This window comes from Gallinula chloropus (assembly GCF_964237585.1).
Source record: "Gallinula chloropus genome assembly, chromosome: 8".
In the NCBI taxonomy this organism is placed as follows: domain Eukaryota; kingdom Metazoa; phylum Chordata; class Aves; order Gruiformes; family Rallidae; genus Gallinula; species Gallinula chloropus.
The window spans coordinates 19,101,143-19,389,500 of record NC_140093.1 but is presented as its reverse complement, the minus strand read 5'-3'; the positions used below and the strand labels follow the sequence as shown (position 1 = coordinate 19,389,500).

Here is a 288,358-nt window from a genome sequence, read left to right as displayed (position 1 = left end):
TTTGCTTAGTAAATTTTTGTGAATACTCATCTCTGAAAGAAACCAGATATTTTTAATTTTTTAAAAATAGCTGCAGTGGAAGTTATTACATGACAAAAATCTAATTTTCTGTTTCTAATTATAAACCTCTGTGTATAAATGAGAACCATATCTCCCTCTACAAGCGTATCTCCTCCATGTGCCGGATTCCTCTGAGGGGCAGGAACGCAGTATGGATGCTGTAAGGTCCATCATAAGTGAGCTGGTGTGCTCATATTCCAGCCACTACTCGTCTTCCTGTTACTCCCTCTGCTCCTTCCCCTGCCTGTAAATTAAATGACATGCTGCCCTCCAGGCCTGGAGCAGCACTCCTGACGTGGGAAGGGTTTTTGTTAGGCTCACTGGGAAGCTGAGGACAGAGGTCAACAGTCTCCTGACTAGAAATAAAGCCCGGATAAGAAGCACAGCCAATATAGTCAGTGGACCAAGGCATCAGTGGGCTCTGCCTAACAAGGTATAACTTGGTGAACTGACCTTTGGAGCTTCTGAAGGAAGAGTAGTTGAAGGGCTGGGGTGGGAGCATGGAGTGGATGGGAGAGAAGAAACCACTGAGATTGAATTTGTTTTGTGTAAGTTCTTGCCACCCAGGATTTGCTGTGATTTGCTCCTCAGCCCTCAGTGGATTTGCTGAAGCCTCAGTTTTACTCCGAGGACAACTAGCAACTTACAAGTGGAAACAAATAAGGAGACAGCATGGTGCTAAACAAGGTAAGCTAATTATTACTTCTCTTCATAGACCAGCGAGCTTGGGTTGTTACTTGTTGACTCTGATTTTGCTGGAGAAAAGCAGCTGGTAAACAACTTTCTAGAAAAGACTATGTATTGCTGAAGGTTAACAGTCTCCTTGCATTTCTCTGCTTTCCAAGATGCATTCCTCTGATCTCCAGCAAGGGCAGCATGCTGAAACACCCGCTGTGGCTACTGGGCTGTAAGTTATGGGTGCACTTCATGGTCTGCAAGTGGCACATCTTTTGTTCTGTCTGCTATGGCTTTAGATCTTTTGGTAGCAGTCTGCTGTGCTGTTCACATTCAATCTCTGCTCCTTTTTGTTTCTAAAAACAAACTGATTTTGGAGTGAGTGAGTTCTGGCCTTGGGAAGAATGCTGTGGTGAAGGGGTGTATTTGTGAAGCCATCTACCTGAGAAAAGTTGTGCCTTCTGGGAAGAGCTAATAGAAATTCTTGTGCTGATGATGTATGGTACACAAATGCCTTCTTTTAAAGTGCTGTGAGGACTGGAGTTCCTTTAGGACTGGTCTGTATTCATCCTTCCTTCTCTAGCCTTCTTTTGTTTTTTAAATTACATTGTAATTCAACTCTTCCTTTAAAACAAATTGTTTTTCTAATTTACTTGGAGACACATCCTTTAATTTGAGCTAAGGTTATAGCATGGTGTGCTTTTTGCAGTAGAGCTGAGGTGCAAACTTTCAAAGAAAACAAATAGTCTTTCTCAGCTATGCTTAGCTCATCCTTTCCTAGAGAGAGGTGAAGCCAAGTCTGCCTGTCACCAGCCAGTATGTGTTTGATTCCTGAAGCATGGGTTTGTTACTCCCTCAGTACTACTTCTAGCTACTCGCTATAGAATCTCCTTTTATTCATTTCAGTGTATAATCCTGTTTTAACAAAGACCATTGATTGGAAGAGACAATATTCACAGAATCATTGGTTTATCTATTAGATAGATGTCTGTGTGAGTGCTGAGAACTGTCACAGCAACTAATATTGTCTTGGGTGAAATAATATGACCTGAACTATCGAACAATAAGAACTGTAGACAGCAGAGCAACCACCAAACCCTGGCCAATAAGCTGCAGTGCAACTGCCAAAAATTAAAATTAATTAGAAAAATGGGTTTTTTTAGTGGAATGAAGTACAGCCAAAGAAACACAGATTTCACAGAGAAACACTAAACTTTTTTGACAATAATAATCAGCTGCAATGTGCTGCTCTTTCTTAGGTCACTGAGTTTTTGTTAAAAGTGTAGTCTGTTGTGTACAGCATGCCTGAGAGAGCCTACCTGAAGTTGCTGGCTTTGGGTCTTGGGCTTAAAGTGCTTTATTCCCTTCTCTGTGCTGATTTTTTGGGTCATGCAAATCATATTTCAAGGCCTCAAATAATTCTGTTTCATAGGATTCCTAAAAGAATGAAATCTTTTTATTATGATGCTTCTTAAAATTAGCTAGATGTTAATTTTAAAAATCTCTCTGTAGACTCACGAAGTGCCATTTCAGTGCAGAGATACTCAGCTCCCAACAAATACCACAGATCTAAGCACATTCACCTCCTCAAAGTACCCTGTGTTCCTATCACACTGTTCCTGTTGTGCTTTGTTCAACCATTTCTTCCTACAAAATGATGAGAATTACGTTTTCTGCCACTGATTTCCACTTCAAATGAAGTCATATCAGTATCTCCATTCCCTGGTTTGGGCATATATTAGTGAACAGCCCCAGTTGCTGCACATTTGCCTTCATCCTATAATCAAGCATCTGTGTTTCTTGCCAAGGCAACTGGGGTTTCTTCTCTGCCTCACAGGTGTATCTTTTTGCTGGAATACCTGGTAGTGGTCAGGATAAAGCAACTCAGTGACAATGCTTGTGGCAGCAAGGTTGGTGGGAGTTTTGTGTTGCAGGGTGGGGCAGGTTGGTGTAGATTCTTCTGGAAGTCATCTTGGCCAGCCTTGCTCAGGTAAGGGAAGATCTTGTATCTAGAAGGTGTTTTGGTAGTGCAAACAAGTGTTTGAGCTTTGATATTGGCAGGAGGGTTAGACTAGATGGTCCCTTGAGGTCCCTTCAATTCCTAATGCTCTGTGATACTGGTTACACCAGGATCTCTGTTTTCATCTAATCTCTGTACTAAGGAGTGCACTGGAAATAAACTGTATGAAGTGCAGCACTAAGCAGTGATTTGAGAGCAGTAATTAAGCAGTAATGTCAAAGTAATGACTGACTCTATTTTGCTCAGATATCAGTTAACAAGCTGAAAGGGGCTTTAGACAATAGCTATTTACCCAGCATTTTTCCTGGATGTAATGATGTCCAGTCCAGCCTTTTTGTCCACTCAGCAGCCAGTGAGGATCAGGGTGTTATGCACAGGGAGAATAGCTCTCATCATCTGTTTTTTGAGGGCTTTTGTTGTTAAGTTTTTATGGTATAATGGAGAGTCCAGGCTACTTTAATATTATAGAATGTCTTAGCTAATTCAGCTGCCTGCATTTCCTAATCCTTTCACAATAAAGCCAGTATTTTTTTTCTTTCTTGAGGGATACTAGAAATCCCACTTAAAACATGAACCAAAGCTAAACAAAAAGATCTTGTAAAATTAAATTGACTGCATTAGTACTGTGAAGGCATTTCAAAACCAGCAAAGCCTATACAGAAAGGTAACTCCAGAGAGCAGCTGCTGTCTGCAAGAATGGTTTTAAAGTATTTCCACGTTTTCCATGCTCTTCTCTTTGACCTTTATTTCAAGGTCATCTGTGCTGAGCAGCTGACTTTTCTTGGTCCCATGAGTGGCTGCTGAAGACAGGCTTCAGGATACATAATGAGGAACAAAACCTGTTGGAAGAGTACATTTTTGAATCTTCCACCTTCCAGATAAGGAATGATAAAACTAATTTAGTCCTTGAAGGAACAAGCCTATTAGCCCTTGATAGCTAATTTAATTCCTGATAATTTATTGTGCTGTATGAGTTGCAAAAACAGATTCAAATGTATTTGGCGGGGGTGGAGGAGTAAATAATAAATCAATATCGGGGGAAAAAACACTATGGAAAAGGAAAATACTTGAAAGATTAGGCAGAGAGAGATGGAGGTGCCTGCCTGAGATGGGTTGTGTAAGGAGGCTGGCAGCTGAAGGCAAGTGAAGTGTCAGGGGAGAGGATAAGGTGAAGAACTTGGCTGGAGAGAGAAAAAATTCTGGTTTTATGTTTGGTTTGTCATCTCAAGCTTTCAGGAGCTCATGCTTTTCACTGTCAGATAAAAAGGCCTGTTTGAATTTCTTTATGTGAAGAAATGGGGAGCGAAGGTTAAATCTGAGTCTGTTGGGTTGGGTTTTTTTCCGGGAACCTCTAGGATTTGTGTAATTTATTTGATCTCACCAATTGTTCCAATGGACCTTTCTCTCTAGACATGGCCACAAAGTGTTATTTTGTGTGGTTCCCCCGTTGGCTTTTATTGTTGAATCTGGAAGATGGCATGATGCTCCCTAAGTGAGCAGCCAGCATCAAAACAAGTTATTTGCATGATAATCCAAAAAGAGATAATTTACTGGCACATGCTAGGTTTCTGGCGTACAAGGGTAGGCAAATGCCCTGCCAGCAAGCTAAGGGAGCAGCAAAGCTACTCATGTTTGCAGGATATCTTGCATATTAACATGCATTTTCCTGCAAATTCAGCCATCCTACCAGCTCAGTGAGCACAGTGCAGTCACTAAAGTCCACATCACTGAAATATGCATCTCTTCCTCTCATACTGTATTTTGTAGCACCGCAGTCGCTGCCAATCTTATTTGATGCCTGCCATGTGTTAACAATTTTCTGTCCATCAAACCAGGTAGCTAATGCTGCATCTCTCTGCTTTGGTTGGGCCCTGGGCCGGGACACAGATTTCAAGACCTGGGAACCTCTGTCCCATTTCAATTTGCAGCCTTGTCACAGATTTGGCTGTTTGCTTTTGGATAGGCTGCTTTTGCTCTTCCCCACCTCGCTCTTGAAAGTAGAGCGATAACGTTGGTGGTGAACAACCTGTTTGAAGTATGAGGTCATTATGTAGAGGCAGAACACATCAAAATAAACCCCATGACTTAGAGAGGTGTTTTCCCAACTCGACTGATTAGTGTTACAGTTACTCCAGCATCCTCTCTGCTGCAGTTGTTGGTGCAGTCAGCCCTGTGAGGCTTGAGAGGCTTTCTGCCATCTCACAGTGGACTAGGCACTGTATGGGCATCCCCTTCCCCTAGATAATGCTCCAGCCCATGGATCCTTGTTGCAGGATGGGGCCACTTGTTCCTAGGGGCAGCTGTGTGGGGAGAGGGGCTGCCTTGAAGGATCTGGTCTGAGGGATGGAGGCTGTGGTGACAGCAGCACCCAAGAAGTTAGCTCCTTCCAGAAGCAAAACTGTCAGGACTGACAGGTTGCTAAAGATTAATTTTCACTTATGAGCCATGAAATAGAGCTCATCTCCCTGGCAATTTACTACTATGTGGTCCCATTGATTTTTATAGGAGTTACCCAGTGTTTCATAGCAGAGTGTAATTCTGTTTTTCCCTTGGATGTTTCTGATTTGCCTACCCCTCACCTAATGGTTCAGTCAAAAGCCCACTAAATGGAAGGTGTTAGCATAGCATGGATGCTTTAATGCACTTATATATGAATCTTTAATATATTCTTATTGATCACATCCTGGTATGATAACGAAGTGCTGTCCTTCCCATTTACACACAGGAAAACTGAAACACAGAAAGGAAGCTAATTGCAAATGCCACATGTGGGTTTTAGCAATATAGGCACAAATGCAGTTGTTCCAAATCTAGTGTCCTAACACCAGGATTGCCCTTTCCATTTTGAGGAGGTTTTTTTCCTATGTTTTGTAAGAAGTGTTTTTGTGTGTAGAAGGATTCTTGTTGACTCTGTCGTAGAACCCCAAACTGGTTTGGCTTGGAAGGGCCCTCAAAGCCCATCCAGTTCCGGATCCCCACCATGGGCAGGGACAACCTCTGCTAGCCCAGAGTGTTCAAAGCCCCATCCAACCTGGCCTTGAACCCTGCCGGGGATCCAGGGTGGCTACAGCTTCTCTGGGCACCCTGTGCCAGGGCACTCCCCACCTTCCCCAGGAAGGATTTCTGCCTCATATCCCATCTAAATCTCCCCCTCTTCACCTTAAGGCCATTCCCTCTCATCCTGTCACTCCCTAGCCATGTAGCCAGTCCCTCTCCAGCTTTCCTGGAACCCCTTCAAGTACTGGAAGACTGCTATCTGCTATGCATGTCTGTCTTTGGTTTGGTGAGGTGTAATCCTGCTCTGCACTGAGTCTCGATTTACAATTAGAAGAGAATTGTTGCAAAGGAGCTAAATCAGGTTCTAGGGTTTAAAAAGCTCTAAAGGCAATTATTAATTTATGAGGGTAAGTTGTTGGTAAGATTATGTGAGCATGTGGAAACAACTCTTGGGATCATTAAAAAGCAAGAACAGATTTATTGGCTGATCAGATGTCAATAAGCTTCTCTTACAAGCATGGACATTGTATCCTGTGAGGGAGCTAGAATGGGCAGGGAAGGTATCCACTATTCCTAATACAATATTAAATAGAAATCCTCTCTACTTAATCCTCTTATTAGGTATTGCATTACTTTGGATGTTAGAATGTTTGCTACCTGTTGGTAAGAGCCAGTAATGAAGTGATCTGTCCTCTTATGAGGACATGGCAAACGATTTGTATAAAAAGGGATGATGCATCAATCAATTTGCATCGATACAGTGCAAGAGATGATCCCTGTCTAGGCCCAAATCTTGAGGCATGGAGGAAAATTTCCTGCAAGCTTACCATTTTGTGCATCTGACAGTTAGATGTATGCCCTGTCTTGCAGAGGATGAATGTGATTTGCTTGCTGGTGGCTAAATTATTGAATATGGGCCTGGTAATAGAAAATGCGAAAGGCTTTATCTCCCCATAGGATCAGAAGGAACTGAGCAAGCCCAGCCCCTCCTTGGAGGGCCAAAGCCTTTTACTCTTTGTCTCTCTCTGTTTTCTGTGTCTGCATTCACTGTGACAAAGTTTGTGGGCTTTAGAGGTGGAGAGGAGGGGCTGAACTCTGCCAGGCTTGCAGCGCCAAGGCAGGGTGGAGTTGGGTGGTTGTACAGGGTTTGGGGGGCATAGGGGTGTTAGTTGGTGACTCGGGGATTGGTAAGCAGAAACAGGCTCCCTTGTCAATCTAACCTGGCAGCTGCTTTGTCTTCTGGGCACCAGTGTCCTGAAAAAACAGCATCAGAAGGAAAAAGAACACTTTGAGGTAGCAAGTAAACAAAAACCGCTGTGAACTAGAACTTGACTCTGTACTTTGACTGGAGATGAGTACTTTCTACAAAGGTGTGTTGCAGCAAAAGTCAGCTGACTGTGACTGGACTAAGAGACCATGAAGCTCGAGCAAATCATGCAGACCAGGTTCTATGTAAATGTGTATTTGGCTGTAGAAAATGTTAATCACAGTAAGAAGTAGCAATCTGTGAATTTGCAGTTATTCTGAGATCACATGAAGGTGCTGAGCAAAGTGTGTGATTGCCCTGTGGAAAGAGCAATGGTGAGTTTTTTCCCTGGTGCTTAAAATACAGCCAACCCAAGCTAGACCTTCAAGCATGCATCTGTGATGCTTCCTTTGGTATCCAAGTATCCACATCTGTAGCACACCAAAGAGAAACCAGGAACTTCCCTAGAAAGCCAGGGCTCTTTGAGCCATCCGTGAATCTTCAGCAGTTTCCTAAAATCCAGAGGAATTTCAAATAATCTACGCTACTTTTTCTATCCTATAACCTTCATAGTTTGGCAGATATGAAACCGTGGCTATCAAACAAGGCAAAAATGCCCCCTGCCCCCTTCCTTCACACCCTGTGACACTGATTAGAATTCCTTTATTGCAGGTGGTCCACTAACCGTTAGTATCTAATATGATAAGATACATGCAGCCCAGATTTTGAGTGTAGTTGAATCTAGTGGTTATGTTAGCTGCAGAGCACTTAAATCTGTGAGGCTCAATAAAGCAGTTCAGTGTGGAACTACCTGAGGTAGTAGCCATGCCACCCGTGTGGATTTACATGAAGTGGAAGCCCAGTCCTCCTAAGAACAACTGTTAAAGGTGAGAAATCTAAATAGTGTAAATGAAAATAAAGGCTGGGAAAAGGGTGCTCACTCTCAGTGTCACATTTAAGTAGTGGTAGATCAACAGTTCTTCATGTTAACTGAAGCCATATGACATGAAGGTTTATCTGGATGGGGAAGATTGCTTTAGTAAGGTAAATTGCAATTTTAATGGCATTTGCTGTGAGGACAAGCCCTAAGGGGAATGTCTGACAGCGTGGAACCACCATGCAGAATAACCTGGTGAACTACTAATTACATTACAGTCAAAATCAATACAGAAAATCGAAGCAAGGCTACAAGCTATGACATATTCTTTCCTCATACTTGCACTGAGTCACCTTGGTTTGTAACAGAACCACCAAAGAACTTGTGTGATGTCTTAGTTTCTCTGTTTCCTGGCCCACAGGTGGTTTGTGAACCTCTATACAAAAGCACCAATGTGAAATTCCTTTCTAAATACCTTTTCTGTTATTTCTTTAACTGCAGAGGGGTACCAGGTTGTCCAATATTCAAGTTTTAAAGAAACTTTCTCCAGAACAAATCTCACTGTCTTTTCAGGAATAACATGGTTTGTTGCCTTGTACATTTATCACTGTGAGTTATAACACCTCTACAAAGACTGTCTTCATTTACAGCATTATTTTTAACAAGTTTATTTTCAAACCCATCAAAATAGCTGTCTTGAGATGGGAAACATCTCAACATTTTTTGTTATTGCACCACAATCCCTAATTTTGCAAGCAAATCGATCCAATAATGTGTCCATCTGATATAGCAGTAAAACAAGAAGTGGAACCACTTCAGTGACTTCTAGATGGTTTGGGATCCCAGAAAGATTCTGTGCCATGTAGCGTCAGCGCCCTGCAGTGAAAGAGGCCAGTTGGCTGTGGATATTCATCAAGGTCTAACTCTGATTGCAGGAGAAGAGCAGTAGCTGGAATCTCAGAAGTGAGCTCATCTACAAAAGTCTCTTGCCCAAGGCTTAGATACAGTTCAGCACCAACTATTTCTAATCTAATATGTATTTCTGTATGCCTGTGTATTCTTAAAACATCTGTATAATTTGAAGGTAACGCAAATTGCTCTAGAGACGCTACAGTCAAGGGAATCTGGTGACATATGGGTTTACGTCCTTCACCCCTACACCTTTTCTGGCACAGTAACCCTGCTATGGCTCCTGTCACTCCACTTCTGCTCCCCATCTCTAGTTCTACATCCCCTGGTTCCCAGCAACACTCTGGCATGATGGCTGGTGCTGAAACAACCTTGACTTTTGCAGCTGATAAAACCCCTGTGATTGTGATGCTCAGTACTTGCCATGAGGTCACTCGTGAGCTTTCAGAGGTGTAGCTGCTGCAGTCGGCATTGGCATATGTTCATTTCTAATACCTGTGAAATAGAAAACTCTGTTAATCTCTCTCTAATATCTATTTCCTGGCACAGGCCCTGGGTTAGCTGTGACTGAAATGCAGCAGGTTTCATTGGCATCACTATTGCCCTTAATAGACTGTGCTGGAGGTGTGCCCAGGTGTCTGGCAACAGTCCACCTCCCGTGTCTGCTCTGCACCATCAGAATCCTCTGATCCCCACTATGTCTTCCCAGAGACTGATTTTTGTTCTCTGGCATTACAGTTTAGAAGTACTAGTAAAACTAACTCGGGGTAGGACTTGTTTGGGTGTGAGGATGCTGTTTAGTATTACAAGCCATCTCAGCTTAATGTATAGGAGCCATCGCATTTCTCACCTGTCACAGCAAATGATGGGATAATTGGCTTGCTGGGACGTGGGAGAGCTCTTCACATCCAACATCTCCCATGCACAAACAACTCAGGGCTTCTGCAATCAGCACTATCTTGCACAGGGCTGATCTGGGTTATTCACCCCAATTACTCCTTTAGAAAGGTACTTTGCAGCTCCTGCCAGGAAAAAATGAGCTTCTCTACAGCTCAGGGAAGAACTGCAGGTCTTGCCATTCTCTTTGACACCAGTGGGATGATGTATCCAAAATAGTCTGACAATTAATTTCATAATCTCATTTTTAAACAGCTTTGGCTATTTTGATCTGCTGAACAGCTAACGTTATCATTTGTTCATTAACTAAGGATGCTGCCTTTTCCCAAATGCTATCTAAGACTTTTTTTGTTCCCTTGACATGAGGCAGTGTATAAAACTCCCTGGGAAGTTTAACCACCTATTAACACTTTCCTTTTTCTACTTCAATTCCATTTAATGTCTTAATTGCACGTCATGGACAAATGTGCAAGGGTTGGCTTTGACATGAGCATGAGCTGTTTCAGGACAGTAACTGTGCTGACTTTTCATGTAGACCAAACTCCCTGGCAAGGAGAGTGGCATTTCAATCAGACACTGCAAATTCATGGTAAAACCCAGCAGCCTTTACAGAGAAACTGCAAACACAGCCCCTCTGATGCATGAGATGCCCATATCCTGCCTTGGAGGCAGAAGGTTGTATTGTACATACTTTTGTTCACTTGGGGGGCTGTGGAGCCAGGTCTTTCCATATCTTTTCCCAGAAGGAATTTTTGGGTCAGTCCTGGCTGTCTTCTTCCAGCCTTTGCCCCCATCCTTTGTGTGAGGAAGGCATGATGAACTGCACAAGCCTCATGCATAATGCTGAAGACTTGAGGAGTCCCTACAAACGCTTAGGAAATGGTAACTGGTTTATGGCAATGCTTCTGGCTTCCTTAGCAGCAAGGTGCTCACCTGTGGCACAGCATGAGCTCCTCCCTGATCCTTAGACATGAACTTCTACTTTATACAGTAGGTTTTTCAGCAAGCACGTCCTTTCAGTTGCCTGATCCCTCCAGGAGAAATGTAAAGGAATCACAGAACAGCTTGCTGGGTACCTCTGATCAGAGTCAACGTTTTGGATTTTCTCCAATATCAGAGGCAGGGAGATGTTCCCTGGCTTTAGATCATTCCTAAAAAGCACCGTAACAGCACAGCCTTATAAAATTCAACCGGGGGATCATAAAGGCTCAGTCACCAAGGAGAGAGCCTGTGTGTGATGGAGTGCATTGCCTGCAGATCTGCAAAACGAGTGTGCTGGTTGCTCGGGGTGACTGATGGCCGTTCTGGAGGCCCATTTTCTAACAAAGAAACAAATGAGCTGTGAGTTTCGGTGTGGGGGAGAAACCTCATCTAGGTGCTAAGGGCTGAGCCGCTTCCTGCTGCATCAATCTCAGTCTCTTCTCTTTGCCTCAAAAGCTTTTACCAGTGCCTGTGACTCACAGGTTTGTAGAAATCAAAGTTGCTTCAGTTCAATCAAGCACTGAGTGTGGTACGGTGATGGGCAGCAGGAATGGAACTGGCTGGATTATTCTGCAGGCAGCAATGGTTTAATTTATGAAAAAATAGCTCAGGAGAAAGCTATTGTATAGAATTGTCACCTACAAGCGGATAGTTTAGCATAGATACACAAGCGAGGTGACATTCATACCTTGGTGTCTTTGGGATGCAACTCCTGCCCAGCGTGGAGCAGCAGAGGGGTTTGTGGGCACCCTGTGGGAGTCAGTAGGGCTATGAAAATGCTGGGAATGGGGTTGACTGTCACTGAAAGTAACTGTGGAAGTGTCAGGTTCTCTGGTCAGTTTGCTCTGTGGTGGACACTTGCTGGAGGGCCTGCTCCTGTGACTCTGCAGGTACCAGGAGTCTTTTTGATGTGGCTTGTGATGCTGTGGTCACGCACAGGGCTGACGTACAGAGCACTGACAGTGCTGATATCACAGTCCTGATAAGTTTTGGCACCTCTGAAATTCTGGTGAAGCATTAATTCTTGCAGCTGAAGTGTAGCTGTGGAGCCAAGAAAACCCATAGGATTTAGCTGACATCAGAGGTGACGGAGAGGAAGGCTGGGAAACTCTTGTATGAATCGAATAGTGACAGATCAGCACTGGGCCCAAAGTCTGTTGCACAGCAGGACTCTGGGGCTGAACTCAGCCCCAATCTGGTCACACGATCACTAGGTTGGAAAAGACCTTTGAGATTAAGTCCAACTGTATCTGTCCTCTACTGACCCATATCCCTGAGCACCTCATCTACCCATCTTTTAAACACATCCAGGGATAGTGACTCAACCCTCTCCCTGGGCAGACTGTTCCAATGCCTGATAACCCTCTTGGTGAAGAACATTTTTCCTAATGTCTAAAGTGGTGGTCTCTGTTCTCAGGTTTCCTCCCAGAACTCCTTTCCAGATCACTTGTGCTGCCTCACCTTTGTGCCTCTTGTTAAAACAGGGTGTAGGACTTCTTAAAAACAGTGTGAGATCTGCAGATAAAAAGCTTTGAGAACAAAGTATTTCTTAAAATGCAGTGATTGTGTTCCAGGGAGTGGCAAGTCATTGATATATGTGAATCTTCTATTGTGTATGTCAGCAAGTAAGGCCAAGCAAAGGCATTGCTGATCTTGTCAGCTGAACCCCTGACTACAACAGAACCAATTCCCCTTTAATATGCTGAACTTCTCACAACATGTAAAAGTAATTTCTTAGTAAACATGGCAAAGTTGTTGGTTTGAGTTGGGTGTTTTTTAATTCTCTTTAGCAATGATGAGAAAATGAATAATTTTGCATTTGAACCAGCACTAACTCCTAAAGCAAGAACTGTGGAAGGGAAGGGAAACCTGTTTGAAGGCTGGTGATGTGCCAGGTGTACTGAAGGCAGCTTTTTATCTTCCTCTGGATACGCAGCTTTGGGTTTCTGTTGTGGTTTAACCCGGGCTGAGAGCCGAGATGTAATTGGCACGGAATACTCTCTTTGGCCAGTTGGGTCACCTGTCCTGGCTTCGCCCCTCATTTCTCATGAGTAGAGAAATATGGAGAGCTGAGAAAGTCCTTGACTGTCTGACAGCAACTAAAAACATCAGGGTGTTATCAGCACTACTCCCATTTTAACTCTCAAACACAGCATTCCATCCGCTGCTACAAACGAAGTTAACTCCATCCTGACCAAAACCAGGACAGTTTCTCATTCTCTTCACCCTGCAAATATTTTGGCTGTAATAATATAAATAATATAAACTTATTTCCAGTATGTAACAGAGTAAGAAGCTCTGTACACATGGTAAACACGTTTTATGTGCTCAGACTTGAAGGTTGTTTTCAGCAATGACCGCTCTGTGGCTCCTTTGTTATGAAAACCTGTGGCAAAAGTGGTTCAAAAATCAGAAACTAGTTGGTACTTCAGTGATGAGCACAAGAGTGTCCTTGATTCCTAACCACAGCTGCTCTCTAATATTCCCTTTAAGCAGAGTGACCCATCGCCCTTTTTGGCTTGGCAAGACCAAGCCTTAAATTAGGCTGGCATTTGACAGACTGGCCAAAAATCTGGGTGTGCAGCAGCCTGTTTGTGTGCTGAGGGAAGCTGGCAGCCTGCAAGTGGTTTCAACTCCCTGATGTACACAGAGCTGTTGCTTTAGGGAGGTGAGATATCATGGTGCCTCTGCTTTAGGGAGGTGAGATGTGGAGCTGTAATCCTGTATCTGCTCCTTGGGAGGATTTCCTTACTTGTGGAATGGAGTGTTATTGTTTTGTGTATTTTCCAGCTGGAGCATGATCCTCTTGTCTGGCCTTTCAATTTATCATTGGATGTCTCTCGTGGTGCCCAAGCTGGGGCTGCACTAGAAAATCTTTTAAAAGATGTCTAGTGATCAAGAATTCATCACAGCCTTTAAAATAATTGTTGCAATGACTAATTAACCCAATTACTCTATTTATGCTGTATTTCAGGCCTGAATTTTATTGTGGGGGTTTCTTTTTTTTTTCCACTGGGAGGCTGAGGACTCTGGTCTCACCAGAGCCTGCAACTTCTTTCATGAGCTGATTGTAGCATGGACTTTCTTTCTCCAAGCCAAGTTCTCCCACTGATCTTGCCCAGTTCCCTGAATGATCTCCAGTGTTTTGTTGGGCAGATGCTAGATCTGGTCACCACACGCTGACTGGTGACTTGGTGCTGCCAGATCCAGAAGTAATGTAACTTTTCACATACAATTCATACTTCTGCTCAGCTGGTGTGGGACTCTCAGTAGTCACCTTTGCCCCAGCATCATGCTGACAGTCACACTGTGTGAGCAGCAAAACTGAGAGCATTTCCTTCTGCTGTTCACCTGTACACCCCCAAAGGCTAGAACCTGTGGGCCATCATGTTTGGTTTTAGGCCACAAACACATTTGGCATTCCCTGTACCCCAGAATACCGCCTGTGGCAGAGGACCAGACCCCTTCCAACCCAACTCATCCACCAGATGGGAGCAGGGCGCTGGCACTAAGGGATGGGTGTCAGGCATGAGATCAGAATCACTCCAGGGTGGGAAGGTAGCTGTGCAAGGTCTTCTGTCATTCACCAGTAGTCTTTGCAAGAAACACCAGAGGTCTTGAGGGATGGCAGTGGGAGGGATGGCAGTGGGAGCCACGCCAGCCTCGGCGCTGAGGTGCTGCCTGGGGAGTCGTGGGAAAGCACCACTGGTTGTAGTGGGGTCATGTCATTGAGATGACATGTTGCTTTTGTCAGCCAAGCCTCAAGTCTCACAGAGAAAGTTGATCTTCAGTCAAGTAACTCTTGTCTGAAGTGAATAGGCCCTTGGTTAAGGACAGAGGGGGCTTTCATTAGGATTTTCCTGGCCTATTCACATCAGCTGTGGCCTCGTTATGCTTGCTGAAGTAAATATTGCATCCACTGTGAATACTGGCTGGTACAGCACACAATAGCAGCCCTTATTCCACAGCTTCTCTGCCTGGGCAGAGCTTTCTTGGCTCTCTGGTCTCTTGCTGGAGCCACAGGTTGCCCAGTGACAGCCCAGAGCCTGACAGTAAACAACAGGTTCTGCTCAAACTGCTCAGCAACCAGCCTCTGGCCTGTGGCTGTTGGGAACACACATGTGTTCTCCACATCTCCCCAGGCACCGCTGTACCCTGAGCACAACTGCTGCAGCCCACAGCTCGTGTCAGATCAGACCCTTTGTATTCTGGGTTGTACCTGCACCTTGAGTTAGTCCTCCTGTGCTGGGGAGGCAGGGCAGCCCTGTCCTGTGCCTGCCAGTCACAACTGCACTGCCTTAAAACAGTATGAACAGACCGTTAGGGAAACACCCTCAGCCACCCCGCTTGTCAAAGATCAGTAGCTGGATTCTAGTTTATTGACTGCAGTCAAGTTTTATTGTGCCTCAAATAATTAAATACTGAAACCATGACATTAAAAATACAGGCCAATTTACCAAAATAATTGTATTCTGAAGATTATATACATATCATACATTTTACAGTATCATGTAAACTTCTTTTTATACATAAGGTAAATCGGATTTATGGTAACTAGAAAACCCAAACTACTTGCTGACAAAAATATTCCTATGAAACATAAGGACTGTGTCTGGGACCTTTAGGAAAACTGCAAAGAATGGAAACCAACTATAAAACATAATATAATCAAGTTAGTAGAAAAATGAATTAAATTACATTCATATAAAAAGTGAAACTAAAAACATTGGTATGTGTCATCCTTATAAAAGGGGGAAAAAATCCCAAACCTTTTCCTATTATATATTAACACACAGTTTCTTGGGGGGGCTCCTGGGTGCCTCATTTCCAGCAATGGGGCGTAGCCTGGGAAATCCAGATTCCCACTCTCCTTTTAACACACATTAAATAACTCAGGCCTGTACCAATACAAATATTGTATATACTCGTGCACTGTGATTATGTCCAGAGTAGCCTACCAAGGCACAATTTTTGCGTAGCTGACACCCCCCCTCCCCTTGCATCAGGGCATGCAGAGCTAGAGCTGGTTGCAGGGATTGCATCTCACATGGGGAGGGGCAGAAATCCTTCCAGCATAAGCTAAGGAGGCAATACATCTAAGGAGGTAAAGGCCTTATTTCAACAGCTCTGTTAGGACACCTGAACTCTTACTGCAGTCCTCAGAAAGTGCTTCCCAGAGGCAATGTAGTTATATTTCTTGGTCACACATTTATATGTGACCTAGGACAACACAATCCTTCATCTGTGAGAGCTGTAGGGTTTTGGTTTGGCAGAATGCATCTTCACCTGTAAATAGGCTTCCAGCTCCTGTCTCTTCTCACTGTGCCACCACCAGCGTTAGCTGCTACACAGTGTGTGTCACTGAAGTACCCAGGAATGCTCCTTAAAGTAAATGAACATCATGTAGATCAACAGCTGCCAGGAGTAACAGCTGGGAACCCAGCTGTAGGCTGAAGGCTTGGAAAGTTTGCATATTTTATAAGTGTTCTGCACCTCTAAAAGGCAGGGTCCTGCACAGAGCTAGGCCTGTGCTTATTCTCAAGGGTTTGAAGAGTCTCATGAGATCATAACGAATGAAGCCACTTGAGAGCCACAGGCCATGTCTGGGATGGGCAGCACAGCCCACTGTTAGTCAGAGGAGTTGTGTTGAGGAAGACAGTGAGAGCTGGAGTGACTGACAGTGGCTGGGTTTAGGCACTGGGTATATTCCCTCAGCTGCTGAACGAACTGGACATCGGACCTAACGCCACTGGCAGACTTGGATGAGGTGAAAGCATAGTCCAGAGTGGCCTTTAGAAAACACGGCCAGAATCATGAAAAATTAAACTTCTATGATGTCTGTTTATGTACAGCTTTAATAGAAAAGAAATCCTAGTCTAGAATATCAAAATACTGTATCCATATAAACATGAGAGCAGCTAATAGAAAAGTAAAAAGTGTAACAACACAAACTTTTTTTTGAAATTAAATGTCCTAAAAAAGTTGTTGTTTTTAAAATAAACAACCCAAAAAACCAAGAATTTGTGTGCTGGGGGAAAAAAAAAAAGAGAGAAGAAGTGGACTACATCTCCCCTCGTCTACGAGTTTTTGCTGCAACAGCTCTGCCTTCTTCCTCCTCCTCCTCTTCCTCCTCATAGTTTTCTTCATGAACTGCTTTCTGGTTGTTCTGTTCTTGCATTTCGTGCTCGGCCCCTCTGTTATTCTTGTCATCTGCCTGATAGGGGAGAATTAAAAAGAAAATCAGCTGCTGTGCAACCGTGCTTCCTGACAGTTTATTTTGGGGCAATGAGATGAAGTGAAGGAAAAGGGAAAATGACTGTCAGCTGGAGTTGTTAGAGCTGATGGACAGGAACAGGAAAAGATTTCCAAAGGCCTCCAGGCAGCAAGAACTGATGCGAGGGTGGAAGGATAAGCAAAAGGAAGTTGGAACAGTGTGAAATTTTAAGGTCTGTGATCTAAAGCGAGCTACAACAATTGTTATGTAATATCACAGTGCCAGGATCACAGCTGTGTTCAGTGTTTAACCAAGTCACCGAGTCTGTGGGTTTACACAGCACTTACGTTCTCCTCATTTTCACCATATGGCTCTTCAGCGTTGCGTTCCAGTTCCCGTTTCTTCTCTTCAGTCAAGTCTTCCTGGATCTACAAAGCACAGAGATGTTCTGTGTATTTTAATTGCCTCTGGAGGAGCGGCCTGTGGCATAAACACATCTTCACAGCTACACTTTTCATAGAACCCCACACTGGTCTGGGGGTACAGGGACCTCAATGCCCCCCTACTATGGGCAGGGACACCCTCCACTAGTCCAGGGTATCCAGAGCCCCATCCAGTCTGGCCTTGAACCCCGCCAGGGATCCAGGGGAGGCCACAGCTTTTCTGGGCACCCTGTGCCAGGGCCTCCCCTCTCTCCGGGAAGGATTTCTGCCTCTTATCCCATTAAAATCTCCCCTTCTGCAGCTTAAGGCCATTCCCCCTTGACCTGTCACCCCACACCCATGGAAACTTTCCTTCCAGCTTTCCCCCCCCCCCCCTCCATTTTACAGAATGAAGATTCAATAGACAGGGAAGAGAAGCCATGGATAGGTTAAAGGAAGCCAACAGCCACCCACCAATCAGGTAACTCACTTCCTCCAAGAGCATGTTTAACTTTTACCTTTCCCAGACCCTCTAACACCTCTAGATTACCATTCTATGTTTTAACTTTACATAGATATTATCTCCTCCTTGTCCTTCACAGCTGAGTCATTACTGATGCTCTCACCCCACCCCAGACTCCCAGAACTATTTCAGTTCCATATGCTGTGTAGGTATTTAAAGGTAACTTTGCCCCTGTTTTCGCAGCAGTTCAGTGGTCCTTCTGCCAACTGCTCCTGAAAAACCACAAATGAGCAAGGAGGATCAGGAGTGAAGAATAATCTCTTCCAAGATATTCCTGAAGGCAGCACAAGCCTCACTGAGTGTTTTCCAGATGTTTGGATCTTGATCTATCACTTATGTCAGCACTTTCCCTCACTCCCATGGCCTTTTACACTCGGGTGCCAGTTTGAGAAGAGGCATGCTTGATTTTCTTCTGGAGAACGCAGTTAGGCACATCTGCTCCAAACAGCACCCTGCAAGCTGGGCAAGATGCTTCTGCACAGCCATACAGGTCCCCAGGGAAAGACAGAGGTGTCCCACCTGGCTGGGAAGCATTCACCACCTACCCCTGCCATTACCAGTAAGGATAACACTGCTGCTTCCCACAGGCTTCTTCTCTCTTTAGCACCTGCTATCCCGTTCTCCTGAATGCACCAGCTTTCCTAGTGGTACTGGTAGCAGGAGACCATGTTCAGCAGTTGCTTCCAAGAGGAGGCAAAGCTGCTTGTAAACAAGTTCCTTGGGGTCAGATATTGCTGACAGCAAAGGACAGCCACACACCTGGATGCTTTGAGGGGTATGTGGAGAGATCTGAACAGCAGCAATGTGTAATATTTGAGTCAACCCACTAAAGAATTTATTTCTAATTACAGCATCTCAACCCTGTCTTGATTGCTCATGCACTTGCTGCTCACTCTAATGCTTCCAGTAAGCATGCTGGCCATAGCCCCTCATGAAACATGAGTAAATGGCTTCCTGGAAGCCAATGTGTGATTGCTAAAGGCCAGTTGTTCCCAGTTCCTAACGACCTGCTTTGATTTAAATAACTGTATTGTGAATCCTAAGTGCCTACCAGCTAATCTAGACAAAGTGGTCCCCAAGAGGGACCAATGAGTAACCCTTCCTATTGCTTTTTGCAAGCCATTACGTATGAAGTACAAAACAGCAACTGATTAGGTACATATGGAAGAACTGCAGGTCAGGAGCAAGGCATGCAGCACTGGAGGAAAAAGCCCCTTCCTCTCCTTTCCTCCTCCAGCTCAGAGCAATGTGCTAACACGTTCCAGATAAATAGTAGGGGTTTACGTAACTTGGATTGCTGAGGAGGAGCACAGATAAATCAGTCAGAGCTAAAGAGTAAGTAACTGGCCAAGAAAGCAGTTTTCCCAGAACAGCAGCAAGTGATTAGAGATGCAAAGTTAATGAGGTTTTCAGTGACCTTCAGAGGGCTTGAGGTTTTTGAGGAGTTTTTCCTTGTGTTGTGAATGGCTTCATCTTTTCAATTACTGCACAATTAATCCAGCACTGCAGGGAAGACTAATGGATTGCAGCACGTGAGCTTGAGTAACACTAAATGTGTCCAGAAGTGGACAGCAGAGTAACTGCAACAGCTTCCTAGAGTTCAGGAAGTCAGAGCAAATGATTTGGGTTCGTTCTGTAGCTATATCAAGATACCACCACTGAATGCTAACAGACATGTGCTTTGCTACCTGTGCCCATGTATGCCCTGTTTTCTTACCTCCTCTTCCCCTTCCTCCTGGTATTGTTCATCCACATTATCTTCCTGCTGGTCAGGGTTTCCTGCCATCTGCAGAAAGAGCATATAAAAATCCAGTTCTATGTCATGCCTATTAACTGGAGAAGACTGAAGGTTAAAGCTTCTTGTTCTGGAACTAAAACTTTATGTAAAGCTGAAGCAACAATAATAGCACAAGAAGTTACAGAGCATTCATTAGCATTAACAGTAGCCTAGCTACATGATTTAGAACTGCCCTAAATTAAAAACTAGGCAGCAGAATGATTATAATAAAAATCACTTTGCAGAATAAAGCAAGACTTGCCATACTAAACAGGAGGACAATGAAATATTCACACTATTAAAAACCAATGCCATAAAAATACATTCTCTCTGCCTAGAGCAGCTTACAGTTAAAACACAGGGAAAGCCACTGCTGTGTTCACTGGAATGGGCACAGAAGGGATTTGTGGGAGGGCACGAAGATCACATGGACAGGAAGACTGTCCCTGGAGGGCTGGCATGAATACAGGTAAATAGAGGGACCCTGTACACCTACAGAACCTGGCAAAGTGGAGCCATACTTATACCTGCCCATGTCATACAGGCTTAAGAGAGATCTTAAAAAATCTAAGTTCTTTCCCCAAGCTGCACCAGGCTGTGCTGTCCTGACAGAGGGCCCACAGATGCTTCTTTCCCCTTTACTGACCACTAGGTGCTCTTCCATTCCTGGAGGTCCTTGTTTCTGACTGGCTTGTTTGTGGTTTTCATTCTCATCTGGTAGATTTTCTTCTCTCTCTTGCTCAGCTTCCTCAAATTCATCTTCTCCCTGATTGTTGGGGTCATCAGCAGGATTCACATCTTCCATGCCAGCCTTCTGCAATTTTCAGAAGTGAATGTTAAATGTATATTCTTATCTTGCAGCCAAATTCCATTTCACATGAAAGCTCCACTAGTGTGAGGTATGTGAGAACCAGCTCCATACCCACGGAATCCAGCAGGATCTCTACAGGGGTCATTGGGTCAAACCCCACCAGTACTGGAGCATCAGCTCCTGAATGGAAAAGCACTTCAGCGGGGGACAGAACTGCAGCTCCAAACCTCACTCAAGCTGAGGGCTTGTTTTGCACAGGCTCTTGGACTCCTTTTGTTTACTGACTACGGGACACCTGACAACGTCTGACAAGACCAGGTGACAAAAGATAAGGGTTTAAATGCTCATGGCTCAGAAGAGCTGAGGTGCTATTTCAGAACCAGCCTGTCCTGCAATACTGACCTTGTCTGCCTTTGTAACAAACTAAAGCAAGCCACCCTCACTTCTCATCAGACCCTGCCCATCAGAAAACAAGCGTTTTCCTTCTGCTTATCATTCAGCAAAAGCACTTCTGATGTCTTTAGAACTGTCAAAGATCCTTTAGAAATTTCTACTACACAACTTAATGTGCTGAGGGGAGGGAAGTAAAGATGACACCCTTCATGTTCCACAACACCAAGAAAGATGGAACATGGGGGAAGGCAGCACAGGACTGAACCCCCTGCATCCAGATTTCTATGCAACCAGTACCGCAGGCATGTTCAGTGCTGCAGAATGATCTCTTTCAAGATCTCACACCACTTTTGCACTGCCTCCAGGTGGTTTCATGGCTGCTGAGTTGGCTCTTACTCTCTTAACCAGTGAGAGTCTGAAAAATACTGTCACCACTCCTTTTGACTGACCACCAATTAGTTCTTCCTGTTACTCTTCTGAGTCCAAGTTTACCTGCCCAAGCCCCAGCTAAGTCCAAATCCGTTATACCACCTAAAGCGCAGATCAAAGGAATGCTGAAAAGCAGCTTGTTTTCAACAAGGAAACTTTTCTTTGACTTCCTCCCAAATCAGTAAGGACAGCTTTAAATAGATCCTAGATGTAGTTTTAAACTGTCAAACTTGTCTTTCTAGCAGACCTCTGGTTCATCTTATCTCTGCAACACGCAATTATGTTAGATGAGATTCCGGGTTTTCACTCCAGCAACGACTGCAATCCAAAGCATCTTAATTCATACTCACTGATTCATCAGCCTGCTGATTTTCTACTTGATGTTCTGGTTCTTGCTGTTCTGGTTCTTGCTGTTCATTTACATTATTTCGATCGTCATCTTCACCTTCATCCTGGTGCTGGTTGTCACGTTCATAAGCTGAAAGATGTTGGTGGCGTTATTGTGGTACAGCAGTTTCTAGCCAGCCCTTTTAAGAAGGGGTCTCTCTCCTATATACTAGTTTCCATATGTGTTTTAGCAGCCTTTACCTAAACATATACTGCTGAAAGAATTGCTGTACTGCTAATAGGAAACCAAAACAGACCAACACTGACCTCTGAAGAGGTCAAACAAAATCAAGAGGCAAGGTCAGGATTGTATCCGGGATCCACAAAGCCCCACCCCAGCAGCTCCATCAGAAGGACACTTTTCCTTTCAGGATACAATATTTAGTAATACCTGTATTTCACTCAGGTCAGATAGTGTTATTTGAGCTCCTGGTTTTAAATTGCAAGTTTATATTTCACTTGACTCCAGAAGGGATATGAAATGAATATTAAAATCTCGCATGAAAGGTGGCACACAGGGAACCTGTGAAAACAGTAGGGAGATAAAACACATCTTACCTCCTTCTTCTTCCTGAATACCTTGCTCTTCTTCCCCTTGTACAATATCATGGTCCATGTTACCATAATGAGCCTGCTGGCTGAGGAAATGAAATGCAAATACATCGTTTGAGTTTCAAAAAAGCATGTTTTGCTTTAATGTACAAACCATCCTCCTGCATCTGCCTCTCCCACCTCCTGCCAGAACGGGTTCCAGTTTAGCTGCTACCTAATATTTTCTCACATCATCTTCCCTGAAAGAACAGACACTTTATAGAACAGAGACTTTCTTGTCCTACTATAACAACCTCTGCGTTTGTATTTCCCCAGATATTGCTGGGATCTGCCTTGTATTCCCAAAACTCCCAAACTACTATTCAGGACCACTGTGGAAATTAATTCAGGTTGGTGAAGCAATTTGATTGTGCCCTGGGAGGGAATTAAACTCTGTGGGAACAGCATGGAAATTGTATTTGGTAAAAGAGAGATGAGACCACATGTGGGACAACAAGAGTAACAAAACATGGTGCAACTCCTCCTGTGCACTCTGCTTGGTGGGCAAGGCACGGGTTCTGCAGAGAAATCATTTGATTATATTATTTAAGAATTCCTATTTTTAGGGGTATATAATGCACAGAAGTACACCAAATTAATCAGTCATTGGTATTGCTTAAAACCTGGGTGATTTGCAACAATAATGATCAGTTAGCATAGTCCATATGGGGAATTGTACTGGACAGACGGCTGGACTTGGTGATCTCAGTGGTGTCTTTCCAACCTTAAGGATTCTGTGATTACCAAACCACAAACACTATGGGCTGGCAGCAAAGAACCCCTCAGATGACAGGGCCTACAGACAGGCTGCAGGAATCAGTTACTTCATTGACTAAGCAGTCTTAGTTTACATCTCAAAAGGGATTCACTCGTGGGGTTGCTCCTGCAGGACTGAATATTTTGACTATCATTTTCTGAAAGGCTTTCTCATTTCCAAAATCCTTTCAGAACATGGGTCAGGATAATTATTAATCTGTCAATGTTTCAGCAAAGAAAATTCAATGGGCTTTAGATTCAGAGACAAAAAAAATTGTCACTAATGATTTTAAAGAATGTAGAAGACTAAGGAAATATGAAAGAGGGTGAAAGACACACAGAAGCTTTGACGTTATGAATGTAACTGCATTCACAGTAACTTTATGACACTCAGAGGGTGCTGGTTTCTCCTGAAACCATGCTTTTGTCTCTAAATACAAACAATATTATTTGCTCTTGTCCAGAAAGTCACAGAACACCAGAACGTATTGGTAAAAGCCAGCATCTCGCAAGGAGGAACTTGAGCTTAGGTACCTTCACGCATATCTGATACGTGAGCTCCTCAGGACAGCAAGATCATAATTGCTGCTTAATGGAAAATAATTACTAATTTAAAACAAGCTTTAAGAGAAGGGGTAGAAACCCCTAGCCTCCTCCAGGGACGTGCATGGCAAGGTGCACTCATTACTCCAGGCTTCAGAGGCTTCCATAGTAAAAGGAAAGTAAAAAGAAGATAAAAAAAACCTTAAACTAGCACTGGGAATTATGCATGGAAAGGAGGGGATAAGGCTCACTGAACTTAATTTCATTGAATCATAGGGGTTGGAAGGGACCTCGAGAGATCATCGGGTCCAAACCCCCTGCCAAAGTAGCTCCCCAGCTCTTATTGCACAGATAGGCATCCACATGGGTCTTGAATGTCTCCAGAGAAGGAGACTCCACCACCTCCCTGGGCAGCCTGTCCCAGGGCTCTGTCACCCTCACTGTGAAAAAGTTCTTCTGCAAGTTGGTGCAGAACTTCCTGTGCTCCAACTTTCAGCCATTGCCCCTTGTCCTGTCTCCACAGAGCACTGAAAAGGGGCTGGCCATTTCCCCCATAGAATCATAGAAAACATAGAACTTAGTTTCTGGCAGTCTAGGTTTATCACATTAAACCACTGGCTTTTTAAAGATGGTATGATGGAAGCTGTAAAACCCAGAGCTATGACAAACTCCTGGAAAAGAATTTAACCTTATCCGGTTTCTGTAGAGTTTTTCTCCTTGCTCTGCCTGTTTCTGCAGCTGCAGCTCTTGTTCTTGAAGCTGTTGCTGCCGTAGCAGCTGTCCTCGCAGTCTTTGCTGGTGTAGTGATTCCTGATGTTCTCGTAGCTGACTGGCTTCCTCTGCTCTTTGCGCTGCAAGGTGTTGCTGCTCTAGCTGTTGTTCATAAGCTGGCTTATGTCTTTTTGTTACAGCTTTTGTTGATGTTACCTGTCAGAGAAAGGTGTTAGTATTTGATTCATCATCATTTCAATGGTCAGAAACAAGCATGCAGAAACCTGTGATCAGAGGGGAAGTTATGCAGATGGTATGTGCACAATTACAGCAAAATTATTTAAAGTTTTCTTGGCTCTGCTTAAAGTTTAAATCTTTTTGAACAGATATGAATGTTTGTGGAAGAAAGGGAGAAGGGAGAGGAGATAACGGGGTGGGGGAAGCCCTGCTTTGCTTACACAGCAATAACAGCAGCCCCCAATGTATTACCAGGAAAGGGAAGTTTTGATGGCTGACAATTTAAGCTGAAAATATTGCTTCTGTTGATTTAACTGGTAATTTAAAGCTCAAAGCAACCCCCTCTGAAGTAAGACAGTGTGCAACTCCTGTTTCACAGCTTGACCTACTGCTGTTCTAACCCGCTGCACCTCTCCAGCAGCAGCTTCTCATCGCACTGCGGTTACACCATTAACCTGCCAGGAGAGTGTTTACAAAGCCTCGGGCGAGATCAGTACAATGTACTTTCCACTGGAGAGCCGATCTAGAATGTAAATCCAGGATTTGCTTGTTTTATTTAGAGCTGCATAAGCAGGACCTGCCACTGCTGCACACTGATTTCCCCTGGCTATTTTAGTCACGTTCAACTTGCAGCTAAAATTTCCTGTCAAACGACAGCCAGCGTTCAGATGGAAATGTGTTTACAGGCAGTAGGTAGAGCTGAGGAAACATACTGCAATTTGCTGAGACACAGCAAATTAGCAAGGCAAGACAGCTCCCTAGCAAAGTGTGGAAGGTAAAACTCGTTCTCATCAGCTGTCTCCTTCCCATCAGCTTCCACAGGCCTCACATTTCAAGTAGGAGATGGGATTCAACCTGACTGCTCTTTTTTTTTTTCCCATCTGTTGCTCTTTATCAGCAGAATTAATGTTCATTAAGCTGCATTTGGCAAGCACCGCAGTACGGGCGTGCTGAATTTGAGCCTCAATCCTATGCATGCAAAGTGCTCTGAATCCCAAGCTTTCTATGAATATGTCCATTTTATCTAGAAGCCAGCAAGGGTTCTGAATCCCAAACTTCCCATAAATGTGACATTGATTTTAGCCTAGAAATAGGTGAGTGCAATATGGGGTCAGCAGTGGTAAAATGCCTCCATCCGAACAGCCAATCTAATCCATCAGTAGAAGAGGCCCATACCTCAGAATGAAGATGATCACCCAACATGTTGGTTTCTTCTTCTTTTTCTTCCTGGTTTTTCCACTCATGCTCTTCTGGCGCTTGATCCTGTTCCTCCTCCAAGCGCTCAGGCTGACCTGCCTGCTCCATTTCTTCCTCTTCAAGTTCTTTTTTGCGTTCCTCTTCAACTTGATCAACACGCTGCTCATCATCCTCTCCCGCTTCTTGCTGCTCCTGAATATTCAGTTCCTTGACACGCGGGCCCTCATTAGCCCTTCTCTGCAGGTGTAAAGGCTCAGTTCGGTCATCTCTCTCCTGGGTATTTATTTCCTCTTGTTCTTTTTGCTTCTCCTGCAAAGCATACACAAGATTATGTGTGCAGAAGATACCATGGATTTTCTAGTTTCAAGACAGCTGAGGATGCTTTTAACACAGCCTGCAGGAGTGAGGCTGTAGGCAGAAGAGACAAACGCCTGCTCTGGAACAAGCCACCCCTCCTGCCAAATGGTATCAATACCCAAAGTCTTGGCTCTGCACAGCTACACAAGGTGTTGTACAACTGCATCGTAAAGCAGGTTAAGCCTTGTTTTATCTCAAGTGGGACAAAAACTATTACAGTCCTGTATCTACAAGGGAACCTTTAGGCTTTTATTGCCTGTAGGTTCTGCTGGCCAAGAACTCTTGTAAAACAAAACTATGGCTGACATTGGAACTTCCAGACCTTACCCACAACTTCGCTCTTTTCTTCTTTCGGGATGCTGGGTTACATGACAGTTTTAAATACATTGTCTGTACCTGTGCCACTGAAGTTTTAAACAACATGTGAAGACAGTTTCTTCAGACTGTATGAAAGCTTTTCTCTAACACGAGCTATCTACATTTTCAGAAACAACTTATTAAAAGAAAAAAACAACATTTTTTTTTAGCAACTACTTAGAACAGCTTACCCAAACCCATTTTCAGTGCACTTACAATCCTGTGAGAAGGGTCATAGTGAATACATTTTTTTACTACTCTACAAGATTAAACTGTTGCTTACTACATTACTCAAGAAGTGACAAATGCATACAAGCAGACATACTCTTCTAACAGAAGTGATGCGCAGAGCTAGTATTTTGCTCAGTAAGAACCATCTCCTACAGCGCCTGTAGCCAGTGAGTACTTCATACCTCCTTCTGATCATCAACCACAGCCCCGTGGTGCACTGGGACATCACTGTGGGGAGATGGTGCTCGCACCTCTGGTTGCTCGTTTGGTTGTTCCATCTTCTCAGGCTGTCGGAAACTTGGCATTTTGTTGAGCGTGTCCTTCAGCTGTTTGTATTCCTCCACCTGGGACTAAAGTCAAACACATTCATTACAGTGCATCCAAATCAATTTCTTAATAAAATATAGCCACCTTGGAGTGGACTTTCTGGCAAGACATATGGCAGAAAGACTCAATATTCACACTGGAGCAAATACCAGGGAGGAGGAGGGGTGGGAGCTTTAGAAACCGGTTGTTTCCACGCACTAGATAACATCGATTCGTGACAATCTTTGCAGCCAAAGTGCACATGCATACAGGGTGTATTAGAAAAATCTCTGTGGGACAAAGATGAAGGTTTGTTTTATTCATGCCAAGCAGGAGAATTGTCAGAAGGGGATGATGCGGTTTTCTTGGCAGATTAAAGCGAGGAAAATCAACAGCACCACAACTTCTCCTGTACTGGTAGAAAGAAGTGCGGTTCTTTCAGAAACAGGAGTTTTAAAATATATATATACACACATCATGAAAATGCCAAATCCTCAACACTGAGACAGGTGTTACACAAGACAACAGCCAACACACAGAACTGAGGCAGAGAAAGTCATAGTACACCTTTAGTGAAGAGCAAGAAAAAAAAGAAAAAATAGGAGAAAAATCGAAATTTCTAATGTCTTCCTGAAGTGTGACAGTAAAATGTTGTCATTTGATTTGTTGTTTAACTTTGTACAAGATCAGGAAACTTTCAAAAAGTCCAGTGTGAGAAGACAGACTGGTTGGTAAACCAGTCCCTGTGTATGGGACAGACTATCTCACAAAGGAAAATTCTGGAGATGGACAGGAGGTATAAAAGCTGACCAGCTGCAGATACAAAAGGTAAAACCCCACAAGAGGGTTTCCTTTGCTCCAGTGGAGGTGGTAGGTGTGTTTACTACCCATTCTGAAGTCAGAGGTGCATTTCATAATCCTTTTTAAGACTCAGGTTAAGAACTGGCTGCAGTTCACACTCGGTGACCGCGTATGTTATGTGGTATCATAGCAATCAATAGTACAGCAGACAGGCACCACGCATTGATGTACAATGCAGACTACTCATACAAAACGATATCCACAGTGCTACAGATTGACATGATGCAGTGCATAACAGCTCCAGAGCCAGACGCACCTCGCAGCATCTTCAAAAGACTATGGCATCCGCTAAAACAGATGGGCCTAAAAGCAAAGCAGAGTGCACAGTAATTACTCTTGTCGTTCCAGAGGGATACTTCTGTTTCCTCATTAACTGCTGCAGAGTCCAATAGGAAATTTTACAGGGAAAAATGGGTGTTTACTTAACATCAGACTAACACACAGGTCTCTGGTTATTTTCCCCCCCACTGTCTGACCATGCCACGGTGCTCACAGACTGGGATATTTAAACACTGGATGTCCAGACCAGAATCCACGTACTCTGCTCCACTGCACGAGTCATTCTAAGCTGAACATTGTGATTCAAGGCCATAGCCTAAAAGGTATTAATACTGGCAGAAAGACAGGGCTTATAAAAATACATAATGAATCTGTCTGGCTGCTTGAGCTATGGAAAAGTACAAAGATTACAGTGCCTTGAAGATTCAGGTCACAAATTCATTAGTGCAGTATTGACTACTGATATTTAACGTCTAGAATACACTTAGAGAGAGAGGGATCATTTATCGAGCTGTGCTTCTACACAATAATCCCTTGTGAACTTTCTGTAGCTGGTTTGCAGAAGCTGTGCAATTGTGCTAAACACCTGTTCTCAAAGACTGTGCAAGACCCTTCTGCTGAAGGAAAGGCTCTCTGCTGAAAGAAAGGCTCTCCGTCTGATAAATGCTAAATTCTGACTGCAGATCAAAAAGCTTTGTGTGTCTCGGTTTTTCTAATTAAAGAACTGAATCAAAGCCAGGAGAAGTATATGGAGCTTCCCTTTGGATTTGGTGAACCTTAAATCAGACCCTGCATCTGCCCTGGTACAATTTCAGATGTTGGCAAATACAGCCCAAGCAGCTAGCGTGGCCAGTGGGAGAAGAGGTTAAAATTAGCTGCCAGCATATTTTAGTGCTGGAAATTAAGATTCTTCAGCTTTTTAGACTATGAGGGACTTTCCTGGTCTTCCTCTATTATTTTTTTTTTTAATATCTACAGGTACTGACACGTACTAACAAGCAGAACTGGGGATGGTGGGGGGGAATTCAATGCTTTCAGTGCTGCTAATGATTCTGTGGACTGTGAAAATACTTCAATGAAGAAAATTAGTCAGGAATAAAAATAACCTCACACTGCCTCACTGCCTTCCCCTCTGGTCTTTCACTAACAGTCCTCCTCTGCTCCAACATTCCTCCTACTTTCAGATTCCCTGTGGCCTACACAGCTTGTACCAACACAGCTGACTGAACCTGCAACAGTCCAGCAAAGTTTGCGCTTCACAGGATATCAGGGGTTGGAAGGGACCTCAGGGATGTTTCACTTGGAAATGACACTTAAGAAAAGCAATGCTGCTGCTGCTTTTTGTGAGTTCCACCTGGAGTTTACACTCCTCCATCTATACCCTACTGGTGTTGCATGGAGGCATATAAACCTTCCAGGCACACACAAACCAGCCTTCACAGCTACCAGCCTCCCAGGTCCTTATGATGATACATGTGAACCTCAGGGTGTGGGATGTTAAACTCACAGAAGTTCTATCAGAGAAGACAGAGGAAGAAAGGTATTGGACAGCTCTCACAGAAGCAGAGATGTTTTTATCATCAGTGAGACATGCACCCTCCAGCCTCTGAACCAGCTTTTGCTTCTCCAACAGCCCTGTGATTCAGTGCAGCTTCTTCTTCAGAGCAGCCCTGTAACTCATGCATCTCCCTGCGGTGTGCAGCTGGCGCTAACCACACACCCCCCACCCATGCAAAAGGCTTCATGCACAACGTGACAGTCCGCTGAGCTTGGAGAAACAAGTTTTAGGAAGGTTAGAGCTAACAGAAGCTGCTTTCCTTTCTGACCTGTGCAGCAGCTAGTGCACTCTTGTGGTCTTCCAATGTCACTACAAGCTGGTTGTGTTGGGAGAGTAAGTTCTTATGCTGTTGCTACACAAAAAGAAGAACATTACATGTTTCATGAAACGTTCATTCTAAAGATAAATTAGGTAGCCTGGGGGGTTCTGAACTAGGAAGATAATTCAATTTATTTTTAAAAGAAAATCCTGAGCTGGAATGACAGCATTTACTTGTTTAACATGGAATGCATATTAAACACGCAGAGAAAGCGCACGTGCCAGGCAAGAGAATTTTGGAGGCCAGAATTTGTGTAACTAAAATCAAGTTAAAAGTTGGAGTAGATGCTAATTTAAAAAAAAATAAAAAGGAAAACATTCATGTCAGCAAACTTAAGGTTGCTAAAACACAATTATTAACTTGCAAGATCCAATTTCCAATTCCAATTTCTACACTAAATCCTTCTCTTCCAATTCTTTTGGCTTTTCTGTTTCAAATGAGCATGTACCTGAAGCGCAGGTAGCAGAAGACAAGCAACCCAGTTCAGCCATGCTCCTCTATTTGCCACACAACAGGCCTTCAGCACAGCCCACTTCTGGCTTCTTAAAACTTGGGAATATTTGTCTTTTTCCCCAGTGGTCTTGAAAATTGTTCTCAAAGCAGAGCCTACCTTGACATCTTGTAGCTGGGTGTGGATGTCTTGGTGAGCTTTTCTCAACTGTCTGTTCTCCTCCCGTAAGTTATACAGGGATTCTGTTTAAAAGAATAATAATTTAGAATACTGGATTAAGCACCAAAGTTAAGACTATAACAGAAACTACATCAGATCCTACACAACTGCTATAGCATAAATGGACTAGAGTCATTGTATGGCTTATTTATGTTACATCTCTCCCCAGGCCTATAGAAAGCCTTACAATTTCAAGCAGAAAACTAAAATGTGGTTAAATTTTGTATTAGTGCATCCAGTCTGCAACTGCAGTTACACAACCCCGTCCCTGCTAGGGACTGGAGACAGCAAAGTCCATGATGATAATCTGAATCCTTAGCAGCAGAGAGGAAGCCACCTTCCTTTCTTCCCCCACACTGCATCTGGTGAGTGAGAATTTTGTCGTAGGACTAAGCTATTCTTTGGGAAGTGGTGCGCAGATGGCCAGCATACTTAAAAAGCTTTACGTTCTGGGACCAGGGAGAGGGGTTTCTCTTCCCACTTCTTACATGATGTCGATGTGGAATATTGCAAGCAGACACAGACAAGCTCTTCCCACACTCCAAGCTGCTAGGCTGCAATCCAGCTCAGTCCAAGAGCTAGTGTATGACTTCACTGGTGTGATGCCAAGGCAGAACTAATAAACACAGCCTCTGCCTGCAAAATACTGCGCAGACAAAACTGCAGACAGCTCCAGAAGCAACTCGTGTGTTAGGGACACATGGCAGAGTAAGGTTAAAGGCCCTTGATGAGGGCAGCCCCATCCTTTTGTTCTATGCAATTACAGGACTGAAGTGGTCTGCAGACTGCAAAGAGTCTCCTTAATACAAAACTGGATGCTAAGAGTAAAAAAAATGAAGCATTCATCATCCATGTGTACAAGTACAATGCGTCTCAGAGAAGCTGATACAGAGAAAAGGAGATCTAAAATGTATGTAAAGTCACTTCAGAGAGAGGCTGACAGCAGTGACAATATTCATAGACTGCTCTTTATTGTAAATGAAAGGCAAAGAGGCAAACCTATTTTCCAGGTTTATCCAAGTCCCAGAACTAAAAATAAAAGTCCCTCTAAACCCACGTCTGACACTTGACAGGCTTTTCAGCGCCCTGTTACTCTCTCTCTAACCCAACAGAAACACAAAGCATGCAGACAAATGGATTTTGAGAAGCCAGCAATAAACCACAACTTATCAGGAAGCACAAGATGCACAAGTGGCCTGTTAGTGAGCACAGAGACAATGCCTTTCTGTCTCCCCACACAGACACACACTGTGGGTCCATTTACCCTTCAGCTTAGAGATCTCCTGCTCTTTTTCCTGCTGTAGCTGTAAGTATCGCTCCTTGTGATCACTGAATGTTCTGCTAAACTCTTCTCCTTGTTTTCGGTGATCTTCCTCAAGGTCAGCATGCTGTTTCTTGAGTTCTTCATGTTGACTCTGCAAACACCAAGTTGGACACTGGAACAGTTCTGTATCTGCATATCTGGCTAACATTGCCTTTGGCAATCTGCTAAATAAATCCAGATGAATAGGAAGCATTCATAACAAGAAGTTTATTATTCAAAGCATGCCTGCTGCAGCTCCTCTAAAACACAAAATGACCTCTGTGATGAGCAATCTCCTGTTGGAGGGCTACGTCACCTCATCCTGCAGTTGCACTGTCCCATCAGGAGATGCTGTCTAAGAAATTCCTTACATGCCAAACATCTGATAAGTCAGCACTCCACACCAGTAATGGCATTAGATAAGATTACATTACCCACTGGAAGCCTGACTAGAAAAACTGCAGTAAATCATCTTTTAACACTACTGCTGTAAGAGGAAGGCACCACCAGGGAGGCCATATCTCCCTGACCTAGTGGAATAACAGTGTCCAGTGAAACTGGAAATCTCTGTTACCTACCTTCAACATCTGGTGTTGTACGCTCAGGGCACTGTACCGGCTGTTTGAGTCTTGCTGTGAAAGGAAAACACCAGGGTTAGACAGAACACACCCTCATCCTGGAACCTCCGCACAAGCTGTTATTTAGGAGTCACAAGCCAAGGGCCATAAACTGCCCAGGAAACAAATTAATCTCTCCACTCTCTTTGGAACATAGTGTATCTACTTTGCACTTACTGCAGGAACAATGTATTTTAACTTCTGTTACTTTGCTCACAAACTGCTCCCCTGTTTCAACACCAAGTAGCCATAAAATACTAATTTACTCTCTTTATAAAGAAGTTCTCTACAGGTTTCTGGGTCTTTTGCCAGACACAGCTTTCCTTCTGGCACTTGGTATATAAAACAAAGCTTCCTGATGTTTTTACACTTTCCAGTTCAAAGACCATTTATTAGAAGGTTGTCATTGTCCTTTTCCCCTGTGGCCTAAGCTACCCGCAGATTCCTGCTGCCTTCAGATCCCCCCTTCCCCTTACAAACAGTAACATTACATTTCAGCAAGAGTAACAAACAGGAGGTTATTTTCTAAATTAATTTTTCTGGAAAGATATTAGGATCTCCTATTATAACTCAAATATTTAGGAACTGCAGAGCACTTACGCACACAGAGCAGAAACTGAATTAACAAGCACTCTTTCAATTAGTATTTTGAGACCTCTTTGAACAGATGTAATTGCAAAGCATTTCCTTTTTCTTGCAATTCAAATAGCACCATCCATTAAAAACTCGAACTGATGACTTACCCTTCCTTTATTTAGTGTTTCCTGTGCTTCTAGTTTATAAACAAGAAAATCTACAACATAAAAGGGAAAATACTGATGAGAAAACCCAGGAAGATCAGAATCTATATTTAGAGAAGAGGATTTATGTATGCAAGTTAAGAGCTGAATACCTATGCAGTTACAAATTTTCACATGAACTTGGAAAAAAAAATACAGAAAACTTAAAATTCTCAAATTTTGACAAAATATTTTCATTGAGAAGTTTCACAGAGTGTTTTTATTAACAAGTTTCTTATCTTTGTGCAGGGGGTACAGGCTCAAGGCTACACAGGAGCAAATGAATCTGTTACATGAGCTCTCTCAGTAGAGACCCAGGAGCTTCATTCAAAAGGAAAAGAGTATTTATAAACTGTGTATATTAGGATAAAAGGAATATGTGCTTTAAAGATGTGTGAGGGTCTAGACTAAGTTTAAATACAACAAAAACTTCTCCTTTTGTTCCTAGATCTTCTTTTCAGGATTTGAAAGCGCCGACTCACCTCTGCATAGCAACGGGACAGTTCTACACTAGATGGCACCAGGAAGCCATCGAGAATTTCAGGGTAAGGATGAGTTTCTCACACGTTCTTAACTTTTGCTAAGGTAGGTGTGTTAATTCAGCAGCAAAGTCCACGGTTTTATTTACTCTGGAAACTGTAGAGAGCTTAGAACTACGAAAGGCTAGGATACAGCTCAGAGGACTGCATCCTGCTGAAGTGTCATAGAAGTGAGATGAGCAAGAAATACATGTGCCAACTTCACCCTTCACACACACTCCTAGAACTTAGTTTTAATCAGGAAAAGGTACATAAGCATCTGCTCACCCTTAAGCATGTGTAAAAACTGCACACTGATGGAATGTAAGGAAAGATCCTGTGTTTACAGTACAAGTTGTAAGTCGTCAGCATGCCAGAACAGGATCTACTCATGTCCACACTCCCCATACCTGTTTCAGCTTATGTACATTGATAAGCACGCATTCTCTAAGCATACTATGTCAGGTTGCAGTGATCTGTAAACTGACCTAAAGACAGGGTTACTTTTAAAAAGGATTAGATTAACAAAATACATTTAAAAAATAAACTAAAAGATGGACTAAAAACTCCACCACAGATCTGCCAAGGTGGGCTGGCTAACTGGTTACTTGCTGAAAACGGCACAAAATACAACCTACGTTTCTTTTTATAAGATTCAAATTATTGTAAACAGCACAGTAAAAAGCCCGTTTTTACCTTCTTTTGCCTTCTTATGTTCCAGCCTCTCCTTTTGTAATGACTTCTCCAATCTTGACCTGTGCTCATACACAACTGAAAGGAGAAATCATGCAGGGGATTCATGTCAGAAGGAACACACACCAAACCCACCACCCACCCCTGCATGCCCAGAGAGCCTTGGCACAGAATGCACCAGGCAAATACAAGTGGAGTGAGGTCGCAGGATAAAGAGCTGCTTGCATCACTGGAACCTCTCTTTCCACACTATATTGATCCTGAATCCTAGATTACTTCCACTGCATAAACATATAATCAGGTAAGTGTAAGCAATTTGTTTATGGGGACAGTCAGCTATGGTAGATCTACAAAAGCTACCAAGTCCTTTCTGTTTCAGGTTTGCAGGTACACATATTCCCAGGGTCTCCTCCTCTCCTGCCCTGTCTGTAAGGAGACAAGGCAATAGGACAGGACAACCTTTCTGCCTTGCAGCAACCAAATTGTGCATCTCGCTTCCCTCCTTGTCACAAGCATAGGACAGCTCAGAAACGTGCACTAGTACACTAGAAAGGTTGATCACATCAAGATATGGAAGATCTGAGATGCATTTTAAATACTTTTAAAGACCTGAACAACTCTGTTTTGCAGTGACTTTCTTTTTAACAGAGCCTGGATAACAGTATCCTTTTACACTACAGTGCTGCTGAAGACCCATGGACAGCACAATGAAACACTTGGCTATACCACCTTGCATTTCTTAGGAGCGTGGGCTGACAGCAAGTACACACATACTAAATAAAGCACCTGTACTCACGATATCCACATCATCTGAGAACGATTTGGGGGAGGTGGGCGGGGGGGGGGGGGGGGTGGTTGAGGAGTTTTTTAACCCCCAGTTAAGGAGATAAGGAAGGAAGAACAAAAGAAATCATCTGAAGGGCTAGGACAGCTAAAGTATAAAGCTAAACTGGATGCTTCTCTGTGAGGTTAGGATACCAGAGACTGCTCCTCAGGAGATCATTTCATTTTGAGACTAGACTTCACTGACTTTTAAATCCATTTTTGCATTTGCCTTGAGTCCAAATACCCCACAACAGCCTAGAGATGAGTGGAGAAGTCAAATCGCCTCTGTACAGCCCAAAAGCAACAAACCCAGGTTTCAGGGGCCCTGCTCACAGTACACCCCACAGTGTCCTCAGCAGATCAAGCCACAGGACTCAGTGTGTCACATGATGTGATGCTGTCCCCTCCAGTGGGGTCACCAACTATAAAAAACCCCATATGTTTTTTTTGGAAAGATGCTCTGACATCTTTGCCAAACCCTACAAGCCCTTTGAACCACCAGAAGAGGTTCTACCCCTCGCTCTCGTACTGCCCTGCCCTTTGCTCTCACCACTGAGAGTGGTGGGACAGGACCTAGGAGCTGGGGACAAGGTATGCAACCATTTCTTCTGGTGGCAGTGCTGGCTTGCAGAGTTTTTAAGGGAGGGAGCAGCAATGACAGCTGGCAGTGACCTGGAACGCTGGGTGACATGGCAGAAGATGGACTGCTCCAGGTTTGTCCACAGAAAGCACAGGCAACCTTATCTCTAGATTTTATGGTATGACTCTTCATCATATCAGTGGCCCAACAGAGTGACCATGCCATCCCTGCAGACCCAAGGAGACCTGATAAAAGAATACACACACTGAGGTTACAGTACTACTTCGGCACCATCTCCCAGCAATTTATGGCTCCCAAAGACTGACTGCCTGCTGGTCCTTGCCATACACCACTCCAAAATGGATTTAACATTTACATATTTGTCTAATTGTCCATCCTATCCACGTGTATTCAGGACATCCAATATCCTCTGTCACAGTCCCACCACTCAGCTGCCAGTGAAGCTGCATTTCCTTCAGCTTGTGCATTGAATCTAGGTTGGGATCCCTCCCAAGCAATGGGGCACATCAGTCCCTGCCTACCCTCTGCCCACCACTCCCTACATGGAAGGGTTACTATATGAAACAGTCTACCAAGTCTGCAGCAAAGGAAATCTACTCATTCAAACTCCTGCAAATGTACAGTGATATTTGCTCAAGCTCACTGTAGTACAAGTATTTTTCACTGTCAAAACTATAATTCACACCCTTTCAAAGTTATTCATTCCTATTAATGGAATGTGTGATTTTCCTTCACAACTTGGAAACTCTTTCTTAGAACAAAACTATTGGTAAACATTAGGATGCAACAGGAAGCACTGAACACAGATTTGCATCTTGGCAGCCACAGAAAACTCCTCTTGCACCTTAAAGCTGCTCTGAATTCCACCAAGGTGCATTCTCCAGGCTCTTTAGCTACTGGCTTATCTACAAGCGTTTATGTTTTGGCTTAGAAGCCGGGTTGCTAATCAATCCTTGTCACCCACCTCTACTTTGCTATTTATCTTCTAAAGTCAAGGGCATCAGTCAAGATGAACTAATGTATCAACATCCTCTGCAACAAAACAAGCGCGCGATGAATATTCACAGCATTGCCAGGCAGGAGCTTCCAAAGAAGGAAAAAGAAGAGCAGCAGCACTGCAGTAATGGTTTATGGAGGCACTGAAGAGAGTGTGAATGCTGAATTACAGAGCAACTCAGGAGAAAAAACAGAAAATCCATAATGGGTTTCCCCTCCCATGCAATCGGGGTGGAAATAGGCTTTTTGGCAAACAGACTAAACCACGAATGGATTCAGTTTTCCATTTCACTGCTTTGTCAGCAGGCACACCTTCCTCAGCTCCTCAGGGTTTTAACAAGCATGGGGGCAGGGGGAACCCTGCACAACAAACCCACAATAAGGGCAGGAAGAAAGGAGAAAGAGACTGCTCTGGTTTGGGGTTTCCAGCCTGCTCTGTACCTCTGGCAGCTAATTGCATCTCCGCAGAGCTTTGCCTTTCCTGTCTCCACCCCGCACTTTGAAGCGGTGTCTCTACGTCCCTCCCAGGTAGCACATCCTCGCTGCGACCTTCTGCGTGCTAACCTCTGAAATCCTGGAACAAAGCTGGGCAAAGTCTTAAAATAGCCCTTCAGATGGCCAGAAAAGGGCTAAGAAAAACTTCCTCCTACACCTCTCCCCGTTCTAGTTCATTTACTCTTTGGCTCAGCAATGCTTTTCCTCTGACAAAAGTTCATAACGTGCAACTTAATGAAGACTTTGATTGAGAAAACAGCTACTAAGAAAGCACAGCTTCTGTATTTTCTCACTAGCTCTTTTGGGGGAGTGGCTGCAGGTCAGAATTTGTCAGTACATATAGGAGTTTATGTCCCATAAAAGTAAATTATTCCCACTGCTTATTGAAGAGTCCAAAGTACAAGGCCGTTGTCACTATAGCAGGGGATTCCTCCCTTCTCTTTTGCTACCAGCCTGGACATACGATGTCTGAGCAAGAATCTCAAAGAAATAACCACACCAAACCCTGTGTTTTCTATTCTGGGTTTCACAGCTAGATGGGGGGGTGGAATGGGTGGAACCTATATCAGGAATTCAGCAAATTCATCCTGGTGTGATGGGCTGTACAAATTATTTTTTTCCTAAGGTAAGGAGGTCTTAGTTTTATACTGATCTTTGCTCAAATAGTTGAGCTATGTTTCTATGTTATATTTAACAGAATGGGACAAAAAAAGAGGGAAAGCATTGTCATCTAGTGGCTAATAGGCACTAATCCAAACCTGGAATAATTGTGGGTGTCAGTTTAATCCTGTAAATTACCTCTATGGTGTAACCCACATATATGAATGAAGAACAACATAAACCCACAGAGAGGTGATCTCTTAAAGAGCAAAGCCCAGAAACAGAACTGCATCACAGCTACTTAAAACACCTTTTCCTTTCCACAAGGAAATATTCAACAGGTCTTGAATCAACCCAGGTTTTTGGTTGAAGGTTCTTCTTCTACAGAAAAGAAAGCAGAGGAGAAAGGGGAGTGATGCCCTATAGCTTCTCAGAACATGACACCAATTTGACCACTGCTGAACGATCATTGCAACACGGGGCTCAAGCAATGTGATAAAAGCAAGCTTATTTAACAGTCATGGTTATTCCTGTTATCTTTGCTTTGCACCTCTAAGCAGTAAAACAATTAAGTAAAATAAGCCATTGCTGTGTATTTAAGTGTTTTCCCATTTTACATTGACAGCAATTTTACAACTGTTACTCTGGTACTTTGGTCTGATTCTGGAGCCCACAATACCCCAGCTCCTACCACCTCACACAGTGGAAAATTAAGATTACATTGAGATTTAAATACACATGATGCAATTATGTATATTAATTTCTATGTTATTGTTTCTTATGCAATTCTGTGATCATCCCCTGAGCTTACAGTAACGCTCTTTGTTTAAAACCAGGAGATTTCAGTAGTCTTGACAACATTCAATGTTTTTTCCTCTCAGACCGTGGCAGAGTTGAACTGAACCAGCAGCGTGTGGAAAGCCTTTTCTACTAACACTAGGAAGGTCTGTAGACTTGCTATAAAAATGTAGTTAATTTCCAATTCTTGTCACCACAAATAGAACCATTTAAAATGTGAAGCCATGCAAACAGCTTTTCAGCTGAGAGTAAAGCAATTCCATGAGCCAAGGAAGAATCCCTTCAACATGGGATGTGGGATAGATTTTCTAGTCCAATGACAGTAATGAACATTACGAACTCAGTAGATATTTCTTGACTCAACTGATGCTAACGTTTCATGCTGGGAGAAAGTGTTATCGATCTAGCAAGACCTGCTCTCCAGGCTTCCAGCTCTGTATTTGATTAAGTCAGTGAATCTGACTTTACACAAGGAGATGCACTATCTCACTACTAATTATCTTATCAAAACCGGATTATCAAGCCATGGGTAGCTCCTGGACAAGCACCAGGAATCCCCATCACTGAACAACCCATATTGGTCACAATATAACCTCCATCTATTTCACAGACTCTCGATTGAGGGTTTAGCAATGAATGGATATTCCAGTGATACCACTAACATCTAAGAAATGAGAGTATTCCCAAAATAAAACACAGTTTTCCTAGTCTAAGTACAAAGCAAGAAAACAACAAGATAGAAACTATGTTTACAATATATTGAACAAAATATCGAAGCTGTTTCTTATTTTATGCCCTCACAGTTTTCTGGTTTGAATTTATAGGAAAAGGACAAAAACAGTAGGAAAAGTAATGTGAAACTGATTGTATGTGGAAGACAAGCATTCTTCTGGTTTAGTTATGGAACAATTCTGTGTATGGGCAGTGATGGGCTGCTCTCGTTTTGCTCACTGAAAGCCACACCTAGCACTGGGTGCCTAGCACAACTGCACTTGCTTTAAAACAAACTCCAAGCCTTTTCAATTTATTCGCCTGAAGAGCAATCCAGTAACAGCTTTGTCAAACTACAGCCAGTCACTGCAGAAGAGCAGGGTTCCCCTGGCACATTAAACCTCATGTTTCGGCAGTTGTGCTTAAAAATAACCACTGCATTCACTTAATTCCCTCATCATTTATGTTGCTCGGAGCATGCACAACTTTGAGAGGAGTTTGTATTTAATATCTGGATCTTCATCCTCAGTGATTTTGTAGTGTTTGTCATAGACATAGCACTGATTTTGTTTGCCTGAGAAGAAAGCAGCAGTATCTACTGCTTTCAACGATCCTGCACTAAAAATAACCCATCAATTAAAACAGAGCTGTTCCTCCAACTTAGTCTGTGCTCCAATAAGGAATTGGAAGTGGAGACAGCACTTGGGGAAGTCATGGAGGTTTGGTGTGACTAGCTGGAGCACAGGCAGCTCGCTGTTTGAGAAAGACGTCCCATCCCACCGCACTCCTGACATGAACTGGGGACACCAGAGCTACCGAAAGAGCTCCATGCAGAGCTGCAGCAGGAGTCTGATCAAGTGTCTACACCTAGGTCAAAATTTAGCCATAAACCAAGTAAGATCTACCCAAAGGCAACAGAGAACCGACTATGTGCATTTTGATAGAAGGTTTCAGCCTTGGAACACTGGAGTCCTTTCTGGGAAAGGTGGAATACATCTGAAACACTAACTAGTTTGGGAATGACCCGTATCCTGCTAGCTGATTTCACCCTGAGTGATGGGAATGCATTAAAGCTCACAGCAACTCCTTAAAGCTGTGAGACTCCTACTTCTGTCTCTACAAACTCCAACTCAGTCCCAGATGTCCTGCCCAGGCCAAAAATTATTATGGATGCTCTCTGTGAAACACGCCTTCCATCAAGGGCTTTTTCCCCACACCAACATGAGAGTTTGGTAACAGATTAGACAAGGTATCAGAACTAATCACAAAAGAACTTCAAAAAGCTCTGGAACGTGTGGAGAGTTCAGATAAGCATTTAAGAAAATTCACATGCTTATCAAATCTTCAGCTTTGCATCCTCAAAAAGAAGAAATCCAAAGCACAACATGGAGAAGGGTTGCAGATCTTAAAAGTTTTGCTTTGACTGCAGTTCTGGAAATGGGGGAATGCTGGGGAATTTGGCACACTATGCTTGTATTTTTAAGAAATAGTTATGGCTTCTATTCAATTGTTATGGTGACATGAAAGTTAATTTCTAAACTGGAGAAAACATCTACATTTAATAGAATCCTTTTACTCCACCCTACCTCACGTAGTCCCTTTCTCAGAATTCAATAACACCTCCAGGAAACAACAGATTTAAAAACAAATTGCAAGATAAATTGGGATATAAGGAGGCATTTATCATGTTGTAGCAGTGAATGCTAATAGCTGCTGCTAAAAATAAGTTTGAGAAGGAGTATTAAATGTGATTAAATATTTAATCCCTAACAGTTAGGCTTCAGTCATGACTTATTAGGAAAGAGATCACGTTTTCCATCCCAGAAAAGCCTTCCTTCACACTCCACAAATTTCTACCAATGTTTGGTGCTACCCACGGTTATGATACTAGAGTAGCATCTCACCTTGAATATACTGTTTTCCATACACTTACCTATGCTAAAGATGGTTTTTTTGAAGTGATAATAAATGCAAATACATCAAACAAAACCTGCTTAGCAATTTTAAATTCTCGGGGCTGGCAGATTTACTTCCAAAAAAAATTCCATTCCCTTTTCTTTTTTAAGATTTTCTTCTCTCCATTATTCTGGGATTTTTGTCATGGCACACCAGATCATTTTGGGTAACAGAGACATTGAGAAGAGCTGCAGAGACAACAGCTTCCTTCTCACATCATCTCTGAATGTCTGGCTCTGCTCAGTTCTCAGCTCCAGGCAACAGAGGCCTGTTCCTTCTCTCCAAAATTGTTTTAGATTTTTTTTTTCTTTGTAACGTTATGCAGAAGTCTGGTGACTCTATCTGTGTGGTATTATGATCTCTATAAATACAGAGGTATGCAGAAACTAGCACAAAGTCAACACTGAAGAAAACTGACGTAACCAACATATACACACAAGTGCTGTTTTAAGTTTCTAACTGAAACTTCTATCTTCATTTTTATCATAATGGAATATGGCAAAACCTGATGTAATATCTGTAGTTATCACATTACCAAACTGCTAAACCACTTCCTTAAATTAGCTCTTCAGAGCTCCCACACAGGGGGCTTGGAGGCAGCTCCAGTTGTACCTTTCAAAAAGCAGCATATGGGAACCAACAGTTTGGGTTAGTGGTCCAGAGTATTTTTTTGTAACAGAAAAATCACTGTCAGACCTCAAAACAGTTGCCTGAGTATGAGAGGTGAACTGAACCACAGGAAATGGCATTGTTCAGCACAGCAGCACAGAGGAACAGACTCCTTCCCATGCCATGGATGGAACAGGCTCCTCCCTCTGGTCCCCGGGAGCACCAGCAGGCCATATTTGAGCTCTCAACACCTCTGTAATTAAGCCCTGGAAATGACTGCCAAACTTGGGGATCTGAGTCACCTCAGGAAAATAAGATACCAGGTTCATTTCAGATACCTCAGGGGGGAAAAGTCTGTAAAAGAAGAGGTGGCGTAATTGCAGTTTCTTTCATATCTTAATTAACAGTACATAGTAGAAAAATCTGGGGAAGTTTGGTTTGTAAGATTAGATCCAGCTCAGAAGACCCTTCTATAAGCAAGGAACAGCATCCAAACAGGCTGAATTCCTGAGGTGCTTACCTCAGGCTCCAACATGACTAGAATTTCATGCCCCCAAATCCTAAAAATCCCAAGGAAAAAAAAAAAATCACCCAAGTAAAGACTCTGAACTAGATGTTCTGCATAGTTCATTTTGTCAGTAGACTAAATTATGCAGCTTTCATTACCATTAAAGCTCAAAACAGCACCTGACTTTTAGCAGTACAGATTTAATTACTTTTTGTATGTAAGGATCCTATTCCAAATGAGCAAAGTGAGCCACAAATTGCTGGCAATATCCTCACCACTACAGAGGAGTTCCTACACGTACTCAAATCTCATTGTGGGTGGAAACCTTACTCATACCGTTGTCCCACCCAGATACACAGGCTAACAAGCCTGGGTCCTGCCCAGCAAAAACAACCAGCCCATAGAGACAATGTGCTTGGAACATCACATGCAAGACTTAGGAATTAAATCAGTTTTCCTCACTTAGGAAGTAAGGAAGTAATTCCACTCTGTTGTTTAAGCTTTGGTTTTAACAGTAAAACTGTGACCTCAACTGAACCACTCCAGGAGTGCCTAATTCTCAGATGTTAACTGTGAAGTCCTGTCAGTAGAATCACAACATCTTGACTCCTCCAAAACTCTCCCTGCATTGTGTGTTACTGCTGTAACTACACTGCTGACTGCAGGGCCTCTGGCTCAGGTTGCAGATCGTGGCTGTTTCATCCTCTGCTTTTCCACCGGTCTTTCTCCAACAAAGCTGACGATGTTTTAGGTGATGCAGAAGCTTCTGTCAAGCCTCTGCCTGCTAGGAATATGTGACAGAAGATGACTGTCGAAGAAGCCAGAATGCAAACTTGGCAAAGCATCCGCCCATCCTGCATCCCTCCTTCCCTCTCAGCACTTGAATGTTCATAAACCCAGATAGGTCCCTCACTCACAAGTCTTCAACTCCTTTAATCATCATCAGTAAGAAGGGCTTTCAGGATATTGTCTCTATCTTGCATCTGGCTGTTAGCTGCCAGGCCCAATATTACACTCAGGGTGGGGGAAGACAACAAAACCAGGGAACAAAGCTACCTTGTCACCACCTCCTGTTTAGCATTCCTTCAGACTATGTGCTCTGTGATCTTCAGCCCAGATTCCAACATGACTGCACTGGTAGAAGTTTATCGTGGAAGTATTATGTCCACAGGGAAAGTGATTTAAGGGCGTTTGGACATAGACTACATGCAGGAGAGGAAAAAAAAGTAAATATGGTCATTCTCTCAACTTATCTTTGCAGCCATAGAATTCAGCTGCTGGAACTCCTACTGTAGACCCAAAAGCAACAAACCAGCTCATCAAGTTAACGGAGAGAACAAAGCTCTAGCACTTCTTCTATACTCAGATTAGAAAGAAATCTTTATGATTCCAGATAACCTGAAATCTTCAGGCTGGGCAGCAAAACAGCCATCTATCTAAACAGACATTTTATACATGCATGTATACATGTATACATGTATACATGTATACATACAAATGCACACACAAATATACATTTAAAGCATATAGATAATCTATGCTAAATTTCTGCACAAACAATTCCAACCAGTGAATGTGTTCTGAGTATTTAGAACATTAGAGACCCAGTGGAAAAGGAGAATGGAAGTACAGAAAACAGTTTTTGATGAGGTCTCTAACCAAAGCATACTGTCACTGGGCACAGCAGAATTAGGGATGAGGGATGCTGTATTAGCCATTTCATGCAGTGCCATATGAGGCATTGAAGCACACCCCACAGCACACAGGGAGCTAACCTCTGCTATGACAATGCTCCCACAGATCTTTCAGATCTCAGATAGCAACAAACCACCATCAAAATAAGCACCCTAGTGCTACACACAATCTGAAACTAACAGGAATCACAGGAATTCACACTGCTGATGTAACGGAGAACCACCAAACCACACAGGAGCTGTGCAGATGTAGCTCTACTTGTATGATGCATGTGAAAAATGTGCCATCAGAAGTACTGGTAGTTCTTCCCATCTTAAGGTAGAAGTTTAAATTGAGTACTATAAAAGAGGGGTGAGATCATGAAGTGCAGAGTGATGTGGATGTACTTCACTAAGAGCAGCTCTGGCGTCTACACAGTTAGCATGCAGACAAAGGAAATACTGCCCACTGAAGTTGCATGGAACTGTGATCCAATACTGCCATGCATTCTGCAAGCCTCTATACGTACAACCGGTATAGATCGGATCAACTTCTAGCAGATCACCTCCAAGGAGGGCCCGTGGTTTAGGACAAATGGAACAACAGGGACAGAGGAATTCCACATTTGCTTTTCAGCTGGTACTTTCTAGCACCAAGTCGGACAGTTTTGAGGAAATCCACACCTTATCTACAGCAGGCAAATCCTGAGCTCCCAAGTTCAGAGTACCTGGCAGGGTTGGCTCCCAGATCATACTACAGTCTCAGGCTGTGCAGAGATTGCCTGAAGCCATCAGATGGGTATGTTAAAACAGTAAGAGCAGGAAAATTACGGTTGTAAAGGGCACTAAAACGTAGGCTGTTATGAGGATTAGGGATTAAAACAGATTAAAATAGTACTAAAAGAGTTACTCAATACCCAGAGGATGAGAAGACAGAAGCTGTAAGGGCTAAAAAGACATTTCTAGATACATGCAGTCTTGAAGCAGTCAAAGACACCACCAGGTTCATCTACAGCTGTCAGTGCGTATCTGTTCTAGCAGCTGCAGTCTGTCCCTTTATGGCCAACAGTGCAAGACTTAAATTTGGGAGGCAGAGCGTCAAGTTTCACTTTTAACATTTTAAGAAATACTAAGTAAGATTATCTTCATGTTTTGAACATATAATGCTCAGAGAATGAGATTTGAAAATAATCAGCTTACAGGGAAGATCAGCTTCTCTGTGAAAGACCTTACAGATAACAATGACTTTACGTTTTCCTAGCAGGGAAAGAATTCAGCATCATCTCTAAATTTTGCTTCCAGTATTCCCGTTGGGGTTACAAAAGCAGCCCTACATTCCCCCTGCCAATCACAATTTGTTAGAGAGATAAAAACGCCCACATTTGACATTCTTTTTTGTGAGATTTTAGCTCCCAAACAGAAAATCTACAATGTAAGCTGTCCAAAGAGGGTGAGGTGAAGATCCCAGCCTCTCCAAACCAGTTAGCGTTATCGTGATCCCTAAGTCTGCCATCCTTCCAGTCACACCCTGGTCTTATTTCAAGAGACACAACTACTTCTCAGCTGACAACCTGGAGGTGCAAACACCAGATAAAGCAGAACTCCCTCCCAATATCCGCTGTACACAGCTCCCTTTGGATCACATACATGGACTAAGCAATTTTGAGACTTCTTCCTGCACCATTTTTCCAGTAATTTGTACATTCTGCCTCAGCAGACCAGAGTGCTGTTTTCCCACACGTACAGATCTGGCTTGATTCATGTGCTGCATTTGAGCAAAACAAAGCAATGAAAAAGATAAAAATCTAAGACAACTGGCTTTTCAAACAAAACCAGAAAACACTACTCACTCAGGCATGAAGAACTGGCAAGTACCAAAAGGAAGGTTCTTATTACCTAACATAAATAAAAACCTAAAAAGTTGTGTAGAAATAGAGAAATAGTAGAGGGGACAGTAGGCAGTGAAGGGAGGCTACACATTGAGCTACATCTGAGGTGCCTTCACAAGATTTTGGGCAAACCAAAGGCATTTGAGTTCCAAACTTTGCCCTTATGCACAACTTTGGAGCTGCCCCTGACCCTTACACATTTCACAAAGTGACTCGTTTCACCCAGAGCCCAAACAGCGTTCCTCTGTGTACAACTGGGAAAGCAAGTGTCTTGATGGGCACTGGTAGTTACAATAAAACCCAAACAAAATTCAGAACAGGCGATATGAGCCTCAAAAAGTCAACTTTAAGAAGTCACCTTTCTCTTCCCCCCCCCCTCTTTAATTTAAAACAGTAAAAGCCTAATGATGAAATGTTTGGGAAGTAGAACTTCAAGGTTTGGTTCTCTCCTCAGCTTGTTATGAGCTTTACAGTCTTATTTCATAAGCCAGAAGTGAGCTGTAAACACCAAGAAATCAACCACTGTTGATACAGCACCCTCTTTTCCTCCCAACAATGCCATGTCAGTGACCTTGCCCTTTAACAGGTTCCTGCTGAAACGATTTCAGAGTGCTGCCATCATACTTCAGGCCTCAAAGTTATCTCTAGACCAGTGTCTATACAGACACTGATTATGCTGCATGGAAAAGATAAACTGCACTGCTTCAGCCATGACACATTTTCTTGTTCACGTAGAATAATCTCTCATGTTGTTAAGGACAGCAAAGAGATGTAGCCTAGATACTCTCAGAGAATTTTTTGTTTGGCAACAGAAGCATTGTTGATTTTAAATCCAGGCCATTTAAAATCAAAAGTTCAAAGTGCAGGCACCTGCAAACACAGGATTTTCTGCCAATACTTTGAAACAACTTTTAGTTGTTGAAACAACTTTTAGTTGTTTCAAAGTCCCTGTTTAAAGAAAATTCCTTCCTGTTGTTTCCTATCAAGGAGTTTTAATAGGAAGGGTTCATAAATGGTTTTGGTGCTGTCTGTCACCAGTTAGCAGGGTGTTTGTGTAGCTGGAGGCGAGTTGGGCACAGACCCTGAATTCTCTGTGTTCTCCTCACTAATAAACTACTACTGCAAAAATTCCAAGTGATTATATAGGGAAGGCTATCCCAAAGTCAGCCATAAAACAGACAGGGAAAAACAGAGAAGTCTTTTTCTAGCTGTCTCTTTCTAAGCAAAGTGCTTAGGCATACAGCTTCCATGTGCTTTACTGGACAATGAGGCATCTAATGCTTGCCGCTGCATTTAGTATGTCTCTGGGCTCTCAGCCTCACCCTCTTCCAGATATATCTGCAGTTGCTAACATAAAACCCATCACTGTGACTGCACTTATCAACCACTCCTTGACTGGATAGATGATGGCTACTCCAAATGATGTTTCAAACACAGAAAGTTTAAATTTGCAGTCCAGACCCAATATACCTGATCAAGAGACTTTCCCCTCTGTGCTAGGATAGTTTGTTGCACGCTCCTCTTTGGTATAAGCCAGAGCAACAGAAAAAGCTACCTTGTTGAATTTCAGCTTGAGAACAAGATGTTCCTGTGTCCTCTTCAAATACTGTTGGCAAATATACAGACTAGCAAAAGTAGCCCTTCAGCCATCTGCCACATACCCATCACCCAGCCAAACATTTCCACCTTTTTCATGACTAAAATGAAAGTTTCTGTCAATTTTTTCCACAGCATTACCTGGAAATGGCCCGAAACACTAAGTAATGATGGGCTCAGATTGTAGCTAAACATATTCAAGTAATAAGTCACTGTAAGAATCTAACAGCATAAGCCCAACTCTGCACTGTGTGCATAAAGACTGCACTCTTCCAGACGTGCTTTTGTCTATGCCACTGCAGTGAAAAGTCCAGCTGAAGAGCACCCTGAAGTACTGGTAGAGCTGCTACAGCAGCACACCATTACTTTGGCCTTACACAGCTTTGAATTTTGAAAGTTGGCTCTGGGCTTCATATATACTGACCTGATAGCATTGCACTTGACAATTAGAGAGACACTGAGGCCTTGTGCTTCCTAAAGCAGTGATGCTTCAGGTATATACCAGCTGCTTTGCATCTGATTTCTGGACATGCAGATGTCAGACGCTGGCGTCTTTCCAAGTACAGGATGCCGCATTCAGCACATCCTTACACCAAGACACACAAGGATCTGTATTGATGTGGCAGCTTGAAGCCAAGAAATTCCAAGTTATTCCAGAAGAAGTAGAATACCCATCTAACTTACTTGAACTTTACTTTCAAATTACCCTTTAAAAAGAACTGCTTTATTCAAACACTCCTTTCCCTCCTGGAGCTATTTATGCTGCCCAGGAACTGCAGCCTTGCATTTCTGCAGCTGAATGTTCTCTCAGCATTAGAAAATTAACACTGCTAAGATGACACAGATGCACACTGAAGTCCCAGAACTGGATGCATGCTGCCTGCTGCTCCTCTAACATCTGTACTGTTAGATGAGTGGCAGGCAGCACGCCTGCCTTTCCCATTTATACCAGGAATCGCAAAGTGATGTGCAGTCCTTTGGGAATAAGAGTCACTCTATGAGATACACGGGTGTGGGGGGGAACTGGAGCTCGCTAGGCATCCACGAGAAAAACTCACACTGACTTTGGTGAGGTCAAAGACCCTGCCCAAGTCTGGTATCAAAACCCCACAGGCTGGAGGGAGAGAAGGGGAAGAAGCGCAGAAGGAGCCAAACTTTGCGAGAGGTGGGACAGCTGGATCCCAGGCTTCCCCAGAGGAGGAGGAGGAGGATTTCGGCAAGCCTTAGGGAAGGGCGGCAGAGGCTCCTGCCGAGGTAAGTACCTTGTAACTGAGCTGAGAGGGACTCTTGATGCTGCTGGTACTTGAGCGCCGTGGCCTCAGCCTTCCTCAGCTGGCCCTGCAGCTCGTAGTAGAGCATCGCCCCGTAGAGGAAGCCGAACACCACAGTCAAGAGCAGGAGGGTCTGGAAAATCCGCTTCTGTTTTCGGGAGCACATCCCGTTGCCCATGTCCCCGGCGGGGTCCCGAGGGCCCCCGCCCCTCACGGCTTAGCAGCGGGCAGCTGGAGGCGGCGGACGACGAGGAGGCGACATCGGAGGCCCCGGGCCCGCGCCGGGAGGAGGAGGCGGGAGGAACGCAGGGAGGGAGGGAGGAAAGGAGGGAGTGGCCGGCCGAGCACCTCAGCCCCTGGGCACCGGCGCGTCGCCCCGGGCGGCTTTCCCGTGCCTGCGGGCCCTGAGCGTCGGAGCGGAGCCGGCGGGACGCTGCGCGGCACGGGGCGGGTGCCCCAGCCGCATGCTGCGGCCGCGACGCTGCCCGGCCCTTGGGCGGCGGGAGGCGGCGGCCCCCGGTTGACTGTCCCAGCTCCTCCCGGGTCCCCGCGGCAGGGGCGAGCAGCGGCGCCGGCTACCGCGGCCTGCGGGAGAGGGGCTGCGGGGCGGAGGCGGCTCCCTGCTCTCCTCAGGCGGCGCCTTCAGCCTGGCCCCACCGCGGGGACCCGCCCAGCCGGTGGCTCCGCCGCCACCTGAGAGGAACAAAGGCAACTTCCCCGGCCCCGCACTTACGTGTCACCTCCGCTCCGCCGCGGCTCCCCGCCGCGGGATCCCCGAAGGAAGTCCCGCTCCGGGCGCGGCCTCATTGGGCCCAACCGCGGGTCTCTCTCCTCCCTTCGGGGCGGCAGCGCCGGAGCGCATTGGGTGCCCGCCGCGTCCGTCCGGCCCGCCGGGCGCTCCGCTTCCCTCTGCCCGCCCCTCTCCTCCTGCCCTGCACAGACCGGCCCGGGGAGCGCCGAGGGTACTGGGGCTTGTGTGAAGGGACAGGGGCGGTGGGTAGGGCTGTGCGCGGCACCTTGTGAGGCGGGGCGGCTGCGGGCGTGGCGGCCCGGGACAGCCGCTGGGACAGGGGGTGTCGAGGCCTGTGGCGGCTGGAGAGGCCCGCGGGGGTGGGGGGCTCACGCTGAGAAGGCAGAGGCCCAAAGAGCCCGGTTTTATCGTTCCCGGGCACCTGATTTATTTCCCCTTCGTGAGATTAATTCATTTTTTCCATAGGTCTTTGACAGCGCTCTGTCTCTGGGTGCGGGCTGCCCTGAGAGGTGCTGTGCGGCCCGGCCAGCGCTGCCCTGTGCCCTCTCCACAGAGTCCAGCTGGTGAATCCCAGTTCACATTCTGTGCTAACCCCCTGCTCCCAAACGCCACAGCCCGGCGCCGAAAGGTGAGGCAGGTCAGGAATGTCAGAATTACCCTCACTAGGGCTCTCTCTATTAGTCTTTTTTTAAACAGAGAAAAAAAAGCAACAACCAAGACTCGAGCTAAACTGGAATAATAAGCAAAACAAAAATCAAAGACATACACCAAAGTTATTTTTTCTAAATATGTCTAGCTCATTCTGTGTTTTAAACAAGCATTATTCTGCCCTTAAATGAAAAACTACATCAAAGAGGCTTAAAAAATTTGTTATTCAAATATTATACATGGAGCAGTAATTAATAGCAGTCAGTGCTACAAGCTGGTACAACTTCTATCCAAATGTATTTCAAATTTGTGTTTGTTGTCTTTGAATTTTACAGAATGCCTTGCTCTCCGTCTAAGGACCAAAGGGTTCAAAATTATACACCCAGCAAGAAACTGCAATTGCTTTGAAATAGTTATACTGTAAAAAACCCAATATACTCCTTTCTGTTGCCTTTAAGAAGCTTCCTGAAGTTCTTGAAGTCACATTTAAAGGCTTTTGTTCAAAACCATGAGTGTTTCAAATTGATTTATCTTCATGGAGGTTTATAGGACCCATTTCTTTCACCAAATAGTCCTAGTGGGTTTCTTAGTATCACCCAAACTCTGGCTTTCCTTCCTGTCCCTGACTCCTCCAGACATGCCCTGTCCATTTTCACATTACCAGACTCCTCAGGCTAAGCTCAGTTAAGCAGAATGACACAATTCTTTATTTCTAGATTGAGACTTTGAAATCACTGAAGATGATTTATACATCAGTATTACAGCTATTGAATTATTCAGTTTCTTGTGTTTCCACTTGTTGCCTACATTACCTTTCATACAGCCAGTCCACACCTTTAGTTTCAATCACTTTGCACTGGAGAACAAGTGACTCACCAGCAACTCCATCTGAATATGGTAGTTGCTTTGGGTTATCATGATGAAAAGGCATCATAAATTTAAGAGGACACCGAGCTGGCATCCTTAGTTAATAAATCGATTAAGTTGTAAATACACTTTTACCTGCTTGTAGAAATTGGCACTACCATTAACATGCAGTGAAAAAAGTAAATGAGTGTCTCCTTTTGCTTAATCAAATATTACTTACATTCAGTAATAACTAGTGATATATCTGCTCTTCAGCTCATGTACATTGTGACTTCATGAACAAACCAATTAGAGTTAAAATGAGGAATTTATTGGGAGCAAGGGACTATTATGTGAAGCTATTAGGAGAATTTGAATTGGAAGTCCCAAAATAGAAAGGTTTCGACCTAAAAGAGACTGTGATATATTAAAAAGCATTAAATTAGTAGCTAGGAGAGGAATGTTAATTCAGCTAATCACTCAATAAATTGCTGATATGATCAGGAAAGACGGGGGATAAGTGCTTTCCTGTCTGAGCTGAGTTGTGCCATGAGAAGCATGCTTGCAGGCTGTAACGGGATCTCATGGGCAAGCATTTATGCACGCCTATTTATCATCTTCATCTTCATTTCCTAAGCAAATGAGGCTTGTGCAATCAAACCGTCTCTCAGTTTGTGCCTTGTCAGGACAGCAGTTGGCCAACTCATTGGCCAATTTCAGGCAAATTTAACTGGGTCTTAGAAATATTGAGTAAAATGAAGTTCCTAAAAAAGTTGAGAAATTAGAGGAACAACATCTCGAATATAATGCTGTAAGTTCCCTAACAGAAGGAAAGGCTACACGTACTCAGACTCCATTGGATGACCAAGAAGCTGTTCAGGGGAGAAACGTTTGTTACACCCCATTTCTTTGGGACACAGGTTCTTACCATCAACCACACCATGTGGGAAGCCTGTCCTCAGTAAGTTTTGACACCACAGAACTATGTGGGGTTTTGTTTCCTTTGTTTGTTTTCCTCCTCTTAATGTAATTCTCTTGTATTTTCTTTTATTTTTTAACTGTCAGCTTTACTAGGCTTGATTCCATGATTATTTTGTAGCTAGGGATACCAGTTTCTCATAAAAATGATCATTGAACAGCTTTGGGTTTGTCCAGAACGATCCAATGAACACAGCAGTTAAATACATCAGGCAGCAGGTCTTTTTTAATCTTCTTTTTTTTTTTTTTAATATATCCTACCAATCAAGAGCTCAGGGATCCAAAGTGATGGAAATGTACAGTGAAGGTTGTCCCACACAGGTCACAGCCCTTTCATTTGGTTGCCAGAAGTTAAGGAATGTTCTGGCAAGACATATGTTATTACCTCTCCAGCTACAAAGTACATTCCAGCTGCAGATGTTTAGGCAAGAATGACCTTTTTGTCCAGTGACTGAAGCTTACTAATGCGTACAAAGATTGTTTTAACACTCACTGTCAGTTATTAGTGGTCAGGAACTGAAGGAATAAAAAGGTTAGACTAGAAGAGGTGAACACTCTGGGGAAAATTGAATTTATCCTTGCCTGAGGCCATACTTTGTGACGTTAGGGGAAGTCAGCCTTTTCATAGCTCCCTTACCAGCTGCCTGGGTCTGAGTGGCCAGCTTAAGTCATCAGCTCAACTCGGTTTGCTGATGTCCTAATCTGAGGTGAGTTTTAGTCTTGAGAAGCTGAGGCTGAGGGGAGACCTTATCACCACCTGCAATTACCTGACAGGAGGCTGTAGAGAGGTGGCTGATGGTCTCTTCAGCCAGGAGACAGGAGATAGGACAAGGGGAAATGGCCTCAAGCTGCCCCAGGGCAGGGTCAGATTAGATGTTAGCAAAATAGTCTCCCCTGAAGGAGTTGTTGGGATGGGGAACAGGCTGCCCATGGAGGGGGTTGAGTCACTGACCCTGGATGTGTTTAACAGACAGGTAGATGAGGGACTTAGGGATATGGTTTAGCAGAGGACAGGAATGGTTGGACTCAATAGTAAAGGTCTTTTCCAACCTATTGATTCTGTGACAGAGAGCTGTGTTTTAATGTAGAAAGAGTTATGTTACTTAATAGTCTTAAAAAAAATCAAACATAAGGTATCCCAGACTGGACACTCAAAAGTTAACGCAGCTTTGATGTTTGTTTTCTGGTGCCTCAGTTCTGGCTGTAGAACAGTAGATGATGGTGGGCATCTGCCTCATGGATGTATATAAAGACACATTTTTCTGAATCACTCAGCATTCATGGCAGGAATGGGGATAAAACACTGGTAAGAAAATTCTGCATAGGCACATGGAATAGTTGAAACGAGGGGAGAAAATGCAGTTACTCATGGAGATGAGGAAGGATGCTACACCCTGAGCAGTTTGTTTCTGGTCTTTCCTGACTTAAATAGTCTTGTCATTTTACTGACTCCAAAACATTATCCTTTGTAATTAATTAATGCAGGTAAGCAGATGCACTAAAGTGTACAGATGTTTTAATAGGAGTAGGAAGTAATGGTGCTGTGTATGCCACAGATCTGCAGATTCACTACATGTGTGACACGTACAGGGCACCCTTGGAATTGCCATACGTTGTGTCATTGCCGTACAGTCACCACAGGCAAACTTCAAAGGGTGATATTCAAACATACCCTGAAGTGTCAGAGCCGTTGGCTGCCTAACAAGGCAGAACAGCTTCTAAGAAACACAGGAGTTTGATCAGCCTTTTGTGGCAATCCCCAGAAAAAACCTCATACCTGCTCCTTTGTTTTTAACGTGACAGCTACCATCACCACTGATACAAAACACTTAAACCAAATATTAGGATCCCAAATCATGAAATGACTTCAAACAGCGGTCAGATGATCCACCTTGTAAGAGACTTGCAACTGGAAACCCTTGTACTCCTGAGGGCTGGCATTTTACAGAAAGGAAGAATAATGTTGGAGTGCTAATGATAACATGAATGCCCTTGCGATTAAAGGGCTGGGTATCTGAGCCCTGAGGCTGTTACCTAACAGCATGTTCTATTTGCACAGGAGTGCTCTGAGCCAGGGATCTGTGTGTTTTGTTTCTGCCTGTTGTGTTTATACTACAGATCCCTCCGAACCACTAAGTGAAATGCAAACACAACACTAATGCTCAGTCTGCCCCACGGGTGGGTCTGTTCTATGGTAGGAGTAACAGCACAGACAAGACCTGGGGCTGTGCCTGCTGTGAGGTGGGAACAGGAGCACCATGGACCCTGGTGCTTTTTCTGCATGGCAAAGTGTCTGGGAATCCAGTGTCTGTGAGGGTAGGGGACTTCCCCATTTACTGTTTCAAAAGATAGCAGTTGCATTCCGTATTTTATGAGTTTGAGGAAAATGTTGAACTTGGGAACACTGACTACAGACATTGTTTTTTCTGATACATAGAATAATCCCCAGTGATTACATTTTCCTGGTGCATTTCCCATTGGGCTGTCCAGACTGGAGGCCACGGCAGATGGAGGAGTAAATAGGTCAGTGAATTTTGAATTGTTCCACCCCCTGCTTTTTCCAGTCTCGTCAGACTTGTCTGTTTTTTCACAGTCTTTTGGTTTTTCCAGCATCTGAATAAAAGCCAGGGTCTGATATCCTACAGCTGTAAAGCTGCCTGGCCTTCCAGGAAAGAGAAACCTCATCTTCATAATTGTTTCCATTATCATTGCACTGTAAGATAAAGTAGTGACTGATGAACTACTGTAAATTTCATTGATGTTTGTACCTGTAATATCCTTGTGATTGTTCCAAGGACTTGAAAAGGGGACTTTAAGCAATTTGGAAACTCAAGGAGAGAAAACAAGCACTCAGGATGGTATGTGTAAATCTGAAGAATGAGATTAAAATGAGCTCAGGACTTTAGCAGCCATGTTCACATTAATTTTCATCTTCATGAGACTGCCATCTCTATCACTGATATTCTCATGGCCTGCCGGACTCAGAACTAGAAACCACTCTTCCAATCAGTTGCAGGGTTATCCCTGGATTGTAGTTTTGTTTTAATTTTAGTTATTTACTTCTGCCTTCTGTGCTGCTCTTATACACCAGGAAAATGTGTGCAGGCTTCTCTCACAAAGCACAGCTATCTGTCCTGATTGTTAGTCTTGGAAGTGCTTTACTGTTGCATTACAAAATAAAATTAGTTCCAGGGCAAAGGAATTTTACAGATTTGCCTGGGAATATAAAATAGTGTGCAGGAGTGGAAAAAATAGCTGAAAATAGCTGTCAGAAAAATGTTGAGCTCTTCTCATGAAAGATTTGTAGTGTCACTGCTGGACTCAGGAAGAGTGGTTGCCCTTAAACACATCTGTACTGGTTTGCAGTGTCTGGGTCTCAATTTGTAAAAGGCTGTCTGGGAACTCACTGAGCTCCTAAAGGAAAGAAGTCATTAATTCAAGTGAAAACCCTGTTCATTCCTTGTGTTTCAGAGAATTCTGCAATTTCCCCATTTTTTTCCCCTAGTCTTTAGCACTTCATCCTGTGATGGGGGGTTTTTTGATTGGGTTTTTTGGTCAGTGTTTACCTTTTTGTGCAACTATTTGTCTTACAGCTCAAACACCTTGAAGAATTTGTGTGAAATACTTCTTTACCATGTGAGCTGCTGCAGGATTAACAAGGTTGTGGAGTTCAGATGGCTCAATGCCCATGGACAGACACTTTAACAGGCGTGATGATCCTGGTCCCCAGGTTTGCAAACCTTTTCTCCCTGTCACCAATACCAGTACAGCTCTTCCCTGTGTTTTAAATCACTCATCTTTGTGCACTGTGAATATTTTATGCCTGAGATATCCAAACCTACGTCAGTTCTATTGGTGAGAATTACTCTGGACTACTTCCCATTGGGAGAATGATTATTATTTCTAATGTTTGCTGCCAGATCCTCATTGAGCCACATTTTGCCTGATTCAGTTTCTGTTTGAGTTCCCATTGAAGAGTTCTGTGTAGGAATCTCTCCCTCTTCTCCCCTTTACCAAAAGATAAGTGCCTGTTTGAAGCTCTCTGCTGCTGGATCACCACCCCAGCAGTTTTCCCCACAGCCTGTTTGTCCAGCTCGTTGGTCTGTCTGGGATAATGGGTATTCTTGAGGAGGTTAGAGTTATTGTACATGCACATATAAGTGAGGATGATAAAATAAAGGACCACTGGAGTACTGTGTCCAGGTCTGTGGCCTGCAAAACAAGAAAGATGAGGAACTGTTGGAGAGGGTTCAGAGGAGCCATGAAGATGATCAGAGGGCTGGAGCAGCTCCCCTATGAAAAGAGGCTGAGGGAGCTGGGCTTGTTCAGCCTAGAGAAGGCTGCAGGGGGACCTCATTGCAGCCTTCCAGGCCCTGAAGGGAGCAGAGAAACAGGAGGGGAATCAGCTTGTTAAAGGGCAGAGACTGGCAGGACAAGGGGGATGGATTAAAACTAAAGGAGGGAAAGGTTAGATGAGATATATATAGGGGGAAGTTCGTTACAGAGAGAGTGGTGAGGGGCTGGAACAGGCTGCCCAGAGAGGTGGTGGATGCCCCATCCCTGGGGGTGTTCAAGGCCAGGTTGGATGGGGCCCTGGGCAGCCCTGTGTAGCTCCAGGCCTGGAGGTTGGTGGACCTGCCTGTGGCAGGGGGGTTGGAGCTCTGTGATCCTTGGGGTCCCTTCCAACCCAGACTATTCTATGATTCTATGATTCTATGATAAGGTGATCCTGAAATAAGCAATGGTTATACCAGTAAGGTTGAGCTAGCTGCAGAGATCGGGACTGGATCTTTTTGTCTGTGTAAAAGCAGAGCTTGTCTTTCGGCTTGGATCTGTGCAGCGCTGCAAGGACAAGAAAAGAGATCCCGGGACCTGTTTGGTTTTGTAGTTACTGAACCCGATGAGCTCAGCGTTTAGAAATGCTGTAAAAAAGGAGGAAAGCAAAGGGAAATGCATTGGAGGGTGGAGAGAAGAATGTCAGAGAGCCGGTGCCACCTAGTGGGAGCTCCCCGGAAGGTTGAGTAGAACCAGGCTGCTGCTTCGCACCATGAAGTTTCGTAGAGATCCCGCTATGAATAAATAATTGGCTCGGGTGTGGGTGCTCAGCAGCATCCATAAGCAAGGCAGGGACTGTGTGGGGTGAAGGCAACGGCTGGTGGAGTTGAAAAAAGTAAAGATAATTAAATCTCTGGTGCAGCTCTTGTACAGGAGGGCTTGTGTCTTTTAGAGTTAGGTAACAACAACAAAAAAAAACCCAAACAGCACTGCACACTCGGTGCAGAGGAGCTCTCTGCCTCTGACACAACACAAACGGACTGGAGTATTGCTCTGAGAGGTTAGGGAGAGACATGAGACTGTGTGTATGCATGATTTATTAATCATACCTGAATTGGAAGTGCTTTGAGGCAACGGAGTTCATAAAGTTTTACAAGCATTTACACAGCACATTTACACTGCGAATAAAGAAGTGCTATGGCTGCTGTTAAGAACCTTTGTATGGAATACTGTGTAATAAATAATGAGCCTTGAGAGTAAAGCCTACTCATCTGTGTTATCAGACATTGTTGTGTTCATAGAATCATAGAATGATAGACTGGTCTGGGTTGGAAGGGACCCCAAGGATCACAGAGTTCCAACCCCCTGCCACAGGCAGGGCCACCAACCTCCAGGCCTGGAGCTACACAAGGCTGCCCAGGGCCCCAGCCAACCTGGCCTTGAACACCTCCAGGGACAGGGCATCCACCACCTCTCTGGGCAGCCTGTTCCAGCACCTCACCACTCTCTGTAAAAAACTTCCCCCTAATATCTAATCTAAACCCTTCCCTCCTTTAGCTTTAATCCAGTCCCCCTTGTCCTGACATTATCTACCCTTTTAAAAGGGAGTATCTGGCCATGCTGATGAACAGCCTTGAAGAGGCATGAAGCCCATCTCAATGGATTATTTTTTGTTGTTGTTTCATTTTTAAAGGTATTTAATTTTGTTTCCTTTAGAGATGATTCTGTAATCAGCCAAGGGTGCTGTGTTTGTGTGTTGTTCTCTTTAAAACCTTGCAATTCATTGTCTGATTCAAGCAGGCTCATCTGAAGGCAGCAGGCTCAACTATTTATTACATTCCTGAAAGTCTCATGCAAATAGCTGGCTGGGTAGAGCAGAGCAAGTCAGGAGGGAGAGGCTGAAATGTGGTATCAACTAGCATCTAATAGCATGGAAAAATACTTTATAAATACTGGAAGCCCAGGAAAAGCTACTGCTGCTTTTCATAGTAAACTATAAACCACATGACTTTCAAAGATAAGCTTCTGTTGGAACTATTTGTTTAGGCAAAAGTAAGAGAAAACTGGTAGTAAAACAGGAATGTGAACAGGATTAGGGTATTCAGCAGAGTCGGTGGTTTTACTCCTGATTACACCCTCTGAAAGTGGAATCACATTGCTGGAGTAGAGTCATCATCACAGCCCAGCAGGCTGCCTGGTACCACCACTTAATGCTGCAAAAGTTCTTAGCTGGAACACATTTATATCCTGGCAGAAACACAAGGACACTGTCTCACCTAGATTTCTCTTGCTGTTTCATTACAGAATATTCCAGCATACTGTGAACATAGATTTGGGATTATCAGAGCTGTATTTACCTTAACTTGGGTGATGCCTGAGGAGGACGGGAGGAGAGAGGAGATACCAGCAACCCATCAGCCTGGATCATTGGTGACAGTCTGTGCATCTCAGTGAATATCCCAAATCCCCACAGCTTGAGAACCTGATTCTCTGTTGTTTACCTTTGGATACTTGGTACTTTTTGGAACCTACCCTGACTCGCTAGAGGGCCAGGACATGAGGTTTTGTAGGACCAATTGTATATGCACATTGTTTCTAGCACGTTGTTGTTCTATTATCTACACCTCAAAAGGAATCTCCTTTTCAAATGGCCCCACAGAAGTTCCTGGATTTAAAAATAGCAGCCATCAAGAGCTTGCACTCTCCCTTTGGCTTTTCTTCTTACATATTGCATGATTCAAGAAAACATCTGAATGTATAGGGAGGAAGTGACACAGACACATTGCTCATGATGAGAGCACTAAGCAAATGGGAAACAGAAAACAAATTTGGCAGAAGAGGTAAGGAAGATTAAAGTACATCTGGAGCAGAGCTGTGTTATTCCAAGGGGTAAAATAACCAAAACAATTGGAAACAAAAATAAATTATTGGATGTTTTAGTATTCAAATGCCAGCAATGAGGAGAGTGAATTTGCCAAATTGTGGTAAAATTATATTTTAGTGTGGTGAGCTTTCTACATTGAGTCAGGTAAACTTCTTCTCTGCTGAAAATGAACTTTTATCTGTCAAGTGCCTCAAAGAATGGAGAAGGCTGCTGCACTGAAGCAAGATGGCTTTTGAGTTTGTGAGTGCCTGTAGAATGAACACGCTGCTATGAAGCTGATGTTTTTCTCCAGTTTCAGATGGCAGAAATGTCCTAATCTGAAGGTTACAGTTAGGTTAAAAAAATTCCTGACCTCCAACCCTTAAGAATGGTTGGTTGAAAGTGCAATTCCTAATCAAATCAAGTGTGATATATATTTACCTAAGGTCTTCCCCTCTCAGAAGAGGAGCAGACTATGTAATGCATATTATGTATATAAAAACAAAGACTTGAATTCCTACAGACGCTTTTCTGGGTGACATACTGGTTCTATTAAAGTCAACACCAGGTTACTGGACGTAGCACACTCATGATTTCACTTTTACTTTCTCTGGGCTTCACAATTGAATATGTGATTACTTTGTTTTGACTTGACTTATAACCTAATGCATGACTAATGCTGATAGGCAGCGATAAAACTTCCTCTTAGAGTAAATCCCAGAAACTCTTCGTAATTTTATTGTCAATTTGGACTCTCACCAATGTTACAGTGGAGAATTTTTTCATCTTTATTTCCACAGTAAAAATAAGAGGCCCCAGCTGAAATATGACAGCCAGACTGTGTTTTGGAGCAGTTTAGGGCCAGGTCCAGACCTGTATTCTGCAGTCTGAATCTTTTTCTAATTAAAATACACTTGATCTACTGTTACAGCATTGAAGAGCTTTTGAAGTCAGACTCTCACTTTTGCACTTTTGCGGGGTATTTTGAGGAAAGACAGTTGTCTCCATTTTGGGGCAAAGAAATGATGTTTGGTTAAAAGATTATAGAAAGCGTGGGCTAGATCACATTTTAAGTTTCATACCCCTCTTTGATTTGTTCATCCTAAAAGCCTGAATTTTTTACTGCATTTATCACAAGGGTATTTGGAGACATATTAGGTTTCAAAGTGGGCTTACTGAACTTTCTGAATCTGTCTCTTTTTATCCTCAGGTCAGAGCATGCTGTCTTTTAGGGCTCTGTTCATGTGTTTCAGTGCAAGGATTGAAACTAGTTCAAGAAGGAGGTTTTATATGATTTTCTGGAGACATGAAGCCTCGGCATCAGCCAGGATTACCCATCCTCTTTGGATACACCACTTATATCCCAGTATACCCATATTTCTCTATAAATATCAAAGGCACACAGCCTGGTCTGGAACAAAGCTGGGCTTTTTTTTAAATGGAAAATAAATTTCCATTTTTTGAGTAGGAATTATGCTATCTAGGGTATTTTACTTCAAAACAGGTTCCTCTCCTTATTTGAAGAGAACAGCTAGAACGTTGACTTTAACTTCACACTGCTAGCAATGTATGTTTTGCAGCTCACTTCAAAACCTGTGAAGACACATCATGTTAGATCATTTGTGTGTGATGCAGCACACAGTTGAACCCTTGAAGGTTCACAGTGTCTGGATGATGTTCTGTAATGTCACTTTTGGGGAAAACAGTGGTGCCAGAAAAGCAGGATTTGGTCTAAACTTGTTTGGTGTTCTCAGGCACACTAGTGCTCCCACAAATTGCTTGGTGAATGTAGGACTGCAAACTTGGCTGGGTAGTGGAGTGCTCTGGGTGGCTGATGTGCATGTATGGAAACTACAGTATCCACCCAGTCATTGCGTTGGGTGTTGTCAGAGGACCAAAGCACAACAGGGCACACAGATACCTGGTTCCTGAGGGACAGTTGTCTGCCCTGAACATCTCACCATCTCTGGCTTCTCAGTTCAGATCCTCAGAGAGAACCTAGAAGTCGCTTCGAAAGCTAACCTGGAACATGACCCCTTCCTGGTTGCTTTTATGGCCGTTACAGGTTTTCTCACTCGGTGCCTTCTTTTAAGTTCTCCCTGTCCCAAAGGTACTGCTCCTTCTCCTCCTGCTGCCACAAGGTCAAAGGAGCTTGACTCTTTCATTGCATTAGCCTAACCCTAACATCCTTTTCTCTTCCCAAAGTGCCAGCACCCCCTTTCTCACAGTAAGCCATTAAAGCAGTTAGGTAACCCCCTACCTTGGTGTAGGCAGCCCAGAGGTTGGTTTCTCTCACTTAGCACTTGAAGAAAATGGAAGACATGCAAGAAGTGGAGCTCAGTTAAATGAGCAGCAGTAAAGAAGCAAGCACATAGATATAATTTGCCTTCTAAAGGACCTATGTGGAGTATCCTCTGATGATGAACCTATAAGTGGCGTACATCCAATATTTTTAGTTTGTGCAGTATTTCTTCTGGCATTAATAAACACTGTTTAGTAATAATACAATAATAAAACCTGCCAAAGCTGTTACCACTAGTCACAACATCTATATGCAAACATGTAAAAAAATGCAGAGTGTGTTCCAGTTGGTTGGTGCTTACCTAGGTATTACGCCAAAACTGCAAAGCCACAGTTGATAATAGTTGTTTGCTGGGGTTTTCTTTAACTTGCAAAGGAAATTGTGCAATTAAGTGTATGTACAGCAGTTCTGTGTAGTGGGGAACTTCACCCAAGAGATCTGGTTGTAGGTCTTGAAATCATTGGAAATCTTTTTAGTCCTGCACAGCCCCCGGACCCTCCATTTATAAACCAGACCCAGAACACACATCCAAGCTCTCTATCCTGTTTCTGTGCCATAGTGCTTTGTTGGGACACTATTTAAACTCCTTTGAACTCAAATTCTCCTTGACTACAGGAAACATTGACTGGGATCCTGCCTTTAAAAACACTGAAGTAAATGAGCCTGTACGCTCAATCACAAATTGCCAGGCCTTTGTTATCTGAGCTGCTTTTAACATAAAGATCTCCTACATGAAAAAACCCACTCTATTTGTCAAAGCTCTTTTCAGAGATGGAGGGATAAGCCTTGTCAGAGTCCTCAGCAAGGCGGCATATAGATAAAACTTGCTTGGGAGATGGCAGATGGAGGTTACACTCTTCTTTGTCTCAAGGGAAGGAAGAATTCACCTGTGGCTCCTGCACACTACATTAATATCCTAACCACTGGGCTTCTGACTGTTTTGGATACCATGTTGAAAAGTCTTGATGTCATCCCAAGCCAGATGGGGATCGTACTGTAAATCTCCAGTTTTTGTAGGCTGGGAGAGAGTTTCTCACTTCAAATAATGAGCTGCTTTTACTGAAAGAACCAATTAGGAGTGTGCTCCTGCCAATTTTAAGTTATTTTCCTTTACACCTAAAGATTGAGCCTGGAAAAGAATGTTTTTTGATGTTGTACTTTGGTTATATGGCCTCTGTGCTTAATATCCTATAAATACCTTCTGCCTTGAAGTTTATGGGGACTTTACTTTGAGGCTACATTGACCCCTGAGATCAGGACTCTGTTGTTGAACTGAACTTGGAAAAGAGGTTGCAGAACATGGGGAGTGATAAATGTGGTAAAGAGCTTTTGACTAGTGTATCCTCATCACTGGAGCCCATCTAGCGAAGGCCAGTAATTCTGATACTGCTGAAAACAACAGGATGATGTGGGGAGACAAAACCAAGAGGAAAACAGGCTAATTAATGATACCCAGCTCGTTAGTAAACTTTTTAAAAAGAGAAAAACGCACAATATCCTTTCTCCACGTTCCCCAGTGGGTCTTATTTTCTGTGTTCTTTCTAGAACGCAGCTGCCTTCTGGATAAAGACCCCCTGTGTTATGCCATATTAAATGTTTCTGATTCATATTCATCATCAAGAAGCTTATCCAAGCTGTTTTAGGAGTCTTCATTCCCACTGAGAGGTGTGTGACCTGTAACTTCATTGTTTCATGACAGTTAGCACTGCAAAAATAAATGACTCAAGTGTATTTCTGGTGCTATTTGCAGAAACAAATCCAACGGGTCCTTCTTGGGTCCTTAGTAACCTCTCAGTTGCTGAGTAATAACTGCGTTTGGGGGGGGGGGGGGGGGTGTGTTCAATGAAATACCACTTCATGTTTCAAGGTGTGGCAGGACAAGGGGGATGGATTAAAGCTAAAGGAAGGAATGTTTAAATTAGATATTAGGGGAAAGTATTTTACAGAGAGAATGGTGAGGGGCTGGAACAGGCTGCTCAGAGAAGTGGTGGATGTCCCGTCCCTGGGGGTGTTCAAGGCCAGGTTGGATGGGGCCCTGGGCCACCTTGTGTAGCTCCAGGCCTGGAGATTGGTGGCCCTGCCTGTGGCAGGGGGTTGGAGCTCTGTGATCCTTGGGGTCCCTTCCAACCCAGACCAGTCTATCATTCTATGATAGGGAAACCTCTGTGTGCAAATCAACCAAATTCTTTTGTGCTGATGAGAAATTGTTTTACTTTTTAATGAGACAAGAAACGCTTAAGTACAGTCGTGTTACACGTTAAAAAGGAGCAGTATATTTGTTAGCCAATCTTAGCACCTTGTAATGAGACTGTGGAGGGACAGAAATACTCCCTGCATTGCATCCCGGTGGCAAAACACCGGGATGTTCTGGCTCCCAATTAGCTCAGAACGGTTGGTTCTACTTTGTATAGGTACGTGTGCTGTTGGAAAGGGATGGTTGGTCTTAAACTGACTCTGGCACGGTCCCAGTGTTTGCTTTTGCCTCGTGCTTATCCATTACAGCACGGGGATGGCATTGATGTGTGAACATCCCCCGTCTCCACACACTCCAGTCCCACTGACTGCAGGGTTTGTCGGTGGTGCTGTTTGCTGCCGTCCAGGCATCCGAGCTGGGAACCAGTTTGAGAGTCGCCCGTTTCTTCTCTCCTTGATCAGTGACCTTTCACTGTGACGTCTGTAAACATCTGTGACTGCTCCACAGCAACAGCACGCTTGAGGCGGCTGCCGCGGGGCGCGCAGCCCTAAGGCCCGAGCAGGCGCCGGTCTGAAGACGTTGCTTTATGTGCCCGTTGAGACAAGGCCCCTTTGCTTGGGTCCCGGCCGCGGTGCGGCGGGTCCCGGCGCCGCCTCAGCGGTGCGCCCGGTGCCGGTGCGGGCGGCGGCGCCCCGTCTCCGTCCGACAGATGGCGCCAAGCCACCGCCCTGCCTTCCCGCCGCCCGCGCTGCCAGCGGAGCCGGGGGCAGGGGCAGGGGCAGGGCCTCGGCTGGGGCGCGGCGGCACCGCCGATCCCCGCCGTCCGGGAAGGTCGCGCCCGTGAAGGCGGAACCCGCTGGGGTTCGGGTACGGTGAAACGTTTGCCAGAGGCTGGCCGCAGGGATTGAACCCGCCCGGACGCTGCCCTGTGCAGCCTGCTCGCCATGATGCTGCGCTGGCAGGGGGTCGGGCTGGGTGCTCTCCAGGGGTTCCGGCCAGCCCCCCCAGTCTGGGAATATGTAACTGGACCCCGAGTAGCCAAACCCCTGTGGGGCAACTCCTGGCTAGGCGGTGTATATATTTCATGGGGATACATCAGAGTCCTGAAACAGCGTCCTACTCCGAAGGGTCTTTGTAAAAGGACCCTTCAACCCACCCACCTTCCCTATGCCAGGGCACCTTGTGTGAAGCCATTCGGTCCCATCACCTGTCTCCCCTGTGCAACCCATTCCCTACAGAGCTAGAGCTGAAGGGGTGCTGCCCAGGGGGTGCTGCCCAGGTGCCCGCCCTGAAGGACAGCTGCCCCCCTGGCTTTGGCTTTCTGTTTCCACTGTGCAGGGCCAGGTGTATAGGGAACATTTCCAGCTCCCAGGGAAGGATCCACAAGATGCTCTAATATGTTAGAGCTAACGCTCTGCACTGCTCTGCTCCATTTCTAAGAGCCTCAGTAAAAATTCTAGTTTAAAAAGTGCTTCTGGTTTCTACTGGCTTTGAACTGGCTTGTGGGTTTGCAGACAAATTCATCAGTGTGCCGTGGCCAAGGTGTACACACATAAATAAATCAGGATTTTTGTTTATTACAGTCTTTTAATGATCTGCATTGTGCAGGTTCTGGCATTGCACATGGGCAATTTGAAGAGGTTAGCTGCTTGGAGCAACAGCATTTCATCCTCCACAAAGCAGTGAAAACTGTATGGATGCGCTTCTTCCACTTCACTTGAGATTAGACTCTGTCCAAGAAAAATAAAGGTTGGTTGGGGTCACCTGTCCAAGTGTGTCCCAGTTTTATTTCAGAGTCAAAAAAGAAATGTCGAATAGGAAATGGAACAACGAGATAAATCCTTCTGCAGTTGGTGGAGATTCCATTGCATGGTTCAAAGGTGTTCATTGTGTCACTAAATAAGAAACTCTTAAGTGTGTGTTTATGGTCATCTAAATTTCACATTGACTGATACAATTTCATGTATTAGTTACATGCCCTATACAATCTTTAAAAAAAATAGAGAGCATTATATGGTACTGCACTTGTGCCTAGAGCACTGACATGGGCCTCAAGATAACCTTGTCCTACCACTGCTTCTGCCTGACTTTGGGCATGTTACACACTGCCTTTTTCTTCTCTGTGAATTCAGAACGGTCATCTATTTCTTCTATGTGTTGTTCATTTATACTATAAAAATTTAATCTCTCATTGTATGTTTTTCCACACTGATTTTGGCTCAGTGGCTATCCCTAGATGCTAATATAATGGGAAAAAAACTCATTGCTATTTTTTATTGATTCTTTCTTTCTTTCTTTCCATCTGCTAGCATTCAGAAAAAAACTTGTCCAGAACTTGAAGGCAGCTTTTGTCAGAGGTTTGTAAAGGGCTTGGTGACCTGCAGGATGAACATGCTAAAGCAATGCCACGTGAGATGATAATTGCCTATATTTATTACCTTGATGCCATCCTTAAATTTTCAGTGGAAACAAGTCATGAAGTGCTTGTACCCTTCGAACAGAAACTGGGGATCTTAAAAACTTTCTAATTCCCTCTGTCCCCCAACCCGGGCTCTTTGTCCTGCTTTTCATTGACCTGCTGTTCTCAGTTGCTTCTTTTCAGTGCAAACTTGATTTCACATAGCCCAAAGCCTGCATTGTAAGTGAAGTGCTTTGGTTTATGCTGCCTCATTATTTTTCTTCACGGTACACCATGGCACAGGGGTGTTTTTGCAAAGCTTAATTGAAACCAACAGGTAACTGACCTGCACTAGTTAGAAATGACCTAGTAGGTATCCATTTAGTATACTTAGACTGCTTTTTTGGCTTGTACACAAATATTTGTGGCAAATTGGTTAAAGCCCTATTGTAACACAGTTGCAGTGGCACCATGGGGTTATGTATGTCTTGGAATTTCACCCTGAAAATCCGGGTTTTATTTCACAAATAAAAATGTGTCTGTTCATTTTTGCTGAATGGACAATTTACTACTGTGTGGTCCCACATTTACTGGGAGCTGCTCAAACTGGAGACCTTACTCAGGGCCCTAAAAGGGGACGAAAGTAGAAATCTGTGTGCAGGGGGGCTCACCGAGCCTCCAAAACGGGGCTTTTGGTCACTCACTTTTCTCAGGGACAGCTTCTATAGGAAATGTTTATGGAGGAAAAATCCTAGTAATTTTAAAGGCATTGGAAACATATTTTTCCTTTCAATGGACATCTGTTGTGCTAAAGAGAAAGCAGGGCTTAGAAAATAATGATGACTCTGTGGCTCCATATTATTGTCACTGTTTGTACATATCCAGAACAGACCGTGTTTGTCAAAAATTTTGCTAAGCATTAGTAAGTGTTGATGTAAGTACAATATGCTGAAGTGTGCTTGTAGAAATGACATAATAATTCATAGAAATGTAAGCAAAAGACAGATCATCTGCAGCAGTCTGGAGTTCACTGCGCTAGAAGGGAGCTCTTAATTCTTAGGAGAAATTATAAATGTTTGTGGAATGCAACTTCTGCAGCATCCGTTTGTCATCTCAACTCTTTGACAGTGCTTTACTGGCAACTAAAAGCAAGTCAGTTATGGCGTGAGGAATGTGCTGAACAAGGTCAAGAACATTTTAAGGCAGCAATTTCTTTCCTGGGTAACATAAGGCATCAATGTTTCAACAGCTAAGTAAAGGTCAGGATGATTCAGGGTCGGCCTTACAAGTGCTAGCTGTAAAGGAGTCATAAACACACCACGGCCCACAATTTTCTACCATTCAGCTGGCTTTATAGCAGATTACTCCAGAGTGAGCATAAGCAGTCAGTAATCACAAAACGTCCTGTTGGGTTTAGCCCTAAAGTGAGGAGAGCTCTGTGAAGGTTTTTTAGAATGCTCATTTTTTTGGTGTGCTGTAAACATGCTGGAAAAGCTCTTTGCAGTATGTAAATTACTTCTGGAGCCCAAGGGTTAAAAATTGGCTGGTCTAGGGAATGAGTCTTTCCTGCAGCTCCAGCAGAAGTTGGACATTGTCCCTTTTTCTGGAAGATAAGATCATGGGCATTTTGTTCCTTAGAAGAAGTTTGATTGTGGGAGAATAATTAATGTATCCCAATTATGCCACATTTCTTTAGTATGCCTTTTCTACAGTCGAAATGTGGCTGTGTCCTGTCCCTCATCTGTCCTGGAAATGGGAAAATGAGTGAAAGAAACTCTTTGTTAAAATTATTCCACAAATGCTACAGGAAAGACACATGGTTTATACAGTCACACTGTGGTGTGTACACTTAGAGTGAAATATTCTGGGGGAGAAGATTAATAAATTGGTTGGTGGGGTGGGTTAAAAGTTTTATTTTAATGGATGCTCCACTTTCCCAGCTCTGATCTATAAGTCTGTGGATTCTGGAATGTTACCTATAGTTAGTGGGATGGCATTAGCCCCATAGAACCACCTTCTAGAACTGGAGCTTGCTCAGCAAAATTGTCATACCTATCTCCTTAGCATCCTGACCTGTCTAGGGATTAATAAGAAGACATTAGTTTTACATATCTAAGGCTAATAAACCAAATCACTGCAGTAGGGAACAGGTGGAAACATTTGTGCTCTCTGAAGTTTAGACTGGTATATCACAACAGATACTGATTTCCAGAGACTGCTAGTTTATTATTAGTTTATTTCTCATAATTAGTCTGTCTGTATGCTCACATGGACTTCATGAGTCACATCTCAGCTCATTATCTTGGGAAACAGACCTATTATTTTTGAAAGTCATCCAGTCAATAAATTAGCTTGGAAGAAATGATAGTCCAAAGCACCTTTTCAATAGATTGCTGTCATGCTTGGTTCCTATCAAAGAGAAGCCTGAATTTTTTGTCGTGACATATGGATTAACTGAGCCTTCCCTGCTGTGAGAAAACAAAAGACAATTGGTGATGCATGGAGCACACTGATCTTAAAACAGAGACATCAACAAAGAAACATGACAGCATGAAAAGACAGAGTACAGTCTGCTGTCCACATTTACAAAGTCATTCTGTCTGTAGCTCCAACGTACATCTATTGTCTATCGTTTCTTTTCTTTTATTCTCAAAGTAAGTGACAGTGTTCCTTAACTACAGCTCCTCAAAAAGCCCTGCACCTCAGGCAGAAGCAGGGACATGTTCAGCAGTTTCTTTTGGTCTCCATCATGCTTTCCTGCTTGCTGCTGAACCACAATAAGCTCACCCAGTGTCAACAAGGAACACTCCTCCAAGCACAGTTCCTTTCTTTGCTCTGGCTTTCATCTGCTGTTCCACACTACTGAGACCGTATGGAAATTTCAATGTGATACAGTAGAATGAGCTGATTTATAGTAGTTCCCATAAAACTTTTCCCAAATAAATATTTTCTCATTATTTATGCATCAGTATGCCTTTTACCAGATATAATTCTATTTTTTTGTTCAGTTATATGTGCTTCTGATACATCTAAAAAGTTCACTACATACCATTTAATGGGACCTTGTGATTGCCAATCACTTCTTTATGATACATCTTGTTTCTAGGTATAATCCAGAGGCATAACACAGCTGGTTCTCAGCTGGGGTAAGACAAGGGGTCTGTGCTGGAGCAGCTCATGTCTTTCAGCAGATACTTCGGAGCTGAGGCTTGTTAGGCTGTGGAAGAAGGAAGGTCCCTGTTTGACAGTTGGAATGACACAGCCATGACAGCTTTCTTCTAGGAGTGCAGCTTCAGGAGTTTTCCTGATGTGACTTTTAAGAATTTCCTTCAGATGAATCTTGGTCATTATCTGCTGTTCTTGTTCAGGTGGACTAAATGTGTAGGTTGGCATTTTACCCCTTGGGGATCTAAGTAATTTTGTTTCCATGTCTTTTGTAACAAATGCTTCGTATTTTCTTGATTTTTAGAGAAATGGACATTTCATTTCCTGTCTGGTTAAAAGTATCTCTCTTCTCTGAAATTCAGGATATTTGTGTCAAAAAATTAATAGTCTGTTATGCAGTTGTTGTCATACTGGCTATTGCTTTAAGTGTGATTGATTCTTAAAGAACAGCTAATAGAAATCTTGTCATTGCTGTAGATAGAAAGAAACCTTTCAGGAAGAAACTATTGATTTTATTCCTCCTTGTACAGACTGTCATCAAAATAGAACTGGAAAGCTTGATCCTTCCCTTACTAATTCCTGTTTTTCATTGGTAATTCCTCCAGCTTGTTTCTACAAGAAATAAGTGAGAGAGGCTCACACAACCTTCTGCAGACAGAAGACCTGGAGCCATCGTCCCTTAAAACATCATCCCTTAAAATTATTCACAACAGAAGCATATGGACTGTGTGACTTGCACAGAAACCATGAAAAGAAAAGAGTCACATTTTACTTTACCCACAAAGCCCTTAATTATTGATGAGATCTACCTGCTTACATAACTCCCATATTGTAAATATACCTGCATATCATGTGCATTAATGGATTTGTCCTTAGGCCACCTTGTCAAGGCAGGGAGAGTTTAAAGGGAAGTTTGAAATTTAAACACAACCCCCCAGCACCTTAGGACATTGAGGTGAAATACAGGTACTTAAATCCTGCAGTACAGTGAGAATTGCAAGCCTAAAGCTCATAATGGCCGTGTTTTTGATAGCAGTGGTCCCCTAATGCTTTTAACATTCTGTTCTGTTGTGTCCAGAACTATCTCTGTCTTAGCAGGGCTCAGCAGTGTTGCCTGTCCCATGCTGATATCCCTCTGTGCTGACTGCTACCTGAGATAACCTCTCCAGGAGATGATGAGCCCGTTACCTATCTTCATTAGAAATGCTGCTGGAGGATGCAGGTCTCAATTCTTGTCCAACCATTCAAAAGAAGAGATTTTTTTTTTCTTTTCTCAGTGTTTCCAGTATCTCTGCCAGCCTTCCTCTATGGAAGCACCTGAGAAAGGAGAAACAGGGATGAGAAATCAAGGATTTCCAGAGAAATGCTGGGAGAACAAGGAAGCAAAGGCAGGAATGTAGGTGGATGGAGCCGCTTTGAGCAGGCTCTGGCTCCTCAGTGCAGTGCACTGTGGTGCAAGAGCACAAGGAGGCATTGAGGTGAGCAAGAGGTGGCTCTGTCTTGACCCCTCTTCTAAAGATCAATGATTTATCCAGTGATTGCTTGAGGTAGAAATCAGGGTAACTCCAGACTGTAAATTCCAAATGGAGACAGTTATTTTTTCATAGGCCAGTATTTCATCCCAGAGGAAGGTGAAATTCAGAACAAATCTTAGTCTTTTGTATTTTTCTGTGTGATAATTTAAATAGCTTCCTTTTTGGTGATGCTGAGGATCCATTTCTTCTCTGCTGCAACATTAGGGCCTGCAACTCTGCTTGAGGAGCTAAACAACCTAAAGTTAATTTGTTTACAACTTTACAACTCTTCTTATGACTTCTTTCAGGTCACCTACGAGCTTTGAGAGCAAGAGAATAAACCCAATGTCCCATAAAATTGTAATGCCTAAGCTATCAAATCCTGATTCTGCACAGCATTTACTGACTTCTAAGTGAAAGCAAGACTTAAGATGGACAGAATAGTCTGTAAGTTGATAATGTGTAATAATGTAGTATAATAATAGTAATAACAATAATAATAATAATGATGATAATGTCTATCACTGCTGTGCTCAACTCTCAGAGCAAATATAAAAACCACCATAAATTTGAAGTTTCCAGGTCAGTACTGTTGCAACAGCCAAAATGCATCGTAGCAGTTCAGGAAGGAAACTCCATTTCCACTGAGAATTATAAGAAAATGAATACAAAGAGAAAGGACTTTTCAAACTAGATTTTTAGTGCATGGCTGTAATTCCTAATAAAAGGAGCAGATGTCCTGGGGGGCTGCTACCTACTTCAACACACACATAGTTAAGTGACAAGGGAGGAGCAACACAGCAGCAGAGGCATCCCCCTTTGCCCATATCATGTCCAGACCAGGCTCTGAATGTCAATTGCATATTACCCTGGTCCAAATTATCAGCTATAGTACAAGCTAATTGATGTTAAATGAATGTTGTCTACCCTATCAGATTAATGAAATTAAGTGTTTCTGTCATATTTTCCTAACGTGAGTTCAGCATAAACGGGGGGGAAATGCTGTTGCAAAGAGTGACTTAGGAGTGAGTTTTTATCCTTCTGCAGTCATTTAGATCCACCAAATCAACTTTTGCAGTTGCTGATCAATCTCCAGTATTTTTCCTGCATGCATCTTTGCTGAAGATAAAGGTCTTGTAAAGAAAATTTAGGAGGCAACTTGCTGATGGTGTACAAAGATACAGTAGAACCTGTCTTGTTCTCCTAAACTTGTGGTGCTACCCTTGGAAGATTTGGCTGGCTGGTAAATATATGGCTGCCAAAGAGGGTGCTGCTGTACTGAGAAGCAAGTTGACACGTTATTTTTCTAGTTCTAACAAAACTACAAACCCTGATCATTTCCCATTGTCAGTAACTGCAAATAAACATGGCTAGCAGGGTTGGAATACCTTGACACCACTGGTGTAATCACCCATGCTTATCATGGTAGATGGGTGCATGCAGATTTGCCCACCTCCAAAGTGGTTTTGTAACGTGAGGTAGAACCCCATTTATAGCACAGGAGGTACTAGAAAAAGATCAGCATGTTTGTTGTTCTTTTTCCTGAGGCTGCAACACACTGTGGCTGTAGGCAGAGGATTCACAATTAAAAGGCTGTAAACCAGCAAGGAATGTAGGATTGAAAGGTGCTGCCCGGTGACCAAATCCAGTTCCCTGTTACCACATAAACCCATATTTTAGAATTCCTTTAAGGTACTTAGAAATTTCCACCATGTAGCTAGCTTGTATTTATTTTGTCCTGTTGCTTGTATCAGGGAGTTAGTCCAGACACTCACTCATTAAACACTTACAAACTCCTTCCTAATTTCCTGCTTAAACACATTTGCATGGCTAGTTTGGACTGGCTTGTTCTTATGCCAGCATTGTCGTTTAGCTTTGCCAACATTCTTGTGTGTCCCTGATATTTATCCCATCCCACCCTCTCTTTTCATCCTGTGCTTTAAGAGAGCAGTCGCATAACAATCTCCCTCCTGCTGCCCCAACCTCCACTCTGCTAGTTTAAACAAGCCTTACTTTAGCTCCTCTAAACAGATCAAATTCTTTCTAGTTTCCTGGCTGCCTGTTCTGCAGTTCATCCTAATAAGCCTGTTCCATACCTGCATCCTGTTGAATTTGTTTCTTCATAATCCTGAATAATGAAAATAGCATGTGGCATCTCCGAAGGCCTCCTCGTAGGAGCAGTACATCTGTGTTGCAAACGTAGGGCAATATTCGAGGAGCATCCTAATGTTACTTATTATTTGCTGCCTTATCACATCACTGGCTTACAGAATCGTGTGAGTGACTCTCTCTTCTCCTTGTGTGTCATAGCAAATACATTAAAGATCGCTGCTATTATTAGTTCCCGCGTATATCATCTACTTCTTGTGGGTTTAGATTTCACCCATGTCTTACTTCAGCCCCAAAGTCATCTTGTTTTTTTCCAGGTTGATATTCTCATTCCCTTCAGCACCTCTCACCTTTTCACCAGCAAACTTCATGAGGTTATGCCCATTGTTTGTGCCATGTATGGACACAATACCATTTTTTTTTCCCAAAAAAACTCATCCTTGAGAGATTCATTAGTGAGCTTCCTCCTAAACAATTCCCTTTTGGACACATCTCACCACTATATCCTCCTTAGCTCTTCTTGTTTATGCAGTAAGCTGCTTGAGGTTAAACTAATAATTTACCACATGTAATAAATGCTTCCCTGAAGTCTGTATAGATTAGAGTTTGCATCTAAGAAGTCAATAATAAAAGAAGAATGTTGAGTTAGTTTGGCATGATTTAGCTTCATAAACTTTTTAGGATTTTATACCATTTCCATTAATCTTTAATTATAGTACCCTTCAGAAAGGTTTTTTTTCTTTTTAGACAAATTTTGAGGTCAGTCTAAAAAGCCTGTGACTGCTGACACCGCCTTTTCCCTCCATATGCCTAGGTGCTTCATTTATTATCGTCTTGATTCTAGAATTACTAAAACATGCTTGATTTGCAGTACTTAGTCCACTCAATGCTGGATTTGTTGGAGTGAAAGCTGCTTTGATGACTGTTACATATTCTTCTCAGACACTTTTCCTGTACATCTTTGTAGCCATGTGGGTTTCTCCACAGGATAATAACAGGCACGGAATTATTAGTTGGGGGATTCCATTCCAACCCCATTTTGGTGCTGTTGGGTATGATCACAGTACATCCCGTTAAGCTGTAGATAAACAGACATGCAGGCATGTGTGAAATATTTAATTGCCACTTTCTTGCTGCAGTCCTGTGCTTGCTGTTTCATGAAGCGTGGTCAGCGCAATTCCCATACTCAGAATGATTTTATTTGCATTTAGCAACAAATACTGCTGATGCTAATATCTGTCTCCCTTAAGAATTTAAAAAGAAGGCTTATTAAACCATTTTCAGTTCATCAGCTCCCTGTAGACAAGAGTGTTTAAACCCTGCCTGGTAATATATAAATACCTATGTATATGTATATAAGTGCATGGCAGTATGAGGTTATCCCTATGTATTAAAAGAGCTATTCCAGGATACATGTGATTCATTGAGAATAAAGGAAATGAAATACCTTTTCATGTATAATAGTTATTACAAAGATGAGCATTCTCTATGCTTCTCAAATATCCCTGATGACAAAAGCAGGATCTCTCCACCCCTAACTTTCTTCATAGCTTATTTCTTCTTTTGAGAGAACTGAGTTACTAACATTTGATAGGGAAGTGTGGCAGAAAGCTTGCAAATATCCTCACCTGCAGCATGCAGGCATCATCTTCTAGACCTGACATTTGCAAAGGAAGCCTGCTAAATGTTTAGGAGTTAGGGAAGGATCTGGAGCATCGTGCTTCAGCACCATAAGGGAGAAAGATACCTATATGATTTATTTTTTTAACTGTGGACCGAAATGAGTACCTTTGGAATATATATTTCAGCATGAGGCATTCCCTTTCCTCATGTCTTTGGTATCAGACTAAAGTCTAGCTGAGTGGTGGTGTTTAAACAATACATCTGGGCACATGAGTTGGACCCATTTTGTTTCAAAACTGTAAAATTGGGGGTTTGTAGATCACATGAGTTACTCTTGTCTATGGGGAGGGGACCCAAGAGGAGGGAAGGAAGGGAAAAAACCTTCTCTATTTTAAAACATCTGGTTTAGTTCTAAAAACATCTGAAAATGTGGGTCAGTTGTTGCAGTTTCTACTAATTCCAAATGCATACTCCGGTCTGTAAGTGTTAATAGGAGGGAAATAAATACAGAAGCCTAGATTATTTTTTGCTTAGATTTCTGTTTCATCGTTCCCATGAAATTCTCCTGGTTTCTCTTAATCATTGGAAAATAGATTTATAGTAGGTGAACTGTCTCTTGGAAGAAAAAAGCACAGACAAATGCTCCTTTATGCTATGGATAAAGCACCTTTCAAAGGCAATAAAAACATGAAGAATAAGGGAAAAACTCTCCTCTCTCATTTCATCCTTCCCTCCCTCTTTCCCTCCAAGCCACTACATTAATTAGCTGTCTGACTGATTACTCAGTCAAGGACTTTAGAGATCAATGGTGACAGTAGCCAGGCAGGTAATTTAGAGGAAAAAGCAGTAAAGTAATGCTCTAATGTCTTTCTGAGAATGAAGTGTGGTCTACTTGTGTCAGCAGAACAGACAGAGAGGAAAGTTATACAGAGAAACACGCTATTGAGTTTCGGTTCTTCTGTGACAAATTACCTGCAAGTGTATTCCTGGGATTTCATTAGCCTCTAATTGGAAGCAAACAAACAAAGCATTTATTCCTTTGAATTTTAGTATTTTAAGTACCAGTGATGTGCTTAGCAGGGTATTAGACAAAGGAGGAAATGCAGGCTCTCCAAGCAGCTCACATCTGAAATAAATGAGCAGTTCCAAAGGGACCAGGAAACCCTGAGGAGAATTCAACTTGTGAGCACTTTTTTCTTTGATATGTTTCTCAACTGCATTTTCAGTGATGCAGATGAGAGTTACAGGCTTTAACAGCTAGACACCAAATTTAGAGGGGGATGCACCCCCCTCCCCAGAGGATAAAGAAGAACAAGTGAAGTATTAGCGCTGGTGAAGACTTCAGCTTTACATGCAGTGGTTGCTGGAGTGTTGTCATTGTCTGGTTTGTATGACTGAGTTCATCCCTTTGCCACAGCCCTGACAGTCACTGAACTATGCTACAAACCAACTGAAAAATTCATTAGGTGACACAGACCTATTTATCACATATTTATCTTTTGGGGGTTTTATTTCTTTCCATTTTCTTAGAGTGTAACTCTGAAATTTCCCACCCTCTGGATAGATCAAGAATATTTGAAGACCATTTATCAGATTGTGTTGTCTATCTGTGGTTGGTTGGCCAAGTCTCTGTATTTCCTGACTTGATGAGTCTTTAAACACTCCGAGCATGAATACCCCCAATCTGATTTCTCTGAACACAGAAGCATGCAGGTACTCTGCTGAGCTTTTGAACGACTTGCTTGTTCAGCTGTTTGCAGGCTTTTCAGGTGGGTAACAGCATGGCCTAGAGAAGACCACTGAGGGGAGAATTGTTAAAAAATAATTAAAAAATATTGCCTCCTAGAAAATATTTTGTAATATTGGCACCACTCTGCAAAACAGTGGATTGCTCTGAAGTTTCTAAACCCTAATTCTTTTCCTTTTTATTGAGATGAGGCTGGAACACTCAGCTTCCATTAAGTTTATTTGACCTGTGTAGGTCAGGAAAGATGCAAGTCCCCCCCAAATGTGTGGTTTTAATTTGAATGTACATAAGTACACTAGATTAGCCACTCATTGGAGTGTCATTATCCCAAATCCAGAAATAGATGAAAGTACTCCCAGTTGTTATTGCCTGCCAACATAAAACTTACTTCAGGATTATATTGTCAATAGCATGTTCTTGCTAGGGTTTTGGTTAACTAATGCTAAAGAGAAAAGCTAAGGAATGAGATCAGCGGCCTTTATATAAGTAATTGTGAATGTGGGTAACATTTTATTTTCTCAATCAGATGTAATAGCTCCCTACAGAAATATGCTCCTGACTGGAATATCAATGGACTTCTACTTCTTCTGTCAAAACTATATCCTTTAGTTGAACATTTCCCCCCCTTTTAGAGAGACTGCTATGGGGTCAAATTGTTCAGACCCATTTTTATTTATTTGATTTCTTTCTTTATCCCAGCTCGTGCTGGCACTTGTGAAGCAGTCTCTGTGAGGGTCCCAGTCCTGGTCCCTGCTGCCAGCCTGGTTTGCTCAAACACAGGGCGAGCTTGTCGTTACGCCTGGTGCAGGGGTTTGGCCCTTTGTGGCAGCTAATATCTGCGGATGGCTGTGTTGCTACCAAGTAATGGGAGAGGGGTCAGAGGGCAGAAATGCTCAGAAAGAGAGAAATGAAGCAGGAATTTCAATTCAGAGCTAATGGATGGGGTTCGGAGGCTTCTATTAGCAGAAATTATCACTGTATTAATGTATTTCAGGCAGCATTTTTTACAGTTGAATACGGTGTTATTTTCCTAGTTATCCGTTCCCTGACAAGTGGTTATAATCAAAGCTGTCTGTGAGCACTATTATCAGAAACTTACTATTATGTGCTGTAGGAAAAAAATACCAGGGAATGATGCAGTGCCAGAAAGCTATTATCTGTTTTAAAGATCTAGTGCAGCACCAAGTATTTATTTATATACTGCTTTTACTTCCTGTGGAAGAAAATAATTCGAATTTAATTTTCTTCTCTTACCCAACTGCTTTAGAAAATGTACCTCCTGAAGTAGGTCCATAATTATGATTAACAGCACGGGCTAGATCCTCAGTTGCTGTAAATTAGCATCCCCCCATTCATTGCAACGGGGCAACGCCAGTTCATTGCAACAGAGAAAGCTTCCAACAGCCTTGGTGTGCTGCTTTGCATCTTCAAGGGTATTAACCAACCTCCTTTGATACATACAGAATTTACTCTGTTTAGCCAGTACGAACTTTAAAAAGGGATAAATCTACCACCGTGTTCCTAAAAGTCTTTAAAATGATCTTGTAAGCAAAATGAATCCTTTCAGTACATACTGTTGATGAATTAAATCAACACAACTGCTGTTGTTCTGTCACATGGTCTGGCTTTGTGGACCAACTTAGTTTTCTTCTTAAATTTCACATTAGCCATATACTTAAAAATATTACTGCAATTCTAGTGTAGCTCTTACTGCTTATTGTGGAGGAAGGAACTCCAGTGAGACAACACAGAAAGGAAGTAATTACCTAAAAATATTTTTATCTGCATAGCTGACTATGAAACATGAATAAAAGAAAATAGAGTTTGAGGATTTTGAGGTTAAGGACATGAGAAGGCAATAAAAAAATCCTACTCTTCAATTAATAAGTCCTCAAGAAGGGTAAAGACTGATCAGGTTAATTTGAGCAACAGAGGAATCAATACATTTTTAAAAACGTTCTCTAGTTCAAGCTGGTCTGCCACAGTCTCCATCCAGTTGGTGCTGATGAAAACAATGGTCAAAGGCTAAGACTAGTGAAGAGGAATTCAGAATTCCTGAGTATGCACTGATAGACAGTTCACATCTGAAAACAGGTACTATCCCCACAACATCTTTCCAAATCTCCCTTTCTCAGCACCCCCTCTTTTTCATCTCACACCTGGGAATTGAACAAACAAAGTCCAAATAGGTTTTTGGAACAATCCTAAATCAGGGATACTGTGAAGACAAATGGTAAATGTCTTTTACCCCAGCTGCTAAGTTAATTACTGTAATGGGAAACATCTTGAGAGAAGCATTACATATGGTTATTAGCAATTAACCCACCACTCCAAAAATCACAATTCCTGCTAATAACAGAACACAGCACAGCCTTCCTAATTACAATCTCTGCACGAAAATTTCTTTCTATCAGAAGGGAACGTTAAATCCTGTAACTAGCTACGATTTAAAAAGGCTGGAAATGGAGATATTGAGGATTAGGTAAATGAAAATATAAGAGGGGGGCGTCTTACTGACTCAAAGTTGTGGGCATGCTCACGTGTGCTTGGGGATACGCAACAACTTTGATGACATCATCTTTGTAGGAGGATAAAATCATAAATGTAAATTAAACTGTTAATGGGGAGGGAAATATGCTTTAGGATGGAGATGGGACTCCATATGAGAGAACTTTGGTTGTTCATGGTCCAGACTGTTTTGTAAACAATTGGATTGCACTGGAATCTGTCAGAACGATTTTCTAATCAACAAGAGAGGAGAATAATGAACGTTGCATATTTTCCATCCCATGGAAAGTCTTTCAGTGCTACATGGAAGGCTTAAGCTGTTTTTCTTTCCTGCCCATTTGTATTCTATACAATTGGATTAGATGATAGCTCACCCTCACAAAGCCACCAAGGGGAATCAGTACTCTAGCTGCTCAGTTCAAAAAGCTGGTTTAGCAGAGCAAGATGCAATTTAAATTACTCCTTTCACCAATCGGGAAGGGAACTCTTTTGTCAACAGGTTCAGTGCTTGGTGTGGTGGTGGCCATGATGTGGTTTGTAGCTATCAAGATCAAAGATGCACAGTTGTAGATCAAATGAGTTTTGTGACAGTAGGCATGTGCCTAGTTGGTCGTGGCAGGGATTTGGAACATAAAGGAGTCACTAATGCTGGATCCAGTACCCTTTCTTCCTGATGTAGCCCACTGTTTCCACTGTAAGAACTAGAATAAATGGATCTGGTTTTACCTCTGTACTATCTGTGTCAGGTCTGAAGATTTAACTGACTTGGGCACAGTTGGATCAATTATCCCATTAGGCTTTTGAAGTGGCTTTCGCAGACGCTGGTTCCCTGCAACTCTTTACTCGTGTGAATTGTCCCATTAAAGCCAAGAGCTTTGCAGGATAGTCTCAATTAAAACACAGCTGAGGATAAACCAGCAGATAATATTTGTAAGAAGTGCACGTGGCACAGACCAGGTTTACATTCCAGTTCAGAACATCAGTGCCACAGTTGCTAAAGCAGATTGCAAGGGGATTTTACACTGCTCCATCCTCAGAGCTCAGCTGCAGCTGTGGTTTGCTGGGTGGTCCCCAGGCAAATGGCTCACGTGGCCTTCACTGAATGACATGCTCTGCACATCAGTACCTCCCAGTTTACACATTGCTGCTCTGTTATTCTTAATAACTGCCTGCAATCCATGTTGTGCATAATTTTGTAACGATGACAGGCTTGAAAACTCATGTTCAACAGTTACTGGTTGAGTTCCTGTCCTGGTTCTGGCCAGGCCAGAGTCAACCTCCCCAAGCAGTCAATCTAGCTGAGCTGAGCTGAATTAGCCCAGGTGAGCTGAGTTAACCCAGGTGAGCTGAGTTAGCCCAGGTGAACTGAGTTAGTCTGGGCTGTTCACAACCCACCTGACATCACCCCCCATAAAAGGGGCTGGTTGGGAAGGGGGTGCTCCTGGTTCCTCTAGGATAGTCTGAGTGTGGCTGGAGTGTTGGGTCAGTCCTTGTGTTCTGCAGCTCTCTGTAATGGTAGGTACTCTCTGTTATCATTGGGTGTGAGTGCAATTGGCTGTTTTTAGTCTACTTTTTCTTTCTCCTCTGGGAGTGAGTGAGCATGTGGCCCTCAGCCACATTCATTGGCTGAACCACAACAGTTCCTTAGGATGGAAAAAATGTAAATGTTTTTGAAATACTGGTTTACCTCTCCTGGATAAAACAGCTGAGCAATAAGATCCTTTTCTATTTTGTTGTGATACTGAAAATAATCCGGGTTGGGATGATCTCTCAGGCCAAAATTAACACTTGGCATTGACATAATAGAGGTCAATCATTTTATGAAGAAAGATTTTTCAGGAACTTAAGAAAAATTATTAGAAAACTATGTGCTCTGCAGGAGTTGATGAGACTAGCTCAACACAAGGTCCTGTGGAGCTAAAACTACTCCAGATGCAGGAAAGGCTTAGCTGTAAGATGGAAATTTCAGGGTATGGTTAATCTGCTCTAAGGTCAAATAAGGGCTATACGTTTTTTTTTACCATAAAAAAGAAACCAGCTGATATAATGTCAAGGGGATCGTGTCAATGCAAGCTTCAAAGAACAGACCATGTAAAACAAGCTTTCTTGCTATGATTGGTAAATATTTATCAACTCTAGCAAAGTTTTTGAAAAATAAAAGCCATACAGAAAGCTGTGATCATAAACTCTGTGTAAAGGAGAAGCCGGTGTGTCTTGTTGCAGGGCTGAAAGGGAGACAAATTAATGGTCTGTAAAACTGGACCTAAGCATGAGGATGTTGGTGTACCCACGCAGTTTTTCCTGTCACAAATTAGTGCAGGAGCTAATATGGAGCAATTAAGACCAAGCCTGTTCCACTGGAGTGGAAGGCAATCGCAGTTGTCTTCAGCATTGCCTGGCACAGGGCCCATCTGCTCATTCACAGCCCAGTGGTGGTTAGTCACAGGTTCCTGAAGATGGGAAAATCATCGTGTAATGGACCTGGGGTCCTGCATTAGATCATGAAATGCATTAGCATAGTAGCATTTTCCATTTGCTACTGTGCACAGTTCCCTTTCCAGGTCAGTTGCTCTGCCTTCTCGCCCCAGTAGCAGGGGAAGAGTTGCTTTCTGACAGCAGTAAAAGTCTGGAGAGATCATGAAGAGGAGAGAATGGTCTAGAGGGTAGTGCATGACTCCGGGAACTAAGAAACCACTCCTTGGTTCCCAGCTTTACATTCTGGCTGTCGCTAGCTTGGCATAGCGGTGGTGTCCCTCCCTCCCGATGCTGAATGCATCTATTTTCACGGCTGCCTCTTTGAAGTGCTCAGATGTGATTGCAATGGATGTCACACACAGAACAAAGGAGGACCAGAAGGAAGAAGAGAAGCCAAGATACGCCTCTCACAGCTTGGCATCCTGGAGCGGAGGGGAGAGGGAGCAGGGAGCGGTCAGCTCACCTCCGGGAGCTGGTAACCCTCATAAACACGAGGCTGCGCGCAACCTCATCTATTATTCAGTGAAAACAAATCCCTCCTCATCCCCGCCTCTCTGCGCTGTACTCAAGGAGAATTCGGGCCAGGAGGCAAGTCTCTGCAAAGGAGCAGAACCGAGGAGCGCCGCAGGAGAGGCGGTGAGTACGCGGGCGGAGCCCCGGTGGTGACCGGTCCCGGGCGGGCAGCCCCCCGGCAGCGAGCACCGGGGCCCTGCGCCCCGAGCAGCGCGGGGAGCGGCCGGGGCGGGCCGGGGGCGGGCGGGGGGCGGGCCGGGGCCGCCCAGCCAGTGGCGCGCCTCGCCGCCGCTTTAAATCATTTGGAGGGCTGACGGCGGCTCTGGCTGCTGCGGTGGGTGCTGCCGCCGAGCTCCGGCTGCCCTCCGCCTCCCGTCCCTCGGCTGGGCGATGGCCGCGGGAGCGGGTCCGGCGTGCCTGTACCTCAGCCTGTGCTGGGCGCTGGCCGCCCGGGCGAGTGGCGCGGCGCAGCTGCGGCGGGGCATGTGAGTAGGGCGGCGGGACCGGGACCGGAGATCGCGGCACCGAGGGGGCGGTGGAAGGACCGGGGCTGGGTCCGGGGGGGCCGCCTTTGTTTCTGGCGGGGCAGGGTGCTGCGCTCCTCCGGCTCCTCGCCTCGCTTCTCTCGGCGTTCGTCGCCGTTGAACTCGGCGGCGAAGAAAGTTTGGCTGGGAGCGCCTTTCGCTCGGACGGGTTCCCCCCGTCCCCCCGAGCGTGGGTTTGTGCTCTGCGGGGTTATTCGTGAGCCCCGGGCGGCGGGCGGGACTGCTGGCGGGACTTCGGTTCGAGGTGGGAAGCGAGCTTCGGCGGGGAGGGCAGCGCTACCACCGGCTCCGTTCCTCCCTTCCCCTTTAAGAAGCGAGCGTGTGGCAGCGCTCAGCCTTGTGCAGCCGCACTACTAGTCCGCGCTGTCCGAGGGCTTACGCTGAGCTTCACCTGGCCGAGACCGGTAGCGGGGGAACCCGAGTGCTAACGCGGCAGCCCCGCCGGGAGGGCCGCGGGCGGGCGGAGGTGAGGGCGATGGGGACCCCCCGGCCGCGGCTGCGGGCACGGCTCGCTCGCAGACACAAAGGAGCCGGCTCCACGTGTGTCCGTGCCGGTGCTCGGGCAGGAGGAAGTTTCTGTGAGGTGCCGTGCGTGGCCAGAGCAACAAATGTCCTTTGTTGTGACCGCAGTGTAAGGCTGTTGTCCAGCGGTACCTTTCTGGGCAGGTCCTTGGGTAGGATGGCTGGCAGCCTGCGCGGAACGTTACGGGCAAAGTTTTCCCTCATCGAAATAGAAAACAACATTTCTGGCAGCTGTTCCGTGCTTAGCGCTGGGCACCTCTTTCTCTGCGAAGCTCCTCTTAGGTTTGTAAGGAATGTCTGTCCCGTTGTCATCCTATCCCTGTCCCCCCCGGCAACCTGCCCCCAGCCTTGTGCATACCCCAATTTCCATCCTCTTTGCTCTTCCTAATTTTCGACTTAATCAATTTCATCCCACCCCTTTTGTACTTAATTTGGCTTCAATTTAGTTCTGCCACAAACCGGAGATCCCTGTTGCTCCCTGGCTTTCTGTGCAAGATGATGTAAATACGTATTTACCAGCAGTGCTTTTAAGGTGGTTTATATTACTCCATTCCACTACATCACCAAGCATCCATCATGACACTTAGAGAAGTTCCTTTTCTGGAAAAGCTTTTTTTCTTAAGTGCCCTGTGTTTTTCAGGCATGCTTCTTGCTTTATAAGCAATTCCTCTGCCCTGAGGAAGAGCAGCAGTGGCCTGCATTAATCTGTGTGTGTCTGACACACCTGTAATAACTGTGATTCTGCACTTTTGAAGCCAGAGGTAGCAGGAACTGTGAATTGCCTCCAAACGTTTTTTGTTTGCTTTCACCTTTCCAAAGATAGTGCCACTGAAAGAGTACCGGGAGCATTCCCTGCTGGAAGTGAAGCTCGATGAGGATATTGCTTTTGGGATCGAGTCTTCGGGAGCAGTGATACAGACTGTTTGCCACTGGCAATAAACACCCCCCAGCTCCCAAACCCTGTTGCCTGTGGGGTGCTTTTCCCAAGAGGTGTATTCCTGCAGTTAGTGTGACTCTTAGCTGCTTTTCTCGAGTGAGGGCAAGTGTAGGTATTGCTCCAAGCTTACTTGATGCTATTTAGGGACTTTGCTTTTGGTGTCAACAGAAATACAAGTTGTAACTCCTTGGGGCTAAGCCTGCTGACTTGCACCAAGAAACAATGAAATGTCCTGAAGGATGCTTTCTGTTAATTGCCTCTTTTAGTTAATTCTCTTTGTTATTGTGACCTTGGTTATCTGCAGTTAATGGGAGGAGCGGAACAAACCTATCCCTTGGAACATACCATGCCAATTGCTTGCTTTATCATTTGCTGTTGCTGTAATTGAGATCTCACATGGCTGAGGCTGTACAGGATATTCTTTGTGATTGTTTTTTTTCTGCTGCTAACTTGAGTATTTGCTTCTAGCTACAAATGCAAGGGATCTGTGTGGATGTTGGTATGCTGGTTCCAAGCACCCCTGAGGAGATTTAATGTAGAACAGCTTATAAGATGGCTAGTGATTTCCATCAACTATGTTTCCAGACAATTAGTCTTTGATGATCTAGTATTAGAACTTTAGTGAACGCTGGAAGGACCAGAGAACAAATATGCAGTTTTCATTGAGAAGCACAGAGGCCTTGAAATGAGGAATTAACCATCTCTTGTTGTAAACCCCATATTTATAGCAGCTCATTTTGCAGTGAGCTCAGTTTCAAAATTGGGGAAATATAATGATGCATGTATGATAATCTGGTCTTCTAGATGGTGCTTCACAGAAAGCTGGGGGTAGCTGTGGGACAGTGTGGGAATAGGAACTGAGAGTAGAAGGCTTGAGCCGCTGTCAGATGAGGTAAATCCTTTCCTAGAGGAATATTCCAACACACACTTTAGAAGTACATGTGCTTGCTCAGAGTTACACAGGACAGAGAAGGTGGGAGCAGTTAAGGTATGTGCTAGGGATCCCCTTTGTGCAATAAACATTGCTTTCATTTAAGGGCTGAGATGTGACTCAAGAATGGATTCTTCTCTTCCCAAGTGATGCGTGAGGGCTGCTTCGGAAAAACAGCAAGAAACTTTGTCCCTGTCACCATTAAGCCCATTGCCTGGCTGTGCAGGTCTGGGGTGACATCTAAAGGGTCTGATTTGGTTTTGGAGGATCCAGCTGTGGTCTTCTGTTAAAGCTAATCTTTTCAGGTTTTTTGACTACTCAAACATGCAGCTGCATGTTTTCACATGAGCAAGTGAATTTGGTCACATTCCAAGTAACACCTGGGTTTAGAGCCAGATTCCTGTCTGAGTAACAGTTTTCCAGCTTTCTCCAGTTCTGCAGGGCACTGTAGGCTTACTCATGCTCCTCCAGGTAACTCCTATTCCGAAAGCACTGTCCCCCACTTGGATAGTGTCTGAATTTGCAGCTCTCCACCAAACCTGGTCCTTTAACTGTACCAGTGATTGAGCTACAGCCATCCAGGACTGTTGTGCTGTGTCTCACTGCAAACAGGTGTGGCTCTGGGTGATATTTTGATGTAATACAATTTTTTTTAGGGTGTAATTAAAAGGTGTCCATTTTTTTGTGGACAGGAATGTACTTCAAAACAAACTGCTGGTGTACAAAGCATTTCCATATGAAGAGATACATCTGAGTTTTGATTGCTACTCTGGGGCAAACTGTGTGTCACTTTGAGTATGTTGGGATATGGTGCAGAAATCAAAATAATACTCAAAAAAGCTATAAAGTATATAGTGCTATAGCTTAAAATTGGAGCCTGCATTCTGTATAATACTGTCCAAATAATGTGACAAGTAGGTTGTATAATCATGTTGTCACCTCCAGTGATGCCAATTTGCAGGTGTGAGGGAAGTTTGTATTCCTAGGGTTAAATAAGGGCTGGAAGTAGGTTTAGAGTTTGGACCTGAAATGAGTAATGTAGTAGACTCTCCTTCTACTCCTTCAAAAGGGATATCATGTCTTCACAGATTTGATAGTTAAAAAGTATTGCAGGTTTTCTAGTGGCAAACAAGGACCTCGTGCTGCTGCAGTATGTTTAATTTTGTATCTCAGATTTAGTAGGAGGAAGGCTTTCTTATCAACTCTTTAAACCTTGCTTGAAGTGATGCTGGCAACTCTGAGTCACTGCCAAATTCTAATTTAGGCTACTGATTTTCACCTGAATTTTCAGCTGAAACCTCATGTACTTACTTTGCAGTCCTGCCTGCCTAGAATCTGTGAGGTTGAGGTAAGCCCTCAATGTTCTTGCATGGTAGCCACCTCCAGCCTCCAAGGCTTGGATAATGTGTTTTTTTCTTTCCTCAGTGAGCCTGGTTTAAATGCTTTGGCATAAATGCTATGGCAGTCTCATCCTTTTGTCCCAATCCTTTAATATCCAGGTTTTGTTGCTAGGCAAGAAAAATATTGAAGACTGAGATGTTTTTCATTGCTGTGAATGTGAACATCGTGCTGAATGAAAAGTCATCCTAGCCTGTGCACTACAGTATCTTGCCACCAGGTAGAGCTCATCCTGGTCAGCATTATAACACAGAATAATGTTTTTTAAGAGCTTGCACTTAAAGCCTCTCAGTTTCTAGAGGAAAATTAATTTTTAATTTAGTCTTTTAACAAATGGTGAGGGTCGTCTTTTCTCCTGCAGTATATTCATTGGTGGGAGGCTTAATGAATGTCAGCATGCTATAGTTCTTGTCCTGATTTACGATGTGCTTTCCTGTTCCTCAGGTGAAAAATGAGATCAAGACTTCTGCCTAAGCTCTGAACTAACTGTAAGACTATGAGAACACGTGGCTGTAAAATGTGATAGCCTGAAGCCGCTGTATTTATCAGAGATGAACTCAATCTCATGATTGACTGCAAAACACTTTCCAGTTTTATAAATATCTGTTTTCATATCAGCAGCATCACAAAACATACCTATGAGAGGTTTAGAAACTTGCCACCCATATCACAATATAAATACTCATATATTTTCTTACATATATTGTGTGTGTTAGTCTCAAATCTGCAAGTTTAAGGTAGACAAGTCCCTGTTCACTTCTAATGGGACTTGGGTTCTTAAGTTACCCTACAGAAACACAGCCTAAGAGGGGAGAACTTGCTGATGCTTCCATAGGCTTAATTATGCTGAAATGTTGATGTAGTTTAGGTGGTTATACATACGTTTATTAAGTGCAAGGGCCGTGTGCTTGCAGTATTTTTGATTTCTAGGAAAACTGCATTTTGCTTTGACTTCTCCTTTCTTCTACATTGCTTATATGCAGCGCTGCCTAGTTATCATAGCTCCAGGCATGCTGTGATCTAGATATGATAGAGAACATGGAATATTTTTAATAAACTTTATGAAACCTCCTAGTGAGGAGAGGTAAGATGATTGGGTAATGTGAAACCTGGTCTTTGGATGACTTGTCAGCGGAACCTCCTTTGATGGTAGCGACGCTTTGGCTCTCAGAGTTACCAGACCATATTGCAGACTCGTGTTATTCACCAATTAAATACCTTCTCTCTTTGAACACAGTTAATAGATTTCCTCCTTCTGAAATTCAAGCCTGTTATTGCTTATGTTCTCTCTAAAATCTATTGCTTTTAATTTATTTCTGAGGAGAGAGAAATTTCCTTTCATTACTGCTGAATCAAAGCATTTTAAAATTACATACTGAACATATGTAGCCTCAGTTTTTCTACTTTGGATTCCATGCTGGTCTTGGTTAAAAACTAGTCATTAATTGTTCTGTGGGTAAACTTGAGACTCTTGCCTTCTGCATAAGAAGAGAGATGCTTTCAGGCACAATGTGTGTACAAACAGAGCTGAACCTTAGCTGAGTTTCTCTTGGTGCCTTTGGCCTGTGGATGAATACCTGATCTCATGTGCATGAAAAGAATGCTAAGTCAGAGTGCTGATTGCTCTTTTTTGTTCTTTAGTAGAAACACCATACTGCTTTCCCTTTGTAAGTCACTAGAACTTACTGCAGACTGTTGCTTGCTAGAGAATACCATGCACAGACTGTGTTTTTATGTACACAAATTAATTCAATATTGAGAATATATCATAATATCTCAGGCTGTGCTTGAGGAGGAGGCTTTTTAAGCTGCTTTGTATTGTTTTATAACAATACAAAATCCCAAATTATGAAGCAGCTGTGTATTTTGTGCCTAGTTTTTTCAGGTGAGAATATTCCTGTATAGGAAATGAGTTTCCATACACCCCAACTCTTAAAGTACTCTTCCGTGGTTATCTTTCTGTTTGCAGCTGACAGATGCATCATCAGTAGTGAAAAATACAGCTATGTGACTTTATCACTTGTATTGTTCATGGGGCAAGGTCTGTCCATCTCTTTGTATCTGTAAAATAACCTACAGATTCCTGGTGCTGCTCAGAACCTTGACAGAAGTTTCTAATTTGAAAGATACAGATGTTTGGTAAAGTTCTTTTCCCTCCCTTGTTGAACACTAATCTGCTATTGCATGCTGGTTAGTTGCTGTGGTGTCTTTGTGGCTAGAATTCATAAAATATTTAGCTCTACTGAAGTTTCTTGACTTTAAAAGAAAACAAACAAATGGACCCTTGCATCAGTGGTATCAAGGATTTGTAGGGGAGGAAATTTCTTAAATTTCTGAATTGAAAAGTCTTGGAATATATTAACACTTAAAACACTGGTATGTACTTCTTGTGCATATTACATGTTTTTTCAAAAGTAAGCTTCAAGCAACAAGCTTTTGGCTCTAAACTGTTAAATGTTAAACTTTGTCATCCAGCAGAGAAGTGGTGTCCAATGCCTAGATGCTGGTCACCAAACTGAAGCAGAGGATTTCATTGCCTTCTAACTAGCTTCACCATCAAGCCATGTAAACCAAACGGAGCTTTTTCCCCTTATGACACTTCTTGGTGATTTTTATTTAAATCTTTTAGCACCATGTCTTCCTGTGCTGCCTTGCCAAAAGCAGCTCAGGTGTGTGTATCTGCCAGACTTACTGGGGTGACTTTTATTGTTCATCTGCAGTGAAATAATTGAGGTAAGCATAGGTACTGTGGAATTTCATCTGATTCTAGATGAATGGACTGCTACTACTGGATGTTTTCATTTTAGTTACACACTTCTAACACTGTTCTGTCTGAATTCTAACAGTTGTTTGTTTTGTCTTAACAATGAGTATGCATGAGCTATTAATCTTTGTATGTGACTTCCCATATCGTTTTCTAATGATGTTAGTTTGATCTTTGGGGAAAAAAGGTCCTTAAGTTGTCTGTAAAGCCATCTGCAGGGGTTGTGGGTGCTGCGTGAGGCTTAGCAGGCCTGGGAGCTGGCCGTGATACTGACATTCTCCTGGTCGCTGTTAAGTCATTTGTTTAAAAATAGCCCCTGTGTAGAAATCTGTGGAGGTGCACAGAAGGCATTGACAAAGTTTGTAATGGGTTTAAGCAGATGCTAATATCAGGTGATTATTGTACTATCATTTTGGTAGTGAATTTTCTTTGTGTGCAGTAAGACTCATTCCAAAGTAGCCCTTTGATTATTTTAGATCCAGCAGATAATAGAAACATACACACTTGCCTGAACACAAAGGAAGGTAGGAATCTGGAGGCTGTCAGAGATGTGTTCTGAAGTGGTGATGCTCCACTTGCTGTCCCGTGGGTCTGTCCTTCACTCAGTGCCTTACCTGATCCTGCAGCAGCCACTTAATGCCTGCAGAGATCAGCCAGAAGAAACTGAAACTGGATGTTGCTGGGGACTGAGACTGTGATGCTATTTAAAAAAAAAAAAACACTCTCCTTGGTTTAAGATGCAAAAAAGGTGACTTGGCAAATCATAGTTAAGTGATCTGGATGTGCATGTTTATCTTAAGCTATTCTTGTTAACCAATATAGATTATCCTGTCTTGGGAGAGGGAGGAGGATAGGTAAATAGGAGCTAAACGCCAGACGCTGCACTTTGATAGCAGTAAGAACTAAAAATCTTATTGTTGTTATAATAGCTGAATATGTAATTAATCATCTCATATTGATTTGTTCTTAATCTAGATGCAGTGCACAAAGGCTGGAAGAACTCTCATGTTATTTAACTGCTCCATCTAATCAGGGAGAGGATGCGAGTGAGACACAGCAGTGCATTAGTAACCTGTGGGGTTAGGAGAGTCTTCAGAGCTGGACCTTCATCCACAGATCCAGAGAACAGCAGTGATAATGAGACCCAATCTAAATGAGCTTGGTGTTTACAATCCATATCCCAGAGGGCGTATAACCATCTCAGATATTGATACTAGATCAGTATGGAGCAGGGATTGATTAGTGGTCAAGGGAGGAGGATGTCCTAATTGTCTCTGGTAGTGCTGATTAATTTTATCTGGGAAATGTGGGGAAATGAGCCTTAAAATAGATTAAGGGCAGAAAGGGGAGCTTGGTAGTTTAAAAAGGAAGAAAAGCCTTTTCTGTCATTCTGCCTTTGGGAATTATTGCTGCTATTAAGCAATATCTATATGGACAATTTTTATTTATATAGAAACAAATATACAGGTATATTTTGGTCATTGGACCTTTATGTGGCCTAATCTTACTTTTTTCTGTGCTCAGGTGAAACTTCCTTTTATTCTCCTCCCCAGCTGAGATGATATATATAGCAATCTTTTAATCAATATCCTGTTTGCATACAATGTCATACTGCTAATCTGTTCTTCACCTTGCAGCCTGTGTCTGCATGGTGCCAACCTGCCTTCCTGGAGCTGTCCTTTCTAAGAGGCTGGGGATATTTTGCTTGGCTGGTTGGAGATGTGGGGGGTTTCAGACCACTTTTTAACCTGAGAAGTTTCCAGTCAAAGCCATTGTAGCAATGTACAACTGTTCTGATCAACATCAGTGTATCTCAGGAGCAAAGCCATGAGGTGCCATTGCAGCAGTGGAGACTTTAGCCTTGATGATACTCTTGGTTTGCTGAAGGAAAGTTCTTGCTTGATCTCTTCAAATGAAAGCTGGAGAAGCATAGAGACTATGCTGTTCTAAAATTTTAATAGAGTAAAAGGAAGGAGCATTGAGCAATTAGTATTGAGAAAGATACAGAATTCTGTCAAGTTGCTGCTTATGACAGGTTTCAACTATTGACTGTTTCATGGGAAGATCAATAGTGTTCAGTCTGCAAATTCTTCAGCCAAGGCACGCAGGCTACAACATCTCATTTTCAGGAAGATGTTAACAGCCTTCTGGCTTAGTGTAGGAGGTGGTGTCATTCACTTAGTCTCTGTGGAAAGACCTAAAATCAGACAGCCAAATCATTCTTTGCCTGGTGTTCATTAATGTTTTGATTTAAAGTTTGCACTGCTGAAAGAAACCTTTAGGGATATCTTTTTGATGTGTGTTTGCTGTCTAAAGTCTACCTACCCTTAGCTCCTTGATTTGAGCTGGAAAAAAGTGGATTGGTAGAATGAGATGTACATTAATTGCCAGAGCCAGGAGTTAAGTTCATGATAGGCAGAATAAGAAAATACCCCTGTCACTGAGATATGATGCATTTTTTGAAACAGTGGAGCTGTTAACTGAATACACAAGAGTTACAGTGGTCTTTTCATCTCCTCACCTCTGTTTGCCCCTTTTGGACCTCACATGCCAGGAGTGTGTGCGCAAAGTTTGTACCACTGCTCCCAAAGACTTGATCCCAACAGCAATATCCTCATTGAGCTTCACTTCCAGAAGGGGATGTTCCTGGTACTGCACTCCTGTGAGCAGATGACCCCTACTTCTTTTCCTTTGTTACATGAAAAGCTTGCATGCTTCACTGTAAGAGCCCACCTATTGCTATATAAAACTATGCTTGCATGAGTGTGTGTAAGAGGTACTGCACTGATATCCTTCTTGGGCTTGGAGGATCATGAGCAAGGATAAGACTGCAGAGAACCTCAATTGGGAGATGGTGGACATGCTATTTGTATCATCAGTTCTCTGCAGTGAGTCGGGAAGGCTGCAATCCCTGCTTGCTCAAAGGAGCTCAGTTAGGGTGATCTGGGTAGTCATGAGGCTTGAGGTGAAAGATGTAGAAGTGCAACTTGGGATGGATGTCTGCGACTGCCAGGCACTCATGGAGGACTTCAAGGATGCATCCAAGGATGCCCAAACACTGAAATGCTGAGTGGGTGAGACAAGAGTCCATTGAACTTGGTGGTTGTGTCCTGGTATGGGCAGCAAATGTTTAGTGAGTGGAATAAGAATAGGGGTGAGCATGCAGCAAGATGGTGCCCCAAAAACTTTCTTGGCCTCAGGGATTTTGCCATTTCTGTACTTAGACAAATACACCTCTGTGGGTGCTGCTTTCTCTGTGAGGATACATGTTCCCTTTTAAATTATAAACACAGGAATGAATGGCATCCCTTCTAGGGATACTTTTAATTTTCTCTGAGCTTTTCCTGTTCCACAGTGGTTCACGGGCATCACAGCCATGTGATTAGTCAAGGCTGCTCTCTCTTCACATTGGTCTAATTATCTGTTCGTTAGAATCTTAAGTCTTGAGATGTGAGTGTGTAGGGTGCCTTTGTTTAAAGGGCAGTCTCCTAATGCAAATATTAAAAGAGCTTTCTGGCTTGCCCAAGTCAGACTGACAAGCTAATAATAGCCTTCGTGTTAGGCTTGGCTAGCAGGGAGCATCCATATAAAAAGGTTTTAAGGGGCTGGTGTATCGATCAAACCACAGAATCTCAGATGCATTTGAGTTTTGCTTGTTTTAACACTTAAGCTCTCATTAAGAAATATTCTCTGAATGCAAAGGGCATGGGAGCAAAAATGGAGCTCTCCTCTAAATCCACCATTACATTTCCTTGGGGCTTCAGGTCAGTCTTAGGGGGCCTCTAATTAATAGGAAGCTGCAATACAAAGCTGTATTTTCAATGATTACAGTTTTGTTTCAGAAACTGTTCTTAAGTTGATAAGTAAGGTATCAGAGCAGTGAGTCAGGTGGCTTAAAATTGGTGCATGGACTGTGTGTGGGGAGCTGAAGAGGGCGTGTTTTACTTCCTAATGTCACCATCAGAGGATTACATGTTATGCAATCACTGCAATTTAATTATAACTTAGCAGAGGTTTTGATACCAGCCTTTAAATTATCCTGGGGCATTGAGGAGGAATGGCTTACTTAGAATAAACCTTAATAAACACACGACTCTCTGCTGTTGGCACCGTTTGTTCCTATTAACTATATCATAGCAGTCAGTGCCTCTATTCCTGGAACCATGGCAGTACCATGTGAGTCAGGATTTATAGGATGGGCTCAGGATGTCATTACAACAATCGTGAGCTTCTCCCTTTTTATTTGTGGAAGAGTGCTGCATACGAATGTACCTTTATCTGGGAAGTTTTTAGGCAATTCTAATAAAAGGAGATATGCATGAATTATCAGTACATGATGTTCTATTCACTAGAGGGAGAGTCATTTTAAAAAGCCTGCTAAGTGAGGCATGGTTGCTAAGTAAGGCAAGGGTTTTATTAGACCAACTGACGTAATGGAAAAAAAAAAGCAGGCAAGATTTTTGGGCATACAAAGACCTCCTTTGGATGTGAAACACTCTGCACTAAGAACAATTGCTCTGAAGTTAAGCTAAATGTGTGAAAGGGTGAGGTAATCTGAGAGGGAAGGGTAGCTGGGGGAAGGATGGTGAAGTAGTGGAGAGGATGTGGGAATGTGGAGGAAGGCTGGTTTCTGGAGGAGCTCAAGGCAATCTGAAACTGCTGCTACTGTCTGTGCTTCACTGCATTGGCAGTGTTGGCAGCTGCAGCCAGGGCAGACACAAGTGATGGGAAATACAGAGCAACATAGGAAATGGATGTAGATGGAGTGATGTGTGAGGGATGTCTACTGGAAATGGGGTTTAGAATGGAGATGAGCAGATCCCCTAAAGCCTGGTGGAGAGAACCCTTCTGGTTTATGAAATGAACTTCTGCCAAGATAAGGGTTTTTGAGTACAAAATTATGCTTTATTCTTTTTCCCCATGTTGAGAAGGCAACCAGAGTGTACAGTTGTGGACTGACTTTTTCTAAATTCATTTACACAGGCTCCTTGAAATTCTCAGTGATGGCATGTTTAGTTTTAAATGTGATCCGTGTCTCTCCTGGAGTGTCTTTGGGTGAAGGTCCTCTGGACCCTGCGGTGGATGTCTCAAGTATTGCCTCAGTTGGAGAACCTTTGGGAGACCCAGCTGGATTTTCCCTTCTGGGTGTGCTTTGCATGGCTTCTGGAATGCTGAGCTGTCAGCACAATACCAGGAATGTGGTGGAGAGGATTGGTTCTAGGCAGGCAGAGTCTGGCCCTGGTACCTAGCTCAGCAGTAGAAATGATCCTGCTTGTCATATTAAGCCTGTGTGGAACAGGAGAATTTAATGATGCTTGTGAAGTACCTGAAGACCTGCAGCTGAAAGATACTTGGCTTTATTAGGAAGGCCACCCTGTGTGGTGTTCAGGTGTAACAGGGAGCTGTCAAGCACTTGGGCCTCTGAGATAAAAAAATGCTGTGAGAGATGTTAAGGGTATCCAGTGTAACCAATGTTAGTTATCTTATTAATGCGAAGTCCCCTCCTGGTTTCTAGGCCTACATTCTTACCTCTGCCAATTTATGGGGAAAGTGAGCGTGTTTGCATGTTCCTCTTCTGGCTAGAGTCATGTAGAGGGGTTTTGGACAGAGGTCTGGGGAAGGACCTGTGTCCCAGCCAGTATGACAGGTAGTAAAGGTTAGTTCCCAGAGCGAGTATGCAAGGTTCTTGGTTTAGACAGGGAGGCTTAAGTCTGGGAAGCCTCCCTGGTTAGAGCAGACTGTCTTGGGGGACTGGTGAGTTAATCATCATGTTAGCAATCTGTAAGCTACTCTAAATTGCTGAATTAACTTATTTTTTTTGTATGGTAGGCACATGTCTTGAGACACCCCCCTGTACTTTGTGGCTTTAGTTAGTGAGACCTTGCAAGTTCTATGCAGTTATTTTTTTTTGCATGGAGCATTTCCTAATTTACACCAGGGCAGTGCAATTGGGATGGGACTGGCAGAATAATCTGCAAAACCATCAGTGTGTGACCTTTTTCTTGACCCCTCCATGCCTCCTGAAACCCTGCCTGCTACTTTTGTAACTAGGACTAGGATCATCAGTAAAGAACAAGGATACCTCCTCTTCAGAATATCATGTGTTTCTCTGAGGGGACTGATAGCAAAGGGGACTCTCCCAGAACATACATTTCCTACGCCAATATTTCAGATAAATCTTATGTGCCTTTGACTTGATGGTAAAGCTTCCATTGACCTGTGCAGAGCCTGAATTTCATTGTGTATTGTGTTCAGTTTACATGCTGTTCTTGAAGGCTGAGTTTTTGTTGTGTATGTAGAGATGGTGGCTGTTCAGTAGCTGGAACTTTGCAAGTCTGTGCTGATACTTGTCAAGTCTTTGATTCCCACCCTGGCATGTTACCTGAAATAGGGATTATTGATCGTTGAAGTGTTGGGAGGCTTCCAGTGGTCTTGGTGTGACTCCCTTACCTTGATCACTGCTCCTCAGCTTGTGAGGCAGCATCCTTCATCTGGCAGTGCCCCCTCTGAAAGGGTTGCTGCAGTTGTCAGTCAAATCTCATTGTTCACTGCTTAAGCTCTCGCTTTCTGGGAACAAAGTACAATCATGCCTGGCTAGCTGGGTCATTCATATAAAAATTGCCATCAGGAATGTGTTTGTGACTTGTGCAACCAATATGTGAATGAAATCTGGGTGTCATTAACATCTCTGGACCATTTGCCACTCTGAATTCATTGGGTGTGGTTTGTCAGGTGTTTACTAGTGTACTGTATTTTTGTGATAATCACAGAACATTAGGAGTTGGAAGGGACCTCAAAAGCTCAGCTAGTCCAACCCCCCTGTCAGATCAGGATCACCCAGACTAAATAATACAGGAACACATCCAGGTGGGTTTGAATGTCTTCAAAGAAGGAGACTTTACAGGGTCTCTGGGCAGCCTGTCCCAGCACTCCATCACCCTCACGGTGACAAAATTCCTCCTTGCATTCATATGGAACTTTCTGTGCTCCAGCTTGCACCCGCTGCCCCTTGTCATATCGTTGCCATCCCTGAGAAGAGCCTGGCTCCGTCCTCCTGACTCTGGCCCTTTACACAGTTATAAACATTGTTTATAAATGTTTGATCAGTTCGAAGTGGGGAAAACATCTGAAATAGATGTTATGCTACTAAGCAGTACTGTAGTTCTCTAAGCTGTTACTAACTTATGCGATGTATAACCGTACATATATTTTTCTAGACTTCAAAATTTTGTGCTAGACATAATGAACTATATCTCTTCCTTTCCCTCAAGGCTAAATGTCTGTCCTGTGCTTGAGCTGGCACTGGTGGGACACCAACAGCCATGTGTCCAGGCCTTTAGTCGAACCGTCAAGATGTGGAAACAAGGCTGCTCAGGGAGGAGGTGGTGTATGGGCTATGAGAGAAGGTAATATGTTATCTGTTGTTGCAAATAAATTCTGTTACAGCACGTAATGCAAATCCTGTGTAACTTGTGGATTTTCTTCCTTTGAGGTTGTGAGCTATTTCATCTCCTGAAATGTGTAAGTTACAGATATACTGTGTTCTGCTGAGGTTTAAGTCTTGCTGAGTAGAAAATGTCACTTTTCTCTGGGTATGTCATAAAATTGTGGCTGGCTTTTGATCACAGTTTTATATTATCAGAAAATGCTTCTGTCTTAGCTGGACTTCTCCTGAAACAGGGTGTCAAGGCATCTACTTTGAGAAACTGAACCTTGTTTGAAGGATATGATGGCAGTAGAAGGGATGGGAGATCTGCCTCCCCAGCAGCTAAATCCAAAATGGGTTGCAAAACAAAATTGCTCACCTTTGACTACCCAGAACACAGATAGATCAGAACATAGGTGGACGTACTAGAGGTCTTGAATGTTATCAGGATGCATTTTGCTGCACTTGCTTCATTTTTGACAAGGACTTCTGCTAGGGGCTGGAAAGGTGTATGGTAAATGAGATGTGAGTACAGTTTGTTAGCGATGAGATGTGAACAAGTAGAATAGAAGTTGTGATTATTCTTTTAACTACTCTCTTCAAAGGTCTGGCTACTACACAGTGTACAAGCAGGTGTATAGAATGGAGCGTCAGACTGTCTACAAGTGCTGCCCTGGATGGGTCCAACATGGGGATGAACCTGGCTGTTTGCACAGTAAGTTGATGGCAAAATTGTGACAATGAGATAATATCATACTTTGCTACTGCTGCTTGCTTCCAGATAGATTTTGTTTCTTGCTATTTATAACTGGGACTTCCAATTAAAGAGGTAATTGATTGATGGGGAAAGAAACTTCTTTAGCATATGACAGCTTTTATATCTTTGAAAGTACCAAGTATCTCTGCCTTTAAACAATTGAAGCTGAGTTCTTGATTATATTGCTGCAGCATTTATGTGGCTTTGATGGAACAGCCAAATTTTACAGGATGAATCTCAGATCAGTTTGGGTGGGAAGGGACCACAAAGCTACCCCCTGCTATGTGCAGGGACATCCTCTACTAGCCCCAGGGTGCCCATAGCCCCATCCAACCTGGCCTTGAACCCTGCCAGGGAGGGGGCACTTATCTATTGCTGTTACCCATATTATGCAGAGAAATCTGCCATACAGCTCTTGTTCCTTGGACCTAGTGCTCACTGCAGAGTCTGGTTTTGGCTTATTCACTGCGACTGTTGCTGTTGAAGCAATTGTGTTTCTACCCTACAGCTCTCCACCTGATGAGAGCCTGTTCCTATCAGTAATTTCTAATCATGATTGGATGTTTTCCTAGAAGATGGAGTTTAATTTAAATCATGAGGAAGCACTTCAGTCCCCCTTAACGAGACCTGAGTAGAAGACAGCAATTTGCACACTGTTTAGTTTGTTATTGTTTTGTTGGTAATTGTATTTTCTGTATGAAAGCTAGCAGCTGTTCCTATGTATTTTTTTAATCTTGGTACCAACTTGGGGATGCATTCAGAGAGCTTGTCTCTTTGTATTGAGGGGAAAAAATAAATACAAAAACAAGCCTGAGGTATTCATGTTAGTTTCAGCTTGAATCTACATATTTAATGTGCACCTGTTTTTGTTGTAAGAAGTCAAAGATTTGTTTGCAATCTGTATTTTAATCTCTGGTGTAAAGGAATTTAAATATTTGAGCACCAGTGGCAATGTAATTTTTTTCTTCCTGAAAAAGCAGTGCAGAGTTGTTTTGAATTCTTTAAGGCACCACAGTGGTTGAGTTCTTCTGGTTTTGATACTCTTGAAGTTTGACTCAAGCTTGTGGCATTTAACTTTTAAATAAATAATCTTCTGTGTTAGAGGAAGGGAAGTGTAATTCCTTTGGACTTGTGTGACATCTCTTAGTATGCCACTTTGCCATTGCTGAATTATTATCTAGTGGTTCATCTCTTAATCTGGATTCAGAAGGCTCTCTGACTCCTGAGTAACTGTCTTCTGCCTCTGAAGCATCTTCAGGTTCAACTGCCTTATCTTGGTCTTATTCAAGCTCTGCATATCAACGTGGTAGTTACACCCTTGATGAGTTCTGTTGCAGTCTAACCTTTCCACTTAAAGCTGTATTTCTTATTGGCAGTTCCTGTTACAGCAGGGCTATGACAGGAAGAGGTGTTTTTTGGAGGATCTTTGATAGAGAACCAACAAAGCGTGCCCTGTTTCATTCTGTTTGTGTGTACTAGTGCTGTGTGCTGCTGACACTTGCTTCAATGGAGGGAAATGTGCTGAAGGATCCCAGATGTGCCAGTGTCCCGCAGGATTTCAGGGTCCGCGCTGCCAGTATGGTGAGTCAGATGTAAATGGGCTCAAACATACCTGGTGTTAGGGGAAAATACAAGTTTAACAACATTTGTTAAACAAGTATTGCTAAACACCATTCATAAAATATAAGACTTTAGAATTAAGTTGCCTCTGCTGAACTTAACTGGTTACTTGGTTATTCTCATTTTCTAGAATTTGCCTTTTTTGTATTGAATTTTAACAAAATGAGAACAAAAACTAATTTGGCTGGTATCTGAGTTTCTGTAATGGATAATACCTTTGAATATCAGCAGTGGCATCCAGTGGAATATATTTCTGTTGCTTCTAATCTTTCCTGTTCTTGTGCTGCTCTTGCTGAACCTCTCAGTGTTGCTTTTACCCTTGTGAGTAAAGTCTGAGTCAAGAGGGTGGGCAGTAGGTAAAACAGAATGCAGGAAATGAACAAAATCAGATTTCTTTTGGTTCATCTCAAAGTAGGAAGGCTGGTTTTACAGATTGCTACCAAGTATTTCCTAGTGTTCTTGAGATAATTTATACCCCAGTCTTTCAATAACTCTGTCCTAGCATATTGGAGACTATATGACTTAAACTATTGTTCACTCTCAAGGGGAATATTTCTCTCATATACTGTTTCACAATATGATAAACCCAGAGTCTTGTATTTTACATCAAATAAGACCATCACATACTGTGTTAAAGCTCTCAAGAAGTATAGAACTGCATCCATTTGGCTGCTTAAGTGTGTGTGGGGGAAGTTGCTCTTTCAAAGGAGGCTGTGGCTGGGACAAAGGATTTCTTTTGTATTAGACATACAAGTTCCTTTTCAACTGAAGCACACTGTGTGTTGTTCAAAGGAAGGCAGATTTCTGAGTATTTTTTTCACTTTTAAACTCTGATCTGTTCCCATCCTCACCTCCCTTATCCATCCTGAAGTGAGAAGGAACATAACTGTTTACAACAATGCTTTAAGTGCTGAAAAGCTAAGCCCTGTAGTCAATATGTGGGTTTGCATCATGCTTGCTCATAACCTCTGCTGTACTCTGACCTCTGGGCTCCACCAAGGCTTGTGTGATGGTCCTGTGTGAGCTCACTGCACCAAAGCAGTGCTGTCTGTGGGCAGCAGCCTCCCTCAGTGAAGGCAAGGAAGCAGCTGGATCTGCAGCAGGCATGGTAAGTGGGGAAGGCAAAAAGCATGTCTTGCAAGAAAGTTGTTTTCATTGAAGCCTGACTGTAGTTAACACTTTTCACTTAGAATCCAGCATTAAAATAAAGCATAGAGCTCTTCACAATGAAACTTCTACTGACATCAGACTGCAGTGTGCCAATGCCTGCCATCAGATCATGAGTTCAAGGGTGATGCTGTAGTTGTATTTCTTTACAGCTCGTATCAAAACCAGGTTGATGTATGTCACTATGTATGAAGCAGTGTCCCCAACACAGGCTGCTTTGTTGCTGACTTACAGTAGAGCTGTTGCAGGTAAGCAGGATCAGGATCTCTAAGGAACCCATATAACAAGCCTTTATCAAATGCAGTAGAAGTATCAGTGAATTCTAAGCTGTCTTTGCAAGTCTTTTGAGTCTCCTGTTGCTTGGAAATAGCTATGGGCACTAAGGTGTTTCCAACAGGCAGATTATGTGGGTACAGCACGTGGATAGCACAGGCTGGGTTTTCAAATGGAAAGGAGATTGCATGGTCTCTGTTTCACAGGTTGGTGACTGCAAACACAGTAAAAAAACAAAGTGAGGTATCCTGCAGCTGGGTGGAACTTTATCTTGGTGGTTTGTCTGCTTGCTATTGATTCTGAAGGCTTGAATGGAATTTCAGTAGTCATCATTTTCAGGGTTATGCCGCAGCTGCTATCGCAGCCTGGCAGCAGTGAGTTTATAAATGAAATTCTGAGGGGAAAAACCTTCTTTCAGAAAGGATGCTACTGACAATTCACCTGCTGAACAAAAGCAAGGTAATTTAGGGTGTAAGGCTGCTTAGCCATTGCAGGTATCTTCAGTCAGATGCTTGTGAGTTCTGCATCTGTTGATCATGGAACTGGCAGCTATAGCCTTTGTTTTTCTGGCTGATGTTGGCATATTGCTCTTTTAAAGTAGTTTGATTTTAATGTGACTGCATTGCTTAATGGTACTGTATTGTGGTTTTAAATGATCATTAAGTCTAGACTGTTCCCTTCTCCTTACTTGCCAGTGCAACCTTTGCTGTAAAATAAATGGTTTTCCTTAACGTAAAGGAAAAGGAATCTCTCCTACCAGCATCTCTTGTTTTGAGGCTTTGGTGGAAAAGATAGTGTCCTGGTTTCAGTCAGGATGGAGTTAACTTCATTTGTAGCAGCGGCTGGAATGCTGTGTTTGAGAGTTAAAATGAAAGCAGTGCTGATAACACCCTGATGTTGTTAGTTGCTGTCAGACAGTCAAGGACTTTCTCAGCTCTTTGTATTTCTCTATTCATGAGAAAGAAGGGCAAAGCCAGGACAGGTGACCCAAACTGGCCAAAGAGTATTCCATGCCAATTATGTCCTGTCCAGTGCAACAGGGGGTTGATAGGAGGAAGAGCAGGGACGGCTCCGGGACACGTGGTTTTTGGGGGACAGTCGGGTTCTGGGATGGCTCTGGGTGGCACGGCCTGAGTTGTGGGTTCGGTGAGAAACTGCATTGTGTATCAACAGCTTCATATATTTTTGCTCTAAAGTCCTGTTGGCATTGTTATATTTTATCTTTCTGCTATTTTAGTAAACTATCCTTATCCCAACCCATGGGCCTTTTAGTTTCTTGGTTTTGGGGTTATTTACCTTTCCTTTTCCCTTCCCTTGCCTCTTCCCCACCCCCCCACCCCCCTCCCTCTTCCCCTGCTCTTTTCCTTTAAGGAGCAGGCAGCTGTGTGGATCTCTGCTCTCAGCTGGGGTGAAACCATGACAGATAGGTACTGGGAAACCATGATGTATGTTTTAGGAATATGTGCTATATTGGTGAAAAGGGTTATGCTATGGTATGTGATGCTCAAAGTGAAACATCTGTGGTACAGAGATTCTTCCTTGTACCTCTGGACTGCAGCCTTTCATCATCCCTGATGGGGGAGGCTCTAACTGGATGCAAGACCATGAACTGCTGTCAGAGCTTCTCCTTGGGTATCCGTGGCTGTAATCTTGGTTTGTCACCATTGTTTTTGTGGCCTCATCTCTCTGGACAGAGAGGAGCCATGGACATTTCATAACTTACCTTGCTCTTATTTGAGCAGTTGTTGCATATATCCCATTTTCTATCCTCCCCTCACCAACATCTTTGCTTATCTTTGTTTCTGCTATTCAGTGCTGACAGTGAATTCTCAAGTTTCACTGGTGCAGGGGCTCCTGTGATCTCCCTGCAGGCTACTGCAACCCACAGACCACAGCCAAGAAATTATTATAAAAATACTCTTAAAATCAGTTACTCTGAAAAAATAAATGGGACCATATATTGTGAGAGTCTTGTAATCTGGCTTTTCCTCTCTGTTGCATTTCAATTTGCTATTAAGTGGGTCAGCCTCCTGGAAATGAAGCTGCTAAGTGCTTTGTGTCGGTCTGTCCTGTAGAAAGTTTGTGGCAGATCATCCAGAAGGATTTACAACAGCCCAGAATGTTGTAGCAATATGTAGCAGAGATGATTATTCACAATTGGCATGATCACATCTAATGACTTTATAAAGAGATCATGTGGTGTTTTAGCAGCCTCTCTAGCACAACGTTGTTTCCCATTAGATGCTGAAAGGGTTGTGATTCCTGTAACAAACTTTGGGTAATTGTGGCTAGAAATGCATTACTGCATCTCTTGTGGACTTCATTTTTTTGTTATTTTACCCACACAAGCAGCAATAAAATGTAGAAGAAAGATTTATGAGTGAAATGGTCTAGCTCTTCATATAGCCATTACAAGGATCCAGTAACAGATTGAGCTGTCTCTTCCATTGTTTGCTGTGATTTGTCTTATAATAGTAGACTTATATCAATTACAATGTAAACTTACAAGCTGTACTTGTATTTTTTTTTTCTTAAACTTGGTTGGAAGTTGAGATTCACATTTCTCTTGACTTAAGTGGAAGTCAGGAAAGACTTGTAATGACAGAAAAGGTAAAACCCAGGACCAAGAATAAAATCTGCTGCAATGCTGGTTTCATTGTTATTCACTAGTTGTCCTGGTAATCTTGTTTGAGGCCTGCTAGCCACCTGATCTGGACATGGAAGTAAATTAATTTCATTTAGCTTACTTAATTCAGCCCTGGGACTTGTACTTGGACATGTAGCTAGTGGAAGTATTCCAAATTCTACAAACAAGGGTGACTTTATTTACACTTCATGTACAAATGATTGCTCAAAGCAAAATGAGAGTTCAGTTTTAACTCTTAAACATTTTGTCATCAAGCCTCAAGTTGTTGATGGCTTTAATAGAGTGAGAACAGAACAGGCTTTCTAACTTCATGACAGAAACAAAATCCCAGCATTACAAAGGTTTTGCTAGATGCTACTATGATTAGGAAGGAGCAACTGCAGTTGAATATCTTGGAGATGATGGGTGTTATCAGATGTTTAAAAGTGAGGAATGACCAGGGCAGACTTGTCAGCAAGGTCATCTTATGACATGATGTTTGTCACCTTAGCTTAATTACTTGAAGCAAGCTAAGCACAATACTCCAGTGTTAACCAATAAAATGTCAGTAAGTTTATATTTTATACTGTAATATTTGCTGTAACACAGGTGGGATGTTTAAATTCTCTTACATTGCCTGATTACTAGGGCTTGTGTGCTTGGGAAGCATGTACCACATCTTGAGAGGCAGTGTGGTCTGCTGCCTACTGCCCTTGCCTGATCTTTGAGATAAGAGCTTTGTTTTTCACCTGCACTGACCTTGGATAGGAGTTCAATAACTTTTTGCAAATTATGCCACACTGCCTCAATTTCTTTGTATATGAAATGTTGATAATGATAGCTCATTCTTTTGTGAAGTGCTTTGAGACCTAAGTAATTAAGTGTAAGATAATAGCATTGGAATGTGTGTATAAAGGCAAAATGCACACTGCATGGGTAGCTGAAATGAAATGCTTATGAGACAGATATTCATCAGTTCATTGACTAGCTGTCAATCTCTTCCTTAACTCTGGTCACACACTATTAAGATATTGAACTATATAAAGATTCCAGTAAACAAAAATGTCAGCACCTCCTAGTCCAGGTAGATCAGAGTCTACACTACAGAACTACTTAAAACAAAGGTAGGCTGGGGTTTTTTTAACCATTGATTAAAATGGCATGAAGTCTTGATGGATCTTCTTGCAACCCAAAAATACTCATTGATTGTGAAAAAGAATTTCCTTCCATTTTCCTCTAGGAAATATTTCTTCCTGCAAAGAATTATTTGATGAAACTTTTGATTAATGTCTTGTCTGTCATCCTGGCCTATTAGAGAGGTGTGTGTTTTTTTTCTTTGAGCTTGAAGACCTAGACAAGCCTTACAGGGCACTGCATACCCATGAAATAGCACTACATGTTTTTCAGTCTTTGTGGGTCCCTTAAAATGGCAAAAGGCAACTTTAAAATCCCAAGGCATCTGTTACCCATAGAGATGTCTTTGGTTTCCATGCATCTTCGTTTGCCAGTAGAAGTAGATAATGTTCGAGTACTCATGAGCATAGATTAACTCGTAAGATGCTGATGTTCTTCTGCTGAGAGCAAGGCCATGACTATTTTGGTATTTTCCTGTTTTTGGCTATGAGTCCCTCCCATGCAGTTTTCTAAAGGACAATTTTTAATGTGAAAATGTGTAAACTAGAAGGAAATACAAGGTAATTCTGCATTGCCCCAGAGGAAGAGTGGTACAAAGGCAGCTTTTGTTCAGGTTGCTCTACTTCAGTGCATGTGGAATCAGATTCAGACAGGTTTGGGTGGGCAGGGACCTCAGAGCCCATCTAGTGCCACCCCCTGCCATGAGCAGGGACACCCTCCACTAGCCCAGGTTGCCCAGAGCCCTGTCTATGCTAGTGAGCCAGTCATGGTTTGAGAAGCAGGGATTACTGATTAGGCTGCTCAGGAGGGAAAGGTACCTGTCCTCTGGCAGAAAGAAACCTTGTTATCATCCTGCATTAATAGTGGGACCAGGTCTCCTGTTCATCCTTTGCTCCTTTTCAACTCTCAGGAAAGATGGCCCATCAGTCCTGGACCTTTTCTCTTTGGCTGCTGTACCTTTCTAATCTTGTGATTAAGCAGCAGTGGTTGGCAGTGACTCTGAAGGTGTAGATGTGTTTGGTACTTGTATGGCAGTAGAGGAGCACTGGTGTTGTGTGAGCTCTTGACAGCATGAGAGCATCTTGGTAGCCCTCATGTGCTGAGGTACCTCAGATTGTGCAGCTGCTTGTGCCTGCTTTAGGGGCTATGATAATGAGCATCTCTCTTTACAGAATCACAAGGTTGGAAGAGACCTTTGAAGACCATGAAGTCCAACCATTCCCATCCTATGATAAACCATATCCCTAAGTACCTCATCAACCCTTTTTTTTGAACACATCTAGGGAAGGTGAGTCAACCCCCGACCTGGGCAGCCTGTTCCAGGCCCTGACAACTCTTTCAGTAAAATTTTTTTTCTAATATCCAATCTAAACCTCCCCTGGCACAGCTTCATGCCATTTCCCCTTGTCCTATCTTCTGTCACCTGGCTGAAGAGACCATTGCCCACCTCTCTACAATCTCCCTTCAGGTAGTTGTAGGTGGTGATAAGGTCTCCCCTCAGCCTCCTCTTCTCCAAGCTAAACAGCACCAGCTCTTTACCCCTTATCCAAGTAATAACAGTGCTGTTGTACTACAGTACCAAAAGCCTTCTGGCTACTGAAATTGGAAACTGTGTGTCTGCTTTAAATAAGGTATGTTGATGTGCTTCATCTTATCAGCAGTGAAGAGTAGACTCTGGTATGTCTTCTGTCTGCCATGTGTGAGTCAGAGGGGAGGTGAGCAGCACGAAGCAGTTTCCTATGATGGTGCTTTACTGTCACCTTATTAAGCGGGTTGGTTGTGGCTGGCAGCTGATGCTTGATGTTGTGTTAAGGAAGTTGTTGCTGCTGACATCTCAGCCAGTTCTAAGGCAAATTGTTTTCAGTGAAGTAGCAGGCAGGCCAGGTTTTAAACAGCCTTAATATAAATTGGTAGCATTAGAAATGCAGGAGCCCTGGATTTAGATGAAGTGATCAAAAAATTCTGTAAGTATTTCTCTGCTGTAGTTCTTTCCAACACTGAAGATTTCAGTTCCTTTAAAACTGTTTCAAAGGCTTTCAGGTGTCTTTATTCAGTTCTGTGCACTTTACTGCCCAATATTCATTTGGAAAAATCCCCTTTATTTAACTTCAGATGTCTTTTTGGATTTAAAACCCTGCTTCAGTTGGCTGAACCACTCTGCCTTTGCTAAAACTGCTAGGTGTGTCTTTGTATGGCACAGCAAGTTGCGTGCTTAACTTGTGTAGAGTGGTCTTGCTGCCAAGAAAGCCAACCCAGAAGGAGATCTAGAAATCTGCTCACTCTAAAGTAAGGATGGCCTTTTAAATTCCCCTATTGTGAACTAAAACCCACTATCTTATTTCATATGAAGATACTGCTGTTATTACTGTGCTTGCCCTCTGCATCTCTTCACCTTCCTTGATGTTGTCTGTAGCACGCTGGTGAGTTTGTACCAAACACAGCCTTTGTATTTCTCAGTGTAATCCTCAGCCTATCATCAGCCTCTGTCAGTTTGGAGTTGTCAGGGCTAAACTGATGTCCTGCTGTCGTGCTGCTGTGTTCATTCTGATGCTTCTTGTCCAATCTACTTGATGGTGACCTTGGCAGCTGCTGTCATGGCATTGCCTATGTCTGCTTTGCGTGGGAGCTGTGAAGCCTCACAAGATCTACAAATCCATTTTTGGACCTTCCAGAAGCAATATAAAAGCTTGGCAGCACTTAAAGCTTCTTTGGCATGGAAGTCCAGAGACTCCATAAGCACAGAGGCAACTCACCTAATGCTGAAGTCAAAAAAAGTAGAGAGGATGGTATGGATGCTGAAAGCATGCTGTCCTTGCAATTCCAAACCCATTCCATGTTTCTTGTCCATTCAAAAGCTATCTTGTAAAACTTTTCACTGGACAGGCAATACTTGTACTGTTTGGGAGAATATTAGGGCAGGAACCAACTGAAAATAGTGGGATGGGGGACATTCAGCTCTGTCCAAGTAGCTCAAGAGTTCACAGGAACAATCAAGAAGTATGGGTGTGAAGCAAGCTCATTCTTGAACTGGTGTAAGAGTGTGGCAGTCACTTGTAGTAACTGAGAAGTAGCAAAAGAGATATACAACTTATTTACGTGCTTCAGCGTGCTTTCATGTTTCTTTTGCCTGGAAATGGTGAGGACTTTGAGCATTTTTACTATGTGAGTTTTAGTTCATGCTTTATTGGAGCAAATTTGGCTAAAAATTGAGTCTGTTACAGGTTCTATATAAACCAAATGCTTTAGGCAATTTTTATGGAGTTAATAAAAATTATTTTCCAGACAAAGTGTGCCAGTGGGCCTTTGGTGCTTAAAATTAGTATATTAATCACTATTAATCAGAGCAGTTATTTATAGCTAGTGAACTGAATTTAATTTTTTTTTCCTGTTATATCCTACACCACTTAAAACCAACTGATCTCATCCTGCCTTACCTGTAGGAAAAGGAAAAACACTGGTGTCCTGCTCTTTTAGCCCATAATTAATTTGTCAACTCTAACGAGTCTTCTGATGTAACCTTTCAGCAGATTCTGGTCTTGCTGGATGGTTGGAAGCCTTCAGCACTTCAGTGATCTAATTGTTTTGAAAACCTGGGAAACGTGCTGGTTGACATTCTCCCCACCACCCATTGCCCAAACCCCCCCCAAGCCTTAATGCAGCATATAAAGTTTGTTTGATGCTTAGATGTTTTTAAAAGGAAAAAAATTGTTTTCAGTGTTTTTAAAAAAACAATCTGTTTTTTCCTCTCAACCCCTACATGTGGGTCTATCAGAACAGTCATCTGCTGTCACTGTTCTGGGTTTGGTCTCAATGTAGCCCACTTTTCTCTACTGTCCCCTGATTTCTGTACTTTAATGGCAATTGATGGGTATTCTGACACTTAAAATCAGATTTGAATAATAATTTATAGACACATACTGCTGCAAATTAATACAGATGAAATGTTGGACCTAAATATAAAATGTCAGAGCTGGAGCTGATTAGAAATCCATGAGAAAGAGGAGTTGAATGTTCTGTGCAGAGACTTGCAGGAGACAAATGTGGTGCACAAAACACTGCAGAAGGCCCAAGCTAAATATAATCTCTCAAGAAAAAAGTTATGGCTAAGATAAAATGACATTATCTGTTCTAATGATGGATAACAGTTGATTCAGAGATTAATTCCAGTTGCAAGCAGAATCCTATCAAGGATTAAAAAAAACCCAAACGCACGACTTCCAACTCCTCTATTCTTCCTCTCCCTTTACTTGCATTCACATCTCTTCACACACACCAGTCTTTCCCAGTGTCATCCCAATCATCTTCTGGCATCAATAAGACATGAACCTCTCCAGATTAAAAGCCCTTTAGGTGCTAAAAAGCTGGGAGGAATAAAAGCTTTGTCATTTTACCATGGGAATGCTAAAACACTGATTGAAAAATCATGACTGGCTCCCACCTTGCTATGACAGGATATAATAATCAGCCCATCCTGCTGAAATGCTCCTGAGTGCCTGGGCTTCACAGCCATTAGTACAGAGAGACAGGTAGACAGACGGCAGTATTGCAACAGCAAACAACTATGTCAAAAGTAAATGAACCTAAGGATAACCCCTTGAGAGCAAATTCACCCTTACTGTCTTTGCAGAAGGCATTTTGCTCTGTACTCACTGTGAAAAGGAAAAAATAATGGGAGAAGACTTACTTTCCAGCTGCTGCTGTTTTATGTTGGTTCAGGAAATGTGGTAGCATGCTGTAGCGATGATGAATGTTGTGCAGAGGTGCTTCCAGCTATGTTTGTTGGGGCTAGGGCTCTAGTAACATCTGGATTCTGCTTCACAATTCCTGTTGGTCTCTGTGACGGTGGGAAAAGTCCTTTGGTTTCCTGGCCAAATAACTGCAGTGCAGAGATACCTGAGCTAGATCCCAGTTGATTAGGTTGGGTAATACAAGTCTGTCTAGCCCATGGCACTATGCATAGGCTTTTGCCAATGTTGTGTTCATGCTGTTTTTATCTAGCCCTGTTTGCAACCCTTAAATTAAACACCAAAATCCCAACTAAACAGCTAGGTCAACTAGGGTTTTAACTGTGAATTGGCAGAGTATCCAGCAGGCTCCTTTAATCTTTAATGTTGTATTTTGGGAGCTTTGTAGAACGAGGTAGTTGCTCTGCATATCACTTTCATTTCAATAGATGCCTCTCATCCCCTTCCTTTGACCTTCTCATGCTTGATCAGAGGTCAGGTGCTTCTGTCTCCTGTTGTGCTTTCTCACCCATCCTCAGAAGCAGTTGGACTATGTGTTTCCGAAGATGTACAGATAATAAGAAAGCTTTTCCCAAATGAAGCTCAGTTGACTGGTGCTTTCTACTTCAGTGTCAGTAGTCCAGTGTGTTGCTGCTGATTGTTTTTACTCCTGCAAAACGCTTTTGAGGCATTGCCACTGCAATGTTTCTTATAAAAGTGGGTAAATGGAGACTTTTTGAGCAGCACTTCAAGGATTATGACTGAGAGTGTCAAGCTTGGGTAGTTAATAGTCCTTGCTGACCTAAGCACTTTGTTGACAACATGGATGTGAAGAGGTTTTGGCTGTAAAAGAAAAAGTATGTCTCAAAGTGGGCATGTGGCACTACTCAGGGCTGTATCTCCAAGTCTGATTTAAGGTGTGGACAATAGCCTCTAAGAAATGATCTTGGCATCAAAGGAAGACCTGTGGCTCCTTTCCTAATTCCTTTCCAGCATATGCCTGCATTTTTCTCGTGCTGGGTCTTGGTATTTGCTTTGTTTTAGAGGCTGTTTTAAGGCTTAAGAGTAGATCCATCAATGTGTATCCTGTCATACCTCCTTCCTGCAGGAAATTCCGTCCATCCTGTGCCTTGTTTCTCCTTGGGTGTCCTCTCTGTGCTCTTAAGGAAACAACTATTCATTATTATCCATCGTGCACCTAGAAATTTGTTTTCTCAGGTGTAATGGCTGGGATAGAATTCTTCTCTATAAACACTGTTTTACAGTCATTTAGCAGCTTTCTTCGGCCCCGATGTTTATTTCATCTAAAAGGGGCAAAAGAGTTAATTACATTGTCTAGAAATGGAGACAGAATCTTGCCAGCAACCACGAGGCATTATTGCTCACTTGGATATAACTGAACTCACAGTAGTGGCAGCTGGATTTAATTATAAGTTTGCAACCCTGTGGTTTCAGCAGCAGCTGCTGAAGAATGGATAATGCAAGTAGCCTTCGAAGCCATTCACATTAGAGATAAAACCTTGTCATTCACTGAGGCAGCTGACTGAACAAGTATTAAAAAGAACAAAGATTTCCCTGGGGAGGTTGCAGTATGAGGTTTAGGGTTTGGTGGGGTGGTGTTTTTGGTATCTCTGGCTCTTGCTCACATATGTGAGGCGTGCAGTATTTCATTGGGTGTTTCCACCCAAAAATATAACTGTTCACAAATAAAAGCACCAGAGTATCTAATCACCAAACATATTGAACAGCAATGTGTGTACATGTGTGTGTTTTGTATTGAGTGACTTCTGTAATGCTGAGGAGCCCAGGCTGAGCATGGACTGTCTCATTGCCACATGGCTAAACCAGTTTGAAAGGAAATAATACTGGATTTTGTTGTATTTCTGTACCAGTCTGATGAAGCAAATGCTAGCCCTGCTGAAACATGAGGAGGGAGAGGGATGGGGAAGGCAAAACCGTTATTAAAGGTACCTTGAAGTTTTGCTTAATTTTTTAAATTAGAAATGTCGGTAACAGACTGCCATGACTGACGTGTTATGGAATAATATGTGGCTATTGAAATGATATTTCTGGTTTTGGCTGAGATTGTTCAGTTTTTATAGAATGGGAAGCTTTAAATTCTAAAGTGAATTTGAGTCCTGAAAAACTAAAGCTAGAGGCTGCAACCTCCACAGGCAATTTTAAAATATTGTCAAAGTGAGATTGGAACAAGAGCTGGGTCAAAATGATGTGGAAGTGCCAGGCTTGATACAGGCTATGTGCCTCTTTCAAACTGGGCTGTCTCAGTGCTGTTCAGTATGGTGAGCCTTCTATACTTGAGAAACGGTTTGCTGAGATGATTTCCTCCTTCAGAAAGGCAAATATGCCTCTTCTGTGTCACTAGATCATATCCATGCCAGTCTGTTTTCAGGAGGAAAACATAACACAAATCTGTGCTGTTGTGTGCACACATACAGAACCTGTGGTGCCAACATGAGGATTTGCCCTGGCAGACACCTGAAAAATGTCCTTTCCAATGCTGTAATCTTGCTGCCAGCAGTTTTGGTAGCATTTCAGTAGTAAGATGGTTGTGTAACCCAGGATACTTGTAACTAACTCCTGAAAGTTGAGGTGTGTCACTATTGCTTCTGGGTAATGGTGGGTCTAGAAGTTAACTACAAAAGTCAAGATTTCTTCTTATGCAACACATGAATTGGGTGAGGCAGGTTTAACTGCTCTTCATTAAACTACTTCTGCTCAGAAAGCCTTCCTAGCATCTCTAACCTGTAACTGTCCAGAGCAAACCCCAGTAATTACAGCCCTCAACTGTGGAGCAGATTTTCAGGTTTACTCAGTTCAGACATTCCCTGCTGTCATCTCCCAGCATCGCTGGTCACAGTTGCTTCCTAAAATGGTTTCCCATGCTCTTTTAAACTCTGAGGTGAGTAATGATTTGGAATACTGGAAATCCTTCTCTGTTTTCTCTGATGCGAGATGACTTGCTCTCTGAAAAGCAGCTGTTTAAGTTATGTGGTGTGGGGGCACACAAAACCCTATGAAAGTTTATCAGGTTCCAGATTTTGCTGTTCCAAAGCTGAGCCTCACTTGGTGTCTCTAGGCTTGTTCTTAGATGCTCCCTTTCTCTCCTAGTACTAACAAAGCACAGAATTACACTGTTTAAAGTGCAGCTTTTATTTGTCAAGGTAAATATCTGACACCTCTTTGTCACTTCCCCTGAGGAGGAAGATGCAGCTACAGATGAGATGGTTTCTGGATGTGCCACCCCTGTGATTCTTTGAATTTCTTTCATTTTTGAGTGTCTTGATCATTCTTCCTTCTTTTCTTTGTTAATTTTTTTCCTGTCCTCACTACTTTCCAAGCCTGAAGTTGTGACTTAAACTTTAGAGCCAGCTACTTGAAAATTGTTTTCTGCTTCTTCAGGTACTTTCTAATAATCTCTAAGTACAACCAAAGTCGAAAAGGCCAAATTTATTTTGTGACTGCCTGGAATAAAAGTGACTACTCTTGTTTTTCAGCCTTTTGAGAGATTCTGATGGTGTGCATCACTTGTATGGTACTGAAGTGAGGGAAATGGTGTCTGCTATCCTTTTAAAGAAAACTTATTTCTGTTTCCTTTCTTGTGAAATCTAATTGCTTTTGGTTGACCAAGAATTCATGGGCAATTGCTTTTCTCAGTGTTACCCATCCTGTAAGTACAGCTTTTGTGTTCAGGGTTGCTGACCTGAATCTGTTTTCTCTCACCGTAATCTCATGCTGTTTTGGAGCTCAGGAAAGCTGACAGGAGTTAGGGGAGGCAATACCGATCCCTTTGACAGTAGATGGGTCTTCTATTGTTTCCTTTGCATGTGAATACTGGAAATCCTGTTAGTGTAGAACATAAAGGCCTCTGGGTGGGAAGAATAGCCCATTCCCAGGGAGATCATTTTTTGGGGGGTTATTTCACTCATGCATCTCTCTCTTTACCCTACATCCCTGCCCCAGCCTGAACTGTGCTTGCAGGTGTGGCTACTTGCATTGCTTCCCACCCCACAACTCTCCCTATGGCTTCTCCATCCCAGTGTTGCATTTCTGCTGTAAACGATGTAGAAACTCTAAAGGTAACTTACTCGGGGTTGGAGGCTAAAGGTGAAACTTGACATGATGACAAGCTTCTGGAGTATTTTTCTCACTCTGCATCTTTACCTTGTGGAATGTGGGTGTAATGCCTGTTTGACCAAAGCGCCTTGTCTGCTCCTTGTGGTACTGGTGTAAATAAGGACTCTTTGAGTGATGTTTTCAAAGCTGGTGTCTTCATTGTATTGCTTCTGTGTCGTTGTAATGTCAAAGAAGTTAAGATCTCAATTAAATTCTCTCTCCCTTGATTTCTCTGCTTTGTGGTTAAAATCTGCCTTCCTCGACTTGAAGGTGGTGTTATACAAATGCAATTTGGGACTGATTTGGGAATTATTTCTGACCTTTGCATAGCAAAACAACAGTCTTTGCTCAGTCTTTAGTTTTGTGGTGTGTGTGAAGCAACAGGAAGGAGGATGTGCTAACAGTAGATAACAGATGCTCATCAGAGGGCAAATTTAATAACTGTGAAATAAGTGAATGTATTATCAATGCTTGCTAAACACTCTGTATGGCAAGCAAATGTATCTGTGGCACCACTGCAATCAATGGATAATTGTACAGTGGTGTTGTACTTCACCTCTCTAGAGGATTTAACCACAATTTGTTTTATGTCTCCTCTGGAACCTCTGTTCCAGCCTAGTAAATTTGAGACAGAATAAAATTGCACAACACATGGGGAAAAATGGAAAAAGAGAAACTGTAGGTGTAGCTGTACATCGTCATCTTTGTATTTCAGATAGCTTTGTGTGACGATCCATTTATCGTGGCAGTTGTTCATTATCCTGCCAGCTACTTGGCATTATCATTTATTCTGACAGGCACATAATAAAGCTGAGAGTTTTAGAACTGATGAACTAGTGTATATGTGAATAAATACTTTGGGATTTTTTGGGTTGGGCAACTAATTCAGTTTCACTGAAAACATTTTCTTTTTGGTTTCATCTAATTCTGTGAGAAAATGAGATGACAAAGAAAACAATTCACCAGCAACTTCAATGCCACCAATGCTCTCATCGAGTATAGGCAGCTTTTTGGAGGGGTGAGATAAAGCTACCAACAGTTTAGAAGGGTCACAACTCACAAATTTCACAAGGTATTTTCATAGAATCACAGAATGGTTTGGGTTGGGAGGGACCATGAAGATCATCAAGTTCCAATCCCCCATTGCCATGGGCAGGGACACCTCTCCTCAGTCCAGGTTCTTCAAGGCTTCATCCAACCCAGCCTTGAACAGCTCCAGGCAAGGGGCAGCCACCAGCTCCCTGGGCGAACTGTTCCAGTGTCTCACCACCCTTGTAGTGAAGAATTTTTTCCTAATATCCAATCTAAATCTAACCCCTTCCAATCTAAAACCATTCCCCCTCATCCTATCATTACATGCCCTTCTAAAAAAGTCTGTCTTCAGCTTTCTAGTAGTTATTTTAGTTATGTGTGTAGAACAGTTTTTAAATTGGGGTTTGCTCATTACCTTACTTGCCTCTCATTTTTTCCTCAATTTCTGTGCATTCTTAAATACACACTTGTACTGTAAGCATGCTCTCTTTATTAAAAAATAAGTCACATCTGCCTTTTACAATGAAAGCTTGTGTACAGCATAGGTCTAGCTGTGGGCAGTAGGTGAACTCCAGTGCTTTGCAGAGTTCAGTTGCTGCATCCCTGGAGCAATTCTTTCCATGTTCTGCAGTCTTAAAATGAGAGACTATTTAAAGAAAAAAAAGCTTGAACTACCCCAAAATAGCCCCCCATATTTTTGAGTTTCAGATCTGCCTAAGCTTTTCTAACAGTGAGATCCACAAGTTGTGGGGGAGAACTCAGGGGAGAGGAACTGTGTGAGGTTAAATGTGCCATGACACAGCCTTGGTTAACAAGAAGTTATTGAAACTGGGCTACTCTTGGTGCAAATATTCCTTATTAATTGTTGCATTGTACTCTTTATGCATGTTCATTTACATAAGCTTTCAAAAATGCAAATTCAATGCTACTGTCTTGTTTTAATAGACGTATCTAATTATTGAGTTGAAAGTCTATGCCTAGATCTGAAGCATGTTTGGATCTGTACCCAGATGAGATTATACTGTCAGGGTAACGTTGTGCTCTGGGATTCACCAGTTGAGCATGTTGGCAGAATGGTTCATCATTGTGAAGGCTGTAGTCCAGTTACCTCACACAACCATTTTTGACTGCCTTGCAATGCAGTTTGTTGGATGTAGCGCCTTGAGTTTTTGTCCTTTATCCTGACACAAGCACTTAGTACCTATCACCTGATTTATTTTATTTGGCTTGTTCCCTTCCAATATCAAATTTCCTGACTTAGTGGTTTTAAGCAGGTCGTATTTTTTTCTCTGTTGGGAGGCCCATATTTCTGTCACCATCTCAAAGGTTTTCTGTGTGGTCATTATTAACCTTACTCAGTGCTAACAGGAAACCTGTTAAATTTTTAACTAATAATGAGGAACTCCTACCTATGTAGCATACTGTGTTCCAGTCTCTTAATGACAGTCTAATATCTGTAGGCTAAATTAGTTGATGCCTTATACAGCTTTGATGTGCTGAGGTTTGGGAACAAAGGAGGGGTGGTTATACTTCTCTAGAAACCACATTAATGTGGCTCGTGTCCTGCCTTGCACACCTTCCTGGGGAAAAGAAAATAAAGATGGCCTCTCTGTATGAGAGCAGAGTGACTGGAGGTTGCTCCAGTGCTGTTGTGCTGGCATCCCAGTTGAGGATAAAGCAGACCTCAATTCTCAGCACTGTCTAGAAAGAATCCAGCACCTTTCTGAAGTCCTGCTGCTGCCAAGGCAATTCAGGGTTGCCTCTTGTCCACCATAGTGTCTTTCCTGGCTTTCCTCTGTGTTTAATCATGTAAGGTGCTAGCATAAACTGTGAGGCTCAGTGGTAGGTGTTTTTATTTGGTAGACCCTAGGACGTGGGCCAGAATGTGTTACAATCTCCTGTGGAATGTACTATCTGCACTGCAGCTTATTGCACTGGAATTTCATTACAGTCGGTACAGAAGTTCTGGAGAGTGTGTGTGAAGCACCCAGTCTCCTTCCCAAGCCAGAAAGGGCTCATTGCTGAGCCAGGAACTCAAATCTGTGAAGATGAATGCTAAACAGCTTGGTATCCTGCTCTGGCAGGGGGGTTGGACCCGATGATCTCTTGAGGTCCCTTCCCACCCCTACAGTTCTGTGATTCTGTGATCCTCTGGCCTGTTCCTCCCCAAGTCTTCCCTTGGGCTGTAAAAGATTGTCCTCTTGTTACTCAGCTCCTTGGGATTAATAGGGAAGTGCTGCTTTGGAGTAGCTGAGGCTCTGTGCTGTAAGGAATCATCTGCCCTTGTGGAGGGAGCAATGACTTGGGAGTGTACCCACAGATGGAACCACGGAAGCTTTTTTTATTTGAGCACTTGCCCCCTCTCTGCTTTGGCACAACCTAGCAGAAGCAATCTGCATTGCACTTGGCCTTTCACATCCTCTGTTTGGGGGTTTCTGTGGCAGGTATTTAGCCATGTTTAAACTCTACCTCAGGTTTATTTTATTCTTCTAGTGAAAACGAGCCCTTACCCTTTCAACAAATTACACGTGACAAAATTAGATTAAAACCAGTATGTGTTTTTTCCTGATGGTTGCAATCTGCAGCCAGCTTTCAGACTGCAAAAATAGGTCTCAGTGATCAAAAGTACCATCTGCATGTATTGACATGAAGGCAGGTCTGACTCAGTGGCACATCAGCCTGTGTCAAGTGGAGGCAGGGAAGATGCAGTCCAAATGCGATGTGGGAAGGATACGCTGACAGCCCGTCTCCACGAGAGAACACACTTCATGGTGAGAATCTGCAGCTGAGGGGTAAGGAGGATTGCTTAGGAGGGTGGTGAAGGTTTTGGTTTGGCTCTTGCAGGGCTTTCCACAGGGTGACAGTGGATCTTCTTAATAGTATTATGATTCGTTCTTCTAATTTCTCTAAAACTTAGATAATTAAGGATAGAGTGAATGCTTTGGTGGTCATCTAGAGACCCCACAAGCAATTTATGGAAAGGTTACGTCTGTGGGAAAAGTGTCTTCATGTGTCTGGACAGGAGCAGAGCCAACAGTGCCTAATAGGACAAAGATTTCTTCCTCCCATTTCTCCTACTGCTGCATGGGTGTGGATTGTTACAGAGAGGCTTGTGGCTGTGTAACTGCACCAGTAACAGTCTCTTGGATTAGTTACTAGGGGTGAGTCCAAGGTACTTCTGCAAGTTTAAGGACTTTTTACTGGTTTTGTTGGGTTTTTTTCCCCCATCTCAGTCTCTTTGTGATTTTAAAGGTTTTAGTGGCTGGGACCAGTGTGTGTTGTTTACTCCTAATGAAGGAAAGCCATCTACTGCAGTGTTGTGGGTTTTTTAATAACAAGCAAACTTGAAACTAGGGATGAAAATCAGATGTTCCCCCTACAAAGAACCCACTGATGAACATCAACCAGAAATATCCTGAACCTGTAAATGTGGAGAAGGTAGATTAATTTTTCTTCCTTTTCCTGTTTTATTACTGTCAGATGTTGCTAGATGAGCACAATAACCCATTTTGCTAGGTCCTCATGCGTGCCTTTCTCTTACTTCCTTCAATATCCTGAATCTAATGCTCTCCTTCAATTTTTATCATACTGCTTCTAAAAATCAAAGCATAAACTGGTCTTCCTCAATTTCTTTTGACCTTTTCTACTGAACAGTCTATTCTTGTTTTGGATAAATGTGAAGATTTTGATATGCAAAACTTGCTGAATTCTTCAGTTTACTTTCTTAAATGTCATAGTTGCCCTTCTGGCCACCCCCTGGAAGTGATAGCAATGCTCAGGCTAGTAGATTCTTCAGTGGCTGAGACAGATGTCTGACCCCTTATCACCTCCCTCATCCCTTTTACAAGTGTGGAGTAATAGGGTTTTTCTTGGAGGTTGAAAGGAGTGGAGTGAGCAATCTCCTGGAGCTCCAGCTGAGCTTTCAGTGCTGTTTGAGGATACTGGCTGTTCTAGGTGGAGATGCCCAACTGTGTTCTGTCTGTGCATCAGGGAGCCCTTTCCATGTCCTACTTAGCCTAGTTGTCTTTCTTGGTTCTTGGTTGAAGGTGTTGCCACTCGTTCCACAGGGCTCCTGCAACATGTCACAAAGAGGTAGCATGAAGGTTCTTGCATCTGGGCTTAGGCAGGAACAAATATTACTGAAAAATGGACTGAAATGCTTCCCTAAAACATCTGAGTTACTTGATGGCTATGTCTTTGTTTGACTTGTTTTAGGTCTGGGCACACAACCCCCAGAGTTTTTCTCTCCTGACCCATCTGTGAACTAATGTTCTACATTTTTTTAAGCTTTCCTGAATCTTGCATGCTTTCCTTTCATAAATATTTTTTATCTGTATAGAGAAATGCTCATTAAAAGCCGATTGTGCTTGCAGTGAAGGAAGTAAATGGTGGTTTAGAAAGCAATCCTTTCAAAATTCTCTTGAAAATACTGCAGCAACTACCTTATAACTGAGGATGTCTATTGATTTAGTGGGCACAACACTATGATATTGTGCTGTGTTGGGTTCTTCTTTTAGTAGAAATGTATTATTGATTGCTTTTGTCCTGACCAGATGGTAATGGCTAGGAAAGCAAGGCTACACAAGTTGCCATTTTAAAGAAGTTGAAAACTTCCTTGCCATTTTGTTTGACTTTAGTGTATTTGTAATGATCTCATTCTCTCTCATAATTAAAGCATTGTCTTTATACTCAGGATAGAGTTAAACTTAAAATGCAAGTTTATATAAATGGAAAGCAGTGCTGTGTAACTTGCTGTTATGATTAATAAGTAGGAAAAAACCAAACTTTGGCCGAAATAACCCCAACATATTCTTTTCAGCCCTGCTGACTTTGAGGGAGGGATGTGAGGCAGCAGAGGACTCAATGTATGGTTAACCTCGTCAGTATAATAGAGGATCTTGAGTCTTCAATACTTTCAGCTCCTGCTGAAATCTCTGGGAGCTCTTTATAAGAAACAATGCAGCTTCAGATTAAGATGTGTGAACCTGAAACAAACTGTCCCAGGGGAGTTTGAGAGAGCTAGAGCATTGTGGTAAAATACTATGTTGTAGATGATGAATCTGTCTGGTGGTGTCCCCCCTGACTGCATGTGCCCTAAGCATGTTTTGAAGCATCAGTATAAATTTGGCAAGTGGTGCTGTCACCATGGAGTACTTGAGGAATGATCACCACATGGAAGTGATGCTACACCTCAGACAACTTCTGCTCTTTTGTTTTCCTTTTGGGGAGGAAGTATGATTGAACCTTTCTGTCCAGTGACTCTTAAGCTGGTGCCCAGTCAGCATGGTGGAATAAAAGTATGTGGTAGTTCAGGTGGTGAGGATAAATAGTTGGCTAGAAAGGAAAAGAGGAGTTCTGGCTGAAGTGGATAGCACTGTTAAGTGATGTGAAGCAAAAGTTTTGCAATTATTTGGATCTGGGAGTATGTAGGTAGATGGAATAGTCCTGGAGCCAGAGGAGAAAGCTAGGAGCCAGGACAGCAGGTAATTGTTTCGGTTTTATTCTCGTTATTTATAACATTAATTCTTACAGAATTTTTTTCCTGACTGAAGCCAGGAAGCTAGTGGTTTCTGATACAAACTAAGGTTCTGGTCTTGGCAGTGAGATGCAGCTGCAGTCATCTATCTAGGATTTTGGCCGAGCGGCTTGCTTAACTCTGCCCATCTGTCATCAGCATCCTTTATTCTGTGGCAGAGTGAAACTGGGAGTTTGACTTCAGAGATGCTTGTTATGCCTGGCATGTCACTGTTCATGACAGAACTGATGTACTCATGTAGCAATTAATGGTGGTGCAGATTTTCTTTTGGCACCGTCATGTTTCATGAGTTTTCATCATCCTGTACTTAGTTTGAAGTGAACAAAACACTGAATACTGGAGACAGTAAGGGCTGAGATTGCAGATGCCTTTGCAAGTAGCATGAGAGAGAATGCGGCATAGTGTAGGACTGGTCAGGCAATAGTATTTCTGTTCTGTGATTGTTGTCAAGATCAGAGTTGTTTTGCTTTGATTTTGCTCCAATTCAGAACAGAAAGCCAAAATTCAAGTCTTCCTGGACCTAAAGGTCTCCATCATTCTGCTTCAGGTAGAGTACGCATACAACTTGAAGACAGCTGCCCTGGCAGGTGCTGCATGAACCTGAAATGATCTTTGCAGCTTGTTACACACATCAGTAAAATGAAGAGCTGCTCAGCAGCACAGTGTGATTTGTCCCCAGCTCTGCATGAGCCTTGCAGCTGGGCTGCTTCAGAGCCCTGACCAGCAATGGCTTCTAGACTCCAGGGAATATCAGTCTCACAGGAAGGTCCCAGCTCCATCATCGAAGGAAAAAACCCTGTGGTTTCCAGGTCCATAACCCCTCCAGATGGGCTCTTATGGCTTGCTGCAGACCAGGAATCTCGAGCAGCCATCTGTGTGAGCTGCTGAGCATCTCTGCTCTTCACTGGCATATGCCTCCTCTGTGTTTCATCAGAACTGGATTTTGACTCGTGTGTTTTCTGTAAGATACTTACTTCAGTGAATGATCTAAAACACACCTTGTTTTTCTTGGAGAGTTCTTAATAGCCCTTATTGTGTATTCTGTTGATGTTTCAGGAAGATCTGATTGACATGATCAACTGTAACGGGCCTCTTATAGGTGGCCCCAGAATGGGTTTAGTAGTAGATCTCTTCTGCTGAGACTATAACTAATTTTTAGAAATTCAAAAGTAGTAAAGCCAAACAAACAATAAAGCACTTTGCCTCAGTGAAATTGAGTGTATGTGTGTTGGTGAGAACATGAGAAATTTTTAAGCAAGATACAGTATTCAGCATCTCCTTGTGTAAAGTGGTAGTAAAACAAGGGTAACTTTATCTTCACCAAATAAAAAATTCTGCAATGCTGATCTCACTTAAGCCTATATAAATAATTACTCTGGATTAATTTTGGGTCTCTGTTTATTCTGCAACGCAATTCAGACAGCTGTTTATATGCAGCTGTAGCTTTACAGCTGAGTTAGTCTGCTGTTGATGTGCATGTCAAACTTTGCTTCCTTCAGTTTGAGGGGAATCAGGCCCTTATTTTACAACTTCAGACTGGGAAGACATGCACAAGCTTTCACTTTTATATGAATTGTTAGAGAAAACCTTCCTGTCTAGCTTTTCAGTGACTAGAATACGTTTTCCATATTCAAACTGTAATGAGAAGCAAGTTGAAACTTGCATTGCTGTCATTGGTTTTACTGAGCATTACAGCATATTTCCAAACGGTTTTATAGGTGTAATATTTCAGGTTTTTGCTTACTGTAGTCTTTAAACTGAAAAATAGCCTTCTAGTTGAGCTGTCCCAAGTCCAGTTTGGCAGCTGTTCCATTACAGACTTGTTCGCTTCTCACTTTAAATCTTGTTGATTTAGTTATTCCATATTCCATTACAGATTTCGTATATAAATAACTTTAACTCTCAAAGGGACTGAAACAACAATTGTGGCAGCCAATTCTGGGCTGTAATTTTTTATGCCTTCGCTGGCAGTGAATGTGTGTCGGTCCTGTCTCAGCTACTGCGCTGTTCTGGCTGCTTTTTTTTCCTTTGCCATTATTAACAATATCAAAGGATAACTTAGTCACCTCAGCCTAGGTCTGAATATGCTATTTCCTGGTCACTTTTGGTCTTTCAGCCTGGAAGACCTGGATCATCTAGGCTTTAGAAAAGATTTAAAGTAGATCTTTAAGATAGGAAAAGATTCCTTGAAGCCTTCGTCTATTCCCTTTGCCAGTCTTATGCGTGACAACAGAAATGCCCAATAATGAGAGTTTCAAAGCAGCATTATTTAGGTAGCTTTTCCCCAATACTACTTAATTCCTTCTGTTTCCCTACTTCTGATAGGGATGGAAAGGATCAGATGGTGGGTGTAATATACTCACTTTACCTTTTGTGCAATAACCAAATCGCTTTCTCTTGTATCATAATATGAGAAAACCAGCAAATATTTAATTAACAATGCTACATGACAATCTTTGCTGGGAATGTCCTCTGTGGAAGAAACTGATTTTTAAATACCTCTTTTATGGGGTGGGGTCTCTAGATATACTTCAACAAAAACCTCTTCTGAGTGTATATATATCTGCAAAAAGGTGGTGAAGTGTGTCATTGAGCTGAGTGATTGAGTGATGACTGTGGCTTTTGAAATACGTCAGAGAATCTTCCACTTGTTTAAAAAGCCTTCCTGGTTTCAGCACAGGCAGAAGGAACAAGCTACTTTTAAATGCTGAGAGAAATCCCAACAGCTTCTTGATTATTTTCCCCCCCTCAGGCACCTGTGTTACAAGGTGGTAATTCTGTAAGCTTGACTCTGATTTTTAGGGACCACCTAAGATACTTAGTGAAGTCTGTATTGTTTGTTCGTGAGTCTGACACGTATAGAAACTGCCTCTTAGTGAAGGTGTAAGTTTGTGCAGGGGAGGTGTGTGTGTGTACATGTACATGCACAAAGGGTAAGAAAGAAGATTGGGGTTTTTTTGTAAATCTGTGGAGGTGGAAGATCTCTAGAGTGGAAGATCTTAAAGGTAAGTAGGTGGTGTTTTTCTGCTTGGCTTAGGGAGCTTTGTTTACATGTACCAATAAACTGAGTTCACTCCTACTAAATCGTCCCTGCACACCTGTATACATACAAAACAGTTCTTTACAGCAGCCTCTGCCCTGCTAACCTTCCCACAAATGCTTATAGAAAGAGAAGACCCTTTCTGAGACAACCTGTTTTTCAACAGAGAGGACCTGTTCCTCAGCTGAGAGTCCTCTAGGACTAATGCTTCAGCACTAGCCTGGATATTGAAATCCAGGCATCATTAGCTCGAGTGTCCCAATTACTTGAATTGACATGGACATATGTGAGGAGAGAGGCTGTTTCCAGGGTTACCAGGATTTGAATTACAGCATCACTTTCAAAAAAAAAAAGCAGCAATAAAAGCACCACCCTTTCTTTTGGACTCCAGTACTTTTAGAAGTCAAAGAAATCATAGTAGAGGTGGAGTAGGCTCTTCTCAGTGCTTGTAAACTTGATCCTAAGCAAAATTATCCAATGTCTTATCTAATGCTGTGGCCACTTTGATTTGTTTTCGATTTATTAGCGAAGGACTGGTGTTGGGACTAAATGCTCTTGAAGCCTTAGTTTCTGTATCACGCCTGCAGCCACTGGGGAATATTGTGAAGCACTTTCTGCAGTGTTGGATCCACGTGCAGGTCTGGCACTGAAAGAAAGCACATCTTTTCTCATCACCCATATTCTGGAGAAGTGTGTGTTACAGGCATTAGGAATCAGAGTTGAGTCTTCAGCTCTGTTCTGAATTAATATTTAAATGTTCATCATATAAGTTGGCATAACTCTAGAAATATTGTGTCTTCCAAAGGCTTTTTAATAATTCTTCAAAATAATTTCTGTGCTGTGATGCAACTTTTAGTTCCATTGCTGCATTCCAACATCTGTTTCACTTTATTGGGAATTTCAAACACTTATCTTCAATGTGGCATGTGAAGTGTTTAGAAACGTGAGTTTATCTAGTTTTTCAGGGACAAGTCCTGGAAACAGCAGCAGAGTGGCTGCAGGTTTTGAGGCTGTCCTGATTTACAGGAGGAGGTCCAAGAAAGGTTAATCCTCACTTTTCCTTCTGCCCCACTGCTGCCAGCTTGATTGTGCGAATTGCACTGTAATACAAAGAATAGGAGCTTGTTATGAGATCTGGAGCTTCTGACTGTCAGGTTGGTGGTTTTTCTTTCCTCTATAAGGTAATTACATCTGAGTCATCCTCCCCCTTTGCCCCACTGGCCCTTTTCTCTTCTTTGGGCTCTCTAGGAGTCATGGAAATCTTAAGGACCTGGTAATGATGGCTGCAAAGGAAGAGAAAACTTTGGAAGGATGGAGGGAGAATGCAGCAGGGGAGTGTCTATAAAATAAGACAGTAAACTAGTCTCTGTCAGTTTTGCATTTAGCTTTGGAGGATCGTCGTTGTGGGAATTGATTCAGTGCTGGAGCTGAACACTTGCTTTTATCTCCCCTTCTCCTGTCTTGTAGACTAAGTTGTGTTCAGAAGTTCAGAGGATCATTGTGTCCTTAATTCTATTTTTTCTCTAACGGTCTAATGGAGAAAGACTCTCTGCCTCTAAGTTCAGCCAATTAACTTTCTGTGAACTTTCCTGCTAAATTTCCTTTATTTCCATCATTGTAAATCAGGAGTGGCTTTCCTGGCCCCATTCTGAAGTTATTTCATGTAATTGAAATTGGGGAGTTTGAAAACCAGTCTGCAAAAGGTTTTGTGGCAGAAATTATTTTAAGAGGAGGAACGTTTTTCTCCTGCTATGTTAGATACTGTGTCAAGAACCTAGCTGGTATGTAGTGGAACAAGAAAAGGTACCCAGGTAACCTCTACTTCTGTATCTTCTGTTTCTCCCACTAACTTGGCTTGCTGGCTGAGCAGGTCGTTACCGTTTTCCCCAGTGCTCTGGCAGACCTGTATTCCCAAAGTCCCTGATCGTCTGGTTCAAACTTATCAATAAGTGTCTGGAAGCAAAATGAGAGAAATTCCATCACATCTCCAGAGCAATTATATAGCTGTGATGAGTTTAAACAAAGTTCAGTAAGACACACTGGACTCTCAGCCTTTTATGATCATCATTCATCTGTGTGGATGGGAGTGTGATGTTGGTTATGGGCACGCTGTCAAGACTCCATAAGGCTCTGGTGAGGAATAGTTTGCAAGACTGTTTAATCATAAATTTTGTTGTGTGAGAGTGAAAACAGGGGGTTTTTTTCTTATTGGACAACACTGAAATATACATGGACCTTATCCAGTGAATATCTCCTTTTAAAGCCTTTCTGGATTGTATCTGTGTTATTAAACTATAACCATTAGAGAAAATAAAAAGGCTGTTCTAGGACCCTGGGATCTTTCCATTAGAGAATTGGAGAATGCCACAATAGGTAGGAAGAGCTTGTGATAAATTTCCTTTCTGGTCCATGGTTCAGGTGTTTAAAACAGGAAATGATTTATGAGATTAATCTAGATATCAGACTGGCAAGGAGAAGACATGAGAGCACCCTCTGAATAGCATAATGAAATGAAGGCTTTTAATTTTTTTAATATCTTCCTTCATCAAGCAGAGCCTGCCAGTTCTAAACATATGTGCCATTACTGATTTAATCATATAAATGATACCTAGGCAGCAATGGTAAGCAATTCATGTATTTGGAATTACTGAGTTGTCTTTATACTTGTATGAAAAAAACCCTCTTTTTTGTAACCTCCTGGAGCTCAGAGTAGAGGATTGCCTGCCTTAGTGTTGAACTGGAGTTTTTAGGTGCTGTGACATGTAACAGGGGGCTTGTCTTAAGAACTGGACAAATGCTGAGCAAAAAGAATAGCCTTACAAAGAGAAAACAATTTTCCTTTTTGAAATCAAGTATCTTCTATTGAGCATCTTATTTCTTTTTAAAATGTAGTCATCTCTCTGTGCAGAATTAAACACTCTGGATAAAAAGGGTGTAAGACCAATTCCTTTAATTGCATGGGTACAGTATTCCGTACTGGGACCAGTACTGCTATGTGTGTGTGTGTGTATGTATGTATATATATAAAAGCTGTAGCAGCACAGAAGTGTTTCTCAGTGTGCCTGGAAGGGTGTTTCATGCCAAATGAGGGTGGAGTGTAACCCTGCTGTCTGTGCTCACCTGGTGTGAAGACCAGGAAGGTGCCAAAACAGTTGTTGGAGTTCTAGGCTGGCAGAAATCCCATCTGTGACCCATCACAGTCATAAGGGACATTATTAAGGTGTCAAAGTGGGGAAAGAAAAAAGTACGGTTGCAGGTAGGTTTTTTCAAAGAATGAGTGGGGATGTTACTGAATGAAACCCCTCAAAAATGATCCATTTTGGAGGAAGTGCTTTGTTTTGAGACTATTCAAATATTGTCTTTCCCTGGTGAATGTGGCTATTTGTAATACACACGTGTACACTCTGCAGCTGTGCTATGGGAGTTGCTTATAAAATCCAGTGAGACTGTTTAGTCACCCAATGAGACACCTGCCTGTACCAAACCATGATTTTTCTAGTTCCAGTTTAGCAAAGCTGGTGCTGGGGATGTGGATTAGAAACTTTTCTTTCTACTTTAAAAATTGCTTTAACACACTTTTCCTTATTTGTCTTCTCATTTATATTCAGCTGCTGAACTTGGCTTTGCCAGGTTTGAGGATTTTTCATTTTACTATTCCTCTGTTTGTTTAAAAAAAGAAAAAGCCCAACTACAAATGATGTAGTAGCTGGTTGCAGTTCATAACTGTCTGGGAGTGAAGTCATGGCTCCCTTAAAATTGATGGAAAAGCTCTCATTGAGTGTAGTGAAATGGAGTTTTTTCTGAAATCTTTTTTTAATTATGAAAACAAGCATTTCTCTTTTTTTACCTTTGCCTCTTCTTTCTCTCCTTGACAGACTTTTCATCTCTCCTCATTTGCCTCATGTTCCAACGCTCCAAATTGCGTGTTAAAGGAACAACAAACTTGATTTCTTTTGGATGACCGTCTTTCCTCTCTAATTCTTGTGCCTCATGAAGAGAAGCAGCAGCCCAATAGCTTTTGGTGCTGACAGCAAGTAGAGAATGCTAAAGTTTGGTCTGACAAAAGATACCTAGGTTATCTGTTTGTGTCTGGAGTTGTTGCTGAAAGCCAACAGAGCTGTATTCCTGAGTAAAGGTATCAGAGGGTACATAAGTCTTTAAGATCTCACCTTAGATGTCTCACTGAGCACTCAATCATCCCGCTGACATTGAAAAGGAATTCAGCATATGCTGTAAATTCTTAAGTAGTTGGTAGAGTTGAAGCCTGTTTTATAACTATAGTATTCTGCTCTCCCAGCAGAAGCTTTTCTTTTTTAATGTCGTCTTTGAAGAAGCGATTCCACTTACAATGGCCAACAGGTATTTGAAGAAACCAGATAGCAGTGTTTTATAAATGCACACACAGTAAATAAAGCACAGCAGTTGCTTTAGCAAGAATTGTGCTGTTGTGAAGCCCTGGCTTTGTGATGTCTTTGTAGAGAGGGAATTGGATGTACAACTGACTCCATTGTTAGGTAACCTCAGCAACCTGTTCCTGTGAAAGGGACTCATGTCCCTAGACATTGCCTTGTGGCAACTGCGTTTCTATAACAACTTCAGGAATCATTAATAAATTTGATACACAGGTTCTCCACCCCCACCCCCCCCGCAATGTGTTTCTCGCAGCAAAACAGGAGGATTGACAGGATTTCAGGGAGACAGTTGTGTTTACGGTGCTTTCCCCAGTAAAAGAGATTACTTCTTGCAAGCAGATCTAAGCAGATAGGTTGTATTAAAAATCCCACTGATGGCTCTAAAAGCTGTCCAGTGGGTTGCTTGCTTAAGTAATTTTCTGATGTTCTGTAAATGAACAACTCCTCTAAAACACGAAAATATTTGTCTGTTGAATGGTTCTTGTAATATTTCCTCTTCATAGGTTCTTTTTCTATTCTATCTAAAGGTTTGAAAATATCTGAAGGTATTTCAGGTTTTATACCCACTTATTTTTATTTTAAGTTTTCACAGTGCTCACCTCTCAGAACAAAGTTTCAAAGGTTGCTTCTGAGAACTCATTAATGATTCTTTTCTGAGATGTTTTTCATGGGATATAAAAAGCAGCTTCTGATCCTGTTTTGTACTACCAGTTTGTTCCTGGGGTTGTCAGTTTATATGGCTGTTTCTTAGTTGCTGAAATAAAACTGAGCTTATTTTGCAGTGAGATGGTTGACAACTGTTCCACAGCTAACCAGAATGAGAAGGGGTAGTCATGGAAAGAGCTTTAGAAACTAGTAACCCATTTGCATGATATGCTTGTGCTCTTATGGTTCTTCAAAGGCTATACCTTTTGTGGATGCTATCCTTTAAAAAATGGCCAGCTTCTCAGTGGTCTGTGGGGACAGGACAAAGGGCAATGGCCTCAAGTTGGAGCACAGGAAGTTCTGCACCAATATGTGGAAGAACTTTTACCCAGTGAAGGTGACAGAGCACTGGAATAGGCTGCCCAGGGAGGTGGTGGAGTCTCCTTTTCTGGAGACATTCAAGACTCATCTGGATGCCAACCTGTGCAATATGAGCTGGGGAGCTGCTTTGGCAGGGGGTTTGGACCCGATGATCTCTCAAGGTCCCTTCCAACCCCTATGATTCTGTGTTCCTGGGGAGGTGTTTAGGTGATTCACATAGTCCCTATTTCCATTACTGTTTTCTCCGAGGAGTAACGGTTTGCTTGCTCTCCAGCTCATAGGGTTTTTACAGCTCCTCTTTGTGGCTGGTGCAAAGAGTTTCACATCAGCTGTTATTTAAATGGCTCAAATATACACTTTGAGAGGACAAAAATATACAGGTGTTGCAGAGGAAAGTGAAAGGAGCTCAGCTAATTCTCCTGTTCTCAATTCTTCTTTCACTCAAGCTCATTACCAAAACCATCTTGAGACACAGAGCCCAAGTCAATCCACTGGCATCTTTCTTACTGTTGAATATAAAATGCCAACTTGGAGTTGTCTCATGTTTGCCATATGATTTTCAACTGTTAGCTCTGTTCTATGGTGGCCTCAGGAGGCTGCGAAGAAAGTAACTCATTGTAGGGATCCAAAGCGCAGTGATAATAGGTGGCCATAAACTACATAAAGAATTTTATAGATTGTTAAAGCTCATTTCAGCATTCTTTCTTTCTTCTTCTGTTTTGGTTTAGTGCAGATACCATTGCAGATAAAGGATGGGTGGCTGCTTTGAATTTGTGACCTTTGGATCAGGGTGAATAGGAGTCAATGAATAGAAGCAGATGGTTCCTGTTGGGCAAACAAGTTCTGGGAGATCAAACCACTTTGTATTTGTTTTACTTATGTTTTTGTGAGTCATGACTTCAAGGCCTCTTGTGTGCTTTTAGCAGATGCTACCAAGGAGAAATTCTGACTCTTTCTGACAGTAATATCAATGCACACTACCTATCCAGCACGCTCTGTGTAGTCTGTAGTTAGTAACACTAGAAGGCTAAAAAATATTAGTAAGTGTAGTAAAATCATGTTAGTAAAAGCAAGTACACCATCTTTTGGAGCATGACATTGGAGATCCTTGAGGTTGTTCACTGGAAAATCCTGTAGTTGATAGGTCAACATGTAGCAGTACCAAAGGTTGGGTGGAGGAGACAAGGGAGAACTATGCACTTGGGGATTTGAAGTAAAAGGTGTGACAAATATCACACTCTGTAGGTCCTCTACCTGTGTTTACAGATGTGATGTGGTAGACTTGTTTCCTGTTTAACTTGTAGAGATAAGAAAGTTTTTACTTTACTGGTAGCATTTAATTTTAACATTGTTATTGTGGAGTTTAATTATGGATGGGATAGTCAGAGAACTGAAAGTAGAAGCAGCTTTGCTTATCTCCACCCAGGAATTACACCTGGAATGTAAAAGTTGAGAGATCCTTACAGACAGGGAGGTAGAAAGCCAATGAGAATTTAAATTATTTATTGGTTCAAATTGGTTGTGGTTTTGTCATATCCATGACAATCTCATTGCTGAGCTTGTCAGTAACAAAGTTAAGAGGGATTTTTGAAGGTGGAAGCAACGATTTAGTTTTGTTCAGGGAGAGTGGTGTCCCTGCCTGTCCTGCAAGGTGAGGGATAACACAAGGCAATGTGCAAGGAGAGAGGCTTGCTTTTATTTTTATCATATGGGTAATGAAGTCTGACACCTTGATTGATGCAACAGAGCTATTTGGGACCTTGGAAGGGCAAGAAAAAAGATGTTGCAGAGGAGGAACCAGTTGAATAAACAGCGCTGGGATTTGGCTACAAATACCACCTGTTGGGACTGATGGTTTCACAGGGCTGTGTGGCTGCGCTGGGGGGATACTGCAGCACTTGGTGTCAAAAAAGGAACCTCAAAATGAAGCAAGAGAAAGTGAAGCTATCCAGATGTATCAGCTGTTTTTGAAGCTGATAGACAGATAAGATCAGGCAGTGGCTCTGCAGGCAGACCCAATGATGTGTGGGTTATTGAGCTGCTGGACAGGATGGTCCTGTGATACCCACTAGATGAGAGAAGATGTAACAGCAATTTCCCCCCCTCCAAATAACAACACCCAGACAGAAAACATGGTCACCCTGTTCTCCCCACTGCAATTAATCCTTAAAGGAGCTGGACATTACCTCATTAAAACGTCAAACCAATTTGTTAATTAGCTTGTCCATTCAGAAGTACATACCTCAGTTCAATGAAGTAATTGGACTGGAATAACTGGAATTCCAGTTTCTGTGGAAAAGCAGGTTTAGAACTTTAAATCTAAGTAAGAGCAAGCTGTAAACTAGTTGCTGTTTTTAGGACAAACACTTGAGAATTAGAAAAACACAGAGGAAGCTAGCAATAAACCACACCTCGGGCAATTTATTTAACTGGAAAAGCTACCCTGGGGACTTGGATGGGTCTTAAACTAGAGTTTTGACTGTCAAGTGTTTGCTCCATGTTATCTGCAGCAGGGTCTGTCCTTGCATTTTATTTCTCCTTCTAGCATTTTGGGTTTTACTTGCTAATAATATAATGGGTTTTGATCTTAATTTTCCCACCTTGTCAGTTTAAGAAAATTAATCAAATACCTGACAAGGATCAGAACTATTACTCTTTTGTGCTTTATCTTTTACTTTTTTTCTGTTGTCTTTCCTAAAGCTAAACCACATTTAGCTGCAGAGCTGTCTGGCTGACACATTCCCCTGCCAGAAGGTTTCTCACTTTTGTAAGTCCACTGAGACTTTCAGATAAATTGAATTGACCTGTGCAGCTCTCTGCATGTTTGTCTCTTGCCTGACCCTCCTCTCATGCGGATTTGAATGAATATGATTATATAGGAAAGCAAATTCTCTGTTTAGAATTGCTTTTAATTGCTATAGCTTGGCAGTGGAAAGTGCTAATATTCTCTTTGTATTTTCCCCCAGAAATGTTTTTTCCACAGGAGCTTTTGTTTGAATCGATAATAAACTCAGCTGTTTAGTCCAGTAGCTGTGCTGTGACTAGTTACTAGATGTCATAATTGGTAGCTAATTGCAAGCTTTGCTTGCACATCTAACACTTTGTTCAGAGACAAGCAGACCTGTTCTAGCTGGGCAGGATTTTGGCTTGGGTGAAATTAGTAGGTTAGTGTTCTGTTATTCTGCTTTATGATCATCCACCTTGCAAAAGGAGCTTTCTCCTTCGAGTGCCACCTGTAGAAAATCTGCCCTTGTCAGCAGTGTTCCCTTATTCTGTATACCCTGGGATGTCTGTGGCTTATAGGTGCTTCAGGATGATTTGGTGTTGTGTGGGGAGTCCTAGAGGAGGAACTTGCCCAGTCGTTTGGGTCTGGGATCTCTTCCCTGTGCAGTATTTTCAATCCAGCTATTGCAGTATTATGCAAACACTTGCAAACTGGAAGGTGTAACATGCTTTAAATGGGGGGGATGTTTAGTAATAGACTTTACCTGTGCAACCTGTAAATAACAAACAATAACCAAGCAGTGTCTGATCCACATCTGCCAGTAAACTGGGGGGGGGTGGTGGTGTTTTCTTTTATAAGCTGATGTAGGTGACATCTCATGAAAAAAGCAAGGGGATTTATTTTTAAATTTACATATTTTGTTTTCCTTGAACATGCATCACTAAATCCCTGTAATCAGTACTGATACTTTACTTTCAGAAAAACTTCTGTATATGGAACTTAAGAGGACAGTGTTGTAACAAGAAAAGTTATTTGCTGTAATAAGATAGTTTTGTGGGTTCTTTTCTGCATAGAGAGCACTGGATATTTTCCCCTTCAAGCAGCCTGCTACAAAGTGAAAGAAAATGTTTAAGTACTTCAGAAAGCTAAAGCAAAGCTAAAGGTTGAATAGAAATCTCTGCCACAAAAATATCAGAACTGCTGTCAGTGAGAGCAGCAGCAAGGTGGGTTTGCCAGATGGAAACATTTCATTCATCTCTACTGGTTCTGTTTGTCAGGAACTAATACAATGAGAGTCAAGCAGTAGTGCTCAGAAGGATGGTAAACTTAACACTTATTTTTGAAAGAAAAATGAACTTACATATGTGAAAATGAAATTTATTTCTAACCTTATCTTAATGTCCAATCGGGGACCTTGCAAGTCCCATTTTCCCTGTCTGGTGCTTATGGCTTTGATATGATTACTCACACTGCTCTCCAAACTCAAAAGCTCAAGGGAATGCCAGGAAGCATATATTAATGATACAGTTTTTCTGGATTAAATTCACTTATGTCATTCCTAAAAGATGGAGGTAAGTTTGAATTGTTCTCTCTGCCTGACTTGTGTGGTCCTGTGCCTCTTGTTGTATGCATTGGCGATGTGGGTTTTTTGAAAATAAAATGAATACTTAGTAAAACAGAGGAGCAACCAGTTCATATGTTGTCTAGGAGAGGAGCATATTATTTTATTGAAATAACTTGACTGTTACAAGGTGCAGAGTTTGATGGAGACTTAACTATTCTGGCATTGAATGTATAAGGCTTATTTTGACTGTCTGCATTTTTGTTCTTGCCAAGTATTGGCTTGAGTGGGAAGGATTTGAGCCAGGAAAGTGCTCACGGGTATCTTACTACCATCTTTAAGAGTGCAGCTGTTTAATTACCAACAAAAGAAGCAATATGCAGAATGGTCACAGTATAAACCCTAACTGGATTTAAAGCCCTGACTCTCCTCATTCCATGTGATAATTTATATTCCTTGTAAGCATCATTCATGTGCAAAGAGAACTGAAACCAGGTGAGATGTCAGCTTCTATTTGTCCCATAGCAGGAGAAGGGAAGCTGCCATCCAAGATACTGGACCACCAGCATCCCTCAACCATACTGTCCCTGGTGGAATCCCTTCCAGGCAAAGGACTGTTTGTTCCCACTTCAGGCTTCTGAAAAGCAGCTTTTGTAAACTGAGAGGTTGTTTTCAGCATGGTGAGGCATTAGCTGTAATCGGGATTGAAGCTGTTTGTGTGGAACTAGTCAAGTTAAGTCCTGTACTCCCAATACTAGAGACTGGACTTATTTTCAGTGTGTGTAGATTAAAGTAAGCCTAACGAATGCTGGTTATCTGTAATTCTTACTGCAATGTTACAAACAGCCCTGCTCTTAGCGCTGTCCTGATTTGAAAGCCCAAAGGCTGTTTCACATTACAGCTTTATTCTCTGGAAATACTTTCTTGCACCAAAAGAATTACTGAAATCTCAGACCTCCCTGCTTGGTCATAAGTCCTCTAAGCTTCCATCACCTCTTTGCAGCGATGCTTTTAATGAGACTCTGCAGTTCACATCTGGCTTTTACTACTGTGAATGTGTGACAGAATACAAAGGGTTCATTGTTTAAAAACGAAGACCTGAGGCTTGTAAGAAAGCAGTAGAAGTTGAAAGTGACTCTAAACAAAATCCATTTCAAATGAATTCAAGTCCTCAAGAGTGTTTCTTGTATATTTTACATATCAAAGGCTTTCGTTTCTTATTTATGATAGATAAAAACCTGCATAGGCCACTGCTTGGTATTGTTTTGTCCTTATTTCACTATATTAATGCTTGGTTACTTCAGGTAGCATCTCTATTCAGTAAATCTACTTATCTTTTCTTTCTGTAAAGAGCCAGTGAGTCTGTTCTCAGTTCAGGAAAGTATCTTTGTGTTTACACAGTACCAAATATTACTGGTCTTTGGTGACAAGTACTGAATAACATTTGCAGTGGAAACAGAATAGCTGTCTGTCTGGTGGGCAGACCCTACAGAAAGGGTTGTGTCCTCTGGAAAGCTCCCAAGTGCTTTGGAGAAGGTAGGTAGGTAGGGGCAGGTCCAGGAGGGGTTTCCTCACTGATGGATCCAAGCAGCTAAAGGAGAGATTGCCAGTCCTGCCAGCCAAAGGAAAAGAGGGAAAGAGAGCAGACCTTCTAGAAACTGCTTTTTCATCTGAAATCAACATCTGTGGAATGACTTCAGTGGTAATCTGGGGCTATGAGGAGGGCTGTGGTGTCTCTTGCTGTCCAACAGAAGGTACTTGCGTAATGCCCCTTTTGCATAGTGCAGAAATGCATTAACTTCAAGGATGAGAATTCAGAGAGCTCATTAGTATTCTTGCAGAATTTCACCATATGTTATGGGAGTGATATATAGGGCAAGCAAGGGCAGTCAGGAGCCCTGGCTCTGTGCTGGTGTTGCTCTAGGGTTGGTTTGTGTATTCTGTGTTGGCACGTTCTTTTCGCTTTGCTTTCCACCTCCTGCTATTTCGTCCTGGTTCTTTTGAACTCACTTGGAAGGGGGATTGTATCACCCTGTGGTGTGCTTTCAGCAGTGTCAGCTTGGGTTTCCCCCCAGACTACCTGTTGCTATTTTTCTAGCTAATTTATCCACGCTACATCTGGTAGCTGAGCTAACTTAGCCGAAGCTCATGGGTGGTGCTGAAAGTGGCAATTTGCTGTGTTGTGTAGGAACCTTGATTGCTTTTGTGTAGGTTGTTACAGCTGAGACCTTTAGATGATACCATAATATTTGTGCTCTTTTTAGGCAGGCTGATTAAGGGAAAGTTGGGTTGTGTCTTTTTGTACATGCCTCTGGTCTCTAATGTTGCTTCTCAGCATTACTTATTTTGTACAAAGAAATGCAGTGTGGTGGTTCAGATGAATGGCATGTGTTGTCCTCTGTAAAGCCATGAGATGTTATTAAACAAATGATGCTTCTGGAGCAATAGAAAACTTGTAATTTCTGAAGCTGCATACATGTCTACTTAGAGTATACAGGCAAATGTAAAAGATACGGCAAACCCTGTATTTTGAGGCAGCACTTCTAATTATTCATATGACCTTTCAGACTGGAATAGAATAGAAATTGGGTTAGAACTGAATGTGAATTGGAAGACAAGAGATACTTCTCCCATACCTGGCTCTAAATAGTTTTTCCGAGTGTTTTTTCTGTGTTTCCACAGCACTATTTCCTATCTCCATGTGCAATCAAGGCAAGCAGGGTTACTCACTGAATGGGACCTTAACAGCATCAGCCTCAATGATCATATAAACATTAGAGTTAGACTTTGCATTAAGGTGTGTATATAGTCTTTTCAGGTATGACTATTGAAAGCAGCAGAGTCTTCCCTCTTATCCTTTGCCCTAGAAAACATGTTGTGGTGTGGGGATATACTTAACCAAGAGATAAGCAAACCTGGAGTCCTACTCCTGTTACCTAAAACTAGGTGAATACTTTTTTGGTGAACTATGGTCATGCACGTGCATCCTTTTTTCTTTAAAAAAAAAAAACCCACACTGACATTAAGTGCTGCAGATTCATTCCAAAGCAGATTGACACATAGCAGATGCCCAGGGCTTCTCCATCCCCACTCTGTCTGCAAAAATCAGGGCTCCAAGTTCTCTGGATTTGTCCTCCTCTTATCTACTACAGCAAGGAGAACTTGACCAAGTATGGTAACTTGACTTGTTCATAAACCATTTTATACTACTGAAAGACTTCTTACGATTTGTAAGGCTTTTGTTCGTTCTTTTAAGAACACTGCAAATAACTGCAAGCTGGATTAGAGGGCTGGAGAGCAGCTGCTTTTGTAAAGCCTCATGTGGTCTGCGTATGTAGTAGATGGAGCGCAGTCTGGGAATCACCTCAGAGCCAAGGGTCCTGCTGAAGGCAGCTGGAGGGTAATTCTGTTTTAAAGAGTGATCTGCACAGCTTTGAGGGCTCATCCCTTTTCTCCAGAAATGCATCTGACAAAATTGAGTGATGCTATGAATGGTTACAGTGTTAGGATGAACTTTTAATCTGCTGCTGGGTATTTGAGTAAAACTGCTGTCCTCTTCTTCCAGATGAATTTAAGGAATGCTGATGTCATCTCCATAAGAATTTAATAAAAAGGTTTGTCTCTGGAGATGGTATGTGCATGTGATGCTGTCTCCATGAGATTCAGTAATGTGAAAGACTGAACTCTTGGGTCACTTAGATGTCTAAATTTTACTTAAGATCATTTTTGAGCTCTGAAACAAGAAATCCAGTGTGTGTGTGTGTGTGTGTAGTAGTATTTAAATGTAAGGTACCTTGCTGAGCTTTTGTGTTGCTGTTGTGGGTTGCTAGGAGTCCTGGGCCAATTTCAGCTCACTCTGGCTAGCTGAAGCCTTTGCCTTGCTTGATCTGTGGGGTTGGAAGTGCCTTTGTTGCTGTCAGCTTTGAGCAGCATCTCTATGGGAGTTGATGCGGGTATTTTTAAGGTGTGTTGCAGCTGTGGAGTCTTCAGAAATTAATCTTAAGCATAAGCTACTCTACTAAAGAAGAAACAATTTGTAGACAGATTGAGTAAAATATGAGCAAGCTAATTTCCCTGCAAAACTTCAGTGAATCTATTTTTCACCTGCAAACTACTGATGGGCACAATTTGTAGATCAGAGGGTGAGCTTTGTGTGGCAGCTTGTTCATGGTACACTTGGCTGGACCGTAAGTCCTGTCATCACAGGGAGTGCTGCCAGTGTGACCTTGTCAGGGCTGGCAATCTCCAAGTTAGCCCCATCTGTGAGATAAAGGTTTGCATGTGTCTCAGTGCTCACGGATGCTTACTCTGCTCTTCTGCAGTTCTCTGTGTGACACATGAGGTCCTGCAATGATTTTTTTGTTTTTCTTGGAGATGACATTTTACTTTTTTTTTCTGTAGAGGTTGGTTTACTTTTTGTAATTCTTACCAGCAGAAGGAAATTTAGAAGGCTTGGTTCTCTCGAGTCAAAACAACCCCTGTGGTTTGGCACCTGAATCTATTCCAAAGCAAGAAAGATCTGTCCTTCCCTTTAGATTTGGTAAGAATATTACAAGAGCTTTCAATCCAGGCAGAGGAAAAATATTGTAAGAAAATGCAGCATGGCATAAATGAGATCCTAAAGACCAAACCTGACAAAGCTAAAATACAATTCCTCTCCCCTTGGTTCTCCCTCTCCAGGTTCATGACACCATAAATTGAAACAATTCTGAAATGTGTATCCAGGTCAGGCCTTTGATCCTCATTGGATCTTCAGCTTGGTCCAAGTGCTCTTTAAATATTTCCATTGTCTGCTCTGGGACCTGACCTGGCTCTAACTGTCCCTTTAGTGAGGAAGTTGACTTCTTGACTGATTATTTTTCTTTTGCAGAATTAATTTCTTCCTTCCTTTGAAACGAGCCTATAGATGCTGGTGAAGTGAGTGTCTTACAAAGGGAGCTGAGATGTAAAAACAATAATAATAACAACAATGTTTCTCATGCGCTTCCTTTGGATATACCCTATAGGAACATCCTGGAATGATACCAAGTGGAAGTTGTTAGAGTCTTCCCAATAACCATACCAAGCTCATACATAAAATAAATGGCATTTGTCAATAAGCTTAATTATGAGCTACATCTACAGACACTTTTATTTAATCAGTTCTATAGCAGTCTGATAAAGCACTTGGTTATAAAGAGATTAAAATATTTGTCTATTCCAGCTAACTTTTTTCCAATCTTGGGTTTCCTGGGTGTTTTTGTTGAATCTTGACAGCATGAAAGGTCTTGGAGAATGTGTGTGCTAATGAATGTATAGTTTTTAGAAATGAATACATTTTTGAGTAATTATAAATTAGCATTAGAAAAATCCTCTTAAAGGATGCTTTCTGAATAGCACATCTCCATTATGACTGTGCCACATTTGCTTTGGGTAATAATCTTTTAATTGGGAATTCCAATAAACTGAGACCCGTTTATCTTTCTGAATCTTTATATCTGAGAAGGATATAGAGGTCACTGAATTTCTTGAAATGTCTCCTGTTTTCCTAAGTCACAAGCAGTGCTCTTCTGAAAGAGCAAGTGCAGTAATGAGATGCCTTCTTCCCAAAGAAGAGACTCTGTGGGGAAAACCAAATGTAACCATCCAATAGTTTATGAAGAATCATTTCTCCTCCAGGGTTACTATTTCATGTTTTCATTCTAATAGATCTTGTTAAACAATGAGGCAGGTAACTGTCCTTACTTTTAATGACTGGTTTGGAGAAAAGTGCTTCTGTTCATCAAGTTGAGTGCTTAATTATTGTTCCCTAGGCCATTTACAAATATGCCCTCAAACAGTCTATCAGTGGAAAGATTAATTGAAGTAATTTTGTTGTCTGGGGGAAACTTTAACTAATTTTGTTGTCTAAAGAGGATTTCAGAAACTCTTCTTGCTGTTCCCTGGTTTTATGAGCAGGCTCACAGGTAAGGTGTCATGGAGTCATATTGGGGTTGTCATGTGTGAAAACTTTTCCCAGCTCTAGGCAGTCTGTCACTGTTCCTAAAACTATATCTGTGCTTGGGAACTGATCCAAAACTCAGGTGTCAGACTTTCAGTCAATTCATGGCTTGTGTGTTGGCTTCCTGCTGTGTCTCAGAGGACCAAAAGAGCATCCACTTCTATGATCAATGGGCTGTGATATTAAGAGAGCATGAAGAGACAGTGATTTTTCTTTTAACAACTACCAAAAGTTGCTTCATTAAACCAACAGCAGTACAAAAATATCTGTTCAAGTAGGCAGTGCCTACCTGCTAAGAGGTTGACATCCAGAATAACGTTTTATGTTTGACGTATATTCTGCTTTTCATCAGTGCCTGTTGGCTTTATGAAGTGTTTATGAACTTCTCTGCTTTCTCTTGTGATGAAAATGTATTAACCTCTAGGCCAGAGCTCCTCAGTCACTACATCACATGCCAGGAGCAATAGAGAAGACAGAGAGAACTTAGAAAAAAAAAATTATTCTCCTTTCTTTGGTAGTGTGCAGAGGTCCTGGCCATACTTGTGCCCCTGTTTTGCTAAGCAACATACCACTGTATAACAGGAAGATAATTTCTTTTCTAGATATTACTATAAGATAAATCTAAACTTAACAGGTGGAGGCAACAGATTGAGAGACAAGTTTATGATATTATCACTATAATTAAAGTAAAAGCAGTGGTTCATTTATAGCAGCTGCTTAGTTGACTAGAACAGCCTACCCAGCTAAAGAAATGATGGTGTAGATGAGAATGCAGCTTCCAATAACCATAAAAAACCTGAAGAAGGCATCACAGTTACCATCTTGTCACTAATGTAAACTCATCCTCCCGTTTCTTTGCACTGGGTGATTTTCAGCAATTATTGCTCCTCTTCAAAATCTGATCCAGAAGAGTGGTTCTTGAGGTGGTCCCAGAGCATCTAATATTGTGAGATGTGGGTTTGCTCCTAACCTGTGTTACTGTTGGCACGGTTGGATTTTTTAAACTTCCTGCTGATATCTGTGGTTTTGTGGAGATTTTAAGGCCCAAATAATGAATTTTTAAAGAATTGTCCTTTCTTGGCCACACTCTGTAGAGTCTATAATTTTAAAAATTGGAGAAGCAAAGTGAGTTCACATAACTGTGGGACCAGGCTGGATAAGACCCTCATAAACACAAATGGAAGGTGAAGCTGACAGACATCCCTTCTATGTTTTGAAAATCTTGGTGATATGGTGCCTAATAGGAAAGAAAACCAAGCCCAATACACCAACAAATGTTACTACCAGTATATTTGAACTCTTTGACTTGCCTAGACTTGTTTACGTGTTACTTCTGAGAGGTGGTTTTACATTGAAATATCAGCCAGATGAAGAAAGTTGAGGTTATGTGGTTATAAAACCAGGAGCATCTTCAAGGGAAGTATCCCCTGTGAAAGAGTTTGGCATTAACCAGGTTTTCTTCTGATCATGCCAAAGCCTCAGTAAAGTTGATTTTGGTTTAGATTTCAAAAAGTCAGGTGTAGGTATCTCAGGCTGAGGAGCACATGGGCTGAGGTAGGTGAGGTCTGTAGTGCTCATTTACTGTTGTTGTTCTTCAGCAAAACTGTTGTGGTTCTGCAGTTCTTCTCAATGTGAAGTTATTCTATTTGGGGAAAAAGTTCCAAATAAAATTGGGAAGTTTGTCACTACAACAAGGTAATTGCTTTAGTCCTCAACTAGTTGATTTATATGTTTTCTCCAATCATTTGTTACGTATCATTAGTAACTGAAATACTTACCATAGCTCTTACTAAAATAGTGACAACCCTAGAACAGTGTAGAGGAGCTCGAGTTGCAGTGTATGCAGTCCTTAGGTTTTTGTGTTGCTTCAAAGAAGTGCTGCCATGTGCATCCACTGATGGGGAGTTGAAGAGGCTCCTGGCATCAGTCTATTCCAGCAGAGTCAGTGAATGTCCATTAATCATCATGGCCTGATCAGTCCTTGCAACTCCGCTGTGGTTTCCAGTGTTCCAAGCTGTACTTTTCTGCTCTGCAGGCAGAATACAGAGGTAGTTGTTCACCGAGAAGAACTCTTGGGAAAAGAAATACCTTGAGTTTTGAAATAACTTTTCAGAACAAGACTAGAGAAATTCCATATTCAGATAATTATTAGGAGGAATTTTTTGGAAAGGCAGCCTGCTTGGTTTTAAGTGACGTATCTTTAGCAACATACTAGTTTGCAATGTCAGCTTACAAGACCTATAGCATGTTGTCTTTGCTCAGCACATCTCATAGATTAATAATTAAAGTCAGATTTCAAGGGACAATGGGGCTTTGATATGCAGCTCCTCTGGGCTGCCTCCTCCCTTTCTCATTCGTTAGGAACCTTTGGAAAGAGAGAGAAAAAGGGAGATATTTTTATTGGGTTCTTGCTTTGCACAGTGAGAGGGTAGCTTTTTGAACTGCATTTACAAATTTATTTTTTCATTGGACTTGCTGATTGGATTAGCAATACTGCTGGCTGTGTTATTACCCCTGATTAAAGTCAGGGCACTGGGGATCTGACAAATGAATTCTGTCTGTAGCTCACCCAGCACATGCTGTTTAATCCTGTTGATTGCAAGGCTTACCAAAATTGTTTGGTCACAAAGCTAGTTCTGTAAGCCAGTGAGAAGTAATAAAGGTAAATAAAAGATGACTCAGGAGGAAATGAGTTTGCAAATGATCTGTCCTCCTACAGCCTCTATTGAAAGTCCAGAAAACCAGGGTGTTCAAAGTTACAGCTCTGGGTAACATTTCCCTGTCCATCCCTGTACTAATGCAGTATTGCTTCCTATGGTATATGTCACCTGAGTCCTTGTACAAAGGAGAGTTGGGTGTGAGTGCTCTGCCTGTGGAAAGGTACTCAGTGGCAACACAGAAGAAAGGCAGCAGGTAATTCCCTGTTTTCGAGTCTGTGTTCCTTGGACCTCAAATCTCTTAAATGTGGAGGAATGACTCTCTTGCTCCCATCAAAGACTCTTTTTGCTCCACAAAACTGAACAGAGTAATGACTCTTCACTAAGAGCATTAGTGGCAGACAAATTAGTAAGCAACTATTTTTAGTCATAATTATCTTTGAGGCTTGGTGGTGTCATTGTTCTCCAAATGCCTTATGTCTCCAGTTACCACTTCCTGCTGTGTTTATCAGGCAGCAGCCCTGCTTGTCTCTCACCACGTGCTCCAGCAATTGGGCAGACTGTAGACAGATCTAGTGGAGATGCTTCTGCTTTGCCAAGACTTTTGCTGTGCTGATCTGCTAGCCACTGCTCCTGGCTTCTCGTGCGCCTTTACCACAAGCATGGCTGGTTTGGCGGAGCTTTTCTGAGCTCTGGTTTGCCAACCCATGGGAGTTATGAGAACAAAATATAGGTTATAGTGGGGATGCAGGACTAAAACCTGTACCAAGTAGGTAGTTGCTGACAGTGCAAGTTGTGTAGGAGAAATGATGTATTTCATGACCTTACAAGAAAAAGTCTAGTCTTAAAATACCTTGCTGAAGTCTAGGAGGACATGATTAGGTTCACCTTGAAAGATGAATGTCTGGAGCACCTGCTGTTCTGCAACTGAAGGTTAGGACTGGTCCCTCCTGCATGGGATTGTTTGTGCTCCTGGGGTGAAAACCAGGATGCACAAATGAATGCTTGGGCTCTTGTTTTGTGTGCCTTGCTCAACAGTGCTGCTTTAAGAGGTGATGGTTGGCCTTGATGTTTCAGGTTTATTGCTTAATTCAGTACAGTAACATTGGAAATCTGCTGTTAGAAAACACTAAATTAGCTTTAGATTGTGGAAGGGGGTGTTATATATGAGACATGATAAATCAAAGTGCCTTTTAAGGGTGTAATTTGTACTGAATACTCTTGGAATGAGTTTTGTGGATTTGAAAGCTGAATATTATGATCTTAGTGTGGCAGAAATATATTTTAGTGAGAACTAATTCCTGAGTAAAAGTTATGTTTATGTCTACTCAGCCCCCCTCCTCTCCAAGGCAGCATGTGGCTTATTCTCATTCCAAATTTTACATGTGAGTAAAGTCTGAACAAGACATCCATGGGGTGTACTGCAGTTCAGAGTGACTCAGGACCCAATCCTGCTGAGATCCCCTTCTCGCTCTCAGCTTGTTGCTGTAACAGGTCTTGGAAAATCTCTGGGTATCCAAATAGAGGGCTGACACTTTTGAGTCTTAAATATTTGGACTTTCTATGAGAATCTGCTGCAAAGCTTCACCAGATTTGCGGTTGATGAGTCTGGGCCAGCAATCCCAGGAGAGCTTTCGCTGCAGCAGCTTCTCCTGGTACTTGGAGTTGTCGTGCTGCAGGGCATGGGCTCTTCTTCACTTTTGCATCACCGAGTGGGAGTTATGGGGAAGCTGATAGGAACGAGCTGCATTGGCTTCCCTTTGCACCTCTGCTTCATCAGCAGTTAACACATGGTTAATAATCCTGTAGTAATGAAGCAGGAGAGCAGGGAGCATCTCTACTCCCCTTAAGGTGGGGAGTAGTATTGGCCCAACAGGGTTGTTCTCACTGCTGACTTTAGGAGTTGGCATTTTCCATCCTCCCTACCTTGTTAAATGCCTTTTCCATTGCTTCTCCCTCATGTTTTGGGGGGCTTGGCTGCTGTATTTTTGTTAATAAACTGGAAATACACAGTGGCACTCAAATCTTGTTAAATGATGTTTGGGTTGCCTCGTAAAACAAGATAATTGTGCAATCACAGTATGGTTTAAACATCTGATTTGGATTTGAAACAAAAATGCTGTGTAATTGCTCTCTAAAACTTGTAACTCGCACATTAAATGGATATTATCAGGCAGATGTTCTTTTATTCACCAGCACACTCGCTATCTCTGGCTCTTAAGTAACAGGATAAGCGAAACATGCTCAATTAGCTCAATTGTCTGTGGCTAACCGTTATGACCAGCTTCTGGTTTCAAGGTATGGCTCTGTGATAACTCCTGATGATATTCTTATGCATGTGATGATGTTATAGCAGTGAACTGAGCCAGAGATATGGGGCATAAGACAATATGAATTCTGGGAGCATTGGCATGTACAGTTCCTCCTGAAAATTTGAGCATTTTATGTTAAGTAAGCTTAACTGCATCACTATGTGTAACAGCTCACACCTTGTGACAGAGTTACTTAGGTGGAAACCTTTAATCGAGACAGAAGAGATTGGAAAGTCTTAATTCTTTCAGGAGTAAAACTTCAAAACCTGGCTTGATATTTTTTGCTGACCCAAAAGTCAGCGCTGTCCTTTCTGTGTGCACTTTGTTCTGCCTTGCTTTCGCATCCATTTGCACTTTGAAGTCATTTTAGTAACTCTTCCTGGGATAGGGCCACAAACCTCCCAAGCAAACGTCATCTCTTCTACCAATCTGTGAGCAAATACCAAAGCAAACTTCATCTTCAAGTAGAGCGAGGGGGCTGTTGACAGGTCTCAAGGTGTTATCCTGACAATGTACAATTCCAGCTGGCCTCTTGAAATTTCCCTTCTGAAAGATTCTTGACAGTGGTGAGAAGTTCTCAGGGCTGTGGAGAGAGTAGTCAAAGATGACTGGAAAGAATCCATATTTTGTTTGCGACTTCTAGTGTGTGTTAGTGACTGTCCCCTTCTGCTGTGTGCTTGTCGCCAGGTCAAGTCTTCCTGTACATCATTCCACTATTAATTTTTTTCCTCTTCTGCTGAAATCCACTGTGCTGTCAGCAGTTTTGCAGGGTGCATCGATCTCTAGTCAAGCACATACTCGCTCTGCATCTAGCAGTCTCTTGCTTGTGGGCTGCTGCTTCTCTGTGCTCCTTTACTGGCTACTGTGCTCTCTGAGATATGTCCATCATCCCGTTAAGTGTGTTTGAAAGGCACTGATGATGCCTGGTGTTCTCCTAACAGAAACCCAGCCATAAATCTCTTCTCTCTAAAGAGATGCACAATATGGAACCGGAATCTTTCTTCCTTTCGTCCCACAGCTCAAAATTTTCCCTTTGAAACTTACCATGGTACAAAATATTGCAACATTAGGGGAAAAAAAAAAAAAACAGAAAGGAATTTTACAACTGAAGTTTGGAAGGCTTGGTGCAGACAGTCCAAGAGTGACTGTAGTTTTTAAAGCTTTGTTATTTCAGGTCTTGTTAACAGTTAGATGGGAAGGCACAGGGTGAGGCAGAAATCACTTTTAAAGGTAGCGTGATGAGTGTAAATACAGTCTGGTTCTGTGTCAAACAAAAAAGCCTCATCTTGGAAGAAGGGAAAGGCATAGAGACAGTAGGTGATGGGCTTTGGGCACCTTTAAACCCCAAACTTTATTCTTGTTGCTCTTTCATGTCGCATTATCCAGCTAAAATCTCAATTGGGATATTTAATTTGTCTAGCTAAATTTCCCTGGAGGATTCAAATTAGACTCTGCCCCCTCCCCCCCCCCCCCAGCCCCAGCTCTCTGTTGGTGATTGCTGGCAGGTTTCTCTTTCTATCCCTTTGTCACTAATGCAAAAGGAAATGAATATCCTCCAACAAAGTCTTTTTACTGCCTGGATGGGACCATCTTCTTTCAAGTTAATTTTCTTTGTTGTATGTCAGCTCCTAAAGGCATCATACACGATCTTAAAAAATAGGGAGGCAGATATGGTGACTGAAGTCTGCATTACTCATCAGTCTAAATAAAACACCCTCCCGAGCTGTAACGAAGAGTTGCTGTAGAGGCAGTGAAGCAGCATAAAGTGGACACAGGCATCTCTGTCTTCTGCAGGACCGAGAGCTGCCAGGATTATTCCTTTCTCCAGGAGAACTAAAAAAATCTTGTTGTTGAATGAATTAATTACTTAGGAGAAGGAAATTTAGGTCTTAAAGAGATTAAAATAATAACCACCACATAAGGAAGCACTTTCTGATTGTAGTACTGTAGTACTGATCATACTTAAAAGAATTTATGGGATGAATTTTTTTCTCTCAATTTATTTTTAAATTATCTGCAAAGAGTCTACTAAAATTGGTTTGGAAGACTAAAACAACGAGCAGGTCTTGGGGTGCAGCATCAGGCAGTAAAGGGCATGTGGCTTGTATAGTTGACACTGAGAATCCATGTGCACTCATCCTGAAATACTGTTAAATAAACTTAAAGTTGCCTCATGATAAAAATTCTCCTTAGACTCTCTTCATCCTTCAGGAGGAAGAAAAACACCATGGTATTTGATGCATCTAGAGGGTACCCAGGTACCCAGATCTAGCCTGGATTAAAAGAAATTAGGGATAAACACAGGTTTATTTCAGATCAAAACTGAAGTTTCTGTGGCCCATTTAGGCATCTGCCCTAGCTGTGTGGGGCACGTTTGCTAAAGAAAGCTGGTGGAGGGGGTCAGACTCATGGTCCTCATGAACCTGGAAGGGATCTTGGACACAGGCTGTAAGGGGGCGATGGAAAAACAGCTCTTCCTTAGAGGACTTTTTTAAAAAGCCTGTGCGCTGCTTCTGACCTAAAGAAGGGATTTAACCTTTCTAGCAAATTCAGGTCTATTTGGCAGTGAAAACTGGCCAGCTTTTAAAAGTCTCAGTCTCTTTATGCGCTGTCATAAAAGCATTGCTCCCGGGGGTAGAAGGTGAGGGCTGCGGAGGCCTCTCCCCGTGTGCGGGCTGCCCTTGGGCGCAAGGAGCGGCGGCTGGTTTCCCCTAACATTCCTCAGTGGCAGGAGATGAATCTCTCTGAAGCTTACTGCCTGAGTCAGGCTGCAGAGCAGAGGGGGGCAGTTATGAATCCGTAGCAGCTGGAGGACTAGATAATTTTGCAGCTAATTTTTCTGCTGTTTTTAATGCCTGATTGATTGCCTTATAAAGAGCTTAGAATTCAAGTTTAGTTTAACCCACACTGCTACTTTCTGTAATGAAACTGGCTTCCTTTGGTGGGGAGACAGAAGCGAGGGGGGTTGAGTACAGGACCTCAGACATGTGAAGTTCCTATAAGCTATCCTGGGCTCTTGGGGCTTTCCAAAACACCGAGGGTTTGAGCTTGGAAACTGAATACCTGCTACATTGAGCATTATTCTCCTGCTTAGTGGTCCCTCCCCGTGAGCATACTTTGGGAGGAGGCAGGGATGAGAACAGAAGGAAACTGGAGTAGTGTCATAACACAAAATGAAAATCACCCCCCTTCAGTCAATTGATGTTCAATATTTTAAGATGAAGTATACTTAAATAATGTTGTGGTACATCCCTAATCCAACTGGTAGTGTTTGTGGTTTTAAACTGTAAGTAATTAAGACTTGGCCATAGATTATCCTAAAATACAAATTTTAATCTAAAAAGGTTCTTGAAAGCTGGGTGTTTTGAGGTGTTTTCCTTACTTCTGTTGTTTGGGTCTTTGGCAATATCTGTTTGCTGCTCGGTATCCTGCACGCACCAGAGACAGAGCAGCCAACCCTTTACAGGCTTAAAAATCTTTTATACTGTGTATTTTACTTACAACTATGTTTTTAGATGTGATAGAGAAAGAATTAGATTTGGCAAAATGGAACTTCATGGTATGTATCAGTATCCAAAACTCTTGTAGCCTGAAGCTTCTGCTAACCTGTTAATAAGAATATGAAGGATTGAGGAAATAGATTTGGTAGTCATATTGTGTGCCTTGATAAGAGAGTTACAGTAATGAGGGCTGACGGAGATTCATTGATCTTAGAAAAGGTAGGAGAATAGCTAATTATTTAATTACAGAGAAGATTAAACCACACAAGGAAAATGAGGTGGAATGAGATCGGATCTCATGGGAATGTGGTGTTATGGAGGAATACAGTGTCCCTCTTGGAGGTTGGAAGGGGGCAACCAGCAGCTGGTGTTGGCTAGAGAAGATAGATGTGAAATACTAATAGAAATGGGGATTTAAGGCCTGAGAGAACTTGAAAACATAACTCCTATGAGAGTTTCTAAGACTTAAAGGTGATAGACAATTCAGAACGTGGGGTACACAGCTGTCTGTCTGCAGCCAGTGAAGGTGAGGAATTTGAGACTTCACTGTAGGTAGAAGAGTAAGAAGGAAAGTTTCCTCAACAAGGAAACATTCAGCAGCAGGTGAAAGGCTGAAATGAGGCCATGTGAGATGGTGTGGTGTGTGTGCTCACTGGGGTAGCACTTCTCCCCATATGCCATGAGCCCAAGGGCCATTCATCTTCCCTGTTCCTCCATAAAATGGAAGGAGCTTTGTTTCCTGCAGGAGAGAGCACTGATGGTAAATTCGTTGCAACCTAAGAAATTCCCATCAAATAATGCAGACCTAGGACTGCAAAAAAGCTCTTGGGTCACTGACAGAATTTCCAGCTAGCATGAGCAGATGTGTCTTATTAATCCCTCTATAAACTTGTTAAACAATTGCTTTAAAAGCCTTATGTTCTAGTGTTTGTATCTTTGTTTCAGATCTTACTGTCATTAAATATTTTTTCAGTGCCGTTGTTGTTGAACCATCTGGCAGTGAATGGAGATCTCTAGTTTTTCCAAGGTTTTCCTCATCTCTTCCTGTTGGGTTTTGGTTTCCTGGTTTAGTACCAGAACATAAATCCAAAAAAATGAAGAGTTGAGGGGCTAAAGCACTATTAATTATTTTATGACCCATATACTGGCAGCTTTCACTTGAAACAGAGACTGAAGCTTCACTGCTGTGATGGAAACTTTGCTTTCTCATCTTGTTTAGTTAAAACAAACACTTCAGAGCACAAAATATTGTAGATCTTGGACTTTGTGTGAAGCTTATGCTTTTTTTTGAGAACTCAGCTGAAAAAAATCTGAAAAGAAAGAGGGGATGAAATCTGTTCTTTTCCATGCCAAGTTCATCTGCCTTTGTGCCAACAGGAACACTTTTTTCTGTGTAGAGTTGGCCACGAAGGAAAACATTTTGAGAAAGTGTGTGTGGGGGGGGACACCTCTCTGATACCTGTGGAAAGCTTTGTGAAATTGCTGTTCCCTTGTAGAACTGGACAAATAGTTTGAGCATCCCACTTAAACGTACTGCTCTCCACAATCAAATTAAAAATTTTAAGTGTCAACTCATGGCAACACAAGCCATGGCAGAGCATGTACTGGAGACTGATCAGCTTGTGTGCAGCACTGGGTGATGACTGGGGAATAAAGTTATGTAGTAAATCTGGCAAGGGGAGAAGCAGGAGAGATGAATTCTGTGACTTCATTTTAGAAGAAAAGCAGATGATTGTTAGCAGGAATATCAAATGTAAGCGCTGTAACACTCAGGAAAGAAGAAAGGGATAGAGGGCAAACCAAGTTGTGTTTGAAGATGGTGATTTTCTTTGCTATGTTATTTGTAAATGAAATTTTAGACATACTGCTGTAGGGCAAGTGTAAAATACTGAAGAATAATACAGGCAAAAGTCCTGATTGTGTTGTGTGACATGGATGGGCACAAGGGATAACTTTTTATGTTGAGTTTCTATACTTCACTTTTTTCTTTCTTGTATGCAGTTAAACCAGAGCACACTACTTCTGGTTTTCAGAAAGCAGGCTCGTGGCATTAATTAAACACTCCTTGCTACTTTATCAAATGTGCTGTGGCCAAAATGCAGAAGACAGCTGCCTTTGTTGCTGCATGTTAAAGCCCATTGTATTTGCTCAGGGAAAGATGAGCTACAAGAGAAGTTTGCTAACTTCTTTTCTCCAGATTCAGAATTGAGTGCAGTTCTTTCCCCTCTCCTTACCTTCTGGTTCAAGACAAAGAAGAAATGGCTGGTGTACTCTTTCTGTTTCTCATCTCCTCTTTTAATTGGCTATTTTATTTACACTTGCTTTTTGCTCTGGCTAGCAAAGGTCACACTCCTCTGTTAGCTGTGTGACACTTTTAAAATGCCTTCATTTCTGTAATAAGTCATAAATGTCAACTTGAATGCAGGATAAAGTCCTTTTGTTGTCCTTCTGTATTTGCATGTTGGTCTTTTGTGGACTGAAATTACACTCTCAATTTTCTTACAAGGTCAACATATGACCCCGATTTCCACCTTGGTTTGAATTGCAACTCCAGCAGTTCCTGCTGGCGTTAGATGTATCTGCTTCCCCTCCAACAGCTGTAAGAATGGAGAAGTCAACTGAACATAATATCAAGTTCTGTGGATGCTGCTCTCTTTTTTTTTCAGGCCAGTTTGAATGGCTTTCCAGACAAACATTTCTATACTAAGCATTTGTATGTGGTTTCTATCGGTGTATCACATTTTTTGCTTACATTTGTATTTTGTTTTGAAATATTTGAGGCAGAATTGGGTCCAAGGGGAACAGCGCAAAAAAAATGAAGTGTTTTTGTGCTGAAGGCTGCATCTGTTGGTTGAGCATCCTGTCTCCCACTCTGCTTTTGGATCCTCTCCTCACAAGTAACACACAGGCTGATACCAGACTTCCAAGAAAGTCTTGGTATGAGGCACACAGCCTCCGCCCCGGAGCTGTGGTGTGTACAGCTGCACTGATCCTCAGTATTTAGCAAAATGATCAATGTGAAAGAAGAGACATCCCTGTGGCAGCTGCTGCTGTTCTGGGTTTGTGGCCAGGATGGCAGCAGAAGTGCACATCAGCATCCTTGGTGCCATACGGCTTGAGACTGTTGTGTCGCACACCATGTGGAAGATGAGAGAGAATAATTTCAGCTGAGTATTTTGGGAAGGCTGCTTGGTATTTTAGGTGCCTCTATCTCCTCGTATTGACCCTTTCTCAGTGGTGTATCTGCTTAGTTAAATCTTGTCAGCGTGAGAGTGTGCAACACATACTTTTCCTTATATCGGATTAATTAGTCGGGTGAGAATATTACTCAGACAATAAATTTTACCCTATGCCTTCCCCTCCCCACCCCTCCTTCCTGTTGTGAGCAGGCTTTACATCCTGACATTCCCTTTAAGCATCTTTACAAACGACTGAATTAACTTTCTTTTGTGACTCATATCCTGCAGATTAGATGAGATTGGTGTTGGTGATGGTGCTGATTTTAAGCTAGTGACTTGTATTTCATATCAAATTCTCCATTTTAAATGCAAACAAATGTGTCCTGCCAAAAGGAAAACAAAGCATGTTAAGCAAAGACCCAGGCACACAGGGCTTGACTGATGTTAAGATGCTATTTCCCCCCCCTCCTCTGTGAACTCTTGTCAAATTCTAGAATTCATGAAAGCAAAAAAAAAAGAGCCTTGATTCACTTTGTGTGCCCTTGGGGAATATATAGATGGCAAAAAGATTTAAAATTCTGATCCAGCAGCTTCAAAAAAGTGGCATCTGAAATAAATTATTTTTGCTGTGTAGCAGCAAGTGAACTCTTACACTGAAATTATTCCGTTTGAACTTCAGCATGGTGTGCAACACCACTGGCTCCAGCCATACGGCACCAAGCAAACGCCGGTGTCTCTGCTGTAGCCTTTCTGGCTCAGATTTGTCCCAACAGCTGTCAGACTGCTGTCTCTCCTTTTGTATTGATCGTTTGACTGGAAAAATAAAAGATAATTAAGTCTGATACTTAATAGGGAGTTGTTTGGGTTTCGTTTTTTTTTTGTTTGAAAAATGTGAAACCTGGAAGGGATTCCTGGTGGGAATCTCCTGGAGATTGTGTATTTCACTTAAGTGTGAATTTGCCTCATAAATCTTAACAGTTCTGTTCAGTATTAAATGAATTCAGTGTCAGCAAATTTTAAAACTATGTCTGAAGTGTCTAATGAATTTATAAGCCACTGGAGAAGATAGGATGCTTTGCTTGCAGCATGGAGCTTAATTTGATATTCAAGGTCAGCACATCAAACTTCTTAATCAAGACCATAATGAGGAAAACATTTCTACTCAAGCAAAGGAGCAGAAAATAGGAGCAGCACAAGAATGAGCATTTCTGCACCTGATTAATGTGTTCTTGTTTTTTAGCCTCCTGTCAGAGTTGAACCAAAACTCTTTTATTAAACTAGTGCATTAAAATGTAAAAAAATTACCTTAGTTTCCCAGGGATTCGTAAATGGATGTGAAACCGCATCATTCTGTTTTATTAGCAAGGTGACAATGTTCCAGTGCCCTACATTGCAACTGGGAAATCTGAAGCCTTCAAGATGTAACGCATTAAATGTCCTCTTAAATTGTTCCACACCAGAAGTGAAGCATGAGGAAAGAACTTGAACGCTTTGCAAAGGAACTGGGAGCTTCTCTGGAGAATTAGCAAAGGTATTCTGTTTGTATTAGCAAATGAAGATAAGAACTGCTCAGTTCTTTAGCAGCGGAGCTAAAATCTCTGTCCTTGGGGCCATCTTTTCAATGGAAAAGCAGCCTGATGCTTTAATAATTTTATTTGTTCAGTTGATACCAGGAATTGTTTCTGTCTTCGCTAACTGATGACCAGGGCTTGAAGCAGTAGTGTTGTAGTATAGCTGCTTTTTCTGAGCGCTTTAGGCATTTGACCTTCACGTTGCCCTTCAGCTGGGTGGTTTTGGCTCTGTATCCGCCGACTACAGAAGCGGAGTTTCCAAAATTATTTCAGTCTGAGATACTGTCAATATGTCATCAACTACAGCCCTACTGGGGAGTTTTAAAATTCTTTCCAACACATAATGGATATATCTGTTTAAACAGCTCTTAAAATTCTGAGGAGATAGACAAATCCGGCAGAAAAATCAATAGCGGGTTGCTGGCGGCTCTATTATTTATTAATTTCAATGCAACCCAGTGTACTGCTAGGTGAGTATCGAAAGCCAGGGGTTTTTTTAGTACATTATAAAGATAATATCTTAAGGGGAAGGGGGCTAATTTGAAAGTCTCTTGTCAGATAAGTATCTCCAGAAGGTCCATCAACTGAACTCCCTTCCTTTGGAAGGTTGAGCTCCATTTGTGGCAGGTAGTGCCAAACACGGGCATGTAGACTGATGGATGTGTGGATTTCTGTAGAGATACCTTTCTTCATAGTGGTGTTTTTTGGGTTTTTTTTTTCCCCTGAAATGATTGTTTAGGATATATAGCCTTAGTGTGATCCTTGTGTCAGTGCTGTTCTGTAATCTTTCAAGGAAATGAAGTGAAAAGTCTGATACATAGAAAAATTTCCTTTCATTTATTGGGCTATCTGATGTCTCGTAAATACAGATTTAAGAAAAAGCTGCTTCAGTAAGTATATTTATATTAAGAATAAGTCTATTTTCTCCCAGCACAAGCCATTATTGCTCAGCATGGGTGTCTGCTCTAAATTGGCAATAGCTTGGGGCAGCTATTAAATGGTAAATCGTGATTATGAAGATATTAAAGCAAAGCGTTATCCTGAAAATAAGTATGCAACAATGACACCTTCATACTTGCAGATCTACTTCCTGCATGTATTTACAGTTCAACCTGCTGATGGGAGAAACCAAAATAGAGTCTGTTTGCCCATAGCTCTGCAGTTAAGTGTGCTCCTGGAAATGAGAGTTGGGCTTTTCTTGGGGCTAAGTAAATGCACCCATGCTTGTTAGGAAAGCTTTGATGGTAGGATTGTCATGGCCAGTAACGCGTTCAGCAAGGAAAAATGAAAATCAGGGGTTTTACATTGAGAAGGAAATTTCTAGGCTGATGGAAGTCAATGGGAGGGAGCCAATAAGCTGATCAAGATAAATCTGAAGATCTCCTGGGCATCTCCAAGAGCACCGTATTTATAAAGAGAAATAGCATTTCAATGCTCAAAAAATTACTTCTAGCAGGGAAGTACACTTCTTTGCTGCAAAAATGTATGATTGTAGGGGAAAATGGTCCTTCTGTGTTAGTGATTTTTTTTTTCTTTCCCAAATGCAAAATGCAAATCTGAATTGCGGAGAATTTTGTGTGCAGCTCAGTCAGCAGTATGCAGGGCTAGAAAGGAGAACTAAGCCTTGAACTAAAAACTTGATCCTTTGATGTATTCCTAGGAACCATGCCAGTGTGCTGAGGCAGGGCAGAATGGGACCTTCTGGGGCTGCAGTGGCTAAGCAAAGTGCCTGCTCTGTGAGAATTTAGGGTTGCTAGATCAGCCTGTGTAATCAGGTGCAATTTTCTGCTGCCATAGGCAAGCCATGCCACCGAGGTCCTTATGTATTTTTGTTTTCAGACTACTGCACACTTTCCTTCTCCCCATTCCCATTTGGTGAAGATGTGACTGGAGAGCAGGACTTGCCTTCCGTCCTTCTGCCCGGCCACTACACAGTTCCCTTTTCTAGCTGTCTGGAGCTTCCCGAGAAGCTTCCCAAGTATCAGTGTGCTTCTTGCTTCCAATACAACCTAGCGAAGCATGCACCTGAACCTGCCCTGGGCAATGCAAAACTTCCATCTTTTTGTTTAAATTAATAAAGTAAGGTAGCCAAGGCTGCTGAAAGCAGCTCAAGGTGCATGTACATCTCTCATGGCTGGTGTTAACCTCCTGAGCCAGCACGCTTGCTGTGAACTCTGGTTTGGATTTCACCTAAGTTGCTGGGAGGTGCCTATTGGTGTTCATAAACTGGTGACCAATTATTTACATATCTTTTTTAAAATGTGGGTTGTTTTTTTTTTGTTTCTGTGAAGTATCAGCTTTCACAGTGAGTTTTGCATCCCTACGCTGGTTGTGATTCAAGCCTTATAGTTCTCTCACTGTATTATGGAAACTACTTGTCACAGGTACAGAAGTGATAACTTGCTATTTAGCAGCAGTAAGATTGTTAAAAGATCGTTAAATTACTGTTTTTCAAACAATTGAATACTGGAATTATCCAGCTGTTGCCCTCTTGCAACCTTTGTCTTATACCATCACCTTCCTTCTGTGTATTGACAGTGAAAACAAATTTTAGAGAGCTTTAGATGGTCAATATAACCAGACTGAAGCTTTATATGATAAAACCATAGAGCAAATTTTTGAGACTGTAATTTCAAAGAAACTGCTCACAAGGTTTCTGTTTATACAATTTCAATGTTACTTTGTTCTTGCTTTGCCTGCCGTGCTTGATGCTTTAATGTGTAATGTGGGTATGAATTCCATTTGTAGAGTTTTATGGACTTTGTAGGTACTGCAGTATATGATACAGAAGTAGTCTAAACTGTCTAAAACCAACTTAAGCTGATCCTAAATGGTCTAGTCAAAGTCAACCGCCAGTACAGTGACAATGGCTTCACTGTCATTTAAAATACAAACATAAGCAGTGAGTAACAGTAGTTTCTAGGATGAGATTTGGAGTTAAAATCTCGGGAGTTGTTTTCTAGTATGAGTCTTCATGATCTATTTATGTGTTTCTATATGTAAAATTGTCTTGGAATAATATATGAAGTAGGCCAAGTTTGGTCAAGGAAGTATCTTGGTAAAACTCAGTAAAAGGCAGAAAGCAATGCATGAGAAATAAGCCTTGATCTGCTTACAGCTTTCGTACAGAGAGGCTGCTGGGGTGTGGATTTTGGGAAAATGAAGTGGGTATTTGAGAGAAGGTGTGCTCTACAAAGGCAGGAAATCTCCTCCTAGTATTTCCTCCTCCTCATTTAACAGTACTATGCAGGTGTTGTGGGGGTTTTTGTTTTAAATGTTAGGTGGATTTGCCAAGTGGACTGTGTAGTTGTAAGTCTATAGTGCAGTCTCTTTTATTTGGAATCTCAGTTTACAACAGTAAGTAATTTCTGAAAGTGGGATTCGAATGATGGAAAAAGATGCTAATATATTTGAGCATGCAAATATTGTGTTGTAGCTTATGGTATCAGAATACGTGTTAAATACGCTTTTATCATCCTCTTCAATAGAAAAGTCATTGTTATCTAAAATATACTACTACTTTTGTTGAAGACAGAACTTAAATTTAAGTCCTTTTTCATTTTCAATAATTTATTACATATAAATCTTTGCTTATAACATCATGAAACCTTCAGGCTGGAGGCATTGTTAGAAGAAGAATTATAGAAGGCAATCACTTTTTATGTCCTCCTAATAAATGGAGCCAGGCCAGGTAAGGGTATAAAGAAGTCAATGCATAAGAAGTAAAGATGTGAAGCCAGCAGGTTGTGTTTGTGTTCCAATCTGAGTAAGAAACAGTTCACAGATGAAGTCAGTTTGTGTGTGTCTGGGTATCCAATAAATTCAGGGAAAGAAAAATCCTTATCCTGGAAGAGTTCTTACTACTTCCTTTAAAGTATCCCAAGTAGGATGTGTGTCAGGTGGCGATGTTCCAGTGCAATGGGTTATTTTATGTTTCAGATATGTAAATGCCTCTTTGAAGTCTCCTGGAGACTCGGTTCAACCCACAGTTGAATTGTGGGTGTAACTTTTCACCAGTTGTGCTTAAAATTGTGTTGACTGTATGAAGCCAGTCTTCCTCATACAAATCAGCGCAGAGAGGCGGTTTTCACACTCAGTCTTGCTACACTGATGCCAGCTGCAGCTTTTACAACTCCATTACCACTGAGTCACTAAGGTGGGGATTGCAGGAAGAGCAGGCAAGGTTGCTGAGGTTTTCTTGTTGTTAATACCACTCTGGTCTGTCCCTGGTGTACATGCTGCTGATGCTGTGTCCATTCAACTGTCCCACCAGTGTGTCCTGTGGCTCAACCACAGCTTCTGCTCCGTATTGGGTGTGACAACAGAAATCTGGCTTTGGTTTGAATGGGAAGGAAAGGAGTCTAAAAATTCATGATTCTTAGTGAATTCTTTGTTGTTTCTAGTGGAAATGATGGTTTCGAGGATATTGCATTTCCTGTGACAAGAGTGTTTGTGTATGCCGAAGAGAGAGGGCATCAGGGACAGCATCTGCAGAGATGCAGTTAGTATCTGTGAGGAGAGTTCAAGGCTCATGGTGCTCAGGTCTGGCAACAGCACAGAAAACCCCCAAATAAATGTTTTATTTGAATCCTCCTGTCTTGTAAAGTGGTAGAAAAACCTTACAGTTGTACCAAATTGAAGAACTGTTAGACTGAAACAATGCGAGCAGTTGTTTCTTTGTCCTTCCCCAGTGTCAGCCCCACAAATTGTGCCAGGGGTGCCTGACCTGTCCCCCACGCTGGGACTGTGCTCAGTCTGAGACTCTACCTGGAGAGAAAGATTAATGTGTCAGTGCTGGCTTAAATTGTCAAGCAGGTAATATTTCTTTTTTTTTTTTCTGAAAAAAGTAATTACTAGTGAAGTAAAGGATGGGTTCAGGCATCCAGAGGTTTCAAATGACATGAAGTATTTGGTGCTACTATTATAGGAGGTGATTTATCCCAGTGGATCCAGAAGGCTGGTGCAATGAAAATATTTCTGGTTGCTGTTACCGCTTACCATGCATAAAATCCCTGAAAGAGAAATAGCTGAACCATCCCAAAGAGTAATACTGGAAAGACACCCAGTAAGTGTGGTTCCTTGCGGTTTATGTATTCGTTGTTTCATTCTTGTTTGGTTTTTCCCCTCTGTTGAAAATTCTGTTAGGCTACAAATAATATCTAGTGCTGGAAAAGAAAAAACACCCCAATTTTCACTCAGTTGTTAGACCTGTAAACCACAGACTTGTAATTGAAGTGAACGCAAGGTTATTTGGCTGATTACCCATTTCCACAATGATGGGTTTCCTTGTCGTGTGTGAAAACTAAATGATAATGTTTAAGTCACGACTGCACCTTGGCAGCCTTTGAATTCGGATGAGCAGAGCTTTCCTTACGGTGATATCAGAGCCTCATAGTGTAAAGCAGTAATTGATGTGCCTGATCCGCGAGTGAACTCTGCAAGGTGTAAGATGAATAGCAATGAAATTGCAAAAGCTACAGTAATGAGGCAGGCTGTATTTTAGTCTGTTTTACTAGACGTGCACAGCTGCAGATTACACTGACTCAATGCTATGCTGCATAGCACAGGGCATCCTAATGTAAACTCGCTGCTTTAGTTTGATTTCAAACAGACCTCTGAATTGTTAAGTGTTCTGGGGCAGAGATCTCATTGGAAGTGTGAGTTCTCTTGTATGTATGTTGTGCTAAAAGTGGAAATTTTTCTTTTCATAGGTTTTCCTTCTAAGCAAAACCCTGTGCTATTCGGTCTGTCCTTTCTTACTGAGTTGCAGGGTGATTTCTTGTACGTAACAAAACAGGGACTTTACTCAAGTTCTTAAAAGATAGAACAGTTTCCTTCTCTGAAGTAATCCTTAAACTAATACAAGTGTAACCTGTTACACCATTGTTCAGCAGTAATACATTCGTTCCTGAAATTGGCTGCAGTGTTTCATCTATCAAACTAGAGCTCTACAAACTAGCTTGTCTTAAACTGCAGCTTTGAGGTGTCAGCCTCAGAATTTCGCATTCAATTATTCTATTCCCTAAGTAATATATTGCAGATTTGAAGTAACAATTTTGCTTATGTCTTGACATAAACCACTTCACTTGAGCAGCACCTTCCCTTGGTGGTAACTGCTGGGAGGCTTCCTGGTTCCCTTGCACTCCAGGAGGTGCCTTCCAGCTGTCTCTGCATCAGCAGTGCTGGCATGTACCTGATAGTTTGTCATTACAGTCTGGTAATTGGGGTGCTGTGGTGGGATATTGTGGAAAACCACCGAGTTGCACAGGCTGTATTGAACAGGACTTCATCTTCTGGCTTTATCAAGTCTTGTTGGTGAAATCGCATGTGAAGCCACAATGTGAAAGCAGAAAGTTGAGAAGGATTTAACAAAGCTGTTTGCAGGTAAACCAGCCAAGGCCAGGTCTGTATGCATGGCGGTTGCTACCACCAAGCAACAGTTTGAATAGAGCTTTGGCAATAGAAGCAAATTGTGTATTTCATCCCTAGTTTGTTTTGTTTCTCCGTGTCCTCTGAATGCAGCTCCAGCCCTGGCACCATGGCTGAGTTCAGATTTCTTTCTTTGGGAAAAGTAAGGTGAGGAGAAGGAGAGTTTGTGTTGCTGGAGATCAATGCCAGAGCTCTCACTGACTTCAGTGGGGGTGAGCAAACAGCACGCTGCAGTCACGGATGGGGAAAGGAGTGATGGGCTATTATAGTTTGGACCTGAGGGGTGGTAGGAGTTAAAAGGGTCATGAAGTTTATGCATTATTGACAGAATACCCATAATGACTCCTTAGGAGCTATTATACAGTGATATGTGAAGGCCTTAGTTGGGGATGATTTAATTTATGAATCATTTCTGTGATGGATTGCCTGCTATGTCAGACTGGCTGCTGCACTAACCCGGTGTTCTTAATTCATTATGAAAGATTTTATGCAAAGTAATTGCTGTACAACAGCCACTCTTCAGGATGAAATAATGTGGATGCTTTTTCACCCCTCCTACTAGCAAATGCTTTTGTTTGGATCATAGGCAACATTCAGTTTGTGATGTATCATCTGGAAAAGCTTTGCTGGGAAGCAGCGCTGCTGAAGAGTGGAGGTTCTGAAATGGCAAATGTTTTTTTGCACTCTGAGGTCCAATCTTCCAGGTTTTGGATTTACTTCTGTTTAATGAAGTCTTGTGTTAATTCAGGTACAGGCAACGTATTGAAATTCTTCATTCGCAAATCCTCTGGAGTTCAGGAATTGGTGCTAAAATGTCAGAGGTGAAATGAAAAAAGGTCTTCTGTGGGATTGTCTGTGTGACCCTGCTCTGGCTGGAGGGTTGGACTTAGATGATTTTCAAGGTCCCTGCAACCCCTAACGTTCTGTGATTCTGGTTATTTAGGTGGTTTCCCATACAGTCTCAGTTGAGGCTTGTCATTTTTCTCTGCCTTTCTCTTACAGCAGAACAAAGCCAGCTGTGATCAGGCTTATAGAAAGTAAAAACCCTACTTTTTTCAGGGAAGGCAAAAAGAGGGAACTTGGTTGTGTAGTACCTGGAGGCTCACAAGAGTGTGGATGAATTCAGGGCTAGGCAGATTCTGTGCCCATCAGTAAAAGTCTTATCCTGTGGCCTAGATGCAGGAAAATCCCAAAAGAATATGAGGAGAGGTGAGGACTTCTTCCACTCCCTCCCCATGTGCTGGTTTCCCAGATACCAGCCGGCCGGGTTGCTGAACCAGGCCGGGCTCTGACCCTCAGGGATGCTTCAGGTAACCTCTTGATTTTGTCTTTTTCTTAATCTTGTTTCCAACCCTAGGCTCTTCCTGGCAGAGCCTGCCGATCTTGCTGGGTGTGTTGGCAGTGTGTGGTTAGAGCCCTGTTCTTCAAGGCACTGAGGAGTCTCATCTCTGTGCCGTGCAGGGGCGTGCGGGAACATCTCAGTCAGCCCCGGGATGAGAAGCTGTGTTAATGTGGTACATGCTTAATTTATTCTGCTCCGCAGGGGGCGAGTCGCTAGTCATCACTGAGAGAGCATAAACACAGAAATCCAAAGCCTGGTTTTGATAGTTATGTTAAAAATCTTAATTCCTTCATTCTGCTTTCTTAATTCAAAGCAGGGATGAAATTGTAATGTATTCTTCTGGGAAACACAAAAATGGATTCCTCTGGGTTGAAAAATTCAAGTGTGAGTTTAAAAATAACTCAAGTGATCCTCTTTGTTTCCATTAAAATGTCCTATTTTTGAAGCCTAGAGATGAAATCTTTAAGAATTTTTTTTTCTTTTCCTCAAATAAATGGATGAATAACTTAAAAGTGCAATCCCAGAAATGTTGTGAGAGGGTACAATCTCCTCTGCCTTGGACAAGATTGATGAGCTTAGCCTGACTGGCAAGTGTGCAGTTTACATGCTAATAGCAAGTAGGCTGTCTTGCAGGGAGAAAATAAATTGCAGAGTAAATGTGGAATGTTTATTAGTCCCAGTAAAGTGCAGCGGAGACAGTACAAATGATGTAAGAGGAATGTTGTGCAGGAAATGTAAGTCATTAGATCAGGCGTGTGTGTTTCTTGGCCAAAACCCCTTTGTTTTACAATCACCCCACAAGGACTCGGCGCAGACACACATCACGCTCGTCATCTTCACCCCACGCTGGGGGCTGCAGAGGGTGCAGCAGCTCGCCTGAAGCTGCCCCATGGCTCCAGAAATCAAGGGTGGGTAAGACCTCGTAAGAAAACTTGAAGGCGACCCATACTTGGTTTCAGGGGCTGTGTGGCTATCGGCCCCGCTGGCTATCGGTGTGTGCACACGTGTGTGCACGTGGGCTCTACTTTCTTACGCAAAATACTATATCTGTATGGCAAGTAGAGAACAATCATGCTTTTCCCCTCCTTACAACACAGTTCTCAATGGCAAAAAGTTGAATGGAACGGTAGTAGGAAGCCCTTTTGCTTTAGCAATGTCAAACTTGCTTTTCCTTGGTGGAGGAGGAAAGCAAAGAGGGTTTTACATCTTGTAGGGCTTTTTATCCTCTCAGTCCTAGGTCTGAGGGAGATTTTTAAGGCACATAGGTTGGAAACAAAATGACATTTACCCCTGCTGCTTCATAGGTGGTGTATATTTTTGTCCAAAGCACCTTCCCTTTATCACCTTTGGAAATATAGGAAAAACTTTGTGATTTTATATAACCTACTGCTAATAAATTCATCATGTTTTGATTTTAATATTGTTTTAGCTTTAGGAGGTAGAAATCACATTTTTTATGCTGTATCTACTTTTCCCTACGTTTTCTTCTTGAAGAGTTGACAATTCAAATTAGGTCTCCTTCTGGGGATACTGGCTTTAGACAAGAAGTCCATCATGAAATATCCTACAATAACAACTAAATTTTTTTATTCTTCCAATGCTAAACCTTCTTTATTGATTTGGTTTGCTGTCAAAAAGGTTTTGGAAAACTCTAGCACAGCTAGAGACTCCCTCAAATTCCCATTTATCAAGTAAGAATGGAAATTTCAAATCAACTGTTGTGTTATCAACTGCCAGTTAACCAAGGGTAAAACTGTCAGGAAGCAACAGGAGCTTGTGTTGCCTGTCCAGAGTTATCAAAAAGGGTTTTTTCCTGGGGTGAATGTGATGTTTCTGGATTCCTATGGAATATCATATATCCTTGGTACCGTTGCTCCTGGTTGTGGATCTGATCATATTTGTCTGTGCAGTTGCAGCTCTATGATTGAATTGTTTCAATGTATCTAGGATTTGGTGCCTGTGGAAGCAGCTGGCAAATGTGGTGGTCCGAGTCACCAGCTCTTTGCTATAGAAAACCTACTCTGGTTTTGGGGTTTGGTTTGCCCTTGGGAATAGACAGGAACATGTACATTGAGGAAGTACAGACAAATATGAGCATCTGTTATATCATCAGGTGCTGACAACAATCTTAAAGCAAGCTGCCTGCTCTAAGTATGCCCCAAACCTCACCATCAGTGGTTCTCTCAACTCAAATTCTTAGCAAATAAATAAGAAAAAAAAAAAAAGTAAAATAATTAGTTTTCTGTTTGTGCCATAAAGTCTGTGTTGAAAGACTATCAGGATTTAAAAAGTAAAAATTAAAAATTCCATCCTTGCATGCCATTTCTCTGTATCCCTCCTAATCTGCATACTGGCAATCAAAATAACCTCCTCCCCCGTTCTTTGAATAGGCTTTTCAAGCCTGTTTCTTTTACTTTTTTAATTGCTCATTTTCCTTCTGCCACATAAGATGGGGTCTTTAATTTTTTCTTCATATTTGCAGTGTAATAATTTTCAGATACGTGGTCTTCTAGGAATATAAAGCTTTTGGCAGTATATTTTTAAAGCTGATTTACTGGTTTTCTTTTATTAGCTTAAGGGTTAGAAGCTTTGGGCAGGTTTTAGTTTGTTTGATCTTTTCCTTTTTCTTTTCCTGTGAAGATGACAGTTCATGGCAATCAGTACCTTTATCTCTGGGTTTTCTGCAAAATAATGATCTCTTTATGTGAAAGCATATTTTTTACATTTTAAGGAGGGATGGTTTCAGGAAAGGGCATCCTTTTAGAAATTTTAAAATTATGTATAAAGGTAAAGAAATCTTAAAAAAATAATTATCAAAACCCTAACCTTAATTTTTTATGTTTTCTCTGTGTGGATTTTGCAGTTCATAAGGAGGAAGACAGCATATCTGGGATGTGTAAACCCACCCCTGAGCACAGGTGTGCTCAGCACATGTATGGATGCTGGCTGTGAAGCATGTTCCTGCCCTGGCTCTGTGTCCAGGGGCTGACTGGCTGTAGTGCAGTGGGGGATTTTTTTGAATTGGGCCCCCTGAAGGAGTATGTTCTTTCTTACAGAGGGAATGCACACCCTAGGCATCCTTGAATCTTCTTTTGTGTACTGACATCCCTTTCATCTCCTGTTTATGTCATCTCCTATTTAGAGAATGTATTTGCCACACAGTTAGTACAGGTTGTCACCTTTCACTGGGATGCATAGCAGTGTCCTACTCTGCACAGCTGTAGTAACTCCTGAGTTGTTCCTGCTCCTGAGGCTGCCCTGTCAAAGTGAAAGTGTGCAAGCTGTCCCAAGCAGAAAGTCTGGGAGGGCACTTGCTTCAAATTCTGTGAGAAAAACCAGCTCCCCTTTCATTCAAAAATTAATCTTGCAGTTCCCTGCTTTGCTTCAATACCACGTCTGCCAAACCAGTATCTCATGCTACTTGCCCCTGACTACCTTCTCCTGGTCTTGGTCTTTCCTGCTGTCTTCTGTTGTAGCTGGAACATCACTTCTGCTTTTCTGAGCCCCTCTTCTTCCCTCTTTTGTGCTTCTCCCTTACTGCTTTTCCCGTCTGCTCAGTCTTGCCTGAATGTGGTGGTGGTGGTGTTACCCACTGCCCAGGACAGAAGTACCGTAGTAGGAGTTGTTGCCTTGAAGTTCCTGTATAATTAATGCCATCTTTGGGCTACAGATAAATTGCATCGCATTGGTAGCTGTTGGTATCTATGAAACTTAAGGGTCATGGTTAAACTGCAACACATCTGAAAGTGCTGGAGGTATTACTCTGTTGTAAACAATTTAGGTTGTGGTGAAGAATTATTTGTAAGAGTTAGTCCCATTCTCTTTTCCCAGTGAAAAGAGGGAGAATGTCTATCTTGCCTCCGTGGAAAGCATTTAACCATTCAATTAGCAAGTTCATCTGGAAGCATGTGAAGAAAGACACAAGAATCCTCCTGGGCATGCTGTATGAATACCAATGCATTAATTAAAATCTATCTAAATATGTCTGTGTTCTGCAGTTGGGGCCATATCTAAGAGATCACGGGGCCCTCTCTCTTTTTTTTTTTTCTTTTCATAAACTCACAGCACACACATACAATATCAGTCATTTATCTTTTAAAAATCCACTTTCTTTTTGGGACACACAAGGCTGGAAGGCTCCTGGGTTTATACAGACATCTCATAACTGCAAAGTACCATCTCAACTTTCCTGCAGTGAGATCGATGCCTGTGCATGGGACCCGGTAAAATCGTGCTCTGTTTGGGTTGTCCATCTGCTCTTCTTTCTTTGTTGAAACTATGAAATGCACAATGTAAACACACGGCACAAACAGCCAACCCAAATGTAATCTATAAACTTGGTTGCTTTGGGTTTAGTGGGGTGTTTTTAATGTTCTGAAGTGCAAGTTCCCAGGCGCCTTAAACTTTGTGCTGAATCAGCAAATGTGTCTGTCACAACAGTGATTTGTTCTACCAGGCTCAGGTCTTGCTGTTGCCTTATCTGCTTTCTGTCTGCCTTTTTGCTTTCTCCTGCTTTTTCCAGTTGTTCTTCTCTTTTCTCCAGTACTTTCTTCCCAGATCCTCCAGATTACTCTTTTGAGGCCCCTAAGCCATGAAAACTTAGAGCCAGGGCAGATGCTGGGTGCCTTGGAGTCCAGATCTCCTCAGACTGCTCTTACAAACAGTGCTAGAAACCAGAGTTTGGCTGTTGGGTAGTGGCATTAATCCAGAAAACAGTTTTTTCTGGGGAGAAAATTAGCAGCTATTGCAAGGCTCGTGCTCAGTCTCAAGGATGAGAGACTTCCCATGAGACTGTTGTGGCTTACAGTGAGTAGAATGGGGTCATTTAGGGTGAAACCAGGTGCTGTGACGGAAAGTATTTAATATTCATGGGTGTTGGATTTAATATTAATGTAACATTAATATATGTGCTGGAGGTATTTAAGATGTTGTAGATTTGGTGCTTAGGGACATGTTTTAGTGATGGACTGGATTCTCTTTGCAACAGACACATTTACCCCGTTGTACTTGTAACTGTGTTCCTTTGCTGGGCTCAATAGCGCACCCACAGCTGAGTGAGCAGGGCCATGGACACACTGTCACCTGCTGATGGACTGTGCTTGCCTTGGCAGTGTCCCTTTAAGCAAGCTCTTCATGTCTCCTATGTTGCTTAAAAAAGTTGGGAAAGTTTTCCCATTTGATTTGCTGTTGCTAGGTGCTGGGTGGGTTTTTTTTCATTGTGCTTGTTATGAAGAAGCCTTCAGCAGGCTAAGAATATTTTATAAGGTTAGAAAATGGTGTTAAATGTTAATTAGCAGTTGCATAATCCCAGGTGGCATCCTCTCACATGCACTCGTCAATTTTTAATGAGTGTCACTCGTGCACATCAAACTCAAAATTAGCTTTCTTTCCCAAGCGTTCTGTTTGATTTTCACACTCACTTCCCCTCCCCTTCTCCTTTGATGTTACTGACACAATATATCATGCTGGCATTTGCTTTGGTTTCATCTCCAATGCATATTGTCATGTAGCTAGTTAGTTATCCGCAACATATACACATACTCATATCTGTAGGAGCACGCCGTCGTGGAATCTCAGAATGAATCTCAACTTGGGGTTGTTTTTTTTTCCTTCTTAGGCATCTCCTCTAGTAACTTGAATCAGGAAGATGTGATGCATAGGCGTTCTGGGTTTTGATCTGAGAATTCAGAGTAGCAGAGCCACACTCCAAACTTAGCTGGAGGTGCCCCACACTGATACCATGCAGCATCTCTTGGAGCCCCAGTGTGGGTCCACCAAATGAAAATCTGGAGCAGAAGTGTTGGCATCTCAGTGAAATCTTCTCTTTAGTATTCAACCTGTGATGAGCGTTGTATGCACACGTGTCTGCTGACTGGTGGGATACTTCACTGCCTTGCTGTGTGTGCGTTGTACTGGTATAAAAGCATGACTGGTCAGAGAGGAAGGAATTTTAGCATCCACAAAAACGTGCTTAGCCCTGTATGGGAATGCACTCCCCAGGTTGGTTTTGTTTTTGAAAGGTGTTATAAGCAAAGGTTGCCAAACCCAGCGATGCTCTGCAGATCTGCACGTGCAGTGGAGTGACTTGATTGTTGCAACCCTTGCACGGGCTCTTTGGCTCATGTTACCCAAACAGCTGGTATCAGTGGATGCTTGTAAAACGGATGCAAATAAAGGGATGCTCAGGCTGGGTAAGATCATCTCAACTCCTACGGAGTCTTTCTCTTGACTTTCTCAGTTTGAGCAGAGCTGTAGACTCAAATCTGTTTAAGCATCTTCTCTGTAAATCATGGCACAGCTGAACAGAAGCTCTGATAACTGAATTTTCCCTGTTGATCATTCCCATTAGTGTTTTTTGCCTACTAAAAGCAAAACTCCACCCCATGCATGCAACCCTTCCTTCAAGACATGCTGTTTGGTCCATAGCTTCTGAGCTGATCATGGAAGACATTTTACTTTGGTCAGCATTTTGCTTTGATTTTTATTTGTTTAAGGAAAGAGTTCTTCTAAGCACCAGGATGATTTTGGTTTGTTAAATGGAGTTGTTAGCTCACTTGGCAGGAGTCTCTGTACAGACTTTGCTTTGATTTCCCCCAAGAATACCATGTGTTTGAAAAATATTGGCTTCTTGACACTGCGGTGCCAGTGACCTCTCTTTCCAATAGAACAAGCTCAGCTTTAAATTATTTTTATTAATCAAGATTTTATCTCTTACCAGAGATTGACAGTTTTCCAAAATCTTTTTGACAGCTACCGTTACATGCAAGAGGTGAAGCAGAATTAACGATTGAGGGTTACCGGCCTGATTCCTGCTGTTACTTACCAAAATGTAAATGGGGGGGGGAAGCTTGCTGATCCTCCTGCAGTTACACCAGCACAAATGAGATTAGAATCCAGTCATGTATCCAGGAAAATGAAAATGTCATGGCAATGACTTGTGTCCAACTTCTGAAATAAACTGATCAAGCAGGAGTAATTAGGTTTCTCTTTCACCCTCTCTGCACACAATTTTCACCATCCTTTGATGATCTGTAGGGAAAATATATACGGTAATAAATACTTCCACATCCCTTGCTAGTTTGCAAGAGTAATGTAGCCACTTACTGAGAAGAAGGTAGCAAGATGATACGTGAGGTTGTCCAAGTGCCAGAAGGCTGGTAAATTTTCTGAAAGCTTCCCGATTAGAATGTGGGGCTTGTTGGTTTGGATTTTAACTTACACTAACAAAGGGGAAGATCAAAAAGCTGTTGTTTTTCTGTATCACAGCATTGCATAGAAGCCCCAATCCTGGACAGACAGCAGTCCAAGGAGGGAGTAGGGATTTAATGGTCCAACAGCAGCCAGCTCCCTCTCCCTGGTTGCTCCAACACAAGCAAAGATACAGAATATTCAGATGTGCTAATTGAAACATATTGTGCTTTCATTTCAAAGTTCTTACTGCATGGGAGAATTTAAAAGGTACTTGTACTGTTAATTAACCCGAGTTTGATCCTTTATAAGAAAAAGCAAGCTGTTCTAATAGGCGTCCAGCCCTTGCTGCTCCTGAACTTGCATCTGCTCTAGACCCATCTGGAAACTCGAATGCGGGAGATGACTCGAAGAGAGAAATGATTACTGAGTTTTTCCCAGTCTGGATCAGAAGTCGAATGTTAAAAATTTAATGAGAGCGCTTGCTCGTGTGGGATTTGGCACCCCAATGGAGTGAAAGGCTTTGAGTAGTGCACAGTGTTTATTAGGACTGAGTTTGGGCTTATTTTGACACGGCCTGTCAACCTACAGTTTTTCGTCCTTTGTCTTCAAGAGACTTGAACTGTCCCCTGAAGCTTTGAAGAGAGAGGTACCATTAAAAAAGGATGTGTTCTGTCAGACTATTTTTGTGGGTAGATTATTAGATGAAAATATCAGCTGCTCCTGGAAGATCTCCAGTCATTTCACGTGCGTCTGTGACCAAGCACGTACTGCCAGGCATTTGCCTCCGAAAAGCAAGCTTGTTCTTCTGTGTCTGCTGAGCCGCGTGCGCCAGCCCTTAAAACACTGTCTGAACGCTGACTCAACCTGGGAGGAAGGAGCAGGAAGGTGTTTTCAGTGCATTACTTCATGTTCTGTTTCTTGGCATATAATTATGCATTTTCAAACAGGCACACTGGAATAAGTGAAACCTTTTCATTTGGAGGGCAAGGAGTTTTTCTTTCCCTCTTCCTTCTGAATTATGATTTACTTAATGTAAGATATTCTGCTTTCCAAGAGAGAAAATTGGTTGCTTCTGCCAATATTTGGAGTTATAAATGATTGCTTGAACTTTATGATAGCATTAATCTCAGTGTATAGATTGTTACTATGGTTAAGGACTGTCTTATCAGCTCTAACAGCCCTTGGTATTGCTTCAGGCCATTAAGCAACAAATTGTCTGTAAGGAATAATTTGTTGCATTTCTCCTACCTCGTTTTATAATGAAAGGTATTATACTTAATGTTATGCTTCCTTGGATTCAGTTGTCACCCCCAGAGAGTGCCACCAACCCTTCAGTCTATAGAACTGCCCAGTTACTCCCTCTCTTGGGAACTAGACCTTGGAGAAGACGAGATCAAGTTAGAAGTGTTTTGAATTAAGGCAGAGTTTTACTTGTTGACATTCTGGACTCTAGCAATGCCATGAAGTCTGTGTTCTAATGTTTGGGTTTGTTTTTTTAGTCCATCACAATTTCTAGGACAGGCAAATACAGACTTCAGTCTGTTTAGATCATCTATTTGCATGTCAATATTGGGTTTTATGAATGCAAATGCTGGCTTACAGCAAGCTGTGACAGAAGAAGAATGTCAAAAGACAGAGTGACTGAGGAAATGTAATTATTGACTAAAATTATTAAATAAAATTGGCGATGTGACAAAATTAGAACGTGACCCTGTTTAGAATCGAGCCTATGGAGATGTTTCATGTCATCCCCTCACTTGCATCATGTTTAAGTATGATTTATTCAAACTCTGATTCAAAACTGTGGAACAGAAAAAAGAATCAGGCCCTGGTTCTTGATGGATTCATTCTCTGTTCACAGCTTTTTTTATCCTTTCTTTCCAGCCTTTAACTTTCACTGTAGTTTAAAGGGAAAAATAGCAGAAGTACAAGTGGTCAAGATGCACGGGCATGAATGGGGCTTTGGACTGACCTGCCATGTGTGCTATTGGCAGGCAAGGTCCCTCCTGCATGTAAACAATGTCCCTGTCTCCACCTCCGCATAGGCAATGGTGGTGCCAACACGCTTGTCCCTACACAGTGAGCCGCACACACAGTTCTCCTGTTTCATTCAGTTGCTTCCTTAGAATTGGTTTTGTCTCTCTGGAAATCACCTGAGAACTGGCCCAAATGCATCTCTGAAAATAGGAGGTGGGGGTAATAAGTGATTGCATTGCGTTGGATCAAGAATGCACTTGGAACTGGAAGTGAACGTGTGGAAAAGGCCATGACAAAAGGTAAGAAAAGGGTTTGGTGATTCTTACATCTTCCTGCACCATCTTCTTTGCATGGTTCTCTTTGAAACCTACCTCAGATTCCAGCCATTCCTAGTGATCTGCTGATATTAGAGTGGCATAGTTACTGATTTGGGCAGGGTGATTAAAAAACCCACTAAAATCCTTTTTCTTCTGCTGTGGGGAGACTCAGAGAACCAACAAAGCCAAGAGGCAGCGCTGCAGAGAAAGCTGTGTGTTAGTGAACTCCCCTAATTTTTTTTGAGCCTCACTGACTAATGCCAGCCAAAGAATTTGAGTGAATTGAAGGGTGGATTGTGTTTTGTCTTCCTTATTATTGAAAGAACTGGGTTTTTCACATTCCTATTAGCTTAGAAACGTGTAAATTTGTTGAAAGCTCTTGGTGGCACAGGGAGCAACAAGGATATAATTTGGCTCTGCAGAACTTTAAGCAGGGAAGGTGAGAAACTGGGGGGGTCTGACTTTCCTTTTAGGGTAATGCAAATAACTGCTGAAGTCAGTGAGCTACATAAATGTAAAAACTGGAGAAAGCAAAAAGCAAATCTGTCCCATTACCATTTCACTTGTAAACTCAATGTATCCGATAAAGAAATCATTTAGAAATAATAAACATGCCATTTTTACAGTCACATTTCAGAGCAGAACCACACTTCAAGGGCTGTAATTGTGACCTACATTTTGAATTATTTGATAAGGCTGACCCCCCATGATGATCTCAAATTAAAATCTTATAAATTACCACTTTCTGGCAAATAGGCTGCTGTTATCACTTCACTCTGACATTTATTCTTTGCTATGGGTCACTGCTTTATTACTGTAAGAGCTTTTGGCCAAGTGCTGTTCCCAAAGCATAGGAAAGACGTTAAAGGTTAATTTCTTGCAAACTGTGAGAAAATGTTACTTCTCATTCATTTAGACTTGCATTACTGAATTTGCATTCTTTTTATAGTATGTGTATTAGTATGTAGCTGAAATCCCTCACAGCAAATCAACCAATAAATTGCACTGAATTATAGTGCAGTAATGAATTGCTTGTCATTTGGTTTCCAACAACAATAACAAGAAAATTTTTTTTAAATGCTCTTGGCCAGACAATTAACATATTCTCTCTTGGTATAACTCTGAAGTCTTTGGAGCTCTGCCTGCAGAGTACTTGGCCCAAAAGTCACAAGTGCCATAAAAGTTGATAGTTGTGTCTTTGTCAGACTGTGCCTTGGGCTATAGCTGTGCTATAAAAAAAATGAAGATAATAGCTAATGTTTGGATCCTACTGCACACCGGGTCTTTGCATGGACAGGCAATTCTTCTGGACACTTGCAGCTGTACCTAAAAAGTAAAAATTCTTGGCCAGCCAAACCAAGATGAGCTAATTCCCCACAGGAAGAGGCCTGTGAAATGCTTGTACTGCAGAAACAAAATACATTTAGGGTTTGACATGGGCACTGTCTCTGGAGGACTTACCAGGATTTATCAGACCCAGCCTTCAGGTGGTGATAAGGCCAGAAGGTGACAGGAGTGATGCAAATGTGTAATTGTCCTCTGAATACATTGCATTTGGTGTGATTTCTGAGGTATTAATGCCTGCCTTCCCAGTGGGAAATTCTGTAGAGGGAGCTGTTAATTATCAGTTGAGATTGAGGAGAAGGAACTGAACAAATATGTGATACCTGCATGTTGCTTGTGCAAGTACTTCTTCCCTGAGGGATCAAGGTTGCCCTTATAAAGAAGTGGGGTATTGGTATGGTAAAGGTGTGGCGTGCCCCATATCCCTTTGGTATTCCTTGGGGGAATTCAGTGGTATAGATGAGGAGGGAGGGAAACATTGACACAGCTCTTTACCAGACAGAAATGATTAAAAAATGAATCATGGTCTGCACTGTGTGAGCTATCACCGGTAGATCCCTGAAGAAATAGGTTAATAAAGTTGTGGCCTAATTAAATCACAGATCTTGTTTGTCTTCTTGCCCCTTTGAGACTGACATCTTCCAGACTTTGCCGTGACACCAGCCCAGGGCCGTATGTGCCTTGTGCAGGCCAGAGTGAGCAGGTGAGAGACTTTACACATCAAGTCACTAAACTGTTCCCCTTTTGCACTCAGTGGGGACTTGTATCAATTAGTTTATCGCTTACTAGTTAGGGTTGCAGATAGTTTATACTTACCAGTGGGAAACATCTGTGTGATCTCTCCTGAGACATTTGTCATTACTCTACTGTCTAGTCTTAATTCTCGCCAATTATTTTGGCGATCGTGCCGTCTCCCTCTGCTGCCAAGTTTGCAGGCTTTAGTAAACAGATAATTAAAAGTGTAACCTGGGTTCTATGAAAAACCTTTAAGTCGTAAAAGCACTGCTTGTCTCATTCTCACAGTAAGAGGAAGGTTAGCTGTGCTGGTGAGGGTTATGCAAGGTTTGCTTCTGTGCCAGCTGCTGGTTATGTGTAACTGGGGGCTCTCAGGAAAAGCAAGCAGGTTGCGCATCCCTGGTACCAGCAGATCGTTGCTGCCCATCCCAGGTTTGACACTGGTTGGCTCCCAGTAACACTGCGTAATGGTTTTGTACAGAAACCAGAGTAGTTCTTCATTCCTGGCACTGGATGAGGTTCTCTTGTAAAGTCAGAGTGGTAAAATATTCTCTAGTGTGCTGTATTGCAAACTGTTGATGTACAATAGGGAATAAATATATATAATATTGGAGCTTTGCATCTTACCCTTTCATGGCTTTTCTAGAGTTGAGATATGAATCAGAGTGTTATGTGTGTCCCTATTGAGTGTTTATTCACCATAAATTAAACCAAACCTCCTGAGATTTTTTCTTCCTCAGTTTGTAAGCATATTGTGTGCATGCATTGCTCTGGGTTTAGACTTTTACTTTGAGCTAAGCTCGAGGTTTTCAGGGAAGGATGTATGGCTGTGGCTATGAAATTCAAGAACCTACTGATATGATTATAATAGCCTTTAACAAATAGCTGGGACATTAAGCTCTTCACTATGAAGGGTGTTGGATCACTGGCACAGGTTGCCCAGAGAGGTGGTGGAGGCCCCATCCCTGGAGATACTCAAGGTCAGGTTTGATGGGGCTCAGAGAGACCTGATCTAGTGAAGATGTCCCTGCTTACCACAGGGGGGTGGGACTAGATGGCCTGTAAAGGTCCCTTCCAACCTAACTCATCCTCTCATTCTATGATTCATTGCTCACAGAGCTGGTTTTTTGATTCTCATTCATACCTAAAGTGCTAATGAGGACGTTTCAAAATAAATTCTATAACTTTTCATTCCTTTTTGTATAAGAGTTGGAGGCTTTGTTTGGATTTTTAAGCTGTTTTTTTTTTTTGTAGTTCCAATTGAATGAGATTTTTTTTTTCTATAGGCAAACATCGGGGGCTGCAAGGAGAAGAATGACAAAAACATGTTGGAGATGAAAATAGAGCAGCACTTGATACCTCATGCTGCTTAGGGAAACATTTAGTTCTTTTAAATTTAATTATTTGGTTAACATAAAGAACTAAGGAATCTGCTGTTAAAGATCTCATTTTATGGCAATGTACACATTGACTTTCAGACTAGTTTGACATGGTGCATGTTTTCTCTGATGTGTTTCTAGTGTGGATCCACAGGTCAGAATATCTGTGCCAGCCAGTTTGATAAAGGCACCAACTAGTGGAACCTTCTGACTTAAGGGTATCTAGCCTCTCCTTGGTAGGCTGGTTCCTTAAACTGTCAAAGGGCATAGCAACTGAGTAAGGAAATAACGTTGGGGATAGGGCATCCAGTCTTAGTCCCAGAACACAAGCGGCGTTAAAGAAGCTACAGAGGAAGTGTCTTGGGTTTAGGACTTTATTGCTTGCAGAGCAAGCTTACCAGCACGTTCTGAGTTGCCTGTGGATGCTGTGTCTTAATTTTAAATTTGGAACTTGCTGTGTTTAAGTGTCAATACCAAACAATGTTCTTAACCTGAGTGCTATTTAAATCTCTCTGACTTAATTCTGATAGCTTTAAAACTTTATCACTTAAGTATTAATGTAAATTAACCAATTCGATTTTTTCATTGCTAAGATGTCACACAATTGTACATCTTGATGGGGTAGAGTTTCCTTGTTCTCCAGAGTCCTAAGCCCAGACTTGCCATTATTGATAGGCTGGTTAGGTTTAATTTGAAAAAACATTAATGAAGGGGAAAACCTGCTCAGTTGGTTTAGTAAGTCAGAATAACACAGATTTGGAAACTACTGGCTTGAACTTGTAAAGAGACGTTCTCAAAACTTGTGTCACAAATCAGCTGTACCTTCTTCTGCCTTATACTGCCCCTTGCATCACAGCCCAAGTTAGATATCAGCAAGGATGATGGCTGTATCTCCAATCTCCTGCAAAGGGAGGATGCTGCGCAAATACAGGTGAAGTGGCAGTACTTCCCTTTGTGATTTGGTGTATGACGTGAAGGAGCAAAATTGTTCCAGAAACAAAACACAATCATTTCACGATCTTATGCCAGGGGAGAAAGTGAGTGTTTCTCCATGCTGTGGAAGTAGGACTGGTAACAATCATCACTGGAGTGGATTAAGGAGAGTGAGTGTGTCTTTCCCCATATTGTTCTGCTACCCTGCTCTCCGGCTTCTTTCAGACCCTCTCTCTGGCTGTCTATTATGTATTTCATTGATAGAAGGCTATGAACTTATTCTCTGAAGTAAACACATCTCTATTTTAAAAGGTGGTGAAATTGCTCCCAGATACAAGTAAGTGATCAAAATGTGCTATCAGCTCCAGGTGTAATTTTTGGCTTATTGATTTTTGTCTGTGGTTAGTTGCAACATATTTAAAACCAGACAAGTGAGGCAATGGAAAACAGGGGAATATCCTACTGTGGCACAGGCTGGCCGGATAATGCAATGTGTTTTTTCTGCTGTAAATCCTGGGTTTGTACAAGTTTAAATTAAAAGGGAGATTTCATTTCATTTAAGTAGTGGGGATACAATGTACAACTTCAAAATAAAAAGGCAGAAATACCAGCTTAAAGCATAGGTATTCAGTGTTAACTGTAGGTATTCATCAACAAGATGCTGTTTGGCTAGGTGCTTGTTCTTCTGAATTTAAATACACAGTAGTGCTCGTTTGACAATCCTTTGCACAGACTTGCTATTTCTCCTTGAGTAATAATGATTTACCACCTCTTATTTTATTTTTTTGAGGGTCCAGGGAAGGAGGTGAAACGAAATCATATTTCTTATATCCTATTTTGTTCTCTTTACCAGCATTTGACGGGAGAGAGAGGAATGTTAAGTTTTCAAGCTACAGAATACTCGTACTTCCTTGTGAGACTATTATAAATCTTAAGTTACGAGGCACATTTTAATATCTTCAGTCACATCTACTCAAAGCAAGCATTAGCAAAATATTAACTAAGGTAATATCTGAGGGAAGTGTTGGTATTTACTGTATAGCAAGGACTTATGACCATTTTATGGAGATTTCTAGACAATAAGATTTAGTAATCTTCTTGATTTGTCAGCCTGATGGAATGAAAGCGCTCATGAATTTACTCTAAATAGAATTTTCTAATCACCCTTAGGAAAATTAGAAATATATGGCAGATTAACAAACCAGCCATTCATCTGTTGAGCTAAACGTACTAACATGATCCTAACAAGCCATGTCGTCTTTTAACACATGCAAAGGACCAAATTATCTGCTGAAAGACTGACATTATGTAAATGTAACATTTGCTGGACCTCTAAACCCTGTGATTAAATTACTGTCTAAATTATTCTGCAGTATGAATGTCGCCTACAAAAAGAAAAGCTGTAAAAGAAATGACTGTGACATCTTCTGGGTTTGCAGTATTTCCATAATGAGTATTTGAAATGAACAGTTTGTATATATAACTCAAAATCTTAATAGAATAAGAATGAAAGTGGAGGATATGATTTGAGGAAAAACTCTACAAAGAAGCAAATTTATCCCAGGGTTTCAGCAAGACTTTGTTAGCAGAAGAAGCATGGCTCAATTAAGAGGGGAATTTCATCCACAAATCAAAACTTGTCACTGGAGATGCTTCCTTTACCTTCTTTTCTGTGGATGTGTTGGGTAATCAGTGGCAGGTAATCTGCTTTTGCTTAGGACTTTGAGACAGACACGTCTGTAAAATAACAAAGGATAAAAATAGAAGAATAGGCTGAGACTCTGCTATTGTAAGTAATATATGTCCCCGAAAGGCAGTGTGTAAATTGTTCCCTGCAACTAGGTATCTCCTCCTGCAGAATAACTGATCAGTTAACTTGTACCATGTCATTAACTCATGTAAATTATCTTCCTCGTATTTCGCTCATTCAAAAAAATTAAAATCTAGCAGAACAAATGTGCTTCAGCAAATGGAGGAATTGACTGTTTTGTTAATTGGCTACTTAGTAAGCTATAACAACTGCAGAGAGGGGCAGCACTTCCCAGGGTCATCGAGCCTGATGTAGACCTGGGTGGTGAAATGATGCCCTGATATCCCTCTTCTATTATATAGCACTGGAGTCTGTGGTGATGGAGAGTTACACCCATAAAGGCCAGGTTTGTGGTGGTTTTTTTTTTCCCTTTAGCCTCTCCATGATGCCCCGGGTAGAAATTCAGCACGGGAGGAAGGCAGCAGAACAGAGATGCTCAGAGAAACCACTTCACTGGGAAGTTAAAAATTTCTGCAAAGCTCAACTTTATTTCTTTGTTGGAGCTTTGACTGTTTGGTGGAGACCTTGTTCTCTGTCTTTACCCCTTTCTTGGTGGAAGGATTTGGGGAGGATGAGGGAGCCTGCAGGAGGGAAGGGCAGCTCTGAGACCTCAGAGGCAGAGCAGTCCTAGCAGTCCTGTTCCCTTCCGCTCCCTCCTGCTCCCCTTCATATTCACCCATTGGTAAATGTGTAAAAAGAAATAAAAAGGGAAGAATGTGTGTTCATGTAACTGAGGTGAGATTTTTGCATTGTTTAGAATGGTTAATTTGAGCTCATGGTATAGTAGTTTGACAGAGAAATGAAGATTAAAAAGCAGGACGGGGGAAGTAAGGATGTACTTAAAAGCAAACCAGCCTCAAGCAGACAGGATGTTTGAGTGATTTCAGGCCTTCCCAACAGACTGAAACATCCAACTCAGCCTTTCTTCCCAAGAATGTCGTGTGGTTTGTAAGACACCTCCTTTCATTTGCGCTGCTCCCTGTTCTTTCCATCTTTCCTCCAGAAGGAGATAGGATTCTGTTGTACAGAGAATTTTTGGAGTATTTTTTCACAAGTCTTTATTAGCAAAGACCTGAAGGAAGCTGCTCTAGATCTCCACCATTCCCAGTGAGGTTTTTGAAATAAGAAGGCTGATTCCAACACCTTGTTTTCTTGGCAGCTCGATGGGACTTCTTGACTCTCTTTATAAATTGTTGAGAGTTGTAACGACCAGAAAATTTAGTGTGAACCTTCTACCTGCAATGCATATCTATTACTCCTTTGTAGACCTCAACACAGTTTCTTCCTGGGCAGTGACATTTTCCTGAGCCTCCTTGCTTGCTTCATGTGCCGAATCCTGTAATAGAAGGATCAGTTTTCTGCTTTAGATACCACCAGCTTATTCATATATTATGGGGAAATCCAGATGTAATTTCCAGATTGGTTCATGTTTCCCCAGGTCGAGTGACCATGGTACTATTTTCAGGTGATGCAAACCCTTTTCAATGCTACAAACCATTTACAAAACCTCACCTATCCCCCCCTGCCCTAGTGTGATTTTGTTGGGTGATAATGAAAAGGGATTTACTTCAGGTGACTTTGCAGTGCTGTTACCTGTGTCAGCATACTGCTTTCTGCCATCTAAATGGGATGTGATGCTTTATTTCAATAATAAAAAAGCCTGTGGGTGTCTTACTGCTTTCCCTTCATCCCAACCCTTCCTGTTGTGCATGAAGAAAAGCAGAAAAATAAGGAGGAAGGGAGAATAATAAGAATTAAACCCTCTAAACCAACTTCCCTCCCCAAACTATTTAAAGATTCAACCCAAATGACATCTTAATGTTTAAAATTTCCTTTTTCTATGCCTTGTTTTCACTGTCACTGATGTACCATGGCCTTTATGCAGTTGGGAGAGGACTCTGCAGACTGACTTGCTGGTGTTGAGTATTTTTTCTAAACACCACAATGTTCTGTGCTGCTTTACCAAAGTTGCTGCCAAGTTTTGCATTGCTCTTTGCTTGAGAAAGAGAAATATTTCTGATTTTCCTTTCCCCTGCCCCTGTTTTTCTGGTGCCCTATAACTGCATCTGAAAACAGCCCCTGCCCTGAATGGTTCAGCTTATAAGTGAAAATGAGGAACATGGGAATCAGGAGAATCAATGCCCTGTACAAGAAGGACATTGAGGTCCTGGAGCATGTTCAGAGAAGGGCAACCAGGCTGGGGAAGGGGCTGGAGGGCAAATCCTATGAGGACCAACTGAGAGCTGGAGGTGTTCAGCCTGGAGAATAGGAGGCTGAGGGAATACCTTATCATTGCCTGTAATTATCTGACAGGAGCTTGTTGAGAGGTGGGTGGTGATCTCTTCAGGCAAGCAACGGGTGATAGGACAAGGGGAAATGGCACAAAGGTGCACCAGGGCAGGTTCAGATGAGATGTTAGGAAAAAATTCTTCACTGAAAGAGTTGTGGGGATGTGGAACAGGCTGCCCAGAGAGGGGGTTGAGTCACTGACTCTGGGTGTGTTTAACAGATGGGTAGATGAGGTACTTAGGGATATGGGTCAGTAGAGGACAGGTATGGTTGGACTCAATGATCTTAAAGGTCTTTTCCAACCTGGTGATTCTGTGAATAGCCTGTATGCTCCCTGGTTTTCCAACCTAAATTCTCAAGAGAATGAGATATACGGGAAGATAGATGAGTTGAAGGTGAGGGTGGGTCCTGTATTTGATTCTTTCTGAAATCAGTATTGCTCTCAGTTTTACCTAAATCCATGGTAATGGAGTAATTTTGTCATTTCTCACACAAACATGAGTAGTTTTTCCAATACCTTGCTACTGAGCTTAAATTACCCCAGGTTTACACTTGCATAACTGTAAACTGCACTTTATCATTAATTTTTCAGCATTAAAAAGAAAAAGTAGGTTAAATTTCAGCTACAGATGAAGTATTTAAAATAATTTCCCAAAGCCCTTCATAAATATGACATTGATTCATTGATATACAGACCATTAGCAGTTAGTCTCCTCTGTTCATCTATCATTTCAATTATCTCTAGACTTCCCCAGGGTCTTTGACAAATGGGAGACAATTTGCATTTTGTACATTAATGACCTTGGTGGAATTGGTAATTTTATTCCCCCCATCTTATAATTATACTTCAGCATTTGAGGGGAAAACCCCACCAAACTGCAGTTGGCTGGTCTGTGATCTCATTGGAAATGAACAGATGGGGGAAAAGGAAGGAATAAGGACAAAAGTATGTGGAAGTATTTTGAGCTTTCTTTGCAAAGAACTTTGACTCAAGGCTGCAGAAGGTTATTATGTGTTAAGTGTGAGGAATGTTACCTCTCTGGGTTGTGGGCTGAGGAGACCAGCTGAACACTTGGCCTCACCTGAGTTGCTGATCTGCTAAACCAACTGACTTCCTCCTAGAAATGTTGTCTCTAGGTCCCTGCTCTGACAACGATGAACAAAAGGGATGTCCAAAAATTATCTCTTAAGTTGGGGGGAGGGGGACGTAGAGGAAAACAACCTGTGTCCCTGTGCGTTCACTCCTTGGTGTCACATCTACCCCAGGATGCTGGTTTAAGCTCCTGTTACCAGTGCAGTTCTTGTAGCTCTTCTTTTTATTTTCATTTTTATATCATCTGAAGTATGAAAATTATGTTCAGCAATACCAAACCATTTGTTAAAGGTATCTACTGCTAAGAATGGTTATTAAGATCTGGTTTTGTGAGCTTTCCTACTTGGACTGCATGTGTCAGAAGAGGCAGGGCTGCCTCTGAGTGTTTTCATTTTAGATCAGGCACAGGCATCTTAAGTATTTATTTTCATCCAGATGTGTCACAAAACCCTTCTTGTGTCATACATAGATAGGATTCTTCAGGTTTCTGGAATACTACTGATCCAGCTGCAGGGAGGCAGTGAAGCTTACCCAAATTCCCTTTGAGCTCATCGCTGGGGTGTCTCCTGTCATATATCTTCTCTGGGCTACTGTTGTCCTCTCATCCCCCTGTTCTGCTGACTGCTTTTCCATGCTGATGTGAAGGCCCAGAGCATCACCTGAACCTGGTGACTGCGCCACTATGGTCCTGTATAGAGCTGCTGTGGGTTTGGCAGAGATGGACCGTGGGGCTGGGCTGTGCCTTGCCAGGCTTTGGCAGTCTGCAGCACAGAATATTTCACTAACCCCTCATAATAGCCAGCGGGCAGGTGAACCATGGGTTTTACAAGCACGGTGGTCATCTACTATGTAACAAGACCAGTTGCTAAAACAATTTCCATTAATAATTTTGGGTTGTCTAAAACCCCCAAGCCTTCTTAAGAAATCTTCTCTATAGCATTGAGATAAATTATTCATTTCCTCTTCTCCCATCTTCAGACGTGTGTGTTTTTCCTCCAGTGGTGTAGCAACCAAGTTTTAGCATGACATGTCTTGGACACTATTCACATCTTTCCTGCAATTACCAAAAAAAAGATTAAAAAAGTGGGGCATAAGTATCTACATGTCATCAATTCTTCCACTGTTCCTTAATGCTTGTAATGCAGGGTACACTGAAGAAGAGTTATAGTAAGTATGTAGTAGAAGGAAGCCTTTTAAGCTTCTAGGTGGGCCAAGGAATTGTTAAGTGTACCCAGAAAAGGTAACATTCCCAGCTTACATATCCAGTAGCTGAAGATCAGTGTGGTGGCCTCACTGCCTTGGTTCATCCCTCAGAAAGCTTCACAGCCAACTTCCAGGATTTGGGGCTGTGTGTTGTTTTTCAAGTAATGCAGGGAGATGTTTGCAGTGATCATGTCCCATGTGGTGATGATGATGATGATTGCTGCCTTCTCTAGGAACATTCTCCAGCTGTTAAAAATTCACTGTTGCCATCAGTAACGGCAGGGTGGTATCCGAGCTACCAGTGTCTTTGCCTTTTCCTTTGAACGGGAAATCACTGCAGTCTCTCAGACAACATTAGGTGGTAACTGTTGGCAACAGCTCGGATGTTAGGAGCGACGTATGTTTCTGGCTGCATTTTCAGAGCCATCCATAACATTACGCTACGTGTACCGTGCTCGTATATCACACTTCCCCTTTGTGCGTCAGGATGAATTTGGCTGTCTCTTCCATGCAAAGAAGCAATTAGGCTGGGTTGAGTGAGAGGGATTTATTTTTTGATTGGAACCGAAGGGTGAAATTCCAAATGTGGAAAGCTGAACTGGGAACTGGCATAGGCCTGAAGCCCCGGCACCGCCAACTCCCGCATAGATGCTCATGTGTAGGTGGGACGTATGCATATAGGAAGAGAGGACATGGTTTTATGTGTTACTCGATCCAGTCTGGAGTAAGTTCAGGCCAGGCTGTTCAGCCTTGGGTTCTTCTGACGTACATCATACAACTGTGTTTTTACATGCTGAAGAGCTGCCAGCCTTTGAATTGAACAGGTTTGGTTAAATTAGATGCTCAGAGTGGTCTGTAAGAGTGAGCTAAAGGTCAAGATAAACTTATTTACTTATTTTTCTCTTCAGAAAACTGGAGTAGGACTCCAAATAATACACGTCTCTGTGGAGTGTGCTTCTCTTTGCTCAAATTGTGTGCACTGTGCACAAGGGCTGGGTGGGTCCGTCTTTATTTCTCACACACACACACACACACACACACTCACAGAATCACCAGGTTGGAAAAGACCTTTAGGATCATAGAGGCCAACTGTTTCTTTCCTATGCTAAACCATATCCCTAAGTACCTCATCTACCCGTCTGCTAAACACATCCAGGGTAGGTGACTCAACCCCCTCCCTGGGCAGCCTGTTCCACATCCCAAAAACTCTTTTAGTGAAGAATTTTTTCCTAACATCTGATCTGACCCTGCCCTGGCGCAGCTTGAGGCCATTTCCCCTTGTCCACACAGCCTGTATGGCCAAGTTTGGATTTTCTGCCCCTCATGGTGTGTGCCCTTTGGTGTCTGTTTTTAATCTATTGAACATCTACAATAGATTTAAGAAATTGAAATTTATTTCTAATACATGTCCTGTTTAAGAGCATAAAATTTAATACTTTGTTCTTACTGGTGCTCAAGACTCTGTTGGTATTTAAGATTTTACAATGACGTACCCTTTGTTAATAGTGAGGAACATAAGCCTGCTGTTTGCAGGAAGAGAGGTAAAGGAGGCATCTTTTAGAGTGTAAGATGATCATGTTTGCAAAGACCAAATGGTGCAGTAACTTGGACATTGTAAATTCTTTAAGCCGTCTCACTGATGCCTTGCTGAAAACATAAATGCAAATACCTTTTTGGTTATGCTCCCTGAAAAGAATTCAGTATGGCTCTCCCATCAAAACCAGATGCCTGACATCCAGATAGATTTATAAGGCAAATTCAGTTTGTATGGGGAACCGGAGTGTAAAGTTTGGGTTACATAAAACTGGCTCTATCTGGCTCTGGTATGAATCAGTGTTAGCAGAGCAGGATTAACAATTGCAGCCCTGCAATCTCTGCCCATGATTGCCTTTGACATTTGACAGTTTAAAAACCTTGAGATCACCTATTTTTATAAGCAGAACTCCCAGGCTGTAAAACTGAGTCTGCTACCCCTGCTAACAACAGCCGCTCTGCGTGGTGAGCAGATGTGCTGCCGAAGCGGGGAAGGTCCCGGGTTCAAATGCCGGTGTCAGGTCAAGGTAACTTCCTGCCAAATAGTTCTTTCTGCAGTGTGTCTGACTTACACCACCACGCTGAGCCTGATTTATTTGTTTTAAAGGAGAACTCTCTGCTGTTCTGCTTGGGAAGGCCCTGAGAAGTCACAGCTGTTCTCTGCTACTCATTTAACTGCAAAAAGAAAATCTTATTCCTTCCCTCTGTTGTGATGAGCCTGTTGCTGGTAAAAACTCTGTGCGAGTTCATGGTTTGTACATGTCTCTCTTTCTGGCTTGATATAACTCTGTACCGAAGTTTCAGTGTCCTGGCTGAATTCCTTAGTGGGAATTCCCAGTTCAAGGATGCTCACCTCGCTGACATGCCTGGTGAGAGGGCTCCAGACTTCTCTGAACTATTTGGTTCCCGTTTAACATGAGGTGAAACAGCTGCCATTCCACAGTACCTGGCTGTTCCTTTTCATCTACCTGCTGGGCACCAAATGGTTCTGCTGTTTGTGCTGCCTGTCGCAACACTGGGCTGTTCGACAAACCTGCGCTGAGCAGTAGCTGATGGGCACCCATTGGTGTCAGGCACATTAGAAGAATTCAGAAGACAAATTAAGCAGTGAGGTCTGTGGGAATGATGACATCCCTTGGGTTTCCTTACAAATTAAACTGATGGAAATATAATAATTATTTTTTTTTCCCTGTGGGTTCCTTTGCCCTTGACACACAAGAGCAGCTACATGCAGGCGCGGTGACGGCATGCAGCTAAGTGGTAGTGGCGTGTGTCTCTGTAAGCCAAGTAACGAGTTCTCATTTGCCTGTTGTAAACAAGTGACCTGGTTGTATGATTGGCTTTCAGCTGTGCAGGGAATGATTACAGGGAAGTGATTTTCTGTAGTAGACAGAGATGGCTTTACAACTCTAGTTAGAGGACGATTTTTGTCAGGGCAGTGAGTAATTCAGCCCACACAACTGTTAGGAAGATCTTCTAGAAGTGGAAGAACAAAAGATGGGAGGGAATATTCAGGGGTACATGGGAAGAAAGAAATATTTAACCCATTTAAATCAGTAGCGGAGGCGTGTGCCGTTCATTGCTGTTCAATCTAATCCCAGGCTGCATCTGACGACGAGTAGTCTGTACTACTGGTGATTGACATTGACTGGCAAGGACAACTATTAAGAAAAATAAGAAAAGAAAATAGGAGCTTCCACTTAAATCTCAATAATGAATTCCATTTCTAAACCAGAAGCTGGGCACACATCATCCTTTCTCTGCTGAGACATCTTTTGCATTCATTCCTGTCCATTTGTAATGGGTTGGGGCGGGGGGGTGGTAAAGAAAGAAAAGAAGTTTCCATTATTCATGTGGAAAACGAACTAATTTGCTCACATGCTTAGTCCTGGGGTTAATTATATTATGAAAAAGAATAGTTCATAAGGAACCAACTTATTACAACAGGAGCGTCCTGAAATTTAAGCTTCTTAACTTGTTAGCTAGCTCAGACCGTGCTGTTGTAATAATTGGCCCATCTGCATGTTAAGCTGCATCTCCTGGACTTGGGGCTTTGGTCCCATAACAGGGGCTGTGGGCAGGCGATGAGCACTGACCTGTGCTCTACTGGGGGCTCCTGCTGCACAGCACCCGTCACTCAGAATTTACTGTGCGGGGCTGCAAGGGTCCCTTTACCATTGTGTCCCAGTGGGAGTGAGGATGCCCCTGGATTTGAGCCATTTACTTCACAGACTTAAAGAAAAGGAGCCATCCCTCTTGCTAAGCTTGATCTGTTCTTTCTCTGAGTAGAGGCAGAGATGAACCTAGAATAAACAAGTACTTTATTCTACATTATAATAACACTTTGTTGACTATTCTGCCTCTAGAAGTAAAAGCAGTGATTTGTGTTTCCTTTCTGTGAATGTTAGGAAGCCAATTTCCAAAGAAGCTGGTTCTCGTAGCGCCCAGCTCCCTGTTCCTGCTGGCTGAAGCTCACCCTGCTCAGTCACCTGCTGCTGCAAACTCATTGCTGCTCTGTATGGATTTTCAAGTAATCATATAGCAGAGTTTTAAACATCCCACATTTCACGTGGGTACCAAAGTATGCCACTGCTGATTTGGTAGGACATTACAGGTTCTACCTGGAGTGAGTGTATTTATTTCCCTTTGAAACTGGTCATTCACCTTTATCCTGGTGAGTCTGAAAGGCATCAACAGCATACAGCTCTATCTTTATCTCCGCTTTTGTTATTTATGTGTTGGACTGTTGCAGTGCTCTTCCTAGGAGGTGACATCTTAAACCTCTTAAGATACAGGCTGAGCAGAATGCACGAGCTGCTGCCTTCGCTTCCTTGCTGGGCTCTTTTGATGACAGTGCTGTGGGTCTCTGGGCTCTCAACTGGTCCCAAAGACGCTAGCAGTACCTAATCCACGGGTGCCCTTGGGCTATTTACATGTAGGTGCTGGCTGTCATGCACCAGCTATCTTGGCCTGAGAATCTCCATACACTTGCATGGACTTGATTTTTATTTTTTTTTAATATGGAATCAACTAATTCTTATGGAGTTACATAAAACTTAATGACTTAGTGCTAAGCTGTTAGCAATTACTTCCAATTCCTGAATTTTTTTCTATATAATTTTCAGTTCTATTCTATAAACATTTTCTTGAGATGCAGGAGCAAGAGAGGGAAAGTTGGACATCTTGTTGGGAATAATAGAAAATACTGGGAAAGTCCCAGTCTTCACTGGTGTCAGAGCAGGTGGTGTCTCCTGACTTTCTTGCCCAGAAAAGCAGAAGGCAGGAAGCCCCAGACCTGTCTGGGGGTGAGGGAGGACTTGGTTCGGTTGGAGACTCATGCCTGGCTTGTGCTTGCGATTCCTGCTTGGGCTTTAGCACCTCAAAGCTTAAAAGAAATCCAGTTGCTAGGAGTTACGAAGTCTTTCTAATATTGATCTTTCAAGAACGTTTCCTTGCCTGTAAAATATGTGCAGGCTTATATCGCAAAATCAGACTTCCAAAGTTCGAAGTGTTTTCTTCTCTGTGTACATAATCAGCACTTGTTGGAACTGGAATTAGATATACCCCAAAGAGAATTGTCCCAAATTTGGCTGGACTAGCAATAATTTTTAGGGTGAAAGCACTTTTAGACAAAAGCAAGGGCCTTGAGGGATGTTGGTGCAAAGTCTGGAATTCTTTCTACAGGGGTACAATTTAGGAGCAAAAAAAAGTCGAAGCAGGAACGTGTCTCAGCAGAGCTCTGATGTAAGGAAAGTGGCATTGCAGCAAGCAACGCTTTCTTTTATGTTTTACTCCTAACTATCCTAGCAGGCAAAGGCAAACACTTGTCTAATTTGATAAAATATCTTTAATTGCAGCAGTGGTACTTGAGGTTTGGGCTGGATGCATAAGCTCTGTTTGTAATCATAGTTCCAGCCGTACTCCACAATCATCTCCAATCATTGCCAATTAGCATCCGTTAGTCTGTTGTTGCTTAATTCAGATGTTCTGGGGTGTTTAGTTGCATTATTCATACCTCGTCTGGGAAAATGTATTTTAAAAGTGAGTACTATTATGGGATTTCATTGTACTGTGATAGATCTCCCACCCTGTTTTAGTTACTCTAGTTGGTGTAGAAAGGGAAACTTTGTGCATCGCTTAGACCCTGTATTCCTCTTTTAGAAAGTAGTTGTTGCTGCTTGATAGAGAATTTGAGAGGGCTAAATAAATGAAAGCCAGTAGCTTTTCATGTAACTGTTTTGGTTTTGAAGCCATTGCTGTAAAATGTAACTGATGCTCAGGATGTTAGGAAGGAAAAGAAGAAGAAAAAACGAACGAGAGTGCAGTGCTGTGTATGAACACTGCCATAACCTCTGATACAGAGTTTGAAAGGACTTTTAAACACTGATTATTCATAATTGAGCCTAGTCTTACAGTTAGTAGAGAGAGGAGTATGAGGGCTTGGGGGAAACAGGCCATCTCAGTACCTGGCCCTGAACACTCTCTGCTATTGCACCAGGTTAACTACAGTCTTGGTCTAACAGAGCAGTGTTAGACTTGGTTTGTAAGAGCTTTTTGTTTCACTTATTTAAACTTTGAGCCTGGTTTTCTCCTCTACAGAATTTTATTCTGACTTCAAAGGATTTAATGTGAGCAAACATGAATGGTTGAGGAACCCGTTTGGAATTTTTCCTTCAGATGATGATTTTAATAATGAAAAATGAATACTAGCAAACTATGTATAATATGGTTTATTTTTTTTTTTTTAGTTTTGCACCTAAGTTTCATGAAAGGGAACATTTTGGTGCCTTGGTAGCAATGGAAAGCAAACCCACAGCAAGACCCACAATCTCAGGGAGAGCTGACCATGCACACATTTGTTATGTGACTGGCGTTCTCCACATATGTGCCTCTGACGCATCATAGACAGTAAGGAGCATGTCAGTAATCTCTTTGAAAAGAGGAGGTGATAACTCATAAAAGCATGAGTTATACAGCTGCAGGGAGTGGCAAGGACGGGTGTTTCCTGGGAGTTCACCCACGAAAAGTCTGTGCCAAACTCTTGGAGAAGTTTGCTGCTCTAATCAGATGCTTGTTAATAACGGCTCAGATCTACGATACTTCATAATGGCACAAGAAGAAATATTCATCCTGTTATTGACTTTGTGGAGGAAGAAAACCTAATAAAGCATTAAGAGTGCTTAATCAATACACGTGTAGGATTGCGCTTGACTATCAGAATGAGCAGCTTTGTTTTCTATTCAGGCAGATAATTTATGGTTAGTGCTGGAAGTGATGGATGTAATTTATGTTTTAGAGACAATTACTGTTCAGAGGCGACTGTTATGAAGCTCTCACACAAACTGAAGAAAAAGACAAATGCAATCTCTGGGGTCTGAGCGATGTGCTCAACAGCTTGTCCAGTATATTTGCTTGTTGGGTTGTATTTACATATAACGTCGCTATGATGTATGTGGCGTTCACGTGAACTATGTTGCATCGTAGCAGCGAGCAGCCTTTAAAGTTCAAATTGAGTTTCTCAGGTTTGGGGAGTTTTAGACCTACGGTTTTGAATGCAGACATTCTGGGCCATGAGTTTAAAAACAGGGTCTCCAAAACCATAAGCAGAGCAGCCACCTATTCCCTGGAGCTTCAGCACTTTTAAATAAGCAACTCAAACTATTTAGATGCGTAAGATGATGTCGAGTGTCCATTGTGATTTGCAGCCACTTGCCAATAACCCCTCCTTTATAAAAGCAAATTTTAATACAGTTTATGTATGTACTCTGCTGTTTGTGTCCCAGACATTCAGATTGAGGTACACGTATCGGTGTGTTTAAGTTCCACGTGACAAACTGATTTTAGGCTTTGATTCTAAGCATTGTGAAGGGTTTGTGCCTGAAAGTATTCAAGTTATGTTTTTCTGAGTTAGGAATTTACATCTCTAAATTGTTATAAAAGTCAACATAAGCTGCCAGTGCCTGTTAGAGAGAGTAATCAAACCTCTTAGATAAATACATTTAACATTTGGATTTCTGGAATCAGACCGTCTTTGGGAGAAAAGCCCAACTGGGAAGAAGCGGTATTACCCACATTATCTTCTTCCTCCTAAATAAATATCTTCTCATCACTTTGACCCCTAATTGAAGCACACTGTGCTGCTGAACTCTTTTAAACTAATCAAGCTAACCTGCCCTCCCTGTGGTGGCCATGGGCTTTTTTCTTGTGCTATTGCTGTAACAATGTGAATGATTTTACAGATTTTTCTTCCACCTCAGTGATTTATTATAAGCCAGGCAAGCTCTGACATGCACTGAAGTCAGCGGATTATGGGTCAGAGCATGGGTCAGCCCCAAAGCTGGGCACTGAAACGGCATGTTTGCATGCGGTGGCATTAGAGAAATATAGTTGTTCCTCATATACAGCTGATAAATAGTGAAACCTTGGAAAAGAGGTTTTAAATAGCAGGTTGCACATAGGAGATTCTCTTCTGTTACCGTAGAAATCAATGTTTTGTATTAATATATAGTGCATAAAGCTGTTTTTACAGCTAAAATATGCTTTAAAATACTTTAACCTCCAGGACCTGAGTTAGCTGGTGTGTCCCACAGAACTAAACATACAAACAGTTGCCAAAATTAAATGGTGATTCAGTCCATCACTTTGCTGCTGCAGAACATTGGAGTCTCCTTGCAGGGTCATCCCTGCTTGATGCAGACACTTTTGTTGCTCCATCAGCTGGGTGGTCAGGGCAGGCTGCATCCGTGCCGGTATTTAAAGATGCTAAATTCAGCTCTGTGCAGAGGACCTGCAGAGCTGCAGCCCTCATCAGTAGCTCAGTGTAGAGGAGACTCAGCCCTAATGCATTGCTGCTTTTCAGACTGATTTCTTTCTCTTTCTTTCATCTGCTTGCTATGCTTGAGAACTAGTAATAGTCCAGGTCCCCTCTTTTAGATTTAAAACTGAAATTAGCAATGAAAGCCACTTTGTCCTGTGTCTGTTTTTTGTATAAAGCTTTTGTTTATTTGTAGGCAATCTGTAATCACCTAGAATTGCATAAAAACTTGGTGAAAGGTTGTTTTTCCTGGAGCTGGAGCTGTGTCTGATGTGCTCCATGGTGTGATGTTTTCAGACAGGTTGAGGAGCTTAAACAGTACAGAAGGGATGGGAATGATTCCTTCTCCATTTAGCACATAGCTCCTAGGCATATTTAATTGGGCAAAGGTGATCCATTTAATGAAAACCAGGCAAACTCCCCTACATACTGAATATTTGATGAGATTTTTAGAGGAAAGAAAGAAAGAAAGATTTGTCACGTAGCACCCTTCTATAATACTGCATAAACTGGGAACGTGGGATGGACATGGGCACATGTCGACAATCCACCTTTGGGAATACTTACAGATTTAAAATATGGAGTGGGTTTCTTTCCCACATGTATGTTGGACAGATCATATATAAAGTTAATATCAAGTTAATCTAGACAAAGGGTTTTTCAAGTGGGGTTTTTTTATCCTTAAGACTTCACAGGGCAGAATTGAAAGCTCGCACAGAGTATGTCCCATGGATGAGGGTTTGTGGTGCAACATTGGCTCTCTAAATAAATGTGAAGCATTGCAGTAGCAAACATTGTGGTTTGTTGGGTTAGGTTTTTTTCTGAAGTGTCTACAACATGTCATTACAGAAGGATTGATAGCCTTGATAACATTGAACTCTTGTCAGACCTAACCTGGCAGGCTTGTTACACGTCAGAAATTTTCCATCATTTTTCCTGCTGTTCCAAAGGCAAATCTATTTGCAGCCTTGAGTGCCACTGAATATGGAAAGTGCACAGAAATTTATCATTTGACAGAAATGTTTTTGTTGGGTTTTCTCCTCCTTTTTTTATAGTGGCAAAGCTGTAATCAAATTTTAAAATTCTGACTACCCTGTGTTTTAGGAATACCAAACAGCTGTTTGCGGCTTATGAGAGCTGTACAACCCGTTGTTTTACAAATGTAAAACACTGCCTTCATTCCTTCACCTTCAGATCTTCTTTTTCTTCCTGTTTCTTGGGCCAAGGTAACTTCTGGCCTTTATTACTGGGTTGTATAAAACTGCTTGGCAGCTTGCAGGCAGTGGTGAAGGTCTTGTACAGGAGGTAGGACAGCGAAGGATGCAGATGCTCAGGGAGCAAGCTTTCATAACAGTAAGGTTAAAACTAGTAGAGTTTATACCTAGTTGAGGGTATGCCTTCAAATGGGAGTGCCATGGAATAGGGATAAAGCTGTAAAAAAACCCCCACAAACTTATTTTGTTGCCTTAAAACAAACAGTAATTTAATTTCTTGTTAGCTTTGAATGCAGTATTTGGTTTTACAGCTAGGTGGTTGGAAAGTCAGGGTTTCTGGATATAACAGAAAAAGCAGTGAATTGCTGGTGTAAGAAGCAACAAAGGGATGGAAATGTTTCAGCAAAGGATGAAAACAAGTAGTAAGGCAGAGACAAGGAAACCCTGGATGACAGAGTTGGAAGAAGCTGATGAGGTTATCTTTCATATACCACTGGTATGTTTTGGGGTGGAGGGAAGGGGCAAAACTCATGGGTAGATTGCAGGGTTTTATGCTGAACAAGAAAGGAAAAGATTTCTGTTTGCAAATGGCAACGAGCTGCAATGAAAAGGAAAAACGTTCTATATATTAGTATGCAGTAGTGCTGGACGCTTCCAAATGTATTATACCCTAGTGAAATCAAGAGGGTAACAATGAGCTCCTCAGCTAGAAAGGTTTTCCCCCAGTATTTTGGTTCAGAATACAGACACTGGTGTTAATAAATTTGGCCCTGTATGGTAGACCTCATCATTTAGTCAATATTTAATGCTGGGTGGTCATCTAGCATTGTAGGTGCTATACCCAGTGACAAAGAATAAAGAAGTTCTTCCTGTTATTTTGGTTTTTAAAAAAAATAAAAAGAGCAAGAGATTTTATTAGTTTTCAATACTGTTAGTATAAATAGAAGCTGAAGCTGTGGAGCAGGGTTATTATGTGGCTCATTACTGTTTATTACCACAAGGCACATCAAGATGTCTGCTAGTTAGAGGAAGTAAATCACTTGGAACATGCCTATTTTGTGGATCTTCTGCACGGCGCTCAGCACTAGCGCGTTTTCTTCCAGTGCTTTGAGGAATATGTCTAAAATCTGTCGCTTGTCATATGTTCTCTCTGTCTCTTGCTGAAGAGAAATGAACAGACGAACATCTTATTTTGGTATGATTTGTTTTTGCATTTTGGAGCGTGGGGTTGGGGTGGTGGTGGGGGGTGTGTGTGTTTTTCTCTTTGGAAAAGTTTCTGTCTAAATTGTGTTCCCATGAAATTGAGAAGAGCCTTGCTGACTTCACACGAGTTAGGAATTGGTTTGTTGTGCAGCTCTGAGATAACTGAACTATTTTTTTTAATACAGCTTGCCAGCTTTTTGGGATCACTGAGGACAAAGGAAGTTTTGTTGTGTCAGTCATTAGACTGGATTTAGAACAGTAGAGAAATGAGATGGTTTTAGTGAGTTGGTTTTGCTGCACTTTAGTAAACGTTCCACGATACGGTTCTTTCAGCTTTTTAACAGTCTGAAACCTCCTCAAAAATTTCTTTTAACCTGTGTTTTTCAGCCAGGATCAGAAACGAGCTAGTAAAGTTAAGCTCAAGCTCATCAAAGAACTAACAAACCTTGGTAAATCTTAGTCTTTAACAGCTGAGGATTGCAGTTGAAAGGCTCTCTGCTCTCTTGCATTAATGTGCAATTCGGGTTTTGATTTGTCTTTGTGGTGCTTTGTATTTCCTTTGAGCAGAGTCTAATTAGAAGTTTTTTATAAAGAGCTGTGTTTCCCGTTAGAGACGCGCCGTGCCGCTAGCGTGAGGCAACTGCCTGAGCTTTTCACAGTCGCCACGATGCTTATCTTCTGTTGCTTCATCTTCCTCCTCTCGCTCCTTAGCCTGAGTGCAGTGTGTGATCTCTACCAGTGCCAAAGACCTTGCAGATGTGAGACCTGTCCCCTGAGTCCCCTTAGCCCTGGTTTTGTCCTTGCCTACATGCTCTGCTCTGCCACCAAGGCAGAGCAATTTGTTTGCCAAAAACTGGGAGACACCCACGTGCTGTTATTCATTAGCGGGTTTGTGGCTGTCCCTGCCTGCCCCTGCGCTGGTGAATTCCCTGCCCGCCTGGCATTAACACCTAAGAGACAGCAAAGCAAGTGAGACAGCGTTGCAGAAGTGTGTGGTCCTGAGTATCTTGTATCAGCGCAGCAAATACCTGCTGCTTTTGTTACATTTACTGTCCCATTTGACAAATTTTCTAGTTTGGAAATACTCCCATGCCATCTGTTGTTTCTGGTTCTGCTCAACAGAGCAGTAGTGCTGCCCTGATGATTTAAATGACATTTCTTCAGAAATTCTTACATAAGTACACAGGTTATAACCCAAATGTCTTCACTACTGATTTTTCTCTGCCACTGGCCAACCTGTTTCCTTATTTGTGCAGTTCATAGAATCACAGACTGGTCTGTGTTGGAAGGGACCCCAAGGATCAGAGAGTTCCAACCCCCTGCCACGGCCAGGGCCACCAACCTCCAGGCATGATCTAGACAAGGTTGCCCAGGGTTCTTTAATTTTCTTCCTTTATGATGTGTAAAGTTCTGGTTTTACATACAGGCAAACACGAACCTGATCAGGTGAGTAAGGAAGGTGTATAGATACTAGTGCACTAGTGCATAGAGGAAAGAAGGACCTTCATTGATTCAAAATGCCACTATCTTTCAGAGGTTTTTAATTTCTGCTGTGAGTGCTGGAAGCAACATAATGCATAAACGAGATGGTGGAAATGATGGTATAAAGATCATTCCTGATCTTGTTGCAGAGAAGTGGGAAGTAGGCGAGTTGGGTATAGCCTGGAGGTGGGTGGGGTCTAAAGCTCACCTTACATACAAGTGGCAGAACAATCCCACAGTTGCACCTCTTGGTTGAGCTTGGGTGAGTCCCATCAACATAGGTGGAATTCACTGCTCCTGTGGTTGCCTTCAGGGTCCTTGGCTCTGCATCTCAGCAACTTTCCCCCTGTCACATCGGAATCCTACACGATTGCCCTCAAATAACCAGGTAACATGGTCAATTCCCACTCTTTACCAACTGCTGTGTGCTTTCTTCCAACAGATGTAAATGAGTGCTCCGCTGAGAACGGTGGCTGTCACAACCAGTGCTGTAACACCATTGGCAGCTACCATTGTAAATGTCCAGCTGGCCAGAAACTGGAGGAAGATGGAAAATCATGCAGAGGTAATGCTTTGCACTGTGTCTACCTGTTATTAAGAAATCAGAAAAGACACTGGAAAGGAAGAGGAAATGCTAGCTTTTATCTGCAGCCAGCTGAAAAGCGTATACTCAGAGTTTTCAAGGGTGCAGATCTTCTCATGTCTGGATTATGAAGATGTAACTGTAAGAATACTTCAAAGGGTTGGGGGTGTTTTCTTTTTTTGAAAAAAAAAAATGTTATCACTTAACCTGGATTGACTGTGTCGTGTTCTGATTATGGAATTTCCATCACCAATTTAAAAACCTGGAGAAAGTGTGCATGCTTGATAACATTTCAACTGTCTCTAAAACAAAATGGTTCTTATCAGAGGATACACATACATTTTTGCATTTCAATCACAATTCCACAGCTAGAGATTAACCGAATAAAAAAGGATTTAAAGCCACATGCTACGTAAACCCATTTGTCGTCTTCCTAAGGGAAATGTAAGTCTGGTTAGTGCAGTATGGGGTAAAATTTGTTCTTATGCAAAAAGCTTGACTTTGTGTGGAAGCAAAACATCATGAAAGCTTATGCTAGAACACATAATGAATAATAGCTAGACTTCTTAAAGATGCACTGGTAGACACAGAGTGGGTGTAAGTAAACAAGCCCCTCTGATGTGCTGACCTACAGTCGCTACGTGTTTTTGCATCGTCAGATGCAAAAGGTAGAGGAGATCAGGTGTAAAGTGGCCAAGGTGTACTGTATTACAGGTCAGAGCTGTTCCTTTTTGAACTCTCCTCTTAAGTAATGAGTGTTTGCTGACATATGATCTTGTGTCTGCTGGCTGTGTGCCTGGATTGCACCCTCGATTGCATTTCATTGTTGCAGTAAGTATATCATTGATGCTTTCTGATTATCTCAAGATGAAAGGTGCTAGGTAGGTATTACCATCTTTTCAGAGGAAACCATCTTCTCTGGCTTTTCCTGTTGTATAGTGTCTCATAAATTCCTTTCTTCCAGGATTTCATTTTACTGTTTTCCTTCAGCTCCACAAAAAAAGAAAAAATAATTCTTAGCTGTGGTCATATTCTTAATCCTACTTTATAATTTTTTGGCTGCGCTCCCATTTTCACTAGAAGATTGTAGAATTATTTTCCACAGCAAGCTATCATTTGATATCCAGCTTGACAGTGTAAATAAGCTGTAGATGGTTATTTTGGTTTGATTGAAGTTTTTCATTATGGTCCTCCAAGCTTTCCTGTTGGCCTTTTGAGAGCTCGAGGCAGAAATCCTATGCATGATTCACAGATTCCTGCTATTTCACCTTAGGCTTCTCCATCCCCTTTTGGGGACTACTTGGTAATGAGCCCGTGAACCAGTGCATAGCTCAGTATGTTGATGACCATGTACTGCTTTCAGGTCTGATTGTAATCCCAAATTGCTTAGCGTGCTGGGGTCCCACTTCCATTAAAATAGTTTTGTATTAATAAGTCAGTTAAATTAGTGTTGTGTTAATAAGTTAGTGTTCCTTCTGCACAGATCTGCTGTTCTTAAAATATGCTTCGAAGTCTAGTATGTTGGTTATCCTTAAAACCTCAAACAGAGCGTATTTGAATCTTTACTACACTTTATCTAAACAGTTATAGGAGCATTGCATTGTTGGCCATTTTGAAGCTGCATTTTGAAATCTGCAGGCAAACAAGGAAGTGTACCATAAGTGGAAGCTCTTGAGTCATAGAACAACGTGAACATAGCGGTGACACTAAAGACAACAGGGGTAATGGTTTTAAGCTAGAAAAGGGGAGATTTACGTTGGACAATAGTAAAAAATTCTTCAATATGAGGGTGGTGGATCACTGGCACAGGTTGCCCAGAGAGGTGGTGGAGGCCCCATCAGGTCAGGCTAGATGGGGCTCTGAGCAACCTGATGTAGTGAAGATGTCCCTGCTCACTGCAGGGGGATGGGACTATATGGGCTTTAAAGTCCCTTCCAATCTTACCCATTCTATGATTCTATATAGCTACATTGACTGGCAAGACAGCTTCAGTCAAATTCTAGCCATCAGTTGTTACAGTATAAGTAGGTTCGTTCCTACATATGGAAAGAGAGCTTCCAGACAAAACTGTGTGTTGCTGGAAGGTGCTGGTCTTTCAAGATGTGACACTGAATTGGTGCTTTATTGATGCAGCTCAAAGGGGTCATTTTGTAGACAAGAGTAAAACAGGTTTTCATCCAGCGTTTTTGGAGGAATAAGGCTCATGGTTGTTCTGGGTAGTTACATTCTTTTTTTATAGCATCCTTGTGCTTTATGTTACCCCTTAGTCTAAACTCGAGCATTAAATAGATGTGTTCTATTGTTCTGCTCCCATTATGCGTCTCATGGTTGATTTTATTTCACTGGTGACTGACATGATCAATCGGTGTGCAGGGTTGTTTGGGTTTTTTTTATGAGCCAAGGTAAAAATACAGCGTATCGTTAGAAAAGAGCTGTGGAAATCGTAGAGATTTTATTCAGTGAGTCATTATCAGTGTGAAGATTGATCCTGTTGTTCAGAAACAAAACAGAGCATCCTTCTGATGAAAAGGAAAGATGTTGTCAGGGAAGAACTGTATTTAAAAAGAAATAAATATGGTTTTAGCCATTTGTAGCTGTTTAATACTAAAGAAGAGAAAGTGGATAAAAATTCACTAATCCAACAACATAATGAAGTATACTGCTGATTTGATCAATAGTAGCTGGGGGGGGGGGGGGGGGTGTTGAGCAATTTTAGGAGACCCAAGGGCCTAATTTCACAGTTAGAAAGAGCTGAGGATGCTCAGCATCTCTGTCTCGTAGGGTGTCAAGGTGTCTGCATTACATGAGGCATAATGAATATGAAGAAGACAACAGCATAAAATAGGCAAGAGAAACTTAAACTTCATTATGGCGAAGAGCATGGACTCGACTTTCCCTTTCTTGAGTGGTTCTTCAGCTGGGGAAGGGGATGGAGGAGTACAGCCTAGGTTGCCCCACGCTGTGGATGGTCGGTGCCCTCTCCAAGGCCTATAAAGGGTCTTTTCTAACTAACTGAAGGCTCTTATAGCAGGAGATATCATTTGGATTTAGTTACTTCAGCGAGGACTACTTCCATCAAGAGGTAAGCTGTAGTACAGTGAAGGCATGTGCATCTGCATTGGAATGCCAGGCAGAGCAGTGAACTGATTAGCCTTTCACAAGTAATTATCTCCATGTTGTACTGCAGATTTTACTCCTCAGTGTTCATGGACAGAGCTTCAGTTCTGTTATTTGACAGAGAAATGTTTTCTGGCAGATAGTCATGTAGACATTACAGATTCTGACATAAAGCTCATGCTTACCTCTCACTCTTCATGTGTCTGATGGAAATTAATGATGGAAAAGGATTTGGATGTAAATCACTGCACAAATAGCACAGCAAATTCACATTTGACATTTATTAGTATATGACTGGCCTGATTCTGTGCCCTGCACATCCGTACTGGCATTCAGTGTTTATGGGGCAGACTGGTTTGTGTCCCTGGGTCAACTTGCTCAGAAAATTGTAATTTCATCTGAGTAAGGGAGAGGAAACATGGGGATGTGTGCACGTAGTACCTTTTTACTTGTTAAGCAGAGGTACCACAGGCAACTTATGTCAATGACAAACCTACTTTGAACATCACAAAAAGCAGAAATGATATTTTCTGAACATAAACACCATTTTAAAGCACAATTACTGGCACAAGTTGAGATCTGTAAGAGACGCTGAAGCTACAGCCACCAAAGTGTGTTTTCACACATGAATAAGCTCCAGAGGTCCAATAAAAAAAGTCATGACCTTATGTTAACCTTCTCTGGTAAACTGTCCTTTCTTATTTGTATTATTGTGCTCTCAGTCTGTCAAGGCAAGTGAAGGAAGTTAGAGGCGAATGAAGTCCTGTAATTAGCTGTTGATGAAAAGAAGCTTTTATTTTACTGATTAGAGTAATACTGGAATCATGGCAACCCCATTCCCAGGGGTTTCCATCAAACCTTGGAGCCCTGGCTTGTCTCCTGACCTTTGCCAGAGGGACTTTGAGAGCGGCTGGCTCTAGAGCCAGTGTGTGACTTTGCAAGGCCACCGCTGTTTTCCCTGGTAATGTAATAGTCACTGGTGTCACTGATTCAGCAGTCAGAGGGGATTTAGGTTTTCCCAGGTCAGAGGGGAACTCTCAAACGCTGTTGCCTCAGAGGAGTGAATAGCTGTACTAAAAGGAATGCTAAGGGATTTATCCCAGAGAAAGAAAATGTATATTAAAATGACCTCAGCATTTATTTAGGCTGCAAGGCTTCAGGTGTCAGTCTTAACTTATTCTTATCAAATTCTGGGGAGTTTTGCCAAAGAGCCATGGACAAGCTGATTCTGCATTTGGACTGTTTTCTTTGCCCAACCAATCAATGCACCGTGCATCTGCTACATCCTGTTAAAAACCTGAAGGACCTAATACTACAGACCTCTAGGGAAAAGTCGAGGAAGTTTTTTGTCTAGTTTTTTAAGATGCATTTAATTTTTTAATAAAAGAAGATAAATTAGTTGATTGGATGGATTCAAAATGCTTTTCCATCTCGGAAAATTGCATTTGACTGGTAACGCTATGGCATGCCACCACACAGAGTTGTATTCAGGAGGGCTTCAATTGAAGGAGAATAAGGAAAATCATTTATATTTGACAAAAAGGAAAATATGCCAGTTCTGCTTACAGGTGCAACAGGTACCATTCCACATGAACTCAAATCTTGGAACGGTGGAGTGAAGGCAGTCCTAGGTGAGATGAAGCCACCCAGCTGCCTTCATCTTTCTCTATTTCAGATCTTTGTCATGAGATACAGAAGTAAAACCAGCTGCAGGAATTGTATAACAATTATTTAATTATTTGTCATGGAATTACTCTGCCTACATAATGTCCACCTGGAGAATTAGGGGAATGGACAACTCCACTGTGTGACCAGAACAGACCCTGGGTGAACAGTCTCAGTAACTAAGATATTTGAATGTACTGGGATTTTTTACAGGAAAAGGAAGAGCAAAAGAAAAAGAATTGTGAGAGAAAAGAGGACAAAACCTAATTTCTGGTATTTTCAACCCTGTTGTTAGGTGGTCTCAGGTATGGTGAGACTCCAACACGGGTTCTTGTAGCTGAGTCAGAAAACTCCTACTATTTGTGTTTCCAAATATAAAACAAATCCATGAAGCACTCTGTCAGAGGCCAGGGAATAAACATTTTCATCTCTGTTAGTTTGTACATCCATAATACTGGTAGACATTTGATCATTTGAAGTGCATTTAACAAGCAGCAATACCTGGTTTTACATTTAAATATTGTTTATTTATGGTTGCTCCTAACTGTCAAATTAGTATCGTTAGTCACAAATAAAAAGCATAATTACTGCTTTTAATTTCAGGTCCCAGTCAATAAAAATCAAGGGTTCTTTTACTCTTATAAAAGGGAAAACATTAACTAAGATTAAGGATTAATTGTGCATTTTAAATGCTATTTAGCAGTATGCAGTCAGACTTCCGTGGCTTTCTGGAGACTATTGAATTTCAACAGGAGAACAGCATGATTTCCGTGTGTGGCTGCAGAGAAGGTCTGGGTAGAAACTTTCCTAAGCCTTCCATGGCTATATTTGCAAACCTTATTGGGAATTTATTTATAGTCTTTTGAAAATTCCCTGTTTTCATTTCAATTCAGTTTCACACTGGGGGCATGCAAACCTTCTCAACCTTGTTAAAATGTCTCATATACTCCACTCTGCAAAATCAGAGTAATTTTAGGTCTGACCTGTTTCTTTTCAGTCCAGGCACATCACTTGGACCAGAAACAGACATTTTCAACCTATTCTTTGAGCACTTATGTGGCAAGCTTAGCTGACAAAAGCATCTGATGCTCTGATAGTTGATTTAATTTTGAATTTGAATTGTACTTGTTTAAATATTTTTTGATTCATGTTTGACTGTCGCTGAAGTCTCCGTGCTCACAGGCTGAACAAAGACGGCCGTGAGCTAAACCATGTTATTTCTCACATCTGAGAGCCCTCAGGGTAGATGAACCAACAGTTGTGACAGCTTCCTCCAAAGGGAGTATCGCCACGGAAGAGTGAGCAGGTTGATCTGGATGCCGAGTTTGTTGACTGTCACTGAGGACAGGCGCAGCCCGTTTTCAGTCACGTTTTAAGCAGAAGTTCTATGCAGACCAGTTGGGTAGTGCCCAGTGTCGATAGCAATATCCCAATCCGGCACTCTGAAGCAACAGCTGAAGGTGTCCTATCTGTGTTTGCAGCCTGGGCTCTCTGGACAGGCTGGGACCACTTCTATTTCAAGAATTCAGTGATTATTTCAAGATATTCTTCGTAAATCTTTTTTTTTCCACAAAGGAAAACAATAATCTCCTTATCTCATGAATGTGTTTTTTTATATAGACTTTCCCCTTTGACTGTTTAATTCAATGTTTCAATAGCAGCCTTTTTGCATAAACAAACCCCACAACTGGCTTAATGTTTAGGTTACATAAGGATTGCACAGGGTTGGGTGTAGCACAGCCTTGCGAGGTGTCGTATGTTCCCTGCTGCACATAATCTGCTGTTTTCCAAAGCAGTGTGATTCTTAAAAAGTATGGTATTATTCATAAACCACAGAAAACTGGCACCCTGGTCTGCATTTCAGTTATCAGATGAATTATTGATCGCTGATCTGACGTGAACTGAAAGGGAAAAAAGGTTTCTAGATGCCCCAGGCCTCCCAGGTAGCAACAAATGAAGAGGCCCATCTCTACGGCGTCTGCTGTCCTGGTCCATATGGCGCTTGAAAGCTCACTGTGCGTCACTGCTGATTATAGACTCAGCACATGGACTGCTTTCTCAAGGCTTCCAGCTCCCATGTCTTCCTCTGGGAGCTGAAAAGCCTCCCATGGGCTCTACCAGCTGGAAGGAGATGCTGAGAACCATAACTTGGTATTATCTTTGGAAAGGAGAGGTTGTGTAAAGAGCAAGGAGAAAGACAGGTTGTGTAAAGAGCAAGGAGAACGACAGTCATCATCTTCCCAGGTTGTGTGTGATGCTGGGTCTTGGCAGCTTGGGTGGAAAGCTGGGCAGGACCAAACGTACCACCCTGAAAAGTATGTTTTGTCCCTACTGCTCGACGTGTAAAGCTTGTATCGGTCAGCTCTTGACAATGAAAACATTGAATGTTGGGAAATATTATAGTATTTGCTACACCACTGAGGGTTTTAATGGGGCTTAATTAATGCAAGAGCTTTGAATAGTCAGACAAACATTACTAGATAACTATGCGAAAGGACTATTATTGTCCAGGAAAAATATAATATTTAGAAATAACCTGACAAAAATGATAGAGTTCAGTACAAATATGTTTTGAGATGTTTCTAGGGCTCTGATTAGTTTATATTAGCTAGTTTCTAGCATTTATGACTACCTCTGAAAGGCAGGTTATGGAGAATGTTAACATTCCACTGGGCTGATTGACAATAATTAGTTTATTTTAAAGGAAAGGAAAGAAGCATCGTATTGTTGCAGCTGACTAATGTGAATTAAAAGCTAGGTAATCTTTTCTGCAATTACAGAGATACAATGATTGCTGTTGTCAGAGAAGAAAATACAGCCGTACTTTTAAGAATCATTGTGTAGGAAGAGCTTTGCAAGCCTGAAATTGAAGCTCTGGTCATGGTCTCCAAAATTATGGTTAGTAGTAATTTTATGCAGAAGCAAGACTTTTGAATACTTAAATTATAGCTTGTTTGTGGCAAGGTATTTACCAGCAAATATAAGCATCTTATAAACAGCACATGAGTCATCGTGGTGTTTCATTTTGAGCGCATCGAAAATGTAAATTGCAACTGAATTACTCTTGTGTAGAGGCAAGGCTTAGAAACCTTCAATTCATACTTTAAATGGAAATTGTGAAAGAAGAAATGTGTACATTTGCCTTTCAGAGGAGAGCATTGTGCAGGGTAACTACTGCTTTTTCTGTAGCTTTGCCTATGGGCTGAGTAAACAAGGGCAGATACAGAGGTAGGAAGAAAGAAGTACAACTCCAGAGAGGTGGTTATGTTCCTCTTCAGAAGCATTTAATGCTAGTCTTTACTGAGACAGCTAACAGAAACCCCTTTCTTTATTGAAACGCTGGTGGATTTTATGAGCCATCTGATACATCCTTAAAAAGCTCTAAAACAATTTGTGATAAAATCTAAACCAAACAGAAATCTGTGAGCTTCTCTGTTCAAAGCGTTGGCCCAAAGGAAGCGATCCAGACATGACTGTCAGCAAGATAGCAACTGCTGGGAGGGCTACAGTTCGTTATTAAAAGATCAGTAGCTTGATCAACATCATATTGGATTACTCAAACTTCAATTACGTGAGTACCTGAGGGCTTTAACTGGGATTTATTAGAAGACAAACTTGAAATAAACCTGCTGTTGTTGCATGCTGGATCTTTGAAAGACCCACCTGAGAACCTTAATAGTTGCTGTCGCAACAGAGAGTCACTGTCAGACAAGGAGTTCAAAAGCAAGTAATAAAGATGGAGACATCAAGTGATTAGCTTGACGTAATTTTTAATTTCAGTAAGAGGGAGCGGGGAAGAAAGAGAATCTTCTGTGCTTGGCGATGTTATTCATTAGGATCCATCTCTGGAAGTTGGTGTGGACAGGTATGGAACAGGCCAATGTCACTTCTGCCTTTTCACAGATGAATCTCTGCAGTGTTGTGACTAATATGCCATAAAGAAGCAGAGCAAGAAAATTGTATTGCTGATCAGCCTGGAGTTGTGATATCTCCAGCTGGGGATTGGCGCTTGTGGAGGCCTCTTGAGGAAACGCCATGTGACCTCATGGTGAGACACCAGCAATGTCAGCAAGCCAGTTTTACAGAAATGGAGTGGGTTGGTTGTGCTGTGATCTCGTGTAGGTGAGATCAGCAGGGAGATGAAGCTTGGTGGCTGAATGATGGGATTGTTTTTCCTCACTGTTTTCCTTGTCCCGCAGAGTCTTGTCTGTGCAGGAGCACTGAGAGCACTGCAAGTGTGTCACATGTGGAATGACACAGTTCTGACTGGTGATTGCCCCTCCCAAACCAATTAATACCAAGGTGGGCTTATGTTCCAGTCAGTTTGAGAGACAAGTCTATCCATGTGACATCTTACAGCTTTTTACCAGCCCAAGTAGGACACTTGTCACAAGTAATGTTCATGTTTCTGACTAGCAGATCGTACGTACTGGAAACTGGAAACATCAGATTATGAAGGTATTTACATGATTATCATTTGCTCTTGCATATTTTAACTACGGTGCGTGGAAAAGACATTTCTCTGTGTGTCCTGCTGTAGAAAAGGCACTGAGCTCAGCAAGTGGGCATTAATATTGCTGCTAACAAAAACCAGATGTTCTCATCAGATCAGTTATTTCTCTCCTTTTATTCCATAACAGTTTTTTCAAACTGTCATATCCTGCTGAGAGAAGATGCTGATGGCCCAGCATATAAACCTCCTTGGTACGTCTCAGATTTGAAGCTGTGCAAGGAGTTTGGGCTGTATCATGCTGTCGCTTATTAAGTGCATCTCCTTGTAGAGATGCTGCCCTCCTTTGGCACCCCTCCTGCCTCCCAGCATGGCCTAACTGAATTGTGCCAAGGAATTGTGTTTAAAAATTGATAGCCCCCAAAAATGAACTTTCCTTCTGTTGTTACACCCTGTGTCAGAAGAACTGGCATGAGTGTTATGGTGAAGCTCCTGATGGTAGTGGTCTCAAAGCCTCTTTCTTAAGCAGAAATTACAGAAAACTTTGATTACTGTGTTTCTGCTCCCGTGGCTGCAGTGCACAGGCAAAACATCCTTTTCCAGCTTTGCTGCTTACACCTTTCCTGCAGGAAGCAGTAAAATTAATGAGGCTGTTTGCTTCAGTATATAAATGCTCTTAAAGATCTGAAGCTTGGTGTTTAACTGGGATTGTTGTTGTTCAGCTTGTACTCCCTGTCATTTCATGTGGTCATCCCCTTATCCTGGCACCAGTTTTCCACTGAGAGTCCATCTGTGTGGGTGTCACCATGTTGCCTAAATATCTATTGGTATAACCCCACCGCGGGGGCTGGTAACTCCATCAGTCTTCCTTTTCAGTTTTACTTTGCTGACGTGCTCTGTGCTACTCCGAGATTCAGAAACGGATCCTTCTTTTTTTGTTTGAGCAGACAAAAATGTGTGGATCTGCTTTGTGAAAAATGGGAAAAAGCATTTCTGCATGGCTGTGGGAAAAGGTCGTGGTGTTGTCGGGGGTTGGTCCATGAAATGACCATGTTCCTTACTTAATTCTTGCAAATTATCTGGCACAAATAATTGGTTAAAACTCATATATATATGTATATGCATGTGTATATATTTAATGAAGAATGCCTTGAAACTCTAATTAGGGCTGCTTGACTCCAAAGCAGTTTACATATCACAGGCTTACACAGCTATCAAACAGATGCTTCTCCTTTTTTTCATTCAACTGACATTTTCATTTTCTCTGCATATTTTGAGGACTGAGCAGTGATGTGTTTTGACTCCTGAGGCTACAGACGATATCAAAATGAGGATTAGAAATGAAGCTTTACCTGTCAATTAAGTTGTTAAGCTTGTCCTCCACAGCATCTACACTTTCAAATGGCCTGTTTATTGAATTTGAAATAGTTTTCATTCCTGACCTTGTTTAAATTGAATGGACAGTTCTAATTATAATCTTCAGAGTTTTCAGCTGCAGCATATGGTTTGCATATAGAGTCGTGGATGAGGGGCTCTTGTCTGTTTATTGAGCTAAACCACTGTTAAATATCTCAGGAGAGATTGGCACGTCAGGCATTGAAAGGAAGCAGAAACCGGCTGTACAGATACGGACCGTTATTGTGTTTTCAAATCTCTCTGTCCAGGAGATCTGCTCTTGAGGGACGTCTGAGGAATGAGCTGTGATTGTGGGACCCAACCGTTGGTGAGGATCAAGTTGGTGCTTTGAATGGTTGCATTGTGCCAGTCTGTGTGTGAAAATGATCTCTCTATATATGCATACATATATCTTTAAAGTGTCTTAAAGCATCTTTTTTCCTCATAAAATTCTTCCCCCAACCCCACCATGAATTGAAAGTACCAGGATCTTTGGCAAGTCAATGCTATTCTTCGAAATCATCTGTGGCCCCCTCTAGCAGAGTTGCGTGACATCTCACCGCAATTTTTTCATCTACTTATTCTCCAACAAGGCCAATGACAAATCAGGAAGTTAAATACGGGTCTTTAGACTTCACTGTGTGGATTGTCCCTTTCAGTGCTTATCGAAGTCTTCTCCCCAAAAGCTGGTTGTAGGACATGTGTGCTGGAAGCAGCTCTCTGCCTTTCCTGCTCCGGTGTCCTGGTTGTGTCTGGGTTAGAGGGCCAATGAGAGGGTGGGGGACACCTGGGAAGCTGGGAGAGGACACTGCCAGGACAACTGGCCCAAGGGATGTTCTATAGCATGGGATATCATGCTCTGTATACACCTTGGGGTTGGCTGGGAGGAACTAGCTCAGCATTGGTTCTGGGTGGTGAGTGATTGTGCTGTGCACAACTTGCTTTTTATATTCTTTTTTTTATCATCATCGTCACCCTCTTTTGTTCTACTGAACTGTCTTTATCTCAACCCAAAATTTGTACCTTTTTCTTTTCGATTCTCTCCCCCAGTATGAACACAACATAGCTAGGTGGTTGCTTTAGCTGCATGCCTGGTTAAACCTCAACATCCATGTGCCTCCCCACAAAGACATGCCTCAGAGGTGCCTCTGTCCTCTTCCCTCCTTGAAAACAGTCATTGGGAAATGCATCTCCCTACAGACCTGGGCATAAACATGTATTACCTAACACAGTCCCGTGGATGACTCTCTGTTCAGCGTTTTCAGTGCTGCAGTCCCTCTCCTTTGGTGTTCTCAGTATAAAGACAGATAAACCGAGGGTGAGAGAGGGGAAACACCACTTAGACCCAGGTAGAAGTCATTGTAGCTACTTGGAAAATACCTGAAATCGAGGGTAAGGTACCAACTACGGGGAAGAAGATTCCTATCTACGGTGTGATTGGATCGCTGAGGAGGTCTAAAGGGAGGTGTCAGACAGACAGCGAAGGCAGTACACACACATACAGGCAAAAAACAGCTTTGGGTATTTTTAATGCTATGGCTTTTCAGGGGAAGGTAAATAACCAGCTGACTCAGAAGGGCTGTTCTGTGCATGGCTAATTGGGCAGCCTTGCTGAAATAGGTGCTGGTTAAAGCTGCTTTGTCCTTAATCCTGGGCAAAGAAGAAACGTAGTAGAAAACTGACTGCTCTAACAAGGGTCCTCTTTCATTGTCTGTTCCCAGGGACTAAATTGGGTAAGGAATCTCTTAACCATGCCTTTTAACCACTCTCTTATCAGACGTGACATGCTCCTTTCAGTGTGGTTTGCTGAATCTATTCTATTAATTAATTTTGTTGTAGCAGGCTTGCCTCAGACACCTGTGACTTACTGAAATTCAAGTAAGCTTCAGCAGCAATTGGAGCTAACCTGGCTGACTTTGAATGGGAGCAGACAATGGATGCTCATATATTCCATCGGAGGGGCCAGGAAAGGGCAGAAACAAATAGCTGAGGAGCAAAAATAAAAGCCTAGGAGCGCTAACAGTTCAAAATGACCCAGCTGGCTCTGCAGGAGCACATTCATCTATGCTGAAAGCTGTTTCACGAAGGTGTTTTAACATCAGGTTCGAGTAGACCACTCAAAAGAGCTTGCAGCATATTTATGTTTTCTTTGTGAGGCATAAAAAAGCCCTAGACTTGGGGTTTTGCAATTTAAAATCTCGCAGCTAGCAAAAACTGCCCTTTACCTCTTTGCTGCTCAGTTTAGTTCACAGAAACATGAATACAATTCTTATTAATGTGAACAGAGATTCTGATTTTTCTTGTTGAATTTTAGGCTTTGTTTTTTAGACCAGGCTTTAGACTTGCATTTTTCTTCCTAGAGTCAATGCTTATGTCAGACTTCCTTTATTGTGGGGAAATAAAAATGGATAAATATTTTTCTAGCAACAGGAATTTCAAAACACTGCCAATCAAACTTTCAACCCCTGAAAAATGCGTTAGTGTTAGTAAAGCAGGAGAGAGACCCTTGTTAAAGCTTCTGCGGCAAGAACGAATTATGTCATGCTTAATAGTGGGATATTTGTCAGTGGGTTTGCACTGGCTATCAAGTTAAAGGCATTTTTGAAACTCAAGACTTGGGGAGACTGATTTAAAGGAAGCTGTGAGTCAAATCTGTGGCAAATGTATCTCCTTACAGCAATAGCTGACCTTATCTTGTTTCACTTTTATAAAATAATTTCTAACTTTTGGGATCAGCCTATAAATGGCGGAGAACCAACCTTGTTCTCCTTCCTTCTCAAGTATATAAATTATTTCCTTTAGAAACATACTAAATTAATGTGTAAGATCTACCATGTAAATTAGTGGGGAAAGCCTGTATGATATTTTCACTTTATAACTCATGTGAGGCTTAAACATCCTTTGGAATCTATACAAGAGACTAATCAGAGTGCCGTTCCAAATAGCAGAAGGGAAAGTGCTGTCGTACGTCTCTGTTGATTTCAAATAAGGTGCTAAATGGCAAACAATTCGGGGGTTCTCGTGGCAGCTGTACTAAAAGGTCTGCAGTTGAAGAGACTAGGAGAGCAAGTTGGGGTGGGGGGTGAGGTTTTTGTCCATTTGTTTCTGAATAAATATTTGAGTTGAACTTTTTATCCACTAGCGGTGACTTTAAATAGAGCCACTTAAGGTTTCTCATTGGGGTTCTTTACATAAGATCCCATCTTCCCATTCCCGCTTCTCCATCATCACTGTTACTGACAGTTTAATCCTCATGATATTGTGTGGGGACCAGCAACCCACAGAGCAACTTGGGTAGAGGAGAGAATCTTATGATAAAACTCCAGAAAGTACTGTGCTTCCTCCTTCTGGTTATGATTTTTTAATAAATTATTACTAAAATTATTTTTTAATTATTATCTTGACTTTAAAACCATCAACAGAAACTATTCTCCAGGTAGATGCAAGTTGGGTTTTGTTTCCCTTCTTCTGCTGGTTGCATCCTTTCTGCAGCGAGCTGGAGGGATTATGGTCACTGTGAAACGAGGACGTGTGTACATCATTCATTCCAACATTACATAGTATTTGGTAAAAAGGGTGTAGTTTTGCTTCTGTGGAAGTCATTTGGGCCAGATCCGCAGATGGTGGTGTGGTGGTTTGGGTCCCTACGTGCACTTTGTTGTTAGTAAAGCGCTGTGGGTAATCACGTACCCAGAACATGGTGCTTCTATCATTTCCCAGCGAGGTGGAAATGTTCTCAATCCATATATCTCAGGCGTTTGTTGCGTGAGTGATGCTCATGACCATTTGGTCTCTGCTTCTCTTTCTGTTTTCTTTACTTACCAAAGTGAAGTGATGTTGCCAAAACTAAAAAGAAAACCCCAAAACCTAAAAAAATGAAATAATAATCCTCAAATGATGAGATGGACACTGTCTGGTTCTGGACAGTGAAGAGGATTTTTTTTTCTCTTGCCTACAACTTGCAAACAACTGGCTTCAAACAGGTGTCAATCTGTGCATATTTTTACAGTTAAAGGGGAGAAAGCCTGCTCGTTCACCACCCAGCAGAAATGCTACTGGCTCCATGGAGCCAGCTGAGAGGTGAGCCTTGCCTGGCCAGTCTCTGCGGGCTTAGACCTCACAGGATGCTCTTGGCAGACCTCAGAAACACAAAGAGCTAAAAAAGCTTCACATCCCAGTGGCTAAAATACATCTTAGAAATGCATGGGTTGTCTTTTGGCTTTATATGACAGACCGTGAGGTTATTCCTGCCAGCTGGTGCCCAGTGAAAAGCTGGTAAATGGGGACACAATCCCTCCATGTCCTGGGGTTACGTGCTACATATGGACAGAGATGCTGCTGCTAGGGAATCCCACTGAAATGAATTTCTCTTTAAGTCTTTCACAGGTGAGGAGGGGAGGGTATTTGAATCCTGGCTCTGCTTTATCCACCTGGCAACATAATCCCCTTGGCAAGATAGCCCTGGGACAGCACACAGCTCTCATTTCACATCTTGCCTCTCGACTCCACGGATTGCTCTCACTGTTCTGTGGGAGTGTGGTTGCTTTCATCACAGTCTGCCTTGTGATAAGCAAGCCATAAATGGCTTGAAATTGGGGTTATTCAGATAAGCGTCCTAAATTGTAACTGGAAAGTTGAGCATGTAGGTGTTTCAGTTAGATCTGTGGTGGAAACATCTAAATTTAATTATAGTCTATTGTTGAACAGATACAATCTTCCATAATCCCTCAATATTCTAGAAGTACAGTGGAGTGACTTTATGTTTATAGAATATTTTAAATGTTTTTATAGTTTCATAGTTCTGGAATAGTTTCATATTTCCATTGCTATTTCCATACAGAAAAAGAAACGGATACTTCTGTACCTGTAACAGCATAGCTGTTCTTTTCATAGAGTCAGAGAACAGTTTAGGTTGGAAGGGATCTAAGAGATCAACAAGCCCCACCCCCTGCCACCAGCAGGGACAGCTCTCTCCACACCAGGCTGCTCAAGGCCCCATCCAACCTGGCCTTGAACACCTCCAGGAAAGAGCAGCCAACACCTCCCTGGAGAACCTGTGCCAGTGTCTCACAACCACTCTCACAGTGAAGAATTTCTTCCTAATGTCAATCTAAATCTACTCCCTTTCAATTTAAAACCATTCTTCTCGTCCTATCACTACCTGCCCTTTTAAAATGTCCCTCCCTAGCTTTCTTGGAGCCCACCCTGTTTTCCTGGTGTACATGTCCTTTACTACTATGCAAGTGAAATATCAAAACCCAAATAGGTCCCCTTGTAAAACTTTGAAGTGTACTTCAAGCATTTAGATCAGCGTCTCCTTTGCGGACTGCTCTCCAGACAAAATATTTAGGGCATTTTTCTTCTGTAACTGGGGGCAAAGTTATTTCCTGGCCTTGAGATGCAGGAGATGTTGAAAGGTGACTGCACATCACGTTTTTCTTGATTATATCTGTACTACGTGAAAGAATCTTTCAGCATAAAATCCCTAAAATACCCATCTTGGGGAGGAAGCCTGAGACTAGAAGGGATTCTCTGTCATCAAACTTGCCGCTGGCATGGCATCATGGGAAGGCAGAGGTGGAGTTGTGTGGCAGGCTCGTTGATCTAATCTCTGGTTTTCCCCCAGTTACTGCAGGGAGTCTCAGGGTGGAGTTGGGTACAGCTTGTATATGCAAGTATTTCAGAGGGGTTTATTTTTCATCTCATTATATTGCCTTTTAGCGATGTGATTGCCTTAAGGTCTTTTGGGGTGTGCCAGCAGGGGGTAACACTGGTGCAAGAAGAGCTGCTGGGTGCAGAGCTGCCCTGTTAATCAACTCACTCCTTTAAATGTACTTGGAAATTAACAAATACAGCTAGCTCCAAGCTCCAGACTCTTTTTTTCCTCCTTTGGAAGCGCTGATATCCTAACTTAAAACTGTATTTGGTATATTAGAGAAATTCTGCAACTGATTGTAGCCTATAAAATTAATATATTGAAGCCCAGTATTTGAGTTTATTGAGATATAAATACTAGAACGTGATGTACTATATAGTTCAGCTGCTTCCTTGTTCTATTTTTTCTGAGCCTTTCTGCTTATTTTATTTCTGTGATACTCAAGACAAATAGTTTCCTGGGTTTGATTTCCTCCTGGCGTTTTCCAGCAGGCTATTTCTTAACAGTATAGAATTCACCAAGGTGAATAACATTTTCTGTTTACTGTTTACATTAAAAAAAGCAAACCTTCTGTTTAAAAAAAAGCATATTCCAGATGTCTCCAGGCAGTAGGAAATGTATGTAAGTATACAGTCCAATAAAACAGCAAATATAGCAGAAAGATTAAAAAGTGGCACATGTTAGCAAGTGGTCTGAATTTAAACACTAGTCAGCACCAGGGCTTTGTTTTAGGTGAGTGAAATGCACATGTGAAGTATTAAAATTTAACTTTATAAATGAATTTCCTTAGGCCCAGGATGTTTTGCCTTTCCATGTTGTGCCTTTCCAAGTCGTCTTCAAAAATTTCCTCATGCATTTAATTTTTATTAGATTTTCTAAAACAGAATAAATGTAAAAGTATATTTTAAAAAACCCAACCCAAACCATGAAATCTAAATCCAAAGCAGATCTATCAACAGCAAAATATGAAACTCTGGCTCTTTGTTCCTCAAGAGCAATATGGGAGGAGAATAAAACCCTCTTTAAGCTGCTGTGTTCTACTTTAGTGCTGGACCCCTACCTGCAGCAGCAATTTCAGACTTGCCTCTCGTGTCAGCCACTCTTATTTCTTTAGATCCCCTCATCCACATCCTCTGGGGTGTGCTTGGGTGGGTAAATCCCTTAGATGATTTGAGAACTTGATCTAAGGAGCAGTTAAGTCAATGGGAGTTGTTAATGGTGGGTTCTTTATGGGTGTCTATTGCAGGAGGGAGGTTTGGTGTTGGTGAGAAGAGAATGTCTTTGGCAGTCAGGATAATTTGGTACCAGCATCACTCCTGGGTGAGATGGAGGTGGAGTTGCTATTGCCGGCTGTTAAGGAAAGGACAGACAGACTACCAAGTCAAATTTTGGTAGGGCATGGACTAACTGACCCTTATTTCCTGTGAATTCTGCATTGATTTTTAGAGCAATGGTGTCAGTATGTCAATCAAATGCTATAAAACATCCCCATGTTGTTGAAAATATGCGGAAACTGCTTATGTGGGGCTTTTGGAAATGCAGTGTTGTGGATCTGTTTGAAAATCTCGTGTGTTCATTTAAACTATTTGTGGTATTTTTGGTCCACCATTATCCATAATTTTCAAGCTTGTTTAATGCTAATTCTTTCTTCATTTGAAGGACTGTAATTCCCTAAAATGGGAAATATGGGAAGATACGTGCTTAGGTTCAGAAAAGGTGTCATTAGGGAATCATACATTTTCAGGGAGGTCATCCGAGAAGATGATTTGGAAAGCTCAGGTAAACATGATGAAACCCAAGGGACAAGAGTCACAAGAAATGTGGCACAAACCCATCATTCCTTTCAAATTTGATGCCCAGGCTCTCTGTCTACTTGGTGATTGAAAAGGTAATGTTGATTGAGAGCTTGTCTTGCATGGCTTTTTTCCCATTTATGTTAGTTGTACGTGCTTGTAGCCTTAAGATCAGCTGCTAGTACGAAAACTTCAAGCAGCAGCTTTTTGCAAGAACCAAATGTTTGGCCAGTGGTACCTACAAGCTGAGATGTGTTACTTTACCCTAATGCTTTCCCTGTATTTTTCTCTTGGCCCATGGGAGACAGCTGGATCATGGATCACTCAAACAAGGACTTCAGAAGAAGTGACCACAGAGGCTGCAGGAACTTTGAAAAACACGATAAAATTTCAATTTTCTTTGCTCATTGACAGCACAGAAGCGAAGTAAACAACCCCTCATCTGAGAGTCGTGGTTGCATTATTGATGAACTACATGCCATCCAGGAGAACCATGGTATATCTTTGCTGGACTGTCTTGTAATTCTCATCATCTGCTTTCCTTCTCTAGATGTGGATGAGTGTGCCGTGGTGAACGGCGGCTGCCAGCAAGACTGTGTCAACACCCATGGCTCCTTCCACTGCCAGTGTGGGGCAGGATACAGGCTCCATGCTGATGGGCGCACTTGCATAGGTAAGTAAACATTAACAAGCACTTCACGTCCTTCAAGGTGTGTTTTTTCTCTGCTAAACCTGACTTTGGTAAGCACAAAGGTTCATAGACTTCCCCAGGACAAGTTTTGACAAATTCACAAAGGATATCATTATCCCTTCCAGTTCACACAGCTTGCAAGAATTCATGTGTATCCAAATTTGCTTTTGTTATTCTACTTTTCTGGAGGAACAAAGCAGTGCTGGGGTCCCACGTATCTGTCGTGCAGCCTTGTGAAAATTCCTTTTGTTTTTCTTCAGGCAGCAAAGAAATAGGGGGCCTTAATTTCCAATTCTGACCATTTTTAATTTGTGTCACGTTCCCCCTGCATCTTCCAGACCTGTCCTGGGGTTTTCTATCTCCATTGCTCTTCCCTGTTCTTAGTAGTTTTGTCTATTTTTGCTGAAGAGGTAGAAAAAGCAGACAGTGAAACTTCCTTCCCATGAGTGCCCTGGAGAACGCTGCACTTCTGACCAAGCAGTCCCAAAGTGCAGTTTGTGTCTTTAATGATGAAGACAAAACAAAAGATTGTGGTTGCCCCCATGAAGTTGGTTTTAACCTAGAGTAGGTGCGCGTCTCCATCAGCCTGTGCAGGCTGGGACCCCATGATCTTTCATATGTGGTAGCAGGAGTAGAGGTAGGAGAGGATATCATTAGCCGGGTTGAGAGGGGAGATAACGAAGTAAAATCTCTGCGGCTGTGTTACAGTGAGCAGAGCAGAAAATCCCCTTGGGACAATCCAGAGCAGAGGGCAAACTTTTGAATTATTGAGATACACTTGAGAATAGGGTGCTCGGGGACTGGGAGCTCTAAAAGGCTAATGAAATATTTAAGTATGCACTCAGAGGTCTTCCCTGGTTTTCAGAGAGCGCATAAAGAGAAGGAACCCTACCACCTTGTTAGTTTCTTAGGTAGAACAATAACACTGAGTTGTCTGCTTGGGTCTGGTTTACATATTAGTTATTAGGCACAGTGAGAAGTACTCATGGGGTGGGCTGACAACTCTCTTCCCAGGCATATTGCATGAATGTTTAGTTTGTACTAATCCTTTTAGCTCATGTGGGAGGTGCCCTTGCATGTGAAGCTGAGAGCATTGAGCACTTCTGGGATTCTCCTTGTGCTGTGGGCTGGTAATTAGGGTGCTATAGATTTGCAAAAACTTCTTGTTCCCGAGCCCTTTGATCCCTTCCTCCATCTATATCATTCTTTAAGCAGCTGCACTGCTCCTGTACATCAAGAGTACATCTTAATCCACTGCAGTCCTGTTGGTACCATCTCCTTTACACCCAATACCGAATTTCCTTTGCTGAGCCAGCAGAACCCATGCTGTACTCTTCCTGGCACACCCAAGCAACAGACAACACGTGAAAGCTGATGTAACAAAAGAAGTCACAAATCAGACTGATTGCTTTCCTTTAAATGAGTTTTGAAGCTCCTGCATTGAAGAACTTGAGTTCGTGAATGCCTGCTTGTTGATGTCCCCTCTCTGCTGACGTTAGGTGTAGAGCGTGGGCTGGCTGCAAGTCTTGGCAACTGCTCTGCTAATCTGAACAGTGCTCCCAGGTGTACTGACAGACATCTCTTGGTCAGAATAATCCCATTCCAAGAAACAGACCTTAGAAAACAGTAGGAAGAGGGTAGATGCAATCCCAAAGGCTACACCCTGGTTTTGCAGTTTCGGGTGGGAAGGCAGTGATTTACAGCACGGAGTTACCCGCATCTGAACGAGAGCACCATGGGGCTCAGCAGTTCAGCCCGTGATACAGTGCCCGTTTACGTGCTTGTGGAGAGAATTAGCAGCTCTTCCCTTAAAAACAACCCTGTATTTCTTAGGTTGGACTCTGAACCCTGAAACAAGAGAGGCAGAGTTAATCCTGCACGTTGCTAATAAGAATAACAACAACAATAAACACACGGTCCTTTTATTTTTTATTTTGTATTTAAATCCGTACAAAAGTCAAATTTTTGAATCCTGCAAAAAGGATTAAAATGTTCTGCCACTTGGGAAGAAGAGAAGGATGCAATTTGTTTAAATTTTGAAGCCTGATTTTAAGTAATATGAGAAGAACAGTCAAGTATGGTTGGACCACATCTGCAAAATAAGTTCACTCACAGTCAGGTCATTGTCTCCAGTTCTGGCACAAAGTCCCTTGGTTGTGCTTAACGTCAGCCAAATATGTCATAAGTCATTTCTAGTATTATCACAGCAATAAATTTACTGATGCAACTAGAACACAAGATGTACCAGTGCTCAAGCTGTGGGAAAAATGGGTTTTATTTAATGAACTTACCCATTCAGGTTTGTTGTGTTTACCACATACAGAGATTTTTCAGTGGTTTGGAAATTAATTGCAATTAAAAATACAGTGTTGTCTCAATCTCTTCTTGATTATCTTAGTTGGAGAAGGAATGGGCAAGGAAACACCACTAATGGAAAAGCAGAGTGGTTCATGTTTAACTAGAAACACTAGTGGTTTTCTGTGAATTATAGAAAGAGAGAGAAATTCATCTCTCTTCGATCAGATCTCACCAGAGGAGATGAAAGTGAAAGATGTGATGTTTGAGTTACATCACCCTCTCTGAACAGTCTCATTTTCTGCTGCAGTGGAGAGGGAATTTTATACCAAAAAAAAAAAGGCCTAAAGTGGATTTGGGGGGAAAAAGACTGAGACAGAAGAATGATCAATGCAGAAATTAAATTAATTTCCCTTTGTAGTGTGTAAAACCTTCTGTGGACATAGAATAGTAAAGTTTTCTCATGGTACTAATAATCAAGAAGTTGGATTTGGAGTTGTCCTAGCTGTGAACATTGCCAGAAAGCGAATTTTCATTTAACAAGTGGAAGTAGAGGCAAGAAGTTATTAAAAACACTTAATACAATGTTCAGTTCTGTTTGTAGTATCTCAGAAATTATTGAGGAGAAACAGATATAAATCCGAAGATGAGAGGCAGGAGTAAGTTTCAGAGAGAACTGCCATCATGATAACAGATATGCACAATACTGAGCAGAGGATATTGAGTTCTGTTTCAGCTGTTTAGACAAGACCCCCAAACAAATGGTTATAATAACGCTCTCGTGCATTGGAGCACAAGACAGTTACTAATTGATGAGGACGCAGAGAAGCATTTCATATAAACTAGTTATCTCAGAGTGCCTAGCATTGGGGTTTGGGTGCTAACTGCTTGCATTGACTGTGGGAGATAGAGAGTTTGCCTCTCCTGCTGCACCAGTTTATCCATTCAGTTTTGAGCACTCATCCGATCAAGAAGTTAACCCAGAGAGATGGTGGATGCCCCAACCCTGGAGGTGTTCAAGGCCAGGTTGGATGGGGCCCTGGGCAGCCTTGTGTACATCCAGGCCTGGAGGTTGGTGTCCCTGCCTGTGGCAGGGGGTTAGAACTCTGTGATCCTTGGGGTCCCTTCCAACCCATGCTATTCTATGATTTAATAACAGCAGCTAAGCAGAACATCTCAAGTTCTAAACAGGGCTTGCATTAGCAGTAATATTTCTTGGGTGGATCCTTTAGAGGATGTAATGATCTCTCCCATGTAGTCAGACTTAAAAGGGACCATGTTCTGGAAATGAGCTGTTTATGGAAGGTGATTATCTCAGCTATAGAAATAAGAATCAAGTATCTCTTTAGACAGGCTTTTCAGATGAACGCAGCCCAGATTTCTGTTATATTCATTTTGGCAACCCTATCTTTCTGGGAGCAAAAGTGCTAAAATCACTTGAGGGGAAGCAGATTTTGCAGCCTAGATGGCTTGGAAATCTCCCATATGTGAGGAAGTGGATCTATCTTGTAAGATATTCAGCCTAAATCTGAAGAGTAAAAACAATGGAATAAGCTATTTTTTCTTGTGATTGCATGAAGATTCCTGAATTTTTGTCACAAGCTCTTCCCAATGAGTCCAGTCCTCCCATCATGTCATCACAGTGTGCTTGGGATCCTGACTAGCCATTGGTGGACCATCCTTCCACCCCTAGTATGATCCTCAAGATATGTGGTTTGAAGAAATGTTTGCTGTTTGGCATTCTCTCTGCTCCCATTAGAAACATCTGCTTGTACCCTTAGACAAACAACCCTAAAATGAGTTGCACTGTTGGGTAAAAGTAAAATGCTTTCTTCGTGAATCTTTTGATGATGTTTGATACTTGGTACTATGCCAGAATCCCATCTTCTTCAGTGCTCCTTATCTGTCTGAGCTTTTTGGTCCCTCATATTTTGCTCAATATTGAATTGTCTTTTGGACATACGTGCCAGACTGAACATTCACTAGAAATTAGGTAATTAGAGTAACCAAAGGTAATGCTGTCCATTTTGTTTTGGTTTGGTTTGTCTTTAATACCTTGATTATGTTAATGTAATGGAGTTAACTTCATTAAAGTTTAACCAACTGGTGCCTGGAAAAGCAGAAACTCAGGCACCCAACCTGTTTGTTGTAGTATCGAGCTCTGGTTTTGAATTGATGTCAATTCATTGTTTTCACCTTCACTGGACTATGAAAGCAGACCACAGTCTTTAGAGCCCAATTCATCTCCTGGTGCCAGCTGATATCTTTGATGTTTTTCTTATGTAGAAAAGCTGTTGAGATGTGGGAGACTTCCACACACTAAAGCTCTTAATGGATGAAATAACAAAGAAAATATCTCTACAGATCAATAATCTGTTTTTTCCCCACATAAGTAAAGCACAATATGTCTGAAGTTACACTTCCTGTTATTGATAAGGTTGGATTTAAAGTGATGGAAACATGGGCTTGACAAGCCTGCATGTTCTACCTCTGGGGCTTCACACTCAGGCTGTTTTTGTAAAAAGTATTAACATTATTATAAAAACCAATGGGTTGAGAAATGCGTATTTCTTAACCATCAGCAGATCTTTGTCTTTCCCGCATGATGTCTCCTGTTACCATCACTCTTCTGTGACTCTGCCTCCTCCCTGGGCATCGCCAAGTGTAATCACAGAATCACTATGTTGGAAAAGACCTTTAAGATTGACTCCAACCATTCCTATCCTGTGCTAAATCATATCCCTAAGTACCTCATCTCCCCTTTTTTTAAACACATCCAGGGATGGTGACTCAACCCCCTCCCTGAGCAACCTGTTCCACATCCCCACAACTCTTTCAGTGAAGAATTTTTTCCTAACATCTAATCTGAACCTGTCCTGGTGCAGCTTTGTGCCGTTTCCCCTGTCTCCTGTCACCTGGCTGAAGGGACCATCATCCACCTCTCTGTACCCTCCTGTCAGGTCATTGTAGGCGTTGATAAGGTCTCCCCTCAGCCTCCTCTCCTCCAGACTGAATGCCCTTAGCTCCCTCAGCTGCAACTCATATGATTTGTCCTCCAGCTCCTTCCCCCCCCAACCTGGTTGTCCTTCTCTGGACATGCTCTAGGACCTCAATGTCCTTCTGATGGTGAGGGTCCCAGAACTGGTCACAGCACTCGAGGTGCGGCCTCACCAATGCCGAGTACAGGGGCACAATCACCTCCCCAGATGTACTGGCCTTCATCCTTGAAAGCAGAGGGGATGCTGTATTTCTGCCTGAACCCCCTGCATGTGCTCAGACCTCCAGCCACAAGCCCTTTTACAAGGGGTGGAATTAGACTCATGGCATGCCAAATCTCTCCCTTTTTCTGATCAAAGATACGATACCAGCACCTGGCAGCAGTACCACACTTCATTCTGTTCCTTCCCTTACTCAGTCTGGCACCTCCTCTCACACAGCCTGCACGATGCCTCGGCAGCAGCCGTGATAAACCTGGCCATGGCCACTCTGGAGTAATCACTCACTCCCCTGCCATGCCGGGCTGCATGATGGTGCAAACTCTTGGCACAGGAGTTCATGCCCATCCCCTCCTGGCTTTGAAGCCTCCAAAATTCTTGGTGTATGGCAGGTTGCTTCTTATGTCCTTTTATATCCAAATTGGCTTCTGCCCAGGGAAGGAGGGAGAAAACAGCTCTCCAGAAATTTGCGATGTATATTCTGTCACTTGGAGCTGATTGAAGGTGTTTTTCATGCTCTGAAATATTTTCATCTTATTTGAATATTCTTGCTGAAAAACAGGGCTCTGGATACAAATGCTCAGTTAGCAGGGAGCTGGGAGTGGATCGGGTCTGCCACGTCCTGTGTAGAAACCGAGTTCCATTGCTAAGCGGGCGGGAAGTTTGCAGACACAGGTAGAGATCGGAAGCCAGGGTCGTGTCCAGCGTGTGGGGAGGTGTCTCCTGGCTCCTGCCCAGGATGATGTACAGATTTGCTTTTCTTTTTGCCTTTTTAACACATCCTTGACTGTACATACTGAGTTCTTGCTAATTGGTAGCTTAGGGTGGAATGCATCCTACAGCAGCCTTGGCAGCTACCATTTCCTTCATTGTCTGTTACAGATAAATGAACGAATATTAATATTCCTAAAATAGATATCAGAGCTCTTTGGTGACTTCGTTGGGTCCAGAGTTTCATGCCTTCTGTGAGGGACTAAATACTCTTCCCCGCTACTGATGGAGAGCATAATACATCCTTGCTCTTAAAATATATAGATGCAGTCATGCACACACTCACACTTACGTACTGCACAATAACAGGTTCGAATGATCTGCCTTATTTTTACATGCAGCGTGCGAATAGGTGTGGGTGTGTGTTAATGTATTTTGGCAGGAGAAGAAATGTTTCTCCAGAGGCCGAGGATATATATTGAACCAAAAAAGAAAGAATATTAATTTGCCTGTGTAAAAGAAACAGCATCTTTAGAGATGTACCAAAGAGCCTCTTGTTCCTTGTGGTTTACTTTGTACCTCCATCCTGCAGAGCTTCTGACTCCTCTTGTTTGCAGGTTCCTATGCATGAGGAAATCAGCCTGAAAGACAATTTCTTTTTAGTTTTTAAATCAAGGATAGCAGGGATGGAAAAAACAAACCAGAACAATAGGCAAGCACCAGTGGGGCCACTCTTCTTTTTTTTTTCCCCTTCTTACCTCAATAGATTCTTGAGTGCTTCATCAGATAAAAGTGTGCCTGTAGTTCAGTCAGTGTTGTAGCTCTTAGATCCCACCTGCCTCTCGCTGGAACCTTTCGCCAACGTGGGATGCTGCGTCAACAGTGAATGCAAGGGAGAGTAATCAGGCAAGGGATGGGAAGCAGTGCATTAATGAAAGCTGTTTGGCCAGATTTGCATGTTTTTACTGTTATTTACATATTTAGAATAGGAAATAAGTTTCTGGGGTCATTAACCTGCACTCCTGTGATGGAAAGATCCTTACAACTCCTTCAATGCTTCCTTGGCTCTAGCCCTCAACTCCTGCAGTGTTAACAAGGGGGGCTGCGAGCAGGAGTGCGTTCAGCTCGCTGAAGACCGATACCAGTGCCAGTGCCAGCCAGGCTACCAGCTGAAGAAGGATGCCAAATCCTGCGAGGGTAAGTCCTGCTCTACCTGTCTGGACATACACGTTACAGGCAATTTAAGAGACCCTCGGACAGTGGTTTGTGTTGCTGTATTCATTCATGTTTTACCCTGCTTGCCAAAAGCAGTTTGAGGAATCGCTTATGAACAGGGTTGAAGTGATGCGTGTTTGAGGTGTGAAGTTCACATTGATTCACAACTTTGAACAAGATTTTGGCCTCGTATACCCCCGGCTGTTCATTGCACACTGATGTTGATGACATAGGTTAGGAATTTAATCATGGTTTAATTCTAGTGTTTTATTACTCATCGAGTTATATAGAGAGTTATATATAGAGTTAGCCCGTAGAACACGTTTTACTTTACATAAAGTTTTTTCTTTATCTGCTTTTGGCTTATGTTGCTCCTAATCACTGTCTGATTCATTCATCCTTCAGGTTTCTGAGAAAACACTCTCACATGCAGAACAAAAATGCTACCTTTGGGTTGCTTTGGGGTTTTTTTTGGGGGGTAGGGGTCCCCTCCTATCCCTTCGCAACATCATCAGTTTTTAAGGCAACCCCCCCACCTTTCCCCAGCACACACATGGTACCATTGAACATGCCAGAGAAAGATAGGGCCAAATTTATGGATTTATTGCATGAAAATTCCTGTCACAAAACCTTTTCCATATGGCTCCTCTTCTGCTTGGAGATTTTATATGCTGTGTATAAAGTGTAAGTAAATCCTGCTGTTCAGCTTTCTTCCAGCTCATGCTGTGTGCAGTGAGCACTTGGCCTTCAGTTTTGGCCTCCCCGAGTCCTGCCCTCCGCAGAGACTACACACGCTGTGTTTCAGTGAGCATCTGCAGCCAGCTCCCCTCTCCTCCGTATCTTGCAGGGCGGATGTGGTTTGTCCCTGATATTGTCAGAAAGAGTTGGAAAAGGAGAGCGTTAGCAAGGACAAGACATCAGAGACCATCCTCTGATGTTCTCCAACCCATTTCCAAACCTCTTGCAGCTTGCCTGCTGCCCCTGGCCTTTGAGATGTCTTTGGCCAAGCCAGCTGGGTGTGCAGACCCCTGCATAAAACTTTTTGGTGGGTTTTATGATGCTTTGGTGGGACAGAGGTGAGTGGACAGGGTCTGACTGTGGCAATGCCTTGGAGTGGTGAGAGCTGTCCCTTGGGTGGTCACGGAGTTGTTCAAACCTTTGTGTGCCACTTTATGCTCTTAGCAATTGGTTCAGCTGGGCAGCAGGACGAGCAGGCTCCGACCCCTAAGAGGTGAGGTTTAGCCTCCTTGCAGGCAGATGTGCCCATTCACTACCTCACCCCATGGGGCTGAGGAGGTTCAGCCACCCACCGAAGGCAGCACTTCATCTTCACCAGCCAGTAATGACTGAACAGTGGAGAAGGGATAAGGTTACACTTTTCTGCAGGTGAAACCTTATCTGGAGTTCACATATATGCCTGGTTAGCTGTGTTTAGGGTGGTGTAAATCAAGATACAATAGTGCAAATCAAAATACAGTAGTGCAGGTGTCCCAGGAGAATAGCTGTGGTTGAAAGAAGGAGGATCTGTCTCATAAGGGGAGCTCAGCTGGCAAAATGAAGACCAAGTTAGGATGCTTTTCTCCCATAAATACCTTATCAAATAAATGTTTGGGAGAGAAAAGCACTAGTTAAGCCAATGGGCAAGAGTTTTTACAGGAACAAATGAGCGTCAAGTGGCCATGAATACATCTGGGTTGGCAATTAGAGGTGTTTTAAGTAGAAAAAGTGGAAGGAGGTGGGCCTGGCAACTTTTAATTTCCAGGAAATATGGCTGCTGTAGTGCTCGTTTGGATGAAGATGCTACAATGACACAGGTATTTACTCCAGTGTCACGAGAGTATTTACTACTGCAAACGTAGCTATGCTGCAGGTTTGGCTGCTAACTTCTTGGGACCTAATGCAGTCTGTAGCCCTGAAAGCTGCACAGAAACATCCAAGCTTAGTGGTGCAGCCTTCAGCATGGAGGAGAACCGGTGGGATGGAGCCATGCGACATCAGATGGATTGGTGAGATGGCTGCTCTGAGTGGGGATGTGGTCAGCAGTGGCTGTGATGCTTGTATGAGAGGACAGCCTATATAAGATTTGTACTAGAGTGGGTTCTCTGTTGGGTTGCCTAGGGGTGGCAAGAAGAAATACCTTTTTCAAGCCACCTTTGAGTTTCACTTTTGTAAGTCAGTGTAAAGTCATGGTTGCTCTGAGCAAGGAAATTAACTTGATAAGGCCCACTTCTCTTTCTTTAGCTGCTCTAGAGGTCATAACAAATAGGACTGGAGAACTGGACACCGTTCTTTGCAACCTTGCAGGGAAGGTCTGGAAGGTCCACAGCACATGCAAAGCCCATGCCCAGACTTCATGGAGAACATTGTTGCCATCCCACATCAATGCATCACCACAACTTCTTCAGATGAGACTCTTGGATGTTCAGGGACACCTATGAAATGCAAAAGGTTTTTGCCATAGTGTTGAACAAGTTGGAACAGATCTTCATAGATGGAGTCTGCTGTCCACTGGAATTGTTAAATCAAACAATAAGAGCCAAATGTGTAGGACAAAGAACACTAATGAGGTTTTTTTAGCTTTTCCTGAAACCTGCCTGTCGCAGGAAGGAACAGATACACCAGTGGAAAACAAGTCAACCAGTGGTTGCCTTATGTCCTGAAGATCTTTCCCTCACAAACTTTTATCTTGTCTCAGGACTTCTGAGGCTTCTATCTTTATTCAAATTACTATGTTTGCTAATGTCTACCCTATAATTTGTTGTTTACTTGTTGTCATGTCACAGGGTATTACAAGTTTTACTCTGTACTGTAATCATTCTCAAATTAAAGCTTTAGGTGCTCTGAAAACCTTTATAATATGCAGGTTTAGCAGATGGTCTTTGATAGTGATTTCATTTAATTTAGCCAAATAGAAAAAGAATCAGCAAATAACTCAGTATTTCATAGCAGCAAAGGAACAAGTTCTTGCTTGAAGCTAAATCCTTTGTGGACTGTAGACTGTCAAACTGCAGAGCCATGTTGTCAGCCTTTGAAAGCGTCGCGTAAGATCAAGTGCTGCTGTCCCTTGGAAACCAGTTTGCAACCCATCGTGTTGAAAGTCCAACAGAAAATTTAAATTCTACATCCTTAACAGGGATAGTTATTTTTAAAAAGCAACAAACTAACCAAACTGTCCAGTCAGAGTCTCAGCTAGCAGATTTGAATGGTTATGTCCTTGAGATAGGGAGGTGAAACGATGCAACTTGAAGGTGTTTTGGGGCGACATCCTTCTTTGCCAAACAGTGGAACAAACTACCACTGGCCACAGAGAAAAGCGAAAACTGGACGAAATGGAAAACAGACCCACCCCATGCATTAAGGTATCTACACATTGACATTTTTGAGGTGGAGCCTTCCTGCAGGCGCTTCTAATAATAGCATTTCTAAGTGTACTCACTGTTCACAGCAACTTATCCTTGAAAGTGGTGTGCTATTGCTCAAAAAATGAAAACAAAATAATCTTGTTTCCACCATGAATGGCGTATGTTTTTAGATTGAAGGAGGTCCTTTGGGGCTCTTCAGCATTTATTCCCTCTAGAGGCTTTTAAATACAGGTTATCCCACGGTGAACTCCACTGTTCTGTGTGTTTAGGGGCTCATGTGCACTGGAGTGCTAATTGCTATTGTTTAGAGCAGCTCTCTGAATCTGCTCAGTTACTGCAAAATAGGGATGAATTGTACTTTTCTTGTCCTATTTCCAGATGTAATCCAAGCCTGGTCTCCTGCTGTTTAAAGCTTTGTTGCTGCTCTATGAAAAATGCTGTCCAGCAAACAAGAAAACAGCATACAGACAAACAACAGCTTCACTACATACCAAATTCTGTCAAATATAATATTTTTTTCAGTCTTTTACAGCTACAGGAATTTTCGTTGTTAGCTGTAACGATGGCAGGTAAGACCATTTTCAGACAAAAACGTGACCTTTAAGTTGACAGTGTGCTCTAATTGGTTTCAGTGATAGACCCCTGCACAAGTGGGAACGGAGGATGCTCACAAATCTGTCAGAATGAGAGAGGAATTGCAAAATGCGAGTGTCATCCTGGGCATTATCTTTCTGCAGACAAAAAGTCCTGTTCAGGTAAGGAACGATAGACTATTTTTGGGGAAGATAGGTATATAGTCGGTGCTCTGGCTAACTGAGCTTTGAATGGAAAGGAACATATTGCACAAATATGTGCCTGCATTTTGAAACAGCAGTTGTCTCTGTGATATTTACGTTGGCAGATAGTCTTTAAGGACTGTTTAGTAATGAGAATTACTCTGTGATCTCTCAAATCATGCTTTCTAGAAACTGGATTTGTAGGTGCTGTAGTATTATTCTTGTAGGGTCCCTTTAAAATAATGCCCCAGATACAGTTCCTGGAAAATTGGTTCAAGTAACACTCTGAACCAGGTCACCAAAAACCTATTTAGAATTCAAAATGCTTTTTAGCTGCAGAACTGTTTCCATATTAATAGCGAAATACAGTGAAGGAACAAATCACGAAGTCTAGGATTTTCAGAAAGAGCTTTAAAAGTTGGATTCCGGAGTCCTGCATTTAGTCTGGGATTTTCAAAAGGTTCTATAGCATTTCTGATCCAAAATGTGGGGGAAGCAGAGGCCAAAGTGTACCTGCTTTTCTCCTTCGGTGTGATGCTTGGGAGCTGGGCGGTTTATCCATTTTATGAAGTGCAGAGTAGCCGTGGACTTCCTGGTGCGCAGATCTTCAGCAGCCTTGTCAAGATCAGGGTGTGTTTTCAGACGCTAATTTAAAACTCCTCCTTCTGAAAATGTGCCCAAAATCTGGCCAATATTTGAATTGTCTTATCTGCACTAGGTGCTCCTGAGTAAGGTTACTGAAGAAGCAAAGTATTTTCAAGTAGAGTAGATACTTCACAGATGAATAGATGGCAACAGCAGTGGGTTTAATACTAGGGTCAGCATGTTGCTTGTTTTTTCTCAGATACATGTTGACAATTCTGTTAATTTATGTATAAACTAAAGGACTAGCTAACTTGTAATGTTACTTATTGAGAGAAATTTTCTTTCTGACCTCATGGCAACAGTCTTTTGAATCATTAAGCGTCGTGTCTTAGCATGGATAGACAACTACTGCTGCTTCTCCTAGAAATTATTCAACGTCTTTTGTGAAATTCAACCTGGCATTTGACTCTCTGGAAGCAGGGGGCAGCTAGTGTCATACTCTATTAGTCACAGGGAAACATGTGCAGGATGGTGGCTGTGGTTTGGTTTCTGAACTCGTTATTTTACTACTTCGAAAAGCGAGGAAAAGAGAGGGGAACGTTTACACCGTTTGCCAACATACTCCACATGCAAAGTGACAATTAATTACTGAAAAAGGAGAAATAACCCATTTCATTCCAAACAGCAGCCTCTCATGTTGCTGCTCCAGAGAAGCCGTCATTTATCCTGAAATTTTCATGAGTCGGTGTGTGGCGCTTGCGCTGCCTGGGGCCTCTTTTTGCAAGTAGGCTGATTGCATTCATAAAGCTACTTGTGTTCAAGTGCAAGGAGCTGTGAGTGCAGCCCTGATTACAGCACGGATGGAGGGGGGGAAAAAACCCTGTTGCTGTGGTGAAAGGTGAGGAGCTGCACACTGGACTGTTCTTGCCCTTGTGTGAGATGTTGACCTGGGATCGGTTCAATAAATAATCCTGGTTTGGGAAATGCCAGAAGAAGAGAAGGAGCAGGAGGTGGGTTAGGGGTTTGCCCTGTGCAAGATAATGCCAGTCCTCACAGAGACATCGGTGTTTTCTGCTGCTGTGGCCCACAGCAGCAGGACTAAGGTCTTGCTTTGTGGGTTTTTTTTTTTTACTTAAAAGTGTTTTTATGCCTCGGTGAGGTTTTAGGAAGGTGGATGCCTTTGGTGGCATTTAACTTCAAAATACAGACTCATGAGTGTAAACTGCTGAGGAGCAGAGTGCTTGACAGGGGACAGGGTAAAGAACAGTCTCCCCACCTACAGCTCTTCACCTTCTTTCTTTTCTTGGAGATGGGGTGAAACTCCTTTGATGAGAGTAGGTACCTCCCTGCTGGACTTCTGTAGAGGGAGCTGCAAGATTCAAGGATGTGACAGAGAAGATCTGTCTTCATCTGTCATTTACTTGCTGAGACCCAGCCACCACTTAATCCAAATCATTTGACATTCAGGAGCTAATCTGATATTACCTGCTCCATTAATTTAAATAGCATGGCTGTGAGGACCTAGTGATAATTTTAGGCTACTGGGAGACAGGACTTTTGTTTTTTTCTGGATTCTTCATGCAGCTTCTTTTGCCATCAATTTTGTTGTAGGAATAATAAGGTGCTTTGGCTGGTAGTATAAATACAGTGTTTGATACTGTAAATATTTGTGTTGGAAAGTTCAGGGTCAGCAGTGTTGAGAAAAAAAAAGAAGATAATTTAGGGGACAATGCTGCGAGTTCAGTGTTGCCATATTTATGAGATGCTGGCATTTGCAGAGTAACCTCAGCATGCTTTTTTCATGTGTGTGTAGAGCAATGTTCATTTTATTTTAATATCCAAACAAATGTCTCCACCTTTCTGCTCCATAGACATTGACGAGTGTGCCGAAGGGAGAGCCAGGTGTGCTCATCGTTGTGTGAACACTCTGGGATCCTTCACCTGTGCCTGCAATCCCGGCTTTGAGCTGGGGGCTGATGGAAAGCAGTGCTACCGTAAGTGACACTTGTACAGCTACCCATTTCAGGCTATCTTATCTGCAAACTGCTACTGTTCATTTTTAATTCACTTGGATTAACACTCCCAGCGAAATACACGTATGCAAAAGCTCAGGCTTAATACTATTTTCTTCATCTTCTGCTGCTGCTGGTTTTGCAGGTTGATACGTTCCTAAGCTTGTGTTCGCAGACCTTAATTACTGCATTTCAAAGAGCAAATAGCCCTGTTGGCATATCTTCAGAGTTGGGTGAATTCTACTGTAGAGCTACCAGAAAACTGCTGTTCTGTGCAATGTATTCAGTCCTGCTCTCTTCCTCCCAGGTTATATGGTAGAACTGGTGGGAAAGAACACAAAACCAGCATGGTGTTCTGCTTGTGTTTTTGTCCGCCAAGGTTTGCTTATTCTCCTCCTGAGATTACTGACATAGTTAAGTAGATGTTTTTAAAAAATGAAGAAAAAAGAAAAAGGCAAGATTGGGCACGAAGAAATATTTGAACAACTTAAATTTTGCAAGCTTAAGATAATGCTGAGCCCTGTTGTCTTCTTGCAAATACTTACCTCTTGCCAACGGGGTTTCTTAATCAACAGGGCTTTTCTTGAGCAGGGGGCTGACTCCAGCACTGAGAGTTGATAGGTGATCCCTGGGCTGTCCTTGAGGGCATGTTTAGATTAATAAAGGAGGTGACGCAGAAGAGTTGGTGGTGTTAGGGACCTGGAATGCAGACAAAAGCATGACTTGTTTTAGCAAAGAGGTGGGCAAAGATCATTCAATCTAACAATACTGTGCAAGAACTTTCAGCAGAATTCCTTTAGGAAATTCACACTGCGTGCCAGAGAAGGAATGCTTTCTTTAAGCATATCCATGTAGGAAATAATAAGGATGAAAATCGGTTTCAAAGCATTAACATACATTAAAACCAAAAACCAATTATGAGAGAGACATCCCAGAGAATTATTTCATGGATAGTGGGGAACTGGTGAATAGTGCAATGGCAGAGGAAACCCAATTAATACATAGACATGAAATGATCTGTTGTGGGGATAAGCAAGTGGTTTAGACCACTTTGATTTCATTGTGATTTTTCTGATATTTTTTCTCTGTGTTCAGCAAACCTCTGGGGATGGTGATTCTCTCTGCCTTATGTACAATATTACAGAGCAAACAATAAAAATAAAAACAGTCTGCATATATTTATGATCAGGATTATCCCGGTGTTTGAGCAATTTACAATCTTTGTTTATTCTTGCATTTCCCCAGTGGCATGGGGAAGAGCTGTTATCCCAGTTTTACAGATGAAGAACTGAGACAAAGTAAATGATGACAATGGTGTACAAAGTCAGATTCCGCCTTTAATCTCTCTGTTTCCTAAATCCCAGCTTGACACGTGGGGCAGGAGACTAGATTTCTTCTCCCTGGTGCAAGTAATGCATGACATGTAGCCCTCAATTTATGTTATCCAGATTTACACCCTCTTCCAGCTATATTTGCAGATCTTGTTGACAGGCAGGTTGCTCCCTGGAGACACAAAGCAGGGCAGGATCAGCTGTGTCCGTGAGCCACGGCAGAGGGGAAATGCCATCCTTCTGTACCAGATCCAGTGGCTGCTGCTCTGAGCTGGGTGTTGCTGGAAGTAGGGTGACTCCATTAGGGAAAGCATTTCTCAGTTTTCCTACATAGTATGGGCAATTAATGCCTCACTAAATAGCTCTATAACAAGACAATTTGGCTAATTCTTTATAACCAACCTTATGTTTTCTTTTCATCCTAAAGAAATGGTTTAATGAAGTACCTTAGTGGGAATAAGATGGCCAGATGTTCCATTTCAAGGCATTTAAGTGTGGTGGGTGTTTCAGAACCTGACCCTGCCCATTCAGATACAAGCCCAAAAGCTGCTTTTTGGAAAGCATAAGCATATGGGGATGAGATGAACCAGCTGGGCTTCCCAGAGGGTTCCTTTCCTCCTCTGGGGCAAGGGCAGAACTTGCTGGGGTGCTCAAACAAAGCATTAATCTCGGTAAACCCAGATTGATTTCAGCAGTCTGCTCCCATAACAGGCAGACTGCTGAAATGGTGAGCTGGCTTCATGTCACTGAAGTCACGAGCATCCACTTGTGAAACAAGGAGACAAATACCTGGAGTTCAGTGACTCCAAAACATGCTGCTCTTGAGTGTGTGCAAGGAGCCGAGCCTATTTCCTGCTACAACAGTCCAGCTTATGGATGCTTGCTTATGGAAGGCTCATCCTCTGGTGACTCCTCAACCCACACATGCCTTTAACATCCTTTTGATTTCTTTCTACACAACAAGGCATCGAGATGGAAATCGTCGACAGCTGCCAGGACAGCAACGGTGGCTGCTCTCACCACTGCGAGCACACGACCGCGGGGCCACGCTGTTCCTGTGACGACGGCTATCGCCTCGATTTTGATGGCAAGACATGTGCAGGTAATTCACAACGAATGCTGCATCTCCACAGGAGGGAGGAGGTGTGGTGGGGCCTCTCTGCACAGGGAGCTTGTGGGAGAGCTGTCACTCATGGAAATACCTTCCCATTCCCTGTCCTTCTCCCACCAGTTTTAATTAATACCATCCTTTGGCGCTTCCTCGGCTGCTGCTCCAGCTTGCCTCACTCTGTGTGCTCACTGGGATTGCTAGTTAATGAGGGGAAGGATTTCTGACCCCAGATGGAAGATGACAATTTGGTGCATCGCCACTTGCTGTACCTCATGGTGTGTCGAGCCCAAGCATTGCTTGGCTGAATCTTTTCCCTTCCCTTGCTCAGCCAGTGGCTGGGAAGAGGGTCGGCTCTGGCTGGGAGCCGTGGCACTGCTGTTCTGAAGCGCTCCGTGTTATGGAAGTTGCTCTATTTCCATCAGATTTGCTCAGTGATGAGATTGCAGTTCTGGCTGTGAGAAGTCTCACTTAGGAAGCGACAGCAATAGTTTAGATTTGTTTTTGTCTCGAGAGAAGAGCTTAAGAATTCCTTCATGTTTTATATGATTTTGTGATGTGATTTTTTTTGTTGTTTACCACTTTTGCTGTGCAAGCTGTAGCTCATTCTGGTTTAGACTTGCTATCACTACGCCATTAGAATTTTAAGAATAGCCAAGAAGGGGGTGAGGGGTAGGCAAGAGCAGGCATCAGAGACCAGTACACTAAGACATGAGGAGTGGTAGAGATAGGGAGTTCTGAAGAACGAGGGGCATCACAGACCAGAAAGGTTTTGCAACAGAAACAGCCAAGTGTAGGAATGGGGATGGAGCCAGGGAAGAGGGAATCACAGAGCTCCCCAGCGGAGGGAAGCAGGGTCAGACTCATGGGGGAATGAATTTTAAAGCTAAAGGAGGGAAGGATTAGGTCAGATATTAGGGGCAAGTTTTTTACAGAGAGAGTGGTGAAGGGCTGGAACAGGCTGCCCAGAGAGGGGGTGGATGCCCCATCCCTGGGGGTGTTTAAGGCCAGGTTGGATGGGGGCCTGGGCAACATTGTGTAGCTCCAGGCCTGGAGGTTGGTGGCCCTGCCTGTGGCAGGGAGGTTGGAGCTCTGTAATCCTTCGGGTCCCTTCCGACCCAGACTATTCTATGATTCTATGACTCAGAGCCTTGCAGGGGTGGGATGAGCTGCCCAGTCTTGTTTTACAGACAAGAGGAGGCAGAGCGGTCTCTGGCCTGTGCCCCAGCTCAGTGACCTGCTGATGGAGATTTCAGAAGGAAACAGTTAGTCTGGCCACAGCAAGGGAAGTGAGAGCTCAGGGGAAGGGTTTGGCAGGGCTGAGGATGTGAAAAGCTGCTCTGAACAGCAAAAATCTTTTTGTTGGATGCACATGTCGCATTCCTACACAGACAAGGAGCTGCTGCTGGACCCAGGAGCAAGGCTTGGCCTGACGCGCTGCAGAGGAGCTCAGCCTGTGACATTTCTGGAAAACACCGTGTGTTCTAATAACCTGCATGAATCATTTTCATGCTGACCTCCTCACCTCAATTGATTAATTACATTTTCTTTCTCCTCTTTCTCCTGTCGGTGTTTCCTAATAACGCCGGTACTCCTTCCAAGGTTAATTGAGACACTGACCTTTCCCATCTGCGACCGCTCGCCTGGGTAACGTTCAGAAGCATTTTGCAGATTCAGCACTGACAAGGTGGCCCTTGAATGGCCACCGACCTGCTCAGCAGACTGCAAGGGCTGAGATCAGCTGAAAGCCTGCAGTGAAGAGATAACGGCTCAATTCTCATATCTAATCACCAGGCCAGCAGTGTCGGCGGTACCAATTTCCAGATGGACACAGGGCAGTATGAGGCAACGAGCAATTAGTTATCAAAAACTACAGTCACACCTAGCAGGCTGGTGATGTCCAGCCGGTGGGGTGTGGGGGTCACAGCTTTGTTTTGCTGTCCGTTTGCACTGTAAAAGGCTGAATGTACAAAAGTGCAAATGGTTAAATGTAGATTACTGTTAAATAGATGGTTACTGGGAGCTGGAGAGACCTAGTTGGTTTCTAAAATCACCTCGTGGCACCTGAGACTGGCAGAAAAGATGCTGCTCCCTGGACGTGGAAGGTATTGGCTGCAATGGGAGAGGGAAGAGGCAGCCACTGTCAGGATTCAGATGGTGTCATCACAGAATCGCAGAACTGTAGGGGCTGGAAGGCACCTCCAGAGATCATCAGGTCCAATCCCCCTGCCAAAGCAGGTTCCCTAGGACAGGTCACAGAGGTCGGCGTCCAGACAGGTCTTGGATATCTCCAGAGAAGGAGATTCCACACCTGTCCTGGGTAACCTGTCCCAGGGCTCTGTCACCCTCACTGTGGAAAAGTTCTTCTGCATATTGGTGTGGAAAAATCTTACATGCACGTCTTACGTGCACGACAAAGGAGAGGCAGATGTAGAAAGGCACATGCTGAAAAGCCCAGTAGCCACCAAGCAAAACTGGCAGCTCAGACTGTGTCTGAGGGCTGAACGAGCCACTCCTTCCTTGCAGAGCTGGACGAGTGTGAGACCGGCGAGTCCTGCTGCTCCCAGTTCTGCATCAACTATGCGGGTGGCTACGAGTGTGCGTGCAAAGCAGGGTTCCAGCTCCATGCTGATGGCTGTGCCTGTGACGGTGAGTCCTTTGCTAGTGGTGGCTCGGTCTCTAACCAAGCACATCAGTGGGGATAAGAAAAGCCATCAAAGCTCATCCCAGGGCTTTGTGGGCATTTCCCAAGGAGGAGAATCTGACCTGTATGCCAGCTTTGCTGATAAGGCTTGATAATGGGTGCTTGTCACTTTGTGCAACTGGAATACAGTACTAACACTGCTCCCAGCCTGGACAAGCCAGCAGAGAGGAACTTTTCCTCCTCTCTCCATGGACACTGTATATTGATGTGTGTTAAAGACTGCTGCTACAAGAGGAGAGCCCTTAAAATAGCCAAAGGATCAACTGAGCTTAGCAGCTTAAAGCAGCTGGTTTCACTTGGGACAAAAGCAGGTGAAATAATCTATTCCATGTTGACCTGAAATGTTTTAGTATCTCCCAGTACTTAGAGGGGGAGCCTCAAAATACGAAGAAAATTGTGTTTTCTTACGTGCAGAATAGTTTTTCAGCTGCAGCCAGGCACAGAGTGCACTCTCCAAGCAGAGGTGCTGGCACCTAATTAGCATTTATATCTGTTTTTTCTAGATGTGGATGAATGTCACCATGATAACGGCAACTGCGATCACTTCTGTGTTAATTCTCTGGGGTCATACGAATGTGCATGTAAAGAGGGTTATAGGCTTGGTATTAACAGATGGTCCTGCATTGGTAAGTTATTTTTACATCCTGAAGACCATTAAAGTATTTCCCACTGATCTAAAATGCGAATTCAGCTAAGGTTTTCACTGATCCTGGGGTTCTGGGAGCCTGGTTCAAGCCATCTCTGAATGTGGGCCAGGGTAGCGCTCCATGCAGCACGTGGATCCTGAGTTCATCTTCAAATAATGGGTTTTGCCAAAGATTAATGAGATGAACACTGAAATCCTCTAGATGTGTTTGAAAACCTAAACCTAGAGGTTTAGAAATAAACATTATTTTGACAGTTTTCTTGAGCTATTTGATGAAGTTTAACATCCTGCAGAAGAAAGGCAGCTGGATTCTGCACTGCTGAACCAAAGCAAGTTTTCCACTGGTGTCAGTGATGTGAATCTGAATTTCTGCCAGTGTAACCGGCACAGAGTTTAGCCAGGCAACTTACTTTTGCAACCAAGTTTAGCACCTGCTAAACCTTGGACAGAGTTTGATGTTTTAACCAACTCCAAAAAGAAAGCTAACTGATTTCCCATCCTATTAAGGCTCAAATTTTAGTTTTCCTGAAAATTAATTGGACAGCCAGCCTCACTCTATATTTGTCATCTCCAAAATGAGGTAGAGTAATGACCTTCATTAACTAAAAATAATCTCAAACTTCAAATGAGGAAAATTAAACTCCCCTTTTAATTATTTTTTTTTTTGACTCTCCAGGACCAGAGTTTATTTCCAGAAGAAAGGAAAGGGATATATTTTTTTTTCATTTTTATTTTCCTCCCTCAGCCTTTTCTCTTTTTTGAACAGCAGAAACTCTGTTAATAAATAAAATGAGAAAACGAATCAGCCGTGACTGCTGTGCAGCCTGCACGGGGCTGTAGCTGGAAAAATCTACCAGCATAATATAAAGCAGATGTAAATGAGAGGAAAGTGTCACAGAGGAAGACTGTGGGCCAGGTCCTGATGGCTTGTTTGTGTGTGTGTCAGCCCTAGGTGGGGAGGAAGCTGATGCAGAGGAGGCAGCAGGGTTTGCTGGGGCACCGGGGCTGCATTTCAGAGCCCCCCCTCAGCTCCTTCACTACGCGCTTGGTGCTCACTACGAGGATGAGGAGCCCCGAGGAGAGCTCACCCTGGTGCACAGGGTCGGTGAGTGGATGGGTGTTGCTTCTAGCTGTCACAGCAAACAGGGGAGATAGTCTCCCCAAGAGGATTCGGGGTGAGAATGACTCTGGGCTGGCCAGGCTTACAGCATCAGGAGGAGCAGAGGAGAGGTGAGCATTAATCCTGCTTTCTGCCTCTCCCCCACACCAGCAGGGAGGAGGCATCACCTCGTGTCCCATTCAAAATGGGATGTGTTTGAGGAACAGGGAGGCTCCTCAGTCTGCACTGGGCAGGTGTCACCTTCAATACTGCACAGAATCCACCTGAGCTGCTCTGCTGAGAACCAGCCCTCGGGACATGCTCCCTTTCTGCTGTAGCTGGGAGGGGAGTGAGGACCTGTGTGTGGTTAAATGTAATTCTCTGGTAATTGCAGAGATTTGTGCTTAAGATCTGTGCATTCTTGTTTGGGGGTGGGGGGGAGGGGGAACCAACATAAAAGGACTCTGTAAACTCGGATCCCTTTTGATGCTTTGGGCATGTTTTCCAGGGAAAGCAGACCCATGTAGAGTTTGGGTTGGCCAAAGCACAACTGGTGGCAAACAGAGCCCGTGGGTGCCCTCAGTCACAGGAGCTGGGTGCAAAGCAATGTGTCAGCGTGTCTTCTAGGAAGCAGCTTTGCATCCTACCTGGACTCTGAATGACTTCAGCTTTTTCTCCACCTTCAGGTGGAAACTTCACCACTTAAAAGTAGTGCAAGTTGAAACCCTGTGCTTGCTTTCTGCCGAGTGCAGCAAGTGCTGGTGGGTTGCCAGGGAGGGCTGAGATTCCTTAGTTTTGCTATGTGTGTCCTGTGATTTTTATATGAGCTCTAATTACTCATTCGAGGACTGTGCCCTACAGGCACAAAGCAGGAACTGGTCTTGGCTTTAATAAAAAATTAACTTATTTTTATGAACAAAACTGTTAAGACCTCCCAAATCACAGAGCATCCAGACGGACTCAACGACACCGATAACCAGTTGGGAAACTGATAAATGAGATAACCACAGGCAAAATTATCAGGCCTAGAAACCATGATCAAATATTTATTGACCTGTTTTTGCATGTTTTATTTATGGCTAACCACATAAATTTGGGCGTTATCAGTCATAGCTGAGCATCTGCACTTTTTCTCAAGCTGAGGCTTTCCAGCACATGATGGCTTGTTGGGGTGATGGAGAAATGAAACTTTTAATGGCTTTGTGAGTTCTTTTTCCTCCCAAATATTAATTTATTCCTCACACTTTCAGACATACTGTTGCTCTGCTATCTATTATAAAAATACAGCTTTAAACAATAAGCTGGTGTAAGTAATTAACTGTTTTATATAGATTGAATGACTTCTTCGTGTGGAAGCACGATGCTTTTAATGTAATTTGTATTCTCCTCCTGAAGTATGAATTTGTAACCTGTTCCAAGTGGGAGCACTGGGATCCTGAATGTGTCTGAAAGCTTGGGCATTTGTTCAGCTTCAGCGAAAGGAACAGTTGGGTGCTGAGGCCTTGAGGAAATCTGGCCTCACATAGAAAATTGCCGGAGAAAAGCAACCAGCCTGCTGATTTATAGTTAGCTAAACTAATCTGCCAGCTTGCTTTCAGGTGATGTTCAAAATCCCCTTCCAAAAAGCCTCTAGCCACAGCCATAAAGCCTCAAAGGCAAACTGACCACGTGGATCGGGTCTTAATGTCACCAAGATACTCTAGCAGACGACGACGTTTGTTCTGTTACTTTCCTAATAGACCCCCATGACGAGAGAACATGAGGCTATGAATGTATTTGGGCACGAGGGAGGAAAAGAGGGTGGGGAAGGTGAGGGAGGAACACATTTTCATATTTCCTTGTCTTTATATATAGACTGACCCTGTTTTTCACATCCACAAAGAAGGGAGTGATAAATGAGTATTATGTTTTGCTTTTCCCGTAATAACCTTTGGACTGTGCTGTTAAAATACCACTTGGTTGTGCTTCAGTACCACTGTGTGCACTTGCAACAGAACAGCGCTGAAGGGAGAGCCCAGTGAGGAGAAAGAGATTCTCTTCCCAAGAAATGCTTCCCGTTTTATGCAATTATTGTTGTGTGAGGTGCAGATTAGCTTTTTCTGAAGGCAAGATATTTGCTCTCAGAAAGTAGTTCTAAGAGCTCTTTTGGGAATTCAACAATTGAGGGAGTAAATTCCAGCTGAAGTCCTGCCTGTTCTTTTATTTAGACTCTACAACTTGAAGAGAAATTTGGGAATCTCCATCTACATCCGTCTTTTGGGATAACTCAGTGATATTTGCAGTGCCACCAATGTTAATGCCATCAACATGAATACTTTTTTCCTTTTTGCACTTGTACATCTGGCACGATGGGTAAGAGCTTGTGGAAGTGGTTGGGTTTTTATTCTGGATGCTCATGTGGTCTTGTTTTGGTTTTTTTCCTTTCAGTTTGCCTCGATAACACTTTTGGCAATGACTGTAGCTTGAGCTGTGAGGATTGTCTGCATGGAGGCAGTTGTAACAGTGAGCACAGCGGCTGTGTTTGCTCACCTGGCTGGACGGGCATCATCTGTAATGAAAGTGAGTACACGTGTTTGAAAGGTGGGGACTTTGTCTGGGTTCTGTGATGCTGTGGATAGGGAAGGAACTGGGAACAACCTGTTATACTTTTAATCTGCAAAGCTCTCTGAGGAGCACAGCTGCCTCGTAGGGAGGTCAAAATGTTATTGTAATGTGGCATTGTAAATAGAAATTGTAAGAAATGCTACAGGATACAAAAAGGTTATCAGATATTGGCACAGGCTGCCCAGGGAGGTGGTTGAGTTGCTATCCCTGGAGGTGTTTAAAAGAAAAGTAGATGTTGTGCTTGGTGAAATGGTCTAGTGTTGGACCTAGTGGGACTGGATAGATGGCTGGACTCAATGATCTTGAAAGTCTTTTCCAACTGAAACTGTTCTGTGATTCTATGATGCTATGACAGTGAGGTGTCTGTCCTCCAGTGTGGTACAGTTCCCCTTCCTAAGTGTGTTGGTGTTTGTCCCTGCTCACTCTGCTGCTGAGAAATGCCAAGGTTTGCCTGCCGTGCTTTTGCTGCACGATTTGCCTCGCTGACTTGCAGAAGTCTGTCCTGGCAGGTGGTGTGACAGTCTGGGTGGACATAGATGCTAAACTTAATTTTTCCTTTAGAGCATCCCAAGATACTGCCTTTTTTAATGTCTCTTCTCTAGTGCTGAGAAATGGGCCTGGTTGCTCCCCCCCCTCCCCCCCAATGTAATTCTTTTAATTATTAACATCTTGGGATGGTTAATTTCTAATATTGGAAATAATATATTTCAAAATTCTCTTCCCAAGTTGGCTAATCCCCTCCATAATCGCTTCCTACTCTTCTTATTCCTGCCTCCTGGCAGAAGAACTTTCTCATTCAGAAGTATAAGTCAAAACCAACTGGAAAGACCCAGCAGCAATTTCTTGCTGTACTGTGGGCCGTTCTTCACATGCAGTTTGGTGAAACTCATGTTGGTTGTCAGAGACTTTGAGCAGCACATCTCAGATGGGTCCCCACACATCATGGAGTGTGATGGCTGGACCATCGTACTCCAAGTCTGTGCTCTCACTGATGAGATGGTGAAGAATTATTACTTAGCATGGGCAGACAGCGATCTTCAGATTAATCACTGTCAACATTGTTTAGGAAGCATCATCACAAGGACAGAAATATAGAAAAAAAAACAGAAAATGATTGAAACCAGCAGACTGCCTGTACTTATTTTGGGAGACTTGTCATGGGTTTCATTTGTAAACACTGGGGACAGCTGAGAGAAGAGGAAGGAAGAGCATTGAAAAGATAATTTCTAGACTACCTGAGCTACCCGGCTATTACTTCTCTTCGTGGTGCTCTGGTGGTTCAGGACAGGCTATAGACATTTCAAGACAAGACACAAATTGTTTAGTTCATAAATAATGAATGTTTTGCTCTGTCATTACAGTAGATACCCGTGCATGGAATTTAAGGAACTTTAATGGGACTGTGTTATTGAGCCAAACCTGCGGCCCGATGGAGCAGGCATTGACAGTGATAAATACAGTGTATTATCTGTATGAATTAGCCAGATGAGATCGCTTTCACTCTTTCCCTCTCGCTTTCTTAATATGCAGCATAGTCCAGGGGGTTAGGGAAAGCTAAACCATTGAGAAAACTGGAACTAAACTTCTGTAATAATGCTCGAAAGAAGGCAAATGGAAATTGATGTGAAATGTCAAGTTTCTTAATGTACATTGATAAAATGTCAGTTAAGTCAGATGACTCCAGCAACTGTATTTACTCAGCTAGCTCAGGCTGCAAATAGCGGAGCAAGGCTTTGCTTTGCAATTCGTTTTGCGTTGGAGTGGTGGGAGCTTTAGGAAGGAATCCCATGCTGATGTGGATCCATTTCGGCCATGATCAGCCAGGGAATTTCAGAGACATTGTTTTTATAATAGTACTGGGGAGAGAAAAATAATGTTGGAAATACTTATCTCCAAATATTCAGAGTTGTGCTCAGATTTTTAAGCTTTGTACTTAACGGGCAGTGTTTTTTGAGACCCATTGCTTGTGTGCAGGGGAGCATGTGCAGAATTTGGCTACATCATGCAGTACTTCATGTAAGTGCTGGAACAGGCTGCCCAGAGGTGGATGCCCCATCCCTGGAGGTGTTTAAGGCCTGGTTGAATGGGGTCCTGGGCAACCTTATGTAGATCCAGGTCTGGAGCTTGGTGGCCCTGCCTGTGGCAGGGGGTTGGAAGTCTCTGATCCTTGGGGTCCCTTCCAATCCAGACCATTCTATGATTCTTTGATACAACCAAGCTTGGTTAATTCAAGTGTCCTTTGAAATTTATCTAGCAAATGTTAGATGGATAGTATGACTTTGTTTAGAACCCGCTTGACTGAAGGGACTCTCTTCTTGCTCAGTTTCTCTTCATTTCTAGTGGGGGGGAAAGGATGTCTGGGCCCATTCATCTCCCCTGTTCTCTCTACAGCTTGCTCCCCGGGGACATACGGCAGAGGCTGCGCCAGCATGTGCAAGTGCCAGAACGGAGGTTCCTGTGACCCTGTCACAGGGCAGTGCCGCTGCCCGCCCGGCGTCCACGGCAAGCTTTGCGAAGACGGTACGGCTCCCCTCGCATCAGCATCCCTAACGCCTGCCTGAAACCTCACTGCTGCCTTCCCTTTGTTTCGATCTAGACACAGTCGTGCATGATAAGTATTAGAGGCCTAAATAACCACAGTCTCTGCTTTGTGAGTCGTTTCCCTTGCAGCAAACATTTGTTTAACTAATAAGTAAGATAGAGGGTGAGAAAAAGCCTGGTAAGGATGGGCTGTTCAGAGCCCCTGGTCAGCTGGTTTGGTGTTCTCATTTTGACACTTTATAGCTGATGCCTTGCTGTGTTTGTGTATTCCAAAGGTTGTCCAAAAGGCTTCTTTGGGAAGAACTGCAACAAACCCTGCAACTGCGCCAACAACGGCTATTGCCACAGACTCTATGGAGCCTGCCTCTGTGACCCTGGGCTCTACGGGCGCTTCTGCCACCTTAGTAAGTCTCCAGTGTTTTCCAGATCTCTCTGTTAAAAAGATTCCACATCACGTATGAAACGTTGAGGCTTTTGGGATTTGTCATGAGCCGGGAGTAGCGGGACAATGTGGCTTTTGATGTGTGCCAGGAAGCCCCAGAAACTTCATTAATCTTTTCCTCTAGCAATTTCTGCCATAAGGACTGGGATTTACTGATGCACAAAGGTGAGGACTGCAGATTGGGTTGGGCTGGGATAGGTGGGTTAATATTAGGGGTGTTGGTGGGGGTAAAGTCTGGTTGGAGCTAATTAATGGCTGTCGGTAGAGTTGGGGTGGGAGCTGGGGAGCAGGGCTGGCTGGGGCAGGTTAAGGGCAAAATGTTAAATGGGAATCAAAGGAATCAAACCAGAAATGTTACAGAAGAGATTGCTAAGTTTCTTTGTGCTTAGAGGTGTTTTCTATAAAATCTATACAAGAATTGAAAAATAGTTGTGGTTTTTAGTCTTTTTTTCCTGAAATCTTTTCTCTTGGAGCACATCCAAATATATTTTTCATTCAGAAACTTAAGTTTGTTTTGAAACCTTTCTGGTTCTTGCATTCACCACGTATTGCTTGAAAAGAAATGAATTACTTAATAAAGGAATCATGTAAACTATATTTACACACCCACACGTTACCAGGCAGCGTCACAGAGCTGTGGATGGATTTGCTGAAAGTAAAATGAACGTTTTTCTGCCGCCTTGTTTTTGCAGCAGTTGCATTCTGCAGCAGGGTGCGATTTCAAATAACTCATGCATAATTACAGAGCTAATGATTCCTTTTCATCTGGCTGCAGCCTGTCCCAGGTGGGCCTTCGGAGCCGGCTGCTCGGAGGACTGTCAGTGCGTGAAAGAGCACACGCAGGAGTGCAGCGCGAGGAACGGTTCTTGCACCTGCAAGCCTGGTTATCATGGCAGAAAGTGTCAGAAAGGTATAACAGATAAGCCAGATTCCCTACCTCTGCTTCGTTCTTTGTCCTGGCATTATTTCTCATTCTTCCCCCCATCTGCTTCATTCAGCTGCTGCTGATGTATTCATCTTCTACTAATTATTTTGTCTGTGGCTGTTCGTACAGCAAACGGTGAAACTGTGGGGCTTACAGGATCATCAAGGGGAGAATACAGTGTAAGAACACAGGAGTTTTAGCCCAATGAAATGACAATAGAAGTCTAGAAAACACACTCTAATACAGCCCTAAAAAGTGAAGGTTGTGGGGGTTTCACTCTCCTTTCCTTTTTCCACACAGTAAATAAGTGGCAAAAATTATGATTCATGGCAGCAGGGTTACTTGTAAATGGTTTCAGTGATGCTACTTTTCCTTCAGATTTGCAGGTCTTTGAATTCAACTTACTCTTTGTAGTTCTGGGAGCAGTTCAAAGAGACTTGTATTCCACATTCATGTTCATGTGTCTCAGTGGCCCTCTCCAGACAGCAATGGAGTAACGCAAGGAAAAGATTCTCCCTTCAGATTCTTCTCTGGGCAGGCAGGAACGTGTCAGGTTTATCACACTAGGTCTGCAGGGTTTGGTGGAGAATAATAGTGATGACATTTAATCTCTCTAGCATTCTTGGTGATGTGCTTGCTGCTGGGGGAGAGCATCCCTTGCCCAGCACGAGCTTTGCAACAAGCAGCAGAAGGTCTAGAGATGGGTGAGAAGAGTAATTCTGCGATGGCTGTAATTGAGTATTTCCTTTAAGTGTTCTGGCCCTCCATTTCTGGGTTGTATTTAAGCAGTAACCTCTTTGAAATGTCCATGCCAGTGTTCAGGAAGTGTTTACACTTTGTTATCAGCACCTCTATAATAATATATTATAATACATTATCTGCTAAGTTATTTTCTGCCTTTTGCTCAGTTTTCTCAACTTCTTTTTTCTTACACATGTTCTGGGTCCGTTTGCATTTTCCAGTGTGTGCGCCTGGCTTTTACGGGGCTGGTTGCAAACTGAGGTGCGACTGTCCTCCTGATGTTCTGTGTGACCATGAGACGGGAGTCTGCACACACCCGTGTCCACCTGGGTTTCATGGAGAAGAATGCCATTTATGTAGGTACTCACTGCATGTTTCCCTGGGAGGTATGCTTTGGATGGGAAGGCTTGCTCAGGAAACTTATGTTCAGATATAGAAGTTGCAGTCACCGAGATGCTGATGCTAACATCGATCACTCAGTACCAGCACCAGCTCAGTTTAAAATCGGTGGTGGTAGTGTCTCTTAACACCTTTGTGATGTTTCCTTGTACTGATTGTGTCTTTGGGTTCCTTTTGACCAGCTTGCCAGCCTGGGAGCTTTGGGGTGAACTGCCAGAAGAGGTGCAGCTGCGGAGAAGTGCCATGTGATGCGAAGACAGGACAGTGTATCTGCCCAGCTGGGAAGACTGGTGCTACCTGTGAGCAAGGTGTGTTTGGTGGTGGGCTAAGGTAGTGAGGGTCTTGCTTTGACAGACCCAGTAACAAGTGGAATTAATCTGTTTCCCCCTAAAACCACTGCAATGCAATAGGGAAGGGCAAAGGATAAGTCTTGGTGCAGGGTGTACGGCATCAGCCATGAGGGTTTACTTGTGAGGGAGGGGGTGATTTGCTTTACCCTGACCCATCACATTTCAGATGTGTCCAAGTGCTTCTGACATCACTGTATTGGAAACCAAACAGAAAACCAGGCATGGCATGACAGAAGTGGGAAGAGAACCCTTTGTCTGTCTCTTGATGTGTTCTCATATGCTGTGGTACAGAGGTGTGTAGAGATAATACAGCAATCCTTCATCCGGCTTAGTTTTACTGTGATCGTTTTAAACTTCAAGGAGGTGGCAGAAATCTGCAATTGCCTTGAAAACAGGAAATGTCCTTGGGAGCATCTCACGTGGTGTTTTTCCCTAGATTGCCCAGCTGGCTGGTGGGGACCAGACTGCCAGTCCTCCTGTGAGCCCTGCGCCAATGGGGCACCGTGCAACAGAGAAACCGGGGCCTGTGACTGCCCCCCCGGCTACACCGGGGCATCCTGCTCTGTGGGTAAGCCCCCCATGACAAGAAAGTCAGTTGGAAAATTCAGCTTGTGTTTTGATTTTAAGCTTCTGGCTGTTTTGTTTGATGCTTTTTATGTTAAACACTGATCCAAGGTAAAGGAATCTTCAGCTTCAGGAACTCCCCAGGTTGGATTTGACTTGATTTAATAGAGGAAGATTACAGATAAATGCAGATGACAAGCCAAAACCACATCCCAAATTGATGTTATCATTAGACCTAATTTCTGGCAATATATCCTTGCAAATACAGTGTTTAATAACCACAATATTTGCATTATTATTCTGGTTGCTTTGCAAGAGGTGCCAACCAGTTGCCCCATATGGCATCACTCTGGGGCTGTGTTTGCAGCAGTATTCCTTGGCGTATCTAACTCAGGGTTAAATAGCAGTTAGGATGGAAGAGCAGTACTGGTACTGTCTGCAGATCCACCAGAGATCATCTGTGCACAGCTCCTTACCCAGCCTAGGGGTATTAGAGGCTGCCTGGGCATGGCTGTCGCACTGGCATAGACAGGCCCTCAGGGGTGACACCACTTCGTGCCACACCACTCCAGTGGGATGTGTTTTTTGCTTGTTGGTCTCAAAACCTCTTTTGACAAAGGTTGGCTCAGCACTTTTTTCTCCCTCTGATGTGAGATGCACACCCAAATGCCACTCAAGCTCTTCCTGCTTTAGAGGCCTCTGCCCCAGACACCTCATATACAAATTGCAGATGTGTCTCTCATATTTATCATCTTGATTTCTGGACTCAGGTACTGCGTGTTTCGGGGGCCGAGCTGTTGCTATCTTGCTTGAAAAGATCAGTCTGCGCCTGAGTTATTATCTAGGTGAAATTGCAGCCTGTTCATCTGTTTTCAGCCTGCCCTGATGGTTACTATGGACAAAACTGCCTGCTGTTATGCAGCTGTAGTAGCGATGCTCAGTGTCACCCTGTCACCGGAGAGTGCACGTGTCCCCCTGGCTGGACTGGCCATGGCTGCAAACACCATAAGTCAAATGTGGGTTCCATCCCCAGGGCCCAGGGTACCTTCCGGGGACCCATCTGCACACGTAGGGACTGGCTCTGTGTTTGTTCTTAGCCTATTAAGATTTTTTAATATACTTCTGCTAATCTTATTGCTTCTGAAATTGTGTGTTTATGGGTTTGCACAGCCTGGGTGGTTATAATCCTTAATTATTTAGATTCAAAGTATTGAAATAGATGGCTGATGAAGTGCAAAGTATTGATATAAGCTCTTATTTCAACACTATGGATCCCTTTGCCCACTACCATCTGTCCTGTCAGTGTTTTGACTGACAGACAGTTTTGGTTTTCATTTTCAGTGCAGATTAGTTCGAAGATTAATTCTCAATTTTTCATTTTGTTTAGGGGAGATTTATTCAACAGGTGAGTGTCATGTACAGTTGTGTGTCTTAAGGTCACTTCTTAACTTGTGAATATAAATGCTGGGAGAAATTCTGTTCTCTGGAACAGCAGAGCATCCTTCTGTTGACTTTAGCATCGCTCTCCATATCGATGCCAGTGTGAAAGTGTAGATTTGCCCTTTTTGGTTAGCACCGTATAAATGTTAAGCCATTCTACTTGATTCTTTCCTTCGCCTTGTTTCGTGACTTTTCTGCTTGATTTGTTATGATCCCCCTTGCAAAAGGCCAGCAGAATACAAACCTTGTTATAAACTTTGTCTTAAAATCCTATAAATTTATTGCCACTCCTGGCAGCAGTAAGTCTTGGACCTGGCTTCTTGGGGTCAGTGCTGAAGAAAACTCTGGGAAAATGTGAAGTTATTTTAAAAATCAAACCACCTGAACCATTTAGACAGCTTTCCATAGCTCCCCAGTCTGTCTAAAGAATTAAGAGACCGCAGCAAAGAAAAGGCTTTATTCAAGGTAAGATCATTGAATCATAGGGGTTGGAAGGGACCTCGAGAGATCATCGGGTCCAACCCCCCTGCCAAAGCAGCTCCCCAGATCATATTGCACAGATAGGCATCCAGACGGTTCTTGAACATCTCCAGAGATGGAGACTCCACCACCTCCCTGGGCAGCCTGTCCCAGGGCTCCCTCACCCTCACTGTGAAAAAGTTCTTCCCCATGTTGGTGTGGAGAATCTGAGAGAAGTTGTACTTCAAGGATGTCTCAGTAAGGCAGCTCTTCCTACTATCGCAGGACGGGGTGGGAAGCGGATGCCCAACTCCAAAGCCAGGTTTTTGTTGCCCTAATTAACATTTTTGTCCTTACACAAAAGGAAGGAGATGCTGTGGTACATTGTCATAATCGTTCCAGCGTTATGTGATTTTATTTTTAGGACGAAAGCAGTAAGTTGCTTTAACAAATACGGTGACGTTTCTCTGTGGCCGTGTTGCTTTTCCCCAGTATCGTGGAGTAAATACAGAGGATGTTCACACATCTGTCCAGTTTGACCCAGGAGCTATTCTGGTTACAGGGCTTTCTGCAAAGCAAGTCAATAGCTGATATTTTATTTCCACGTAACCATGCGTTTGTGACAGGGGATTGATTGATACGCATTGACTGTGAATAATCAGGTTTCTGTGGATGGTCTATCTGCCTACGGACCCCTAATTTCAGCTGAAGTAAATCAGCTGAAATTGTATTTATTTCTATTGATCTGTGCTGCAGCAGAGAGTCTTGTCCTGTACCTTATCGAGCCATTTTGCATCTTTTCTGTTCTCTCACATAGATGTAAAATAATCTGTTAGCTGACCTCCAACTTGATTCTCACTGTAAATACTGCTTTACATTGCAGCCTGCAGCATTGGCCGTTGGGGACAGCGCTGTGAAAACACGTGTGTCTGCAATAACAGTGATGGTAGCTGTGATCCAGTCACCGGCTCCTGCTTCTGTGAGCCAGGATTCACTGGGAAACACTGCGAACAGAGTAAGTTGCCATTTCAGCAGCACCAGGAATTTCATAGACTCATAGGATGTGTAAGGTTGGAAGGGACCTTTGGAGGTCATCTAGTCCAACCCCTCTGCAGTGAGCAGGGACATCTTCACTACATCAGGTTGCTCAGAGCCCCATCAAGCCTGACTGAGTATCTCTAGGGATGGGGCCTCCACCGCCTCTCTGGGCAACTTGTTCCAGTGACCCACCACCCTCATATTGAACAACATTTTCCTAATATCTGACTTAAATCTCCCCTTTTCTAGTTTAAAAGTTACCCCTTGTCCTGCTGCTACATGCCCTCCTGAACAGTTCTTTGCAGAATTTGCAGAGCTGAGCAGCCGAAACTGTTTTTCCTGAGATTTCACCCCAGGAAGACATCCAGGCTGTACCGCCTCCAGGCTGCCCAGCAAGTCACAGGGTGCTCGGGTTTCGTCGCTGTTAGATAGTTTCCCTGATTTAAATTCCAGAAAAGTTATTTTCAGACTTGTCTTGGACTCAAGGGCAATTTTTAATGTTAAGTCCTCACATGAGCGATAGGATTGATGTATATTTAGCTTGTGGCATAAAAGTTCCCATATCGGTTTTATTTAACTGGTTTTAGGTCTGCTTCACATGTACATAACAGGGGAAAAAGCAGGAAGATTTAGGGTCCTCTATTGATTAACCACAAAAATGCGCAGTGGTCTTACCAGAGACCCATCATGTCCACTAATCTGTCTCTAACAGAGGTCAATAGCAGATGCCTTAAGAGGATAAAACCAGGCATATAGATAATTCCTGATATGTTTCTCCGGGTTTCATCAATTTATCTCCCAGGAGCTTCTTGAGACAGAAGCAATATCTCTATATTTAATGTAACTTCATTTTTTTTTCCCCCAATTAATATACCTATTTCCTTTTTTGGTTCCATGCAAACATTTGGTATCCACTTCATCTTGTGGTAATAAGTTGCATAGTTAAGCTGCTAAGGTGATGATGATGATTATTTCTATCAATGTTGTTAAAATAAATATTTTATCTATTAGTTTAACAGTCTTACAGTAGCACAGATGTAGCTTCCGGGGTCTCAGTAGTCTAGGCAGAATTAACTGCTGGTGTCACACAGAAATGTCAAAGCAATTAATCTGGAACGGCGACCTAAGACAAAGACCCCGGGAAGTTGATCTAGCAGCTCTTGTTGCTGTTGGCACACAGAGGGAGTGGAGGACAGCTAGCTGGGAAGACCAGCTTGCAGAGGAAGAGCTGCCAGCTCCACTTGTCTTTCACTTTTGACCTCTCTCAAACCAGCATCTCTGCAGACAGAAAGTAGCTGGATAGCTAGTTGTAATTTTCTCTGGCGAGGTAATCAGTGAAGCCACTGACAAAACATCTGGTAGCCCCTAATGTTGTGTCTGTGGGTTTTCTGTTCATTCAGTCTGTTTCTTTACCCCACTTCAAGTGTGTGTGTGCACAGGATTATAAAAGCCATGATTCTTTCCTGAAGATTTTATGCTGCCTCAGTGGTGAGATCTGCAGTATCCCTGGAGAGCACCTCTGCTCCCAAAGCATCTCTAGCCCCTTGCTGCAGGTTGGGCTCTTTGCTTCTGCGGCTTTGCAGGGCTTTCCATCAGGGTGGGTGTATCTGGGTGTGCATCGCAGCAGCCTGCTCCTGCTTGAGCAGGAGGTAGGATCTCTGTGATGTGGACTGTGAAATCATCTGCAAGGTGTACTGACCTGTTGCCATCACCTTGAAAGTCTCAGCTCCAGGCTAAACACTGTAGGTTTGAGGGCAGCTCAGATGAGACCCCACACACACCTATCCCTGCACAGGGATATCAGTTTTTTGCTTAGGTTCCCTAGACTCTGAAATTTCAAGTGAAAAGTAAACACTGAGGATCAAGCATTTGTATTTACTCACTGAAGTTGTGTAGGAGGTGTGATGCACGATGGTCTGCAGCTTTGGGAACAGGTGGGGTATCACACCCATTCAACTCCAGGACTGAATTTCAACTGTAATTGCAAAAAAATATACATTCAAACAACACCACACTTAAACAGTATCCTGTTATCTGACATAGATGATTGATAGCACAATTGATGATAGCAAGGTCAGTCCCTCACTATCTTTGTCTCTCATCCCAGCCTCTATGAGAGATCCAGGGCTTGGCTTTAGTTAGTAGAGAGTGACCCATGGCAGCAACCAAATTCACACGCTTCCTCTCAGTACCCACCTTAAAACTCCACACAGGCAGCACCAAACCCACCACCTTATTCCGTATGCAGAGTTGCCTTTGAAGATCCTTGTTGTTTTCTGTTCTCTCTGATTCTTTCCAGATTGCCAGAAAATTACTTTGTGGATGTAGAGGCTGAAATCCTAAACTTTTGAAAGAGCTCTGGCAATAATCTACCTAACTCACTTAGAAGGGAATTCACAAGCCCTTCAAACATCAGCAGAGGCCCTGTAATACTGTGTTTAGCCAAGTATATCTCTGTATTTCAGCCTGTCCAAAATATCTAATGTGATTTAGGCAACTGGCCCTATTTGTAATTAATTTTCCTATAATCCTGGAAGAAATTATTTTTGTGCTCAAGTGTTTTCTCTCTTCAGATAGCTGAGTGCCATGCAAATCTTTTAAAACTCCTTACATTAACTGCTGTGGAAGTGCAGTGGTTGATCTGTCTCCCGGCTGTAATGGGTTTTGCTTGGATTTTTCAAAGCGGAGCCTGAAAATGAAGTAGGCAGCTTTCAGCTTGCAGCTTCCTAAAGGAAACACACACACACACACACACACACGCACATTTCATATTTTCTCCACTTTTCTTGGGAAGGAGGATTTGCAGGAAAACAGAGGACAGGGTCTCAAAAGGGGGTGCAGAAGCTGGGAGCTTCCCCCGTCCTGGCTGATGAAGTCCCGGTGATGTTCATATAAGCAATTCCAGACCAGTGTGCAAGGTGTCATCGCGCCGAACCTGCGAAGTCGCAAGCTTTGCAGCTCTAGGAGGATATTAGTTTTGTGTGCAGAATTTAGTCTTTCAACACCCCAGTGTTTTTCTAAAACAAACCTTACTAAAACCAGCCCAACTTACCTGGGCCCCAAGGAGAATGCTTACTCACATCGGTTTTAAGGCATAATCATTACGCCTTTGTTCTTATTCTGGAAATAGTAAGAATTCCCATGTGTCTAAAAATTCCCTCTTGATCCCTGATGTGCTGCAGAATTAACCCATCATCTGGTTTTGATTCCTGTGCTGCAGGATGCCCCGAGGGAAGCTTTGGCCCGAGCTGTGAGCGCAGCTGTCAGTGCCAGAACGGAGCTGCCTGTGACCACGTGAGCGGCGCCTGTACTTGTGCGGCAGGCTGGACGGGAACCTTTTGTGAAAGAGGTACTGCTGCTCCCTCCGGTCCCTTTTGGGTTTATGCAGATGTGTGTTGGGTTTTTGAGGGATATTTTAGTGCAGAGAGCTGGTTTTTACAGTTTACGGTGCCTGGTGGAAATAAAGCATTGAACTAAACTCGGCCGTCGGTACTGAAATGCGCTCAGCAACCCTGACTCAGCAAAGCGTTTCCCCGTGTTCCCAGTGTTGGGCTCATGTTTTAATGTGGTTAAAAAGATATGTGCTTAAGACTCCTGCTGTATCACATCATTAAGAAGACTTTTTAAGCAGAGCCCTGCTATTTGAAGGCTGAGCAGAAAGATGCTTGTCCTGCCTTACACTTGTGCATCTCTGAAACGTATCAGAGAATAACACAAATCTGTGCGTCTCCCTGAAGGAGCTCTTTAAGAAGAGATATACTTCTAACTTTAATAAATCCAACAGATCATCAGCTTTTACCTGATCATTTGGTAAAGTATTGGGAGGATTGGACTGGGTTCCTTGGAGGCATTATTGTGAGTCAGTCTGTGGCATCGGCTAGGGAGGGTTGCTATCATGCTGCATCACTGTGCACATGACTAAAAATACGGTCCTGAGCACGAGAGGACCAGCATGTAGTCAGACATTATCAAAGTTGAAATGGAAATGATTGAAGATTCTACAAATAATGATCATTAAACCGAAGTCACAATTATTTCCTTTAGCAAGCAGCTTTATCAGGCAGTAGCGTTACAGCTGAGGCAAGAGGCAGCATTCGCAAGCAGCTGCTGCCCTCTGATGGGAAGGGAGATGCTCCACAGCCTAACCAGTAAGTGTGACAAAGTACCCCACCGACTTCAGTTCAAATACTGCTTGTTGCTTCCGCCCTATTTCTACCCAGGAGTTATTATACAAAATAAGTAGTATTTTCAAAGATGTGCTGCAGAGCACTACCTAGGTGGTAGGACAAGGGGAAATGGCCTCAAGCTGCGCCAGGGCAGGGCACAAAATTTCTTCACTGAAAGAGTTGTCAGGGTCTTGAACAGGCTGCCCAGGGAAGGGCACACCCTGGATGTGTTTAAAAAACACATAGATGAGGTACTTAGAGATATGGTTTAGTAGAGGACAGGTATGATAGGACTTGATGATCTTAAAGGTCTTTTCCAACTTAGTGATTCTGTGATCTCCTCCTTTAAAATGGTTTACTTGAGCTCCTGTTTCATAAGTATGTCTTCTTTTAATTGGAAAAGGAATATGGTTCACTGTGTTGTGATATAAATCTGTTGATTCCAGTGGGTACCAGAATGGGGACAGAGAGGCTAAACATCCCCTGCCAAAGTAGGTGTGAGGAATACAGAGAAGCCTGGGTGACGTCTGTCTCAGCTTCCAAATCAGTCATGTTGGATGATTTTATCTTTTTAAATTCCTGAGAGAAGGGTGTGGAGGGAAGAGTAGAATTTAGCACCTACCATTCACAAGCCCCAGGTTCCCGCATGTTTGCTCTGAAGCAGGCAGGGTGTTTGCTCTGAGCTGGCCCATGTTACCTTTTCATGTAGAAAGCTTCAACCAGAATGGTTTGGCTGCTTCCAAAGGATGAAGAGGGAGGAAGCAGTGTGGGTGGTTTGCCCTTGGTAGAACCTTCTTGGCACCTTTCCTCTGCACTTCTGTTTTTAGGGACGCAGAGACTGGCAGGGTTTCCTTCTGGCAGGGATGTGCATTTTGCTGTCCTCATGGCAATCCACCCACGCCAGCCAAGCTCTGTGCCTTGCAGATGGGAACGCAGAGATTGAGACCCAATGCAGCTGAGTTGCCTTGGACTTCTCACAGAGTCCTTCCCGAGGCTGGGAAGGACTTTTCCATCATCTGTTTTTTCCATTCAAATGTTGAAACTGAAACTTTTGCAGCCTTCTCAATTCAGGGGCCTAGGAAAAGACAGGACTTTAAAAAAAAAATCAAATATTAATAATAGTTAACAGAAATGTCAACCCTCCACATTGAGCACATTTGACCCTGCAGTCGTTGCTTCTGGTATTTTTGCATTGGGGCAGCCTGGGATCCAGATTCTAGCTGAAACAACAGTCCCAAAATTTGCCTTTGGGGTTTTTTGGCGTTGATTTTTTTTTTTTTTTAGGTGGGAAGAAAGTACTGACTGCTGTTCCTTTTTGCTGTTTTGCTGCCTTCAGAATGAAGTATGGCTGCGTAGGTTTTCATACCTGTTGCAAAACACCACTTCAGTGGCCATTTCCAAGTTCCTTCTTGGCCACAAATTTCCAGAATCTTTTCTTATTGCTGTTAATGTAATCTCAGCCCTGGCTAATTCTCAGCATTGGGCTTTTATAGTGCATCTCTATCATGAAGTTACCCAGGCTCATCCAGCTTACTCAGCCTCTGTGGAAGCACAGTTGCAAGAGTAGAAAGTTCTTGAAGGATTTATGGCATTATGGTCAAGTGAACTTGTATTTGTTATTCCAAGCATTTGTGTTACCACCTATAACATTGTCTTGACCAGTAAGCAGCATTCATCCCCTGGTGAAGGCACCCAGCCTAAGGGAAAGGCCTCATCATGTGAGTGTGCCGTGGTGTTTGAGGCAAGAGCGATGCATCAGTCATATTTCATTTTAACTGAATCAAGCCTTTCAGTTTGCCAGAATCAAGTATTTTGGAGGTATGACCCAAAATCTTGAAGGTCTCAAGTTGTGCCAGGAGAGGTTCAGATTGGATACTAGGAAAAAAAATTCTTCACCAAAAGAGTGGTGAAGCATTGGAACAGGCTGCCCAGGGAGGTGGTGGAGTTGCTGTCCCTGAGGGTGTTCCAAAAACAGGTAGACGTGGGGCTTCAGGAGATGTGTAGTGGTTATGGACAGTTGGTCTTGATGATCTTGAAGGTCTTTTCCAACCTCAATGATTCTGTGATCATGTGTGTGATCCAGTGCTCTCTGAAGAGAGTACAAAGTGTGAGGGCAGCGTGGTGGCTCAGGAGGTATTTGTAATATTCAGTGCAAATAGGTATGTACCTACATGTATCACCTCTCAGTAACACAGATGACAGCCAAAGCCACATCATCATCTGCCAGCACAGGGCAGGTTCCAGGCTAACCAGTAGCAGGAGATGCTGTTGCTCCAGGTTACCATTTCATGAGACCTTGCTGTGAATTATTCTGGAGTTGACTGAACTGTGCCAGCAGTCACAGGATGATGCCAAGAGACTTCATGCTCTTCAAAGGACTTTTGTCTGTCCATCAGCATCTCAGTCCTGCTTTGCCCCGAGTCAGCTTCACTCAACTGTTCATCTCCACTTCATATCATTTGGTGGTACTGCTGCCTCTCCAGTAGTGATGTGATCATATATGATTATATATGGTTACTGAGACACCTTGTGAAAGAAAAGTAGACATTTCTGAAGATGATATGTGCCTGCTCCATCTTTAAGCTCTGCTCAGTCCATCGGAAAATCAAACCTTGGGAATTCGGCTACAAAGATGATTAAAGACCTGGAGCATCTCCCCTATGAGGAAAGGGGAGTGAACTGGGGGCTGTTCAGCCTTGAGAAAAGAAGACTGAGAGGGGATCTGATCAATGGTTATCAATATCTTAATTGTGGGACACGGGGAAATATCCAGCCTCTTCTCAGTGGTCTGTGGGGACAGGACAAGGAGCGATGGATTCAAGTTGGAGCACAGGGAGTTCCACACCAATCTGGGAAGAATTTCTTCCCAGTGAGGATGACAGAGCCCTTCAACAGGCTGCCCAGGGGTGTGTGGAGTCTCCTTCTCTGGAGATATTCAGGACCCATCTGGAGGATGAACTGTGTAACCTGTCCTAGGGACCCTGCTTTGGCAGGGGGGTTGGACTCAATGATCTCTGGAGGTCCCTTCCAACCCCTACAGTTCTGTGAATCTGTGATTCTGTGAATCTTAGAACTTTTTCAAGAGCTGCAAAATGAGCAGAACTGTTTGGGTTTCAAAATAGTTAATGTTTGCAAATAAGGCTGAAAACAAAATAATCTGCAAAGGAATGTTTGCAGTCCGTAGAAACCACCTAGGAAAGGATTCCTTTCCATTTTCTTGAAAGCAGCAAGTGATACAACTGAAAAAATATCTTTTTTTCACAAGGTCTGGTATTACCTTGACAATGAATCATTTTCAGTGGTTCCTGGAATGATGCTACTTGCAATGCTGTCTTTTCTGTCTGTGAGGAGAATGTTACATGCCTGGGGAGAAGGTACCTTGAGGCACACGTGGAGTCCTGGCTGTTCCTGAACTGTACCAGCGATTAATGTCTCTGCTTGTCTGGACTGTGCAAAGGCAGTAATCATAGCAATGGGTGGCTTTGTAAGTCCTTTCTCTGTCCTGTTAAAGTGGGGATAATGTAAATAGTAGTTTCTCCAGAAAAGATGCCTACTGTGGTCACCCACTGCTGCTGGGCTTTGGTTTTAATGCACTTAGAGATAAGTGGGCAAGTAAGAAAAGCCCAAACCCCACCCCATATCCCAAAACCTAAAAACAGGTGGCAAGAATAGCAATGCTTTCTTAAAATAAACACTAACATCTGACATGCAGGAACCACAGGCCTCTGATGTCAGGCAGCCCAGCCACCCACGCAGCGAAAGGTATCAAGGTGTGCCTGCATTCACCGTCCCTGCTCGTGGCTCTATTACAAGGGTGCTGTGCTGAGAGCAGAGTCACCCTGCCCTGCTCCGGGGCTGCTCTGCCCTTGCTCAGGAAGCAATTGTTAACTGAGTTAGTTCTGTGAAGTGCCGAGCATCTGCTCGCTCCCACTTTGAAGGTTGTAATGGTCTTCACCGCAACGTGATTTTGTTTAATTTCATTCACCGCTGCTCTGGTTCGTGGTGCATGACCCAAGGCGTGTGTCCGGTTGCAGGGTTGGGCCCACAAAAGAATTATCCAGTTTACTCCTTGATCTGACCGAACATCCCAAAATATCACACAATTATCCCATGAATTGGAAGCAGCAGGAGCCTCGGTCCTTCCCTACAGTGTGTTTATTAACTGACACATTAATAACGGCACCGTGTGGCCCTTACGCAGTGCAGTGCTCCAGGTTGGCATTTGCACCACTGCCTGAATTAGCAGGGCTTCAGGCCAGGCTGCTGGGGCTTCTCTCAGGGGATTTCAGTGGTTACTCATCAGCGTGAGACAGCCTAGCGAGAGTTCTGGTTTAGTAAGAAAAGGTAAAAATAAATACCAGGCTGTTCTGGGAATAGCTGACAACATGGTGACCAAAAACTTGTCAGCCTCTGAAGCCACTGCAGGTTAAGGATAAGTCCTTTCTTGTACTCTGTGCCATGTGTGCTACTGGAGCATAATAAATCAGGACATGAAGGTTGAAACCACATTGCTGGTGGCTCTTCCTTATGGGTTGGTAACGGCGCTCTCCTCACTGTGAACCAAAGAGGGGCTGATGGATGCTTCAGTTTTGTATCGGCACGAGGCATTCTTCTGAGACAGTGTGTACTTGGAGGGTGGTGTGAGCCTGAAACCTTTTCCGTGCCAACAGAGCAGCTGCAGCCTGGACAGGATGAAGGGAAGAGAGCAGCCTTTTGATTTTGAGTAGGTGAAACATCATGTAGCCACAAGCTGAGCAGGAGCTCTGAGAATAGAGAAGCCAAAGCAGATGGGGCAGTGTGTCACGCTGCCGCTGTCTCAAGGTCCACCTTTGTCTCTAGCTACTGATACTGAATTTCCTCCCCATTGCAGCATACAGCAGCTCTTTCTGTTAGAGGACTGAGTTCACATTTGTGGAAGAGGCAGTATGAGTAGACTGGGACAAAGAGCCTGGCATGAAGAAGAGACAGGGCAAGAAAAGGGAGAGATCCAGCGGTGGATACAGATGGATAATGGTGTTATTCTGACCTGAGAGAGAGCTGTGCCAGGAAGGTGGCTGGGTAGTGTATGGCATGATGCATCATCATCATCATTGCTCTTGGGAAGTCAATTGTTCTTATTTCACTGTAGAAGTATGTGAATTGCACTTTAAATACAGGCTTATATTGAACAAGGAGGACAAAGAAGTGAGTCTTATGACATAACTCTGTATTTAATGAGCACCAGCAGTCCTGAGACTGAGTGATTTGGGGTTCTGTGGAAGGAATGGCATACAATTGTGCACCTACACATTGTCATTTAGTATAACGTAACTATATGTGTACCTACATAATGTGAACACACAGACACACAGGTAGGCAGACAGAGAGGTTAAATTAAGGCTACAAAGACAAGATGATTCCTAATTATTTCTTTTCCTTAACTCTGCATAGCAGCCTTAACAATCTTGCAGTGCAGCACTTTGGGTATGATGTGGCCCACTGACAGGCACCGTTGGCTTATTTTCACCGCTGTCAACACTAGTACAGATGTAAATTGAATCCGTGGGGCTGCTCTTCCCTACACGTCCTTGATGTTGTAGGTACCGAGCTCCTTTAAGCTCCCTGGAGTTGTTCTGCTACACTTAATTTGTCTTGTTTTTTTCTACTCATTCTCTTTGCCAGGTTTTCATTTTCAGCGCTGAGCAGCAACACTATGGCTTATGTTCAGCATTAACAAAATCTTTAGAAGGATGTCAGGAAAGTGAATTGGAACATAAGTTTTGCATTTCAAAAGACAGGGAGATCAGCAGGGATGACCCCCGCCCCCCCCCCCCCTCCTTGCATTATGTTGAATTATTTCCTTTCTCCTCTATCCATTACAGAACCACAAGTACTGGCCTGTGTGAATCCAGATCATTCTCTCTTCTGTTTTGTGGCTTTTCAATATTCTCAGCCATGTTTTTCTACATGCTGGTGTAAAAACAGGTCATGTTTTGCTGAGATACACATGGCAGCATTGTGCAGGCTTAACCTCTGAAGCACCTTCCACGGCCACAGGGTGACCTGTGATGAAACACCCATGAAAAGATGAGCTGCACCCCGTGTTTTGACGCCTCTGATCTAGACTTTATACAAAAAAGAAATGGGAACTTGGCTCAGAAAAGGCTGTTTTGCATTTTCAGCTTGTCCGGATGGATTCTTTGGGCTTGACTGCCACCAGGTGTGCAAGTGCAAGAATGCTGCCGGCTGCGACCACGTCCTGGGAACATGCCGCTGCCTTCCCAGCTGGCTGGGAGAGACCTGCGAGCAGCGTACGTACAGCCTGTGCTCACCATCCCTCTTCACAAAGCCCTTTCAGTGCTAACATGGGTTTCTTCTAGGAATGTAGGATGACCTACCAGGGTACAATTTTAGATAGGTCACATTGCTTCCCAGGGATGCCAGAAAAGGGAATAATTTTTAGTAGCTGTGTAAATAATCAACCTCTTTTTATTATTTTTTTTAAGCTGCTGTTGGCACTTGTCAAATATTCTAAGTATCAGGTTTTAAATAGCAGAGCTGTCTCCCACCATATGACGAATCTCTGCTTTTTATTTTTGTGTGCCATTGAGAGATGAAATGTCTCTCTTGCTGATGTATCTCAGGATCAGCTACAAAGTGACAGGTTACAAATGTGCTAAGTGGAAAAATCAGAGCTAGGGACTATTTTTTACTTAAACATGAGAAAATAGGGGGTTTTAAACTAATTCTTAGAAAAAATATGTGATTTTTAAAAAGTCAGCCTCCTGGATTTTCCAGAAGTATAGATTATCCCACAATCCTTGAGCAAAGAAGGCAGGTTTGTATCTTTGCATGTATACATACATAAAATTGACTCTTCTGAGAAATGGTTCACTAAATTTCAGGGGAAACACAGTTATTTTCCTTAGCTGCATGGCATTTACATATGGGGACCACTGAGCCAATCTGCAAAATTTAGCAAATATGTTTTCTAAGATTTTCAGGGTTTAGCTTCTCAACTTCCTAGTTTCACCTTAGGATGATGTCACAGCCTAGACTTCCTTTTGAAAATGCAACTGCCATCTGCAGGACTGTGTTGTAGATCTGGAGTCCGAAGCAGTGGTGTACAAGGTGCCAACTTGTGGGGAGAGGACAAGGGGCAATGGCCTCGAGTTGGAGCACAGGGAGTTCCACACCAACATGCAGAAGAACTTCTTCACATTGAGGGTGACAGAGCCCTGGGACAGGCTGCCCAGGGAGGTGTGTAGTCTCCGTCTCTGGGGATATTTAGGACCCATCTGGAGGCTGACCTGTGTGACCTGTCCTAGGGAGCCTCCTTTGGCAGGGGGGGTTGGACTCAATGATCTCTGGAGGACCCTTCCAACCTCTATGATTCTGTGAATCTGTGAACTTTCATTGTTAGTGAATTCTTTCCTAAGGTTTCTGTAATCCATACGATGTGGATTTCTGCAGTAGAAAATCAGTTTGATTTAGAAAATAGAGAGAAAGGGTACCGGTATGGAAACAATTATATCTCCTAGGCATGCACCATGATATAATCAGCTCTGCTTGCTCCTCACAAAATATTTCGGTCATTTGCCCCTCACCATACAGCCTGTCTTCTGAAAGGGCTCCTGCTGCAAAATCCCTTTGGTTTACAAGAGGGTCAACACCAGAGAATCTCTCTGTTCTTTAGATATTTCTGCAAAATCACGTTTTGCCCTCTCGTGCCTCCCACCCCACACTGGCATGCTTGGCTCTGCCTCCCACTGCCTGAAGCTGGTGATGGTAACACTCCACTGTGGGCATAGGTTAATGAGAGCACCATGAACTAAAAGCAGAGCCAGAGCTGTGTAGCCATGTGACAGAGCTGAAAAGGTGCTGCTGAACAGGTACAGTGTTTGCTTCTTGGTCACAGCCCACTTTTACTGCCCTTGGGCTGAGCCATGGCATTGGCAGCGTGTCACCCTGGTCCTTCCCTGCTCTTCACTCTGCATTACGGATGGGAAGTTTGTTCCTACATATTTTATGCAATTCAATTAAGAAATGGAACTCATTTTGTCAATGGCCTTCTGTGCCCCCCTCCATCCACGTGAGAAAGGATTGTCTTGCGCTGCAGCCATTAGAGTTCTGTGCTGGGTTGATTTATTCATCATGCTGGTGAACATGCCAAAGCCTCAGAGGTCTCCTTTGCCTGTGAGCAAAAGAGCGAGGTCAGTTAACAGCGTGTGGAGTAACCTGCTTTTCTCTGGGCCAAACAATGAATCTTTGAGTCTTCGTTTTGATTTTAAGACAGTACCTCAGCCAGATCAATCCAAAGCTGCTTTGAGAAGGACCCCAGGTTGGAGACATGGGCTCACCACTCCCTATCCTTGTTGGGTGTTTAATATTCACCTTGCTGGTTCCTGAGACTCGCCAGCTCTAGCAGCTGGAAGGACAGCGCTCGTGTTCATGTAATCAGATTGCAGGCAATGTGCTGGAGGATATTGAGGAATAATTTTGACATCATGGGATTTGAATTGATCTTAAGCTGGCCATGCAGTGCATTTTATACACTGCTATCTAATTATGGGCCATACAGACAGTAATGCCTTTTGTTGGAGCTGCCATTACGAGACTGTGTTTTTCAATTCCTTGTAAATGAATTATATTAATCTGGGATGAAATCTGCCAACCAAGCTCTGCCTCAGCTTAAGGTTGTGTTTGGTGACTACTTTTTATTTTATTTTTTTATTTTGGGGTGTTTTTTTTTGAGGTTCAGCTTAAGGTATTTTAGATTTCCAAGAAGGAGAGTTTGGGAAGATGCATTGCCTGTGTTTAAAAGAAACTCTTACATTGAGTGCCACGATGCCTCAGTGATACAGAAGTGAGGCCTTGACAATTGGTATGCCTTTATGGCAGAGATGTAACCTTCCTTTCTGTCTGCAGACTCCTCTGAGTTCTGCAGTTCCTAAAGACAATCAAACAGAAAAACACCAAAGACAAACCCCTGATGTTGTGTGTAGGCTGTAGAAGCTGAGGGCAATTCAGTATCTGCTTTACCCTGCTCTGTTAGTACAAAAAGTGTCCCTTTCTGGAGCTTCGGGATTGGTGGGATTTCACAAGAGCGGTTCCTTGGGGGTAGAAGGAGACCACATTGGTTTGCAAAATAAATGGGTATGGAAAGATCAGGTCTGACAGAGTGTCTGCTCTCTGGTAACCAGGGGTTTGACACTGTGTGGTATGTGAGCACTTGACTGAGCTTTAAAAGAACAGGGATTTCAGAATCTTCATTTTGGATTCTTCAAAGAATCTTCATTCTTGCAGAAGATTCAAAGAATCTTCATTCTTGCAGAAACTTCATTTTGGGAAGAGTAATCTACACGAGAGGCATGAAACCAAAGCTTCTGAGAACTCTTTTGAGCTTCAGTGCCCATCATTTTCCTACACTCTCCAAGGCTTTCCATGACTGTTGGCTTCCAGCCTGAAAGTTTTGGTCTCCAGTTTCACATGTTCCTTACTCTGGGTGTGAAAAGGTATTTTAAAGACTGCAAATGGATAATCCCTCTTCTTACTAAGAAAGGGCACAGAGAGGAAAATTTTTGATGCAGGAAAAGTCTAATAATTCAAACCTTTCTCTTGCTTCTTCCCTTTGCATTCATCATGAGGAAAGGAGAAGTCCCATGGTTATTTGTACATTCATTTGTGGAACTTCATACAATACCTTCAGTATAGTTCTTGTTATCTTACTCTTCAGAAAAGTAGTTTGACAATCAGGATTGTCCTAGAGAGAAGCTAAAAAAATTTCTATTCACCCAGTAGAATAATAAAAATTTTATTCTCCAAAAATTCCTGCTTTTTTACCAGAATTTTCACTGGAAAACTCTTTTGACTTCTCAGTAAGAATAACAAGAGCTTTGCACACATACTCCCAAAACCTTGCACGAACCACTAGTAACCAGTCAGTGGGACCTGGTTCTGAGCTGGTTTTTCCTTTGGCTTGGTTATGCTATAGTTCTGGTCTGTATTGTGGAAATATTTAGTTCTGCTCCCAAGACTGAGCCAGAGCTCTGTAGGATGGGCTGAACCTTTAACTTGGCAACCAAGCCTCATTTGCAGAACAAACTTTTAACTGCGATGGGACTGAGCTCCTGCGCTTTCTTGTGGTTTCAACACGGATGGAGTCCAAGCGATGACAAAAATCAACACTGTTGAAAAGCCCTGGGAGAAATGGTGTCTGTGAGAACAGCATCAGGAAGCTGGAAGTCCTCAGATGAGAAGAAAAGGGCTGAGGATGGGTCAGATACTGTCAACCAAGTTCACCCTGAGGTTAAGATGGTTTCACTCCTCCCTTTGTTCCCCAGGGATGTGTTCTCCCACAGCACTGCATCTTGTTCTGCCCACAGACACCCTCAAAGGCATAGAGGTTTTGGTCAGAAGTCTTCGTTTCAGTCTGATCCTGGGAGATATCATGTTCAGCCTAGTGCAGGACGCTCTCCTGGATCAGGAATTGGGGCTTGTTTTGCCTCTGCAGTGCATGCCAGCAGCACTGCAGGGAGGAGACGCTCTGACAGCTTCATACAAGCAAAGGGGAACCTCGGCAAGGTAGGCACAGAAATGTGCAAGGAGGCTCTGCAACTTCATCAGCCCCTTTTGCATTCAGTGAGTGGTATCTGAAGAAAACAGGGTTAGCAGCACTGTCAGTTTTCCACCATTTAAAGCTGTCCAACTCTCCAGTGCAATGGAGACCACAAGAATTTTATCACTGCCATTTTTCATAGGCAGCAGCCCTGGAAACGGAGCTGCAGCAAGCATAGGTTTGTGATGTGGCTGTGTTAAGTTTTCACCTGGGAGCCAGCTGCTTGACTGAAAACATTGAAAACATCACCCCTCTCCCACCAAAGAATGAGACTCCGGGTGAACAACATCCAGCTATGAAAAATGAGCTGGGAACAGTGGAATTGTCAGTTTTCTTACCAGGATGCAAATAAATCTGTGGGGCTGTCAGGCTGGTGGTTCTGCTGGACCATTAGTTTAGCACAAAGATGTTCCACAGGGCAGGGGCTGACAGCTGGTCCATCACCTGAGCCATCCTGCCCCGCCCATAAAAACTTCTTCACAACATGCGATGATGTGTATTTTTAAGCCACCTTACTTAGCATCAGGCATGGTTAAGACACCTTTAGGTGCCCATATGATGTGAGAAGTGTGCCATTGGAAGCCAGTTTCAAACTGATTTCCCCGGCACTGGATTGTGTCTCGGTTTGTCTCTGTGCGATGCCTCCTTTGATGCTTCCTAATGGGGTTTTATGGACTTCTCTCATTGCAGCTTGCCAGGGGGGCAGCTATGGGCAGGGTTGCAGCCGCACATGTCACTGTCACAACGGAGCACACTGTCATCATGTAACTGGGACGTGCCTTTGTAGCCCAGGGTGGAGAGGAGCCACCTGCCAAGAAGGTACAGTCCAAAATTCAAATCTCTGCCAGAGGATTATAGGACAGAAAAATAAAACTTCTCCTCGGGGGAGAAGTTCTCCTCATTGTTATGTTACCTTTCAGCTCATTGCCCTGCTCTGTCGATGGGTTTGTATCTCTGAAGTAACACGGTTTAGTCCGTTGAATAAATCTGTGATGCCGTGTGGCAGGGGCCGCATGGAGGAGCTTTTCATGCTTGGTGTACGCAGGGCAGAGGGGACTGAAACAGAGCTATAGCCTGGAAAGAGACCCGTGTTTGAAGGCTGATTAGGGCAAAAAAGGTCCATAAAACTCCCATTAATGACACTGAAACAAAATCCTTTCTTTTCTGTGTTCTGCTTTACTGTCCCATGCACCCGAATATCCATGTCGTTACTGTGCGCTGTTCCAGACACAGGCTGAATCCAGACCATGTGAAAGGCATCGGGACTTCCAGCCTTGGCGCTTGGACAAATATGTGTGACTCCAACACAAGCCCAACTCCAAGGAGCCTTAAGAAAAGAGGCTGGCAAAGAGAGGCTGTGTGGGGGTTATGTTACACCTCCTAATCCCTGCGCCCGGGTCACTGGAAAAAGTCTGTCCATCCCCATTGTGGAAGGCTCCTTTTTCTGTGCCAGCCCCACAAAGAAGGAGTGGCAGCTGGGGGTGCAGGCGGTGGGGGGCTTTCTGTTCTGGATGCTCCTGGGTGAGCTGGAGTTTGGAATCAGCACCTCCATGTGAGCAGTGGCCACCCTTCATCATACCAAGATGATGCTTAGGGAAAGGGGATGAAAGCTGATAGTGGTAGAGGAATGTATGAATTAAGTGGGTCCTCCTTTAAAACCTAGTATGAAGAGCTCTTTGTATGAAGGAATGAAAAGTTGAGAGGGCACCAAGCTGTTCTTCATGATGACAGGTAGAACACAACCTAAAATTTTCTGGTTTGCATGAAGGACTCAAATACAAAACCAAAGCAAACGGTAAAAAAGCTGTTGTGAAGTACAAAGACACTGTCAAACATACTCTCTTCTTTAATTATACGTTTGGGAATTTCTTTTCTCTTTGGAAATAAGGGGCTAGAATAAGAGCGTGAGGCTGGGTGGGCCATCCTCCCATGACTCTGCTTTTGCAGAATGAATGCTTGCTTCTGTTAGCATCTTTAAAATGTGCCACTCTGTTACATGACAGAGGGATTTTTTCTGCTGAAAAAGTGAGTTTCTACCCATAGAATCTGCTTGTGATGGGAATTAACTGACTTGCTTAATTAAAATCAGTTAAAATATATCATTAGCTGGCTGTGGGTAGTAAGATCAATCTGAAAAGGAGCTGTGATTTTCAATCATAGAATTTTCAGAGGACTGTACAAAGAAATGCTGAAAACAGGGCAATCAATAACTCTGTTCCATGTTGAGAAAGCTGATAGGGACCAAGAGATGTTTCTCATAGGTGCAGACAGAATATCTCAAGGTCATTTGGTGGGTTGTAGCTAATTCTTATTACTTACTTCTCAGACCAGTTTTCACCATTTTGTGTAATTCCTTATCGGTCATGGCCCTGTTGTACCTCCCACAGCACCTCACCATCACCAGAGAGGGGATGTAAGATGGGAAAGGATGTCTTTAACCTGTGTCCTCCTCATGCCCTTGTTAACGGAAGGCTTTTGTTCTACCTCTTCTTTACAGCTTGTCCTCCTGGATGGTATGGTGCAAACTGTCTACAGCGCTGTGTCTGCCATGGCCAGGCCACCTGCGACCGCGTGACGGGCGAGTGCCGGTGTCCCCAGGGTTGGACAGGGGTAGCATGTGAGCTGGGTGAGTCTCATCATGCCCTCCAAGAGGGAAACAAGGTATATCTAGAGACTTTTGGCAAGGGAGGCTTCAAAATCTCTTTCACTTGAAGGCTTTTAGGACCAGCTTGGATGGCTCAATGTATTTCAGAGGCTGTAACTGTGTTCTCTCTGGAACCCTTCCAGTCTGGTCCCCTCATCAGTCTCCCCATCTTGTTTCAGAGTGTGGAGACGGGAGGTACAGAGAGGGCTGTGAGCAGAACTGTAGCTGCCACCACGGGGTTTGTGACCAGCACTCAGGAAAATGCATCTGCCACTCTGGCTGGACTGGGGACCACTGTGATGTAGGTAAGGGCAGTTCCTACCACAGATGCTTCATTTTAACTCCCTTCTGCAGTAGCTATTTCTGCCCAACCACAAAATCACGCCCTTGTCTGAATCATTTTGTCTCTTCTCACTTCTGTTCCTTGTCTGCTAACAAAATTAAGGTATTGCTCTACCTTATGGATACAAGGAAGGACGTATGTAAGGAGAGTTTGCCAGATCAGCCACATGCCGCTTGCATCTCTGTAAGTCATTGAGGGGAGCTCAGCAAATTGGTCCGTAGTGGTTCAGATTGCACCTTCCATGGAAGGACAGTCCAGATTTGATGTATCAGTTTAGATTGATATAAATCCCTGAAAGAGGAAGCTCATAAGCAGTAGGCATCAGACAACTTGAAATGTGCCTTCAGCTTAGGCACTGAGGTGGTGTGATTTTTGCAAGCCACAAGCAGTTTTCTGGTGTCTCAGCCACCAGTGTGACCTGTAAAGCCTTTGCAGTGCCCACCTTCCTTTTCTTTAGTCCTTGCCTTCCCTTCGAGTACTCTGCCGAGACCTGTGAGGTGGAAGGTGGTACGTAGACACAGCACATCCTCACTGTTCCAACCGCTGTCCCTCTGTCTACCCGTAATTGTGTAAATGTGGACTGCATCAGCATCTCTATGGACACCATCTGGATTTGTACTCCAGGTTATGACCAGGTCTTGGCAAACTTTCACATGCAGACTCATTAATAGCCAGTGCTAAATGCTTTTAATACTTTCAGTATATTCTCTTTTAATGACATCTTCTGGGCATGCAGTCTCTAAACATCCATCGCCACAGCTTGTTGGTCAGTGGCAGATGCTTCCCATGCAATGGGAAGAACTGTTGCTCTCCCTGCTTCTCCTTGCAGCGTGCCCCCCGGGATTTTTTGGCAGACGATGCGAGGAGCAGTGTGACTGCGTGCACAGCTTGTCCTGCCACCATCAAACTGGAGCCTGTCACTGTGACAAGGGGTGGCGAGGGAGGCACTGCGACAAACGTGAGTGTCTGCTGGGGGGCTGTGGGGGAAGGTTTAGGTGGGTGAATACATTCCTTTTAAATCCAGAGCCAGTGACAAGGTTCTTTAACACTCACGGTGCTCTGAGGGGTCGAGTCTGGAGGTGCTCACGGGGCTGGGTGCAGGAGATCCATGGAGGGTGTGGATCTTTACACCATCCTGCCTGGTCCTAGCCCTGTGCCCTAACAAGGATTGGTTACACCATTGCAGCTTGCTTGCCAGGCCACTACGGCGTGGGCTGTGCCCAGCGGTGCCGGTGTCCCCCAGGCAGCCCCTGCTACCACTTGACAGGCGAGTGCGGTTGTCCTCCAGGATTCACAGGCTTCAGCTGTGAGAAAAGTAAGTTTGTTACAAGAATTCAAACATTTCCCTTGTAAATTAATTAAGAAATTATTTTCTTAACTAAAAACTTGGTGATATAATGCCTGAAGAGGTAGGAAAAGATGTGACAGCAGAGAAGATGGACGAGGGCAGCTTGACATTTGCCCAAATGGTTTGGCTGGTTCCAACCTCAGTGGCTGGCACAGTTTGGGCTGGCAGGCTTTACCCTCTCTCTGGGATCTAAGCTGGATCAAAATAGACTGAGGAGGTGACAGCTGAGCCTGGTTCCCACCCACAGCTATCACTGTGCTGTTGTAAAGCAGCAGCTCTGCTTTTTGTTGGCCTTGTCCCGGTGAGAGACCGTCTATTCCTGCTGTCAGACCTCGTGGAAATGTCATTATCTGGTTTTTCTTCAGTGTTGGGTTTGGCTGTCTGGAGCGGCCTTTGAGGCTCGTTCTGTGACCCCAGCTGCATGAGTTGGACTCTGTTCTTCTTCACAATGTTCTGCCCCAGCGCCGCTTTCGCAAAAACCCAACAAATGAAAACGACTTAGTGGAATTGACATTGGTGTCCCATGTCACCTGCTAAAGGACTCTAAATCCTGACCCAGGGCAACTTAATGGAAGTGAGGTGTAAGAATTAGACGTGGAAAGCCCAAACCCTGTAGGCAGTGTGGCTGTCAGCAGGCAAAATGAAACCCACAAAGGTGTTGGTGCTACAGCAGCTTTGCAAGTTTAAACTCTCTGCAAAAGGTAGAATGTCTTTATCCACGCGCCTGGTCCCTTGTGAATTATGCTGTTATTTTAGTCAATTTTACCTGACATTTCCCTATGATTTTTTTCTAGTGACAAGAAAATTGTATCTGGCCCTTGACAGTCGGGCACAAATTGACTGAACGAAACAAAATCAAGCAGTGAAGTAACCCCCAAGTAAATGTAATAAATCCAAAGTCCCGGAGGAGAGCGTCGTTCTGTAGGCAGGGATTTTATTTAATAAATTTGAGCTTGCTCTTTGTTTGAGTGCTATATTTACCAAGACAAATTTAATTTATTGGTTTACATTTCCTCTTCCCCGAGCTTGTCCACCGGGCACGTATGGTAAGAACTGCAATGGAGTATGTCAGTGCTCTGCTGAGAATGAGGAATGTCACCCGGTGACTGGCGACTGCACGTGCCGCCCTGGGTACTTTGGGGCCCGCTGCGACCTCCGTGAGTATCGGTTTTGGGCTGCCCACTTGTGTGTCTGTGTCCTGATGCCTTGAGTTCATCTGTGTCAGTACCTTCAGCATTGACTGATGTAAAGCAAACGTCCTTGGATTAGCTTATAATAGTAAAAATATCTGTATTATTATGAGGCATTCATGAATTTTTAATTTTTTTTTTCTTTTAGGATTAATTTCCTAGCCCAATTCTTTCCAATTTCATTTCATGCTGAAGAATATCAATGTCATTCTTGGTACTCACACCTCTCATCTTCAGCTACACCTGGATATTGCATAGCTGTCTCATTTCCAAACACCTAGGCCAAAATACTTCCCGAAATCTCAGCGTGCTCAAGTAAGGACAAATGGTTATTAGAAAACAACGAGCTGCAATTGGCAGTAAATCAGTGTGATTCATAAAGTCACTTAAGTTGTAGGGCCTTCTGAGGAACAATCAAATCAAACAAATTGTTACTCTGGATTGAAAAATGGGGACTCGTGTAGTGGACAAAATGCCAATTGGCCAAACTCTCCATCGTAAAAAATATTCCCAGACCCACAGGCCTCATGCTGGTATTTTAGGACATCTGTAAAGTTGTTCCTGGTGGAATGTGGGAACTGATAAGAAACATATACCAAAGTATCCAAAAAAGGAGACAGATAATTACCTTTTTATTTACAACTTCAATTTATTTTTTCTATACTCCATGGCTTGTAGTGATTTTTTTTTTTAAGAAAAAAGCTTTTTCTTTGGCAAGTGCTGATTTTCTGAGGAAAAATCCAGTGTGTCTTTTCAGTTGGTTTGCTCTTCTGGGTGACAGTTTGGATACAAAGGGCAGCTGCTATGTGTGTAGCTCTAGAAAGGGTTAAACCTGTGCTTTATTCTTCAATTAAAACCAGGAATAAGTCTCGCTTTAGAGATGGGCATTTGCAATACCATCACATCATCACAAATTATTCTTTTAAACATAAATGGAAATGTAAGGATTGATTCTCTCTTCTTTCAGACATCAGTTCTCGCTGTAAGTGAGGTGGAAATCCAGCCTTCAAAATTGAGGCTGGAGTCATCTGGATACATTATACATTAGATTATAATAAATATTATAATAGAAAAGTAGTGGAGATTAACTATTTAACAGTATCATGTTTAAAGACTTCTTTATGGTTAGCCTATTACTTTTATATAGCAATCTTTCAGTAGTTGTTACATGTGCATAGTCCTGAACCTCTGTAGATTATAGTAAATGTCCTCGAGCTTGCTGAGATCCTTGAGATTTTGCTTCAGAATTTAAAAATTAAACCATTAATAAATGCACTGGAGTTCTGACATTGCAGAATGAAATCCATGTTTCGTTGTATTCAGAGAGGACTTTGCCACGGGCTCCTGCATAGCCAGGATTAAACATGTGAACTTTCATGGTGTTGTGTTCTCTTAGGTCCCAGAAACATGTGGTATCTCACACAGCAAGTTCTCACTTAATAAATACAGCTTTGTTAATTGTTTGTGGGGGAGATTAAAGAGTGGTGGAGAAGCATCCTCTGACAGTGTTTGATAACCAGGGATAGTTAGCAGAATTTTGGTGGAAATACTTCTTGCTCCCACTGTCCTCACTAGAGAGAGACCTGGGGCTGCTCCAGGATGAAGAAGCTTTCGACAGAATATTAAAAACAGCATAGGGAGCTGCTCCCAAAGAAGTGAAATGGGCTTCAGTCCAGTCAACATGTGGTTGGATGCTGCTGGAAACAGTTTCTGGCAACTACTGCCGTATTTATAGTACTGTGAAAAAAGGTTCAAGAAAGTATCTATAAAAGGTGTAGTTGGCTGGGAAGTCGAATTTCCAGGAGCCAAGAGCAATGAGGCTTTCATGTTCTCAAATTTTGGAGTGAAGAGCTGAAACAGTCTCTTGGCAGGATCCAGAGGAAGCAGACGAACTAGCAATAAGGTTCCCATCAATTGTCCATAACTTGGTGGACAGACAGATCTATTTGAGTGAAGTTATGACTAAAAAGCAGTAAGTGATGGTGTAGGAGATTAAAATAAAAACACCTCTGTGGTACATCTCTGTGACATTTACTGGGCTGGGAGAACCCTGAGCCAGAAAGACCTCACCAGCTTCACTTCCAAGACGTAGGTAACAAGATGTTTCAGAAGTGATTTTTTTTGACAATGCAATTAATAATATCAATTAAGAATAGACCTAGTGTATGCAGTTGGTATGGAAATATATGGGAGCCCTTGGGTTGTGGCAAACCCACACAAACCAGAAGGAAAAACAAAAAATCAGGAAATGAGTTAGAACTCTGGCTGCTCCTCCTGCCATGCTCAGGAAAGTCAGATGCACGGGAAACTGTTAAATTAGAAAGCGTCTTTATGAGATAACTGGTGGCTGGAGGCTAGCCCTCTCCATAAAGGCAATGCCTGCTTAAATGGCAGGATGCTCTGTGAATTGCCCCAACTATCTGCATAGTTCTTCTGCAAAGTGGTAGCAGATGAGATGGCCTTGTTAATAACCACATGAACATCACAGCTAATGTTTGCCCTGCTTTGTGCTGCTCCCCGTGGAACCCCAAGGGCAAATACATTGTTAAGGTGGGAGTTGCCGCCCCCCTTCCACCAGCAGAGATGCTCTTGCTAGTCTAGAGCAGAAGAAGGCCTCTAAAAGCTTCGCCAGGGAGAAGCAGAGCTTTTGGGAGTGTGGGAAACAGGATTAAAAGAAAAAGAGGAAACCCAAATGATGACCAAAAGGAACGGGAGGAGGAAAAGACAAAAGATTCCAATTAAATCATTGAACCTGGGTGTGTCCTTAACTCTGTGTCGTGGTGAAACAGATGTTGCAGGGCTCACTCTTTGACGCTGGAGTTTGTGCATGAAAAAGATTTTCTGTACTGACAGATGGAAACACTGATGACAAAGTATTCATTGAGAAAAAGCCATGGTTGAGAAGGGCTGGGGAAAGTATCTGCACATTATAAAAGTGTGTATCTGTTTAGTCCTGATGACCTGCTATCCTGATTTGAGCAGAAGCCAGTTTTTAGTTTTATATTAAAAGTAACCTCTTTAAAGCTTCACCACGAGCTCTACCTCTCTATTGAATAGGTCAAAAAATCCAGAGGTTTCTCCAGCCACTCAGACAGTGCTTTCACACTTTTAGAAAAGAGAGGAAAATGTATGGAGTTATTTATGCTCAGATTGCAAGAGATCTGTTACTGGGAAATGTGTGGAAATAGATCTTCAAATGGATTTGCAAAGTAGCCATAGGTTTCCTTTTTCCAGGGGAAGAGAAGGAAGAAGGGAAGCAGAGAAGTGACATATAGAGGTGGTAGCACTAGTGTAACTCTTCAATGATGCTCTGAAAGCACCATTTTGCCACCACTTCCATACACTGGAAAACTTGGAGAGTAACCTGCATCTCCAGATTTCAGTGGTGGTGTGTTGGAGGAAACCCTGAGAGATGGAGGCACATGGCTAGCAGCTCTGTCCAGCTCTGTTCTGCAGTTCCAGCCTCCATTGCTAAGGAGTATCTTGGAGACAAGTGCTAAGCATGGCAGATGCATTGATATCTTCTTAACCTTGCATTGAGTGTTCCTTCAACATTAGCTATCCAAAAAGAAATGAGAAATACTCACTACCACCTGGAAAGCCTCTTCAAAGACAGCTCATTGCCACCTAACACTGGCTCAGCAATTGCCCAGGTCTATTGTTTGTTCTGATTATTAGAAATTACAACAGCTTTGTTTTTTTCCTCAGAGAATTGTCTGTCTTTGCATTTAAACCATCTCTGTTTCACTCTCCTGAGAAGGTGTCTTCTGAACCCCATGTTATTTTCATGTGCACATTTTCATCATCTCCCCACAGCCCACTAGATATGCCAGAGCAACGCCAACTCCAGGTTGGAGGGAAAGAGTAGATTATAGAGAAAACAAACTTTCTCCAACATAAATGCTTTTTAAAAGATGAGACATGCCCCAGTATCCATGACTGCCAAAGGGGGCAGAGAAGCCTCCTGGCTCCAACCCATCTCAGGCAAGCCAGGCTGTTGTTGCCCAAAGGAAGAGGGACCAGGGCCCCAAATCTCCATCTCTGTCATAGGAGGGAAAGGGGAAAAGGTTGATTTGGAACAGAAATCCAAGAGGAAAACCTCTGAAGAACTGAGCTTGCTCTTCTTTCTACCATCACGTATGGGGAATGGGAGAAGCAGGCAGAGCCAGAAGCAGTGGGACCAGGCTCGGCAGCAGCAGTTGGTCTGGCTTTCTGGGGTTTGACATTGCAAGTCAGCCCTGCCTTGCTGCCCCTAGGAGTGCTCTGCCCAAGGCAAACATCTGCTTGTCAGTGCCTATTCCTGGCCTTCCAGAAACGAATAGAGTTAGAAAATGAAAATCTAATCTTTGTTGAAAGCAACAAAGTGCTTCTGACATGAAACACAACGGGCCTGGTAGCAACACAGCCTAATGGCTATTTTGTTCTTTTAAAACAGAGTGTCCAAAAGGTACTTATGGTTCAAAGTGCCAAAAGCCCTGTAAGTGCATGAACGGAGGCCGCTGCGACCCTGTGTCGGGGAGCTGTGATTGCGCGCCCGGTTTCATCGGAGCTGACTGCAGTGAAAGTAAGCCAACGTGTGTTCTTCTTTCAAAAAACAGCAGAGAGAGTAATCTGCATAAGAGCTTGTCAGTAGAAAAACAGACAGATCCCAGCTACCTCCTCCTTGAATTGTAAATCAGGATTCCAGCTTTGTAAAAAAATCTCTTGCAAAATATTTTCCCTCTCTTCTGCGTGCGTAGAAGCGAGGACACTCATCCCAGGATTACAACCTGCTTGCCCAAATTTATTTCTAGAGCCAGCTCAGCATGAGTTGCTCAAGTTCCTTCTTCCTGTCCAAAATTTCTAGGCTGAGAAATTATCTCAATGTTTTGCTTCACACTACGGTGCCATTAGTTTCAATAAATGGGAAAAAGATCAAGTTTTGTCATGGCAAAACTGGTAAAGGCTCCATGGCAACCCTACCTTTACTTCTCTGTTTCAGAGCTAAGTTGCATGGCTGAATTCCTGTGCTATTTCTAAAGCTTCAGTTGATTCACAGAAAGGCAATGCTTTAATGTTTAGTAGCCTGTAGCTTTGCTCTTCAGCATAGGACAGCATCAGTGTTAAGGAAGGAAGACGTCTTTAGCTGGAGGGATGAGCAGCTGATACCTCAGTTGTACACTCACCATTTTGGTAGGAATTCTACTAAATGTTCCATGTGAAACCATGGATTATGTTTATGACCTCAAGTAAAGATTCAGAGGATGAAGCAGTTGTGTCCTTGGATGGGTTTTGGTGTCATAGTTGTTGCTTTGGAGCACATCAGTTGGGATAAACCCAAAGCCAGCTCTACCTGTAAGGTCCTGCTTACATTAAAACTTTAGGCTGCCGTTGGATACCCAGGGTGTTTAACAAAAGACTGTGTTTCCTTCAGCTTGCCCTGAAAATCGCTATGGGAAGGACTGCACCCTATTCTGTGCATGTGGTAAAGGTCAATGCAACCCACGGACTGGCAAGTGTACCTGTCCTCCTGGCCAAATGGGACCCAGCTGTCAGCAAGGTAACAAAGGAGGACCCAAGGTCACCTCTTCGGTTGGGCACATGCTTAAAACAACCAGCAAATAAAACTTGGTGCCAAACATTGTTTATAGCTGCGTTTCCCAATGCTTTCCCTTGATAACACCGTGGTTTGCTGCGCACTTGGCCTATGTCCCTCTCCACTCCATCACCCTGCCTTTATCCTACCTGTCTCCTGCCCACACCTCACTGCTTTGCTCTACCACACTTGGTACCGCTGCACTGCTTTCTCCCCAAAGCTAAATTCACTCTTCTCAAGAGCTTTGCGGTCCAAACACCACCAAGACAGAGATGGAGGAAGCGGTGGTTTGTCCCACACGGCGTGAGCAGTTGTGATGGGGGTTGTGTGTGGATGGGGCAAATTGCTTGAGCTGAAAAAGCAATGGATGAGGATTTGCTGAAGAGTTGAGAGCAAGAGGGGTGAACGTGGAGTGAAGCCATGTGAGGAGATAGGACGAGACAGGGAGTATTTGGATGGATGGAACTGTTAATAAGCACAGAGTAGCGTCGCACAGCTCTTGGGAGACACCTGGCACTTGGGACACCATGAGGGGAACAGGTGTTTGTATTTATTCCCCGTCACTTTCGTTCCTTTTGGGGATGCTAGTTTTTATTTTCTTTCAAACTTTGTTAATTCTCTGTAGTGTGTCCCCAGGGACGCTACGGCCCCAACTGCCGCCTGACCTGTACCTGTCAGAACGGTGGCATCTGTGACCACGTGGATGGCAACTGCACGTGTGGGCTCGGCTGGACAGGAAGATCATGTGAGAAAGGTAATTTTCTGCTGTGATGATAGCAGAGGCGTACGGTCAAACAGGGGTTCACTGTGTCTGCAGGCCCACAAAGAGGGACAGGTTTTGCTTAAGACGACACCCTCCCAGATGCATTCATGTCTCACGCAGGACTACCCCTGGTTAGAGCATTAGGTCTTTTTCCAGAGACAGTTTCCTTGTGAGTCCTGCTCTGTAACTCATAAATTCCTTTGCATGGAATTCCTTCTTCTCCTGTCTGACTTCTGCCTTCTTTCGTTCATGGGACTGTTGTTTTGTATCACCTTTCATGTGCTCTTCCAAGGTCGGGAGATGCCCACATCTCCCCCTCTCCAATTGCTCTCTCTTGTGGCTCCCTTCCCTTGGGCTGAACTTCCCCGGTCTTGCCCCCTGACAGCAGCTGTCCGGAGCGATCGAGATCGCTTTGCTATCTCACCCTTGCTTCTTCATGACAGCTCTCCCTGACACAAGACAAAGCACAGTAAATAGGATAAGATCAATTTGCACTCCAGCCAGCAGACTTTTTCCACATCTTTCTGTCCATCTCCCAGAAGTCATTCTGTGTTTCTGTGTTCTGATTTATCTCTTCAGATAAGAAAGGTCTGTATAGTTATGGACTTTAATGTTCAGGAAGCCGTAAGCTTACTAGTGTGACATCAAATAAATAGTTCTGAGATCATATTCAAGACAATGTCATCCTTGCATCATAACTGCCATGATGCAATCTCCCCAACACACACCGCAGGGTCTTAATTTGCAGCCTTTCTTTCACTCACATCTATACAATATACACCTCAAACTCCACCCATCTCATGACACAGAGCCGGCCATTACAGGGCAGTGTCCTTATGTAAGTGTTGTGTAGCAGTGACACTTTTTTAGCACAGTTCTTCTCTGCAGTTGTTTAACTTTGCACCTGAGAAGACTTAGAGACCCACCTTGTGTATGTGAGCAGAGAAGGAGCTGGGTAGACACACACACAGCATATGGCAATCTCATGTCACTAGAAAGAGTGTCACTGTTCACCTCTTGACAGATAGCCAACCTACTGGAAATTTGAGTCTTGATTTCCACAGCAGTGTGGTCTTGACTGTGTTTTGACTAGAAATCAGACAGCTAATCAGGCATCCTTTTTCTAGTGATTAGATTGATGTTCTTGAAAAATCTTGTCTGACATGTGCAGAGCTACAAATCTGATTGTTCGGACGGCCATGCTCATTTAAGCTGGTCTGTCCAGATTCAAATTATCACAATAGCAGGAGGTGAACTTATGCAGAAATGATGCCTAAGTTAACGATGCTGGCACAGTCACTTTTGCACGACTTGGCTTTCGGTAATTTGAGATGTGTTTAGTTCTGTAACAGCAGATATCTCGTTACACATGGGAAGTCTGCTGCTATTACAGAAGTCACACAGTTGTAAAGGTTGGAAGGGACCTCCAGAGATCATCGGGTCCAACGCCCCTGCCAAAGCAGGGTCCCTAGGACAGGTTGCACAGGTCGGTGCCCATACGGGTCTTGAATCTCTTCAGAGAAGGAGACTCCACACCCCCCTGGACAGCCTGTCCCAGGGCTCTGTCACCCTCACTGGGAAGAAGTTCTTCCACATGTTGGTGTGGAACTTCCTGTGCTCCAGCTTGAGGCCATCGCCCCTTGTCCTGTCCCCACAGAGCACTGAAAAGGGGCTGGCCATTTCCCCCTGTGTCCCACAGTTCAGATATTTATAAACATTAAGATCCTCATGGTTTTATTAGGAATCAGAATAGTGCAAACTCTAATGCTAACACAGAGAAGGAAAACCTTCGTGTTTTCTTTCACACTTTTGAAGTGCCCAGAAGAAAATATTGTTGTGGATATGGGGGGGGGAAAATACATACCATTTACTGTGTGACTTTACAACTCGTGGTGCATGTTCAATGCCGACTACACAGATACTCATGAAAAAAAATCAGACTATAGAAAGTACAAGGAAATTTCTGTTTGAACATCTGTATAATACAAAAGATTTACATACTTTGAAATAAAACAGTGTGCAGAAATGCTGTCTCCTCACAAAAAGCATTCTCCTCGGCTCTGCAAGTTATTGTGTGGGCATCGCACCTCTTCTATAGAAGCTGTCCCTTAAGAGTTTTTCTGGGGGAGTTCAGTGGGGTTTTGTTTTTTTGTCTGTTTGTCTGTTTTTCTGCCCGTGTCCCGCCAGCAGAATGTCTCCCAGGGAAGTACGGGTCTGGCTGTGGCTTGGACTGCCAGTGCCAGCACAACGGCACCTGCGACAGGTTCACGGGCTGCTGCCAATGCCCCGAGGGTTACTACGGCCACTCCTGCGAGCACAGTAAGTGGGGGCAGCCGGGGTCCCCGGCCTTCCAACAGTGATGGGGTGCAGGGCTCCAGAGTGGTTGCATAAACTCTCTGCTGGTTCATCGAAAGCTTCTGGGGTCTCCCAGATCACCCAGCTGGTTCCAGACCTGAGTAACTCTGGTGCTGGGGTGGTACGAGGTTAAAAAGCATGTGGCATTATTAGAGTTGATGATACGTATCATTCCTGTCAGTTCCCAGGGAATGTCTTGGAGAATACAGAGGATTTTAAAGGGATGTGGTTTTTTCTTCATAAACTTTCCTCATTGGATGCTTTCATTTGTCAGGGTGCCCCGTTGGATTTTATGGACTAAGCTGTCTCCGTGCATGTGCCTGTAAAAATGGAGCGAGCTGCGATGCAGTGACGGGGCGATGCATCTGTCCCTTGGGCTATCAAGGGGTCTACTGTGAGAAAGGTACTTGTACCCCCAGATGTAAATGAAAAATCCCCAAACAAAAAGCCAAACTGAGCTTCCCTGAAGCTATGTTATGTCGTTATTCAAATGTTTGTTGAGAACAACTTCTTTAATATTTTGAGCTTCATGAATATCCTGAAACACTGAATTTGGGATTGTTTACCTGCTATATATCTGAGTTTTCTCATTTCTTTATAAATTAACTAATCTGGTTCCAATTAATCTATGAAAGTCCTGGTCTCCGTGATGTCTTGCAGCAATGAGTTCCACATGTCATTTATTAAAAAAAAAAAATAAGATCCTTTTACTGATTTTTCAATGGGCTTCTAAAGCTTCCAAATAAGATTATTAACTCAGTGAATGTCAGCCCTGTTGAGTGTTATGGAATGTTCTAGAGAGTCCAGATTAAAACTGAATGTGCCAGTTACATTTCTGGGACAGGTTTACAGATAGCTTTGATAGGTTAGATTAGACATACCCGACATAAAGAGAGTTCACATAAACATCATGCCTACTCTGCTACATTTGATTCTTCATTAAACTTGGCATTTACACTAACTTCAGCTGAGAGTTTACGAGCTTTCCTCTGAGACATCCTGGAAAAACTCCCCTGGCTTAGTGGGTGCCTTGCCATTCAACTGCACCTCTAAAGAAGCGCTCTTGCTCTCAGGCTGCGACAGGGGCTGGTTCGGAGAGGGGTGCCGGCATCAGTGCGACTGCGGAAGAGCTCCTTGTGATCCAGAGACTGGGAAGTGCCTTTGCCCACCTGGGAAGACCGGAGACAAATGTGACATTGGTAAGGGCAATATTTTCTGAGGGCTGGACCGTGTATAGTTAAACCAGTGTGACTTGCTGGTCTAGGTGCAGTTAAAAGGATGTTTGCTGGTACCTGAGAGCACATTGTTTGTAGCAAATTACTCCTTCTGGGTTATCAGCAGCTTTATCAGCAGGTTGTACCTGTTGATTTAACCAATATTGAAATTGATACACACAGGAAAGCTGTTTACAGGACAACTGTAAAATGTCATTCAACTTGAGTTTTGGAGAACAATGTACCAAGAAGCCCACAGTCTTGCAGCTGTGGTGGGGAAGACAGAGGTGCAGATTGGGTATGAAGGGGTCTGGTTGTCATGTGTTTTGTCACACAGGCATTTGTGACCCTGTTCAGACCAACACAAAATGTGCAGCTCTGGGTTTGCCTCCCTGGAAAGGAAGGCTGAATCCCCGTGGAGATGCAGCAGCTATACCTGTCTCTGGGCATCAGTAGTAGTCCAGGAGCATTTAATCTTAATAAAACTCCTTCATTTGGAGCTCAGTTGCTTGTGATGTGTGTTTGGGAATTGCTTGGCCCATGAGAGCAGAATTATTTTGTAACAGGGGTATAAAACAGGTGGGAAAATTGTCTTGAGTGGAAATCTGTCCCCTGATGAGATGATGGCGGGGGTTGAGAGGCAGCAATGGTAGGCAAGGTTCTTGAGCCAGACTCAGACACAGGTATGGTAGAGCAATGCTGCGGTAAAAGGAATTGCAGTGGTTTGAACGTGTGTGAGAAGAGATTGGGTGATCCTAATGCTGCGGCAAACAAGATAGGAGTGAGCATCGGTGTACTCCTTTGGGATGTTCACCCCAGGAACCATCACATCCCTCAGCCCCAGAGTGAGAACTCTTCTTATTCTAGGATAAGCAGGAAACAGCTTTAAACAGCCTGGTTTTACCGCCAAGTAATTGCTGGGAGCTCAGCTGCTAGTGCAACCTGCAGAACTAGAATGGAGAATTAGTGACTTTGCTCTCCACACTGTCCTGTGGTCAGAAACTGAAGCCCAACGTTCTGCAGGCGCTGGTCTGATGGGGGACATGGGCCATTCCCACAGCCAGCACAGTGCTGGGCATCCAAGGGCCTTCCAGAAAAATTTTAGGCAGAACTGGAACACAAGAGGGAAGCTCAGCACCAGTAATGTGAACGGACGTTTTGCTCCTTGCAAACTCCAGGAGTCACTTTTATTTTTCTCAAACCAGCTAGGGTAGCCCCCATCCATGAAAAGCTGTTATGGGGTAGGTTTTATTTGCATTTTTATTTTCAATTAGGCTCAGTTCATCTGTGATATAACTGTGAGCAGCTGTGACTGTGCAGCAGCCATAAAGATAAAAGGCCTGATTTTAATTTGAACTCTGGTAAAGCACCCATTAAACAGGCAAAATGTTAATTAAAAAAAAAAAGAGGAGAGAGAATATATAACAGACTTTTATGGGTGCTCTTTTTCTGTAGTAAATTAACATTGCAGACTTTCAAACAGATGTCTTAAATACACGCTGTTATTAACATGAAAATGTGGTATTACATAAATTAAAATCAGGTCCAGAGGTGTTTGAGGAGACCTTTCCTCATAACGTTCCCTAATTGAAAAGGCCAAGCTCTGAGTACACAGGCAGTTCTCCCACGTGTCAGGGCTGCAGCCGATGTGGGGCTCAGCAGCACCTCTCCTTACCTAAGGGTGCCTGTGTGAGAGAGCCTGCACCTTCCTCATTCACAGGGTGCTCTTGTGAGGTGAGTGGGCTGTTGTTTACCGTGTATTTAGCACCCTGCCTTCTGACCTGCTGGTAGCTTTTCATTCATGCCTGAGCTCTCGACTGCACGAAGAAATGGCAGTGAGGGTTTATCAGCCTGGGCATGAGGTGTATTTGTGTTTGGAGGTGAGACATCCTGGGAGTTTAGTTTGCCAGAAGGCAGCAGGGTTGTGCAATTGGAGTAAGGCATAAGGGTATATATAAAGTGGATTAGATTTCAGTTTTGCATTCTTGGAGTGAAGGATCTTTCCCAGCACACGCAGCCAGCTAAGCTGTGCAGTGTGGAGAGCTGCCGGAGATAGCGTGGATCCAGGATGCTGACAGTAACTTTCCTGAGCAAATCCCAAGATCTTTTCTGTGGGGCTGTCAACCCCTGATATTACACCAGTAATGATTTCCATTCTGGGAACTTCTTTAGGACAGCTGAGCTACAGTTTAGGCAGACCATGCAGGAGATGAAACTTGAAGATCACAAGGCTTTCCAAAATGTCATGTTTTAATGTTAACAGATGTAGTTGTTGAAGCAGCTTCCTCATCCCAGAGAGCAAGGAGGCTAAGAGAGAGCATTCACCCTCTTCCACATTCTTCTGTCCTCCCAGAATGCAGGTCGGACCAGTACGGCCCCAACTGCTCCCTGCGATGCCAGTGTGCCAGCAAATCCCAGTGCAATCCATACAACGGGAACTGCGTGTGTCCAGCTACATGGATGGGGCCAACCTGCAAAGAAGGTAACACAGGCTGGAGATACACAGGCTTTCTTAGTAGAAGAAATCAACCGTGGCCACAGCAGGTGGTCAGAGTTTGGGCAGGAGTATCAGGCCACCACGCAAATGGTGCTCAGAGGCACTCACCGCAGTTTCTGCATTGGGCTGAATGAGGCTGAGGTCTTTCTGCACTTCCATCTCTGGGGAAAACTTCAGAGCCTGTGATAGCAGCAGCTTTGCATGGGTTCTGTGGGTGCATGCTGCCCTCCCAAGGGTCTATGGGCAAATGCTGGAGGCACTGCCAATGCCAGGAGTCGTTCCAGGTGGTTGTGAGGTCTTGGTCAAGCTGAACTGACTCAGTGGTTTCCCCTGGGAGCAGGCTGTGGAGATGTTTCATGGCCTGGTGAAGGACCCCCATGGCTGCCATAGAGGAGTGTACAGCCATGTACAACTCCTTTATGCCTGCCAGTGTGAAGTGTCCCTGAAACAGGATATCCACAGCCTCTGTAAGATGCATGAGGCAGTTTACTTGCTGTGAGTGCCATCATGTTTGATTACTTTTCATAGAGGTGTCAGGTCATGAAGATTCTGGTCAAATGTGATCAGTCAGATAAGTAAATTGGAAGATAGATTTGGAGTGATTTGTGAGTGTGCTCAAGCACTCATCACACTGTCACAAAAGAGGTATTTTTTTATTTAGATAATTTCTCTTCTTAATGAGAGCTAGAACTGAGCGAAAGGTTCCTCCCACTTGGAGTCTAACCACAGTGCGCTGATGGTGATACCATACAAGTCTGGATTTGGTTTAGGAAGGACCTTGGGAACGTTCTGTTTGAGAGATGCTGTATTGTTTTTGCCTGCTCTCTGTGAGGAAGCCAGTGTAACTCCATCCTCTACCTTCTTTTGAAGAGTTCAGTTGATTGAATTATTTAAGTGTAAATTATATAATCTAAATAATATTTTGGAATTAGGTTATACAGACCTGAAACCGTGTTTCTATTTAATTCTCTAGGTGGCCCTCCAAAGCTTCCTTTTTATGAAGAACAAACTCAAGAAAGAGGGAATATTTTTCCAAGAGCTCTACAACAGTAACATTTGGACTAATAAATGAACTGTTTTATATGCACAGACGGTATTTGAATTTGGATATGAAAACAGCTATTCAATTCAGCTTGAATTGTACTGAAGTATTCACACTTCTTATGGAAGACTACCGAGGCCATTTAGTAGCTGGATCCTGTTAAAAAGTTGAATCTGTTCATGTATTTAATCCTAGCCTCTTACCCCTCTGTTAATCTGCTCTGGACGTTCTTTCTTATATATAATTCATTGCTTGAAAACTTGGACGTGGTTTTAATAAGACCAGCTCCAAGAAGTATCAGGTCAAGCAGTATGTAACACATCGATGTGCAGTGAGCCCCACCACCTATAAGTGACTTTGTAAACCCACTTGATATCCGGGGTGAAGTTTGACGCGTGTTTCATGGATTATTATGTCAATATGGATTCACTGCAGAATCACATTGCAACAGAAACTAGTGGAATTGGCCAAATTTATTCCTCTCCCAATAACATACTGTGTTCTAGAAAAACAGTCTAATTTTAAACTTGCAACTGAAGAAGAATCCACCACAGTCCTCAATAGTTGTTAATTTAAGAACATGTACTACGTTCCTTGAGTAGATTGACTGATTGGAAGGCCTCCATCTCTATCTTGCTTATGTCTGAATCAGTCTTCCAAAGAGCATGGTGTCATCTGCCAGACTCTTCTGGCTCTCTGCGTTCTCCCATCTCGTCAGTTGAGTTTCTCTGTGGCTTGTCAAGTTAAACTGTGCCACAGTTCTCATCAAACGGTACCTTCTAATGCAGAAAGGAGTTTTATCTTAGATGGAGAAAGCAGATACTAGGCAAGAATAGACATTTAAAGATAATCTCCCTGTCCTTCACATAAAGGTTTATAATGTACTTTTACTGCACAATAGGTTAAGTCAACTTTTAAAGGTTCTGATACCATTCAAGAGCTGCTGTTAGGCAGTTAACAGAACAAAGACATTTTGGTGCTATTTTGTCTATTTAGACAGATTGTTCTTCAATATAGGACTCGGTCAATGTGAAGAAATAATGTTCTCTATTTTAATATTCTGAGTTAACCAGACTAAAAGATTTCATAGTGCCTCTTTATACCTCTCTTTAGGTTAGGAGCTACAAAATCTGTGTAGTAACCTCTTGAGCTTGACTGTATCAACACTACTGTAGACACAGTAGTCCAAGGAGTTCCAGATCTTGTTTTCACACAACCATTCCCACACAGTAACAAATGGCAACTCTACAAGAGAAGATTTTTGTCTTAGAAGAGAAAGTGACAATAATTGACATGAACATGTGACTTTTAAAGATGGTGGTGGTTGTTGCATAAAGTAACAGTTTTACCCCATGGTTCACCTCACATCTTAACTCCGGAGCCATTAACTCTCCAGTACAAAGCTGGTGACACTTGCTCACCTGGGAGTTTATTTCAAAGTGTGATTTATTGGAAGCAGTACAGGTTTGGTAGGTATTTTTCAAGCTTCATGGAAGTCTTATTATTTTTATTCATTACTTCATAGGCTTTGAAAGTTATCCTAAACACAGTAAAGAGATTTGTGAAGGGGTCAAAATTAATTAACCAACTGCTTTTGGCCAGAAAGTCACAGGGGGTGATGCTGATCCCTTGTGAATGTTGCTGGAAATGTCTCTATTCAATGTAGATGGGACAAAATCATTGTTGTCCCCAAAGTAGACAGAAGTGTGTGGCTCTCAGCAGGGCTTTACTGTCAGCTGTGACATTTTAAATGTTCTTTTGTAGAAGTGCCTAGGTCTGAGCCTACAATTATGTGAATTTGGGGCAATTTCACTGAACTAGAACTGATAAGGTAAATCTCATGTGAGACAATTATATCTAATCTTAGCAACTGCTGGAGAAGAACAATTCAAGTTAAACAATTGACGTATTTTGATCTTAACTGTGCATTTACTGCAGGGCCGAACTACAATGGTAATGCAGGTCTCACAGTATAGTCAAGATTTTTTTTTATGAAACATAGAGTAAGTTATGTTGTAGGAGATCTTTGGAGGTCCAGGCTTTTTTCAAAGCTGTGTCAACTTCAAAGTTAAATGGGGCTGCTCAGAGATTCACACAGTTGTTGAGTTCTGATTATTTCCAAGGATGGAGATCCCAGCACCTCTTTGAGCCCCTGTTCCAGTGAAACTTTCATGCTCATATTAATGTTTTTTTTTTTTTCCCTAGCTTCTAATCAGAATTTCCTAAATTTCAACTTTGGTCTGCTGCCTCTCCCCCTTTCAGTGAGCATCTCTGAGAAATATTTGGCTTCATCTCATCTACAGCCCCCATGGGGTGGTTGAAGACAGCAGCAATACCTCCCCTTGGTCTTCTCTTCTGAAGACTGAGCACACTCTGCTCCATCAGCCCCGATTACCTCAGTAACCCCATGCCAGTACATCAGACATTTCAGCATAGGGAAAATGTCCCATGCCTGGTATGGTTACACAGCAGCTACTGTGTAAAACCCAAGACCTTCTGTTTTGCTGTTTGACAGCAGTTTATTAAATGTGGGTTGTTTTTTTTTCCTTACCTATGTGTACTGACATGTGATCAGAGCAGCTAATCAAAGGGAAAACCTTTCTCAAGCCATATGAATTACACCTCTCTATACTTGTTTACATTTTCCATGGTACGTTGATAATAGAATTGTAAATATGTAGCATAAAGGAAATAAAAGGGGGTTGTGTTGAGTATTTTTAAATAATATCTCCATTTTTAGGTACATGATAAAACATGTTTTAAGTGCCTGAGACTGAGCCTGTACCAATGAATTAGAGGCCCAGGTAGGTCTGTTTGGGATATAATTCAGCAAATTATTTTTTTTAAATAGAAAATTCCAATTCCTGCAGACCTATCCTCTTTTTTTTTTTTTTTTTTTAAATTCATTTCTCCTTCAAAATACTACTTAGTTTCTTTATGTTATCAGCTTGGGGAAAGAAGTTAATTTTATTACTATGAAAGGGACTGTTCTGATTTGGGGCTCACTAAGACTTTTTATTCCAAAACAAAGTACAATCATATAAAGTAAAAATCAAAATTAAATATTTCAAAAATATGAAAATATCATTTTTGGGGTAGTTTTGAATGTGTTTTCTTGTTTCTCTATTTGTGAAGATTTTCACTTTTTTCAAGAAAAGTGTTTACAGGATGCTGTTTGCATCAAAATGTTACATCATTAGTTATTACTTAAGGAAGTTTACTTGCTTGTGATGTCATTAGTATGCTTTGATTCTCCTCCTTAGTGCAGGTTAACAAATATGCCTAATTCTGTGCCCACAGAATATTCTTCAGTGGACAGCATGAGATTTTTTGAAATGGAATAATTAATAAGTCAGCTTTTCCAGGGATTAGTTTTGTGGCAAGTGAGTGTAATCATTACCAAAAAATAATTTAACACTGCTTATTTTCCTCATCAGACTCCAGTCAAAGGCTGTCAGGCCAATACTGTCCTGAACATAGCACTGGAGCTTGTTGAAAATGAAAGCGAAAACTTCAGTGAAAATGTTTTTTATATTTAAATTTATGTCCATCTTCCACTTGGTAAGTGCCTTTCTTGGCTCTCTATTTCCCAGGGGGCTGAAGTTAATTATGCTTTCTGGAAAAGAGCGCCCTTGTGTATTGCTCTGTAACACACTTGCACGCACAGATAACTCCTTTCAGAAAGACATTTAAATTATTTTGTGCCAAATCCCACTCTCTTACCTTGTTGTGTATTCCAGATAACTTCAGTTTGAGAAGAGTGGAAATGAGTTGAGTGTAAACTTAGTGGGTTCAGCAGAATCCTTACTCCGTCTGAATTCATGAAACCCCAACGTGTTTTAAGTTAGACTTCAGTATTTATAACATTATTCTCATAGGAAAACAATGAGAATTTTAAAAATTCCCCGCTTCCCCTGCCAAAAATTATTATTCTACTTTTATCCTTTTTATGTTGAAGAACCGTAGCTATTAAAGTTTGCCCAGATTTCTTGCCAACCATATTATTTTGATTGGCTGCAGATTTCTGTTTGTGTGAGTAATAACCATCAGAGCATCAGGAGTTGCCAATGGGACAAACATGGAAATTATACCTTTATGTCCTTCCCAGAGGAGCCAGAGATGCATTCTGGATCTATCGTGGCTTCATACTGTCAATCTTAACAGTGACAAATAACCATGTTTCGGTTGGAGTTTAGCTTCTTATCAGAGCAAAGTAAAGCTTAGGAAGAGTCCTTGAGACCTGGTGGACCAAGCATCCTCCATCCTCCCATCCCTATGTTAATTTTTTTAATCGTTAGGCCAAAAAACCTTCTTGGGTTCCCAGTTCTTGAAGGACTTTTCCTGCATGCTGACCTGTGTCTGCCTGCTGCAGCTCCATGCACGAGCTGTGACCGTGCCCAGTATTTCTTTTGCGGGGTCAAAGCTTTAAATTCTAACACCATGTAAAGCAATTTCTAGTGGTAAACAACAAATTTCAGACTTGTAGAGCGTTAATTGTTGGTTCTGTTCTTTTTATTGCTTTTAAGAAGCACTCACATAGCAATATTATCTTGTGGTGAATTTGTAACACCCCTCCCCTTCAAAGAACATGTGGGATGTATCAAAACTGTACTGTATTTTGTTGTACACATATCATAGTGAAAGGATGCTAATTTTTTTATATAAACACATAATTAAAACTTGTCCTTGGTTTTGCCTCATTGATAGCTTTAAGGGCAGTAGACTTACATTGTGGATTAAACTTCACTGGGTTAAAGTAATTTGCATTCAGAGCAAACACACTGAAATCACACCTGGTTTTAATAGTTTGTATAGAATAAATAATGGCCGGTACATAAATGGGTTTATATATGATCCCTGACCAGAGCAACTTGTCCAGTGACCGAGCCTGATAAATAGAGGTTCCTGGCACTCAGGCTCCAGAGCATTAGAAATATTCAAAACACAGCATAAATCTTGCTGGAAGAGGATGGTTATGAAGTGTAACATTTCTGGAAGACTCGGGCACGAAGCACTTTGAAGGCATTTGACACCGCACACCTGCGGGCCTCCATCAGCCTTCTTGGACACTTCCCAGAGCCTAATACTTGCTGAACAAATAGCTCGGTTCACCTTAAGGGTATTGTCTTCTCACATTGGCAGGAGCTAAAGGAACACATGTGCCTGTTTAATGCCAAATAATGCAATAAGTGTGTGCTGGTTAATTGGAAGTAGCATGCTAAATTGAATTCAAAATGTGTAACAAAGGGGGGACAGTATATCAAGCTGTCAGAGGAAAAGTAGACAGATATGGCCAGCTAGCTTCTGGGAGAGCAGCTCTACAGGCTTGAGCTTTTTTAAATTTTAGAGCAAATGCTTTTAAATTGAGCTCTGTAGTACTGCAGGACTCTGTCATACGTGATTTACTTCATTGTTCATACAGTTTTCAACACAGAGTAGAAAAATTAAATTTGCTTGGTTTGTCAGCTTTTTAACATATGCTATGAAGATAGCTGTGTAATCCCCACTACTTAGGGGATCGTTTCCTCATTAGTAGCAATAGTTAAACTCTTAAAAAAAACTGTGGAAGTTCCTGCACTGGTCTTTCAGTCCCGATGACTGCCATTAAGGGCTGATCAAAAAGATGATGTGGTGGGTTAATATCTTCAACCTGTGTGGAGTTAGCATTGGTCTATGACTTAAAATCTGTAAAACAGCCATCTCTTTACAGGACTTGGGAAGTTCATGTATGCCTGCGATGGATATATAGCACTGGAATAAAGGTGATCTTGTGACTGTGATCATGTAGCACTGCCCTACGGTATGGTCCCCACTCAGCATCTCCAGACACTGTTAAACCACTCTGTAGCCATCACTGCTTGTCTCCTCTTTTAGTCAGCACTAAAAGTTCACTGGGTGCTAATCGAGTATTTTGTGTGAGCACAGTAAAAAAAGCTGTCCAAAGCCTATAAATGATTTAAAAATGACTTTAAAGTTCTGTATGATAAGGCACTGCTTTGTTGAGTTCTTCGAGCATGGTAGTTAAAAAAAAATACAACTCCGTTGTGTTGTTTTATGTATGAATAAAGATGTCAGCAGCTAGTCATCTAACTGTCCATGCCATTTGGCAGTATCTAGCTTCCTTTTCAGTAATAGCTCAATAAATCTTTATCTTTTAGTGAGCTGATGACAACAAAACATCTTGAGAAGCTGCATGTGGTGCAGATATTATAGTTAATGTTTAAAATGCTTCGTGCCATCATCTACTGGGTGTTTCTTCCAGCCCAGATGTAATATCTTAGCTTAAGGCATGTGCTCGTGTCTCCCTCTAGTGACCCCAAGGGCCTAATGATAATTAAACTAATTAATTATATTAAGGCCTGTGATTTCTTGATGTAAGAGATCAAAGAGTTAGCCTTGCTGCTCCTCAGAGCTCAAATTGGGCTAATTCATTAATATGGTAGAGTGAGACCTATTAGCATCAGTTGTAGACCATGTTCCAAGGTGGTGGTTCTGCCCTGAAACCACTGTGTTTGTCCACAGCAACTGAGATCCATCCCTGCTCACAGTGGCCTTAGTGCTTGCACAGACCTCTCACCAAAAGTAGCACAGATTTCCAATTTGAAGAAGTTTCTGTACTCATTTCTACCTACAGCTCTTCCTTAGTTCATCCAGAAACATGAAGGAAACCTACTGTGGAATTCAAGGGTTGTGTCATCTCTGTCCCCTGCTTTGAAGACGGAATGGAGGCTTCCCAAGAGCACATCACCCAGTAAAGTGGAGCCAGGTTTGGGGTGGCAATGCTCCACGTTCCCACCCGTTCTGCCCTGATGTTTCTGTTCTCACTAACAGAAACTGCCCTGCCTTTTCTTCGTCATCAGGTCAGTCTCCAAGTGTTACAAGCCACACGCAAAGTGATTTAATGGAAATTCTCCATTAAATTTAATGGAAATGTAATGGAAATTTCTCAGCTGGAGGCATTTTTCAACTGGAAATCAAATTTTAGGTTTGTATCCTGTAAGATAAGTGGGATGATTCCTTTACTGTATGTCGTAAGCAAAGAGTAAGATGGGTGCGAGCAGAGGCTGTGGGGGTAATTCCTGCTGGTCTCCTTGCTTTTTTCCCTTTTCTCCTTGACATCTGTGTGGTGGTAGCTGCTGTGGATCTTGGCCTTGTGGTAGTAGGCACATGAGAAGGCTGCTCTTAATTACTGCTTTAACCTTAAGGGTATATATGAGGCACAGAAAAGCAGAACAGCGTCCCATTAAACAGGGCCTGCATTGCTGGGTAATGAGGGATGGGAGTGCTGCAGCAGCAGCCTTGGAACAAACCACTCTGGTCAGGGCATCGCTCAGCTCGAGCCTTTGGCAGAGCCCTTATCCACCCTCTCAAAGCAAGGGGTTTGACCAGGCACCTTGAATGACTATTAGAGCTGTTCCCAGTCAGATTTAGCGTGTTAAATTTTTTACAAGAACTAGTGGATTTGATCAGAAAATAGTTATTTTTGGCTGCCAGTGTGGCAAAACCACTTAAAATACAGACTCATGAATGTGTCGAAAGGACATGGTTTGCTATTGCAGCTATTGTAGCAAAGTCTCCCCTCGGATCCAACAGGAATCTTCCCTGTGAGATATGTGGCTTAAAAAGTTAAGGTGGAAGTCAGGCACCTGGAGAATCTTTATGTCTTTGAAAAGAGTGTCTGTTGGTGGGGTTGTTTTGATTTGGTGACTTGGGGCAGTGCATCCAGCCCTTTAAGTCCTTTTTTTTTTTTTACCCTTAAAAATCTAAGCATGGTGTTGTGATGAATTTACAATTAATTTTCCCTTATTTCTCATTTCTAGCTTCAAAAAAAAAAACCTTAGGGTTGGGGGTTTTCTGCATTTTTGGGGGGTTTGTTTGGTTGGTTGGTTGGTTTTTTAATACATAAAAAAAATGCAGTGCTACTCCCAGGGGTGCAGCCCCCACTGCTGCCACCCAGGGTCCCCTGGAGATCCATCTCCACTTTTCCTGGGAAAAATCAAGGTTTGTAAGGGTTTGGGGCAGAATGATTTCTCCTAAACATCACAGCAGTAAAAGTCCATTTTAATGCCTGTTTCAGTGAGCCCTTGTGCAAGCAGCAAACAGCTCCTGAGCACTTCAGGAATGGAGAAAGCACCTGTTATCTTGAATACATAAACGGTGCTCCAGTGCCCTGCGCTAAAGCTATCGCGTGGGAAGTGCGTGCCAAGGCCTGGGAGATGTGAGAAACACTGCAGCCGATAAATGGATGTTTTATTTTGAGTAGGCATGAAGGAGGATGTTGAAAACTGGGTTTCTTCCTGACTCTGCTGCCAGGAATACAAAGCGCCACACAAGAGACTTTTGAAGGTCCCTCTGGGAAAAATGCCATTACCAACTCAACTGTGGTGTGTTGTCCAAGTTGCCCTGAAGGAATCCCTGCCAGAAACACCTGTTAACAATAAGGACTTGTTAATGTTTCACAATTATTTTCCCAAGTATGTTATTGCTACACCAGCCCCCGACACAAGAAATTTAGGCAAACATTAAATAACGTGATACCTGTGAAAACCTCTGGTCTGTCTGCATCTGCAAAGGCCAAGATAAAGCTGCATCTGCAGGTCTGGTGAGGGCTTCATGGAGCTGAGCTTGCACTCAGCAGGGAGGGATTAATGGAGTGCTTTCAGCACATATTTGGGATCCTTTGGGAACCAGCATTAGAGAATTGCTTGTATCAGCAATAGTGTGGCCAGTAGGTCCAGGGAGGTGACTGTGCCCCTGAACTCAGCATTGGTGAGGTCGCACCTCGAGTGCTGCGTCCAGTTCTGGACATCGAGGTCCTCGAGCGAGTCCAGAGAAGGGCAACCAGGCTGGGGACGGGGCTGAAGGACAAATCTTATGAGGAGCGCCTAAGGGAGCTGGGGGTGTTCAGCCTGGAGAAGAGGAGGCTGAGGGGAGACCTTGTCACCACCTACAACTACCTGAAAGGAGGGTGCAGAGAGGTGGATGATGGTCCCTTCAGCCAGGTGACAGGAGAATGGGACAAGGGGAAATAGCCTCAAGCTGCCCCAGGGCAGGGTCAGATCAGATTTTAGGAAAGATTCTTCCCTGAAAGAGTTGTTGGGATGTGGAACAGGCTGCCCAGGGAGGGGGTTGAGTCACCTTCCCTGGATGTGTTCAGAAGACAGGTAGATGAGGTACTTGGAGATATATTTTAGCATAGGACAGGAATGGTTGGATCTTAAAAGTCTTTTCCAACCATGTGATTCTGTGGAGAGAAGGTGGTCCATAAATGAAAAATAGTCAGCTCTGGTGCCTCCTTACTGTAGTACTAAAAGCCTTGTTTGTGGTTACTTGTTTGTGCGGTCTGTGATTCTTCATTTTTAATCTCTCCTTTCTTGGTCCCAAAGCTGACCCTCTTCATTAGAGGGTCACTTGATATCACGTAGCATCTCCACCCCTCTTGCTCTGTATGCAATCAGGAAGAGGCTGTGTGCCTTTGCAACTAAAGAAACATTGTGAATGGTGGCTTCTCTGCCTGATATCAAGGCAACACTGAAATTTATTTTAATAGTCTATCCTCCTCAGGTGAGGAAACGGCAGCACTAGCACAACACTTTCCATGTACCTACCTCATGCTGCCAGATCTTAAGGACAGGGCTGAACCTTAATAGATGTCAAAAAGGGACACTGGGTTTTGAAGTTTTACTGAGAGCCTGGCTTCTTTCTTGAGCCTTGATGAATCTTTCCAGAGGGTTTTAAACCTCAGGTATCTGCTTAAATCTCATTGTTTGATACAGTCTACATGCAAACTATTTAACAGCATGCCAGTTGTTTAATGGTGCAGGTCCTAAGGAACAGCGATGCTTCAAGATTCTCCTGTCTTGGGTGTCCCATCCATTGCTTGTAAAATATATTAACAGACTGTGAGGACAGTTACTGATTCATTGTGCTTTGGTTTTCCAGCAGAATAGGTGGATTCAAACCTGCTGAGATACAAGATGAGCTGGAACTGGTGCCTCCTACACCTGGTAAAAGCCCTAGTCACTTTTGATAAGGAAAACACTACTTATGGCTTTCTTCCTACAGGCTTATACATACAGCTGTAATGTTTATTTGTAACTGGAACGAGCATGTTGGTGATTTGCACAACTTTCAGGCCTCCAAAAATGTCCGAGTGACTCAGTAGGTGGCACCCTTTCTATTCCTTTATTTTCCATGGCAAAAAAAGAAGCTGGAGCTGCAGCTTGTGTGTGTGAAACAAGTTCAGTAAAAATGTAAATGCATATTTGTCTCCTTAATTGAATAGAGTATATTGTGAAATCATTACTGTCAGGGCACACTTGGGTTTATACAAACGCTTAAGTAAAGAAAATACATAAACCTAGATTGACTTGAACAATTTGAATGTGATAGCAGACATCTGTGTTCAATAATGTTACTTTGGTAAGCAGTGTTTAATATTTCATGTCAAAGCAAGGAGAGTAATAGAACGGGGTATTTTCTGAATTCTGAGATTGCTGGAGTTTATGGCACGGTGTAATATATAATCTGTCCTTTGTCAAGCTCACCAGAAAGAGCCCTACTGCAGCTGAAGATGTAAAGTGCTCTAACATATATATTTCTGGACCTCTCCCTGCTTGAGGAATTAATCTTGGAAGGTGCTGAGTTCCCTGAGGTGCCAGTGAAGTCAGTGGGATTTGAAGTTTGTTGCAGCTCAGGGGATGGGCATCCTCACCGGGACTAATTACCCTCCTTCAGTCCTTGGCCAGGAAAGCCCTTAAGAGATGCTTAACTTTTAGCATGTGAAGGGTCCTCTTGCAACCCACGTTATTCACAGTGCTGAGACAGCATCCAGAGGTTCAGCTCATGCCTCCATCATCTGATAAGAGCTGTCCCTTGACCTCAGGAATTTAAAATCTGGATGTGAAGAGGTGAAAAAGCAGGAAAAGGGATCAGGGGGCAGATCTGCCACCCAGGGCTGAGCCCAGAGCGCTCCAGAATGGACCAGCACCTTATCT

At 42.8% G+C, this 288,358-nt stretch overlaps 2 protein-coding genes across 2 annotated transcripts; one reads left to right on the top strand and one right to left on the bottom strand.

Moving 5' to 3' along the window:
• Positions 1 to 15,043: 15,043 nt before the first annotated feature.
• GOLIM4 (golgi integral membrane protein 4) lies at positions 15,044 to 49,207 on the bottom strand (the record flags this gene model as incomplete). Its single annotated transcript, XM_084267618.1, has 16 exons — positions 15,044 to 16,876; positions 17,224 to 17,304; positions 19,539 to 19,607; positions 20,245 to 20,412; positions 21,582 to 21,709; positions 22,177 to 22,256; positions 24,197 to 24,435; positions 25,633 to 25,962; positions 26,781 to 26,948; positions 29,871 to 29,954; positions 30,532 to 30,614; positions 31,856 to 32,006; positions 32,473 to 32,526; positions 33,255 to 33,304; positions 34,505 to 34,579; positions 49,021 to 49,207. The coding sequence occupies 16 exons, from the start codon at positions 49,205 to 49,207 to the stop codon at positions 16,724 to 16,726; spliced, it is 2,100 nt and encodes a 699-aa protein (XP_084123744.1). The 3' UTR covers positions 15,044 to 16,723.
• A 33,121-nt stretch (positions 49,208 to 82,328) lies between these two features.
• On the top strand, positions 82,329 to 277,372 carry LOC311194588 (uncharacterized protein; the record flags this gene model as incomplete). The annotated part of the gene is made up of 38 exons (XM_084267733.1): positions 82,329 to 82,423; positions 96,307 to 96,441; positions 97,067 to 97,176; positions 98,698 to 98,799; positions 192,158 to 192,280; positions 210,925 to 211,047; positions 218,358 to 218,483; positions 222,496 to 222,618; positions 225,096 to 225,218; positions 227,532 to 227,669; positions 230,202 to 230,324; positions 230,883 to 231,005; positions 231,972 to 232,130; positions 234,552 to 234,683; positions 237,120 to 237,248; positions 237,545 to 237,673; positions 238,487 to 238,621; positions 239,599 to 239,733; positions 239,959 to 240,084; positions 240,563 to 240,694; positions 241,567 to 241,695; positions 243,473 to 243,604; positions 246,848 to 246,976; positions 253,955 to 254,083; positions 259,081 to 259,209; positions 260,888 to 261,016; positions 261,214 to 261,339; positions 262,207 to 262,335; positions 262,564 to 262,692; positions 263,751 to 263,882; positions 268,351 to 268,479; positions 269,329 to 269,454; positions 270,116 to 270,244; positions 272,444 to 272,572; positions 272,883 to 273,011; positions 273,682 to 273,807; positions 276,176 to 276,304; positions 277,293 to 277,372. 38 exons carry the CDS (start codon positions 82,329 to 82,331, stop codon positions 277,370 to 277,372), a joined length of 4,791 nt encoding a protein of 1,596 aa, XP_084123859.1.
• Between the last annotated feature and the right edge of the window lie 10,986 nt (positions 277,373 to 288,358).